General features: G+C 42.9%; 12 protein-coding genes and 2 non-coding genes across 34 annotated transcripts; 6 read left to right on the forward strand and 8 right to left on the reverse strand.

Annotated features, from left to right (window-relative positions):
* Positions 1-241: 241 nt before the first annotated feature.
* Positions 242-36,637, reverse strand: NME5 (NME/NM23 family member 5). Of its 2 annotated transcripts, XM_067731861.1 has the most exons (7): positions 36,323-36,637; positions 36,013-36,134; positions 35,731-35,905; positions 29,067-29,272; positions 28,301-28,401; positions 16,242-16,360; positions 242-3,357 (listed from the first exon to the last, which is right to left on the reverse strand). In XM_067731861.1, the coding sequence occupies exons 3-7, from the start codon at positions 35,857-35,859 to the stop codon at positions 3,274-3,276; spliced, it is 639 nt and encodes a 212-aa protein (XP_067587962.1). In that variant the 5' UTR covers positions 35,860-35,905; positions 36,013-36,134; positions 36,323-36,637; the 3' UTR covers positions 242-3,273. The 2 variants fall into 2 exon arrangements, with proteins under 2 accessions (XP_067587962.1, XP_067587963.1); XM_067731862.1 differs by lacking the exon at positions 36,013-36,134.
* Positions 36,638-36,738: 101 nt separating this feature from the next.
* LOC137221710 (bromodomain-containing protein 8-like) lies at positions 36,739-46,182 on the reverse strand. The gene is made up of 7 exons (XM_067731859.1): positions 43,933-46,182; positions 42,809-43,078; positions 41,806-41,963; positions 39,284-39,373; positions 39,117-39,185; positions 37,704-37,881; positions 36,739-37,134 (listed from the first exon to the last, which is right to left on the reverse strand). Exons 1-7 carry the CDS (start codon positions 44,326-44,328, stop codon positions 37,084-37,086), a joined length of 1,212 nt encoding a protein of 403 aa, XP_067587960.1. The 5' UTR covers positions 44,329-46,182; the 3' UTR covers positions 36,739-37,083.
* A 134-nt stretch (positions 46,183-46,316) lies between these two features.
* On the reverse strand, positions 46,317-66,293 carry LOC137221708 (bromodomain-containing protein 8). Of its 12 annotated transcripts, none has more exons than XR_010942123.1 (23): positions 66,164-66,293; positions 64,987-65,083; positions 59,913-59,982; positions 58,536-58,585; positions 58,180-58,302; positions 57,986-58,066; positions 57,500-57,564; positions 56,706-56,842; positions 55,946-56,164; positions 55,409-55,553; positions 54,353-54,562; positions 53,681-53,961; positions 52,880-53,332; positions 52,475-52,568; positions 52,226-52,272; positions 51,237-51,451; positions 50,957-51,049; positions 50,693-50,761; positions 49,926-50,103; positions 48,845-48,949; positions 48,322-48,366; positions 47,084-47,258; positions 46,317-46,695 (listed from the first exon to the last, which is right to left on the reverse strand). XR_010942123.1 is itself a non-coding variant. In XM_067731853.1 (22 exons), the coding sequence occupies exons 1-22, from the start codon at positions 66,180-66,182 to the stop codon at positions 46,636-46,638; spliced, it is 2,856 nt and encodes a 951-aa protein (XP_067587954.1). In that variant the 5' UTR covers positions 66,183-66,293; the 3' UTR covers positions 46,317-46,635. The 12 variants fall into 12 exon arrangements, 7 of the variants coding, with proteins under 7 accessions (XP_067587954.1, XP_067587953.1, XP_067587958.1 ...); XR_010942122.1 differs by having other exon boundaries at positions 48,845-48,976; XR_010942126.1 differs by lacking the exon at positions 55,946-56,164.
* Positions 66,294-66,590: 297 nt separating this feature from the next.
* On the forward strand, positions 66,591-74,729 carry KIF20A (kinesin family member 20A). Its single transcript, XM_067731863.1, has 19 exons — positions 66,591-66,738; positions 67,201-67,386; positions 68,557-68,646; positions 68,749-68,868; positions 69,449-69,587; positions 69,691-69,878; positions 69,965-70,094; positions 70,276-70,470; positions 70,583-70,694; positions 70,804-70,872; positions 71,092-71,235; positions 71,377-71,542; positions 71,653-71,817; positions 71,947-72,086; positions 72,229-72,331; positions 72,649-72,847; positions 73,092-73,183; positions 73,408-73,545; positions 74,177-74,729. The coding sequence occupies exons 2-19, from the start codon at positions 67,222-67,224 to the stop codon at positions 74,492-74,494; spliced, it is 2,673 nt and encodes an 890-aa protein (XP_067587964.1). The 5' UTR covers positions 66,591-66,738; positions 67,201-67,221; the 3' UTR covers positions 74,495-74,729.
* Positions 74,730-75,340: 611 nt separating this feature from the next.
* On the reverse strand, positions 75,341-98,159 carry CDC23 (cell division cycle 23). The gene is made up of 16 exons (XM_067731864.1): positions 97,966-98,159; positions 97,808-97,880; positions 94,071-94,208; positions 93,082-93,124; positions 92,215-92,320; positions 91,988-92,120; positions 90,248-90,425; positions 90,065-90,162; positions 89,842-89,923; positions 79,415-79,568; positions 79,175-79,294; positions 78,779-78,854; positions 78,386-78,447; positions 77,606-77,684; positions 77,409-77,528; positions 75,341-76,563 (listed from the first exon to the last, which is right to left on the reverse strand). Exons 1-16 carry the CDS (start codon positions 98,124-98,126, stop codon positions 76,393-76,395), a joined length of 1,794 nt encoding a protein of 597 aa, XP_067587965.1. The 5' UTR covers positions 98,127-98,159; the 3' UTR covers positions 75,341-76,392.
* LOC137222888 (small nucleolar RNA ACA64) lies at positions 93,695-93,816 on the reverse strand. Its single transcript, XR_010942666.1, has one exon. It is a non-coding gene; the product is annotated as a small nucleolar RNA ACA64 (small nucleolar RNA).
* Positions 98,160-113,640: 15,481 nt separating the features above from the next.
* Positions 113,641-113,712, reverse strand: TRNAC-GCA (transfer RNA cysteine (anticodon GCA)). The gene has a single exon. It is a non-coding gene; the product is annotated as a tRNA-Cys (tRNA).
* A 13,026-nt stretch (positions 113,713-126,738) lies between these two features.
* On the reverse strand, positions 126,739-144,176 carry GFRA3 (GDNF family receptor alpha 3). 2 transcript variants are annotated; one of them, XM_067731865.1, is made up of 8 exons: positions 143,848-144,170; positions 136,590-136,877; positions 131,807-131,899; positions 130,177-130,489; positions 128,591-128,694; positions 128,285-128,419; positions 127,787-127,875; positions 126,739-127,573 (listed from the first exon to the last, which is right to left on the reverse strand). In XM_067731865.1, the coding sequence occupies exons 1-8, from the start codon at positions 143,918-143,920 to the stop codon at positions 127,484-127,486; spliced, it is 1,185 nt and encodes a 394-aa protein (XP_067587966.1). In that variant the 5' UTR covers positions 143,921-144,170; the 3' UTR covers positions 126,739-127,483. The 2 variants fall into 2 exon arrangements, with proteins under 2 accessions (XP_067587966.1, XP_067587967.1); XM_067731866.1 differs by lacking the exon at positions 136,590-136,877 and having other exon boundaries at positions 143,848-144,176.
* A 5,406-nt stretch (positions 144,177-149,582) lies between these two features.
* On the reverse strand, positions 149,583-179,349 carry CDC25C (cell division cycle 25C). 3 transcript variants are annotated; one of them, XM_067731867.1, is made up of 15 exons: positions 179,212-179,349; positions 172,912-173,124; positions 172,117-172,211; positions 171,362-171,407; positions 169,420-169,453; positions 169,215-169,304; positions 168,179-168,247; positions 164,581-164,739; positions 155,014-155,166; positions 153,969-154,070; positions 152,896-152,958; positions 151,528-151,626; positions 150,860-150,993; positions 150,369-150,480; positions 149,583-150,169 (listed from the first exon to the last, which is right to left on the reverse strand). In XM_067731867.1, the coding sequence occupies exons 1-15, from the start codon at positions 179,217-179,219 to the stop codon at positions 150,020-150,022; spliced, it is 1,527 nt and encodes a 508-aa protein (XP_067587968.1). In that variant the 5' UTR covers positions 179,220-179,349; the 3' UTR covers positions 149,583-150,019. The 3 variants fall into 3 exon arrangements, with proteins under 3 accessions (XP_067587968.1, XP_067587969.1, XP_067587971.1); XM_067731868.1 differs by lacking the exon at positions 179,212-179,349 and adding an exon at positions 173,532-173,779; XM_067731870.1 differs by lacking the exon at positions 169,215-169,304.
* Positions 174,041-177,676, forward strand: LOC137221717 (oocyte-specific histone RNA stem-loop-binding protein 2-like). Of its 2 annotated transcripts, XM_067731872.1 has the most exons (7): positions 174,074-174,124; positions 174,235-174,300; positions 175,132-175,227; positions 175,334-175,438; positions 176,069-176,212; positions 176,358-176,466; positions 177,319-177,676. In XM_067731872.1, exons 2-7 carry the CDS (start codon positions 174,257-174,259, stop codon positions 177,448-177,450), a joined length of 630 nt encoding a protein of 209 aa, XP_067587973.1. In that variant the 5' UTR covers positions 174,074-174,124; positions 174,235-174,256; the 3' UTR covers positions 177,451-177,676. The 2 variants fall into 2 exon arrangements, with proteins under 2 accessions (XP_067587974.1, XP_067587973.1); XM_067731873.1 differs by lacking the exon at positions 174,235-174,300 and having other exon boundaries at positions 174,041-174,124.
* Positions 178,251-188,724, forward strand: FAM53C (family with sequence similarity 53 member C). The gene is made up of 5 exons (XM_067731871.1): positions 178,251-178,729; positions 181,965-182,194; positions 182,586-182,643; positions 184,043-184,827; positions 185,756-188,724. Exons 2-5 carry the CDS (start codon positions 182,117-182,119, stop codon positions 186,011-186,013), a joined length of 1,179 nt encoding a protein of 392 aa, XP_067587972.1. The 5' UTR covers positions 178,251-178,729; positions 181,965-182,116; the 3' UTR covers positions 186,014-188,724.
* Positions 188,725-191,748: 3,024 nt separating this feature from the next.
* Positions 191,749-250,795, forward strand: KDM3B (lysine demethylase 3B). Of its 3 annotated transcripts, none has more exons than XM_067731874.1 (24): positions 191,749-191,971; positions 204,759-204,926; positions 207,706-207,819; positions 210,503-210,608; positions 212,182-212,306; positions 214,402-214,476; positions 217,179-217,778; positions 221,371-222,607; positions 223,716-223,917; positions 228,206-228,420; positions 229,189-229,341; positions 234,614-234,721; positions 236,283-236,410; positions 237,494-237,773; positions 238,517-238,773; positions 241,637-241,903; positions 242,712-242,883; positions 243,282-243,372; positions 243,518-243,648; positions 244,586-244,705; positions 245,944-246,083; positions 246,364-246,540; positions 247,391-247,525; positions 249,372-250,795. In XM_067731874.1, the coding sequence occupies exons 1-24, from the start codon at positions 191,777-191,779 to the stop codon at positions 249,450-249,452; spliced, it is 5,277 nt and encodes a 1,758-aa protein (XP_067587975.1). In that variant the 5' UTR covers positions 191,749-191,776; the 3' UTR covers positions 249,453-250,795. The 3 variants fall into 3 exon arrangements, with proteins under 3 accessions (XP_067587975.1, XP_067587976.1, XP_067587977.1); XM_067731876.1 differs by lacking the exon at positions 191,749-191,971 and adding an exon at positions 194,812-194,931; XM_067731875.1 differs by lacking the exon at positions 217,179-217,778.
* Positions 250,796-252,450: 1,655 nt separating this feature from the next.
* On the forward strand, positions 252,451-258,724 carry REEP2 (receptor accessory protein 2). 3 transcript variants are annotated; one of them, XM_067731878.1, is made up of 8 exons: positions 252,451-252,643; positions 254,605-254,677; positions 254,966-255,042; positions 256,224-256,344; positions 256,566-256,679; positions 257,041-257,182; positions 257,280-257,410; positions 257,496-258,724. In XM_067731878.1, exons 1-8 carry the CDS (start codon positions 252,612-252,614, stop codon positions 257,562-257,564), a joined length of 759 nt encoding a protein of 252 aa, XP_067587979.1. In that variant the 5' UTR covers positions 252,451-252,611; the 3' UTR covers positions 257,565-258,724. The 3 variants fall into 3 exon arrangements, with proteins under 3 accessions (XP_067587979.1, XP_067587978.1, XP_067587980.1); XM_067731877.1 differs by having other exon boundaries at positions 252,453-252,643; positions 257,035-257,182; XM_067731879.1 differs by lacking the exon at positions 254,605-254,677 and having other exon boundaries at positions 252,466-252,643; positions 257,035-257,182.
* A 12,596-nt stretch (positions 258,725-271,320) lies between these two features.
* Positions 271,321-275,132, forward strand: EGR1 (early growth response 1). The gene is made up of 2 exons (XM_067731880.1): positions 271,321-271,916; positions 272,618-275,132. The coding sequence occupies exons 1-2, from the start codon at positions 271,616-271,618 to the stop codon at positions 273,910-273,912; spliced, it is 1,596 nt and encodes a 531-aa protein (XP_067587981.1). The 5' UTR covers positions 271,321-271,615; the 3' UTR covers positions 273,913-275,132.
* The last annotated feature ends 4,539 nt before the right edge of the window (positions 275,133-279,671 follow it).

Raw genomic sequence — 279,671 nt, forward strand, 5'->3', positions numbered from 1 at the left:
GTGAGCCACAACTACTGAGCCCACGAACCACAGCTGAAGCCTGCGTACCTAGAGCCTGTGCTCCGCAACAAGAGAAGCCATGGCAAGGAGAAGCCCGCGCACCGCAGCAAAGAGTAGCCCCCGCTCGCCACAACTAGAGAAAGCCCACACACAGGAATGAAGACCCAGTGCAGCCAAAAATAAAATAAATAAAATAAATTTATTTTAAAAAAAGTAAGATCTCACTGTACATATTGCTTCGTAACATGTCTTTTCAGTTAACCATCTTTACCTTCCAAGACAACACATTTTCATTGTATCTAATACTCAGTCTAGATTCAAATCTTCCCAGTTATCTCAAAAATGTCCTTTGCAGGGCTTCCCTGGTGGCGCAGTGGTTGAGAGTCTGCCTGCCAGTGCAGGGGATACGGGTTCGAGCCCTGGTCTGGGAAGATCCCACATACCGTGGAGCAACTAGGCCCGTGAGCCACAACTGCTGAGCCTGCGTGCCTGGAGCTTGTGCTCTGCAACAAGAGAGGCCGCGACAGTGAGAGGCCTGTGCACCGCAATGAAGAGTGGCCCCCGCTCGCCGCAACTAGAGAAAGCCCACGCACAGAAACAAAGACCCAACACAGCCAAATATAAATAAATAAATAAATAAAAATTTTTTCAAAATGTCCTTTGCAGCTTGTCTGCATAAATGTGGGTTCAATCTAGAAACTAGTGTTGATTCTGATTATGTATCTCACATCTCTGTTAATCTAAAAGAGTCCCTTTTCTCATAATACCAATTTGTTGAAAGACCAAGGCAGCTGTCTTACAGAACATCACATCTTGTAAATTTTTGCTTCTTTATGGTATCATTCAGATGGCCACATTATTTCCTACTACTGTAAGCAGGAAGGTGGGCCTAAAGGCTTGATAATTTTAAGGTACACATGTTTGGCTAAAACACATCATAGATGATTAGTATATGTCATTTTTATATCAAATCAAGAGCTATATAGTATCTGAATGTTTCCCTATCAACAATGTGAAAAACTGAACACCAGCTTTTGATAATAACATACAGATCTTTTTTCCCCAACTTCATTTGTGAATAGTTTTAAAGCACAGAAAAGTTGAAAGAATAGTACACTAGAGTGCCCACCACCTGGACTGAACAATTGTTAATATTTTGTTAACTTTGCTTTATCTTTACATGTATAAAAATATTTCTTGCTGAACCATTTGAAAATAAGTTGCAAACATCAAAAAATTTCCCCTAGAAATTTCAGAATGCATAACCTAAACATGATATTCTCCTTTTATGGCCATATCATTTTGACCCTTTGAAATTTAGCAATTATTCCCTAATATCACCTAATATTTAGTCCATATCTAAATCTCCTTAATTGTCCCCCCAAAGGTCTTCTATAGATGTTTTTTTAGGCAAGAGCTACTCATTGCTTTTGGTTAAGGTGTTTCTTTGGTCTTCCCCATTTCCATTTTTTGTTTTATAATGACATTGCCTTTCTGAAGAGATGAGGCCAGTTTAATTATTTACTCTTAAAAAAAGTCTTTTACAACTTGGATCTTTTTTTAAGTAAATTAAAATTTCTTTAATAACTGAGAACTTTTCATTTTTTGAAAACTAGCACTTCATCACAAAAACATAATTGAGAAATATTAACCTAAAGACTTTGGTAGAGGGACCAATCATTCCATTTTGTGAAGGATTAAGGGGCCTCAAAGCATGCAGGACTTTCAGTGATACAACCAGAAATGAGTTGTCATGCTACTGTCGGTCACCCTTGTAGGGCACTTATTAATGTTGAGGAAATAATTATATATGACTGGTTAAAACTATAATTGAGTTCTAACCATTTTCATTTTACTAAATATAGGTAGCCCCCCTTTCTGAAAGTTCACTTGATGCCACTTTGCTCTTACGAAAGACCTGCATTCGTATCTGTTTTCACTAACCAAAAGAAATCTGAAGAGGATTTTTGCTTTTATGATAAAAGGGAAAACAGAACTATTTGTTTTGCAATGAGCCAATTCAGAGGCAGTGCGCACAGCGAGCAACAAGAGTAGCACCACGAATATCATTCCTAGGGAACTACACTCAGCATCCCAGCATCAAGCCGTGATAGCTTTGAACTGTCAGTGAACACCTGGCCTTTATCCCAATTGATTCTGTGAATCTGTTAGCAACTTGTGAACTAAGGTAATTGATTCTTCACATTACACCCTTTCAGCTTACGAAAGGTTTCATAGGAACACTACTATTGGATAGCGGAAAAAACCCGTAATTATTTATATACTTATACTTTTTAAACTCAGCTGTCTGAACTATGCATTAATTATGCATGTAGATATAGGCTAGGGAAAATATAACGAAAATTCCATATCTTCTCGAAATTAAAAAATAATAAGCAATATCTTACATCAGCCTTCTATTACTTAATGCTTACGTCATTGTTAAAATCATATCCTAAATCGACAGCCATTGCAACACAATGAGCTCCTCCACAGAGACAGCACCAGGGCAAGTGAGAGCCAGATGGGCACTGGATGACTGTGACTCACGGAGGAAAAATAACTAAATATGGGAAAGGATATCCTAAGAGACCGAGAAGCACCATCATATGCATTCTTTGGGCAAACTTGCCAGAAGGAGCACAAGAAGTACCCAGTCACCTTCTCAGAGTTTTCCAAAAGTCCTCAGAGAGATGGAGGACCATGTCTTGCACTGTAAAGCTGTGCAAAACTTGTTTTTAAACTGTATGGTGTCTTTTGTGTATAGTTAACATACTACCAAATGTGTCTTTAGCTACCCCTGTCCTGGTGGTATTTTCAATAGCTACTAACCTTGCCTAGTACATTATGGAGGTTGTAAATTGGCAGAGAAATTTAAAGTAGGTTCTTGTTGGTGCACAGCAAAAATCAGTTATATATAGAAATGGTATCTTATTATCTTCAGTTGTCTCTGTTGCATCCTCTATGAACTGTTGTTCTCTTAACTGAATACCACTTTGTAACTGTAAAAATAAAAAGTTGCAGTTACTTTGTTGACATTCTAAATCCTGCTAATACAATTTTCTTATTAAAAAAAAATCATACCCTAAACCAATATTTTACTTTAGATAATGTTATGTGCTGCATGAAATAGTTATTCTTTTAAAATTTATTTTTAAGAAATAATTTATGTCACATGTAGTTACTTAAACCCTTAGGAGTTACTTCTTTCTTAAGTAGAAGCATGCCTTTTACAGTGAGACAGTTCGTGATTTGTTCTTTGAGAGCTTTATTTTAATAAGGTTCTTCTGCAACTGGATGATGACAAAGTTTGGGTTTGTTGGGATTATTTTTCAGCAACCAATCAGCCAGCCAAATCTATGGAAAAAAGAAAAAAAAAACCCTTACGTTAATTAATGATTACATATTTCTTCAATATATACTATTTCAATTTAAAATAGTTTCCAAAATCACTTTAAGGATAATAAGAAAATGAGCATTAAAAATTGAAACAGGGGGCTTCCCTGGTGGTGCAGTGGGTAAGAATCCACCTGCTAATGCAGGGGACACGGGTTTGAAAACTGGTCCGGGAAGATCCCACATGCTGCGGAGCAACTAAGCTCGTGTGCCACAACTACTGAGCCTGTACTCTAGAGCCCGTGAGCCACAACTACTGAGCCTGTGTGTGACACAACTACTGAAGCCCATGTGCCTAGAGCCTGTGCTCTGTAAAAAGAGAAGCCACCACAATGAGAAGCCCGCCCACCACAAGGAAGAGTAGCCCCCACTCACCGCAACTAGAGAAAGCCTGTGTGCAACAACAAAGAGCCAACACAGCCAAAAATAAATAAATTAATTAAAAAAATTGAAACAATAAGTTTTACATTATGCAATACTGTCAAGTATAGATCCAAACTGGAAAGGAAGGTAAAACTATGTCCATTCACAAATGACATGACCCTATTATATATAGGCAGATCTCCATCAGTTTACTGCACTTTGCAGATAGTGCATTTTTTTTTGTACAAATTGAAGATTTTTGATCACTCTGCATTGAGCAAGAGCAAGATTATTGGCATCATTTTTCTAACAGTATTTGCTGACTTTGTGTCTCCATGTCATATTTTGCTAATTCTCACAATATTTCAAACATTTCCATTATTATTATATTTGTTATAGTGGTCTATGATCAGGGATCTTTAATGTTACTATTGCAAAAAAATTATGACTCACTGAAGGTTCAGATGATGCCTAGCATTTTTTAGCAATAAGGTATTGTTGCACACTTAATTGACTACAGAATAGTGTAACCATAACTTTTATATCCATTGGGAAACCAAAAAATTTGTATGACTTGCTTTACTGCAATACTTGCTTAATTGTGGTGGTCTGGAACCTAACCCACAACATCTCCATGGTATGCCTGTATTAAAAAATCCCAAAGAATCAAAGAAAGCTACTAGTGCTAATAAATTAATATGGCAAAGTTGTAGGTTACAAGATCAATACACAAAAATCAGTTGTGTTTCCATATATCAGCAATGAATGATTCAAAAAGGAAATTAGGAAATCACATTCATTTATAATGGATTTGAAAAAAATATCTAGGAATAAATTTAACCAACTTGTGTCCTGAAAATTATAAAACATTGCCAAAAGAAATTTAAAAACCTAAATAAATGGAAAGACATCCCATGTCCATGGATAGATTTACTAACATTCAGATGCTAAGATGTCAATATTACTCAAAGTGATCTATAGATTCAACACAATCCCCATCAAATTTCCAACAGTTGTTTTTGCAGAAAAGGAAAAGACAATCCTCAAATTCATATGGAATTTCAAGGAGCTCCAAATAGCCAAAACAATCATGAAAAAAGAAAAAAATCAAGTTGTAGAATTTGTTCTTCCCAATTTCAATATCTTCTATAAAGCTACAGTAATTAAAACAGTGTGGCATATAGATATACATATAGATCAATGGAATAGACTTGAGAGCCAGAAATAAACCCATATATATATGGTCAACTGATTTTTGACAATGGTATCAAGTCCATTCAGTGGAGAAGATATAGTTTCTTCAACAGATGGTACTAAGAAACTGGATTTCCACATGCAAAAGAATGAAGTTGGACCCCCTATCTCACACCATACATGCCGTGCAGCATGGTCAAAAAAGATAAAATAAAATAAAATAATAAAATGTATGGCATTGGCACAAAAACAGACACATAGATCAATGGAAAAGAACAGACAGCCCAGAAATGAACCCACACTTATATGGTCAATCAATCTATGCCAAAGGAGACAGGAAATACAATGGGGAAAAGATAGTCTCTTCAATAAATAGTTTTAGGAAAATTGAACAGCTACATGCAAAAGAATCGAACTGGACTACTCTCTCACACCATATACAAAAACAAACTAAAAATGGAATAAAGAATTAAATGCAGACAGGAAACCATAAAATTCCTAGAAGAAAACACAGGCATTATGCACTTTGAAATCAGTCTTAGCAATATATTTTTGAAAAATTTTATTGAACTATAGTTGATTCACAATGTTGTATTTTTAGAAATATATTTTTGAATATATCTCCTCAGTCAAGGGAAACAAAAGCAAAAAAACCCAAATGGGATGACATAAAACTAAAACACTTCTGAACAGTGAAGGAAACTATCAACAAAATGAAAAGGCAGCCTACTGAATGGGAGGAGGTATTTGCAAACAATATACCTGATAAGAGGTTAATATTCAATATATACAAGTGACTCATACAACTCAACATCAAAAAAACAAAAAATGAATTTAAAAATGGGCAGAGAACCTGAATAGACATTTTTCTGAGGAAGACAAACAGATGGCCAACAGACACATGCAAAGATGCTCAACATCGCTAATCATCAAGGAAATGCAAATCAAAACCACAAGGAGATATTACCTCACATCAATTAGAATGGCTATCATCAAAAAGAAAAAATAACAAATGTTGGCAAGGACATGGAGAAAAGGGAACCCTGGTGCACTGTTGGTGGGAATATAAATAATTGATACAGCCACTACAGAAAGCAATATGAAGGTTCCTCAAAAAGTTAGAATCACAACTACCATATGATCTAGCAATTCCGCTTCTGGGTACTTTTCTGAAGAAAACAAAAACACTAATTTGAAAACATATATGCACCCCTATGTTCATTGCAGTATTATTTACAATAGCCAAGATAGGGAAGCAACCTAAGTCAATATATGAACAGATTAAAAAGATGTGATAGAGGGCAGACAGCAGAAGCATGCAGAACTACAATCCTTCAGCCTGTGGAACAAAAACCACATTCACAGAAATATACACAAGATGAAAAGGCAGAGGGCTACGTACCAGATGAAGGAACAAGATAAAACCCCCGAAAAACAACTAAATGGAGATAGGCAACCTTCCAGAAAAAGAATTCAGAATAATGATAGTGAAGATGATCCAGGACCTCAAAAAAAGAATGGAGGCAAATATCGAGAATATGCAAGAAATGTTTAACAAAAATCTAGAAGAATTAAAAGTACAAACAAACACAGATGAACAATACAAAAACTGAAATGAAAACTAAACTAGGGCTTCCCTGGTGGCACAGTGGTTGAGAGTCCGCCTGCCAATGCAGGGGACACAGGATCGTGCCCCAGTCCAGGAATATCCCACATGCCGTGGAGCAGCTGGGCTCGTGAGCCATTGCTGCTGAGCCTGTGCATGCGGAGCCTGTGCTCCGCAACAGGAGAGGCCACAACATTGAGTGGCCCACGTACTGCCAAAAAAAAAAAAAAAACTACACTAGAAGGAATCAATAGCAGAATAACTGAGGCAGAAGAACGGATAAGTGACCTGAAAGACAGAATGGTGGAATTCACTGCTACACAACAGAAGAAAGAATGAAAAGAAATGAAGACAGCCTAAGAGACTTCTGGGACAACATTAAACACAACAACATTTGCATTATAGGGGTCCCAGAAGGAGAAGAGAGAGAGAAAGGACCCGAGAAAATATTTGAAGAGATTATAGTCAAAAACTTCCCTAACACAGGAAAGGAAATAGCCACCCAAGTCCAGGAACTGCAGAGTCCCATACAGGATAAACCCAAGGAGAAACACGCAGAGACACGTAGTAATCAAATTGGCAAAAATTAAAGACAATGAAAAATTATTGAAAGCAGCAAGGGAAAAATGACAAATAACATACAAGGGAACTCCCATAAGGTTAAGGTGATTTCTCAGCAGAAACCCTACAAGCCAGAATGGAGTGGCATGATATACTTAAAGTGATGAAAGGGAAGAACCTACAACCAAGATTACTCTACCTGGCAAGGATCTCATTCATATTCTATGGAGAAATCAAAAGCTTTACAGACAAGCAAAAGCTAAGAGGATTCAGCATCACCAAACCAGCTCTACAACAAATGCTAAAGGAACTTCTCTAAGTGGGAAACCCAAGAGAAGAAAAGGACCTACAAAAACAAACCCAAAACAATTAAGAAAACGGTAATAGGAACATACATATTGATAATTACCTTAAACGTGAATGGATTAAACGCTCCAACCAAAAGATACAGGCTTGCTGAATGGATACAAAAACAAGACCCATATATATGCTGTCTACAAGATACCCACTTCAGACCTAGGGGCACATACAGACTGAAAGTGAGGGGATGGTAAAAGATATTCCATGCAAATGGAAATCAAAAGAAAGCTGGAGTAGCAATACTCATATCAGATAAAATAGACTTTAAAATAAAGAATGTTACAAGAGACAAGGAAGGACGCTACATAATGATCAAGGGATCAATCCAAGAAGAAGATATAACAATTATAAATGTATATGCACCCAACATAGGAGCACCTCAATACATAAGGCAACTGCTAACAGCTATAAAAGAGGAAATCGACAGTAACACAATAATAGTGGGGGACTTTAACACCTCACTTACACCAATGGACAGATCATCCAAACAGAAAATTAATAAGGAAACATAAGCTTTAAATGACACAATAGACCAGATAGATTTAATTGATATTTATAGGACATTCCATCCAAAAACAGCAGATTGCACTTTCTTCTCAAGTGCACACGGAACATTCTCCAGGACGGATCACATCTTGAGTCACAAATCAAGCCTCAGCAAATTAAGAAAACTGAAATCATATCAAGCATCTTTTCTGACCACAACGCTATCATATTAGAAATCAGTTACAGGGAAAAAAATGTAAAAAACACAAACACATGGAGGCTAAACGATACGTTACTAAACAACCAAGAGATCACTGAAGAAATCAAAGAGGAAATCAAAAAATACCTAGAGACAAATGAGAATGAAAACACGACGATCCAAAACCTATGGGATGCAGCAAAAGCAGTTCTAAGAGGGAAGTTTATAGCTATACAAGCCTACCTCAAGAAACAAGAAACAACTCAAATAAACAATCTAACCTTATACCTAAAGGAACTAGAGAAAGAAAAACAAACAAAACCCAAAGTTAGCAGAAGCAGAGAAATCACAAAGATCAGAGCAGGGCTTCCCTGGTGGTGCAGTGGTTGAGAGTCCGCCTGCCGATGCAGGGGACACAGGTTCGTGACCCAGTCCGGGAAGATCCCACATGCCGTGGAGCAGCTGGGCCTGTGAGCCATGGCCGCTGAGCCTGCTCGTCTGGAGCCTGTGCTCCACAACGGGAGGGCCACAACAGTGAGAGGCCTGCATACCGCAAAAAAAAGAAAAGAAAAGAAAAATCTTCCAACTAACAAAAGTCCAGGACCAAATGGCTTCACAGGTGAATTCTATCAAACATTTAGAGAAGAGCTAACACCCATCCTTCTCAAACTCCTCCAAAAAATTGCAGAGGAAAGAACACTCCCAAACTCATTCTATGAGGCCACCATCACCCTGATACCAAAACCAGACAAAGATAGTACAAAAAAAATTACAGACCAATATTACTCATGAATATAGATGCAAAAGTCCTCAACAAAATACTAGCAAACAGAATCCAACAACTCATTAAAAGAATCATACACCATGTTCAAGCGGGATTTTTCTCAGGGATGCAAGGATTTTTCAATATACACAAATCAGTCATTGTGATACACCATATTAACAAATGGAAGAAGAAATACCACATGATCATCTCAATAGATGCAGAAAAAGCTTTTGACAAAATTCAACACCCATTTATGATAAAAACTCTCCAGAAAGTGGGCATAGAGGGAACCCACCTCAACATAATAAAGGCCATATACAACAAACCCACAGCAAACATCATTCTCAACGCTGAAAAACTGAAAGCATTTCCTCTAAGATCAGGAACAAGACAAGGATGTCCAATCTCACACTCTTATTCAACATAGTTTTGGAAGTCCTAACCATGGCAATCAGAGAAGAAAAAGAAATAAAAGAATTACAAATTGGAAAAGAAGAAGTAAAACAGATGACATGATACTATACAAATAGAATCCTAGAGATGCCACCAGAAAACTACTAGAGCTGATCAATGAATTTGGTAAAGTTGTAGGATACAAAATTAATGCACAGGAATCTCTTCCTTTCCTATACACTAATGTTAAAAAAATCTGAAAGAGAAATTAAGGAAGCACTGCTATTCACCATTGCAACAAAAAGAATAAAATACCTAGGAAGAAATCTACCTAGGGAGACAAAAGATGTGTATGCAGAAAACTATAAGACACTGATGAAAGAAATTAAAGATGATACAAACAGATGGAGAGATATACCATGTTCTTGGATTGGAAGAATCAATATTGTGAAAATGACTGTACTACCCAAAGCAATCTGCAGATTCAATGCAATCCCTATCAAATAACCAATGGCATTTTTCACAGAACTAGAACAAAAAATCTTAAAATTTATATGGAGACACGAAAGACCCCGAATAGCCAAAGCAGTCTTGAGGGGAAAAAACGGAGCTGGAGGAATCAGACTCCCTGACTTCAGACTATACTACAAAGCTACAGTAATCAAGACAGTATGGTACTGGCAGAAAAACAGAAATATAGATCAATGGAACAGGATAGAAAGCCCAGAGATAAACCCACGCACTTATGGTCAACTAATCTATGACAAAGGAGCCAAGGATATACAATGGAGAAAAGACTGTCTCTTCAATAAGTGGTGCTGCGAAAACTGGACAGCTACATGTAAAAGAATGAAATTAGAACACTCCCTAACACCATACACAAAAGTAAACTCAAAATGGATTAGAGACCTAAATGTAAGACCGGACACTATAAAACTCTTAGAGGAAAACATAGGAAGAACACTTTTTGACATAAATCACAGCAAGACCTTTTTTGATCCACCTCCTAGAGTAATGGAAATAAAATCAAAAATAAACAAATGGGACCTAATGTAACTTCAAAGCCTTTGCACAGCAAAGGAAACCGTAAACAAGACGAAAGACAGCCCTCATAATGGGAGAAAATACTTGAAAACGAATCAATGGGAAATACTTGCAAATGAATCAATGGAATCAATCAATCTCCAAAATATATAAACAGCTCATGCAGCTCAATATTAAAAAAACAAACAACCCAATCCCAAAATGGGCAGAAGACCTAAATAGACATTTCTCCAAAGAAGACACACAGATGGCCAAGAGGCACATGAAAAGCTGCTCAACATCACTAATTATTAGAGAAATTCAAATCAAAACTACAATGAGGTATCACCTCACACCAGTTAGAATGGGCATCATCAGAAAATCTACAAACAACAAATGCTGGACAGGGTGTGGAGTAAAAGGAACCCTCGGGCTTCCCTGGTGGCGCAGTGGTTGACAGTCCGCCTGCCAATGCAGGGGACACGGGTTCATGCCCCTGTCTGGGAGGATCCCACGTGCAAAAGAGTAGCTGGGCCTGTGAGCCATGGCTGCTGAGCCTGCGCGTCCCGAGCCTGTGCTCTGCAACGGGAGAGGCCACAGCAGTGAGAGGCCCACGTACCAAAAAGAAAAAAAAAAAATCTACAAACAATAAATGCTGGAGAGGGTGTGAAGAAAAGGGAACCTTCTTGCACTGTTGGTAGGAATGTAAATTGATATGGCCACTACGGAGAACATTATGGAGGTTCCTTAAAAAACTAAAAATAGAATTACCATATGATCCAGCAATGCCACTAATGGGCATATACCCAGAGAAAACCGTAATTCAAAAAGACACAAGCACCCCAATGTTCACTGCAGCACTATTTACAATAGCCAGGTCATGGAAGCAACCTAAATGCCCATCGACAGATGAATGGATAAAAAAGATGTGGTACATATATACAATGGAATATTACTCAGCCATAAAAAGAACAAAATTGGGTCATTTGTTGAGATGTGGATGGATCTAGTGACTGTCATACAGAGTGAAGTAAGTCAGAAAAACAAATATCGTATATTAACGCATATATGTGGAAGCTAGAAAAATGGTACAGTTGAACTGGTTTGCAGGGCAGAAATTGAGACACAGATGTAGAGAACAAACGTATGGACACCAAGGCGGGAAAGCGGTGGGTGATGGGGGTATGGGTGTGCTGAATTGGGTGATTGGGATTGACATGTATACACTGATGTGTATAAAATTGATGACTAATAAGAACCTGCTGTATAAAAAAATTAATAAAATAAAATTCAAAAAAAATGATGTGACATATGTACACACACACACACACACACACACAATGGAATATTACTCAACCGTAAAAAAAGAAAATTTGTCATTTGCAACAAGATGGATAAACCTAGAAGGTATTATACTAGTGAAATAAATCAGAGAAAGATAAATACCATATGATTTCACTTATGTGTGGAATCTAAAAACCAAAACAAATGAATAAATATAACAAAACAGAGTCATAGATAGAGAGAACAAAGAGGTGATTGCCGGAGACAAGTGGGGTTGGGAATAAGTGAAAGAGGAGAGGGATATTAAGAGATATAAACTTCCAGTTACAAAATAAATGTCACAGGGATGAAATGTACCGCATGGGGAATATAGTCAACAACATTTCAATAACTTTGTATGGTGACAGGTGGTAACTAGACTTAATCATAGTGATCATTCTGTACTGTACAGAAATATCAAATCACTATGTCGTGCACCTGGAACTAATATAGTGTTGTAGATTAATTATAATTCAGTAATAAAAAAGGAATTCATACAAAACTCCAACAGATAACTGGACAAAAGATAAACAGATAATTCACAAAGGAGGAAATACAACTAAACATAGAGGGAAATGTTTAACCTCACCATTGTGTGAGGTTAGAACAACTGAATGGAAGTTAAAACAATTGAATTACCATCTTTAATCTATTTTTCCTCTCATCAAATCAGTCCCACTCCCACTCCAGTGTTTTTAACTTAATAAATAAATTTATTTAAAAAAAAGAAAGCAATGTGAGAGTATGTATTGTGACTGAAAATATTCACATTAGAAATTATAATGCAAAACAAAATTAAGAAAATTCTGAAAAAAAAGAGTAATTGAAAGGTTTAGAACTGACTTTGAAATATATTACAAACCTATGACTTAAAGCAATGTGGTACTTACAAATGAACAGATGAAATTAACAAACCAAAAAAAAAAAAAAAGAGAAACCCACTAAATGCATGTAAGAACTTAGTATATATTAACAGTGGGTTTTTAAATCGATGAAGAAAATACATACTGTTCAATAAATGGTTTTTGTCAATTGAGTAACCAAGTGGAAAATAAAATAAAATGTGGCTCTCTACCTCACTCCCTATAGCAAAAAAATATTCCAGATGACCAAAGACATATACATGGGGGGAGAAAAAGGAAATATTAAAAAGTACTAGAAGGCAGAATGAGAGAATGTTACTTATAATCTTGAAACAGAAAAACTTCTTCAAATATAACAGAAACCTGGAAGGCATAAAAGAGCTCAACAAATATAGTACAAAAATATTAAAATATATCCTGGAAGTAGTATTAAACTGAGAAAATCTAGTAACCAACAAAATATGTTGGTTAAAATATGTTTAATTTCTTAAACATAGTACCAATACAGTAAGAAAAAGACCTAGACGATCAAGCGCTGGCAAATAGACAAAGGCCTGGGGTAGGAAGTTCACAGAAAAGGAAATGCAAATGGCTTTAAGTAGCATATACTAAAAGATACTCAAACTCACTCATAACAAAAGAAATACAAATTAAGTTACGAGATAACCACTTTTCACCTGAGATTGGTAAAAAAAAAAAATAAAACCCACAAAACTTGAAAAAACATCAGGTACTCTCATTCACTTTTTAAAATTTAATTAATAATTTATTTTTGGCTACATTGGGTCTTTGTTGCTGCACGCGGTCTTCTCATTGTGGTGGCTTCTCTTATTGCGGAGCCTAGGATCTAGGCACGCAGGCTTCAGTAGTTGTAGCTCACGGGCTCTAGAGTTCAGGCTTCAGTAATGGTGGCACATGCGCTCAGCAGTTGTGGCTCACGGGCTGTAGAGTGCAGGCTCAGTAGTTGTGGCTCTCGGGCTTAGTTGCTCCACAGCATGTGGGATCTTCCTGGACCAGGGCTCGAACCTGTGTCCCCTGCATTAGCAGATGGATTCTTAACCACTGCGCCACCAGGGGACTCAGGGAAGTCCCCTCTCATTCATTTTTGATCAGAGTATAAAATGGTACAACCACTACAAAAGGTAATTTGGCAATATTTATCCAAATTAAAAATGCACACATCGGGCTTCCCTGGTGGCGCAGTGGTTGAGAGTCCGCCTGCCGATGCAGGGGACGCGGGTTTGTGCCCCGGTCCGGGAGGATCCCACATGCCGCGGAGCGGCTGGGCCCGTGAGCCATGGCCGCTGAGCCTGCGGGTCTGGAGCCTGTGCTCCGCAGCGCGAGAGGCCACAACAGTGAGAGGCCCGTGTACTGAAAAAAAAAAAAAAAAAAAAAAAAAGCACATATCAAAAACATCAAAATAACATTCTTTTTGACTTCGTATTTTCATTTGTAGAAATTTATTCTACAAATAAATGGTATGCTGACAAATGAATGAAGATATTCACTGTAGCAGTTTATAATAACAAAAGAGTGGAAACAACCTGAACAACCATCCATATGTGACTAATAAATTGTAGGGAATTCCCTGGTGGTCCAGTGGTAAGGACTCCGCCCTTCCACTGAAGGGGGCATGGGTTCGATCCCTGGTCAGGGAACTAAGATCCCACAAGCTGCACGGCCAAAAAAAAATTTTAAAATTTGTAGAAAATCCATAAAACAGAATGCCATAAGCTGTTCTTTTAAAATGGGGCAATTTTGTTTATGGTGCTATTTAATAATTTATAATACATATTAAGTATATAAGGTAAAAAGCGTCAAATAGTGTGTTTAGTAGCTAGCATTTGTATCTATATGTGTTTTTAAGTACATATAAATAATAAGTATTTTATTTTATGCTTATATATGTATAGAGTTTCTCTGAAAGGATATACTAGAAGCTGGTAACAATAATTAACTCCAAGGAACAACTGGGTAGCTGAGGAAGAGGAATGGAAAGGAGAGTTACTTTTCACTATATATCCTTTTGGAACTTTTAAATTTTATACCATATTCCAACATTGCTTATTCAAAAAATTAAACAGCTTAAAAAATAAGTAAGTTTTTTAAGGGATAAAATTTTTTTTTTAATTTCATGTTTTGAATTATAATTTCACTTTTTGATCTCTTTCCAAATGAAATAATCTCAATGTGTGAAAAGTGTTATACTCAGAGATGTTTATTGTTACAGTATTTATAATAGCAAACAACTCAAACAGCAAAAGAATGGTAAAGGTAACAAAAGAAACATCATGTAACTATTAAAATAATCTCTATAAAATATATACTTAAATATACCAATATTTATGGGATATGTGTTTATATGTAGTGATATAAAAAAATAAAATCTGGGCAAAGAAAAAAAAAACAGGACTAGTTTTTTTGAAACTAAACAGGATTAGTTTCATTGGAGATATAGGCTTTAAAAACCAAACCAAACCAAACCAAACCAAAACCAGTAATAGCAGCAGCTAATGTTTGAGCACTTACGCACCAAGCACTTTAAGAATTTTACATGCACTAATACATTTAATCCTAACAATATCCCTACTAGGTAGACAGTTGCCAATATACCTACATCTTATTGATGAGAATAAAGAGACTCAGAGAGAGGTTAGGTGTCTAGAGTCAGAGCTGAATCTAAGCAAGATGACTTGGGAGACCATGTTTAGGAAATGGAACCAGGAGTATCTTTTTCTTCTCTTCTTTACATTTTTCAGTAGTTTCAGGTTTCTTACTAAATGAAAATATACTATTTTCACAATGAAAAAAGACATATTAAAGAAATAACCTGTCAATCTTTTTCTTTTTGGTAAAAGTGGTAATGTTAGTGGGAAAGATTAAATCTTTTGTCTTCCAAAGGGGATTCCCTTTGAGAATGCTAACAAAGGCTAGAGATATTATTTTGGTACGGCTGGTATTAAAATAACCTTCCTTGATTATCTCAGATGGGTGGGAGTATCTATAAAGAAGGACCCCGGCTGACACTTGGCCCTGGACAATCATCCTAGGTCCTCATACTCAACCGTTCTTCCCCCTGAATGAGCAATGTTGAGGCCTCTAGGTATGTGAATAAATGGTTTTCTGTTAAAAAAATTTAGATTGCAAAAAAAAAATTTAGATAGCATGAGAAACAAAAATGTTGAACACAATTCAAGTAAATAATTTTATCATTTGATTATATAAATTATATACAAAAACAATGCTCAGCAATGAAAGGATGCAAAATGACTGAAAATGTACTTAGGAAGAATTTTTTTTTAAGAGTTAAAGCACAGCAAGAAAATAAGTATAACTGACCCTTGAGCAACATAGGTTTGAACTGTGGGGGGTCCACTTACACGCAGATTTTTTTCCAATAGTAAATACTACAGTACTACACAATCCACGACTGGCTGAACTCAGGATGCAGAATCACAGATACAGAGGAAATGAAGATACGAGGGTCTACTATAAGTTTTATGTCAGATTTTTGACGGCACAAAGGGTCAGTGCCCCTAACCCCGACTCTCAAGGGTCAACTATAATCAAAAGTTATACAAAATGAAGTATCTAAAATGTATATATAAAGTTTTTTTAAATGACTCTCAATATGTTTCAAAGAATATAATATTTTAACTATGAAAACTATAGACAATATTGTTCAGTATGAATAAAAAGATTTCTTACAAAAGGATCTGCTGGTTTTTGCTTACAAAGCTCTGAAAGTCCTTTAAGCAGAGTTGGCATTACGTGCACATTTAAATAGTCCTTAGCAGCTTGTCCAACTGGAATGGGCTCAACAATCACTGCAAATACAAATGATTAAAGCTAATATAAATGATGAAATATTACACAATCATTAAAAAGGACACCTTCAAATAAATTTTAACAGCATGAGAAATACTTAAGAGTTATTTTTTTAAAAAAAGGAAACAGAACTATATACCTAATATTTTGTTCAAAAACACACAAGCACACACATACAGAAAATAATAAGACTCATAAGACTGGCAAAAAAACCCCATCAAAATGCTGACAGTGCTCATACATAAGATTCCGATGATATTTTCAACAATCTCCTTTTCTGCATTTACATTTCCATGTTTTTTACAGTAAATACATAATGGACAATATTATGAAAAAGAAAAATATGAAGAATGTGTATAATCTAGGAGATTAATTCATCACAAAAATTAACTCCTGTCAACAAAATGGTAGGCATTTTGCAAAGTGTTACAGATACAACAGTGAATAATACATGCTTCTTGCTCTCTTACAGACTACTGAATATACACATAAAACCTATTTCTATAATAGTCTGAATATTCCTGCTGTTATTTTTCAGGTTTTAAAATAAATAATGTAAGATTTAGGGAAATTTTAGTGTTTTCAGCTTTTTTGAACACTATGTAGGTGAACCAGACTTGCAGTACAACAAAAAATATATTTCTACCAGAAAGAAATGTGTAACTCTTCATAGGTCTTTTGAGGTTGATCTCCATCAATGTGCTTTTTTCTTTTTTAATAAAATTTTTAATTTATTTTTGGCTGAGCTACGTTTTCATTGCTGGGCGCAGGCCTTTTCCAGTTGTGGCAAGTGGAACTACTCTTTGTTGTGGTGAACGGGCTTCTCACTGTGGTGGCCTCTCTTGTTGCAGAGCATGGGCTCTAGGTGCGCAGGCTTCAGTAGTTGTGGCTCGCAGGCTCAGTAGCTGTGGCTCACGGGCTTAGTTGCTCCGTGGCATGTGGGATCTTCCCAGACCAGGGCTTGAACCCATGTCCCCTGCATTGGCAGGCAGATTCTTAACCACTGCGCCACGAAGGAAGTCCCAATGTGCTACTTTTGATAAAGATAAGAAAGCAAAGCGACTAGTCTCATGTGTTCAGATCTAAATCCTCACTGACTGAAGGCAAAGGAAGGTGGGAGGATAATTTCTGTATGACTGTATGTATATGTGTATAGGCGCAGTCTCAATGAGACAAAGACTAACAATGGGAGTCATTTGCCAGGATGCCATGAAGAGCTGGGAGGAGTCTCACAGGTATTGGGTAACAGGCTCCTTTCCTATTAGTCTCATGATAGTACCCTTTATTACACTGATTACTGTAATAATTTTGTCTCATTTTGATGATACAAATATTTGTCATCTGTCTCTTCTACTCTGTAAGACCATGTTAAGACAATGTTTATCATGTTCACTGGCCCCAGGTCCTTTTATATTATTTTAAACATGAAAATCTGAAAAAAAATAAAAATAAATTAAAAAATAAAAATGAAAATCTGATTATATCGCTTTCATCCTTAAAATGCTTCACTGATTCCTTCTTTTTCTGTTTTTTTTCTTTTTTTTTTGCAATACGCAAGCCTCTCACTGTTGTGGCCTCTCCCATTGCGGAGCACAGGCTCCAGACCTGCAGGCTCAGCGGCCATGGCTCATGGGCCCAGCCGCTCCGCGGCATGTGGGATCCTCCCAGACCAGGGCACGAACCCGCGTCCCCTGCATTGGCAGGCGGACTCTCAACCACTGCGCCACCAGGGAAGCCCCTGGTTTTTTTTTATACAGCAGGTTCTTATTAGGTATCCATTTTATACATAGTAGTGTATACATGTCAATCCCAATCGCCCAGTTCATCACACCACCACACCCCCCGCCACTTTCCCCCCTTGGTGTCCATACATTTGTTCTCTACATCTGTGTCTCAATTTCTGCTCTGCAAACCAGTTCATCTGTACCATTTTTCTAGGTTCCACATATATGCGTTAATATACAATATTTGTTTTTCTCTTCCTGACTTACTTCACTCTGTGTGACAGTCTCTAGATGCATCCACGTCTCAACAAGTGACTCAATTTCATTCCTTTTTATGGCTGAGTAATATTCCATTTTATATATGTACCACATCTTCTTTATCCATTCATCTGTCGATGGGCATTTAGGTTGCTTCCATGACCTGGCTATTGTAAATAGTGCTGCAGTGAACATTGGGGTGCATGTGCCTTTTTGAATTACGGTTTTCTCTGGGTATATGCACAGTAGTGGGATTGCTGGATCATATGGTAATTCTATTTTTAGTTTTTTAAGGAACCTCCATAATGTTCTCCATAGTGGCCATATCAATTTACATTCCCACCAAGAGTGCAAGAGGGTTCCCTTTCCTCCACACCCTCCCCAGCATTTGTTGTTTGTAGATTTTCTGATGATGCCCTATCTAACTGGTGTGAGGTGTTACCTCATTGTAGTTTTGATTTGCATTTCGCTAATAACTAGTAATGCTGAGCAGCTTTTCATGTGCTTCTTGGCCATCTGTATGTCTTCTTTGAGAAATGTATATTTAGGTCTTCTGCCCATTTTTGGATTGGGTTGTTGTTTTTTTAATATTGAGCTGCATGAGCTGTTTATATATTTTGGAGATTAATCCTTTGTCCATCGATTCATTTGCAAATATTTTCTCCCATTCTGAGGGTTGTCTTTTCATCTTGTTTGTAGTTTACTTTGCTGTGCAAAAGCTTTGAAGTTTCATTAGGTCCCATTTGTTTATTTTTGATTTTATTTCCATTACTCTAGGAGGTGGATCAAAAAAGGTCTTGCTGTGATTTATGTCAAAGAGTGTTCTTCCTATGTTTTCCTCTAAGAGTTTTATAGTGTCCAGTCTTACATTTAGGCCTCGAATCCATTTTGAGTTTATTTTTGTGTATGGTGTTAGGGAGTGTTCTAATTTCATTCTTTTACATGTAGCTGTCCAGTTTTCGCAGCACCACTTATTGAAGAGACAGTCTTTTCTCCATTGTATATCCTTGGCTCCTTTGTCATAGATTAGTTGACCATAAGTGCGTGGGTTTATCTCTGGGCTTTCTATCCTGTTCCATTGATCTATATTTCTGTTTTTCTGCCAGTACCATATTTTCTTGATTACTGTAGCTTTGTAGTATAGTCTGAAGTCAGGGAGTCTGATTCCTCCAGCTCCGTTTTTTTCCCTCAAGACTGCTTTGGCTATTCGGGGTCTTTCGTGTCTCCATATAAATTTCAAGATTTTTTGTTCTAGTTCTGTGAAAAATGCCATTGGTTATTTGATAGGGATTGCATTGAATCTGCAGATTGCTTTGGGTAGTACAGTCATTTTCACAATATTGATTCTTCCAATCCAAGAACATGGTATATCTCTCCATCTGTTTGTATCATCTTTAATTTCTTTCATCAGTGTCTTATAGTTTTCTGCATACACATCTTTTGTCTCCCTAGGTAGGTTTCTTCCTAGGTATTTTATTCTTTTTGTTGCAATGGTGAATAGCAGTGCTTCCTTAATTTCTCTTTCAGATTTTTTTAACATTAGTGTATAGGAAAGGAAGAGATTCCTGTGCATTAATTTTGTATCCTACAATTTTACCAAATTCATTGATCAGCTCTAGTAGTTTTCTGGTGGCATCTCTAGGATTCTATTTGTATAGTATCATGTCATCTGTTTTACTTCTTCTTTTCCAATTTGTAATTCTTTTATTTCTTTTTCTTCTCTGATTGCCATGGTTAGGACTTCCAAAACTATGTTGAATAAGAGTGTGAGATTGGACATCCTTGTCTTGTTCCTGATCTTAGAGGAAATGCTTTCAGTTTTTCAGCATTGAGAATGATGTTTGCTGTGGGTTTGTTGTATATGGCCTTTATTATGTTGAGGTGGGTTCCCTCTATGCCCACTTTCTGGAGAGTTTTTATCATAAATGGGTGTTGAATTTTGTCAAAAGCTTTTTCTGCATCTATTGAGATGATCATATGGTATTTCTTCTTCCATTTGTTAATATGGTGTATCACAATGACTGATTTGTGTATATTGAAAAATTCTTGCATCCCTGAGAAAAATCCCGCTTGAACATGGTGTATGATTCTTTTAATGAGTTGTTGGATTCTGTTTGCTAGTATTTTGTTGAGGATTTTTGCATCTATATTCATGAGTAATATTGGTCTGTAATTTTTTTTGTACTATCTTTGTCTGGTTTTGGTATCAGGGTGATGGTGGCCTCATAGAATGAGTTTGGCAGTGTTCCTTCCTCTGCAATTTTTTGGAAGAGTTTGAGACGGATGTTAGCTCTTCTCTAAATGTTTGATAGAATTCACCTGTGAAGCCATTTGGTCCTGGACTTTTGTTTGTTGGAAGATTTTTCTTTTTTTCTTTTTCTTTTTTTTGCGGTATGCAGGCCTCTCACTGTTGTGGCCCTCCCGTTGCGGAGCGCAGGCTCAGGACAAGCAGGCTCAGCGGCCATGGCTCACAGGCCCAGCTGCTCCGTGGCATGTGGGATCTTCCCAGACTGGGGCACGAACCTGTGTCCCCTGCATCAGCAGGCGGACTCTCAACCACTGTGCCACCGGGGAAGCCCTGTTGGAAGATTTTTAATCACAGTTTCTATTTCATTACTTGTTATTGGTCTGTTCATATTTTCTATTTCTTCCTGGTTCAGTCTTGGAAGGTTATACCTTTCTAACAATTTGTCCATTTCTTCCAGGTTGTCCATTTTATTGCCATAGAGTTGCTTGTAGTAGTCTCTTAGGATGCTTTGTATTTCTGTGGTGTCTGTTGTAACCTCCTTTTTCATTTCTAATTTTATTGAGTCCTCGACCTCTTTTTCTTGATGAGTCTGGCTAATGGCTTGTCAATTTTGTTTATCTTCTCAAGAAGCAGCTTTTAGTTTTATTGATCTTTGCTATTGTTTTCTTTGTTTCTATTACATTTACTTCTGCTCTGATTTTTTTTTTTTTTTTTTTTGCCAGCCTCTCACTGTTGTGGCCTCTCCTGCTGTGGAGCACAGGCTCCAGACGCCCAGGCTCAGCGGCCATGGCACACAGGCCCAGCCAGTCCGCAGAATGTGGGATCTTCCCGGACCGGGTCACGAACCCATGTTCCCTGCATCGGCAGGCAGACTCTCAACCACTGCACCACCAGGGAAGCCCTGCTCTGATCTTTATGATTTCTCTGCTTCTGCTAACTTTGGGTTTTGTTTGTTCTTCTTTCTCTAGTTCCTTTAGGTATAAGGTTAGATTGTTTATTTGAGATGTTTCTTGAGGTAGGCTTGTATAGCTATAAACTTCCCTCTTAGAACTGCTTTTGCTGCATCCCATAGGTTTTGGATCGTCGTGTTTTCATTCTCATTTGTCTCTAGGTATTTTTTGATTTCCTCTTTGATTTCTTCAGTGATCTCTTGGTTGTTTAGTAACGTATCGTTTAGCCTCCATGTGTTTGTGTTTTTTACATTTTTTTCCCTGTAACTGATTTCTAATATGATAGCGTTGTGGTCAGAAAAGATGCTTGATATGATTTCAATTTTCTTAATTTGCTGAGGCTTGATTTGTGACCCAAGATGTGATCCGTCCTGGAGAATGTTCCGTGTGCACTTGAGAAGAAAGTGTAATCTGCTGTTTTTGGATGGAATGTCCTATAAATATCAATTAAATCTATCTGGTCTATTGTGTCATTTAAAGCTTATGTTTCCTTATTAATTTTCTGTTTGGATGATCTGTCCATTGGTGTAAGTGAGGTGTTAAAGTCCCCCACTATTATTGTGTTACTGTCGATTTCCTCTTTTATAGCTGTTAGCAGTTGCCTTATGTATTGAGGTGCTCCTATGTTGGGTGCATATACATTTATAATTGTTATATCTTCTTCTTGGATTGATCCCTTGATCATTATATAGCGTCCTTCCTTGTCTCCTGTAACATTCTTTATTTTAAAGTCTATTTTATCTGATATGAGTATTGCTACTCCAGCTTTCTTTTGATTTCCATTTGCATGGAATATCTTTTACCATCCCCTCACTTTCAGTCTGTATGTGCCCCTAGGTCTGAAGTGGGTATCTTGTAGACAGCATATATATGGGTCTTGTTTTTGTATCCATTCAGCAAGCCTGTATCTTTTGGTTGGAGCGTTTAATCCATTCACGTTTAAGGTAATTATCAATATGTATGTTCCTATTACCGTTTTCTTAATTGTTTTGGGTTTGTTTTTGTAGGTCCTTTTCTTCTCTTGGGTTTCCCACTTAGAGAAGTTCCTTTAGCATTTGTTGTAGAGCTGGTTTGGTGATGCTGAATCCTCTTAGCTTTTGCTTGTCTGTAAAGCTTTTGATTTCTCCATAGAATATGAATGAGATCCTTGCCAGGTAGAGTAATCTTGGTTGTAGGTTCTTCCCTTTCATCACTTTAAGTATATCATGCCACTCCATTCTGGCTTGTAGGGTTTCTGCTGAGAAATCACCTTAACCTTATGGGAGTTCCCTTGTATGTTACTTGTCGTTTTTCCCTTGCTGCTTTCAATAATTTTTCATTGTCTTTAATTTTTGCCAATTTGATTACTACGTGTCTCTGCGTGTTTCTCCTTGGGTTTATCCTGTATGGGACTCTCTGTGCTTCCTGGACTTGGGTGGCTATTTCCTTTCCCGTGTTAGGGAAGTTTTTGACTATAATCTCTTCAAATATTTTCTCGGGTCCCTTCTCTCTCTCTTCCCCTTCTGGGACCCCTATAATGCAAATGTTGTTGTGTTTAATGTTGTCCCAGAAGTCTCTTAGGCTGTCTTCATTTCTTTTCATTCTTTCTTCTTTCTTCTGTTGCGCAGCAGTGAATTCCACCATTCTTCCAGGTCACTTATCCGTTCTTCTGCCTCAGTTATTCTGCTATTGATTCCTTCTAGTGTAGTTTTCATTTCAGTTATTGTATTGTTTATCTGTGTTTGTTTGTACTTTAATTCTTCTAGGTCTTTGTTAAACATTTCTCGTGCCTTCTTGATCTTTGCCTCCATTCTTTTTCTGAGGTCCTGGATCATCTTCACTATTATTATTCTGAATTCTTTTTCTGGAAGGTTGCCTAACTCCACTTCATTTAGTTGCTTTTCTGGGGTGTTATCTTGTTTCTTTATCTGGTACATAGCCCTCTGCCTTTTCATCTTTTCTTTCTGTGAATGTGGTTTTTGTTCCACAGGCTGCAGGACTGTAGTTCTTCTTGCTTCTCGCTTCATTGATTCCTTACTGCACTTATATTCAAGACAGAATTCCATACGTTGGCCCACTGACTACACTATGTGTCCTCTATTTACCTCTTCAACCTCATCTTAGTGTCTCTTCCTCCAAATCTTTCAGTTTATATATGTGCCACGTCCCATATTCTTTCCTGCTCATCACTTGAGCACTTGCTGTTCTTCTCCTAGAATGTTCTTCCCTTTCTCTGGTTAACCACTATTTATCCTTTGGATCTCAACTAAAATGTCACTCCTCAGTGGGGCCTGCCTTGTTACCAGTCTCTCATGATACCCTCTAATTGCCGTATAGTACTTACCACACAGTAACTATGCAACTCTTAGATAATAACTATGCAATTATATAGGTAATTATTGTTTAGTGGCTATCTTTTGAACACTAAACTATAAACTCCATGGGAGCAGAAACCTCATCTATTTTTTATAATTTTATTTTTTAAAGTTTTATTGGGGTATAATTCCCTTATCATGAAATTCTTCCACTGAAGTATACAACTTATTTTATTTATTTTTTTTGCGGTACGCGAGCCTCTCACTGCTGTGGCCTCTCCCGTCGCGGAGCACAGGCTCCGGACGCACACGCCCAGCGACCACGGCTCACGGGCCCAGCCGCTGCACAGCATGTGGGATCCTCTTGGACCGGGGCACGAACCCGTGTCCCCTGCATTGGCAGGCGGACTCCCAACCACTACACCACCGGGGAAGCCCCTATACAACTTATTTAATAAACTTATAATTGTGTGATCCTCACCGCAGTCCAGTTTTAGAAAACTTCCATCATCGCAAAAAGGTTTCCTTGTATTCATTTGCAATTCACCACTACCACTCCCACCCCCAGCCCTTGGCAACCACGAAGCTTCTTTCTCTTTCTAAAAACATCTTTTCTGGACATTTCCGATAAATGGATCATATAATATATGGTCTTTTGTGCCTGGATTCTTCTACTTTGCATAATGTTTTGAGGTTCACCCATGTTGTAGCATGTATCAGGAGTCTGTTCCTTTTAATTGTTGAGTAGTATTCCATTGTATGGCTGTATGGCTATACTAAATGCTGTTTATCCATTGGTGAACAGTTGGATTGTTTCCAGTTTGGTGCTGTATTAAATAATGCCACCATGAATATTCACATGTGTTTAAGTAGAGTTACGTTTTCATTTTTCTTGTGTGGGTACATGCTGCCAGGAGTAGAACTGGTAGTGGAGTTACATGTCACGTGGATGTGTTAACATTTTAAGAAATCACCAAACTGTTTCCCAAAGTGGCTGTACCATTTTACAATAATGTATGGAGAATGCCGGTATCTCTATACCCTTGCCATTGATTATAGCATTCTAGTGGGTATGCAGGTGGTATCTCATTGTTTCATTTGCATTTCCCCGATGATTACGTTGAGCACTTTTTCATGTGCTTATTAGCCATTCATCTTCTTTTGTGAAATGCCTATTCAATTCTTTTGCCCAGTTTTTAATTCAGTTGTTTGTCTTAGTATTGAATTGTAAACGTTCTTTATATATTCTGGATACAAGTGCTTTACCTGATATATCATTTGCAAATATTTTCTCCCAGTCTGTCGTTATCTTTTCATACTTTTTAAATATATATATATATTTATTTATTTATTTTTGGCTGCATTGGGTCTTCGTTGCCGCGTGTGGGTTTTCTTTAGTTGTGGCGAGCGGGGTGCTACTCTTCACTGCGGTGCACATGCTTCTCATTGCAGTGGCTTCTGTTGTTGCAGAGCACGGGCTCTAGGCATGTGGGCTTCACATGGGCTCAGTATTTGTGGCTCACGGGCTATAGCGTGCAGGTTCAGTAGTTGTGGTGCACGGGGTTAGTTGCTCCATGGCATGTGGGATCTTCCTGGACCAGGGATAGAACCCGTGTCCCCTGCATTGTCAGGTGGATTCTTAACCACTGTGCCACTAGGGAAGTCCCCTTTTCATACTCTTAATGATGGCTTTTAAAGAAGAAAAGCTTTGAATTTTAATGTAGTCCCATTTATCAATATTTTCCTTTATAGATCATACTTTTGATGTCATATTTAAGAGCTTTGTCCAACTCAAGGTAATGAAGATTTTTTATATTTTCTTCTAGATGTTTTTAGCTCTTACGTTTAGGTTGATGATCCATGTTGAGTTAAATTTTGTGTGTGGTGTGATCCAAGGGTCTAAGTTGTTTTGTTTGTTTTTGCATGCGGATATCCAGTTGTCTCTGCACCATTCGTTGAAGAGCCCACCCTCTCTCCATCAAATTTTCTACATACTTTTGTCGAACATCAATTGTACATAAATGTAAGAATCTAATTCTAGATTCTCATTTCTGCTTCATTGATCTTTATGTCTACCCTTATGTCAGGACCATACTGCCTTAATTATTGTGGTTTCATAATAGGTTTTGAAATCAGGTTAGTGGAGGTCCTCCAACTTTGTTCTTTGTTTTCAGAATTGTTTTAGCTCTTCTAGGTCCTTTGCAATTCCATATAAATTTTAGAATCAGCTTGTCAATTTCTACATAAAAGCATTCATAGACTTTTATAGGGATTGTATTAAATTTATCAATTTGGAGAGAACTGCCATCTTGACAATATTGACTCTTCCAGGAACAAGTGATGTCTATTTATTTAGATATTCTTGAATTTCTCTCAGCAACATTTTGTGCTTTTCAGTGCACAAGAATTTCACTTCTTTTGTTAAATTTATTATTAAATATCTTATTTTTGATGCTACTGTGAATAAAACTGTTTCCTTAACTTCATTTTTGGATTGTTTGTTTCTGTTTTTGCTGACCATTTATTATCTGTCTCTGACCACTTATTATTTGGAAGTTGGAGGACTTCCACTAACCTGATTTCAAAATCTATTATGAAACCACAATAATTAAGACTGTATGGTACTGACATAAGGATAGACAATAAAGATCAACGAAGCAGAACTGAGAATCTAGAATTAGATTCTTACATTTATGGCCAACTGATTTTCGACAATAGGGCTGGATGAATTAATGAGAAACTAAAAAGGGTTTTCATGTTTCTTACATAGATAAACTTTCAATGTACTTTTAAAAGCTTTTTCATGGCATAATTTATATACTGCATTGTATATTTATTTTTATAGACTTTTAAAATAGAGTCTTCTTGAAAAGAGCAGAGACATCTTATTCATCTTTGTATTTCTGGCACACAGTAGTTAACTCAATAAATTTGTTGAATGAATGGAATATAGCAAAGCTTTGAATCAGCCATCCCTATTAAAAGGGAAGGGAAGAGCACTAGCTTTTTCAAGGATTAGGAATATGTTTTAGAATATCTTTGTAACTTGCTTTAGTGACTCCTCATCATATAGGGTTTTGCATATAGTTCCTGACTGACTGCTAAGCAAGAGGGAGCTCATATCATCAACTCTGAGAACTTTCTCTCAAGAACTTCACATTCTCATAGCAAGAGATCTGCAAGGTAGTAGGTAATAAATCATTTATCTTTATCCTACAACTGCTGCTTCTCAAATGTCTAACTGTATCTAGAGGATTAATTAATGGGTAAAATCAATCTAAAGTAACAGTTTAGAGATATAACCCTATGAGTAAGAAGTGCTTCCAAAAATATCTTCTACTTAAGATAAATAAGCTTTTAACTCTATTTTAGTTAAAAGCTAAGGAGGAAAAGTCTAATTCACTAGTAGGACTAAATCTAAAGATCTACCACATTAAAAAGACATCTCATGTTTAAGACGTGCTCCAAAATAATATGGAAGCAGGAAAAGTAGGAGCAGGGGTTATAGATGAAATAATACTGAACTAAACCAACTATACTTCAATTAGAGAAAAAAAAGACTGACCAAAATTGTTGAAGCTGGGTGATGGGTTCATTAGGAGTTTATTATACCATGCTATCTACTTTTGTGTAAATATTCCACAATGAACAGTTCCAACGAAAAAAATATCTTAATGGGATGGATACGACAGAAACTTCTGTCACAGAAATAAAGTATGTAGTAGGCAAATCCTTTTTGTGTACAGATATCTTTAAAACAGTTTTTGTTCAAAAATCTGAACTTTTAAATCTCCAAGACAATTTTCAATTTTCTTTGAATAAATCTTCAGCAGAAAATACTGAGGAACAGGTCTAAATTACTTAGAGGAAAAAAAAAAACCAAAAAAAATTCAAAATTGCCCAATGCTTAGACTTTTCTTTATAATGAAAATCACCAAAACTCCTTTCTGCTCTAAAAATATTACTGAAAATAAACTAAAAACCTCAGTGCTGCTCCTTATTATACCCACTTATAAAAGGTTTATAACTTTCATAACAGGTTGGAAACAAAAAGAGGGCCTGAGAACTATTAATTTCATAAAACCATGAGTTTGTTAGACAAACAGTAAACTGTTAGAGAAAATGGCAAATCAGTCATAATTTCCAAAGAAGATTCTTTTTCAAGTGTAACAAATTTGACTGATGCATTTAGGGATAACTAAAAGGAATTACAACACAGAAGAAGAAAAACCCAAGAGAAAAGAAAGAAAAAAAAGTAAACTCTTCTCAAAATATTCCCTAGAGGTCACAATTTAGTTCTGAGAAAAATGTTTTCTACTCTTGGCTTCAAGTTAAGTAACTACAATTTGACAATATGACAGAATATACTGGAGAAAAACCCTGTTATCTTCCTTCCCAGCTTCATCTCCAAAATAAAAGAGAAAGCAAACAAGTAGATGCAACTAATTACTCATCTGTAACTCACCTGCAGGAAACATGAATCGCATTTCTCTTTCTGCTGCAGCAAAATCATTACTTCCATGAAGTGCATTCCTTAGCTCATCTGTGCCATAAATTGCCCTTAGACTAAAAGCAAGTTAGAGATGATGACCATCCAATCTGACATGCTTTCTTTACTTTTTACATATGCATTCTATTTAGGAATTTTACAGAAGCATCGCCACTTCTCACATATGGAGGTCTTAATCTATTTTGAATTTAAGCATAAATCTATCTACATGAGGGTCAAGTATATTTAAATCTGTGGGAGGGATACACTGGAAAAATAAGAGTTACCTGGGTGAAAAAGAGGTGTTGTTTTGTGACAACTGAAAAAGCAATGCATTTTCAAAGTGCAAGAACTCAATGCCCTCTGGTTTCCAGACATTAATGATAATGCTGAAAATCTGAGTTTCTGGTCCTGCGTTACCAATATTCTATAAAATACCATACCAATTTTCCCAAGAAAAATCCTACACCAGTGGCAGTTTAATTCAAGGATGAGAGAAAAATAAGGCTAGTCGACCATAAATCAAAATTCTCTGAGACCTTTTGTGGTATTTGATATTAAAATACAGATTTAAGTAGTTAAAACACAAAATGGACCTCCCCCACCCAGCCCTCCACCACCACCAAAAAAAATCAGGTTATTTAGGAAAACTTTCAAATTAAAGGAAATTCCTATTACAATGAAATCAGATTTTTTTTTTCATTTTCATAGTTGGATTCCATTTCTCCCCCAGGAAAGTTACCTGTCTGGGTGTGTCTCCTTAGCTACTAAGCTATTACTTGGTCCCAAGAGTTCTTTCCAGTAAGAGATGGCTTTAAATCTAGCTAATATCATGGCAACAAGTGGTCCAGAACTCATGTAAGCTGTTAAATTGGGGAAAAACATTTTCCCATACTGTTCCACATAAAAGTTACTACAGTGCTCAGGGCTGAGACGCAGTTTTCTTCTCTAAAAGAGAAACAAAATCAACAAAAGCATTATTGACAGTTCAATAATACCTCATTCAGTCATTAATAACTTGAAATTAGTACCAATCTGACCACAAATTTGAGATTTATTTTTGTATTATGAACGAAGGGCAAGATAAGAAAGTTAAATGTAGGCTGTAAATAAGAATTATTTAACCTACTTAAGAAAAACTATTCCTGTTGGGCAGCCTCTTTCAACATATGGTATGTTAATGACAAATTCATCATATCTCCTTCTTAAAGTAAAAACACGCCAATCATCAATATTCTGTTAATACATACTTTGTATAAAGCAACAAAATTGAGGGGCTTCCCTGGTGGCGCAGTGGTTGAAAGTCCGCCTGCAGGGGACACGGGTTCGTGCCCCAGTCCGGGAAGAGCCCACATGCCGCGGAGTGGCTGGGCTCATGAGCCATGGCTGCTGAGCCTGCGCGTCCGGAGCCTGTGCTCCGCAACAGGAGAGGCCACAACAGTGAGAGACCCGCGTACCGCAAAAAAAAAAAAAAAAAAGTAACAAAATTGGACTTTAGAATATTCCAAATTCATCTTTCCCTATCTATTTGTGATATTTTCCTATTCATTGTGAAATTTTCCTACATATTTTCCTACATATTTAGAAATAGTATGCAGTATAATGATGCAGTAAACAAGTTTTTCACTTGAACATGAAAGTTGTATATTCTTTATTCTGGTCTGCCATAAATATGTTGATTCACTATGATCTTAAGAATGATCAGTTAGCATTAAGTTTGTTAATTTGAAAGAATATGAAATGTTTGGGACAAATAAATGTTAATTTTGTTCACAAATGAGAAACTATATGAATTAATTATTAAATTTTAAAAACCACAGAAGCTGAGTCAGTCATTCTTCCAATTAGAAAGCATCACATTTTCCCTAAGAGCAACTATTTGAGTATATCTCATTTATTTATTTATTTTTGGCTGCGTTTGGTCTTCGTTGCTGCACACGGGCTTTTCTCTAGTTGTGGCAAGAGGGGGTTACTCTTTGTCGCCACGCACGGGCTTCTCATTGCAGTGGCTTCTCTTGTTGAGAAGCACAGGCTCTAGGCACATGGGCTTCAGGAGTTGTGGCAGGTGGGCTCAGTAGTTGTGGCTCGCGGGCTCTAGAGTGCAGGCTCAGTAGTTGTGGTGCACGGGCTTAGTTGCTCCGTGGCATGTGGGATCTTCCCAGACCAGGGCTCGAACCCATGTCCCCTGCATCGGCAGGCGGGTTCTTAACCACTGCGCCACCAGGGAGGTCCCTTGAGTACATTTTTTAAAAAATAACTCCATTACTACTGTTTATCAAATTCACTAAAGGTGGATCAGGAGGGAAAGGGCTCAAAATAGAATACAGGGATTCAAAGTAGACATCAAGGAAAACTTGCTGGAGTAAGGATGATGAGACATGGAGATAAATTACTAGGGGAAGGCTAAAAATCTCCAAGATTAAGGCAGATATCTATCTTTCTAAAATGGGTTAGAGGGCTTCCCTGGTGGCGCAGTGGTTAAGAATCTGCCTGCCGATGCAGGAGACATGGGTTCGAGCCCTGGTCTGGGAAGATCCCACATGCCACAGAGCAACGAAGCCCGTGCGCCACAACTACTGAGCCTGCGCTCTAGAGCCCGTGAGCCACAACTACTGAGACTGTGTGCCACAACTACTGAAGCCCACATGCCTAGAGCCCATGCTCTGCACCGAGAAGCCACTGCAATGAGAAGCCCGTGTACTGCAACAAAGAGTAGCCCCCGCTCGCCGCGACTAAAGAATAGCCCAAGCGCAGCAATGAAGGCCCAATGCAGCCAAAAATAAATAAATAAATAAATTTAACTAACTAAATAAAATAAAATGGGTTAGATTTTCCTGAGAGTACAGTGTGAATTTTACCAAGTGACCTACCTCTTAAAGTTCCTTCCAAAACTATCATGTGTCTTCAAGTTTCAGAAACTTGATAAAATTGCTTGGTTTGTAGAGAGGGATCTAAACTGCCCAGAGCAAGAATCTTGTAGAGATGCTTACTAGGTAAGTCAGCAATGCTATGAACAGGCTCTACTGGACAAACATAACATTCTCACTAGTCAAGGATCAGTTACAGTACTGTAAAAAAAAAAAAAAAAAAGGTGCTGACATCTATTCTCATATTAAAATTCATACAGTCAAGAAATAGAAGAAATTTGAGAAGTTATAACAGTGCCTGATTTAGTATAATCCTTGATTCTATTATTTAAAATTAAGATATGCCAGTATTTGTGATTCTTATGCATATTGATTTGAGTGTTTTTTTTCCTGCACTGTAAGCCCTTATCTGCCATTATACCCCTTAACAAGCAAGGAAAGCTATATTCTGCAGGTATGCTAGCTAATGCAGCGTAATTTTAAAAATTAAGGGCTCATCTTAAACTAAAGTTGATACTGAATCAGTGATTCCATCAGTTGCTTTAAAATTAGATAAACTTTTTTGAAATTTAGATTAATATTTTCACAAAGAGGGAATTCCCTGGCAGTCCAGTGGTTAGGAGTCTGTGCTTTCACTGCCAAGGGCATGGGTTCAATCCCTGGTAGGGGAACTAAGATCCCGCAGCTGCGGCCAAAAAATGAATAGAAATCAACAACAAATATTTTCACAAAGAGGAGTTATTAGTTTGTAACACAGGAAAGGCTGCCACCTACTGAAAGAATACATCATATTTTAGGAGTTTTTTCCTAGATGGAACAAGAAAGCCTCAAGTTCAAGGAACTCCCACCTATAATAGAGCCTACTTTTAAAGCATACAGTACAAAGGACAAATGATTCCACTGACATGAGACACCTGGAATAGCAAAGTCATAGAGACAGAAAGTAGAATAGTAGTTACCAGGGGTAAGGAGAGGGCTGAACAGGTAGTTAGTGTTTAATGGGTACAGAGTTTCAGTTTGAGATGACGAAAAAGTTCTAGAGATGGATAGTGGTGATGGCTGCACAACAGTGTGAAGGTACTTAATTCCCCTGAAATGTACGCTTAAACATGGTTAAAAAGGTAAATTTTATGTTGTGTATATTTTATCACAATTAAAACAAAAAAGAAGCATACAATATACCAAGGCGTTCTTTGGTTTGAAACTTCTTGCTGACTAGGGAAAGTGTTAAATATTAGCATTTACACTAAGTTTTTTTTTCTAACACTGTTGTAATTTATAGTTATCATTAACTCCTTAATTATTAAGTTTTTCACTAATTCTTTTCAAAATATGGATTTAAAAGACAAATTGGAAACTTTATATTATTTGTATACTTTGTTTCTTTCTCAAATTAATGAGTAATATACTTACAGGGCTAAAAAATTCAAAGCAATATAAAAAGGTTTATATGAAAAATCTCATTCCCATCCCTGTCCTAACCCAGCCTGTTCTTCCTCGCCCTCAATATGCAACCATTTTTTAATGGTTATTTATCTCCTAGTTTCATTTTGCAAATACCGGCAAACATGTATATTACTTTTTCTCTTTCTATCATAGAAAGTAGCTACACATTGTTCTGCATCTTGCTTTTTTCCATAAAAGGACACAGAGGGGTTTATAATTAGTTGCATAGTATTCAATTTGGTGGCTCGCCAGGGTCAATTTAACCAATCTTCTAATGCTGGGTTGTTTTCAATCTTTTGCCTGTAAATAAATAATGCTGCAAAAAATAACCTAGATATAGGTCACTTCATATTAATACATGGGTTATAGGAGAGATTCCCAGAAGAGTACTGCTGGGTTTAAGGGTATATGCATCTGTAATACTGATAGATAACTGCCAGATCCCCTTCCATAGGGGTTATGTCATTTACTTTTATATTCTTGCCAGATGGTATCTCAGTGTCATTTTAATCTGCTTTATTTCTGCTTAGAGATTGAGCATCTTTTCCTATGTTTCAAAAGCATTTGTTTTTCTTTTTCTGTGACCATCCACATGTACTGCCCATTTTCAACTGAATTTTTATCCTGTTCTAGCAGCTTTTTATATACTAGGGAGATTAGCCTTTGTGATATGAATTACAAATCTTCTTCCCAAGTCTTGTCATTTGTGTTTTGACTTTGCTTATTATGTTTATTTGGCCATGTGCAAGTTTTTTATATTTATACTTTTTTTTTTTTTTGCGGTACGCGGGCCTCTCACTGTTGTGGCCTCTCCCGTTGCGGAGCACAGGTTCCGGACGCACAGGCTCAGCGGCCATGGCTCACGGACCCAGCCGCTCCACGGCATGTGGGATCTCCCCGGACCGGGGCACGAACCCATGTCCCCTGCATCAGCAGGCGGACTCTCAACCACTGCGCCACCAGGGAAGCCCCTATATTTATACTTTTATCAATCTTTTCCTTTACGGTACCTAGACTTTATTTTTTTTTAAGTAAATTTATTTATTTATTTATGTCTGTGTTGGGTCTTCATTGCTGCACATGGGCTTTCTCTAGCTGCGGCGAGTGGGGGCTATGCTTCTTTGCAGTGCATGGGCTTCTCACTGCGGTGGCTTCTCTTGTTGCGGAGCACAGGCTCTAGGCACACGGACTTCAGTAGTTGTGGCTCGTGGGCTCAGTAGTTGGGGCTCGCGGGCTCTAGAGTGCAGGCTCAGTAGTTGTGTCGCATGGGTTTAGTGGCTCCGCAGCACGTGGGATCTTCCCGGACCAGGGCTCAAACCCATGTCCCCTGCATTGGCAGGTGGATTCTTAACCACTGAGCCACCAGGGAAGCCCGAGTTTTCTCCTTTTTCTATTTTCTAAAAGATTCAATAGGCAATATGACACTGTATATTTATTAGAGAATAAAAAACTGAAATTTCAAATAAGGATGGTAGAGAAAAAAGGAAGATTAAAAATATTCCATTTTAAAGACGCAGACATAGAGAATGGACTTGAGGACATGGGGAGGGGAAAGGGTAAGTTGGGTCGAAGTGAGAGAGTGGCATGGACATATATACACTACCAAATGTAAAACAGATAGCTAGTGGGAAGCAGCTGCATAGCACAGGGAGATCAGCTCAGTGCTCTGTGACCTAGAGGGGTGGGATAGGGAGGATGGGAGAAAGATGCAAGAGGGAGGAGATATGGGGATATATGTATATGTATAGCTGATTCACTTTGTTATAAAGCAGACACTAACACACCATTGTAAAGCAATTATACTCCAATAAAGATGTTTAAAAAAAATTCCATTCTATTTAAGTTTTTTTAAATTTGATAATGTTTAACAACACTCTATATTCATTTTCAAAACTATCAACTGCAGAACAAGTATAAGGCTTAAAACATTAAAAGTTTGTAAATAACTGGAAAAAAAAAAACCAACCAAAAAAACATCCAACAGGGGCTTCCCTGGTGGCGCAGTGTTTGAGAGTCCGCCTGCCGATGCAGGGGACCCGGGTTCGTGCCCCAGTCTGGGAAGATCCCACATGCCACGGATCGGCTGGGCCCGTGAGCCACGGCCGCTGAGCCTGCGCGTAAAAACACCGAACAGTCAAGAGAAGACCAAGTAAATAGACTGTGGCTCATCTGTACAGAAGAGTATTACACAGAAGTTAGGAAGAATGAGACAGATTCACATGTAATGATCTGGAATGCTATCTGAGGGACTCTGTAAAGGGGGTCAAGGGAAGGGGACTGTCCTACTTTATGGGGGAAAAATGTTTGTAAATGCATAAAAAAAATCCTGGAAGAACAGGAAAGTGTTAAGTGGTTGCCTCTCTCTGGAGTTTAGGACTTGAGCTGGGAGAGGAGAGATGGAAGAAAAAGAAATTTTACTTCTCATTTTATATCCTTTTGAAATGTGAAAAAACTTTTGTAATATTATCACATATAGCTTTTATACTTATAAGAATAAACCTAAATTTCATGCTAAATACTAAGGATCTAAATGGGCTGACACATTTACATAAACATTTTTAAAAGGTAAAATCAAAGGTAATCTTGGACTTCCCTGGTGGCGCAGTGGTTAAGAATCCGCCTGCCAAGGCAGGGGTCACAGGTTCGAGCCCTGGTCGGGGAAGATCCCACATGCCGCGGAGCAACTAGGCCCGTGCGCCACAACTACTGAGCCTGTGCTCTAGAGCCCACAAGCCACAACTACTGAAGCCTGCGTGCCCAGAGCCTGTGCTCCGCAACAAGAGGAGCCACCGCAATGAGAAGCCCACGCACTGCGACAAAGAGTAGCCCCTGCTCACTGCAACTAGAGAAAGCCCGTGTGCAGCAACAAAGACCCAATGCAGCCCAAAATAAAAATAAATAATAATAAATTAATTTTAAAAAATAAGGTAATCTAAAATAACAGTTTAGGGATATAACCCTATGCCTAAGAAGAGTTTCCAAATATATCTTCTACTTAAGTGAATTTTAAATTCTATTTTAGTTAAAAGCTAAGGAGGAAAAGCCTAATTCACTAGAGAGAAAAAAAACATGATGATCCTGCCCAGAAGTTACCTGAACAATGGTGAATCCAGATCTGAGAATAATATCTTGTATCTCCTCCTCTTTGTCAACAATATCTGGTTTGATAATGGCCAGAGTCTTTTCTACATAGATCTGAGGTGGGGACATTGATAGCTCCATTCTGGCTTTTCAGTGTACAATTTAAGAGATTCTTGACTGGTATCAACTGTAATGACAGGCACCCCCCACCAACCCAAATTTAATGTAATTGTGACTAAAGAGCATTATCAGGTGCTTAATTTTATTAATTTATAAAGCTGGAAACTGTCATACCTTTTTCAACAAGAAGCGTCTCAATAATACGATTTCTACTCTGCTTCTAAGTCCTGCGGTGGGTTTTCCTAAGCACTTTCATGGAGGTGGAGAGACCAAGGAGCAAGGCGAAAGCCTAGACCCTTGGGACCCAGGAGGAGACTAGGTCTGCAACCCTCCGCGCCGCTCACCGGCCCGCACCACCCCGCCCCCCCCCCTCCGCCCCCCGGGGAAGCTTAGCGTCAGGCCCGGTTGGAAAGGAGAATCCCTGACCCTCTGTGGGCTGCACCCCCAGATTCCTTCCGAATCCGACCCTCAACTGGGCACTCACCTCAGCCCGGGCTCCTGGAGAGTCACCACATGTTGTTGCTAGGAGACCGGAAACCCAGCTTAGAGACGGTGGCTGCAGAGGCCCAATTCCAGCAGAGCGCTTGGCAGCCCTTGGCTAGCTCAAGAAAGGGAACCAGCCACAGGCATTTTTATTCCCCTTGCACATCTTAAAAGCAATAGACGTTTTCTAACATTTTCCTCATAATTTATCTTACTTCATCCTCCTAGCCATTCGAAGGACACTTCAATTATCTCCACTTTATAAATGATGAGACAAATCATACACATTTTCCCTCATCCTACCCCAGCCCCTCCCAGACAGTGTATGTAAGAAAACCCACGTTAAATACCTTCCTTATTTCACCAGATAATGCTATCCCCTCTATTCCCAGCTTCTGTAAACATTAAAAGGCAATCTTTGACTTGTGAAATAACATTTATTTAAAGAGCAGTAAAAGAAGTTTCATCTATTTACCTCTAAATTAAGCCTATGAAACAAAGACATGGGCAATACATATGGCATAACCCCAAATCTCAGCTTTCTGTGTTTTCTTTGTATTATGTCCACGGGCACCTTTAATTCTTTGGTTGTAAGTTAAGGCATTATTCTTATTGGAAAAGAAAACAGAGAAATGGTAAACAAGTACTGGGATCTTCTCTAGGTCAGAGTCTCAATGAAAGATCCAAATTCCAGAAAAGTTCAGGGTAGCAGCTCCAAGTTAGCAAAATAGGTTTTCCATCATCCATGGGGCTGGTTAGTTCTCATTCCAGACTATTTAAGACTCTTCTTTCATCTAACCAAATACTCAGCACCTACAGGGTCAAGGCAGACAACAAGCTATGAATCTTTATGGAGGTTTGAAAGCAGTTTTATTTCTTTCTCCGCAGAGATTCAACTACACTTTTTTTCTTTAAAGTAAGAAGCTGCCCAGAAAAGAAACCCTCAAATGTCTTCTTCTGGCTACCATATCTTACCTTCTATAGATGGGACAATGTGAACATATATTAATACCAACAGGTACAGCAACCAAAAAATGGACAGTGACTCCAGCCTCTGGTTTGCATGTTCAGCCCTCTGACTTGAGGCTCTGGAAGCAGATGCGCCCATTATTTATCTATCCCCAGGTCTCTTAAGAGCTCTTCACTGCTGCCTGCCTTCCTAGACTATTTTATTTCACTATCTATTAAAGCTGGTCCCACAGAGGCTCAGAGTTTTCCAAACCAGCAGGTACAATGTCAGTCCGTCAGGTCCTTGAATCACCTCTGAACATAAACTCTGGGAACGCAAGGTCACTTCAACACCACCCTTATTCTCACAGACTTTCTAAAATCAGATTCCAGAAACTACATTCCTTTTTCTTGCAGCTCTCTACCTACAGTACCTGAATCTGTTCCAAGACTTCTCGCTGCATCTCCACAGCCATACGGTACACCTGATGATCAGAGTCATTGTACATCACAGCATTCTGGAACATCAGCATCAGGTCCCTCTGGAACTGAGCCACGGTGCGAATACGTCCCTTAGACAGGTTCCTTTTCAGGCTAGTTAAGTCCATGGGTCTACAGGTGGCCAAGAGAAACCAGAGGAAATCAAACCTTCATGTGGAACATGTGGTGACCTAACATGCTCTCCTGAAGAACTAACCAGCTCTTAATGAAAACAGTAGTAAAGATAACAATCCCCATCAGATAATAAAATAGCAATAGCAGCTAACATACGACTGCTTACAATAAGCCAAGTGCTATGCTAGATACTTTCTATATGAACTCACTTGATCCTCTCAATAAACCTATATGGTAGGTACCATTGTCACAATTGGCAATGAGGAACCTGAAATCAAAGAAGTTAGGTACTTGCCCAAAGTCACACAGCTTAGTTTCCAATTCAGAAACAGCCTGACTCCAGAGCCCACAGGCCCAGCCATTTCACTTTACAATTGGAGGTATCAAAGTTATAAAGAGCTCCAATGATCAGTTTGTCACAGGGTAGTTACTGACCGATTGTTTACAATGTGTAGTCATATACTACGTATTTAATCAACTGTTTTTACTGTATCATCAAAAGCTCAGAGGTTTTTTTTCTTCTTTCATGGAGATGAAAAGAGAATCAAGTGAATATTAAGGTAAATATTATATAATGCAACACAGAGAGTGGGTATATAAAAGGCGGCACAGCAGCGTAGAAAGAGGACTGAACTGGGAGGTAAGACTCTGGGGTTTAGTTCTAGCTCTGCTATTCACTGTTGATCACAGACAAGTCATGACCACCTCTGAGTCTTAGTTTCCTCATCTACAGAATTAAGGAGTCTGTCTCCAAAGGTTCTTTTCTGATCTTTTATACACTACTAACACACACTGGTTTATGACAGCATCTTAGATGAACTATGCTATAAAAATCCAAAATACTGCAATCAACCAGTGTTTATAACATCCATTTGGATTACCATCTTTGCCTTAGCATACCTATAACTGCCTGAATGAATACAGTGTTCCTTTTAAAGTTTTGCTCTGAAATAACAGTGCCAAAAACTACCAAAGGCAAATGTAAGATTATAATAAATGGATCATACTACTTAAAAGTCAATACTGATAAAAGCCTCTTTATCCTTTTGTTCCCTATATTCTCAAATGAGGACTGAGCTTACCTTACCATAACTTTATAAACTTGTTCAGCTGTAAAATATATCTTGAGCTTAAGTAATGTAAATGAAATAAATAATCTAACAGATGTGAAATAAAGTATGAAAAGACAGATATAAAAGCAACCAACCTTTCTTGACCCCATTTCCACTGACCTTTTCACCACATCCTTGTATCCTGGGGCCTGCCTTTCTGACACAGGCTTCAGAAACAGACTGCTGAACCTGTTAAGGGACAAACCCAGAGAGGATGAAGAAACCCTGGAAAGTCACCCTAAATGAGAAGAGTGGCTGTGAATACCAAGAGTGGCTTGGAGTCCTACCTGTGACTGGCTATCATCTTCCAGACTGGCAGGAGAGTCTTCTTAAATAGCAAGTGATCCTGAACAGGGTCACTATGGCCTAGATCAGACCTATAGGATAAAGCAGAGCAGAAAACAAACAGTAACTTCACAAATGGTATTCTGTTCCCCCTAGATGCTTGATAAGGTTTCCTCAACACATAGTGCTCCTAGTTAACATCTGAAGGAAATAACACCACAGGAATGAAAACATGCTTTCATAAAGGACCCCAGACTCTATAAATATTCTCTTACTGATCAGTATTATCAAATGAAGTGGTTAAATTCTTGTAAAGTGTACTAAAAATAGGCAACTGCCTTTGCCTTTTGGAATCTTGCTGATTTGCCCTTTAGCACCTGTGACTTTAAAGAACTGGTCTATAAAAGTAGTCTTTGTTCACTGATGTCTCCCAAGTTCCTGGTACATACTAGGTGCTCAAATAAGTATTTGATAAATGAATCTGGTCCTGTTTTTTTATGCAGAAATATGCCACATTAAGAAGTATCTCTCCCATACTTCCAGAGGAAAAAATACTTGGTTTCATATCCCAAGGAATTCTCTTACACTTCATCTGAATGCTATACAATTTAAATACTTTTCCTTTTCACTCTCCTCTGTATAGTAATCTTTAAAATACCAAGAAAAATCCATTTCTCCTCATGGTCCTTCCTTCTCTGGGCTAAACTGCCTAATTTATTTAGTTTTTCTTTAGAGGTGCAACTGCTCAATGTTTTATTTCATTTTATAATTTTCCCAGTTGGCAAGTTTTCTATTTACCCCAAAGTTAAACATCATGTTACACTTCACACTTTATACACTGCATTATTCTCTCTAAATAGGCTCTCTTCACACCTAAGGTTTCACACCCTCATTTTGCTTTATGTACCACATTGTGTGCATCCATTTGAGCACAACTCATACCTTATCATTCTCCAATTTGAACAGCTCCACATAACTATTCATTTTCATGATGCACTATCTCACCTGTATCTAAATTACATACCACAAAAATCAATTTTTCCTTAAGCCCAGAACCCTATAAGAACAAGGGACTTAAAGCCCAAAGCAAACCTCTTCCTTTGTCTCTGATCAGTCAGTCAGAATAAACAATAGGTCCTTGGTACTGATGCAATTTTGTTCATATAGCCACAGAACAGGTATTTATTGTTTCCATTACGTGAAAGGTACTACAATAGGTTTTGTAACTTCATAATCAATCACCTTTGCAATATTTTAAGAAACAATCCCTTGCTTACCTTTATTTCCATCTATTTGGAAATGCATGCCAAGCAACTACAAGTGAAAGTGTGGGAGTGGAAAGGATATGCACTTAGACTGGTACTCCAAAGGTTCTACTTTACTCCTGAGAGTCAGTACAGACTAAGGAAGAAGCCAGAAAAGAGGGGCCTAGGGAATGTCTATCTTTCAAAGTAGTTTTAAGGTTCCCTAGTGATAGCACAAGAACTCAAATGCCTATCTCCCCTTAAGCTATCTAGCCAAGCAGACTCAATTACTAATATCTACTGCTTTCTAATAAAGATTTCATGTTTAACCTAAATTCTAAGATAAGAGTGTGGTGTTTGCGTTTCAAGATGCTGAAATGTCATGAGATAAAACATCCCAGATTATTAAAGATTTCCCGTTTTGGGGATAGTCATCATATGCCATCTGCTCATACTCACAAACGGAGTTATAGAAAAGCAAAGGAAGCGATTCTTCAACAAGCTAGGTTTTTAGCTGTATTCTATTTGTGTAACAAAAATTTGTAATCTGCTATTTACAAAAATATATATGCATGGCTCAGTTGTATACCTTAAACAAAAGAAGGCTAAAATAATTACTGGTTTGCCTCCCCACAGATAATGTGGGTGGATCTGGGATACATCAAAGAAAAAAAAACAGTTCATACTATCTTCTCTCAATACTTAGACACAAAACTAGGCCCAGAAAATGAACTATTTGTTACATAACAAAAATAACTTTGTTTTTCTGATTTAAAAAGAAATTCACTTTACTGAAAAAAATTAAGATTCTAAAATGTGACCTCTGGCCCCATAGTTATTTATGTTAAAATCAGATAATTATATAAACAATTTCCCAAGATGTGTGAAAAAGGAACAAGGGCGATAATAACTTAAAAATAATTTTTAATTTCAAGTTAGTAGGAGATGTTTTAGTATTTTTAAAAGTATAGTTTGTATAATAGTAGACTTGAGTGACAATCTGACTCAGCAACGTTTCCTGAATAAATACAGAGAGAAGGATTACTTATGAAAGAGATTCTTAATGTTGATAAAACAGTCTTGTTTTATAAGATGAAAGCATATAGACTGCTATTTATACAGTAAAATTATATTTAATTATATTACTAGTGTTTTCGAGCTCTAATTCTCTACTTTTCAATTTACAAAAGTAATCAATGCCCGTGGCAACAAATTCAAGTAGGCGTAAACAGATGTAAAAGTATTAATCCTAACAACATGGGATAAAAGTCTATACTTACAGCTTTGAGGAGGTAGCATGGCTGAAAAGGATATCCACCAGAGGAGTCTCCTGGATGCTGAAGCTATCATCACACTCACCTGAAGAATGCTGGTCTTCCATCTCTGACACATACCCTTCACTCTGGTCCTGCTCTTTGGATTCTTGCTGAACCTCCCCCTGGGAATGCCAGGAAACAAAGGAAAGTTTAGAAAGAGATTTACTATCAAGGTAATTTTTCTTGCATGGGGTAAATGAAGGCTGATCTTAAGGTAAGAATAGGCCAGTTATATAAAGCTATAGAATAAGTTGGAGAAAGGTGACTTAACTAGACCTAAGACAAAGAATTCTTAGAGAACTCTGACTCTGTATCCCAAGAAAAAATGAAAAAGCAATATACTCTATTATAGATAGATGTTGTTTTCTTTTAAAACTGTCATTATTACTTGTGGCCCTGGAGCTAACTAGTCTAGCTGGCCAGATGATATTAATGATAACGGTATTCTAAATTTTACTGATTGCTTACTATGAGCCAGGGACTATGCTAAGTGCTGCACATGAATTATCTCATTTAAAACTCACAGTACACCTGTAAGGTAGAGCACTATTATTCCATTTCAGCAGAGAAAACTGAGGTTCTAAAATGTTCACTAGGGCTTCCCTGGTGGCGCAGTGGTTGAGAGTCCGCCTGCCGATGCAGGGGACACGGGTTCATGCCCCGGTCCATGAGGATCCCACAAGCCGCGGAGCGGCTGGGCCCGTGAGCCATGGCTGATGGGCCTGCACGTCTGGAGCCTGTGCTCCACAACAGGAGAGGCCACAACAGTGAGAGGCCCACATACCGCAAAAAAAAAAAAAAAAAAAGTTCACTAACCTGCCTAAGCCTACACAGCTAACTGATGCTAAAACCAGGATTTAGACCCAGGTAACTGAACTCTCTGGAGTTAGCCTATGTTCTCTAACCATTCTGCCTGCCTCTTTGGGCAGAGGACTGATCAGACAGCTGGTTTAAGTTATTCACTTACCTCTGCACTCGCTGTGGGTTGTTCCTGAAGTGCCCAAATATCTGAGGGAGGTGGAGCCACCTCTGGCCTTCCATTTTCTCCCAGTAATGACTTCTCAGTTACCAAGGGGTCTACCTTGGCTGAAAGCTCTTCAGGCTCTTTGCAGGGCTCCCCCTCTCCTTCAGTAGCTTCAATTCCCCTCGCCTCTTGTTGTCTGGTGCCAGATGAAGGGGAGCAGCCTTCACCTGATTCTTTTTTGCTAATGCACAACGGCTCCATTAAATAGACTACCTGCAATCATAGTTTACTGTTAGATGTATAAGAACACCAGTGGAAATCATCATCTACATATCAATAATGCCACATCACAACACTACTACCACTGTGACTAAGTTTGAGATGGTAAGGGTTAATTGATTCATTCAGTCATTTTAAATTTATCAAATATCTTATATACACAGGTACTGGGCTAATTGGTTGGGATCTAACAGTAAACAAGATAGACATGATTCTTGCCTCAAGGAGCTTATGTTCTAATTTTTCACCTCAAGTGTCAACTCAAATCAACTGGTAACGACTGTCTAAAAAACTGCTGAAAACTTTGTCTGCCACAAACAATGCAGATAGAATTGGCAATATGTGAACAACTGGCAAGACCAGATTCTTGCTGGTCTTGACCTAGGTTCTACTGAATATGTAGAGTTGCCACATAAATATAAACTCTCTGTCCAACTCTTTATTTCTGGTCCTCAGCCCTTCACTAGGGAAATATGAACACTGCAAAATATTGCCTGGAAGTCTTAACATTATAAGCGTCAAGGGGAGTTTGGGCAAGTGTCACCTCCCATGACTCTGAAAGAATGAATTACAAGGATACTCCTAAAGACAGGCCTATATACAGAAATCCCACTTCCTCTGATCAGGCTCCTAATGACTGGGATCTTAGAACATTCAGTCAAAAAGTACATATTTGGCACATGTTTTGTATCAGCACCAAGTGCTGGAGACACAGAAATGAACTCAGTTCCCGCCTATGTGGACCTTATATTTTAGTGAACAATAATGAGAGCGGTAGATATATGGGTAAACATTCTCTTAGGAAGTTGAGATTCTTCCCACCTTTGGAAATAATGGCTCCCCATTACCTCAGAGATAAAGTGGAGGAGGTTCTGGCGGCTGACTTGCTCCGCCTCTTCCTGAGATTCCTCACTGCCACCGTCCCCCACAAGCAGCTCACGAGGTTCTCTCCCTGGGCTGCTTTCCTCTAGTTCCTCAGCCCCTGGCTCCTCAGTTTCCCTCCAGCTGCCCAAATCAAGATCCAAACTGGAGTCCCATGAGCTGAAGAGTGACCTGCAATCGTTGCTCAACTCAGAGTCATTGGGATAGTCTTGTTCAGAATCCAACCAAACCCATTCATGCCTCATCTGTAAATACACAGAAAAAAATGCATTAAATTCACTCAAATCAGTATTCCTAAGGCATTTCCATCTCCCAATTTTGGTAGAAAGATAAGGGGTCAGAAATTTTTTTCGACTCAACATTAGGAAGAGTAAAAACTAGCTGAAGGGAGACATCAAGAGAAAAAGTGATCCGTCATTGGGAATAAAGAAAAAGCCCTATGTCAAGCAGTATAATAGAATTATCACCCAATAATTATTTGCTGTTAGATTTCCTCATACTCTAAAAGAGAAAAAACTGGAGCACTGCTAGCTGAAATGAATGCCTCTATCCCAAACCACCCTTAAACTCAACTGCAAGGCAACAATTTTGATGGACAAGGGATCTTTTCCTCAGCATACAGACATTTTTAACCTATCAACCATTAAATCCTCAATGCATACTAAGATACCTGTGGCATCCTTCTGGTCATATCCAGCTCTCACTTCTCAGAAAGAGAACTGCAAATCAAGTTTTAAAAATATCTTTCCTTGCTTTCAGTACACTGCATTCCTGGTTTTCTTAGTCCTTCATCCTCTCCCTTTTACTACTTTAATACATCCATCTTCTATGTTCTTGTTTGGGCCTCTGCTTCCTTAATATGTCCTTAAAAAAATGTAGCTACTTTGAGGTTCCAACTTTGATCTTTATTAAGGTGGCTTCCAAATCTCTCCACCTTTACTTTTTATATGCATTCTGGTATCATTTCTCCATGTACCCAAAGGTCAACTCCCTTAGGTGCCCTACCATCTCCTTCAACTCAACACTTATAAAACTAAAATCACTTTTCTTTCTGAACATCTCCCAATAATTGCTTCTCCCCAAATTCCTTATGCCGATCATCAACACTATTTTCTTAGTCCTATTTTGACTCTTTCTTCTCTTATATTCAGTAAACAAGTCCACTTGCCAATTTTCTTCCACAATAATTTTTCTTAATGCCCATCCTTTACATCTGAATAAATGTGATAGCCTCCTGGTCAGTTTCTCTATTCTTAATCCAACCTGCTCTGAATAGTCTCCCTATTCAATGCTTTACAATAGCTATCACCTCAAATTTCTCAATCTGTCACTCAAAGCCCTCCATAAATCAAGCTCTATTTTGTCCCCTTAGCCTGGTACCTGTAATTCACTATTCTTTAATATGATTCCTAATTACATTAGTCTCCTTATTTCCCCCACCTCAGATGCCTATACCTTAATTTAGCTTGCTAAGCTTGTAAATCACATTCTCTACCAACCCAAAATCTACGTCCTTTAATGGACCTCTTCCTCCACAAACTTCTCCAACTTTTAGGGCTCCGTTGCTTATATCACATGCATGTTTGCAGACTGCTTTGGGAATGTACTGTAATTGTATTTAATTTTCTAACTCCTGGATTGATTGAACTATCACTCACAAAGACGGTATCTTCTACTTCCTTAGGATCCTAGCAAGCTTTATAGTTTTACTTAAGCCAAAAAGATCCGTGACTTCCAATCATAAAGTTCTATATCTTTCTCAAGAAGGCTCAAAATACTAGACAATACCCTATTAATCTCCATCTCTTTTTAATAAAAAGCTCACTAGTTCACGTCACTGATTTAGTTTTTATTTAGTAACAGAAGTTGGAATAAACTCAGGTGATAAACTTGATAACGGAGTTTAGCCTTCAAATAGTAATGTTATGAATTCTAAAATACACAAGAACCCTACACACAGAAAGGAATAATAATATACTATTCAAGAAATACCATGTGCAAAGACAGTATAAGTAAAACAAATGCCGAGGATAAAGATGCTACCTATATCCATGCTTTAATCTTCTTTAAGCAATGACATAAACAGAGAACTCTGAAAACCTTAAGTTTTACCAAACATTGAAGAAAGGCTGAATAAGGCAGTACTTACAGCACAATGCAGTACTTTTAAACATTATAAACTCAATCTTGGTTACTTACCTTCTCTGACCTGTAGTAGAACAGTTCATATTATAAAACCACTTTCCCCCCAACAATCTCGTTCCCACAAATGACGAAAGTTTCTATACAGAAGAAATCACAAGTTTCACACACACATTCACACACTCAAAGAACACACCAAAGGCTAGAGTTTTCTTTTCTTTCAGAGTTTATTGTGTACACATACACTTCACAGGTTTTGTTTTTTTTTTTAAGTCTGTACACTTCACAAGACAGTACAAACTAGCTACAATCTGCTAGCAACACATCAGGACATTAACACATCCCATAATTTTTGCCCTAAAACAGGCAATTGTGCTACTCCAGCTCTCTGAGAGAGATTTTTCCAGCTCATGTCATGTGGCCCAGACACCTCCTCTTCTGTAACTTCCACTTCTGGAACTTCCACAAGCCCAAGCTCTATCTTTACTTCTATTTCATGTTCAGCTCAGTGCAGATACTCTGGGGCTTCACTTTTTCATCTTCATATCTGCTTCAATGGCACAGCGGCGCCCCCTGGTTCCCCCATCCTAGATGACAGGCAGACAAAGACAGGGAGCATGAGTGAGTTAGCTATGAGGTTAGAGAAAAGGTGCAACAAGAATGCTGGGGATTTGGTTTTGGGGGGGGGAAGTGGGGGGAGAATCAGCAGAAAAATCCAGGAAATGAGGGGCATTTATCTGTCTTCCCACAGAGTGGGCTAAAAAGCACCTGGTAGTAGTGTGTGAGAGGAAATGTAGGACAGAGTACCTTGCTTCTGCCCACCATAGAGGTCACTGGAGTTCACCTGGGGTCCCACAGAATGACTATCAGTCATCCCACCCGGGCCCCAAATCATGTGCAAAGGAACAGGAAGAGTAAAAGATGGGTGGGAGAGTCAGAAAGGGCAGTGGATAGTGAGATTCTTGGCTAACATACCTGTCCAGCTGTTGATCCCTATAAGAAAGGCCTTTCCTGCAGACTGACCCTGGCACTAGTTCCCTAGCACCTCCTGAGTTGTTTTCCGTGAGATCAGGACAATCAGAAGGCTTCTTTCCATCTGCTGCTCTCTCCCTGCAGCCCAGCTCCTTCCTCTTGTGCAATACTTTGCTGTCTTCAATAGATAAAAGATTCTATTAACCAGCCTTGCAACAACCAGCCAATTGCTTGGGGATTCAGAGTCACTGTTGCAGGCCAGTAGGAAAGAATGGAGATTACAGACTGTGGTACGGACTAAGGCCTGTAGGTAAGATGAGCTAGTGAACACTTTTGCTGGGCCAGGCCATTTTTACATTTCTAACATGCAAGGACTCTAAAATTCTTAGATCTCATGAACACAAGTTGCCTTTGAGGCAACAGTAAGTATAAAAATACCACCCTTGCATTTGTATAACACTTCCTTTTTTTTTTCAAGCCATTTTATCCTCACAACATCCCTGTGAGGTACGCTGGACAGGCACCTCATTATATTACCTCCAGCACACAGATGAGGAAAACAAAGCTCCAAGAGATAATCCAGAGTTTTAAGATCATGTGGTTTTCTAGGCTGATATCCTTCCATTACATCATGACTTAGTGCCTCATAATGAACAACAGAGAGTCAGAGTATTGTTCAAATCACAGAGGAAAAGATTAGAAGTCTTTCGGCTAGCTTTACTAAGCTTATCTCTAATTCCACCAGCCACTACTGTTATGTAGTGGTCACTGTTACTGAGATCTTTATCTTAAATTTTACTGAATGTTTGTGTATCAGTCATCACTCTTGCAACTTAGTATTAGAGGAAAAGAAAAAACCCATGTGCTGAGTATCTGTAGGTATGAGGAACACTTTTTAAAAGCCAGCTAGCAGTTACTGCTCTGAGCAATCTTCTATTTGTAAGAAAAGAACTGTCAAAAGGTGCAGTCAAGAAATGAGGAGAAGGTGCATCCTAGATCCTTACCAATAATACCTCATTTCAGCTCAGTGAAGTCATAAATGGTCCCTACCCAGCCCACACACACACACATGCAGAAAGACAGGAGTGCAGAAGAGAGAGTTTCTTATTCGATGACTTGAATAAACAGAAGTTTAAGACATTGCCACAGTCTGCATGTTCGATTTCCCTCTGCCACCCACCCCCAGCAAGAGCTGAGAAACTTTGTGGCAACACCACCCCTTGCAGCCATTCAATACTTACAAAGAGAGAGAGAAGGAAGGCAGGAGAGCCCATGGGGACACTGTCCTGTTAGAGGACAAACAAACACTGATCAGGTTCCACGGAAACTCTCAGCTGCAAGCACCCCAAACCTCAGGACAGAGACACAAGCACCACACACACAAAGACAAAAATTTTTAAACTCAAGAATAAGAGGAAAGAGATCCAAAAGCAATCTGGCCATTATGCCTCTGGAATAGGAACTGATGGTCCCCAAATGCTGCAAGCTATGTCATTTCTCCCACCTTGTGAGCACTCTCCGAGAGGAGATAATAATTCATGCACTCAGCTCACAATTTCTCCCATGTGACTGGGTCTTCCAGTCACAGCAGGTTTCTTCAGTGTTTGGATGGGAGCAAACAACTACCATTTTAAAATCTTTATGTCTGTATACCATTGGAATGTAGAAGCCTGGAAGTACCAAGTAGTAACATAAGGTTCCTTGGATGCTTCAAACTTCTATCACTGGAACACTGGCACAGAGGCTCTTCCTTGGTCTCCTCACCTTCTCTGAAGAATCCTGTTTGCGGGTAGAATCTCTCCCTCGAAGACTTTTAGCACTGATCCCAGATTCAGATGTCTGCATAATCAACTGTGTGGCCAGGAATTGCTGTAGGGAGAAGAAACAGAGTTGGCCCTAGAGACCTGATCCATCAAGGAAGAACGAAGACACCTTAGGCTTTGTAAATAGGAGTACAGTACTGTTCTGCAAACAACATTCAAATACGTCTTGAATGATTAGGAGTTTTAGCACATTAGGTTTTAGTTCTAGTTGTGCATGCTAAGGAATCGGAAAATGCCAAATAGCTCTAATTTTTTGTTGTTGTTATAATATAGCATCAAAATCTCTATGCTCTTACTCTATAGCACAGGGAATCAGTATCTTGTAATAATCTATAATGGAAAAGAATCTGAAAAGAATATACATAAAAAATTGGGGTGGCCTAAAGTTCGTTAGGATTCTTTTCTGTAAAATGTTATCTGAAAAACCTTAACTTTTTAGCCAACCCCATAGATATAAAACTGAATCACTTTGCTGTCCACTTGAGACGAACACAACACTGTAAATTAACTATATTTCAATTTTTAAAAAAATCCTAAAAAACAAATCTCTATGCTCTAAGAATGAGAGAGAATAAAACTAGATGAACCAAAGCAATTTAAGTAATCAGTAAGCAATTTAAGTAGACTGGCAGACTGCAGAGATAGACAACATCCCTCCAAGTTCAATATCCCAAAGGGTGCCTGGTAATGTAACTACAGGATAGAAGTAGGTTCCCTGCAATGAAAAGGATCGTCTACCATGTACATAATTCATATCACTTAAAAATATACATTCACCATTTCACAAAAATTTTATTAAAAAACTTCAGGAAACAAGATATTTGCCCAAGAAAGGCAGAATATTCTCTCACAACTCTTTTACCAAACCAGCATGAGAAAATCATCGTGAATCCAGCAAGAACAAAATTGTATCTTCCTGTGTCCCTGATGGCTATTCCAAGCAAAAACCACAACACCCCTTCCTAACATCAATACAAATCCTTCTCTTGAGTATTTTAAAATTCTCAGGATCCTCAAAGTACCTGGATCTGCTCCAAGACATCTCGCTGCATTTCTACTGCCATGTGATAGACATCGTGGTCTGAGCTATTATACATCACAGCATTCTGGAACATCAGCATAATGTCACGCTGAAATTCAGCTGTGCTGCGGATCAGTCCATTTTCAATGTTTTTCTTAATAGTTGACAAATCCATAGGCCTAAAAAACAGAGCAGGAGGAAATGGGAGCATAGAGGGGAAAAGGACTCCACTGATCTCTGAATATACTATTACCGTATGCATTTCCTCATATATACCATTAGTCCCAGCTACCAGGACTCAAACACCAAGCCCTAAAACAAGTACTTAACCCCAAAACCAAATTCAGCCTATATAATAAGTACTGAGAAAGGTAATAAAGGGGGTTAATTCTTTTAGACTCAGTGATCCAGTCAGTGAAAAAATTAGTTTAGCACTTGGTCATACTTACATCAAAAACATCTGCTTTAAACTTTGTCTAAACCAAAAGTCCACTAAGGGGCTTCCCTGGTGGCGCAGTGGTTGGGAGTCCGCCTGCCGATATGGGGGACACGGGTTCATGCCCCGGTCCGGGAGGATCCCACATGCCGCAGAGCGGCTGGGCCCGTGGGCCATGGCCACTGGGCCTGCACATCTGGAGCCTGTGCTCCGCGGCGGGAGAGGCCACGGCAGTGAGAGGCCCGCGTACCGCAAAAAAAAAAAAAAGTCCACTAAGACTGGACAACTTACAATTCAGGCCTAGTCAGCGTGCTGAATGGATCATGGCTTACCTCTGTACAATGCTGTGGTAGCCAGGTGCTATGTCATCTGTAACAGGCTGCAGGAAGACATTAGCATACCTGTCCAAAAAGAATATGGTGCAATTACTGACTTATCCTCCAAGAAGCACAGGTGAGGGAACTTGATCTAAGCGGCTGAAGGTTTAAGAGCCAATGCCATCAGTCCTGTATAAGCATACTCAGACTTTTTTCTAATTATCAACAATGAAGAGGAGCAGGAGAAAATGTTCCTACTACTTGGTAAAGCCCACTCACCTATGATTAGCTGCGGCTCTCCATACAAGCATGATGGCTTTCTTCCAGATTTTCTGTGCCTGAATAGCTTCCTGATCCTCACTACAGACAGAGCTGAAATAAAAGAAATATGGGAGTCCCACTTGGCATAAGTCCAAAAAAATGTGTCTTAATTACTTCTTGTCAGATGTTTGTTCCAGGCCAAGAAACAGAAGATGAAAAAGTAAGACTAAAGAAAAGATCCTCTCCTACTTCTCACCTTCACTGCCTTGACCTCAAAGAAAGAATCGCAGATACTCACAATTGTGAAGAAGCAGGGCTGCTGGGGATGGAGTCTGCCAGTGTGTGGGACTGCAGCGTAGCATTGTGTATGCTAAAGCCATCGTCACTCTCACTCACAGGGGGCTCATTATCCATTTCTGACAAATAGCCTTCTCCTTGATCTTCTTCCTTAGGCTCCTCTAGGCTGGCCGCTTCACTGACTCCATCTTCCTCCTCATCCTCACCTGGGGCATCCTTAGACATAGTGTGCTCCAGTCAACAAATGGAAAGGAGAGCAAAGCTATCCAGCAAAGCATCATTAAACATGATCTGTCTTTTGGGTTAGATCAGTTCTAGAAAATGACCTCACACTGTTTCCTGACTGAGCCCTCTATCACTTATACTACCATCTACTTAAAGATACTGACTGATCAAGTAACTTAGAACCTGGACAAAGAATAAGACCCAGGATCTTTTTAAAAGGAAGAAAAAAAAAAGCTACTTACTTAAGACTAAGCTAAGAGGCGTTCCTTCTTTCCCCTTGCTCTTGAGAGGAACTCTGACCCTGGGTACAAAGTTATCAAAAATAGTTTTTATTTTGTGTCTCATCTGATGGAGCAAGCTCACATCGCACTAAGTCTGTTTGTTACTACTGCTTTAGTAATTCTAATAAGAAAACTTTGGATGACTTTCTCTGAATAGTATAATTAATAATCTGATTTCTATATGCTCTCCCTGGCTCTGATATCCCTACTCACTCCAAATCACTCTGGATGTATCAAAGCTTCTTTGTGCATTATATGCAAAGAAAGGTCTGTGTGATATTCACAAACTCTTTCAATTAGGAAGCACCTGTTGCCATAGTACTCCCACTATGCCTAACTGTCCACTGCAGCTTTTCCCCATGCAACTCCTTAACCAGTCTCATCTCAGAGAATAATGATGCGAATTTACTGAAATTCATTAAAAGGTAGTGCTATAGGGAAATCTAGTCACACAGCAAGAGGAATAAAGAAAAGTCTGAAATACCTTTATCTGGCTTCCAAAAATAGTCCCTGATTCTTCTTTCAATGAGTCTGCAGAGGAGAGAAAGACTACCTGAAGATTTTTCCACCTTAGCCTTCCCCTTCCTATGGACAATAGTCCCCTGCAGCTCTCCTTTCCATGCTGACCTATTCTACCTCCTCTACTTGCCCACAACCCACAAATCCCTCAGAAGCCAAAGCAAATGATTTAAAGTTAGTTATAGAGTACATATTTCCTGGCTTTATCATTTACCTGACATTTCAAACTTGTGCTGAGTCTCTGACTCTAAAGGATCTTCAATGGGATTTGAGCCATGTGATGGAGACAACATGCTTTCAGGGGATGCCTGAAGACCAAAAAGAACAAATACCTTAAGTCCTGGTAAATCACTACAGCTTATACATTATTCTTCAATGATAATGAGACTATACAAGAAATTCTAAGTCCTCCTACCCATGTAATATGATTCTAATGGTCACCTTAATAGAACAGGGTTAAGTATATATAGCACTGATCATACCTATGGGCTTTGGACACATCAACATGTCAGAACTCAGGCATGCAACAGGAAAACCAAAGGCCTAAAATGTCACTTCTTACCTAAGATATAACCCTCCACCCCCTGCCCCCATCCCCCAAGCCCCTGATGTTAAATACCTCTGTCTTCACTGTTGTAATTGGAGTTTCATCGCCTCTCCTACTGGAAGCATCTGCTTCAGTAATTTCTCCAGTTGCAGTACTTCTGGGTTCCTCATCTAAGTCCTGACTCCTGAGTTCTGGTGGCTCCATACTCGTGGCTGGAACAACTCCAGATACTATTTCAGCCCCTGAAATGCCTTGCTCTGGTTCTGCAGGTTCCATTTTGATCTCAACACTGGGTTCCCTGATGTCCACCAGTTCATGGATTCCTTTGCTTTCTGTTTCTTCAAAGTCCAGCCTCTCTTGCTTGACCGTCATCTCTGGTGCAGGGAGAGGTACTGGCTTGTCCCGTTCCTGCTGCATAGGGTGCTCCCAGGGGCCAGGCAGGGATTGGGGATCATCATTCTCTTCACAGAATGACAGTGCTGCTTCCACTGCTGCCACATCCAGCACTTCAGGATGATCATCTACCTGTCCCATAATATAAACACTGTTGAAGCCACAAAAAGAAGCCCAAGTCCCTCAATTCATTAGCACCAAATGAGATGGCCTGAATCTGAAGCTTCTCTCTCCATCTTCTCCATGTAGCAGAAGCAACCAATGGACAGGTACCTGTCTGGTGCAAACCAGTAACATAGGAAAGGCTGGGTAGATGACTAGTATGTCAGCATCAAAGGCCTTTGGGACTACAGAGATAGAGATGGGAAGAAGCAGGAGAGTTGTTTATGTAATTCTTACTACAAGAAGCAAGGAGAGGCTGAGGAGAGAAGCCTATGTAGGACCCATGAGACATTCTTTGGGGCTTTGCTGAATAGTTACCTTGTCCTCAATGATGGCAATGATGTCTCCAACAGTCTCAAAGTCCAGTTCTTCACCTGTGTAAGACACAGCAATATCCATCTTCTCAGCCAGATCTAAATCTTCCTTCCCATCAATGCTAGGAGCCTTTGATCCTCCAGGGGCCTCTGCTACCCCTGACCGGAAACACTCTTCTTTGATAGAATTGATGATCATGGAGATTTCACTGCTATCCATGGAGACAGTCACAGTATGTGGATCCCCCACAGCCTCCATGGGAACACAGGTGTCAGGCTGACTCACTGAATAACAGGAAAAGAAAACCATCTCAGAAGCTTATTTGGTACCAACTGCCCACCTGGAGATCACACCAATGCTGTGGACAGATGTCAAGCACCCATACACTTAAGCTCAGTAAAAGTTATCTTACATCTGCCCATGTTTTCTTCTCCTCAATTTTATCTAGAAAGGTGAAAACACATTCTCAAGCCCATTCATATATGTACACTTAGCCCTTTTGCCCCAACACATAAATGCCCACCCACTTCTTCTCACATCCTTGTTTTTGTAAGAATAAAGATGCACATGTCCACAGAGAACAGAAGCTGATGCTCTTGGTCGCCTTTCTCTAACTGAAGCTCAAAATGAAATTTTGGATCTAGTTGCTGCTCAGGGCGTGGGTCAAGGACGCACCTGGAGCTACACTCTCAGGAGTGGAGACAGCCGGAGCAGAGGATGGTGCTGGCAGCGCAGGCATCATGACAATGGTAGCTTGGGACACAGACTCTACAGGGGGTGGCACAATTTTAACTGGAGGTTCACTGGCAACAGTAGTGAAGGAAGCAAGAGGTGTGGTGAACTGTGTAGGACCAGCTTCTAAAAGCCGGGAAAGAGTGGGAGCACCTAACAGACAAAGAGGTACACAAACGAGGTAAGAAGAAAGCACATGAGCAAGAAGCAAACAATCGCCACTTTAAGACTCAAACCAAGAAAATTTTTAGTCTCAAAGGATGAAAGTAACTCCTCTGTTAAATAAGCTCATTATCTATATCCTTATTTTTTCAAACCTTACTTAAGATCTTCTGCCAAGTTAGGAATGACTCAAAGCACTAGAATACATAACTCACATGAAAAATGAGTGGTAATTTAAAAAAAAAGGTATGAATAAATCTGTCCCTTCTGCTGAAGTTAAGCATGCTATAAACCACCCAAATTTAACACCACTCAAATACTAAAATCAAATGTTTGGCAATTTTTAAAACTCTTTTTTGCTTTACGTTTTCTACCTCATTTAATTCTCACTACATCCTTGTGAAGTATATATATTGCAATTAATTAAGAGGAAACTGAGGCTTAAAAATTAAGTTACCTATCCAAGGTCACAAAACCAGTGTGTGGCAGGCCTGAGACTCTTTAAGTCTAGTGTTCTAGTTCCAAATCTTATCTGCCTATGCTATAGTCTCAGGTATCCCTAGCACCCTTTTGTGATTTTTGCACCTTCACCATTAACTTCACTATTCCTCTCATTCAGTATCTACGCTGTGGTCATCCAGGACAATCAGTATTTTGAAGATGACATGGATTTACAATTTCGAGCACCACGTGGTTTAACAGGTGAAGTAGCTCCAAGGTTGGGCTTTAAATCTAGGATGCACAGTTGATTAATAACAAAGGCTAGAAACAAAGGGCAGTCAATGCCACGTTCAACATCTCTAAAATAAAGTCGACAACGGAAAAGTAGTGACTTACCTGAGGCAGCTGGGGAGGCTGCAACAGTGTTGGGTGTTTGCTGCATCTCCCCACCATGTATCATGGGAAGGACCCCGCCTACCTCCAGGAGGACACCTGTACTGTTCAGGTGGCCAGAAGCCACAGCCATTTCACTCTCATTGACCTACCAGGGAAGAATAGAGGTGAAGGCTACACTCAAGCTTTCCTTTATTACCACTTCCCAAAAAAGCTCCAGCAGTTGGCCAAACTTCATGAAGCTAAAAGTTAACATCCAAAGAAAAGGATTTCAGACCCAAGGGAAACTCTGATTTTCAAAACTTATTGACAAGAGTTCTCTGGAGAAGAGAACCAAAATAATTATGGCTTCAGATACCTCAGGACCCAAGGATACTACTATCAACTATTTTGTTTTGTTGTGTTTTTAAATTAACATTTAACTAGGAGATCTCTTCCTCTTTTGAACTTTTTTTTCCATGTTATATTTTAGGTCCCAGGCACTCCCTTCCAAATTACTTAATCACCACAGCTCTCAAACACCCACAGAAGTCTCCATACCAGTCTGGGGCTAGTAGGCAGGAGGCTGCCCTTCTTCAAGAGCTCTGACAGCAGAGGGGAGGGGGGTGGAGTTGCTTTCTGTCCAAGCATCTTTTTCTGGGGTGAATCATCTGTTACTGGGGTCATGGGGGCTTCTAAGGGTGCAGAGCCTGGAGGAAGGGTGTCAGGAATTCCAGGAAACGAGGTGACTGGGGTACTCGGCAAAGTCCCAGGGGTTACCTAAGAGACAACAGAGAACCTTTATCTGACTTCTCAAACTCAGGAAGGTTCCCTACTCATCTGGATGGGTTAGTGTGTCTACCTATTACTTTATTAGTCCTGAGTGGAACTGCCCAGAAACCCTCTACCCGTCTTGCTCTCAACCACACCTTTCTTCCCCACAATTTTTTCTCTTCTACTCACTCAAACCCAAAGTGACTCAATCATTCCACCCAATTTGCCTTTTATAAACTCCTTACCCACTACCAATATTATATTTACATAGAAATCAGCCTATATTTCAGCAGGAATTTCGTAAGACCAGTACACTTACAAGTAATTCCTTAAGTTAGTCTTTTACCTATCTCTAAAAATGTCAAAAGCCTCAATGTTTTTAGGTCCATTCTTATCTTAGAGCACAGAACATGGTAAATTATGTCTTTAGAATTCAGACCAAGAGAGGAAATTGCCTCTAAGCCAAAAGTGGTTTCCTCGTCACTCAGCTCTCTGCTGGCTTACTGCCCCTTTGCTGATCAATTCCTGTGGATGGAAATATACTCACCCCAGAGGTGGCCTCTTCCATAGTGGTTGCAGTCAAGTCGGCAAGTGGATAATCACCTCCTGGGGAGGCAGAATCTATAGGAGAGCGAACCATCACAGTAGGTAACCTCCGAGGGGGTGTTTTTACTGCTTGACGGGCTAGAACATACAAAAGAACAATTTCTGTCTTCAAGATTGAATAAATAAAGCTAGACTCTGCTATTATATAGTAAAGGACAAATAGGGATGTTACATTACTAAGGCAGCATTAAGAATCTGGATTAGAAAGCTTTCTTTACAAGTTTTTAGCCTAATTTTTCCTATGAGCAATTCTCACCCTAAGCAAACTTGTGTACCCTAAAGGTCCTTGGAGTAGGAAAGTAGTTTAAACATCCCTCAATATCCTCTTCAACAACTTAAGATTCTGCTTTTAACAAGAGGGAAAGACCTCAATGGCTCAAAGCATGTATTCCTAGAATTACAAATGCTGAAGTTCCTCCCCTTATCCAATGACTAAGTTATTCTCAATCTTTTTACAGGCTGTGACTTCTAAAACCTTGTTTATGTTCAATACGTTATTATCAGGCTTTTGTGTCTTAAAAGAACACAAGGTCTAGTGAGATCTCATCAGAGCTCACTTTCTAAGAGTTTCTTCCTGGACATAAAGGGACGTTTTTATTCTAGTAAAAGAGAAGATGACAGAGAAAAGCATGCAATTGAAATTAGTAGATTCTGTGTTAACAAACAGTCTTCAACTGTCATCGTCAGGCAGTAGTGTATAGTCAAATTGTTAAACAGTCACTAGGTTCACCTTACCCTGATAAGCCGCATCCGTAGCCTTCCTCTTTACTTCAGCCTCCTCTTCCTCCAATTTCTTTTTCCTAAAGAGGAAGATAAGGGTTAGATCCTAGCCGGCTGTAGCTCCTTCACAGTGCCCTCACAGGGAAGTTTTTTTGCCAGGCTAGCACTTTCTAGAGGAAAAACCTAAAAAATAAATCTTTATCAGCAAAATAGGGAATTTTGAGTATACTGCCTAACTACCAAGTTCTTTACCCAGGCAAACTAGAGCCACTTTTAAGTTAGAACTAAGTTATGTTCTCACACTGAAATATTCTATCACATTACCTTCTAGGACTCACTACCCCCTCCCATACACCAGGCCACTCTGCAGCTTTCCCTTTCCAGAATCTCTCAAGTCTAAAGGGATGGCAGACGTAGGAAATAAGCCAGATTATTTAAGAAGTAAAGAGGATAAAAAGAGAAAAAGGAGTACAGATGGAAGAACAGTATAATATAACCCACATCGCAATGTCATTGCAAAGCTCATCCAGTCTGCTGTCCATGTGCCCAGCTTGAATTAGTTCTGCATCTCTTTTCAGCCGTCTGTAGGATGAGAGGTAGGTAGACTGGGTTTTTTAATCTATTTAAAAAATTCTGACTAGTATAAGCCAGGCCGATTTGTCTCTCCCAACCATTTTGCATTCTCTGATAAGTACCTATATTTTTCCTGGGTTTCCTTTATCACTTTCTTTAGTTCCTCAACTCGCTCAGCAGTCAGTTTCCGAACAATGACATCTTCAACGGTTTCTACCACTTCTCCCTTTTCACCCCGTTTCCGTCTATGGAAAAATTTAAAAAACAAACAAAAACAAAACAAAACAAAAAAAACACATTTGAATAAGAGAACATTTTTTCCTACTCCCACTTGCTTTCTTTGAGCCTTCTCCAACATCTAACCAGAGATAATTTCTAACTTTTATCACACCATGATATAAACATAAAAAAACCAGACTTCCACAGTAAATATTCTCCACTAAAGAGATTTGGCTCAAGTGCCTGGCTTTGTACTCACTTTGGGGTCTCAGTGGTCTCTAGGAGCTCTGAGTACTGGGAAGCACAATGCTATGGAAAAAAGTGAAAATATGATGAGCAAGCCTAAAAAGAAATGACCTTTCAAAGTTTCAACATATTAGACTAAGGTTTAGACAGGGGAGCTATATTTAAGGTAGGAGTAGCTTCTAGGAGGACAAATTACTTTGCAATCAAGTTAGTTCAAAATAATCAATACCATAACACAGAAAAGGGAGTCTTCTGGCCGGGAGTTTGTCTATTTGAGGAAAGACAAGCTAAGAGCCAATATTTATACTTAATATCTACTGAGTAGTTACCGTATGCAAGGCACTGTGCTTAATGCTTTCTAGGTATTACCTCAACTAAATACTTTCAACAATCCTGAATCAACTTTTAACCCTATTTTACAAATCAGAAAACTGAGGCTCATGGTTCAAAGTTTTCAAGTGGAGTCATATTAAACCCAGATCCATCTAATGTACAAGACTGGTCTTTTAACTGTTATGCTACACTGACAAGAATAGTTTGTAATAGTGTGGGCATACATGGATGGATCTGCAAATATTGAGAAAAAGGAAAAGTATTCTCAAACTATTCTTCATGGTACAAAAGCCTTGTGATTAAAATGGTAGGACCTGGTCACACCGGTCAGAATGGCCATCATTAAAAAGTCTACAAATAATAAATGTTGGAGAGGGTGTGGAGAAAAAGAGAACCCTCTAACACTGTTGGTGGGAATGTAAATTGGTGCGGCCACTGAAGAAAACAGCACAGAGATTCCTCAAAAAACAAAAAATAAAACTACTATATGATCCAGCAATCCCACTCCAGAGCATATATCCAGACAAAACTATAATTTGAAAAGATACATGCAACCCTATGTTCATAGCAGCACTATTTACAATAGCCAAGCTAAGACATGGAAACAACCTAAATATCCATCGACAAGTGAATGAATAAAGAAGATATTCACAGACATAGAGAACAGACTTGTGGTTACCAAGGAGAAGGGGGTGTGGGGGAGGAAAGGATGGGGAGTTTGGGATTAGCAGATGCAAACTATTATATACAGGATGGATAAACAACAAGGTGCTTTTGTATAGCACAGGGAACAATATTCAATATCCTGTGATAAACCATAATGGAAAAGAATATGAAAAAGAATATATGCATGTATAACTGAATCACTTTGCTGTACAGCAGAAATTAACGCAACATTGTAAGTCAATTATACTTCAATAAAATTTAAAAAAGAAATAAACGTAAGAACAAATAAATAAGATATTTAAAAACCAAAAACAAAAAAGGCAGGACCTGGAAGGGAACCCACTTCACACCTCAAAAAGTGCTCTAAAAGAACGTTTACTTGGGAACTTACTTTTTGAGAGAACCAGTCTGGAGGGCGGCCAGGTTCTGCAAAGGGCTTGATTGCTCTGCTAACTGATACCCTACAAAATTAGAAAAGCTTATCACATACCAAATTGAAAAAAAAAGAGAGAAGGTATACTGAGAGTTCAAGGTTTAGAGTACAAACTTTGGAGTAAAAAACTGTCACTGGGAAATATTCTGCAATATGTGACTATGGAAAATGACACAGCTACTGAAAAGTCATTTTAGAGGGAAAGCGTCATTGCTAAACAGTCTTCCTACATGATGTATTTCCTGAGTGAAGTGAAGCTATTAGGACCTAGTAAAGTACCATTTCTGTTCATTTGGGAAAATATTTTTATGTTGATCTTGGTTCTTTCAGAAAACATCTGTCATTTGGGAAGCAATCTATAAAATATTCCAGCCCCCAAAAGTTATCTTTTGATCTATTAATACAACTCTTAGGAATATAAGAAAATAACAAAAGAAGCAAGCACCAGGAAGAAAGCACCATGTAGACTTGACCAGACTGATGAACAGTTAGGTTTTTCCTAAATACCTGCAAGAGGATGTTTAACTTATGGCACTTCATCTCTAGAAAATATTAAACAACCCATAAAAATAACTATGAAATATAAAATATACGGTGATACAGAATGTATTTATAACATAATATTAACTGAAAAAAAGTGACACAATTTTCTGCTATGATGCACTCATATGACTTTTTAAAAAGTTACAGGTATAAAGACAAAGGAAGAAACAGGCAAAAATGAAAATAGACTGAAATGGTTTGATGCAAGAGCATGAAGGGGCTTCAACTGTGTCTATTTCTTTAAAAAGATCTGAAGGAAACATGACAAAATATTAAGATTTCTTAAATGCAGGTACCAGATACATGGGCACTCTATTACTCTCCCTACTTTTCAATGTGGCTGAAGTATTTCACAACTTTAAAAACAAAAAAGTTTTGAATTTTGTGTTGGGATAATGGTTTCAGAGTTTTTTCTTTTATAAAAAATTTACTTTATCCCTGGTGGCGCAGTGGTTGAGAGTCCGCCTGCCGATGCAGGGGACACGGGTTCGTGCCCCGGTCCGGGAAGATCCCACATGCCGCGGAGCGGCTGGGCCCATGAGCCATGGCCGCTGAGCCTGAGCATCCGGAGCCTGTGCTCCGCAACGGGAGAGGCCGCAACAGTGAGAGGCCCGCGTACCGCAAAAAAAAAAAAAAAAATTTACTTTAACATTGTTATGTGGATAGCTATCAGCAAAAAATAAAGTTTGATCCGTAAATTACATCTTTCTTTATACTAAGAAAAGCCCCCAAATCGATCAAAGATTTATATATTTTTAAAAATATAACCATAAAAGTACTAGAAGAAATCAAAGGAGATTTTATAAACTCAGACTAGGGAAGAACTTTCTAATTATGTCACAAAATCCAGGAGCTATAAGAGAAAATTATTAATAGACTACATTTTAAAACTCTTCATGTAAAAATATTACATTAAGCAAAGCCAAATAGCAAAGTGGTTTAAAAAAATGCACCTCAAAATAGACAAATGGCTAATCTCCCTAATATATAAGGAGCCACCCCACCCCCCCCACCCCCAGTCAAAGAGAAAGACTAATAGTCAAATAGAAAAACAGGAAAAAGCAGTTTACAGAAAAGGAAATAAAAGTGGCTCTTCAACACAAGAAGATATTTAACTTCACTCATCATAGGATAGATGCAAATGAAAGATATGAGAACTATTTCAAAGTTTGATCTTATACTGTCAAAGATCAAAAATACATAACACCACATTCTATGAATCAGGCCATAGAAAAACAGGTACTGTGACATATTACCAATGGGAGTATAAATTGAAACAAATCTCTGAGTAGGGCAATTTGAAATACTTACCAAATTTTATAAACATATATATTCTTTGACTCAATAATTCTACTTTCAGTTTATCTTAGATACAATTCATACATAACTACTCAAGGCTATATTTATATTAGCAAATGTCCATCAACAGAGTTCTAGTTAAATAAATTATGGTACTGCATAAAATATCATGCAGCTGTTAAAAAAAATGAGCTAGATCTTCATATGAAGATATACAAGGGTCTATAAGATACAGTACTAAGTTAAAGAAAAAGTAGCAGTGACAAGGTAAAGAACACTGTACATAATATATAACCAGTTGTGTTTAAAAAAGAGAGGGGAAAAGAAAATATTTATTTGTTCATGTATACAAATTTAATGGCAGAGAAACACACAAGAAACTGCTAACCCTGGGAGATAAGATACAGTGATGGGAGGAAAACACTGTGTACCATTTTAATTTTTATTTATTTCTTCACTTATTTTGGGCTTCTTTGGGTCTTCATTTCTGCGCGCGGGCTTTCTCTAGCTGCGGCAAGTGGGTGCTACTCTTCGTTGCAGTGCACAGGCTTCTCACTGCAGTGGCTTCTCTTGTTGCAGAGCATGGGCTCTAGGTGCGCAGTTTTCAGTAGTTGTGGCACACGGTCTCAGTAGTTGTGGCTCACGGGCTCTAGAGCACAGGCTCAGTAGTTGTGGTGCACAGGCTTAGTTGCTCCGCGCCATGTGGGATCTTCCCGGACCAGGGCTCAAACCCGTGTCCCCTGCATTGGCAGGTGGATTCTTAACCAGTGAGCCACCAGGGAAGTCCCAACCATTTTGAATTTTGAACCTTATGACTTAAGTACCTCCTCAAAATATAAATACAATTTAAAATTTTAAAGTTTTACTTAAGTGTTCTACTATTTTTTATATAAAAATATAAGAAAATATACAGATTAGATTCTACTTCAATTCAGTTTACTTGGTATTTCGTTTAAAAATGAGTTCAGTTTATATTTGAGTTATATTTAAGTTCAATCTGAGATTTACCAAATTAGTGTGCTTCGTTTTGTCACAGGATTTACCAGCTCGAGAACAGCTGCTACCTAGAAGATCCTGGTTTCATCTTTGAAAACTTATTTGAAAAATACATAAAGGGGCTTCCCTGGCGGCGCAATGGTTGAGAGTCCGCCTGCCGATGCAGGGGACACGGGTTCGTGCCCCGGTCCGGGAAGATCCCACATGCTGTGGAGCGGCTCGACCCATGAGCCATGGCCGCTGAGCCTGCGCGTCCGGACCCTGTACTCCGCAACGGGAGAGGCCACAACAGTGAGAGGCCCACATACCGAAAAAACAAACAAACAGAAAACATAAAATTGTTTAAGTGTTAAGTGTGACCAGCAATGGTGCTTTGGTAAACTCATTTGAATGGTTAAAGTAGTAGAGATATACCATACAAATGCAAATTTGTATATTAAGTAATCTGAACACTTAAGACAATTAAAAGGTGTCCTTAGATCCTGAGGGAAAAAAGAGGGGGGAAAAAAAGGACTAATGTTAAAAATGAAAGCGTATGTCCTGGTAGCAAAAAAGATTGGAAACCACACACAGTCCTATTTTCTGGTACTTAAAAGAAATACTGAGTGCTAAGACAATTCAATAGGGAAAGAATAATGTTTTCAACAAATACTGAGTCCTGGGACAGTTGCATACCTACATGCAAAAGAGACTCCTGCTTTACAACCTACACAAAAATTAACTCAAAATGGATCAAAGACCTAAATGTGGAGAGTTGAAAGTTGTTAGAAGAAAATATAGACGTAAACAGTTTCTTAGCTACGACACCAAAAGCACAAGCAACAGAAGAAAAAATAAACTCATATCAAAACTAACAACTTTTGTGCTGTAAGCAATACCAACAGCTATCAACGATACCAAAGAAAGGCACCACACAAAACAGGAGAAATATTTGCAAATCATCTATCTAACAAGGGATTTGTGTCCAGAATATATAAAGAATCTTAAAACTCAATAATGAAAAATAATCCAAGGGATCTGAGCAGACATTTTTACAAAAAAGACATACAAATGGCCAATAAGAACATGAAAACATGCTCAACAACACTACTGGTCATCAGGGAAATGCAAATCAAAACCACAATGAGATACCATTTCATACTCATTAGTACAGCTATAACGAAAAAAGAAAACAATAAACGTTGTCAAGCATGCAGAGAAATTGGGGCCCTCATTTATTGCTGGTGGGAATGTCAAACAGTGGGGCCACTTCCTAGTTTGGCAGTTCCTCAAAAAGTTGAATAGAGAATTACAATATGATCTAGCAATTCCACTCTTTCAAGACAACTGGAAACATATCTGCACAAAATCTTGTACACAAATGTTCATAGCAGCATTAATTATAACAGTCAGAAAAATGGAAACAACCCAAATGTTCATTAACTGACAAATGGTAAACAAAATGTGGCATACCCACACAAGGGACTATTATTTAATCAAAACAAGGAATAAAGGGGACTTCTCTGGTGGTCCAGTGGCTAAGAATCTGCCTTCCAATGCAGGGGACAAGGGTTTGATCCCTGGTCAGGGAACTAAGATCCCATGTGCTGCAGGGGAACTAAGATCCCATGTGCTGCAGGGGAACTAAGATCCCATGTGCTGCAGGACAACTAAGCCCACGCGCCACAACGAAAGATCCCGCATGCTGCAACTAAGACCTAATGCAGCCAAATAATATTTAAAAAAAAAAAAAAGGAATAAATTACTGATACATACTCCAACATGAATGACCCTTGAAAGCACTATGCTAAGTGAAAGAAGCCAGTCACAGACAACCACAAACTATATGATTCTATCTACATGAAATGTCCAAAGTAAGTTATCTATAGAGAGACAAAGTAGATGAGTGGTTGGTGGGGAAGGGGGAGGGGAGATGTTAGAGAGGTAAAGAGGAGACTGTAGAATAACTGCTAAGGGATAAGAGGCTTCTTTCAGGGGTATTTAAAATGTTCTAAAATTAGACTCTAGTGACGGTCTTACAATTCCAAATATACTAAATTCTGTGAATATACTTGGTTAATTTTATGGTAAGTGAACTATATCTCAATAAAGCTGTTAAAAAACAAATGCTGCTTAAAGGTTAACTTATGGAATCCACCGGTATAAAAAAAAAATACCCGACAGTTTCTAATCCCCAAGAAAGCAGATACCTTACCAATTTTGATCTCCACTCCTCATAACGGAAGACGCTAAACACAGCTTCTCTCGGATGGACCATGGCTCTGTAGGGCCAGTACTCAGCAGCTTATGTTCTGAAAGGAGAGAAGACTTGGAGACAACCACTGAGACACTAATTCTAAGCCCCAAAGGGAGGACTAAAAGCCTAACACAGAACATCCCAACCTGTAAGGACAAAGTGAGCCACTATCACCAAATCTTGATTTTCACCTCTCTAGTAAACACCACCACTAGGGTGACGCCTATTCATTGCATGAGAACTGCACTGAGTATATGGCAAAACATTTTTTCTTCAAATGCCATGGTTACTCTATGTTTTTTTTTTTTAAAAAAAAGAGTCATTAATTTATCGCAGTTCTCCCCAGAGACCCAGTTTTAAGAATGCTTTACTCCAGGGACTTCCCTGGCGGTCCAGTGGTTAAGACTCTGTACTTCCACTGCAGGAGACACGGGTTGGATCCCGGATGGGGGGAACCAAGACTCTGCATGCCCCGCGGCGTAACCAAACAAGAATGCTTTATTCCAATTTGGACGCAAGGGCTATTTCCCAGGATTCCGAGCGGCCAACCCCCACACCCCACCCTGCACTGCCCCACCTCCTTCTTAGCATAAACTTGTTTACTTCTCTCAGGAACACCCACTACCCTTTAGCTGCTGGGCCTAAAAAACCTTTTCACTCCGTGAAACAGGGGGAAATGGCTGAGATGCACGAAATGCAATTTCCCCCCAGTGGCAGAAAAAGCTCACGGTTAAGATACCCCATTTCTCTGTGAGTACAGGCCTCACAAACGTTCGTCAGAAAACGACTCTTTGAGACGCCGGCCATTCCATATAGCTGTTGTGTGGACAACATGTCTGCCCACACGCCCGAGCCTCTGAGGAACCTTTTTTCCTCTCACTCCGCGGAGCGCCCAAACATACAAGAACTCCCTGAGGTGCTTCTCTCAAAACTCCGCGGCCTTACTGAAACACAAGACTCTACGCTTCTAGGCCCCCAACCATTGGCCTTCACAACGCCGGTCGAGGGCAGGTCTTTGACGGCCCTGGGCCCTCAGACAAATCATTGCTCCTACTCTCTAAGAGCGTGACAGAAATCTGTTGCCTGGCCTTGGCTCTACAAACACCTTCCACACAAGAGCAGCGCAATTACTTACTGCCCGTTCCGGTCGCCATCTTGGCCCCGAAGTCTCCAACCCCTGAAGGAAGACCGTCTGGTAGGGCTAAAGCCCGCGGGATTCTGGGAAATCGAGTTCCGGTGTTTGTTCGCGGTGCGTCATGGGAAATGTAGTCCCCAGCCCCCCAGCCCCCCACCCCCCCACCCCAGGATGAACAAGCGCCCTAAACTAGGTCTCCTGTGAGAGGATGGCGACTGAAGCCTAAGGATTGCCTTTAGGCTTCTTAGAAAAGAAATGCCTAGGGTTCAAGAAAAACTGATAAACCGGAGTTCCAGTGGGCCCAACTCCAAACTCCGACAGTTGGTAACCCGTCGTGCATTAGAGCAGAGAGGTCAAGCCGTAGCAGTTTCCCGGTCTCGCCCGCCCCCTTGCGCCGATTGGTAGGTGCAGATTTCGCTATCTGATTCGCTGAACGAAAGCAGCGCGTAATTTAAAACATTGTATCAGTAACAAAGGTGCACCTCGTGGGCGGAGTTGTGCTCTCAGGCTAGGAAAGTCCAGGTTCGGCCGCGGAGTGAGAGTGAGACGGTACCGTAGAAGTGTGGCGTCTTCGGGTGAGTGTGCGGCTGTGCTTGAGCCCAGCTGAGGTACTTGCTTTTGCCCTGGCGGATTCGGCTTTCAGAAAGCGGAACTGCCGCCATCCCTTTTTTTCTTAATACCACTGTCCTCACTGTGGGCCTGGGGGGTGAGGTTGGAGCAGGAGCCTAGGGCTACTGACACCGCCTCCACGACACCGTTGAGCGAGGCACCCTACTTGGAGCGTGGCCTTATGCTTTCGGAGCCGGATATCTGTTCATTCCTGTTCGCAGTCCGAAATGCTGCCTCAGATTGGATTAAATGATTAACTCTTTCTCTCATTCCCTTCCCCTTTGCTGGTAGTTTAAGGGAAAAGGGAGTAAGAATTCAGGCAGCGAGACTAGATTGTCCTGGGGCCAGGGAATTGTTTCTTACCCAGAATTTGCCGCCCCTTTTATCCCTTAAGGTTCTCCTCTCTACCCACTCTCGTCTCTTTTTAGACCTAAACTGCCCCTGCTGAAATGTCGCAAGGGATCCTTTCTCCACCAGCCGGCTTGCTGTCGGATGAGGAGGTCGTAGTCTCCCCCATGTTTGAGTCCACAGCTGCAGATTTGGGATCTGTGGTACGCAAGGACCTGCTGTCAGACTGCTCTGTCATCTCCACCTCCCTGGAAGACAAGCAGCAGGTAAAGGAGTTGAAGAGTGGCTTGGGGACAGAAAGTGATATCCTTAGCCTACTAGTTGTCCATACAGAGTAGCATGAGGTAAAAAATCCAGCAATCCTAGGGTTTGAGGGATCAACTCAAAATTAAGAGCATGACAAGTAAAAAATGTACAGTTGTGTGTCCATAAGAAAACTATTAATTGCATTGCATTAACGAAACATCCTCAAATGCATACTCTCAGTTAATCCTATGAGGGAAGGCAATTGTTGTGTCTCCTTCGCCATGAGTCCCAGACATTTTAAATAATTTGCACAAGGTCGTATTGCCATTAAGTAGGTGGAATGTAAATTCAGGTTTTAATATCAACCACAGCTTCCATTTAAGGAGCTTTTCTTTCTGCTGAGCTGAGGTTTCTCAGCTGCAGCATTATTGATATTTGGGGCCAGATAATTCTTTGTTATACAGGGCCGTCCTGTGCGTTGTAAGACGTTAAGCAGCATTCCTGGCCTCTACCCACTAGATGTCAGTAGCTGCTTACCATTTGTGACAACCGGGAAACCTGTCCTGACATTACTAAATGTCCCTTGAAAGGGAAATGGCCATGATTGAGAACAACTCTACTCAGAAGTCTCCCCTTTTGTAGAAGTTTCATGAGAGCAGGAGCCTTGTTAATGTTCTTCACTGTGGACTACCAGAGCTCTTAGAATTTCTGGCCAGAGTAGACAGATCTCTAAATATCTGTTGAATGAACGTGGTGGGTGCTATTATTAACTCCACTCTACAGATGAGGAAACTGAGGTGAAAAGAATTTAAAGAACTTGTTCAAGATCTCATAGTTACTAAATGATGAAATTGGGACTCAAATTCAGGTATGTCTGCCTTCAGGGTGCTTAACTACTGTCTTTTGCTATATCACACGCTGATTTTCATACCAGTTAACTAGTTCTGACTCAGATACTCTGTGGTAAGCCAAGTTTTCAGGATAGTGAAGAGACAAGGAAGGGTGATTAAGTACTGAAAAACTCCATGTGGGTTGGAATGATTATGGAACCCAAGTAATAGCACAGAGTCATATGAGGTGGAATAGAGATAGTGTTAGCATGATTCCCAGGAAATATGCTATATTTGCCCATCTGCTCAGAAGTAACTGTTGAGATTAATCTGTGATATTGGCCTGGAATTCTGCCACAGGTTCCATCTGAAGATAGTACAGAGAAGGTGAAAGTATACCTGAGGGTCAGGCCCTTGTTATCTTCAGAGTTAGAACGACAGGAGGATCAGGTAAGTTTCTGAGGAGGGAGGATTCAAGGTGGAATGATACAGCACAGTAGAGGTTCCCAGGAATGTTTCCTTCTGTGACAACTGTGTTTTCCCCCTTCTCAGGGTTGTGTCCGTATTGAGAATATAGAGACCCTTGCCCTACAGGCACCCAAGGACTCTTTTGCCCAGAAGAGCAATGAGCGAGGAATTGGACAGGCCACCCACAGATTCACCTTTTCCCAGGTATGGAGTTACTGACATGTGAACAAGGGACCAATACCTAGGGGCAACTTTATTCCCTCTTTAGAAGGAAAGCTTTTTACTTGACTGTGACTCCTTATATATGCAGGTCTACAATCTGGGGGACCCTTGTTATGTGCTAGTCAGTGTGTCGAGTACTGTATGTGCATTAATTCCCAACAACTCTATTGTTATTATTATCATCATTGTCCCTAATTTCCTGGTAAGGATACTGTGGCTCGGTGAGTATAATGTTGCTGAAGCCATGTAGCTAGTCATTGGTAGAGTTAGGACTTGAGTCTAGATCCATCTATCTCCCAAGCCCATGCTTGTGACCATTATGTTGTTCCATTTTGTGTGCAGCATTGGACTTAGTGGATAGCATTCCGTAAGTATTTGTTGATTTGGATGAAAAATGGACTGGCAGAGAGTATTTAGGCAGCAGCTGGCAGCAATGCAGGAAGAAGTTGCTTGAGTAGTCTCCAGAGCCAACCACCCAGGAAGGGATGTATCTCTACTGGCTCTGCACAGAGAAAAGTGGGAAACGAAGGATGGGCCTCTGAGAAATTGGGTATGTCTCTAGATCTTTGGGCCAGAAGTGGGCCAGGAATGTTTCTTCAACCTGACTGTGAAGGAGATGGTCAAGGATGTACTTAAAGGACAGAACTGGCTCATCTATACATATGGAGTCACCAACTCAGGGAAAACGCACACAATTCAAGGTGAGTAATAGGCCTCACAGAACTGCTGACTGTCTTTGCCTTTTGATGCTCTGAGTTTGGGAACAGCACTTACTACAGCTGTCCACCTTTCACATGCCTCCAGGTACCATCAAGGATGGTGGGATCCTGCCCCGGTCCCTGGCTCTGATTTTCAATAGTCTCCAAGGCCAACTTCATCCAACACCTGATCTGAAGCCTGTGCTCTCCAACGAGGTAATGTGGCTAGACAGCAAGCAGATCCGGCAGGAGGAATTGAAGAAACTAGCCCTGCTAAATGGAGGCCTCCAAGAGGTAAAGTGTTGGTGTTCACAGAGGCAGGGATGGGGGACAAAATCTCCAGAAAGTTTTGTGCTTATGTTATCCCTGGACTCCTCCAGGAGGAGCTGTCCACCTCCTTGAAGAAGAATGTCTACATTGAAAGTCGGATGGGTACCAGCAGCAGCTTTGACAGTGGCATTGCTGGGCTCTCCTCCACCAGTCAGTTTACCAGCAGTAGCCAGCTGGATGGTATGTACCATGACTGGGCTCTGTGCCAAGTAACAGTAGGAACTTATTCTCTACTCCCCAAAACTTCCAGGGGTACAGACCAGAGGTTGCAACCTGAGCTTCACCTTCTGAGGCCCCTGCAGGCCAAAGGGGAGATGGACTACTCTTGAGTTGATGCTCTGTACATTGGCTTCTTCCCCAGAAACGAGTCACCAATGGGCACAGCCAGACACTGCCCCAGTAAGTGTCCCTGCAGATGTTCGCTTCTCCATCTGGATCTCCTTCTTTGAGATCTACAATGAACTGCTTTATGACCTGTTAGAACCACATAGCCAGCAGCGCAAGAGGCAGACACTGCGGCTGTGTGAGGATCAGAATGGCAATCCCTACGTGAAAGGTATGGGAAAGCAGGGAGGCTGGCATGAACCCTGGAGGGGACCTTGGGAGAGACTAGGAAAAGAGTTAGGTGCTTCCCTCTTATGTATGCCCTTCTTTCCTTGGCCTCTCAGATCTCAATTGGATTCACGTTCAGGATGCTGAGGAGGCCTGGAAACTCCTGAAAGTGGGTCGTAAAAACCAGAGCTTTGCCAGCACCCACCTGAACCAGAACTCCAGCCGCAGGTTGGTGGGTTATGAGTCAGCCTTTCTTTCAGTGTGTTCCAGGAAACATTAGTCCTCCACCTGGTCATAGAAGATATGCAGTGACTTTTCTCTCTTTCTTAACTTCCAGTCATAGCATCTTCTCAGTCCGGATCCTGCACCTTCAGGGGGAAGGGGATATAATCCCCAAGATTAGCGAGTAAGTTTTTCCATTTAGAAATTTGGGTTCTTGGCCATAAATGGTAATTGGGGGAGGGGACGAGAGTGGTCCTCAGGGGAATTACTTCCGTTAGATTCATGCTCTCCTTCCTTGGGTACAGAGATTCTTCATGGGTCCTCCCCTCCCTAAAACTATACAAAGGGCTAGAAAGCTCATAACATGTGGGATCCTTATGTCAGATCCTGTCCATCATTCAAGGTTATCACTCTGTGATCTGGCTGGTTCTGAGCGCTGCAAAGATCAAAAGAGTGGTGAGCGCCTGAAGGAAGCAGGAAACATTAACACTTCTCTGCACACCTTGGGCCGCTGTATTACTGCCCTGCGCCAAAACCAGCAGAACCGGTAAGCTTTTCACTGCAAGCCAGGATGGCCTGGAGCTCTGCAGTTTGCTAAGAGACTTCCTGATCATCACTGGGGCTAGTGCTAGGATACCCCCAAGGGCTGGAGTTCTGCTCATAGCTCTATTCTCTGATTCCCTGCCAGGTCAAAGCAGAACCTGGTTCCCTTCCGTGACAGCAAGTTGACTCGAGTGTTCCAAGGCTTCTTCACAGGCCGAGGCCGCTCCTGCATGATTGTCAATGTGAATCCCTGTGCATCTACCTATGATGAGACCCTTCATGTGGCCAAGTTCTCAGCCATTACTAGCCAGGTGAGAAGCTATAGGTGTGATGACTGTGCTCACTTTGGGCTGGTACCTGTACTTAAGGAAGCTACTAGGGACTAGTAATGGATTCAGTTAAGATTTTTCCCCCTCACTAGCTTGTGCATGCTCCACCTGTGCAACTGGGATTCCCATCGCTACATTCATTCATCAAGGAACACAGTCTGCGGGCATCTCCCAGCTTAGAGACTGGAGCTAAAACAGACCCATGCCTTGATGATGATATTGAAAATGAAGTTGACATCTCCACATATGGCAAGGAGGTGAGAATGCAAGAAAGCTTTGGTGTAGCAGCTTGATGGCGATACATTTTCCATGCTACCTTCCAGGTGGGCCTGTGCCTTTTTAGGGCATGGGCTTCTAGTGACCTCTGACCTGTGTTTCCCTCCTAGGAGCTTCTACAGGTGGTGGGAGCCATGAAAGCACTGCTTTTGAAAGAACGGCAGGAAAAGTTGAGGCTGGAGATGCAGCTCCGTGATGAAATTTGCAATGAGATGGTGGAGCAGATGCAACAGCGGGAACAGTGGTGCAGGTACCAGCTGAGTAACCCCTCTTGTTCTGTCACTTAGACCTGATGGTGGGAAGCAGAGACTAGGATGGAGTAGTGCCTCAAGATCTGCTCTCCAAGCTCACTCCTCAGAATCTTCACTCACTTCTCTCTTCTCCTCTGACAGTGAACATTTGGACACCCAAAAGGAACTACTAGAGGAAATGTATGAAGAGAAACTAACGATCCTCAAGGAATCACTGACAAGTTTTTACCAAGAAGAACTTCAGGTGAGTTGCCCTAAACCAGTCCCAACTAGCTGCTCAGATTCCCATCGCTACTTGCCTGAGATAAACAGATTATATAAACTCTCATAGGGGTAGGAATATGTAATTCACCTTTCTATAGTCTCCTTAGTGCTTTGTACTTGTCAGTCTATGTTTGATTAATTGATTAAGAGTTTGATTGGCCAGGAAATGGTGTAAGTGCTAACAAACAGGATTTTGAGGCCCATGTATCACGGAAATTTTTGTTCATTGTTCAGTCATCTATTCCTGTAGGGTTCGTCTGACTCTGAATGGAATTGTGCTCTCTGCTTCCTTCTTAGGAGCGGGATGAGAAGATTGAAGAGCTAGAAGCTCTCTTGAAGGAAGCCAGACAGCAGCCAGTGGCCCATCAACAATCAGTGTCAGAACTGTCCCTACGGCGGTCACAAAGGTTGGCGGCTTCTGCCTCCACCCAGCAGCTCCAGGAGATTAAAGCTAAACTGCAACAATGCAAAGCAGAGCTAAACTCCACCACTGAAGGTGAGGAAGGAGACAGGGCAGGAAGCATAAGTTTCAGGGAAGAGCTGTTCTTCAAACTTGGGCCTTCTGGTGCCAGCTCCAACATAATTTCCTTAACTCCAAGCTACATCCCCCTGACCTTTCATCCTAGGATGCACACAGCATCACTTGTTATGTTTGCTGCAAGCTACTGTTAATTCAGTTAAAGAGATAAGTCCAAGGCTAGAAAGCCTACACATGTAAGGTTTTTGCTTCCTTCTCTCAGAGCTGCAGAAATATCAGAAAATGTTAGAACCACCACCCTCAGCCAAGCCCTTCATCGTTGATGTGGACAAGAAGTTAGAGGAGGGCCAGAAGGTAATTACCTTTCTCTGTTACCAAAGCTCTCACCTAAGGCAATTTCCAACACTATATCCCTGGTTCATATGAGGACAAGATGTTTTCTCTGCAGTCCTAGAGAATGGCTACCTCATTCAAATGACTAGTCTTTCTAGTTTTACTTCTCTTCAAATGGTTCTCCGACTCCTCCAGATCACTGGTTGATCTTGGCCACAATTTGGTTCCTACTCCTCCTTTTTCAGAATATAAGGCTGCTGCGGACAGAGCTTCAGAAACTTGGTGAGTCTCTCCAGTCAGCAGAAAGAGCCTGTTGCCACAGCACTGGAGCAGGAAAACTTCGCCAAGCCTTGGCCACATGTGATGACATCTTAATCAAACAGGTTAGGGAAGCCTATATACCACTTTCTCCCATCAGCCCACTTCAGAGTATACGTGAGAAAGAGAAAGGTAAAGATTTTTAGGCTAATCTTATAGTGAGGGGAGTTTCTCTTCCTTGCAAAATAAACATTCACTAAGTACAAGGCATTATGTTAAGTAATTTGTAGGCTTTTTCTGTTATATAACAACCCTAGAGAGGTAGATACTATCATATTTCATCCAAGATGCTTAGATTATAAGAAACAATTAATTGTAAGACAAAACACTAACAATTAAGCTATGACACTGTCATCAGTAAATGCATCCTGATTCCAGATGTATTCAAATGTAAAAAAAAAAAAAACCATCCTAGGCTAATTTGATACCTAGGAACTGAGGCTCTTGGAGGTTAGGTAAAATCATTCAAGCTCATACCACCTGATGTGTTAGAAAAGGTCCTTCTATTCAGTGCTATTTGTTTGGGTCTTAAAGAAAATACCCTCCTATTCAGTTAAAAGCTCTGACCATAAAGAGTTAATCTTTGTAAAAAGCAGTTTTAGTAACTAGTAGTGGATAGTGTGTATTACCTTGCCCTCCTGTTTCTCTAATAGATTAGACAGAAATGTTTTCTATAACTTTGTTGATCTTCCTTAGGATCAGACCCTGGCTGAGCTGCAGAATAACATGATGCTAGTAAAACTGGACCTTCGGAAGAAGGCAGCATGCATCGCGGAGCAGTATCATACTGTGCTGAAACTCCAAGGCCAGGCTTCTACCAAAAAGCGCCTCGGTGCCAACCAGGAAAACCAGCAACCAAACCAACAGCCCCCAGGGAAGAAACCATTTCTTCGTAACTTACTGCCCCGAACACCCACCTGCCAAAGCTCAACAGACTACAGCCCTTATGCCCGGATCCTGCGCTCACGGTGCTCCCCTTTACTCAAATCTGGGCCTTTTGGCAAAAAATACTAAGGTTGTGAGGAGAGAGCATTGCCCTGAGGTGGGTCAGCTGCTCAGCTTAAGAAATAGGTTTCTTTAAAGCTTTACTATATATATACCTGGAACTCTATCCAGAATGCAATATTCAGACATTAGTTTTTCTCCCTTTTGTAATATAATCACCTATGTATTCTTACACTTTTTTACTTATATGGTTTCTATGCACACAAAAGTTATATTAAAATAAAGATATTGTTCACATTTTAAATTTGAATTCTAAATTTAGCATAATCATTTAAGTAAATTATAAAAGGGGCAGAAAAATTGAAAATCAAGTATCATTCGGGCCCCTGGGAACTTTGCACAGGAATGGCAGTGCAGACCAGCAACTGGTGCACAGCTAACCCAAGAAAGCTTGGCAAGAAATTAATTCAAGGGACATTAGATATTCTAAACCTTCCTTAATATAAAATGAAGTGTCACCAATAAAGATGTTAAAAAAACCAAAAAACAAAAACAGGTTAATTAACTAAATGATTAAAAGGTTAATAAAAAAGTTATTCATAAAAAAATAAAATAAAATGAAGTGTCATACATTAGGAGATGAATGGGTAACAAACTTGTTTTGGAACAAAAATAAAGGAAGGCTGGGCCCTGAGCTCAGAATAACCCATAGCATCTACTGTACAAATTCATTACAGCAGGTATTATAGTCATGGCATATTACCTCCTACTGAATGCACAAGCACAGGCCTGAAACTCTCCCAAGAGCATAGCAAGAATGATTACTTTTACCTTGTCTAATAGATGAAGGCTAGAAAAAAAACATTCTTGTGGAGATGGGGGGGCATGTGGGGGGGAGACAATTATGGCAAAATATTTATTAAAACAGACCAACTCTAAGAGTTTATTTTTATCTGTACAATCACAGAAGTTATCACACCCAAATGTCCATGAAACTCTGTAACCCTGCCTCCTTGCTGTGCTTTAGTAGGTGTATAGCTAACTCTATTGACATCTTTTCCCCTTAGTAGGGGCCATCAGCAGTTCCACACTCAGTGAGAGTCCTTTTGCCCCTTCTTTTGTTCAACTCTAGTAAGTTACTTCCAATTTGAAAGCTTCTAGGAGACGCCTCAAAACCAAAACGCCAGGGCTTCCCTGGTGGCGCAGTGGTTGAGAGTCCGCCTGCTGATGCAGGGGACACGGGTTCGTGCCCCGGTCCGGGAAGATCCCGCATGCCGCAGAGTGGCTGGGCCCGTAAGCCATGGCCACTGAGCCTGCGCGTCTGGAGCCTGTGCTCCACAACAGGAGAGGCCACAGCAGTGAGAGGCCTGCATCCCGCAAAAAAAAAAACAAAAAAAACGGCAGAATGTCTTCCCAGTAAGAACAAAAGTATACCTTCACCCCATTTAAACCTAATCTCTGATATCAGAATAGTCATGCTCAGCAAATCAAAGAATGATGAGTCATGTCTATCCAGTGCCCTGACCTTCCTAGGGTATCCAGTGCCCTACTATCAGCAGAGGGTAGAGTTGCAAGCTTTTCTCCCTTCTTTCTTCCTTGCCTCTCTAAAGAAATCTCCCACTCCCAGCAGCATTTAAACTTTGTCCCTGTAGCCTTGCCTGTGCTAAAGTGCTGTTAAAGGGATGTTTTGGGGGGGCAAAAAGGTCTGGGGAAAAAGGCCAAGATCTATAGCCACTCTGAACAGAAGGGAGATAGAAGTGCTTCAAACTGGCAAAGACAGACTCTGTTCCTGCCAGGATTCTTCTGTCAGTCTACTGTGCAGGTGATTCTATAAACTCCCCAAGGAGCTGTTTCCATGTGTACAAACAAAAAGAACTAAGGTCCTTGGAAGAATAGACGTGGCTGTTCTTTACATGGAGGTAAGGCTTAATATGGGTCTGGCAATGTGCTGGCTTGAAAGTAGCCAACTATGGTGTGACTGAAGACAGGTTGAGTGGAGAAACTCTGCGTGTGGGAGTGTTGTTAGCAGACAATGAAGCAGGGAGGAAAAAGGGAGCAGGCATCTCGGTGGAGGGAGTCTCGCCTTGGTTCCGAAGCTGTAGGATTTGCCGGAGCAAGGCCTTACCTTCTTCCCGGGTCTGAAACAAAGTCAGGCAAATGTGTCAAAATACGTCCAAGGCTTTTCTCAAAAACAGTTTCTAAAATACTGACATACAAAAAAAAAAAAAAAAAAAAAAAAAACAAAGAATAAAATACTGACATACAAAGTTCCACAGAACAAGGTAGCCTTTCCAGTCACCCTGTTTTATTTTTTTTTTAATCTTTATTGGAGTATAATTGCTTCACAATACTGTGTTAGTTTCTATTGCACACCAAAGTGAGTCAGCCATATGCATACATATGTCCCCATATCCCCTCCCTCTTGAGCCACAGCAATCAGAGAAGAAAAAGAAATAAAAGGAATACAAATTGGAAGAGAAAAAGTAAAACTGTCACTGTTTGCAGATGACGTGATACTATACATAGAAAATCCTAAAGATGCCCCCAGAAAACTACTAGAACTAATCAATTAATTTGGTAAGGTTGCAGGATACAAAATTAATGCACAGAAATCTCTGGCATTCCAATACACCAACAATGAAAAATCAGAGAAATTAAGGAAACAACCCCATTTGCCATCGCACAAAAAGAATAAAATACCTAGGAATAAACCTGCCTAAGGAGGTGAAAGACTTGTACTCAGAAAACTATTAAACACTGATGAAAGAAATCAAAGATGACTTAAACAGATGGAGAAATAGACCATGTTCTTGGATTAGAAGAATCAATATTGTGAAAATGACTATACTACCCAAAGCAATCTACAGATTGAATGCAAACCACTCACCCTCTTAACCACCTTCCACTTTCCACCCCCAGATCATAGTAAAGTCATGTGCTAGAACCTAAAATCCAAACCTTTTACTAAAGAACCAATACTCACATCATTGAATGCACAGCACTTTTGGGCACAAGCTGAAGCTTCATCCCACAGCTTGCACTTAAAATAATACTGGGCCAGATAGCGGAAAGCAGTGCTCTCCTCCAAGTGTTCCACTATTTCCTAGATAAGGAAATCAGGAATGACTGAGGTGACAAGAATAAGATCAGCGACCCAATTCTCATGCTCATGACACATACCCCACACGAATAGATATCTTGGATATATTTGATGTAACATTGGGCTGCCTGTTCTGACTCAGTCAACTGTTCATGAAGCCTACAAAAGAAATTGGTCTTTAAGTATAAATCATATCTCAAAGCAAGCTAGTGATAAAAAGTAAAAGCACACAGTTAAGATAAAAAAATGATAATACATAGACAAGTACAAATTTTGACATAAATTGACACAGTGGGACCCAGAATAGTATTAGTGCCCAGAGGTGGTGGTTACTTCATCAAAGCTTGGAATCATTACTCTGCTACTGGTGATGGAGGAAAAGTTAGTAAACACTTAAGCTGGATAATATACCATTGCAAAAATTCCCTGGTAATACCCTGAGTGAGATTAAAAAAGATACCAAGCAATTCACATGTTTTGTAAGAATCCAGAAAAGAACTGGCAGGAATGAAATTGCATTTAAGAACCTCTTTCCTTATCATTTCTGAGTTATTCCTTATTTTCCTGGGCCTTATCAGGAGGAGATTAGTACCTAAAGTAGTTTTCCTAGACTGCTCTGACATAAAAATTTCATTTCTTTCAATTCATTCTTGAATTTTCCAAATAGGAAAACAATTCCTCTTCAAAGAGAAGTAGCATTCTTTTGAGTCGAGATGGCTAAATTTCCAGATCAGTAATCATACACTGTGCTACATCCCCTCATTCATGTAGATGATGGATGGGAAGCTCTAGAATGTGCAGGACCCACCTCACCAGAGAAGCCAACAGAAATATCACTAGCGTGTCACTCTTTCACTCACTTTGCCAGTTTCACCAGAGCCATCTTTTCCACATCTCCCACGGCGTAAGCTCTCCAATAGCACTGTCAAAAAAATAAATAAACCGGTCACTTCAACCACTGCCCCATGTGCCATGACTAATCACATAGAGACTCAGGTCCTGCAAGCCTCCCAGAAGTTCAGACTTGGAGAATACAAAGCATTTTTACTAGATCTGATAGGTCCAGGCTACATACTAACATTCCCACTAATGATGTCAGCCCAACTTTGCTTTATACACCCTATGTGCCTATAAATATTCAGACTTCCCTATGTAGATAGATCTACATGAAGGAAAATTAAGCACAGATAGCTCAACCCCTCATCCAAACAGCGGATTTCCACACAAACTCTTCAGGACCCAATTTCAGATACCTTTTTGGCTTCCACTAGTTGATTGAGTTTCTCATAACATTCTCCTAAAGCGACCAGCATACGAGAATCATTGGGCCTGAGCGGGAAAAGAAATAGGAAATCCAAGCAAAAACTGAAGTCCTCCCTTGAGGAACCACCACCACTATTTCAAAGCTATGAAGGGAATGGGCTTTAATCCAATACTTCATGTAATTATATTATTTTGTGTTCACAATTATACAATTAACACGTTAGTAGAATACACTACATAAAAATGACCAAACAACATATGGCATGTTTAAACTCAGGTCTCTAAGAGTCAAAACCATTCACTGTGATTCTTCAATAGCTATCAAAAGAGAAAGAAGAGTGTCAGCCCTTCCCACAACAAACACATCATCAAGTGGCCCGACTTACCGAAGCTGGTGGGCCCGTCTATAATAATAAAGGCAATAAAATGGCATCTTAAGGATTTCATAGGTCTGCCCAAGGCCATACCAGGCTCTGTAGTCCCGCTTATTGACCTCAATAGCATGCCTAAGAAATGGAAGAGAGACTGGTAAGAGAGCAGAATCAAAGTTAGCGACTTGCAGGCTCAATAGAGACTCCTAAAATCACAACAATCTGCTCCATCTCCCCCTCCAACTAAATGCTCACCTATAAGCCTGAATAGCAGCAGATGTGTTCTTCATTTCCATGTACTCATGTCCCATCAGCGTCCAGGCACCAAGATACCGAGGATTCAATTTCAGTGCTCTCTGGAAATACAAGGCTGCTTTCTCATGCTGAGAACGCAAACTATAATAATTGCCTAATTGAAAGACAAACAAACAAAATATATAAATAACTAGAAAGGCAAAAATAAGTCACTAAAATAGGCAGCATTCCACAGAGTAGGCATGAACCATAACCCATTCCCCCAAAGTCCTTGCAGAAAAGCCAAATTCTACATATGGGCAACATCATCATTCCCTTGGAAAATATATTTTATCTATTACACATTCTGGTGTTTTTAAAAAAAAAGTTTCCTAACACCACAAAGATTTTCTTCATTTTATTTCCTCTCAATATAGCACTTATACATATATTTCCTTAATAAAGGGTAGGAAATTCCTAGAGTATGCTTTAGATTGGTGGTTTTCCAACTATCTTCCTAGGTTTCTAAGGAGGTACCTAAAGGATTAAAAAGGTAGCACTCTGAACTCCCCTCTTCCACAAGAATCAAGGAAGTTCTATTATCATTGGTCTTAAAAAGAATATATGAAAGATTTTAAGATTCTATAAAAACTTTTATTTGAAGAAAGGGAATAAAGGCCATCTTTCTTATACTAACTAGTAAATGGATAAACGAAATGTAGTATATATCCAGACAACGAAATACTTCTCAGCAGTAAAAAGAGAAGAACTACTGACATATGTTGCAACATGGACAAACCTCGAAAAAGAGCTCAGTGAAAAAAGCTAGACAATAAGACTAAATATTCCAAGATTCCACTTATATGAAATTTCCAGAAAATGCAAAACTATACAGATAGAAGGCAGATCTGCTGGGGATTGGGAGTAGGGTTGACTGCAAATAGACCCAAGGGAACTTTTTGGGATGATGGAGTGTTCTAAACTGGATTATGATTATGGTTACACAACTGTATAAATTAGCAAAAACTCAGTGAACTGTAAGCTTAAGATAAGTAAATTTTATGTTATGTAAATTATCCCTCAATAAAGCTATTTTTAATATATACCAATAAAATGGACAACCTAGAAGAAATGGACATATTCCTAGAAATGTATAAGCTCCCAAGATTAAATCAGGAATAAGTAGAAAGTATGAACAGACCAATTACCAGTAATGAAAATGAATCAGTAATAAAACAACTCCCAACAAAAAAAGTCCAGAACCAGATGGCTTCACAGGTGAATTTTACCAAACATTTAGATAAGAGCTAACACTTATCTTTTCCAAATTATTCCAAAAAATTGCAGAGCAAGAAATGTTTCCAAACTCATTCTACAAAGCCAGCATCACCCTGATACCAAAACCAAAGATATCACAAAAAAAGAAAATTACAGGCCAATATCACTAATGAACATAGATGAAAAAATCCTCAATAAAGTATTAGCAAACTGAATCCAACAATACATTAAAAGGATCATACATCATGATCAAGTGGGATTTATCCCAGGGATGCAAGGATGGTTCAATATCTGCAAATCAATCAATGTGATACACCACACTAACAAAACGAAGAATAAAAATTATATGATCATCTTGATACAGAAAAAGCTTTTGACAAAATTCAACATGCATTTATGATAAAAACTCTCCACAAAGTAGGTATAGAGGGAACATCAACATAATAAAGGCCATATATGATAAGCCCACAGCTAACATCATACTCAAAGGTGAAAAGCTAAAAACTTTTCCTCTAAGATCAGGAAAAAAATCAAGGATGCCCACTTTTGTGACTTTTTTCAATGTAGTACTCAAAGTCTTAGCCACAGCAATCAGATAAGAAAAAGAAATAAAAGGAATCCAAATTAGAAAGGAAGAAGTAAAACTGCCACTGTTTACAGATGACATGATTCTATACATAGAAAATCCTAAAGATGTCACCAAAAAATTACTAGAGCTCATCAATGAATTCAGTAAAGTTGCACACTACAAAATTAATACAGAAATCTGTTGCATTTCTATACACTAATGACAAACTACCAGAAAGAGAAATTAATGAAACAATCCCATTTACAATCACACCCAAAAAAATAAAATACCTAGGAGTAAATCTAATTAAGGAGTTAAAAGACTTGTACTCAGAAAACTATAATACACTGATGAAAGAAAATGAAGACACAAACAGAAAGATACACTTTGTTTATGGATTTGAACCATTAATATTATTAAAATGACCATACTACCCAAGACAACCTACAGATTCAATGCAATCCCTAACAAAATACCAACGGTGGGACTTCCCTGGTGGTCCAGTGGTTAAGACTCTGTGCTCCCAATGCAGGGGGCCCAGATTTAATCCCTGGTCAGGGAACGAGATCCCGCATGCCACAACTAAAGATCCCACATGCCACAACTAAAGATCCCGCATGCTGCAACAAAGACGCCACACGCGGCAATGAATATTCTGTGTGCTGCAACTAAGACCCAGTGCAGCCAAATAAATAAATAAATATTTTTAAAAAAATACCAATGGGATTTTTCACAGAACCAGAACAAATAATCCCAAAATTTGTACGGGAACACAAAAGACCCTGAACAGACAAAACAATCTTGAGAAAGAAGAACAAAACAGGAAGCATCACATTCCCTGACTTCAGACTATACTACTAAGCTACAGTGATCAAAACAGTATGGTACTGGTCCAGAAACTCACGCACTTATGGTTAATTAATCATGACAAAGGAGGCAAGAATATACAATGGGGAAAAGACCGCCTCCAATAAGTGATGCTGGGAAAACTGGACAGCTACATGTAACAGAATGAAATTAGAACATTTTCTCATACCATATAAAAAAATAAACTCAAAATGGATTAAAGATCTAAATGTAAGAACAGAAACCATTAAAACTCCTAGGAGAAAACAGAGGCAAAACACTCTTTGACAGGAATCATAGCAATATTTTTTTGGATCCATCACCTAAGGCAAAGAAACAAAAGCAAAAATAAACAAATGTGATCTAATTAGACTGAAAAGCTTTTGCACAGCAAACAAAACAATCAACAAAACGAAAAGACAGGGACTTCCCTGGTGGCACAGTGGTTAAGAATCCACCTGCCAATGCAGGAGACATGGGTTTGATCCTACATGCCGTGGAGCAACTAAACCCATGCACCACAACAACTGAGCCCGTGCTCTAGAGCCCACAAGCCCAAGTACTGAAGCCTGCGCGCCTAGAGCCCGTGCTCCACAACAAGAGAAGCCACCACAATGAGAAGCCTGTGAACCGCAACGAAGAGTAGCCCCTGCTTGTCACAACTAGAGAAAGCCTATGCACAGCAACAAAAACCCAATGCAGCCAAAAATAAATTAATTAATTAAAACAAAACAAAACAAAACAAAAAGACAGCTTACTGAATGGGAGAAAATATTTGCAAATGATATCCAAAATATATAAACAGTTCATACAACTTAATATCAAAAAAACAAACAACCCAGTCAAGAAATGGTCAGAAGACTTGATAGACATTTTTCCAAAGAAGACGTACAGATGGCCAATAGGCACATGAAAAGATGCTCAATATCATTAATCATCAGAAAAGCAAATCATGGGGCTTCCCTGGTGGCGCAGTGGTTAAGAATCCGCCTGCCAAGGCAGGGGACACGGGTTTGAGCCCTGGTCCAGGAAGATCCCACATGCCGCAGAGCAGCTAAGCCCGTGTGCCACACCTATTGACCCTGCGCTCTAGAGTCCATGAGCCACAACTACTGAGACCATGCGCCACAACTACTGAAGCCCGCGTGCCTAGAACCCGTGTTCCGCAACAAGAGAAGCCACCGCAATAAGAAGCCCACACACCACAACAAAGAGTAGCCCCCAACTAAAAGAAAGCCTAACTAAAAGAAAGCCCATGTGCAGCAACTCCTAGAAGAAAACCGCAACTAAAAGAAAGCCCACGTGCAGTAACAAGGACCCTACACAGCCAAAAATAAATAAATAATTTTTTTTTTTAAAAAAAAAGAAAAGCAAATCAAAACCACAATGAGATATCACCTCACAACTGTCAGAATGGCTATCATCAAAAAGACCACAAATAACAAATGTTAGTGAGGATGTGGAGAGAAGGGAACATTTGTACACTGTTGGTAGGAATGTTAATTGGTGCAGCCACTAGGGAGAACAGTATGGAGGTTCCTCAAAAACCTGAAAATAGAACTACGATATGATCTAACAATTCCACTTCTGGGTATATATTCAAGGAAAACAAAAACACAAATTTGAAAAGATACATGCACCCCAATGTTCACAGCAATATTATTTACAATAGCCAAGATATGGAAGCAACCTAAGTGTCCATCAACAGAGGAATGGATAAAGAAGATGTGGTATACATACATAATGGACTACTACTCAGCCATTAAAAAGAATGAAATTTTGCCATTTGCAACAACATGGATGGATCTGGAAGGTATTATGCTTAGTGAAATGTCAATTTGAGAAAGACAAACTATCTATTATCACTTATACATGGAATCTAAAAAATAAAACAAATGAATGAATATAACAGAACAGAAACAGACTCACAGATATAGAGAACAAACTAGTGGTTACCTATGGGGAGAGGGAAGTGGGGAGGGCAAGATAGGCATAGGGGATTAAGAGGTACAAACTACTACGTGTAAAATAAATAAGCTACAAGGAAATATTGTACAGCACAGGGAATATGGCCAATATTTTATAGAACTTTAAACGGAGTATAATCTATAAAAAACTTGAATCACTATGTTGTACACCTGAAACTAATACTGTAAATCAACTATACCTCAATTTTTTTTAAAAAAAAGAGGGCTTCCCTGGTGGCGCAGTCGTTAAGAATCCGCACTGCAACAGAGTAGCCCCCGCTCGCCACAACTAGAGAAAACCCGCGTGCAGCAGCAAAGACCCAATGCAGCCAAAAATTAAATAAATGAATAAATTCATTTAAAAAAATAAATAAATAAAAATAATAAATAATAAAAGAAGAAAAAACAATTTGAGATATACCAAGACTCTGAGGGATTTTTCATGAGATATTGTTGAGTGAGAAAAGTAAAATACAGAGAAATGTGTGTAATATGATCCTATTTTTGTAAGCAAACAGTCCATTAAACCCTGCATATGTGTATGTGTATGTTTCATGTGGTATGGGACATGCTAACACAAGTATGTTAAAGGAGGAAAGGTGCAGTGAGGGAAAAAAAACCTGCACTTTAAAAAAATTTCCGTTATGTATAAATTGCATGTGCATAAACTAGATAAAAAGATGGATTTAAATGTATATATACTAATTTACAGAGATAATGATATACTGTCAAACGGAAAAAGCAAATTGCAGAGAAATTATACAATTCCACTTTGGTAAAAAACAAGTAATAAGATTTCTATATATGTGTTTGTCTTTGCTTTTAATTTGTCTAGATTCAGCTGTCAGTTTGATTCAGGAGAAATTATTTATAACAATTGTCTGTATCACCTAAGATCATTCAAGTTCACATTCACCTGGGAAAAAAGATGGAGGGCTTTATGTCCTATAAAAGGATACCTTTGCTTCTGCCACTGACTCAGACCCAGAGACAGAGGAATAAGCAAACTCTAGGCAGATTGTCCAAAGGTTAACTTCTGTAATAGAATAGGAGAAGTGAAGTAGTGGTAGCAAGGGTATAAGCTTTAGCTGCTAAAGGAGTCAGGATGAAAAGGAGGTGTTAAGGAAGTCAGAACAGGCAAGTTCTGGGCACAGATTAAGTAGATGAGATTTTCTGACCAGTTGGAACAGCTAAAATGTACTGAATGATTACAATGTGCTGGGCAACTTACATTGTTAAAAGTGCTTTTTATATGTTAATTTACTTACTCCTCACAACGAATACATGGGAGAATGTTCTACTGTTATTATCCCTTTATGGATGAGGAAAGTATAGCACACAGAAGTTAAATCCAATGTCACACAGCTAGTTAGTAACAAAACCAAGATTTAAACTTGGGCAGTTTTGTTCCAGAGTCCAAATCTTAACCATGCTATACTGTAATATATACATATATAAATACATATACGTATTTGTTTGTGTGTATGTGTGTATGTGTGTGTGTGTGTGTGTGTGTGTGTAAAGCTGCCTCTCAGAGACTGGGGCTCCAGAAAAGATGCAGAGGAAGCATTCAATTCACATCAAGACATAACTGCAGAAGCAAGGACTAAACAAGTAGGAGATTCTTGCCATCACTCTATTCTTAAGTTGTTTCATTCTCTTTCAGGTCTTCAGTTTCTTCTCGTCTCTCTCCACCCTTCTTTCTCCTTTGTGAAAGCTGAAATATATTTTTTGTCATATCTAATGTTCCTTTTTCTTGATTTTTAAGATAGGTGGGCTGAATTCAACAAACATTTATTGACCATAAGTCAGGAACTTCGCTAGGCATTACAGATACACTGAAGAACAAACAGTTCATTAAGAAGTTTACCAATCAAACGATTATTTAAAAAACCAGATGGGAATTCCCTGGCAGTCCAGTGGTTAGGACTCTGCACTCTCACTGCCAAGGGCCAGTGTTCAAACCCTGGTCCGGGAAATAAGATCCTGCAAGCCACGAGGCATGGCCAAAAAATAAATAAATACATAAAATAAAAAAAAACAGAAACTCCTAAAGCATTACATTCTTCATATGTACGTATCCTTTGATTTTGTTTGGTTTGGTTTATTTTTTGCGGTACGCGGGCCTCTCACTGCTGTGGCCTCTCCTGTTGCGGTGCACAGGCTCCGGATGCGCAGGCTCAGCGGTCATGGCTCACGGGCCCAGCCACCCCACGGCATGTGGGATCTTCCCGGACCGGGGCACGAACCCGTGTCCCCTGCATTGCCAGGCGGACTCTCAACCACTGAACCACCAGGGAAGCCCATATCCTTTGATTTTAACTGGCTTTAAGTTAGTAAGCTAAAAAAGGAACAGTTCATTATCTCCCCTACCTCTATTTCCTTTCTTCAGGTGAAGGACACTGTTATCAATCTGGTTACCCATTCACCAATTCCTGTAAGTTCTACTTCCTAAATATCTTCTAAATCTAATCGCCTCTCTTCATTCCTCCTGCCAATACCTCAGCTTGGGCTCTCATCATCTCTAGACTGGATTATTGCAAAAGCCTCCTTGTTGGTCTTGCCCTTTTTCTAATCCTCCCAGCACACTGTCTCCTGTTATCATTTGAAAATGAAAATCTAAAAACATTTATCATTCTCTGGTTTAAAATCCTTCAGAAGACTTCTCCTGCCTTAAGAATAAAATCCAAACTTTTAGTAAGGCACAAAAGGCTCTTCAAGATCTGGCCCCGTTCATACATTCCCTCCTCCCACACCATGCTTCAGGACACTAAACTATTTCAGGATCACTGTCTGTTTCACACTTCAATGCCTCTGCACTGCAATACCCTTCCCAAGTCAATCCATCTCCTCCTTTAGTGAACTCTTTCTCTCCTGCCCATCCTTCAGGTATCACCTTCTCAAGAAGCCTTCCCTCATCAGACTGGATTAGCTACTTTTCCTATATACTCTCTTAGCATCCTATGTTTACTTCAATCATAACCCTCAACCCACATAGTTGTTTCTTACTGGTCTTCCTCAGTAGGTAATGAGGTAGATACTGCAACACAAACCACCATATCTGGCACTCAGAAGATGTTCAAAAGATGTTTTCTGAATAAACTGGAGTTCCATCCTCACTTTAACAGACTTTATACTTCATTCTCAATGCTCTGATATTGAAAAGATTATTTGTTCCTCTTACCTATGTTCCCATAGGATTTTTCTTTTTTTAAAATTTATTTCCCATACTACACTACAACTTCCTAAAGGGCTGGAAATATTTATTGAATGACTGAATTGAAATTCTATCAGTTTACTAACAACATCCTAACATACAAATGTATGTTCTCAATGCAGTGTCACCAAAGACCCAGGAACAGGGTCTTTCATCTCCAGGAAACTTAGGCTTTCAATCACAACCAACCCAGTTTACTTTTATCCAAGAGTGGCCATTCATCTATTTATGTCAACTGATTATCAGGTCACAGTAGTGTGGCCAAGTACATAGGGCCATGGTTCTCAACCAAGGATGATTCTGACCCCAAGAGGTTATTTGGCTTTATCTGCACAACTGGGGGAAGGAGGTTATTGACATCTAGTGGGTAGAGCTGGGTATACTTCTAACACCCTGCAATGTATAGGACAGACCCCCACAAAAGAAATTATCAGCCAAAAATGTCAATAGAGCCAAGAGTGAGACACCCTGATACAGAAAAAGATACACTCTCATCTCTTTTCATAGGATTGGAAATTCTTACAAACATTTTAGTAATATTAGTAAGTTTAAAATACACAGGCTTTTTTTTTTTTTAAATACACAGGACCTCCCTGGTGGTCCAGTGGTAAAGAATCTGCCTTCCAATGCAGGGGACACGGGTTCGATCCCTGGTCAGGGAACTAAGATCCCACATGACATGGGGCAACTAAGCCGTGCGCCACAACTACTGAGCCTGCATGCTGCAAACTAGAGTCCACGCACTCTGGAGCCCGCACGCCACAACTACAGAGCCCATGCACTCTGGAGCCCACGCACCACAGCTAGAGAGAAGCCTGCGTGCCACAGCAAAGAGCCCACGCCGCAACAGAAGATCCTGCATGCCTCAACAAAGACCCTGCGTGTCGCAGCAAAGAGCCCACACCGCAACAGAAGATCCTGCATGCCTCAACAAGGACCCTGCATGTCGCAACTAAGACCCGACACGGCTAAAAAATAAATAAATAGGGGCTTCCTTGGTGGCGCAGTGGTTGAGAGTCCGCCTGCCAATGCAGGGGACACGGGTTCGTGCCCCAGTCCGGGAGGATCCCACATGCCGCAGAGCGGCTGGGCCCGTGGGCCATGGCCGCTGAGCCTATGCATCCGGAGCCTGTGCTCCACAACAGGAGAGGCCACAACAGTGAGAGGCCCGTATACCGCAAAAAATAATAATAAACAAATAAAATAATAATTTTAAAATACAGGGACTTCCCTGGTGGTGCAGTGGTTAAGAATCCGCCTGCCAATGCAGGGGACACGGGTTCGAGCCCTGGTCCAGGAAGATCCCACATCCGCCAAGCAACTAAGCCTGTGCGCCACAACTACTGAAGCCCACGTGCCTAGAGCCCGTGCTCTGCAACAAGAGAAGCCACCACAATGGGAAGCCCACGCACCACAACGAAGAATAGCCCCCGCTCACCACAACTAGAGAAAGCCCGCGTGCAGCAACAAAGACCCAACGCAGCCAAAAATAAAATAGATAAAATAAATTTACTAAAATAAAAAACCCACATATATATATAAAAAATACACACGTTTTTGATCCAGCCTTTCAAGGAACTAATTATACAGAAATAGTTGCATAAACATGTAAAAATAAATATATACATACAAAGATGTTTCCTGAAGCAATTTTTATGTTAACAAACACTAGCCACAACTTATGCAACAGAAAACGATTAAATAAAAATAATGGCACATCTATATAATAAAATACTAAATAGCCATCAAAAATAATACAATACAACTCTACATGTACTAGCATGGAAAGATGGAAAAGATATATTGTTAGGTTAAAAAAAAGGACATTACAAAGCAGTGTGTATAATGATACAGTTTTTGCAAGCAAACCATACACACACACATACACCATTTATAGTACTCACAAAGAAAAATATTCTGGAGTCATATCCACCAATCTTGGGGGTGGGATTACAGTGATCCTTCACATTCTATTGTATATAATTTTGTTACCTTTTTTTTTTTTTATAAATTTATTTTATTTATTTATTTTTGGCTGTGTTGGGTCTTCGTTGCTGTGCACGGCATTTCTCTAGTTGTGGTGAGCGGGGGCTACTCTTTGTTGTGGTGCGTGGGCTCCTCATTACGGTGGCTTCTCTGTTGTGGAGCACGGGCTCTAGGCACGTGGGCTCAGTAGTTGTGGCACATGGGCTCTAGAGCACAGGCTCAGTAGTTGTGGAGCAAGGGCCCAGTTGCTCCACGGCATGTGGGATATTCCTGGACCAGGGCTCGAACCCGTGTCCCCTGCATTGGCAGGCGGATTCTTAACCACTGCGCCACCAAGGAAGTCCCAATTTTGTTACCTTTGACACTTATTTTTTTTGGCTGTGCTGTGAGGCATGCAGGAATGCAGGATCCCAGTTCCCCGACCAGGCATCGAACCCATGTCCCCTGCAGTGGGTGCACGGAGTCCTAACCACTGGACCGCCAGGGAATTCCCTTTTTTTCTTTTGACACTTTTATATTATTGTTATTTTTACATTTGGATTACTCACAATAAAGATAAAAAAAGAAAAAAGATGGTGACTCTTACCAATTACACAGCATGTTTCTACACGATATTTATCAATCTCACAGAGGTTGTGAGCCAGATAACTCAACTCAGATTTCATGCTCTGAAAGAAAAGAAAGACGATCTAAGCATGAAAAAGGAACCCCTACATAATTGTTCTTGTAGCTAATGCTACTAGGTGACAATCCAACCCAGGAGATCAAAGCACAAAAGAGCTTAAGTCCAAGCAAAGGAAGGAGCTCACCCTGACGTAAAGAAGGTTGGAGAATGTGTCCATATTTTCAATCCTGTAAGGGTCTTGTTTCCTTAGCTCATTAAAAATAGAGAGGGCTTTGTCGATATCTGCAGAAAGAAGACAGAGAGTTCAGAAAACAACACAGCACTACCTTCAGGGTTTGATGGTATTTCGTTGTCCTTATTCACTCACCTCTGATATTGTGATAGGCAACTGCAATTTGGGAAACAATATATGAGCTCTTAGAGAAGCCCACATCAATGAGATTCTGATACTTTTGCAGGGCCTCCTCTATCAACTGCAACTCTGTGTATATATGAGCCAGAAAAAACTCTTTCATCCAGGTGTCTGGCAAAGACAGGAACTTCAGCTGGCAGCAGGAGAGAGAGGAACACACTTAATATACTTTGACCTCTCTCCCAAATGAACATCAAGGAACTATATTGTCTAAAAGAATTTATCACCAAAATTTTATTAGAGTACCTAATAATGAACACAGGGCAGTTCAATTAAGTGAACAGGACTTACAAGCACAATAGGGAGGAATAGGGAGGAATGGTCTAGCTGGGGACAGCTTCAAAGAAACGACAGGATTTGAGGCGAGCCTTGGAGGATGGGTAGAAACTGAATAGAAAAAGGGAGAGGAAGAGAAAAAAGACAACATTCTAGGTAAGGACAATAAAAATAGAGGAAAAACAGTCATAATGAGTGTGGGTAAATAGAATGAGGCAACTAGCTCAGTTTGAGGGGAGGCTATGTGTTGGGAAGAAGTGGAAAAATAAGACTGAACTGATAGGGTGGGTCCTATGCTGCAACAGGAAATGGGATGCAACAGGAAACCACTGCAATTTTTGACAGGAGAATGACATGATGACATGGGTGCTTTAAGAATAAGTTTGGAAACAGTATGTCAGATGGCTTGGAAATGGGAAAGTTAGATAGAAAGTATTTATTACTTTTAAGTAATCCAAATTTGAGATGATAACCAAGACAGCAAAGGAAACCAAGAGAAAGAGATGCAGACAAGAAGGTAACCATGGCAATGTCTGGCGACTGACTAGATAAAGGGAAATAAGAGAAAGGGAAGAGACAAAATATGACTCTGAGGAGTCAAGACTGGGTGCATCCTGAGAAACAGAGATACAACTGAGAGTCCATCAAGTTGGGAGGAAGAAAGAGAATTTGGTAGGCAAGATGAGAAATTTGGTTTTGCATATTCTGAGTTCAGAGATAAAACAAACTTTTAATGAAAGTCTAGTAGGCAGTTAGAGATAGGTAAATACAAGTAAACCAAGATTGAGATTTCAGACACAAATGTAGTAGCATGTATCACTATTGGGGAAAATCAACCAGCCCTTGGTCCTTTAGAGCCAACAAAAGGAAGTGTGTTGTTGCTTCTATTAACTATTGAATAACAGCAAAATAAACTTTGTAGACAATGTTCTCTAACAATGACTAATAAAACAATGCAGTTTATAAAGCAATTTCATATACATTATTTCATTTAGAGATTTCAACAAATCTCTAAATCTCAACAGAGACCTATGAGAGCTCAGAAGAAACATTAAAAATGTTTTTAACTCAATTCTTGATATCAGAGAAATCGTTCCTATAGCATCTTTGGAATTAGTAGAGAAACTATAATAACATTTAGTCTATAAAACAAGTTACAGTAAAACTTGAATGTGAAACATGAATATGAAAAGATACTCTAAGTCAACTGAATGCAAATGCAACAGCAACTACCAAACAAGATCTAGACATCAGTCGTTCAAATAAAGACCTAAATCCCAACAGTGAAAGAGACTAGAGAAGGAGCAAAGAGGTAGCTATAAAGAAAGGTTTAGCAAAACTTTCTCCCCCTACCCCATTATTAAAGAATTACATAAGACTTGAAGCAGAAGATTTTTTACATAGCTCATCTCAATTTACCATCTCCTTGTCTGTAATCAAGTTACAGAGCTCTAGCCAGGCTCCCCAATGCAAAGGCAAAACATGAGTAGCCTCCACAAACACATCAATGGCCTCTTTCACCAAGTCCAGCTTTCGAAGCACCACACCATACCTAGGAAAGAAGGGAACGATCACAGAAGTTAACAACATCTCCCCTCTACTCAGAAGAATATCTCACATAAGTTCCAAATTACTATAACACTTACAGATAAAGGCCAAATCCATCAAGCTCCCGAGCCTGGTGTTTTTTGCTGAGCTCCACTCTCAATTCTCTGAGAGCCTCATTTTTCACTTGACCTTTCTCCAGTGGGCCTAGGAAAGAAACAGAGTTTCTGATCTAAGGGTAGACTGCTGTTTTTCATTTCATAGACCTAGATATTCCCTTTGGCATCAACCAAAGTTACACCTGGAACTTCCAGCAAACACTCACAAGTGGCCAATGACATCTTTTTTTTTTTTTTTTGCGGTACGTGGGCCTCTCACTGTTGTGGCCTCTCCCGTTGCGGAGCACAGGCTCCAGACGCGCAGCCTCAGTGGCCATGGCTAACGGGCCCAGCTGCTCCGCGGCACGTGGGATCATCCCGGACCAGGGCACGAACCCACGTCCCCTGCACTGGCAGGTGGACTCCCAACCACTGCGCCACCAGGGAAGCCCCCTCCAATGACATCTTACACAGTCCATTTACTTTATTATAGAAACTGCAACTGATAAGTGGTCTGCAGTCATATTTTGTTAGGCCCACACAGGTTTTTAAAAATCTGAATTAATTATCAATGCTGAAAACTCAGAAGCCTCAACTAAAAATCTAAATTTCCAGGTTCAGGTTGCAGGGAACAGGTTAGGGCCAGCGGAAGAAAGCCCCTGACAACACCAAGCCCCTGACAACACATTCCCATAGGGCAACCCTCAGAGGGAGTTGGGTGACAACCAGCCAGTTGTGCTCTCCAATTTGCAAACTCCTCCTCAGTGGACTCCTCTTCAGTCCACTTCCCATGTTTATATTAACTGCCTGGCTCCTGTAGGCATTATAGAGTTTGTTTTAGTCCAAAAGGTAAGAGAAAGAAATTCATACCTAGGCTGTCAACTGTTTCATCATCCTTCTTCTTTTCTCCAGACTGTAAGAGAAAATCAATAAATAGGTTTTTTTCCGCTTATTCTGAAACCTGTAGCAGCCTGATTCAACCAAAAAGTCCAACCAAAATGACATCTACTATTGGTCACTAATTTTAAACAACTATTCGGGGGCTCCCACTAGCCAAATCTGGAATAATCTGAGTACCAAAATGATAAAGTGAAATAATGAATTATAAACAATTAAAAATACAGGAATTCTTGAGTCCATACTGATACTAGATAAATGCATAAATAAGTGGAGAAGGGGAAGACAGACTCTTGCTTAGAATTTACTACTCAAGAGAGTGCTGGAGTAGAAAATCATCATTTTGCAACATTTTAATAAAGAATACTTCAGGCAAAAATTAACAATGAATTTCTTGACTAATGGTTATTTAGGTTTTTAATTTTTTTGTCTATTACAAAAAACCCTTCAATGAACAGCCCTGTACATATATATATCCTTGTGCACACACTGAAGTATTTCTCTTGGACAAGCTAAGTTTCTTAAGGAAGAATTGTTTGGGCATAGTATTTCAAATTGACATAATCTGCCCAGAGCAGCGGCCCACACATGTTGGGGCGTGGGTTTCATCTCCCCATACCAAGAAGTGGGTGGTGGGCTGAGGCCCCAGTGGTTCTGGGTGCCAAATCTCACCCACAGGCACGCCAACCAAACCAACGCCAAACTACTTTTACTCCTGAAACAGAGTGTCTACTGCCCCATACCTTTGTCAATAATGAATATTACCAATATTTTTATATTTTCTTTCGTACTGTCATTTTTTTTACTTTACTTATGATGTCTTCTTTATTATTGCTAAGTATTTATAAAGTACATTCACCAAGTAGACTTTTGCTGAACTATTTGAAGATTAAACTTGCTACTGGGATTCTAAATATGGATGCTTCACTGACAGCAGAATGACATCTTAAAATGGCCCTCACCAGATATCTAGAATACATGTACAGGAAATAGGCTTTCTTGCTATTGCAGCCATGCAGGAAATGTGCTGCCCGATCATACTCTTTAACGTCAAAGTAGGCCTTGGCCAGGGTGTAAGCATCCATATCCTGAGCATCCTCCTAAAAAAGAGACAAGTTAATGTAAGTGGTTAGGAACAGGATAACGAAAGTTCAAATCCAAGAATATTCATTAATTTCAAGATGTAAGAAAGGATAATTATTTTCCTCCTCCCAAAAACCTAATACTTATTTATTAGTTTATGAAGTAAGGTCACAGAACATTTTTTCAAAATAAAAGCTTGGGGACAATATTAAAATTTAAAAAACTAAACCAATGCACTCAGAAACTTTTATTGTTTCTGCAAATGTTGTGGGAAATTGCATATGCTTTAGTGTTAGGGACTTGGATTTAAATTCTGACTGCTTGATTTCCTGGTTTCAAGACATTAGTAGGGAACTTACTTAGCTTCTCTGAGTATTCACTTCTTCATCTGTAAAATGGAGCCAGTAATATGGATTTGATATGAGGAAAAAGTGAGAAAGTCATGAAAAATGTCTAGCATTAATATGTGACATGCCTTTCCTTCGGCAGACTTTTAAATTTCCACATAAATGCAACATGCTGTGGAATTACTTACACTTTTTGTATTTCAACAAAGTTTTGACATGTTAGTATTGTAAAAACCAAAAAAACACAGCTATAATTCTCTATGTAAAAAAAAAAAAATGAAATGATGCACATTTGAGGTAAAAACATACAATCCCCGCAAATTCTAAGGATAAGTTGATTAAAACTTTAGTAATTTCATTCTCCTCATCCTTCATGTCCAAATATTACCAGCACAAAACTGGAACCAAAATTATGTTCAATATTTTCTTCATTGGATGAAAATGTCCTAAATATGGCCATTCAGCTTAGGATTGTGGTGGCCCTTTTCACGTACACTCACCATTTACTTATTTCTTCTCCTGCCTCTCTCACCTGCATTGTATCTTTTGGATTAAGGAACATTCATTGTTTTTAAGTGTGTGTGTGTGTGTGTGTGTGTGTGTGTGTGTGTGTGTGTGTGGTTGGTGGGGGTGGTAATCAAGAAATGGCATCTTCAGGAAAAATAAAATGGATTATGATAAAGATCTTTCAGATGACACAGACTATGTAAACATATATACTATAGATCATACATAAAATGTATTCCTATCTCATTTAATTGTCTCAATATCCCCACAAAGTAATACTATTATCCACAGATGGGGAAAACTGTGGCTCAGGAGGTTAATTAAGTTGCCAAAAGTCACTAGTATGGCTGAGATTTGAACCCAGAGCTGTCTGGATCCAAAATCAGTTTCGTGCTGTTGTATTGGGCTGGCCAAAAAGTCCATTCGGTTTTTTCCATTAGATGGCTCTAGTAGTGCTTAGTTGTCTTTAACTTCATTTGAAACAATTCTGTTAGAGTGTATTGTGACAGCTGTCACATCAGGGTTTTTTTTTTTTTTTAATATTTATTTATTATTTATTTTTGGCTGTGTTGGGTCTTCGTTTCTTTTTTTTTTTTTTTTTTGCGGTACGCGGGCCTCTCACTGTTGTGGCCTCTCGCGTTGTGCAGCACAGGTTCCGGACGCGCAGGCTCAGCGGCCATGGCTCACGGGACCAGCCGCTCCGCGGCATGTGGGATCTTCCCAGACCAGGGTACAAACCCGTGTCCCCTACATCCGCAGGCAAACTCTCAACCACTGCGCCACCAGGGAAGCCCGGGTCTTCGTTTCTGTGCGAGGGCTTTCTCTAGGTGCGGCAAGCAGGGGCCACTGTTCATCGCGGTGCGCGGGCCTCTCACTAACGCGGCCACTCTTGTTGCGGAACACAGGCTCCAGACCCGCAGGCTCAGTAGTTGTGGCTCACAGGCCTAGTTGCTCCGCGGCATGTGGGATCCTCCCAGACCAGGGCTCGAACCCGTGTCTCCTGCATTGGCAGGCAGACTCTCAACCACTGCGCCACCAGGGAAGCCCTCAGGGTTAATTTTTTTAAAAACTTATCAAAACTGGTGAACTTCTGTGTAGCCATTTTAATATTGAAGATAGAAGGAAAAAAGCAACATTTTCCGCATATTATGCTTTATTATTTCAAGAAAGGTAAAAATGCAACTGAAACGCAAAAAAAGATTTGTGCAGTGTATGGAGATGGTGCTGTGACTGATCGAACGTGTCAAAAGTGGTCTGCAAAGTTTCGTGCAGGAGATTTCTCACTGGATGAGGCTGCATGGTTGGGTAGACCAGTTGAAGCTGATAGCAATCAAATTGAGATGTTAATTGAGAACAAGCAACGTTATACCATGCAGGAGATAGCTGATATACTCAAAATATCCAAATCAAGAGTTGAAAATCATTTGCACCAGCCTGGTTATATGAATTGCTTTGATGTTTGGGTTACACGTAAGTTAAGCGGAAAAAAACCTTCTTGACTGTTTTTCCGCATGTGTTTTTCTCTCTTAAATGCAATGAAAACGTTCCATTTTTAAAACAATTGTGACGGGCAATGAAAAGTGTATAGATACTGTACAATAATGTGGAACAGAAGAGATCGTGAAGCAAGCGAAATGAACCACCATCAACCACACCAAAGGCCGGTTTTCATCCAAAGAAGGTGATGTTGTGTATATGGTGCAATTGGAAAGGCGTCCTCTATTATGAGCTCCTTCCGGAAAACCAAACAATTAATTCCAACGAGTACTGCTCCCAATTAGACCAACTGAAACAGCACTTGATGAAAAGCCTCCAGAATTAGTCAACAGAATACGCATAATCTCCCATCAGGATAACGCACGACTGCATGTTTCTTTGATGAACAGGCAAAAACTGTTACAGCTTGGCTGGGAAGTTCTGATCCAACTGCTGTATTCACCAGACATTGCACCTTTGGATTTCCATTTATTTAGGTCTTTACAAAATTCTCTTAATGGAAAAAATTTCAATTCCCTGGAAGACTGTAAAAAGCACCTGGAACAGTTCTTTGCTCAAAAAGATAAAAAGTTTTGGGGGCTTCCCTGGTGGCGCAATGGTTGAGAGTCCACCTGCCGATGCAGGAGACACGGGTTCGTGCCCCGGTCCGGGAAGATCCCACATGCCGCGGAGCGACTGGGCCCGTGGGCCATGGTCGCTAAGCCTGCGCGTCCGGAGCCTGTGCTCCGCAACGGGAGAGGCCACAGCAGTGAGAGGCCCGCGTACCGCAAAAAAAAAAGATAAAAAAAAAAAGATAAAAAAAAAAAAAAAAAAGATAAAAACTTTTGGTAAGATGGAATTATGAAGTTGCCTGAAAAATGTGAGGAGGTAGTGGAACAGTGAATACGTTGTTCAATAAACTTCTTGGTGAAAATGCGTGATTTGTATTTTTATTTTAAAACCGAAGGAACTTTTTGGCCAATCCAATAAAAACCTTTGACGCTTCTCCCCGTTATGAATACTATCTAGGTTGAGCTAGAAAACCTAAAAGGCTGAAATCTTAAGCAAGGATTGTTTACTAATCTCTCCAGCTTAAGTAAGAGCACCACTAAGTCTTTCAAAACTCAGCAAAAACATACAGATAAAATCGCTTAAAACACCCAGCTCTTTGAATGCTTGAATTTCCCCTACAAACATCCCTGCTAAGCAGTATGCTCCCTTCCGGTGACAGAGCACTCAGTATCTCTTCTGATGATGGGGAGCACTCAATGTGAAGACGTGCTTACCTCTGTAATAGGCGGCGGCGGCTGCAGCTCGGACAGAGGCAACGCCGGGAGGGAGAAGGCCAACTCCGCAGACCTGGAACACCCACACAAACTGAATCAGCTAAAGACTCCCAGGGCCGAGGATCCAAGCCCGGTCCCCTCGGACTCCGACATCTTACCATTTGCTACTGTGCAGTAGGCCCCGCTCCCGGGTAAGGCCCGCGATAAGTAGCAGCTGCTTTTTAATTTCCCGCAAATTTGAGAAATCGCCGCTCGATGACAGGGCGGGGACCACGGCAGCCGACACTGACACCGGGACTACAGAAGAGCTGGCAGCCATTTTCCTGTCTTGACCACCCCAGCCAATCACCAGCGAAAATACTAGCTGCCCCTCCGCACCAAAAAAGTCTGTCTGTTATTGGCACGCTCTTGCTCCAGAGAAACCAATCAGAAATCTTCTTTCTCGTAACGTCAGTAAGAGGTGGGGAGGGAAGAGGAAATTACTTCTCCGATTGGCGAAGAACTAGTGGGGCGCGAAAGTTAGAACAAGAAAGAGGGGGGGATAGCCACGACTTCTGGGCGGGGCAGAGAGGAATGAGTGATTGGGAAGGTGGCTTGGGAAACTAGGGTTGGGAATAGGGGCAAGAGAGTGCAGAATGATGTGATTGGACGAAAGATAAGAGTGTAGTTCTTGGGTAGATTCTGTGCCGCTGGATGACATAGTGGTGTATGTGTGTAGCAAGGATGTCTGGTATCCTCTAGATTTTTTCTTAAAGAAGTAAATTGTATGGCCACAGGTGGAGAATTCTTCCTCTTTACCCACCTTTTTCTTACCCCAGGGGAGTGGGGAGGGTAACTAACATTTATTGAGGGCTTACCTTATGACAGGTTCTGTACTTTTACATACATAATCGGGTTTAACCATTAAAACTGCTCTATGATATTGTATCATCCCAGTTTTACAGATGAAGAAAACGAAAGCTCAGAGAGTTTGCATCACTCTTCCAAGGAGAGTGTTTAGATTATAACCCAGCTCTGACTCCAAAACCCAGAGTTCTTAAACACTGCATGAACATTTTCAACCTGTTTTGTTTTTAACCCTTTCATAGTAATATATGGTTTTACCAACTCCCTTGGGAATGTTTTGAACCCATTCTTTGGGTGTTATATAGAAGTGATTTTAAGTAAATCATGTTGTTTAGATTAACATGTATTATTAAAGATTGTATTCTAAAGTCAACTTTATTGCAACATACTATACAATGCATGAAGGCAAAATTCTACTTTTTTCTTGTTTCATAAGTGTTGCACACTTTGTATTTGTTTTAAATTTATAATTTAAGAAAAAATGATTTGTTAGCAAATACAAAAATTACAGTATATCATACATCTACTCATGTGTATCTATGTATATATATTTGTATATATATACTGAATATAAACTGAATAAATACTGACACATAGAATGAAATGTAACTGTTTATGGCATTATAGATAGATAATGCTTTTATGACTTGTTTAGAATTCTTATATTTGCCCTTTAAAATGTTATTGTTTATTTTTATAATTGTCTATAATTTAATAGTTTTTGTTTTGTTTTTAAATAACAAGAAAATAGAGATGATTTCAATATGCTTTTGGCAAGCACTTATTTACAAACAACACATTTTTAGTGTAGCCAGTCTTTTGTCCCAGTGAATGAAAAGATAAATTGGATATAATTGTCACACAATTTTTAAAAATAAATTTATTTATTTATTTATTTATTTTTGGCTATATCGGGCCTTTGTTGCTGTGCACGGGATCTTCTCTAATTGCGTCGAGCAGGGGCTACTCCTCGTTGTAGTGCGCGGGCTTCTCATTGTGGTGGCTTCTCTTGTTGCAGAGCACAGGCTCTAGGTGCATGGGCTTCAGTAGTTGTGGCACGTGGGCTCAGTAGTTGTGGTGCTCGGGCTTAATTGCTCCACGGCATGTGAGATCTTCCCAGACCAGGTATCGAACCCGTGTCCCCTGCCTTGGCAGGCAGATTCTGAACCACTGAGCCACCAGGGAAGCCCACTGTGGGTAAATTTTTAAAGTATATATGACTTAAAATAAAACACTACAACAGTCAAATCCACCAAGGAGGCTTCCAGTGTTCAGCTGAGTAATACAGCTGACCCTTGAACAACATGGGTTAGAACTGTGAAGATCCACTTATATGCAGATTTTTTCAATAAATACGTATACGTGGGCTTCCCTGGTCTGGGAAGATCCCACATGCTGTGGAGCAACTAAGCCCATGCACCACAACTACTGAGCCCATGTGCCACAACTACTGAAGCTCGTGCGCCTAGAGCCCGTGCTCCACAACAAGAGAAGCCACCACAATGAGAAGCCTGCGCACCGTAACGAAGAGTAGCCCCTGCTCTCTGCAACTAGAGAAAGCCCGCGCGCAGCAATGAAGACCCAACGCAGCCAAAAAAAAAAAGAAGTTATACTCAGATTTTTGACTGGGGGGCGGGGGCTGGCACTCCGAAATCCCATGTTGTTCAGATGTCAACTGTAAACTGTTTCATGTTCCTCTGATCACCAAGAACCACCTCACATTCATTCTTTCATTCACTCAAGACCCAAACTGTTTCCTTTTATCAGGAGAAAATATTTTAATAATTATCTTATTTGTTAAATGTTTAAAAAATGAAAGCCATAATCACCACCTTTAATGATGTGGACTGCCCCCCCCAACACGTTTGTGAACTCCTGATCTCTACTTCCTTGCCTTTCCAACACCACCAATCTCAGCCCAGTTCAAAGGTGTTTTATTTCCAAGCTGACATCAGTCCTCCTTTTACATTTCTTCTCTCTCCAGGGGTACAACGGTGGTAATAATGAGTTCTTTACTGGGAAGCAGTTGAGTGGAGAGCTGTAGAATGTGGGCCCTAAGCCATATTACCTAGGTTCAAGCCCTAACTCCACCATTACCAGTATTCCCAAGATCTTGAGAATATCATTTATTCTATGTGCTTTAGGTCATTCAATGATAAAATGAGGACCATAACAATAATTCCTGCTATTCAGTTGGGGTAAGAACTGAATGAGATAATCCATGTAATATAGTTAGAGCAATTGTTAACACAATGAGCACTGGATACATGTAAGATATTCTTGAACACTTACTCTCTGCTGGGATCTTTGCATATCAGATCACTAATTTGCAGGACAACCCTGCAAAGCAGTTTACAGGTATGATACATTTATATCAGATACAGTATATAAGTATGCTTATACATAACATACAGTATATAAGAACAGTTTAAAGAATAATACTAAGGGACTTCCTTGGTGGTCCAGTGGGTAAGACTGTGCTCCCAATGCAGAGACCCGAGTTTGATCCCTGGTCAGGGAACTAGATCCCACGTGCATGCCAAAACTGAGAGTTTGCATGCCCCAACTAAAAGATCCAGCATGCTGCAATGAAGACCCAGCGCAGCCAAAAAAGAAAGTGAGGGAAGGAAGGAAGGAAGAAAGGGAGGGAGGGAGGGAGGAAGGGAGGAAATTAAAAGAGCACACATGACCCACTACTTCGATTAAGAATAGAACAGGGCTTCCCTGGTGGCGCAGTGGTTGAGTCCCCCTTCCGATGCAGGGGACACGGGTTCATGCCCCGGTCCGGGAAGATCCCACATGCTGCGGAGCGACTGGGTCCGTGGGCCATGGCAGCTAAGCCTGCGCGTCCAGAGCCTGTGCTCCGCAACGGGAGAGGCCACAACAGTGAGAGGCCCATGTACCGCAAAAAAAAAAAAAGGAATAGAACATTACCAGTTCCTTAGCAACCTAAATGTCCATTGAAAGAGGAATGGATAAAGAGGATGTGGTACATATATACAATGGAATAAATTAGTCATAAAAAAGAACAAAATAATGCCATTTGCAGTAACATGGATGGACCTAGAGATTGTCATACTGAGTGAAGTAAGTCAGACACAGAAAGACAAATATCATATGATATCACTTATATGTGGAATCTAAAAAACGGATACAAAAATGAACTGACTTACAAAACAGAAGTAGAGTCACAAATGTAGAAAACAAACTTATGGTCACCAGGGGATAAGGGGAGAAGGGATAAGTTGGGAGATTGGGATTGACATATACACACTACTATATATAAAACAGATAGCTACTAATAAGAACCTGCCGTATAGCACAGGGAACTCTACTCAATGCTCTGTAATGGCCTATATAGGAAAAGAATCTAAAAATGGATATATGTATAACTGATTCACTTTGCTGTACACCTAAAACTAACACAACTTGTAAATCAACTATACACCAATAAAAAAAATTTTTTAAAGAATACCAGGGCTTCCCTGGTGGCGCAGTGGTTGAGAGTCCGCCTGCCGATGCAGGGGACACGGGTTCGTGCCCCGGTCCGGGAAGATCCCACATGCCACGGAGCGGCTAGGCCCGTGAACCATGGCCACTGAGTGTCCGGAGCTTGTGCTCCGCAACGGGAGAAGCCACAACAGTGAGAGGCCCGCGTACAGAAAAAAAAGAAAAAAAGAAAAAGAACATTACCAGTTCTTTATTTTTATTTATTTATTTATAAAAAATTTTTTTAAACCAGAACACTTAATGCATGACTAGCCGTTGAAACCCATAAGATGAACTGTATGCTGCAACAGCTGCCCTCTTGGGTTTAGGTGTTGCTCCTTCACAGAATCCATGCCTGAATCCACAGCATACAATTTTCAGGTGCCTCATTCACTGGTCAAGGCGATATTTTGTCTTTTAGCCTTGGCACTCCATTATACTTTCTCTTCCTCTTGGCCAGGTAGCCACATTTGCCACAGGTTGACTTCTGAAGGTGGGAGGCGGCAAAATGTATGCACCTTACTGTGACGCTTTCTCAGTGATGACATCCCCTTCCTAACCTCTTCTGTGGCCAAGACCAAAGAGATTACCAGTTCTTTAGAAGCCCCTCCAGTGACACTATCCTTCCTCCTCCCCTCCCTTCCCTTTGCTCTTTCTCTTTTCCTTTCCTCCCTCTGTACATTCTTTCTTCCATTCTCCTCCTTTTAAAGAATTCCCTCTTTTTTTTTCTTTCCGCACTCTGCTATTTCACAGCTATGAAACCTAGAGCAACATACTTAATTCTTATGGACTTCAGTATCCTTATCTATAAAATGGGAATAATAAGAACAATACCTACCTTACAGGCTCGTGGTAAAATTTAATGAGATAGTGTTTGTGTGAGGGTTAAATGAGATAATCTATGTGAAACCTTAGCACAGACCTTGGCATATGGTTGGAAGTCAATAAATAGTTGTTTATATATTTATTATTATTTTAAAATCATTTCTTCTCTGATGGAAGAATTCTGTGGTATAATGGAAATAGGCCTTTGGAGTCATAGAGACCTGGGTTCAAATTGTGATTCCATTATATACCAGCAGTGGCTTAATGAAAGTCACTAAACCTCTCCATCTATAAAATGGGGGTGATGATACTAATGGTCAGTAATTGACCACACAGGGTTGTTGTGAGGATCAGAAGAAATGACACATAAAGTACCCAGTAATCAGTTAAAACCTTTCCCTTCCTCTCTCCTTTTCTTCCTCTTTCTTTGATAAATTTTCTTCCCAACAGGGCTATTAAAAGCAGCTGTGTGCTTGTGCAGTTTCTCCTAAACTCTGGATTCAGCTCGGCAAGTGTTTAACAAGCACCCACTAGGTGGCTACAAACACCTTCCTGGCTGGTGTGCTGTTATGCCTAGGACACTAATCCCCTTTGAGAAAATGAAGTTCTAGGATCATCTCCATTCCTGGGTCTGGACCCCTGGGATAATTTTTTCAATAATTTCTAAAAAGAAGAAAGAATAAGAAGTTGCTGAATACAACTCTAGGCCCTAACCCCAAGCTTGTCACACACGACAGCTTCAGTAACAACTTTATCCAGTCATGTGCTGTCCCAACTAACATTCTCCAGCTGCCCTAGGGGTTTGTAATACAGTGAAGGTTGACACACCTGAGGCCTTTCCCAGAATAAACTCCATTGTCTTCTCCTACTATGATCCCAGCTCTGGCCAACAGATAGAGCCATTTCCTCCCTCCCTTCTCTTCAAACTGCCTAAGCAGAAAAGCTGTTGCTCAAAAGATGTGTGGTCCAGGAATGGGAGAACTGTGGCCATCACCAGACACCAGAGCTAAAGAAGGGTGAGGGCTGACTACTACCAGGAAGAATCTATTACATCTAAACTGGTGAGGACAGAAAGAACAGTCAGTTCCCATCAGGGTTTCAGCCCTACGGATATCTGGGACTGTTTAGTTTTTTGTTGGGGCTGGGAGAGGGCTGTCCTGTGCATTTTAAGATGTTTAACATCCCTAGCTGCTAGCCTCTAGATGCCAGTAGCATTCCCCTCCCCAACCAAAAATGCCTGTGACAACCAAAAATGTCTCAGACATTGCCAAACGTCCCCTGTGGGGCAGAATCACTCCTAGTTGAGAACCACTGGTTTGCAGCCACTAATAGTGTTGGGGCAATGGTCTATATAGAATAGACTCCTGGGGACCTTCAGGGGATGTACTCTGAGGGCCACCTGCCCTGACAGCCCAGTTTCCAATGCTTGGGAGTTGCGGGAAGGCCCTTAAAACAAGGAAACTAGCCCTCACCTGTTGAGTAAGAAAAGCTAAGGGGGTCACAAACAGAAGGGAAGAGAGCAAATGTGGAGTTGAAACCCTCATGGTTAGGATTAGACTGTGAGGTGTGGTTTATTTTTTTATTTTTAATTAATTATTTATTTAGTTATGGCTTCGTTGGGTCTTCGTTGCTGCGCGCGGGCTTTCTCTAGATGCAGCGAGCAGGGGCTACTCTTCGTTGTGGTGCGAGGGCTTCTCCTTGCGGTGGCTTCTCTTGGTGCGGAGCACAGGCTCTAAGCGCTTGGGCTTCAGTAGTTGTGGCACGTGGGCTCAGTAGTTGTGGCACACGGGCTTAGTTGCTCCACGGCATGTGGGATCTTCCCAGACCAGGGCTCGAACCCGTGACCCCTGCATTGGCAGGCGGATTCTTAATCTCTGCGCCACCAGGGAAGTCCCTATTTTTTTTAAATATTTATTTTATTTATTTGGCTGCACCGGGTCTTAGTTGCGGCAGGTGGGCTCCTTAGTTGTGGCATGCAAACTCCTAGCTGCAGCATGCACGTGGGATCCATTTCCCTGACCAGGGATCGAAACCGGGCTCCCTACATTGGGAGCATGGAGTCCCAACAACTGCGCCACCAGGGAAGTCCCCAGGTGTGGTTTATTTTAATCTCTAAAGATAAAGAAACTGAGGCTCAGCGATCAAGCAACTTGCCTAAGGTCAAACACCTAGGAAGTGATAGAACTAGATTTCAAACCCAGGACTATCTCCAAAGCCTTATGCTGCAACTCTGGGACTCCTGGAGCCTTATTTATGCATTCATTCATCCATCTGTTCATTTAACAGCTACTTAGTTTCCACTATGTGCCAAGCTCTGGGAATAGAGTGATAAACAAGATAGTCAGTCCCTACATTCATGGACCGTGTTGTCTAATGGGAGATAAAAATGACAAAGAAACAATCATACAAGGAATTAGTCAACAACAGTTATAAGAGCAGTGAAGGAAACACTTAGGGAACTAGACCTGTGCTAGACTATGGCCAAAGATGGCTCTAAGTCCTTCTATCCCTAGATACATGCCCTTTTACAAGGTGACTTTTCATCAAGAAGTGAGTCTATTTCTCTGCTGTTGAATTTGTGCTGGCCCTATGACTTTCTTTAACCTATTGGTTAAACAAATGCAGTAGAAGTGACATTATATGACTTCTGGGGACCTTCAAGGGATGTACTCTGAGGGCCACCTGCCCTGAAAGCCCAGTTTCCAATGCTTGAGAGTTGGAGGAGGCATCAAGGGACCTTACAGCTTCTACTCTCACCCTCTTGCTGCCCTGAAGCCACCATGTAAGGAAGCCCCAGGTTAGCCTCCTAGCTGTCTCAGGCATTCTAGTTGTCCCAGCTGTTTCCACCATTTTGGCTGAGGCTCCTTACAATGAGCAAGGCTATCTAGGAACAGCTAGCAGCCAGTCAACCCAACAACTGACAGTGGCTGCAGAGGTCACCCAGGCAAGACTGAGCCCAGTCAAACTGCAGAATCATGAGCAAATGGTTAAGGGAAGTTTGTTATCCAAAGACAGAAATCCAGTTGAAGGTCCTAACCTGATCTGGGGGTGGGGAGTGGGTCAGGGGAGGCTTCCTTGAAGACATAGGTTCAAGCTGAGACCTGGAGAATAAGTGGGAGTCAGCCTGGTAGAGCATGGGGGAAGAGTATCCAGGCAGCAGAGACCACCATTTGAAGGCCTTGAGCTAAAAATGGAACTGTGTTTGTCTGAGGTCCTACGCAGGGAATGGTGGCACGAGATGGTCTAAAGAGAGAGGCAAGCCCAGCATTGCAGGCAGTGACCAGTGAGTGAAGTGCTTTACTTACCACCCACCACCCATCTCCATCTCCATCCTGGACCGACTTTTTATCACATTCTGAATACATCCATGGGCTGTTTCAAGCATGTAAATTTCATCCACTGTGTATGTCAAAGAATTAAAAAGTTGAAAATACAGATGCACGTTAACCTGCCTCCCAGAAGCTTGCAAAAGGTTGAGTCACAGTCTTCTGGGGATGAATGATATGAAGATGACAAGGCAGCCTGAGCACATGGTAAAAAATGTATTTTTAATAGCTGCGATGACCGTCTAAGCTATTATGGCCCCATCTTCACTGATCTCAGCTCATACTTAAATGGAAATTTACTTGAAAAGCCCTTTCTTTGTATAATGGGAAGGCAGGCTTGTCCAATTCCATTTCCCCAAGGTAATAGCTCCAGGATGTAATGGGACGCCTCGCTACCAGCCCTGCTCATCGGGGGCTCAGAGCCTGGGTACCCCCCCTTCTCAGTGTTCTTTATCCCTATTACTCAATAAGGTCCCCCCTAAGGATGCCTCACCTCCAAGGTCAATGCTGAGAACTGTTAGGAGGAGGGAGAATTGACTGGGCTGATATCACTGTGTTGCTCATTCTCTTTGCGATGGGGGAAGATGATACAGCGGGAGCTCCTTCTGCAGGGGCAAAGAGCTAAGCCTGATCACAGCAGGCTTCCCATCAGGCAGGCTTCCCTCAGGACAACCACAGGACCCCACACCCAGGCTGTTCATTGGTTCCAACCACCCGAGGGAGGAGGGCAGGAGTGGGGTGGCTCTGTCCTTATCCAACCTAGCAACTCCTGCTTTCTCTCCTATCCCAAGAGGGTCCCACTGCGAAGCACTACAGAAGAGGGAATCATTCACATTTTTTTTTTTTTTTTTTTTTTTTTTTTTTGGCGGTACGCGGGCCTCTCACTGTTGTGGCCTCTCCCGTTGCGGAGCACAGGCTCCAGACGCACAGGCTCAGAGGCCATGGCTCACGGGCCCAGCCGCTCGGCGGCATGTGACATCCTCCCAGACCGGGGCATGAACCCGTGTCCCCTGCATTGGTAGGCGGACTCTCAACCACTGCGCCACCAGGGAAGCCCCAATTCACATTTTTTTCACTACAAAAGTGAATATTTACTTAGGATAATAAAATAAATCATACAAAATTACACATTAAAAAAAATGACAGGGATTTACTTGGCGATCCAGTGGTTTAAGGCTCCACGCTGCCATTGCAGGAGGCGCTTGTTCGATCCCAGATTGGGGAACTAAGATCCGCGTGCCGCGTAGTGCGGCCAAAAAAAAAAAAACAACTGACAAATCCCATAAGCATTACAAAATCCGAGGGGGGGGAAACATGTTTTTATTAATTAACTTCCTGACATACCTCCATAATACATTTTTTCCTACATTTTAGCCTGCAATTTTTTTTCTTTAAATTTGAACGCTTTCACTTTACCAACCCTGACTTACAAGAGCTTCCTTTTGTTTTTCGTGCTCTTGTTTTTTTTGTTAAGGTATAAGATACATACAATAAAATGTGAAAAGTACCCATTTTCACATGTGAAAAGTAATTTGATCTTAAGTGTACAATTCAAGGTTTGTTTGTTTTTTATATATGCACACACTCATAAAACCACCACCCAGATCAAGGTAAAGAACATTTCTGACAGGTGTTTACTCTTAATCCAGTTCTATTACCAATACCTTTTTTTTTTAATTGACTGAGGTTCAGGTATTAGGCTATGAGCTTTATGAAACATGATATCATTTGATCCTCATAACAAATTACCACTATCATCTCCATTTTACAGATGAAGAAACTGAGGCTTCAAGAATTTAAATGCCTTGCAAAAGGTCACCCACAGAAGCAGGTGCCAATGTGGCACTCAAACCCGGATCTGCCAGACTCCAAGGCTCATGTGCCTAACCACTGCTATAGCAGGGGGCATCTACTGGCATCATTTCAAAGTAACCTACTGCCTCCCCCATTTTTGTTTTATTTTACTTATGTTCTCCAGGAACCTCTGGGCTTCCCTTTAAAACTTGGATGGAACAAGCTCCACTTTCAGCATACCCGCTCCTGTGAGCTCATTGCCTGGCTCCCGCCCCCTGAGGAAGACATCAGAGGACCCTCTACCAGCCCACTGTTTCTGGCAGCACAGTGACCACTCCACTGAGCTTGCGGCCCCTCCTGAGAAAACAGCTCCATTCTCACACTTCCCAGGGTCCATGAGTGTAGAAAGCACAGCTCAGACCCGAGAATGCTCTTTATCTGGAGTTGGAATGGAAAAGTCACTCAGTCTTTGAACAAGTCCTGCTTCAGCCACTTCCTAATCAAGTAACCACGAGCAAGTTGTTTTATCTCATAGAATGAGAGTTTCCTCAACTGGAGTAGGAGGGTACTAAGAGAAGCTCGCTCATAAAGTTGTTCTGAGGATGAGATGAGATCATGCCATGCAGACAGTCATTACACAAAGATTGTTGCATTTCCAACAGGCAGGGGGTCCGGTGTCCCTTCACACTTGCCAGATTACCTGCTGGGTCCAGGTCAGGAAAGGATCAATCACAATAAAATTACAGAGTGGTGGCAAATAAAAATAAGAAGTAAGGGAGAAGAAGGGAGCCAGGAAGATGAAAGACCTGGGCAGAGAGAGGGTGAAGTACAAGCTGAGAGTCCTGAGCTGGCACCTCAGACTCAGGAAGGAGCCCTCCCTGGGGCAGCCTGGCACTGAGCATTTAGGCCTTCCCTGTCTTTGGATAGCCTCCCAGACAGCTCACAGCTTGCACCTGCCTACTCCAAGGCCCACCTGGTTGTTGGAGGCTAATGAAATCCCCCTTTCTCCCTTCCTTCCTGCTTTGTCCTCCAAGCTGAGGCTGGTCCCAAGCTGACCCAAATCCGGTAAACATATCTCCACGGTGTTGACCTCATGCTGAGGAGGCATCTGGCTCAGTCCCAGCTCTTTCTGCCAGGGGACACACAGAGACATGCATCCCATCCTCTAACACCCTCCCCCTGCGCCCCCCCTCAACACTCGCAACCTGGGCAAGAGAAATGCATCTTCTCTGCTGCCTCTCTAATTTGAGAAGGTAGACAAGAAGGCTAAACCCACTCCCACCTACACGGTCTGAAGAAGACTCATGAGTGCCCATTCGTAGAGCAGCACTAGGGGCCAGGGGACGGGGGTACGCACTTGCCCTAGCGCACTTGCCTTAGTAAGTGCTAACTGCTATGCCTAAATTTCTCTAACCCGTACAACCCTGGGAGAGAAGTGTTATTTCCTCCTTTTTACCCATGAGGAAACAGGGTCTGAAAAGTTAACAGTGTGGCACAAGGTCAGTGGGTGGCCAAGCCAGAATCCAAACTCAGGTTTATCTCTAAAACCTAGTTGCTTTAACTCATACATTTCGATCTAAATTAACTTTTTGTAGTAAATGCTAATGTTCCCAGCTCAGAGTTGAAAAAACTAAGTCTCAGAGAAATTTAGCAACTCACCTGCAATCACACAATTATTCTTTTGCCCCATAACTCTGCAATTACATGATGATACCTTTGCCCCATTAACTCTCATTTGCTAATCTCCTGCATCCCTGTTGACTGCCCTCATGGAGCCTGTCATTTCTTGCCTCAGGTTGGAGATGACTGGGTGAGCATCCTTCCTCCCAGTCTGCCACCCAAGGTGCCTAGTGAGTGCCTAGCTGTTGGCCTCCATGCTTAGTCAGTCCTTGCTACTTGAAATTGATCCCAAATGGCTGCCAGAGCCTCTCCTCAGCCTCTGCCTCTGAGGGTCCCTTGGGCCCAAAGAAGTGTGATGACCTCAGATTGGGCCAAAGGCAATAACAAGGAGCTGCCGGCATCAAGCCTGGGGTAGCAGACAGAAGGCCCCAGAGCAAGTCTGATTTAATCCTGTAATGGAAGGTGACTCAAATAAGGCTTTTATCAACCCTTCCTAGGCTGTGGGGAAAAAAGGACCACCCCAGAGTCATGGAGAGATGCTTTCCACTGTCCTAGGGCTGCCCAAGGGTCCCTGAAGGCCTGGCCCCACTGGAAGGACCAGGGGAAAGCAGAGGTATCAAGGGGCACTTGGAGGAATTTGTCTCAAATTTTCAGGACTGAGGGGACAGGAGGGAGAGGAGGAGACTTGGGAATTCATATGTTCAGGCAGAGAGGATATTAAACCCTAACACTTAAAATAATAACAATAACAATAATAACCGCTATAATTTATTAGGCATTGTACTAGGCTTTTAAATGCTTATGCAGTAGGTACCATTATCATCCTTATTATAGAAGAGAAAATCAGACTCAGGAAGGTAAGTCACACAGTTACTAAAACGGGAGAGCTGGGACTTCCACCTAAATCTGCCTGATTCCAATGCCCTCTGGCCTCACCATGACGCAGATGGATGGTACACAATCACTCTTACTCACACACATCTTCACTCCCGGAACCTTTGTTTGTCAGCACCTCAGGCACTTCGCCTCTTCCTGGAAGAATTCCAGGAAGCTTTATGTAACCACAAGCTGCAGCCTCCCCAACACCATAAAGGGGAGAAAATACAGGATAAAGCTAGGTGAGCTGACCAATCAGGAGCAGAAAGGCTACACAGCCCCCACCTCTGAACCCCCAGGGGCAGCCATACCAAAGGCAAAGTGGTATCTGGCCTTCTGCCAACTGCTTTCTCTGTCCCTCGCCCCCTCCCCCAGCCCTAAGCTCCCTACCCTCACTTCTCATTTTTTTTCCTAGATCAACTTTACTTTCCAAGCCCCTACTCCACTCATCTTGTTCATTCAGGAACACTTCTAAGTACTCATTGTTAGCAATAGACTAGGGATTCACCTCCCTTGCCAGAGAGAAACACATACAATGCAATATTAATAGCAATAATAGCTAACACTTACTGAGCACTTACTATATGCCAGTCACTTTTCTTTCAATTTGAGCTTGAAAATGCAGGCAGAACAAGCAGTAGCTTTTATGTCAATTACAAGGAGACTAAGTCAGACAAGGGGAGGGATCTAATGTTCCATAAGCTTTCTCTGCATGGAGGCCCAGTACCCTCAGGAGACAGAGGAGCATGGTAACAAAGATCATGGACTCTGGGCTCAGGCCACCTCGGGTCTGAGGTCAGCTCCATTACTGGCTAGCTATGGATTTGTAGACAAGCTAATTCTCTGAGTCTCAGTTTCTTCCTTGATAAAATGTAAATAATAGTACTTATCTCCTAAGGCTGTTGAGAGGATTAAAGAAATGATGTTTGTAAAGTGTTTAGCAAACTCCCTAACCCATAATAATCAATCAATTTTTAGCAATTATTATTACTTATTAAAATAGTGTTAGGATGAAATAGCTAAATTGCAAACTTTTTTAAAGCTCTTCAGACCTAAGCAGGATTTTTTTTTTTTTAATTGCATGGTTGTAGTTGATTGGACTTAAAACTACCGTGCTCCTTGGGACTAAGAGGTCAAGGGCTTTCCACATCATTCTGCCTGCTGCTTGGAAGCATACTTGGCAGGAGCTGTTGTAACAGAAGTGGTTTGGGGCAAGTACCTATAGATCTAATTATCTGGGCTTGAGCAGAAATTACCACTGGGAGAGCCGCAGGGGCAGCATTTTTGGATTTGTTTGCTTCATACATTAGTTTGCTAGAGCTGCCTAGCAAACTAATGTGATAACAAAGTACTACAAAACGGGTGGCTTAACCAACAGGAATTCATTGCATCACAGTTCTGGAGGCTGGATGTCCAAAATCAAGGTTTGAGCAGAGTTGGTTCCCTCGACGGCTGTGAGAGAGAATCTGTTCCAGGCCTCTCCCCTAGCCGGTGGTTTGCTGGCCATCTTTGGTGTTCTTGGCTTATAGTATCACCACCTTGATCTCTGCCTTCACCTTCACACGACATTCTCCCTGTGCACTTGTCTATGTCCAGTTTTTGTCTTTTTATAAGGACATTAGAGGTACTGGATTTGAAGCCCACCCTTCTCCAGTTTGACCTCATCTTTTTTTTTTAATTGAGGTGTAGTTGATTTACAATGTTTCTGTAACAGCAAAGTGTACAGCAAAGTGATTCCGTAAGTTATTACAAGATATTGAATATAGGTCCCTGTGCTATACAGTAGGTCCTTGTTGCTTATCTATTTTATATTATATATACTAGTGTAGATCTATTAATCCCAAATTCCTAATTTGTCCTTGCCCCCCCCTTTCCCCTTCGGTAACCATAGGTTTGTTTTCTGTGTCTGAGTCTATTTCTGTTTTGTAAATAAGTTCACTTGTATCAATTTTTTAGATTATACATATAAGTGAGATCATATGATATTTGTCTTTCTCTGTCTGACTTACTTCACTTAGTATGATCATCTTTAGGTCCATCCATGTTGCTGCAAATACCATTACTTCATTCTTTTTTATGGCTGGGTAAAAATCCACTGTGTGCGTGTGTGTGTGTGTATATATATATATATATATATATATATATATATATATATATATAAAACACATCTTCTTTAGCCATTCATCTGTAGATGGACATTTAGTTTGCTTCCATGTCTTGGCTATTGTAGTCCTCATCTTAACCATATCTGAAATGGCCCTGTTTCCAACTAAGGTCACCTTCTGAGGTACTGGAGGTTAGGATTTCAACATATAAATTTGGGGGGATGGTGCAATTCAACCCATATCATGTTAGAATTTCTTGACTAAGCTCATGACTTTAAACTCTGGAAAAAAATTTAAGAATTTGTGGGTGTTCATGTTGACCCTCTAAGTCCATGAACCCTTCCTCTCCACCCTTCTCATCTACCTACTTTTCAATACTTCTACCCCAGAATTAGAGTCCTCTTCAAAATCACCATTTTACTTTCCAAAGCTTTCAAACTCCTTTTCAGTGTGTGATGACCATACTGAGGGCTCAGTAATTATCCAAAAATTACTTGTCGAATAGGCACTAAGCTCTATGAAAACCACAGCAATCAAGACCCAGTACCTACCCTCACAAAGCTACTGAGTAGATAGCAGAGCATTTACTTTAATTTTAATTTAATTTTAGAGCATTTTCCTTTTTTAAAAAATAAATTTTATTTATTTATTTATGGCTGCTTTGCGTCCTTGTTGCTGCACGTGGCCTTTCTATAGTTGCAGCGAGCGGAGGCTACTCTTCATTGCAGTGCGCAGGCTTCTCATTGTGGTGGCTTCTCTTGTTGCGGAGCACAGGCTCTAGGCACGTGGGCTTCAGTAGTTGTGGCACGTGGGCTCAGTAGTTGTGGCACGCAGGCTTAGTTGCTCCGTGGCATGTGGGATCTTCTTGGACCAGGACTCAAACCCATGTCCCCTGCATTGGCAGGCGGATTCTTAACCACTGAACCACCAGTGAAGCCCAGAAAAGTAGACAAGGGGGCACCTGGATTTGAACAGGGGACCTCTTGATCTGCAGTCAAATGCTCTACCACTGAGCTATACCTCCTCTCATTTTCCTTTAAAATCTGGCTCCAGCACCAACTTTTGTCACATTTTCATAATCATTGTAGCTAATAAAACATTTATGGATTTTAATCTGTATGCCAGGCAGCAGGCAAAGAATTTACATTCACTACTTCATTTAATACTTGGATCAATGATATGAAGTGGGTACATTATTGTCCCCACTTTACTGACGGGGATAATAGACATTTATAATTATATACTCTCAGATAGCTTTTCCCTGTTTATTTTTTTTACAATTTTCTTTCTTTTTTTTTTTTTTTTGGCCACACCATGCGGCTTAGTTCCCCAACCAGGGATTGAACCCAGGCCCTCAACAGTGAAAGTGTGAAGTCCTAACGACTGGACCGCCAGGGAATTGCCTTCCCTGTTTCTTTAATTAGCTCAGTGTAAGTCCTCTAACCCCACCCATCCTTAGGTCCTCAATATCCCTTTAGACAAAGTGAGAGAGTGGCATGGACATATATACACTACCAAATGTAAAATAGATAGCTAGTGGGAAGCAGACGCATAGCACAGGGAGATCAGCTCGGGGCTTTGTGACCACCTAGAGGGGTGGGACAGGGAGGGTGGGAGGGAGACACAAGAGGGAAGAGATATGGGAACATATGTGTATGTATAACTGATTCACTATGTTATAAAGCAGAAACTAACACACCATTGTAAAGCAATTATACTCCAATAAAGATGTAAAAAAAAAATCCCTTTTGAAACTACATGATCATATAATACAATTTTTTTGAGAACTTCCAGGTGCTGTTGCAAATCAAACATTTTGAGCCTTTCCATATAATGACAAAATATTCAAGAAAACATGGGGGAAAAAAGTTTCTCAACTAGTTTGTTGATAATTTGATTCATAACTGGTTTTACTGATTTGTGCTTACTAGTTAACTGAGGTATGGGTGTGTTTTGAGTATATAAGCTCATTTGTAAGAAAACCATTCAAGTTTTTAAAGAAGTGTGTTTTACCTTATAAAGGGACAACATTGCCCTTGTCCTAGAATAGTCTCTTTGGGTTGCAAGGAAAAGAGAGGCACTCGTGCTAGTGTAAGAAAAGGTGAGTACTAATGGTTGGGTGTGTAGACTGCATAGACTTCAAGGACAGGAAATTAGCATGGCTAGGCCTTATGGAACTGAAAAAATCATCAGGAACAAGTCCATTTCCATCATTTTCACATAGACTAAAGCTAAATGGCTTCTTCTTTGTATATGTCTCTGTACTTCTCCGTATCAGTTTCCTCAGCTCATCCATCAGCTGTACTAGTTCTGGAGTCTACATGACGCCCCACAATTGACTGCTTCAGTTCCCAAAAGAGGAATCTGATCTGTCTAGTTTAGGTTAAGTGTTCACTTGTGGTCCAACCAACAAATGGCCAAGGGGACAGGGTCATATGGCACAAACATGGCTGCCCAGGTCTAGCTATTTGGCAAGAACTATGATTGGGAACAGTTCCTAGAGAAGTGGACCATAGATGACAAACCAAAGTATGAATACTAGAGAGTTCTGAAGACTATAATGACCTAGTTGACCAGACTCCCTATTTTGTTCCAAAATATTAGTTGGCAGATAAATTTGTGAACAATTCTAACATGGCTACCATTTCTTAAGCTCTCACCTTAGTATCTTATTTAACTTCACAACCCTTCCAGATAGGCATTATCATTCCTGTCTTACAGATGAGAAATCTGAGGCTCAGCAAGATTAAGTGAGAAGTAGTCACGTCACGGTGAGCTAGGATTGGAACCTGGGTCTATTTGACTCCAAATCCTGTACTCTTAACTTCTAGGAGTAGGAGACTTATGCTATTACTGTAAAAAGCAGTTTTTTAGCTACTGTTCTAGCTTACAACCATAACCTCAAATATATTTGTAAGGTCTACAAACTTCTTTAAATTGCATCTACATCAATGACTCATATGAGTCCCTAGCAACCTGTGCAGTAGTCAGGGCAAGCTCAAATGAAGTGCCTCGAATTCTTCTTATCACATTGTAGATTCACCTTGCCCATTGGACCAGTGAGTGAGAAGTAGTAATCAGACAGCTGACTTGGCAGCTACAATCCACAGAAGATGTGTACATCGAATGTTAGATGTGAGCAAATGCTTCTAAATCAATTGGACTGCCCTAGAGATTTGGCTGGCAATGAATGAGAGTGTGAGGTGCTTTTGACACACGCATCCAGCATCTGATTTGAGCGAAAATGTCCAAGGGCACAGGTGGGACTCCCAGCCCCAGGCTCTAGACTGTGGTAGCTGAAGACCTAATCTGCTGTCTGCAACTGGATTGCATCAAGGGCAGTTTCTGGTCTCCTGGTTCTCCTGAATCATTGGGAGTTGTGTGGGTTAAGAAGCTCCTCTCCCCAACTCCCACCCCCACCTTTAAACACCCTTCTCTAGCAAAGTTTGGTCTCTGTAGCCCCTTTGCCGGTAATAGGAGATGGTACTTCTCCCCCGCCCACCAAGTTCAGAAAGGAAAGCACAACAAGATTTCTTGTTCGCTGAGAAAACTACCTCCTTTACATTTGGCTTCTTTTCCATTGAGATCAAAAGTTGCAAATCAATCAGGAGAAAACTGCCCTCGGGACTGTTGAGCAGACATTTTCACTCAAATCAGATGCTGCATGTGTGTGTCAAAAGCATCTCATACTCTCATTCATTGCCAGCCAAGTCTCTAGGGAGGTCCAATTGATTTAGAAGCATTCACTGCACACATCTGTGGATTGTAGCTGCCAGGCCAGCCATCTGATTACTACTTCTCACTCACTGGTCCAATGGGCAAGGTGAATCTACAATGTGATAAGAAGAATTCGATGGAATGAAAGACAGAGCAGCTGTCCTCCACACTCCAGGATCAGCAAGCTGAGAAAACTGAAGGTACTAAAAATTAACCAGGTTTTGAAGCTATCATTGAACATTTACCACATACCAAGGGTTTGGCATACATTAGTTCATTTAATCATCAAAACAACTCTGGTAACTAGATGTTATTAATATCTTCATTTACAGGTATAAACAATATTTTAGCTATGGAAAGCAGAATTTCTTAAACATAATAAATTATGAATAGGCTTTATGAGTGGATCATCATCTCTAAAACTAATTTCTCTCACAAAAGGGACCTGGGAAGAGCTCTCTGGGCAGGGTGGTTAAATGGTTATCACTTTTACTGCTTTGCCTCACTATCATCTTCTGCAAAAAAAAAACTTTAAGTGCACTTCTGTAGTCAGACAGATCTGGATTCCAATCACGGCTCTTAGAGTAATCAGGAAAGTGAACTCACTCTTAGTATTTCAAACAGAGGGAATTTATTTATTTATTTATTTAAAAAATAAAAAGAACTTTATTATTACCTGTTACATCTCCTATATTCCCCTCCTACCCCCTCCAAACAGAGGGAATTTAATACTGTGGCCACTCAGGTAATGGAAGAACCGAGAAGCCAAACAGGGGAAAGTGAGGTGACCCAGAGATTAGCAAGAGCAGGAAACCGCTACCATCCCTGGTCTGGAGTCCAAAGTAAGGGAGATAGAGCCCAGAAGCTGCCAAGGCTGAGGGTCCCCTGTTTCCTCCTGTCCTCAGCCCCCTAATCTCGAGCCAGTGGCTCCCATTGGCCAAACCCAAACAAAATTCAGCGACAAGGAAGCCTGGGAAATGTTGCCTGCTGGGAGGTGGGTTTGGGGTAGAGGGGTCAGGGGAACCCATTTGTGACACAGAGTATCATAAGGGGAGCAATGGATATGAGGGCAAACAGGCAAATGATGGACCCAGTTCTTGCTAGTATCAAATTCCACCTTTATAAAACAATTTCTGTCTTACAATGTTGTTGTGAGAATTAAAGGAGCAAATCTAAAAGAAGTGCACAGTCCCTGGCACATAGTTTGGAGGCAGCTCTAACTAATTTTCCCCAGACAGGAAAACAAGATTCAGACAGATGAGGTGATTTGCTTAAGGAAAGAGCTTGGGGTTTCTTTGGCGGAGACTGGTGTGATCTTGGGCCCGTCACTTTATTTCTTTGAGCCTCAATTTCCTTACTCTACCAACTCACTGGGTTGCTGAGGAGATTAATTCTGTCTGCAGATACTGATATTTACTAAGCACCTACCATGTGCCAGGCTCTGTGAGTGCAGATAAACAAGGCAGACTCACACAGTCCCTGCCCTCCTGCAGTTTACAGTCTGGTTGGGGAACAGACATGATAAGAAAGTTGTACAGACCACCATGAAATGACGCTGTGATAAAGGCCATGAAGAAGTCAGTACTGGAAGGGTGGGTTACATCGTGGCCTGGCCTAGTCTGGGAAGGTCAACTTGGCTTCCTTGTGACTAAAGTCAGTGGGAGGGGGCCTGGTGAGGAGCCAGCCACCGTGCCCCCAGCCTCCCCAGGGTCAGGCTACAAAACTCGCCTGAGAGGACATCCCGCATCCCACGTCCGGCATACCCCCACCATTCGCAGGGGCTCCGGGCGGCGTAGGCCCTTCACAGCAAGGCACCGCGTCCCTCGCGGGGCCGCCCAACCTAGGCGCATCAGCTCCCGCGCTCGGCGGCCCCGCGTCCCGGGCAGCCGCTGATAGTGCGCTAATGCGTATCGAATTTTTGTTGAATTCGGCCTGCGGCCCGCGCAGAGAGCGTGGCAACAGCGCTGCCAGAGCCTCTTAATTCCCTTTGCTTCGATCCCGCCGTTAATGACATAACCTTCTCCTCTAATTAACTGACAACTGCATTAGGCGGCGCGCCTCCTCCGCACGCCGCCTGCGGCTTCCCCACCGCGGAGCCCGCGCCGGGGCAGAAACCGCGCCGGGTTTCACTCGAACTAAACGGGGAGACCTGCTATGGGGGTGGGGAGGTGGGGGGGATAGTGTTTCAGGATAGGACGCCCCAGCCGCCCTTATCACTCAAAAACGTATGCTGTTGTTTATGTTGTTGTTTACTGTGTGCTAACATTGGGCCACACACTTAACATGCTTTAGCTTACTGATTCGCTACCGCGACCCAGGAAGCAGATAAATTGGGGTTCACAGGTGAAGGAACATAGGCGATAACCAAGGATTGTAGCAAGCGAGTGAGGGAGGCAGGACTCCCACCCCTCCTACCCAAGCCTGTGCCCTTAACTCCTAGGCTACCTACCCTCCAACATGTAATTTAGACTACACTAAATATGAAATATAGTAAAGGCGAAGTGCTGAGCAGACTAGCTGACACATAACAAGCACTCAATCAATTTTGGTGGCAGGATAACTTATTGAAATGCTAATTTCCATCTATCCTCTTCTGCCTCCCCTCTCCTGGTTGGCCATTTCAATCAAGTGGTCCCGGCAGCCGAGGAAGCAGAGGCAGCTGCCTGTGGTCTCTTGCCAAACACAGGAGACCCAAACTTTGTACTCTGTAGAATTTACAAAGGGTTTCTCCTCCCTATCCCTCATTCAGGCACATGTACATTATATGCTGGAACCAGAGCAGGACTTAACTTCAGTTTCATTTGTAAAACAGAAGTGTTACCTTTAGCTCTAAGATACATTTTCCAAGCCCTACTACCTGCAAGCATGATATACTAGGGGGTTTGTGGCAATGGTATTCATCTGGGCAGGACATGTTCACATGCGTTACAGACTACTGAAATGATCCGGCTGTCATTCACTGTTCTCTCTTCACCTTGGTTTCTGTGCCTTTATTTTCATTTTGTTGTATTGTGTATTTTTTATAAGCCACCTGAAATCTCTTCTGGGCTGAAGGAGAATATGAAAAAAATACATTTAAAAATTAAACAGATGGTACTTCCCTGGTGGCACAGTGGTTAAGAATCGCCTGCCAATGCAGGGGACACGGGTTCAAGCCCTGGTCCAGGAAGATCCCACATGCCGCAGAGCCGCTAAGCCCATGCACCACAACTGCTGAGCCTGCACTCTAGAGCCCATGCTCCGCAACAAGACAGGGCACTGCAATGAGAAGCCCGCGCACTGCAACAAAGTGTATCCCTCACTTGCCACAACTAGAGAAAGCCCACGTGCAGCAAAGAACATCCAATACAGCCAAAAATAAATAAATTAATTAAAAAAATTAAACAGATGAAATAGCAGTGTAAGTGTCTGGCCAATATTCATTAAGTTGAATTGGCATTTGAAAGTGAGGAAACTGAGGCTGGGAGAGGTTCACAGAATTGTTCCAGCATGGCAACAAGAGAAACGTCTCTGTCCATGCTTCATCTAGCACCTCCTCTCTTTCCTTCTACTTGCTGGGAGTCACCTTCCCACCTCAAGCTCCTGAGATCTCATACTGTCCACTTCCTGCAGGAGAAAACTGGATTTAACAAGTCCCTGACACCCAACACTGAAGTAAATATTAGATCAGTATATCCCCAGACAGCCATTTCTTCTCCATCTCTGACAAACCTACCAGACACAGCTTTTTGGCAATAGGGCCCATGATTTTTTAGATCAAGAGACTGAAGCTTGGCAAGATTAAGCAATTTGCTTGAATTCATCCAGCTGATAAGTAGTTTTGCTGAGATGCAAAGGCTGAATCCACTTTCCATTGTGCTCTTTTCACTACAACATGCTTCCATTGAACAGCTAGAGAGCTGCGTTCCCTAAAACACTCCTGACATGCAATTCCTGAAGAATTAAGTGTATTTGATTTGGCCTAAGAGGGGGTTCATTTCTGGGCTCCTTCACCACATCTCCCTCTCTTCTCCTATGTGCGGGAGGGGAGTGGAGGGTAGGCAACCAGCCTGAATTAGATGGTCTCTTTCAGAAGACACAAGGAGGCTTTGTGATGGAGGCTCTTAAAGGGCACAGGCAGACTCTGCCTGGGGCAAAGTTGGGGAATGAGGCAAGTCTCTTAAATGCCAGGCCCACCACCACTGAGAGGGAGCCATGAGACGTGGAGAAATGAGACTGCCTCTCTTCTGATATCCCACAATATAATACACTCATCTCTCAGGCTTTCCTCCCTTCCTAAGAAACACTTCTATGCCCATTTCTATCTGTTGAGCTTCTCTTTGTCCCTTGAGGTTTCTACTCAAACACTGCCTCCTCCATGAAGCCCCCCACAATGAATTAACTGCCTCTTCCTCAGGAGTCTCACAGACCCTAGATCACATGCACTTTCACAACAAGCACAAATCCTGCTTCAAAAACACTTGCCAGTGATTAGCTGTGTGACCTTGAGCAATAATTCATTTCTGGACATCTGTTTCTCCATCTGTAAAATGGGGATAATAGTGTATGCCCTCAGAGGGCCGTAAGGAAGTTTAAATTGGATTACTTACGCATGTGAGACAAAGAAAAAATATTAACTATATATATTCATGGTGTAAATCTCTCCTCTGAGGATCATGTTGTGAGAAGAGATTCTGTGGAGATGGCTGCTTTGTGTATACAATACAGGGAGACAGATGGGGAAAGAGGATTTCAAGTTTTGCTGTGTACTTTTTTCAAAAGACTGTGCAATAGTTATTAAAATTTTTTTTCAAATATTATGGATGCCAGATGATACCATGAGGAGACAAGCCCATGAGGCAACTCAGCTTTAAAAAGGATACACATGCAAAGCTCTCAGTGCAATGTTCAACACATATCAAGTACTCAAAAAATGATTATTATTTGTTTATCTCCACAACAAAACTTGTCTTCATTTCTACGCCAACCTACTGCCTGCCATACCCAGTCCACAGTAGGTGCAGCAGGAAGGAGTCTCCACGGGAACCCCAAAGCCAACCAAAGTCTGGGAAGACCGGACTCTTGGAATGAACGCCCTGACACTTCAGTTGACCGCAGCAACTGGTAAGTCAGCATGGGGGCGGGGAGGGAGGGAGCAGCTATTTGCTGGTATCCCTCTGTGGCGGATAGGCTATCCCTTCCTGCTTGTCACTGTTCCAGGCCAGACACAGACTCACTTCATCCTCTCACCCACACACTGATCTCTGCACCCTGGGACGTCACCAAGGGGTCCAGAGGCCACGGAGCTCCCCATGGCCAGGGACGCCAAGCATGCCAAGCCAGAATTCTGCACACCAGTTTCCCAGGACTCCTGCCTGATCCACAGGGCCTGGCTTTCACAACAGTAGCTCTGCAGTTGGGTGTGTCCCCAGAGGAGAACCCTCCCTCCCCCTGGACAGTGTGGTAGGGAGTTGAGTGACAGGAAGACCTGACAACACCTCCCCTCAAAGAACTTCAGTCACAGCAGACTACTTGTCATCCTCCCAGCACTCCCTGCCCTTTCTAGTCTGCATTTGCCCAGTCTGATTTTTGGGGTGCCCTTCCCCAAATTTCTGCCTGATAAACCCTACTCATGCCAGGTCCAGTCCAAATACCTTCTCTTTGGGGCTTCCCTGGTGGCGCAGTGGTTGAGAGTCCGCCTGCCGATGCAGGGGACACGGGTTCGTGCCCTGGTCCGGGAAGATCCCACATGCTGCGGAGTAGCTAGGCCCATGAGCCATGGCCGCTGAGCCTGTGCGTCTGGAGCCTGTGCTCCGCAACAACGGGAGAGGCCACGACAGTGAGAGGCCCACGTACCGCAAAAGAAAAAAAAAAAAACAAATACCTTCTCTTCTAGGAAGTCATGCTTGTAGCTTAAAAGAGCTCTCTGAACCCACACTCCTCATCACGGCCTCTGTTGAAATTTAGGTAGTGGTGTCTCACCCCAACACTGGACAGACGTGACGTGGATCAAAGATTGCTCCTGGGAGTCAGGGAGGTTGAGGTTTGATTCCTAGATCAGCCACTTGTTAGCCCTGTAACCTTGGACAAGCTGCTTAGCTTGGCTATATCCCCTTGTAAAACAAGGAAAATAAAAGAGGATACTTCTGAAAAGTAAATGAGACAATGCTCTTTAAGCCATTAGCCTGGTGCTTGGCACACATTAAACTCTTAATAAATGTTAGTTATGATTATTGTCTCCTTCACCCCCACAACTCTCACAGTATGTCAGATAAGGGTGACCTGAGGGTGGAATTTTATTGGACCAAGTCTCCCATGTGAATAGGCATCCTCCTGAGAGAAGCAAAGATGCTGAAAAGAGACTGGAATTTCTGAGAACCCAAGATTCCATGAGAGGAAATGAGAGTGAGAGCCTATGACTGTTGGTAAGAGGGGCTATAGAGGCAAAGATGGAGGGTTATCAGCCAAGGAAGTGGCTGTGCTTTTGTTGGGGAGAACAAACCTTTTCTTCTACCCTCTTAGGGTCAGTAACTGGAGGCCTGTGAATTAAGCTAACAAAAAACATATTAACAGGAGTAAGGCACAATTTTTATTAATATTTACCTGCATGCGAGTTTACAGAAAAGAATATAGGACTTGGGGTTAGACTAGGGGCCTTATATACCCTTTTAACAAAGGATAGAGGGTTTGGGTCCCAAGGAACAATAAATTGTGCAGAAGTGACTAGGAAATATATGGGGGAAACTAATGGAAGATAAGGGCTATTTTAGTAAGGTCTGTCTATGCAAACTTATTTTGGTGTTGACTCCTCATCTCCATTTATGCCCCTTCAGGCACGTAAGGCGAGGGCATAGAACTCTTCCTGTTGGTTCTTAATTGCCTTCAGGTAAAAATAATCCTTATGCCAAAGTGGCATATTTTGGAGTGGCATATTCTGACCCCCTTCACTTTGCCTTACTCTTCAACTGTTGGGACCAGAAATCTAGCAAGCCCCACAGCAGCAAAGCCTCCTTCTGCAGCCATAAAGAACTCCATCTAGCTCTCAGGATGGTTCTCAGACCCAAAGGAGCCACAACAGGGCCTATGTTCCTACATTCCTATCCCTGAGGGCATCCAAGAAGGAAGCTCAGAGAAGACACTCCTAGACCAGGAAGGAAGCCACAAAAGAAGCAAAGCTGGACCTTGAGTGATTAAGATCTACCTTAATTCCCTGCCAAGAGTCTATGCTCTTGGAGTCCTGCTGAGACACACTGCCTTCTCTGAGAACTGCCCTCCACTAACAGGCCTGGGGTCCTGTAATTACTTTAGTAGCATGTGGATCTATGTTTCTTTTACCCAGCTGATAAGCCTGGGATGGACCCTTAACCCAGGAAAGCCAATTTAGAACCTGTGCACAGACAATCAGATTTTCCATGAATTTGGAATTGGGATGGAGGTCATTTAGTTGAAAATGCTGGCCCTGGAAGGTCATGCAAAGGAAGTAGGTCTACAGAAAGAATGAAGTAGATGGCCCAAGATGTCTCGGTCTTCAACAGACAGGGCTCAAGACTGGTTCCTGACTTTCCAGTCCTATCCTCGGCAAGGGCCCAGCTGAACTTCCTGGGATTCAGTTGCATGACATTCCCTTTTTACTAAGTAATTCCAATGTTTCTGTTACTTGCAGCCAAAAGACCCTTGACTAAGACACTGACTGTCTCTGATTCCATGCCTGGTCCAAGGTCCCTCAGAGTCTGAGCTACAGACCCAGAGCTCTGATTTCCATCCTGGAGTTCAGAGCTTGAATAGCGAGTCTCCCAGAAGCAGCCCCACCCAGAATTCAGCCCACAATTGGAGGCAGAGCCAGCACCATCACTCACCACTGTTCCAGGCCAGGGAGCAGAATACATAGTACCCACAGATCCCCTCCCAGAAGTAATAATAGTAATAGCTGCCATTTACTGAGTATTCATCCTGTATCAGGCACTATGTTAAGTGTTGTAATTATTTCCAGTCTTCAAACAACCCTGATTGTTTTAAATATTTTTACTGTTATCTAATGTAAATATACATGGAGATCAAAATGAGCATACATTCCTCATGCTTATAAGCTTTTATAGAAATAAGAAGCCAAAAAAATTGCCAACCAAAACCATTTAAATTGATATAAACATCAGTTGATATTGCTAATTTGTTTTTTGATTGAAATTAAATTGCTGATGTTGTATTTATTAAAAACAAAAGCAAAACAAAAACTGCAACCCTTTAAGTACTCCTACTGGGATCCCTACTGGAGATAAGGAAATGGTGGCTCAGAGGGATAAAGAATATTTGCCAAGGTCAAACAGCTGAGTGTTAAAATCAACCAGGATAACTGAAAAGTCCCAAGTGCCTAAAGCTGAGCTCTAGCTGCCAAAGTCCTGGGCTGCCCCTTCACCAAAATGGCAGCTCATGAATGCACAGGGACAGACCTTGAAAAATACAGCCTGTTACAGAGCATTGCTAAGGTTTGTTGAATGAATACATGATTGAATGGGTGAATTGGAAGATAGTTGTTTAAAAGACAGTCTGCTCCAACCTGGCCATGCAGAGACCTGTAATTGAGCGCTCTCTGCTTATCACTGCTGCCAGCAGCCCTTCCCACCTCATTACCCAGAAACTAGTCTAATGGCATTAACCATCCCGGCCAGCCAGGATACCATTAAAAGCTTCAGTCCAGCCACTGTGTGCCCCCACCCCGAGTCTTGGCTCTGGGCCCTAGGCTGGGAGAGTGGTCTGGTTGTTTACCAGGAATTTGGACCTTCTTCAGAGAAAAGCACAGATGACCTATTAGTCTAATTCAAGCACTTAGCAAGGAATGACTGTACCATTCACCCCCCCGCCAGCCCCAGGATAATGGAGCCAAAGCAAATGGAGAGGCCTTGACGGTTCAGAGATCTTCCTGGGAGGGGAGGAAGGGGAAGGTCCACCCAGTGTCGCACTGAAGTTTGCAGGACAGCAGGTTGGCTGGGCACTTCCTCGGCAGGGTGGGGTATGTGGATACAAGAATGTTTAGGGGGTGCTTTCCCTACTCCACCCACCACTCGGGCAGCTCTTCGGCACATCCTACCCCCAGTCACCTCCTCACTGCCTTAAAACTTGGCTCAGAGAAAAATAGGAAGATAACCAAATACCTAACAATTCAGAACCAGTTAAATAAACTATGTATGTAGGAATATGCATTCATACAAGTCCATGTTATGCAGCTGATAAAAAGGACGATGTATTCTGAGCTCTACTCATGGATGTTGAAAAGTGTCTGTGACTTACACTTTGATAAGCAGTCTCTGACCTCACATATATAAAATTATACATACCCATAGTTTCTCATGTACACAGATGTACAGGGAGTAGTTTGGAAGTTTGAGAATGGGATTTTAAAGATTTTAATTTTCTTCTTTATAACTATCTGTACTGTCCAAATTCTCTACAAAAACCATATGCTGTAACTGCTAACTTTTTTGAGTTCTATTTATCAGGCACAATGCTTTCACATGGATTATCTCATTCCTTGTGAGGTAGGTGTTTCACCTTTTCATGTTACAGATGTAGATAGTGAGCCCCAAAGAGGTTAAGGCCAAGGTCACATAGCTAGTGAAGAATTAAATGAATTATGAATGTATTTGCACACAGTAGGGGCACAGTAGTACTTGGCACACAGTAGGGGCTCAGTAAATGAGGGTTATTATTACAATTATTGTACAGTACTCATCACACTGCACTGTTCTTATTGACTGCCTTGTCAGTTCCCCTGCTCTGATATGTAAAAGGCTTGAAAATAGGATCTGCAAATAGCATTACCTTGGAATCTCCCACACCCAGCACAGTGTCTTGGAGAGCCAGCACTCATCAGATGCTTTTGGAAAGAGTGAGTGAATGAATTAACAGACAAATTTCCACAGCTCTATAAATATATTTTCCCAATACTTTGCATGGGTAGCTGTTTCCTTATCCCAACTGGATTGCACATGAGTTCAAGAACCAGTCTCTCCTTTCCTCCGGCCCCCATTATGGTATGGAGCAGACCAATAACACAAGCAGGTGCTCAAACGCTGTGGTTGACTATGGACCCTCCCCCTTCAGCTGCTGTGGCAGATCCCACGCAGCATGCCCAAAATGGCTGGAGCTGGAACAGGTACCCAGTCCACAGCCTCACATAAGTTATTTTTCTTCCAACTCCATGTCAAGTACACAGAGAGGCTGAGAGACTTGCCTGGGGGGTCACATAGCATCTGGTGGCAGGGTTGCTGTGTCTCCTAGATCACCTGGCCTGTGCTCTTGTGTCTGTAACACCCCTAGTTCTATATAAATTCACAGTATGAGACAACGGGAAAAGAGAAAAGTTTTAAGTTAAAATGTTTAATCATGATCCAAGAGGCTAAGGGGACTTTGGGACAGTAGCAGGAAGAAAGCAAGGCCCATATGCTCTAGCTCGTGATGCTCAAATGTTCTGTAGGATCCCTGGGAAGGCAGTAGGTTCCCATTCCCCATTCAGAGGAGGAGACAAGGGGCCAAGAGTCTTGCTCCAGCTTTCCTCACCATGAGGAATGTCTTTCTAGGTTGCTTCAGAACACCCAGCCCTGCCTACCTGGAGAATGCAAGAGAGCGTGACTGATTTGTTAGAGCCTGGGTGATGCTGGTGGGCAGAAGAAAGGGGTAGGGAGAGAGCCTGGTAGAGCTGGACATCACCAGAAGATATGGCTAAAGTCCTAAGGAGGGGCAGCCTGAGTCAGAAGTGAAGGGAATGACCCTGGCGGTCCAGTGGTTAGGACTCCGAGCTTTCACTGCCAAGGGACCAGTTCAATCCCTGGTCGGGGAACTAAGATCCCAAAAGCCAAGAGGCACGGCCAAAAACAACAACAACAACAACAACACAAAACAAAAAAAGAAGTGAAGGGAATGAGAACTAGGCTAGTCAGCTTCTACTGTGGCCTAATCTGGAGTCAACTGGAGGTGTGGGGTAACGTCAGTGTTGCCATGTTGTATACCAAACCTCCTTCCTGATGCTGTCCTTTCCTCAACCCTTGCAGGCTGCAGGTCAGCTGGGTGTGGTAAAGGAGAAGAGGGCCCCCAGGGAAGTCCAGCTACCAGAGGCTCAGGAGCAGAATCAAGGTAAGTGTACAGGAGAAAAGAGAGGGCACCCAGGGCTGTGGCCTCAGAGCAGGGTTTTTGTTCTGTGGAAAAAATAAAATGGAGTCAGCTCCACCCTTTTCACCACCTTAGCCTCAGTCAAGGCCTGTCCTCCTCCCCTGAGGTGTCTGCTAGAGGTCTAAAATATTCATGACCACAAGGAGTTCACCGCCCCCATCCAATCTCTTGCCTGCCTTGTCTGGGTTTCCCCCAGCGGTCCAGTAAAGGTAGGAGAGGTGTAACAGAGGAGGCCCTACCTGGCGTTCCATCATGGAAAAGGTAGAGGCTGTCCAGTCCTGGGAGAAGAGTTGGCTGTGAAAACGCATCTTAGCTGCAATGGCCTCCACTGAGGAGAGGAGAGAAGGAAGACTGAAAGCACGCAGATGTTAGAGATCTCTCAGGCTCCCAAAGAAGGAAAGGGAATGTCTCAGGGACCCTGGGATATGCAAGGGTGGGTGAGTGGCAGCTGGGAATGGGATATTATCTCATTCTGCTTGCTATTCCTTGAGCTGAAGAGTGTCCCTAGGGCCCAGGCAAGTGAAGAGGCAGCATGGCCGGGGATGGGGGTGGGTCACTAATAGAATGGGAGAAGGCAGAAAGGCTCAGGTTGGGGAGATGTAAGCCTATGCTGAGGAGGGGGCTGCTCCGTCTGCAGGAGATGGATGGAACCAGTGGACCACAGAGCGGACCCTTTCCCTCTCCCTGGGTCAAGCTGAGCCAGCCACGGGGGCTGGGAGCAGGTGGAGAGCACTCACTGAGGCAGGGGTTTCGGGAGAAGGACTCTTCCAGCTGCTCACACTCCTCCTGCAGATTGCCACTGCCTCGGCAGGTGCAGCTTAAGGCAACACTGGCATTGACGTTGCTGACAAAGTTGGGAGTCATGGCAGTCCCTATGGGGTGAAAAGAGGATTGTCAGTGCCTAAGCCAACCCTACCTTCAGCTCCCATCCTCTCCCACCTGTCTCAGGACCACTCCATGGGGGTTCAGTCTCCAGAGCATTTTCACCCCCCCCCCCAGGCTGGCCAACCTGTAGGCTTCCTAAACATGCCCCCCAGCCTCACCAATCAGCCCCATGTATGCTCGCAGACATTTGGACTGCTCTGTTGCACAGGTCCCTAGGATGTCCATGGGATGGCAGTGGGTCTGAAAATCCGCCAGGCGCGATCTGAAGAAGGGAAATTTTAAGAGTCCCTGTTGATGGTGTGGCCTGCAGCCTTCACCTTGCCACAGTGTCACCTTGCTGCCCCTTTAGTTGAGATGCCCATCTTCATGCCAAATCCGCCTCTGCCTTTTTCAGAGCCTGGCCCATGGCGTCCTCCTCAGTGAAGCCTGCTCCTGTCACAATTAAATGCACCATCACCCCAGCCTCCACAGCATATCACTCTAAATTTGGGCTCCACAATCCCTAATTATGAGATCTCAGGCAGTTTCTTCAGTTTCAATTTCCTTGACAGTAAATAGAGATGAAAATAACACTACCTTGAGGATTTTTGTGAGGATGAAGTAAGAGAATACATGTATAGCATTTAACACAGTGCCTGGTATACAGTGAGTGTTCAGTAAATGTTAGATATTATTATTTTTAACACTCATCCTACAATAGGTAAAGCTGGTTATCTTCAGGGGATGGAACGATGAGTATATTTTTGTGTGTATATTTGTGCACTTTTCCTTATATTTTGCTTTGTGTTAGATTGGTGGTTTACTTATCTGTCATCCCCACGCAGCTGCAAACTCCTTGAAGGAAGGGACAGTATCTTAGTCATCTAGCCCAGCACTTGTTATGTAACAGTAATAGTAATATTGGGTTGGCCAAAAAGTTCGTTCGGGTTTTTCCATTAAAAACCCAAACGAACTTTTTGGCCAACCCATAGCTCCCAGCATAATAACAGGCAGCATAACAGAGCCTCTAGGAGCACAGGCTCTAGGCCAGACTACCTATGAAGGAAATCCAAACCTCATTAACAAACCTGACTTACTACCTAGGTGAATTTGAGCAAGTTATTTAAACTTTCTCTGCTGTGGTTTCTTCATTTGTAAACTGAGGATGATAAAAAAAAATAGTAATAATAGCAACTATCTTATAGGGTTCTTGTGAAGCTTAGATAAATTAATAGATGTTAAGTACTTAAAATAGTACTTAGCCCATAGTAAGTAACTAACACTTACTCAGTAAGTGTTAGTATTATGATTTTTGAGAGCTCCATGTAATATCTTACAGAAGAGGAAGTGGGACTCAGAGAGGTAAAGTAACTTGCCCAAGGTTATACAGAGAAGTAAGTGGTAGAACCAGGTTGCAAAACAAGGTTGGTGTCTGATTTTGTTTACCTGGAGAGAAAAAAGACTGGAAGGAAATGCTCCCCAAATTATGGTAGATTACCTCCAGGTGACAGGTTTTGAGTGATATTTTAACACAGTTTTATATTTCCTAAAGTTTTTACACTCTCTCTATATAATTTTATTTTATTTTATTTTTTTATAAAAGAGTTTCAGAAAGTATCCAGGGTAGCTACATGGTAAAGTCGGTTCATGGTGCCTTGCGGAGGGGTGGGGGGGGGGGGAGGGTGGTTCAGACCCAGCCCTGCCCAGGAAGGAGGCGCCGAAGGAGTGGTGTCCACCCCGTCTGCCCGCACCCAGCACCCGGCACCTGCACAGCGGGTCGGACAGGCATATGTGCCACAGCTCCAGGCAGTTGGGGGCCTCCGATGGCAGTGAGCAGCTGGGGGCGATGGTGTTGCGCCGGCGCTGCCCGCAACCCTGGTCGGTGGGCGCGCACGGGCACAGCAGCAGGCCCTGAGCGTGGGGCTCCGACGCCTTCTCGAAAAAGGAGCGCAGCTGCCTTTGGCAAGTGCGGCGCTGGCAGCGGGACCCGGAGCACGCCTCCCCGTACGCCTTGCGCAGCCGGTCACACTTGTCATTAAGAGTGCACAGCATGGCGAACTTGAGGCAGAGGTCCGAGTCTGGGGGGAGAGGGGCACCAAGTCAGCAGTCCTCTCTGCAGACGTGCAGCCCAGCCTCCCCAGGAATCCCGGCAACCCTCTGATTTCACAAGGACGGTAGTGTGAAGGCACTCCTGTCAGGGAGGACTGCACCGAATAAGGCCTTTCCCTCTACCCACAAACCGTATCAGGTATTCGTGAGCCTCTCCCATCCTGCTCCTCAGCTTGCCTAGGTTTAAAAAAAAAAAAAAAAAGCCATATACATCTAACCAAACCCTTTCCTCAATCCTATGCAATGAGTGAGATCCCATGGTGGAAATTGTAACCAAGAGGCCCTACAACATTCTAAAGTACTTTCTGGCAAATTCCCTGGCAGTCCAGTGGTTAGGGCTCCCCATTTTCACTTCTGAGGGGTTGCATCCCTGGTAGGGGAACTAGGATCCTGCAATCCTCCTGGCACAGAAAAGTACTTTCTGGATTGTCCACAGCAGATGCAACCAAATTCTATTTAGGATTTTGGTTCTGCATCTGTCTATTCTGCCCATCTTTCATTGACTGATGCATGCATAAAACCCCCCACACTCTGAATCTTGGGAAATTATGGTGATAGTTCTATTAACAGAATATTCCAGCAGTCAGAACAATGGAATAACTGGAATAGGTTATTCCCAGATTCCCTGTAACCTAGAGTTTGTAATACATAAATCTCTATGCTTTTCTCTCAAAATTCTAATACACAGTACTGACTGTACAACAAAGCTCACATCTTTCTCAAAAAGAGAGTGCATGTGTGTGTTCCTTTCCAATTAATACAACAGCCTCACTTTCCTGAAAAACATGCATCATATTAGTCCTTGCCAGACAGATGGCTCCCCACCCTGAGTCACCCCTGAGGAGTCACGCTCTCTCTCACCATTTTCCCTGCCCAACACCTCGCCCATCCCATTAGAATGGTTGAAAACAAGCAATTTCCTAGTCTTCAGGGACAAAAAGCTACTTTCCTGGCTGCCTCGAATTAGGGTAAATACTCCATTTCAGCACTTTTTTTTTCTGGGACTGCTGCCACTCCCACCAAAGCCTTTGTAGAGATCCACCTTTTGGAACCAGGGAGCTCTAATGGGCTCTCTTGGAATATCTCCCTAATAACTATTGCTCTGTGTTAACTCGTGAGACTAGATCATGCGGCATAGCTCAGACTCTCACCCTGAGAGTGCTTCTTTAGTTACCTGGCAGGCCACAACTCTCTCCCTTCATTCTCCCAGCTTGTGTTCCCCACTAGCCACCCTTCCCTCAGGGTCCAGGCCCTCCCACACCCCAGCCCCAGCTTGCCTTCCACACCTGGTTTGAGCATGTTCAGTTTGCTGAAATTCATTTTCCAGGGTTTTCTGGTCACTGTATCTTCATAGGGAGAGACATCCAGCTCATAGTCACCTAGAGACAAGGTGGGGAGCACCAGAATCCTGAGGATGGGGCTGGGGGTGGGAGCAGGAGGGGTTGAAGCTGCTGGAGAAAAAGAAGAAGCACAGTCTCTACCTAAATAGCTGCATGCTGGGCAGAGGAGAGAAAAAGAACAGGGCCATAAAGGTATAGGCTAGGCTTGACAAATAAGCTGGGTTTAATGATAAGAATAATAAAGCTACTGTTTGTTGAGCACACTGTTTACTGGGCACTATGGTGCAAGTGGAAAAAAATATATATATATACATACAATTTCACTTAGTCTTCATAGAAGTCTTTGGGTAGGTAAAAGGAAACTGAGGATAAGAGAGGTTAATTCACTTGCTCAAGTTCACATAAGCTAGTAAATGGAGCCGGGATTTGAAACCTGGATTACCTGATTTCAGAGTCTCTGCTCCTAACTACTACAAGTATCACCTGTGGGCACATAAGCAGGCAAGGGGACTCTGTCTTGTTTTCTCTTGCTATTGGAGAAGGGGCAGTAGTGGACTCTGTTCCAGGCCTGACCACTTGGCTATGGAGATGCATTGCATGCTGAGGTGATGCAAATGAGACTAGATCTGGAACTGAACCTGACTGAGAAAAGCAGAGAAGGGAGAGAAATTATCTGAAAGGAAACACATCTCTTTCAAACACCCCATGGGGCTGTGGGCTCCTTAAGACCTTATAAAATCACTAGGTCTTATAAAATCACTGCATACACAACATTGTTAACCAACCTGTACTTCAGTTAAAAAAACAAGATCACTGCATAGCTCATACACATGGTAGGTGCTCAATAAATGTTGAAGACAGAGATGAGCTTGCAGGGATGTCACCCAATAGGCTTTGTGAATATGTCTTTAGGCGGGAAGGGATATAGATGATATCAAGCCAATAGGAAAGGATGGTTTGGATGCTTGGGAAGACCTGGGAGCTCCCAAGGGAAAAGAGGTGGAGACAAGAGCATTCAGGGAGAAGTCTCAGTGGAAGTTCTAAAAGAGAAGTGATTAGGATGAGGAGTGGAAATCAGGGAACAAAGAGAATTTGTTTCCAATTGCTTACTGTCGGAGGATTATACAACCTCACCTGTTGCCTTGTGACTTTTAGGCCACCTATGAGAGGACTGTACTTTCCCACGCTACTGTAAGGCTTGGCCATGTGACTTGCTTTGGCCTGTGGACTGTGAGCTAAAGAGGCATAATCACCTCTAAGTTTCAAGAACTATCATGTGGTCCTGCTTGGCTCTTTTCCATCTACCATCCTGGATCCTCAAATGAAGAAGGCAAGTGGAGCAAAGACAAAGCCAACTCATAGGACTTCCCTGGTGGCGCAGTGGTTAAGAATCCTCCTGCCAATGCAGGGGACACGGGTTCGATCCCTGGTCCGGGAAGGTCCCACGTGCCGTGGAGCAACTAAGCCCGTGCGCCACAACTACTGAGCCTGCGCTCTAGAGCCCGCGAGCCACAACCACCGAAGCCCGCATGCCTAGAGCCCGTGCTCCACAACAAGAGAAGCCAGCGCAATGAGAAGGCCACGCACTGCAACGAAGACCCAATGCAGTCAAAAATAGATAAATAAATAAATAACAAAATTGTCCTCCAAAGCCAACTCATGGAAGCCCACAGCAAATGTGTAACATGAACAAAAGATATATTTTTGTTGGTGAAAGCCAGAGATTTGGGGTTGGCTGCATAATTTAGCAAATTCTTATTAAAAATGTAATTGGTCATGTAATGGAATCTAAAAAAATAAAATGGTTCTGATGCACCTAGGAGCAGGACAGGAATAAAGACGCAGACATAGAGAGAGAGGACACGGGGAGGAGGAAGGGTAATCTGTGATGCAGTGAGAGAGTAGCATTGACATATATACATTACCAAATGTAAAACAGATAGCTAGTGGGAAGCAGCTGCATAGCACAGGGAGATCAGCTCGGTGCTTTGTGACCACCTAGAGGGTTGGGACAGGGAGGGTAGGAGGGAGATGCAACAGGGAGGGGATATGGGGATATATGTATACATATAGATGATTCACTTTGTTATACAGCAGAAACTAACATAACATTGTAAAGCAATTATACTCCAATAAAGATGTTAAAAAATGTGATTGGTATCTAGAAATGGAGTGCTGAAGTAACAAAAAAGGATCTAAAATAAATGGTATTGGCTTTGGGACTAGGTAGTGGGTGGTGAATAAGCTGTTACTGGGGGCTGGGAAGATGGCAGCCCTCATTATGCAGTGGCAAAGCATTTGGTAAAATTGTTGCCTGCAATAACTTGGAAGGAAGATGATGTACTGAGTGAGCTTGTGCTTTAAGGGGAAGAAGCAGAGAAGCTGAAGATTACTAATATGTCTTGATTGCTGATAGCCACACTTGGCATGGTACTATGAGAAAGATATACGCTCAGAGAACTGACCAGTTTACACACAGAGAGGAAACAGAAAAGAAAGAATACAGAAATTCTAGGACCTGCAAAATTAAGAAATGCTACTCCTCATATTCAAATAGTAAAAGGTAAAATTGAAAAATGCATTGAGTAATAAGGTCAATTACAACTCAGCCTTGGGCCAGAGACCAATTCAAGTTTGTGGCTATCATGCCCTTTGTGGAGATCTCTCACTGATTAAGACAGTATCCGATAAATCCTGCCTGTTGGACAAATGTTCTCAGGGAAAAAAGACTAAGATAGTGGCTCTCCCACAGAAGCTTGATAAGGGCAAGGTACCTCTAATTAGGTCTCAAAAGAGATGTATGTCTTGAAAGGGATTATAGGAAAGGCTACTGGCACATGAGGTGACAGAAATCAGACATAAAACGCAATTATGTTTTGAGAGAGTTGTACTGCTAAGAGCCACCAGCCTGGATTAAAAGAGACTCTAACTATTTGAGACTTAAGATGCTCCAACATTCCTCAGGTAGGAAGCAAGTGGAGAATGCTACTCAATCCCTAAGGAGGTCATAGTCTCCAATGCCCTTTCCAGATGTAGCCCAAGAAAATAATGGGAAACGAAGGACCTCCCAGGGGACTGGGAAACTCCTGGGCTTTTGCTCCCCAATGAGCAAAAGCAGGGCCTTATTAAAGAGCAATCCCTACTCCCAGGGAAGACAGCCCTTGCAACAATTGTGTGGCAGGACTTCAGAACTGCTATGAATCAATGTCTGCTGTGTGCTTCCCATTACTCCTCTTTCTACCTGAGAGTTTGTTGTGCTTCTCCTGTCCCCATTCCATTACTATATATTGAGTATAGATGGGAAGAGGATGACTTTTTTAAAAATTTATTTATCTGTATTTTTGGCTGTGTTGGGTCTTCATTGCTGTGTGCGGGCTTTCTCTAGTTGCAGCGAGCGGGGGCTACTAATTATTGCGGTGCACGAGCTTCTCATTGTCGTGGCTTCTCGTTGCAGAGCATGGGCTCTAGGCGCACGGGCTTCAGTAGTGTGGCACGCGGGCTCTAGAGTGCAGGTTCAGTAGTTGTGGCGCATGGGCTTAGTTGCTCTGTGGCATGTGGGATCTTCCCAGACCAGGGCTCAAACCCCTGTCCCCTGCATTGGCAGGTGGATTCTTAACCACTGCGCCACCAGGGAAGCCCAGCAGATGACTTGTTAGCGCATAGGTTTCTAGATTAACAGAAACCACATCCAGACCTGATATAGAAATTATCACAAGATCCTAGACTTGGAGCCTGATGTCCTGCTTAGATAGAATTCTTAGGCACCTTCCTTAGAAAGTGAGTAGGTATATTTTGCTTGTGAAAGGGAGGGAAATGAATGTTTTGACCAACTGGTGGACTATGGTAGATTGCATTATTGTTTACAATTATTTTTGTCCTCCCTGTAAGACTATACATACTCAGTTATTGCCATGTGATTTTCAGTGTCCCCTGTGGGAGGAGTATACTTCCCCTTCCCACTGATGTCAGGTATGACCACGTGATTTGCTTTGTCAATGGAATGTGAGCAGAAGTATTTTATGTAACATCTGAGCAGAAGCTTTTAAAGGCATCAAATGGTTCTGCCATGAGAAGGGAACATCTCAGGTAGAGGCTGTACTGGATCCCAGAATGAAGAGGACACATGACACAGCCAAGACAGAACATGAGCAAGAACTTAACCTTTGTTTTACAAGACCCTGTTGTGTTACTGCAGCACAGTCTAGTAAAAGCTGACTGATACGGAAGGGGATCTCCAGAGTCAGAGGAAGCTCCTCTCTTTGGCTCTTCCAGTGCCTTCCGTCTTTTATCATCTCTTGTCTGGTTAATGAATATCCTCTCTGTTAAAGGCTGGACCAGGACACTGCCTCCCAGTCTCTCTGAACCTATGGATTATGTTGTATTTGCAGCCTGTTTATGAGTTAGGACCATTTCCCTCCATTTCCTCTCCATATCTGTCTGTTCCAGGAGCTCCCCATGTTGGGCCTTAGCCTGGTTCAGAGACCTTCCAAGAGGCAGCTACATGTTTCCAGATTAAAAAAAAGGGGAAAGTAGTGAGAAGGGAGGGCAGTACTGTGGGGCCAAAAAGCATACTGCCAATTCCTCCTTCCATTTCTTACTGACGTCAAATGCAGAGCTTCATTATCATCCCTGTCAGAATCTACCATGCGGCCCATATCCGGCAGGATTAAAAAACAACTCCCAAGAGCCATCTTCCCTAGCTTAGCCCGCTCTAGGATGGGGGCCTCACCAAGGCTACGGGCAGGGTGAACGGTCCAGTAGATGTCCAGGCAGGTAGCTTGGTTCTTCATGCGCCGATGGCATGTGCAGCTCATCAGAGAACTATTCCTGAGTTGCTGTGCTGCCTCCATGCAGTCCTCAGGGACTGAAGGCTCCTCTGCAGGTGATGAGGTGCTTATACTAGAGGCACAGGAATTCAAGTAGTGGTAGGTAGCATTGCAAGTGGGATCGGCCTGGCACTTTCTCCTGGCCTGGATACAGCTGTTCATGAGCCGGCCTTCTGTGGGGAGGTGGTCCCCTATGGAGGGAGAGAGATCATATAAGGTCAGAGTAGCTGTCTGGGAGAACCTAGTCATAAGGTAGGGTGGGGGGATTCTGGATGAAATCTTTAGCAGGAAAGTCTTGGGGCGGCACAAAAGCCTTTAGCGGGGAGAAAGAAGTCCAGTAGGAGTAGAGAGTCTGCAGCTGTCACAATATGGACAGAAGAGATCAGGCTCAAGAAGAGAGGGGGGTTTGATGAAGACAAGCTGCTCAGCCTCCTGGGAGGGGGAGGGGGACATTATTTGAAGCTGAGCCTGATGGCCCAGCCAGGCACTGGGAAGAGGGCTCTGAGCAGAGCTATGCCATGGACAGGGATAGCATCATAACCAGAGAGCTGAGAATGTGCATGAGAGTGCTAAATGACAGTTAGCAGTAACTCTGAGTCTTCCATTAAAAGTCACTTAAGGGGGGCTTCCCTGGTGGCACAATGGTTGGGAGTCCGCCTGCCGATTCAGGGGACACGGGGTCATGCCCCGGTCCGGGAAGATCCTGCACGCTGTGGAGCGGCTGGGCTCGTGAGCCATGGCCGCTGAGCCTGCGCGTCCGGAGCCTATGCTCTGCGATGGGAGAGGCCACAACAGTGAGAGGCCCGCATACCGCAAAAAAAAAAAAAAAAAAAAAAAAAAAGTCACTTAAGGGGAATTCTCTGGCGGTCCAGTGGTTAGGACTCGGCACTTTCACTTAAGGGGAATTCTCTGGCGGTCCAGTGGTTAGGACTCGGCACTTTCACTGCCGGGGCCCAGGTTTGATCCGTGGTCAGGGAATGAAAATCCTACAAGCTGCGCAGTACGGCAAAAAAAAAAAAAGTCACTTAAAAATACCTTACAGTGGGAACTGGTTGGGGTTGGGGTGGGGGGCTTTTACAGATTCTGTCACTCACTCAGGAATATCAAGGTTGGTTATAGTTCAGCTCTGGAGAAAGGCCCTGCACCCTAGGACTTAGGGTCCTATCAAGTGGTAATAGCACACCATCACCCCCCAGTTTTTCAAGGCAGAACATCTAGGAGTCATTCTGAATTCTTCTCTTTCCTTCACATTCTATGTTCAATCCAGTAAGTCCTGTCAACTCCACTACATATCTGGAATCTGTCCACTTCTTTCCACAGCTATCACCACCTCCTTAGCTCAAGCCACCATCAACTCGTGTCTGAACTAGTTGAGAGTCCTTATTGGTCTCAGTGATTCCACCTTCCAAATTCATTCTACCATACCATTCAGCCATCTTTTTTTGTTTTCCAGCTTTATGGAGATATAATTGACATATAACATTGTTTAAGCTTTAGGTATACAACATGATGATTTATGTATATATTGTAAAATGTTACCATAGTAAGATTAGACGTGTTAACAATAAGATGTGTTAAAATTAACACATCCTTCACTTCACATAATTACCTTTCTTTTTGTTGTTGCATTCATCTTTTTTAAGAATTTTTTTAGGTTGGAAAAAATTTTTATTGGGGTAAAATTCATGCCTGGTGATCATTCTGAAATGTATAGAAATAGCAAATCACTATGTTGTACACCAGGAACATAGTACTGTAGGTCAATTATACTTCAAAAACAAACTCATAGGAAAAGAAATCAGATTTGCAGTTACCAGAGGCAGAGGGTGGGGAGGGAGAACTGGATGAAGGTAGTCAAAAGGTACAAACTTTATTTTTTTTATTATTTTTTTAAACATCTTTATTGGAGTATAATTGCTTTACAATGGTGTGTTAGTTTTTGCTTTATAATAAAGTGAATCAGTTATACATATACATATGTTCCCATATCTCTTCCCTCTTGCATCTCCCTCCCTCCCACCCTCCCTATTCCACCCCTCTAGGTGGTCACAAAGCACCGAGCTGATCTCCCTGTGCCATGCGGCTGCTTCCCACTAGCTATCTATTTTACGTTTGGTAGTGTATATATGTTCATGCTACTCTCTCACTTTGTCGCAGCTTACCCTTCCCCCTCCCCATATCCTCAAGTCCCTTCTCTAGTAGGTCTGTGTCTTTATTCCCGTCTTACCCCTAGGTTCTTCATGACCTTTCTTTTTTTTTTTCCTTAGATTCCATATATATGTGTTAGCATACGGTATTTGTTTTTCTCTTTCTGACTTACTTCACTCTGTATGACAGACTCTAGGTCCATCCACCTCACAACAAAAAATTCAATTTCGTTTCTTTTTATACAAACTTCATTTTAAAAAGAAAAAGAGAAAGAAAAAAATTCATGCAACATAAATTTAATTATCTTAAAGGGTACAGTTAAGTGGCATTTAGTACATTCACCATGCTATACGACCATCACTTCTAATTCCAATTCATTTTCATCACCCTAATAGGAAGCCCATACCCATTAAACAGTCACTCTCCATTCTCCCTTTCCCCTAGTCTCTGGCAACCACTAGTCTGCTTTCTGTCTCTACACATTTACCTATTCTAGTATTTCATGTAAATAGAGCCATAAAATATATACTCTTTTGTATCTAGCTTCTTTCACCTAACATGCTGTTTTCAAGGTTTATCCACATTGTGGCATATATCAATATTTCATTCTTTCTTATGAATAATATTTCATTGTATGGATATACCATATTTTGTTTACCTAAATGTTAGTTGATGTACATTTGGGTTGTTTCCACCTTTTGGTTATTGTGAACAGTGCTAAGTGAAGAATCATGTACAAGTATTTGCTTGAATACCTGTATTCATTTCTCTTGGGTGTATACGCAGGAGTGGAATTGCTGGGTCATATGTTAATTCTATGTTTAACTTTTTGATGAACCACCAAATTGTTTTCCACAGTGGCTGTCCCATTTTACATTCCTATTAGCAATGCATGAGGGTGGTTCCAATTTCTCTACATACTTGCCAACTCGTGTTTTCTGTTTTTTGCTCTGTTTTTATAGCCATCCTTGTGGGTGTGAGGTAGTATCTCACTGTGGTTTTCACTTGCATTTCTCTAATAACTAATGATATTGAGCATATTTTCATGTGTTTGTTAGCCATTTGTATATCATGTTTGGTAATAAATTAATTAAAGTATAACATATAGAAAAATACATAAATCAAAAATATATAGTTTAATTTCAAATTATATACACCTGTGTAACCAGATCCCCAGGTAAAGAACCAGAACATAACCAGCACCCCAGAAACCATCTGCCAGTCACCATCTTCCCAACGAAGCAAATATAATACAATATCCTGATTTCTAACATTAGCAATTTGTTTTGCCTGTTTTTCAATCATACAACATGTGCTTTTGCTGTTTTGGCTTCTTTTGCTCAATATTACGTTTCTGAAATTCACCCACACTGATAAGTATAGTCGTAAATAGCTTATTTTCACTGCTGTATAACAATCCGTTGTGTGAATATAACATAATTCTAATACTGACTAGCATTATATGGGATCATCTCTTAAAAACTGTAAATCAGATGATCTCATTTCTCTGCTTAAATCCCTCCAACAGCTTCCATTGAACTTAGGTTAAGGTCTAGTTTATGTGCCTTGGTTTACAAAACCTTGTAAAGACCTGGTCCCTGCCCACCTCTCTAATCTTACCTCCTGCTCTCTCTTCCTCTCCCACTTCCCTCCATCTGCACTGGCCTTCTTTCTGTTTTGAATGCTCTTCCACCTGATCTTCACATGGCGTGTCATCTCACAAAGGCCATCCCCAACCAACCAATGTAAAATAGCCCCCCAGCTACTCTAACACACTGTTGTTCCAATTCTCTGCATAGCACTTATCACCACTTGATTTTTTTTTTTTTTTTTTTTGCGGTACGCGGGCCCCTCACAGCTGTGGCCTCTCCCGTTGTGGAGCACAGGCTCCCTACGCGCAGGCCCAGCGGCCATGGCTCACGGGCCCAGCCGCTCCGCGGCAGGCAGGATCCTCCCGGACCGGGGCACGAACTCGCGTCCCCTGCATCAGCAGGCGGACTCTCAACCACTGCACCACCAGGGAAACCCAACCACTTGATATTTTTTTACTTCATTTTTTATTATCTCCCCAGCTAGACTTCCATGTCTATCTTATCACTACTCTGTTGCCAGTGCCTAGAACAGGGCTTGTTCTTTGTAAGTGCCTACTAATATTTTAAAAATGACCACATAACAGAGACATTTTATGAGCCACCCTGATAACTTCTCTGGGCCCCTTCTCTCTACTTATAATCAAAGAGTCCCAAAATTAGGAGGGGCCTCTGAGTTTAGGTAGTCCAACCTTATCTTCCAATCACATAATAATCAATTAGATTACTTATTAAAATGCAGATTTCTGAGCCCTAGCACTAACTACCAAATCAGAACCTCTGGTGATAAAGCCTGGGAATCTGAATTTTAGTAAGTTTACTGGAGAGAATGATGTAACCTAAAGTTTGAGAATTGGTGCCATATCCAATGTGTAAAAAAAGACAGGATCAGTAGTACTGATTTCTCCTTTTGCTTCAGGTTCCAATATGCCTCAGCATGGCATTATTACTCTTTTAATTTAAAATTTTGGTATTTTGTTCATAATGGATTTTTGGTATTAATTTTGATTTTTAAAAAGGGGGTTGGATTAAACCAGAGTTTCTCAATGCACGGGATGGGGAAGAGAGAGGATGGGCCCATTTGGGGGGTGTATCAGAATTTCCAAAGGGAATGTGTGGTTCAAAAAAGCATATTTACAGACCTACTAGAGAACGGACTTGAGGATATGGGGAGGGGGAAGGGTAAGCTGGGACAAAGTGAGAGAGTGGCATGGACATATATACACTACCAAACGTAAAACAGATAGCTAGCGGGAAGCAGCCGCATAGCACAGGGAGATCAGCTTGGTGCTTTGTGCCCACCTAGACGGGTGGGATAGGGAGGGTGGGAGGGAGGGAGACGCAAGAGGGAAGAGATATGGGGACATATGTATATGTATAACTGATTCACTATGTTATAAAGCAGAAACTAACACACCATTGTAAAGCAATTATACTCCAATAAAGATGTTAAAAAAATCACATAAAAAAGCATATTTGACAATTTCATATGTGGAAGATGAACAAAAAAACTTTTTTTAATGCAACTAGTTTTTTTATTAAACTTTTTATTTTATATTGGAGTATAGTTGATTAACAATGTGTTAGTTTCAGGTGTACAGCAAAGTGATTCAGTTATACATATACATGTATCTATTCCTTTTCAAATTCTTTTCCTATTTAGGCTGTTAAATAATATTGAGCAGAGTTCCCTGTGCTATACAGTAGGTCCTTGTTGGCTATCCATTTTAAGTATAGCAGTGTGCACATGTCAATCCCAAACTCCCTAACTATTCCTCCCTCCAACCCTTCCTACCTGCTAACCATAAGGTCGTTCTCTAAGTCTATGAGTCTGTTTCTGTTCTGTAAGTTCATTTGTATCATTAAAAATATTCTGAAATTTCAAAATTTATTTAAGGAAGACATGAGATTTTTATCTTTATCAAAAGGGGACATGGATTTAAACAGTTTGAGAAATGCTGAATGTTTAAGATGTTACTTCTGGTAGGTACCCAGAAAGTGCTTGCTGAAAGAAACGTAGCAGGTCCAAGTCTCATTGCTTTAACTGGACTAAATATTGAGTCGTAACAATTTTCAAAAGTAAACCTCTCTCATTTCTAAGCTGACAGTTCACCAAGTGTGAGTAGTAGTAGATTTAAGGGCACTGCAGCTCAACAAAAGAAGGTGGGGGTCATGTTAAGTTTCATCATTAACAGGTGGTAACTTGTTCCACTAAATTGGTCACAAGGAAGGTATTTAAAGTTTACCCCTGATCCTGACATACAGCCATACTGTTAGGGTTAGTGAAATATCCTGGGCAGTCCAATCAGATCAGTAAAGTCTTGCTGCTCTGATTTACTAATGAAGTCAGTCTGGACAGACCAGTACTTTCCTTCCTTCCTTCCATATCTGTCTCTCAGCCAAGATTGCACTTCTGCAGTCCTACTTTGTGGACTGAGGTCATGTGTAGATACGTGGTCTCTGACTCACGATTCCCTCCAGGCAGGCTCTGGACAGGAGCCCCACAATGAGATTCCATGTACCCATCCCACTCCCAAAGGCCACGTGCATGCTCCTTGGGGGGATGGCATAGTTCTAAAACCCGGCCTTTAACTATGTATTCCACAAAACACCTATTGTGGATTTATAACAGGGCAAGGCACTGTTGCTGGGCAGCTTGCACGGAAAGGCCATCTTGTCCACTAGTGAGTTTTCCCCTCCAATTTAAATAATAATAAAGTATATCCTGAAGAGAGGGTTTGTTGATGGTGAGCAATACTCTCAATCACACAACCAAATAATGATGTTGGCAAGTATTGGGAAGCAGTTTTCAACCTTAATTTGTGACGTCAGTTGTGTTTGTTTGTTTGTTTTTTCCATGAAAGTGCAGAGTGCTAACCACTGGACGGCCAGGGAGTTCCCAATGACAAGTCAGCCCTAACAAAAACTTCTCCAGCTTCACCTGTACCTAGTATCCGCTTCCGCAGTCCTTACATGGGGTGGAAGAGGTGAAGCCCATGTGGAGCAAAAGGCAGTCCCGCTTCTGACTCTCCCCGCCCCCTAGAGATGCTGTAGTGGTAGTGGCCTAGCTGCTGGCTGTTCTGTGACTGTACAGACGCACTTCAAACGGGGAAAGAGGGGGAACGAGGAGCGAAGAGATGCTTGGGTGCCCTGGTCATGGCTGGCACTCAATCTACAAGTTAAGTCACTGGACTAGGTGTGGAACCCAGCCCCTTCCTGACACCCTGGGCTTCCTCCTCCAGTTCCCCAGGCTCGGACAGACGGACGCCCCGCACCAGGCAGCAGTGTGGGGCCTGAGACCTCTCTGGGCACTGGTGCCGGGACCCCACCTACACGGTCACCACCACCACTCACCACCACCCCAGCCCCCGCCCTCTCCCGCCCCAGCCGGAGTGGACTCCGCGGACGCACAGACGACACTCACCCGCTCGGAGCAGCAGCGGCAGCAGCAGCAGGAGTGCAGGCAGCATTGGTCGTGGGCTCGGGGGGCGCGCCATTGGCGAGGTGCGCTAGCCGACTGTCGGCGTCCCAGGGCGCTCTGCCTGCACCAGGCACGGAGCGCCCTCTCCCCTCGCGCTGGAGCTCTGCGAGCCAGGTTCCTCCGCCGGCGCCTCCCACCACCGCCTCCCGCCCCGCCTCGCGCGCGCGGCGCCAACACGCTCCCACCAGGGTTCCGGGCGCCGCCCTCCAACTCCAAAGTGGACGGACGCACCACGCCGACTCTCCTCCTGGACCGGCAGGGCTGGGGTGAGGGCGAGCGAGGGCACGCGCCCCGGAGCGGCCGGTCTTTGGCTCTGAAGAGTGCTCCACCCCAGCCGGCCCACATGCTGTCGGCCGCCAACTTCGTTTAGAGGAGGACTTCTACCCAAGACAGTGTGGAAACTGTCAATGGAAACTCGCCATCTCTGGGGTCCAGATATTTATTAAGAAAAAAAGCATCCTGTCTCACTTTCCGGAACCCCCTCTACCACCAAGGAACAACTAACCCAAATGACATAACAAAACTTGAACAAACGCACAAGGGCACTTACATTTCAAGTATATTTTTTCTTTTAGAATTTGCACATCTGTGATTTCATTTCGCCTCGTAAATATCTTCAAGGGTGAGATTCGGTTGTTGTTATTAACCCCAAGATTCTGCAAAGATGGATCCCAGACAGCTGAAATGGCTTTGCTGGGAACAAACCTGAGGCCAGATCCCAGGACCTTTGCTAGACTAGACTCCTCCAAAATTCAGCCCCTTCAGTGTCATGAGGGAGGATGGAAGGATCAAACTTCCCTCAGACTAAATTGTGGAGATCTCCCTGGACAAAAGATCACTGAGAAAGGTGGCTAGAGAGACCATTTAGGAGCCTCATCATTTTCAGATGATGGTTAAGAGACCAAGCTACTCTACCAAGATTAAATACTTAGGAGAACCCAGGACTTCTACATATAAAGATAAGGGTATTTATTAGACTAATTTATTGAGCTGATTCCCACCTGCTCCCAGGATAAAGACAGAGGCAGAATGACTTGGAAGAATGAGAACTAAACAGTACTTAGAGAAGACGGTAATGAAAGGAATTGGAGGGTTTCCTCCCCTAACCTTCCAGCCAAGCCCTCTCCTACTTCCACAGCCCACCTGGCAGAGGGCCAGGAGGGAGAGTACTGAGAAATGCAATATAGACCTCTGAGATTTATTGGCTGCTGCTTCTGAATATGGCCATCCTGCTGTGGCCTCTGGGGGGCATTTGCCGATGTAATCAGCCCAGAAAGACAGTCATTCCAGCCAGGGTGTAAATCACCCTTCACAAAGCTAGGAGAGAGACATGTGGTCCTAGATAAGGAAGGAGACTGATGTGGCCTCTTGTGCCCTTTTCTCCCTTCTCCTGCCCAGGGGGAGCTGATTCCTGAGCTGTAATGCACTTTAAATGGAGTTTGTGCTTCATTTTAATCTATATCTGCCCTGCCAGTCTTACAGGAGAGCTGTGAAAGTGAACATCTGGCTACTCAGCTTTTGTACAGGGCGTGTTTCCCCCCAGTTCCACTCTACCTCTGTGTACCTTTCCCAAGTCCTTCCCTCCAGTAAGATTAGAAAACCTGTGGCTGGGGAGCTGACAGCCCCCACTTTCCACTTCACTCTGGCAATAGTTTCAAAATGGGATTTACAAGGCAAAAGGTAACAATTTCAGGTGGTTGGGATGCTAGGAAAGGGTGCTATGAATCAACAAAGATGTGGGGTGTTCAAGGGGTGTCACTTCTGCTTACTCCTTCAGCGACCAAGGCAAATCAAGTTTGGGGTAGGAGGGTAACTTTGGAAAAGGCATTTGCTCAGGGTGCCTACTCAGTGGGTCCACTCAGTGCTCTCCCCACAAAATGGACCAGGAAGGCAGGAACAAGGTCAAGCCAATGGGCTGAAAGCAATATCCAATTCCACCTGTAAAAGGCCAGCCTCTTTTTGAGAGTAAATGAGATACTTGGAGCATATTCCTGTCTGGGCACTGCGGTGGAGAGCTTGACATCACTGGGCCTTTAATGAGGATTGGTAACCAAGACTAGTGGAGGGTTGTGGAAGCCTCTGCAAATACATATGACTCCAAGACTAATATTGACAGATCCTCCAGCACACTGTCTCCGCACCAACCATGTCCTCTGTGACTTGCCAACACCTGCTAGATAAGCAGCATTGTCATTGGGAACCTTGTGGGTAATGACAAATGAGCCAATACTTTATACAAAGATGTTACTCAGCCATCATTCAATTCAATAATGTCTTTTGAGATTGATTATGGGTTCAGCTTTGTGCCAGGTGCAGAAATGATTGAGACACAAACTGCCCTGGGAGGCCTTACAAACCACTGATTGGGGCTCAAAGGTCCAAAGACTCTGTACCTAACTCCACTTTCATTTGTAATCTTGGTTTTCTGCCTTCTATCAAGCCCTCTCTCACCATTGAGCTTTCATTCCTGTTGCTATCCTTAGCTAATCCAGGGTGTTAGCAGTTTAGTGAAAAACAGTTAAGAGAACAAGCTTTACAGACTACCTGGTTTCAGATGCCATTTCCAACACATGCTGGGTAATCTCGGGCATGTCACTTAATTTTTCTGTGCTTCAGTTTCTTCATCTGTAAAATTAATAGCAGCATTCACTTCATATAACCATTGTGAGGATTAAACAAGTATACGCTGAGTAAAGGGTTTAGCTTAGTGCCTGACACATAGTGAACACGGAATGATATCACCCCAGGAGGCAGGCAGGAGTTCATTGTTCTATGAACTCAGCCACCCCCTACCACCAGACCTACTGCTTTGGAGCTAAGGCTAGTTCTTCTTCCTTTTGCTGAATATACTAGTGGGCCAGAGTGCTTGTAGGGATGGAAACAAAAAGAATCATTTTCTACCTTGTCAGTTTCTTGAGGGCAGGAACTGTGTCATATTATTGAATGCCTGTGGTACTTAGAATTGACATCCCTAGAGAGGAACTGGTGTTTCCCTAACATTTGCTTGAACTGAGTGGGGAAAGAAAATCGTCCACGCCTCCCACTTTATATGCCTGGTAAGGAAAGGGAAATGCTTCCCTCTCTGTAGCAGAGGTCAGCCAGGTCCTGGGGCTGAGAATCAAGCAGGAAGCAGTATTCAGACCAAAAGGTTTCCATTCTTTATTACTTGACTTCATGATGAACGAATACCAGTCAGTGCAAGGACACCAGAGCAGAGCTAACCCCCTATATAGCCTCGTGTGGAGGTTCCTGGGCTGGGGTCTTAGTGTCTGCCCTTAGCCTCATTTCTCAAACCCTAGCAACCCTATGGCCCTGACTTCTCAAGAACCGACAACTGAGGCTCTTACACATGTAACACCTGATACAGTGCCAACTTAGAAAGACAGATTGTTCATTGATGAGGATTTGGTAACAGCAAAATCTATTAACGGTACAGACTCTGGAGCCATCTCGGCCTGGGTTCAAATCCCAATTCTGCCATTAATTAACTGTGGGATTTTAAACAAGTTACTTGGGCTTCCCTGGTGGCTCAGTGGTTAAGAATCCGCCTGCCAATGCAGAGGACACGGGTTTGAGCCCTGGTCCAGGAAGATCCCACATGCCGCGGAGCAACTAAGCCCGTGCACCAAACTACTGAGCCTATGCTCTAGAGCCCGCATGCCACAACTACTGAAGCCTGCGTGCCCAGAGCCCATGCTCCACAACAAGAGAAGCCACCGCAATGAGAAGCCTGCACACCGCAACGAAGAGTAGCCCCCCGCTCGCTGCAACTAGAGAGAGCCCGCGTGCAGCAACAAAGACCCAATGCAGCCAAAAATAAATTAATTAAATAAATTAAAAAAAACAAGTTACTTAATCCCTCTGTTCCTCAATTTCTTTATTGGTAAAACATGCATAATAGTGAATACTTGCCTCACAGGATTGTTGTGAAAATGAGTTTATATATAAAATGAGTTCATGAAGTCTTGCATGCAGTAAACAACTGAAAAGTTGTTAGCTACTATTATTATTGTTCCTGAAAATAACATGAATTAAGTGATGCGGTACCTATACAACGGGAAGATATTACAAGAAACTATATGGGAAAATGTTGCCTTTTAGGCAAATATAATTTTCCACAAAGTAGATAGCTGATGAAGCCCTAGTTTTATGTGTTGCAACTCAGAATTTCCATTTAAGATTACTGAAATGTGAACACTTGTACACCAGTCTCTTCCCAGGTAGTGACTTGCTTCCACCTTTTTGGGGAGAATTATCAGGAAATGACCCACTAGATTAGGCAGTGAGTCAGGGACCCCTCATCACACTTGGAAGTGGAGGTGCTTCCAGCAGTTTCCTGCTCATGCAACTAGAAGTTCCTGCTTGGTGGGGGGAAGTGTGTGGAGTGGGACAGGGAAGCAGCATCTTTCCCTCAGCTATTTCCACCTAATGTAGCAGAAGCTTTTCTTTCCTTTTTACCCCCGGCCCTTCTGAGCTCTGAGCTCAAGGGCTTAGGCAGGTCAGAGAGGGAGCCTCCCTCTGGACAGACACGCTCCAGCTAGGAGTGGAGGCTGCAGGCTGCAGTGGCTGGCTTAGAGAATACAGCAGTGCCCTCTGCTGTGAGGCAAGCATGCAGCATTCCGGGAGAACAGCACTTGCAAACCTTGCAAAAATCAATCCAGTCACTCTGGCACACTGTTGGGCTGCCCTATGGCTAATGCCCTCCTTCCCTCCCACTCACTTTTAAAAAGTCTCCCTGCTCCAGAACCTGGGAAGATATCATTTTTGTCTCCATTCTATGTCAGTCTAGGCTTCAGAGCCCTTTGTCCTTTTCTAGTCCTGAGCTATCACTACTACTAGGTTAATGCCAGAGAAGACAATGTTCAATTAATTCCACGGCCACCCAGGCCAAGTAGGGCTGCACCTTACTACACAGACAAAAGCCTACTCACCTTAAAGAGCTCTAAGAAAGGAAAGCCTGGGATAATACTGAAGAATGCAATTTAAAATATCTTTCTGAAGTCTAACTGATCTTGCTTGGTACTTTTCTTTTATTCCTATCTTCATATAGCACGGATCTCTACTTCCAACCATCCTAAATCCTAAACTTGTCTCTGTGAGACATGAAGTGGAGTGGAGAAAAAAATTTTGGAAAATGGGAAAAGTCAAAACTCCATTGAGGCTGTAGATAAGGAACCTTTTGAGCCCAACTCAGACCTATCCCTTGGCCTTAGAGAACGGCAATTATTTTGGTTTTCTGAGCCTTGATACCATTGAGTGTTGAGTCTGGGGCACACTTTTAGGCAACTCATACTATGGAATGGTCTAGGAAAGGAAAGCCTGGAACATTGCTGAAGAATGAAATTTAAAAGGTTTTCCTTAATTCCAGAGCTGTGGTTCTCAAGCCTTTCATGTATCAGAATCACCTGAAAAGGAGATTTTTAAAACCCAGATTTCTGGGCCCTAACCTCAGATGTTCTGATTTAGTAGGTCTGGAGTGGGCTGTGAAAATTTGCATTTCAAGCAAGTTCAGATGATGCTGATGGACCAGGGCCCAAACTTTGAGAACCATGGTCTGGAGAAAAGCACCTAGGCCTTAGCTATGAATAGAGATGGCTACATCTTTGTCCGAAGGAGTTTAATGTGGTGATTACTTCCTTATACACATCTTCTAGGAACAGACTGGGCTCACAATCGCATTTCTCATTCTTCAATGTTTATTTTCCCATTTTAAAAAAAGGTGAGAGAGGGAAACAAAGAAGGAAAATATAGAGAAAGAAGATGGGCAACTCTCTCTCGCACAGCCAGAAGCCCACGGGGAAAAAGATGTGGCTGACCTCTGAGGAGACTCAAGCAGTTAGGAAGAGGAATCCAACAGCTCCCTGAAGCAACACAAATCTCTATGCAACCCAAGGCTCCAGCCTTATAGAGCCAGCTCCAGGACTTCCCACCAGCCAGGAGCTCTACTGACACCTAACCAGTCCCCAGGCCTGGGATTTCAGTAGTTTGGCAGCCTGTTGGTTTGCTGACATCTTTTAACATCTTGGGTTTAGCTGCATAGAAGATGGCCTCTTTCTGCTTAGGGTTTCTACAGTGTCTTTTGGTGAGTCCTAAGCAGCCAGTGGGTGATCTGATATCATGGGCTCACATCCTTCACCAGCAGGGCAATCTGTTCCTGCAGCTGCCGCTCCCCTTCCCATGCTTTGCTCTGGTTTCGACACCTCAGCATCTCAGTCTTATGGTCCTGGTGATGCATAGGGCAGTAGCTCTGTGGTTCGCACAGCTCCTGAAAGGCAGGGGACAGAGTAAGGGATCCTCTTGATTATGCAGTCTTCCTACTAGGTATAATAGAGATGCTGCAAGTAGTGGCTAAGAAGAAGCAGCAGTTTCTTCTCAGAGGGCTTTGCAGGACCTGGGAGCTGCATGCTGAAGTAGGCTTCCCCGAGTTTGGGCTCCCCCGTTGCCCCATGTGCCCCATCCTTTACCATATATTCTGGAAAGAAGTCTCTGTAGCCCCCTTTGAGGATATACAGCTCTGGGTAGTACAGTGCAGGATACTGGTTCACAGCCCTGTCCTCTTGCCTCAGAGAGCGGTACCTTTAGAGAAAATCCAGGGATGGGTGGGGTGGAAAGAAGCAAGTTCAGGATTCCACGGGCTATACACTGGGGAAGGGGAGGACTTTTGCTAACCCTCAAAAGGAACTCCAGATCTATTTTTGCAAAACAAGGTCCAAGTAGCACCATTCTTTCTCCTCTGCTCCATTGGTACCTAATTCCCAATCCTTTTTCCTTCACTGCTTCCAACCTTTGAATTGTAGAAACCCCTTTCCTCCACCTCCCTAACATTCTTCAAACTTCAGTGAAAAGTATTCATTGATTCAGTCTCTGTCTGAACTGATCTGGGAAGGTTCTCTGGCTGTAAGTCCCTACTCAAGATCCATTTCCATCACCCACCCTACCCTGTGTAGACACTCACATGCGGGGACCCCTCTCTGAGGAGAATTCACAGTGGAACACAATGATTATTCTTTTCTGAGTATCCAAAGGGACAATGGGTTTCTTCAGAAAGAAGTTATACAGTTCTTCTTGACTGTACAAGTTTAAAGCTCCCTGTAAAAGAATTTTATTAAGTATTTCCTTAAGGATCTGTGAACAGGGCCAACACTTAGAAATAACTGGAATACCATCTTGAAATATTTGGTTCAGGAAGGCTAGACTATAAGTACTTTCAGAGAGGCAATCTACCTGTATCTACCCCCAGGGCCTGGCATGGAGCTTGGTATGTAGTAGGTGCTCAATAAATGTTTATAGAATGGAGCTGCCTGAAGTGTAGGGATCATTGTGAGGAATGTCTGTAAGCATTAAGTGTTTGCAAAGTGCTTCTCAGTCCTTGGATGAATGTTTTTACTTCCAGGTAGGAGCTCTTGGCTCCTATAGAAAGACGGGAGATTGGTCTATGAGGGAAAGGGAAAGTAAATTGCTCAAAGTACACAGAATTAGAACAGGAATGAGGACTGAGCCTTGATGTGCTCCAAATATATAATATCTGCCCTGGTTCTAGAGTTCACAGGACCCTTTGTCCAGACTTCTCAATAAAGAGCTATCCCCAGCCCCTTCCCTACTAAGTCCTCAATGTAACCTTACCTGGATGTGTCCTCCCAGGTACTCATATGGATAGCGGCAATCGATGATATAAAATATCTCTATCAGACCCTGGAACTTCCCCAAAAGCAAGGCAGCCACCTGCACAGAAACTATGATTGAATATCCTGCTTCTTCTGAGGGAGAGAAGAGCCAGTCACACAGTTCCTGATTTGCACAGCATTCCACTGTACGCCCAGCCTCCAAAGTCCCCCTATGGTTGAAATACGGCAGTGATGCAGCCCCACCCCACATGAGAGGATAAAATAGGAAATGGCCTTTTTGGAGAACCAAAATAGCTGGTATTACCAGGACATCAGGGAAAACCACACTCAGGCTACTTATTTGGAGGCAGGCATGGCTGCAGTCAGCCTCTGAGAAGACACCCAAGGACTTCTGTAAGGGCACAGGTAGCAGCTAGAGCTCCTGATTTTACAAGAAGAAATGAGAAATGATTCCCCACCCTCCGCTGTAAAATTAGAAAGCAAGTTTCCCAAAAGGGATATGGAAGGAAAGGGGTGATATCCAGAAGAGGAAACTTAAGCTCGTGTAGTTATGTCAATTGGTTCAACCTTTCTGGAGGGGACTTTGTAAATACTTATAGAAATAAATGCAATTACACTTTCAACAATTTCTTTTCTAACATCTTAAGTAAACAGAAAAGTACATAAAGATAGGGCACAATAATATTCATCTCACCATTGTTTCATATTATCAAAATGCTATGAATAGCTTAAATACTCAATAAAAGGGGTTTAGTTAAATAAATTAGACATTATCAGTATAACAGAATATTACATAGCCATTAAAAGGATAATATAGATACCTTTTTATTGCTATAGAAAGATGTTTACAATGTCTTACTAAGCTAATTGCAAAATTACATGTTTATTATGATCCTATTTTTATAAAACTTATGCCAGAATAAAATGTGTAAGGCCATAAGGAAAGTATTATTAGTGCTTATTTCTGGTGGTGAGGTTATGGGTAGAGTGACCAAATAATTACTGCACAAACTGGGACACTTTTGAGAGTGAAAGAGAATACTATTAATAATTACCCTACACTAATAGGCATAAACGGGATTGCAACATGTAAACCAGGATGTAAGTTCAGCCTAACTGGGTGATTTTTACTTTTTTCCTTTCCCCGTCCTCCTTCCTTCCTTTCTTTCATAACAATTATATATCATTTGTTTAATTAAAAACAAAGGTGCATATAAAAGAGAGTCCTTTAACACAGCTTCAGTTGAATAAAGAGCCTATATGAGTGAACACAGAAATAAATACAAATGGAAGTGGGGATTTTAGGGACAGAACAGACCAGATGGTAGCTTATGTAACCAGTTACCATCTCCAGAAATCTGCTTACTGTTTCTGGGTTGATGTACTTCAGATCTTGGTGTCTCCCTGACACGGTCGGCAGTGCACATACCTAGAAATACCCAAGAGCTGAAATAATAGCAAGTTCTCTATACCCAAATTTGAGATCATGACCCGTATATTGTCCTTTCCAAATGACATTTAAAACCTCAGATGCCTTCAGAAATCAATGCTCTCTATAACATGCATATGCAGCAATTTCATTTCTAAGAACTGATCCTAAGGAAATAATTACGGATAGGTACAAAGTTTTAGATTTAGCTACAAATATGTCCACCTTGGTATAGTGCATAAGGAAAAATTGTAGAAGTAAATATCCTACAAGAAAGGATTTATCAAGAAATTATGGGCAGCCAAAAAAGAAAGAAAGAAGTACTGTGCTGCTATTAAAAGTGATGAAATGATGAAGCAGAACTGTTTACTGACATGAAAAGATGTTCCTGATACATCAAATGAGAGGGAATAAAAACCTCAGCAGATCACAAAACAAACATAGAAAAACAAAAAATGTATTTGTGTACATGAATGTGTGTTTGTGAAAATACATAGAAAAAAGTCTGCAGGAATATACACCAAGAAAATATTAAATAAAAGCAATAAGACTCTGACAAGATTTGGGGTAATTTCATTTTCCATCTTTTCTGTAGTGACCAAGTATGATTTACATAATTTTCAAATATATTAAAAAAAAAAAAAGTAGAAAGCCTCATACTTGGGACTTCCCTGGCAGTCCAGTGGTTAAGACTCCGTGCTTCCACTGCAGGGGGGACAGGTTCAACCCCTGGCTGGGAAACTAAGATCCTGAATGCTGCACAGTACAGCTAAAAAAAAAAAAGAAAGCCTCTTCTTATCTTCCCCACTGCTCTGGATATTCCCAGAATGAATAAGGAATCCTTTCTCATGAAAGGTTTAGGGCCTAGATCTACCACTACAGCAATTTCAGGTTATCAGTGAGTACTTGGTGAAGATGCATAATTAATTAAACCTAGTGTCCTCTGCAAGCAGAGAAGATTCAGATCCAAAATACAGGATGAAATACAGGATTGGTGTAACCAAACTCACCTTGGAGAAATCACCAATCAGAGGCCCCTGGTTAGAATCTTCCTCCAGCATCTGAGTCATATTAATGTCACAGAGGGAGACCATTTTCTTTATACCTAAACCCTGAAGACAACAAGATTCCCCCCACCCCCAGTCCTCATATTAAAGGTTTAAAAACCATGGGATGGAAGGAGTAGAGGGAGACATTAAAAATATGCGTACTCTTTGATCTAATAGTTCCGCTTGTTTTACTAAGAAAATAAAGATATGTACAAAGATTTGGCTGTAAGGATGTTTACAACAGAGAAAAATTTCTAATAAATGATCAATAACAGGATCTTGATTAAACAAATCATATCCACACACTACAGATTACTATTAAGGAATAAAAAGTATATTGTAAATTTCAGTGACATGAAAATATGACATGATATCATTAAATAGGTTAGAAAACATGTACTTTATAATGCCACTTTAATAAAAGAAAAAACATTTGCATTAAAAAATGTCTGAAAGACTATACATCTAGTATTAACAGTAATTATCTCTGGTCTGTGGGATTATGGGCATTTTGCAACGGCTTCTTTTTGCTTATCTGCATTTTCCATTTTACTGTAACGTCATACACTGATTTTATAAAATAGCCAAATGTATTGAGATTTTTTTTAAAGGAGGGATAGGGAATGAGGGCTAAGTTTTTCAGAATTTGCTTTCCACCAAACAAGTGTGCTCTAGGTTGCTATTTCTCTCAGAATGCATATAAAACAACAATAAATGTCCTTACCAATCAAAGTTCCCTTGTACTTTCTCAGATCTTAAAAAAGAGGGTTGGGAAGACAATACAATGACATCATTTCCAAAATTATACTATAATATAACATATTTATTATTAAATATTTTATATACGGATGCAGATGTAGAAAAGAAAACAGGAAGATGGAAAGAAGAGATAAAAGTAAAAGTAATGAAGAAGACCAAAAGACGTACTAAAGCAATCCCCATGCCAGAAAAGTGGAGAAAACGAGATAGAAGATTAAAGAGACTGTCTTCTTAAAAAGTTTCTTACCTTCCTGAGCTCTTTGTGGCTAGAACAATACTTCTTTTTTACTTTATCTGGTATTGTGTTGTCCTTGAATTTTACCATCTGCTTCAGTCCTGGACTGTTCAAACAGTCTGGCAACGAAGAGGAGCGATACAGGTAGCTCCTGTTCACAGATGCCTGTTTGGAAATATGAAACCCCAAGGTTCTTCCTCCTTAAAGTGTGTCTGCAGGCCAGCATTGTGAACATCTCCTGGGAGCTTGTTAGAAATGCAGAATCCCAGATGTTAGGCTTCAGCCCAGACCTGCTAAGTTAAAATCTGCACTCTAACAAGATGCCCAGGTGATTCCTAGGAACACTCAAGTTTGAGAAACAATGCCCCAGGTAAGCAACCTGTCTTCCCCTCCTCATTAACATCTTTCTCCTCAGACTGCATGATGTTCCATCTCTCCTAGATGTTTTAAATCCAGCCAAATTCTCGACCTGACCATCTTATATATAACAATTCTTGTAGAAGAAAGCAAATGCAAGCTTAGTTCCTCCAGTCATATGATAGTTTCTCTATGGGATACTAAGACCCTGACAATCAAAAAACAATTTTTCTTTTCCAGCTGTGTTGGGTCTTCTTGCTGCACGCGGGCTTTCTCTAATTGCGGTGTGTGCTACTCTTCGTTGCAGTGCGCAGGCTTCTCATTGCAGGGGCTTCTCTTGCTGCAGAGCACAGGCTCTAGGCACACGGGCTTCAGTAGTTGCAGCACATGGGCTCAGTACGCAGGCTTCAGTGGCACGTAACTGTGGCATGCAAACTCAGTAGTTGGGGCGCGCGGGCTTCAGTAGTTGTGGCACGAGGGCTCAGTAGTTGTAGCTCGTGTGCTTTAGAGCACAGGATCAGTAACTGTGGCACACAGGCTTAGTTGCTCTGCAGCATGTGGGATCTTCCTGGACCAGGGATCGCACCCATGTCCCTTCCACTGGCAGGCGGATTCTTTTTTTTTTTTTTTTTTTTTTTTGCGATATGCAGGCCTCTCACTGTTGTGGCCTCTCCCGTTGCAGAGCACAGGCTCTGGACGCGCAGGCTCAGCGGCCATGGCTCACGGGCCGAGCCGCTCCACGGTATGTGGGATCTTCCCAGACCAGGGCACAAACCCGTGTCCCCTGCATTGGCAGGCGGACTCAACCACTGCGCCACCAGGGAAGCCCTGCAGGCGGATTCTTAACCACTGTGCCACCAAGGAAGTCTAAGATCCTGACAATCAAGATTTAAGAACCCCGACAAAACTGAAGATGACAAGCCAAAAAAGTTAACCTGGGTGAAAAAGTACTAAGAAGCAAGAGTATATAGTTGTCCCTTGGTATCTGTGAGAGACTGGTTCCAGGACTACTACAGATACCAAAATCTAGGGACGCTCAAGTCCCTTACTTAAAACCATGTAGTATCTGTATATAATCTATGAACATCCTCCTGTATACTGTATTTTATTTATTTATTTTTTGGCCATGCTGCACGGCATGTGGGATCTTAGTTCCCTGACCAGGGATCGAACCCATGCCCCCTGCAGTGGAAGTGTGGAGTCTTAACCACTGAACTGCCAGGGGAGTCCTTCCTGTATATTTTAAATCATCTCTAGATTATAATACAGCTAATACCTATACCTATAATACCTAATACAATGTAAATGTTATGTAAATAGTTTCCTGTGTGGGCAAATTCAAGCTTACTTTTTGGAACTTTCTGGGAAAAAAATTTTTTTTTTTTAATATTTTCAATCTGTGGAGTGAGAGAGAAAAAATGTCATTCAGCCTTCTTAAAGGGGATGAATAGGGAAGAAATATAGCAAAATAAGCAGCATGCAAGGAAAAAGAAAACACTAGAATCTAATATCAGGATGACCATTATAGGATTGATACTATGAAGCCCATCAGGAAAAAAGTAGATTAAATACCATGAAGAACTAGTCTTGGGAGTTGCTGGCCCAGGAATAGACTTAATACAGGAGGATGGACTAATTGTCTCTTTGAAAGGCATGGTATGTGTGTTATATACCCAGAGGCAGGGGGATATATTAAAAGACCTCTGATGGCAAGTTTCAACTAATCCAAGATTCTTATCCTCTGTTTCCTTCTTTATACACTCACCTCACTAATTGCCATGGATTGATTTAGAAGGGTGCTAGACCTCCTAAATAAGAGATAAGAGAGCCAAAATTAGAACACATATTGATAATAAATGGTTTCTAGGAGAAGAAAACATGAACATCAGTATTTTACTTTACAATAACTATATCTACACTACAGTGTTTGTCACACCCATGGTCCTAAGGAAAACTCCATTGTTCATGGTACCAGTTGAAGGTACAGTTCACATTTGATATACCAACATTCTATACCTACCTTTTCCTTTGGACCCCTGCCAGTCATCTCCCTATGTCTCCACAACCCTACTCCAAGCCACTGGTGACTGGACCATATTGCTGACTGAACACTCCTATTTAGTGGTCAAGAATATGTAAACATAACCTGGGCCAATCAGGTTCCCTCTCTGATAGTCTAACTTGGAAAATATCAAAATAATTAGGCAGCAGCAGAAGCCAAAGCTTTATTAAAAGGAAGAAGCCAAGAGATATAGTCAAAGGCCATGACGCCAATGAATGGATGGATGAACCAAAGGTATGGTGGTAGAGGAAATGTGGTGAAGAACTGAGGAGTAGGCTACCCAGCCTCCATGACAGACTTCCCGTCATGTAACTTCAGTTTTGCCCTGAGAAGAATGCAGGAGGAAGCCAGATCAGAATTTCAAATTTGCTGGCCTTAGTGCAATCTTTGTTTCTTTTAACCAAAAGAGCCTCTCTAGAACACACTGTAATTATTAAGCTAAGGGCTCATTTTAAAGAGTTTGAATTAATTATCTACTAAGTAAAATGTATCCATGTATTAGTACTACATCTAAGAAATCTTTGCCTAACACAAGGTCACAAACATTTTCCTCCTGTTTTTTTCCTTCAGTTGTTTTACAGTTTTAGGTTTTATATTTAGGCCCATGATCCATTTTGTGCTAATTTCTATATATGGTGTGAAGTATAGATTGAAGTTTTTGTTTTTCAGATGGATTTTCAATTGCTCCAGCACAACTTGTTGAAAAGACTATGCTTTCTCCATTTAATTGCTTTTGTGTCTTGGTTTATTATCAATTGACCATATATGCATGAGTCTGTTTCTCGAATATCTATTCCGTTGCACTGAAGCTTTAAGTTTTTGGTAGCTATTATGATGGTGATAACGAAGGTGATAAACATCTCTTTGGGTTTCATATTGTCCAAGGACAAGAAGCCAGAAATAAATGATAGCAAAAAACTACTTTAACAAACAGAAACAGCCACTACTGTTTTGACAGATACTTTCCAATACATTTATATAAAAACAAATGGCAACTTATTGCAAGGAGTATAAGTGGTAGGTCATAGAGGAATGATGATGATGATACTTTAGATTTGTCTAGCCAGTTAGAAGTTTCCCAGTTACCAGAAGCTAGTGAGGGGAGATCCCAGGACCAGCTGTCTTAGATCTACCAACTAATGACTTTCATTGTTTAAGGAATCAATGAACACTTTCCAAATCTGGGAGTTTTAAAGCACTGCAAAGGCCAGAAAGGAGAAAAGTTCAATTCTACTTGCAGATTTTATTAAAATGTTAAATTAGATAATTATTACTTTGTAAACTGAGGAGGCATCATCATTTCCTCATGGCTTATATGCTCTTCAGCACACATAGTCTTGGCTTCTGTCTGTACCGCTCTACTGCTCTTGTCAAGGTCATCAACAATTTTCTTGTTGTCACATCAGACGGTCACTTCTTTAGCCATGTATCATCCTGAATTTCACAGTGCCTTCCACTGACTTGGCTAATCCCTTATTTATCTTCAATGGCACAGCCTAGTTTCTTAGTTTAGTCCTAGTATAGACAACTATTTACTAAAAGAACTGTGATGCTTCTACCTCTCTGTTGCTCCTTCTCAGTCTTCTTTGTCAAGCTTCCTCACCTACCAAACCTCTAACAGATATTGGATTCAGGGCTAGGACCGGGCCCTTTTTCAATCTCCTCACTCTTGCCACAGGTGACTTTTTTCTACCCGTGAATTTAAACTTTCCCTCTATGCTGATGACTCTCAAATTTTTCTCTCAAGACTTCTGCTCTTACTTCCAGACTTCCACATTCACATACCTGTTTGACAATTTTTAAGTACATACCAGGTGACACAGCAGTGAATCAGAGAGTGGAAGAGACAAACAAATAAATATACTCTGTACTTTCATGTAGTGAAAAGTGCTGTAAGTAAAAAATAAAGAAGGATAAAAGACAGGAAAAATATTGGGGTTAGAAGTTTGTCGGGAAAGGCCTTTCTGTTAAGGTGACATATGTGGAGATAAGAGACCGAAATGAGGGAGAAAATCATGTTTGCCCAGGGGAAGAGTGTTTCAGGCTGAAGGAACAACAAATGCCGTGGTGAGAATAGCAAGGCCAGTGATGGCCGCATTTAGTACGGTTCCATTTTTAGAAAGCTCAAAAACTGAAGCAATACTATAAACCAAATAGATCTAACAGACATCTATAGAATACTGTACCCAACAAACAGTAGAATATACATTCTTCTCAAATACACATGGAACATTCTCCAGGATAGACTATATACTGGGACATAAAACAAGCCTCAGTAAATTTTAAAGGATTGAAGTGATACAAAGTATGTTCTCTGATCACAATGGAATAGTTAGAAATTTATAATAGAAAAAAATCTGGAAAACTCACAAAAATGTAGAAATTAACACACTCCTAAATAACCAGTGGGTCAAAAAAGATCACAAGGGAAATCAGAAAATACTTTGAGATGAATGAGAATGAAGATATAACATACAAAAACTTAGGTAAAAATGCAACTAAACCAGTGCTTAGATGAAATTTATAGCTGTAAATATCTATAATAAAAAAGAAGGAAGAATTCAAGTCAATGACCTAACCTCCACTAAAGAAGAAACTAAATCCAAAGCAAGCAGAAGGAAAGAAATAAGACAGATTAGAGCAAAACTCAGTGAAGTAGAAAATAGAAAAACAATAGAGAAAAACAACAGAACCAAAAGTTGTTTCTTTGAAAAAATCAACAAAATTGATAAACCTTTAGCTAGACTGACCAGGAAAAAAAGAGAAAAGACTCAAATTACTAAAATCACAAATGAAAGAGAGGACATTACAACCAATCATATAGAGTTTTAAAAATATCATAATGGGGACTTCCCTGGTGGTCCAGTAGGTAAGACTCTGTGCTCCCAATGCAGGGCACCCAGGTTTGATCCCTGGTTGGGGAACTAGATCCTACATGCATGCCGCAACTAAGAGCCCGCATGCCACAACTGAAAGATCCCACATGCCTCAACTAAGACCTGGCTCAGCCAAAATTAATTAATTAATTAATTAATTTTTAAAAATCATAATGGTATACTATGAACAATTATATTCTAATGAATGAGAAAACTTAGATTAAACAGGAAAATTCCTAAAAAGGCAAAAACTATTGTCAAGAAAAAAAAAAACAGAAAATCTGACTAGACCTGCAAAAAATAAAGAGATTAAATTAGTAATTTTAAAATTTCGCACAGGGACTTCCCTGGAGGTCCAGTAGTTAAGACTCCACGTCTCCAGTGCAGGTGGCATGGGTTCAATCCCTGGTCAGGGAACTAAGGTCTCACATGCCATGCGGCACAGCCAAAAAATAAAATAAAATAATTAAAAACAACGACGACAAAACAAAACTTCTCACAAAGAAAAGCTCAGGGACTTCCCTGGTGGCCCAGTGGTTAAGAATCCTGCTGCCAAATGGAAGGAGAAAAAACATATGATCATCTCAACAGATGCAGAGAAAGCTTTCGACAAAATTCAACACCCATTTATGATAAAAACCCTCCAGAAAGTAGGCATTGAGGGAAATTTCCTCAACATAATAAAGGCCTTATATGACAAACCCACAACCAACATCGTCCTCAATGGTGAAAAACTGAAAGCATTTCCACTAAGATCAGGAAGAAGACAAGGTTGCCCACTCTCACCACTATTACTCAACATAGTTCTGGAAGTTTTAGCCACAGCAATCAGAGAAGAAAAAGAAATAAAAAGAATCCAAATCGGAAAAGAAGAAGTAAAGCTGTCACTGTTTGCAGAGGACATGATACTATACATGGAGAATCCTAAAGCTGCTACCAGAAAACTACTAGAGCTAATCAATGAACTTGGTAAAGTAGCAGGATACAAAATTAATGCACAGAAATCTCTGGCATTCCTATACACTAATGATGAAAAATCTGAAAGTGAAATTAAGAAAACACTCCCATTTACCATTGCAACAAAAAGAATAAAATATCTAGGAATAAACCTACCTAAGGAGACAAAAGACCTGTATGCAGAAAATTATAAGACACTGATGAGAGAAATTAAAGATGATACAAATAGATGGAGAGATATACCATGTTCTTGGATTGGAAGAATCAACATTGTGAAAATGACTATACTACCCAAAGCAAGCTACAGATTCAATGCAATCCCTATCAAACTACCAGTGGCATTTTTCACAGAACTAGAACAAAAAATTTCACAATTTGTATGGAAACACAAAAGACCCCAAATAGCTAAAACAATCTTGAGAAAGAAAAACAGAGCTGGAGGAATCAGGCTCCCTGACTTCAGACTACACTACAAAGTAACCAAGACAGTATGATACTGGCACAAAAACAGAAATATAGATCAATGGAACAGGACAGAAAGCCCAGAGATAAACCTACACACATATGGTCACCTTATCTTTGATAAAGGAGGAAAGAATATACAGTGGAGAAAAGACAGTCTCTTCAATAAGTGGTGCTGGGAAAACTGGACAGCTACATGTAAAAGAATGAAATTAGAACACTCCCTAACACCATACACAAAAATAAACTCAAAATGGATTAGAGACCTAAATGTAAGACTGGACACTATAAAACTCTTAGAGGAAAACATAGGAAGAACACCTAGAGTCCATGCTCTGCAACAAGAGAAGCCACCCAATGAGAAGCCCGAGCATGCAACAAAGAGTAGTCCCCACTCGCCACAACTAGAGAAAGCTTGTGTACAGGCACGAAGACCCAACGCAGCCACAAACAAACAAACTAATTAATTAATTAATTTAAAAGAAACTGAGGCATAACAAGATCATATGACTCACCCATACAGGTAAAAGTGGCAGAGTCAAGCTATGAACCCAGGCAGTCTGGCTCTAGAGTCCATACTTTTTAGACCAATATGCTCTATTGACTCCCATGCTCTTGACTTTTCCCTCTAACCCCAAATAATCTCAAAGTCATCCTTCAATCAGGATTGGGAATGGTGGTCAGAAAAACATAATACCCAAGGCTAATTAACCCTAATTTTCTTTCAAGGAGAATATATTCAAATATACTTTGTGAAATAAGAAAATATATAAAATGACTTATTACAAAGCTACAGTAATTGGAACTATGGTTCTGTAAAGATACACCTAGACCAACGGAATAGAATAGGGAGTCCAGAAATAAACTCTCACATACACAGTCAAATGATTTTTGACAATGGTGCCAAGACCTTTCAATGAGAAAAAGACAGGCTTTTCAACAAATAGGGCCGGAAAAACTGGATACTCACATGCAAGAGAATGAAATTGGACCCTTACCTTACACCATAAGCAAAACTTAATTCAAAATGGAACAAGACCCAAATTTAAGAGTTAAAACTATACAACTCTACAAAGAATTTCTGTGTGGGGTGATGAAAATAAAATTGACACCTCTGTGCCCTAGATCTCTCCTTTCTGATCCTTGAATGATGTTATTCCTGTTATGTATCTACCTCATTATTAGACTCTTTAGTGGCTATTACTCCTTCTTCACAAACTTTCTCTCTGCTTTTAAACTTGGAGTCACTAGCCTTCATTTTCTCCTCTATGCAGATGGTTCTGAAACGTACATTTCCAGCCCTGATGGTTCCAATTCCTCATTCAGTATTTCCATTTAAGCTTCCTGTTACTGTCTAACTGAAATGTCCAAAACTGAACACATCTTATTCCCTTTGAATTCACGTTTCTTTTCAAATTCATTACAGTGTCACCATTTCTCCAGTTACTCAGATTGAAGTTAAAAGTAGTACCATCCCAAACTCCTAGGTCCCTTTTTCCTATCACTCTGCCATTCACAGCACTTTTGACAATCATTATCTTGTTTATTGACTTACTTGCATTATCTATCTTCTTGACTAGAAAAAATACAAATAGGAACTACATGAAAATTAGGAATCTTGTCCATCTTAATCATGACTTTGTTCTTAGTTCTAGCACAGCACCTGGTGCATACCAGCTTCCTAATAAATACTTATTGAATATTGTTAACAGCTTATACTAGTTTTTATTAACAATAATAAAGTAGGTATATTATTACAAACTGCTTTTAATACTTTATCATATTAACAATGATTCTCTTGTGGAAGTGTTTATTATCATTATGCTCTCCATTTTATATTTGAGAAACTGAGCCTTAGAGTGGTTAAGTGTCTTGTTCATGGTCATAACACTACATAAGAGAATGAGGACCAGAATCCAAGGGTTCTAACTCAGCTATATCATATTACCTTGTAAAATGAATAAGTTTAAAAAACACACCCCCTGGACTTCCCTGGCAGTCCAGTGGTTAAGACTCCATGTTTCCAATGCAGGGGGTGCAGGTTCAATCCCTGGTTGGGGAAGATCCCCCATGCCACAAGGCAAGCCAAAACAAAAAACAAAAAACACCCCTACACATATTTGTTTCAAAGAAATGGAGTTGATTCAGAAAATCTAACTGCCTCAGAAACTATCTTTGATATTTCAGTACATTGCCAATAAGCTACAGGCTTCAGATATTCCTCTCAATGATATGGGGAGGATAAAAGACAAAAATATATATTGTAAAATACTTAAAAAATCATGCTAAGTATATCCCATCTATTACTATTATTCTGGAGGCATCACTTACACAAGATTACATTGATGGTGATCTACTCAAACTGCTAACGAACCTTCTCACCCAGCAGTAATAAGAGTCCCATGATGACCTGATACTCTATCAGTCAGGTAGCCCTTAGAGTATAGAGACCATGTCTTCTTGATCTCTGCAGACCTACCACATAGTACAGTGGCTGCAACATATTAGATACACAATATTATTTATTCAAGAATGAAAGAATTTAGGACTTCCCTGGTGGTCCAGTGGTTAAGAATCCACCTTCCAATGCAGGGGACGCAGGTTTGATCCCTGGTTGGAGAACTAAGATCCCACATGCCGCAGGGCAATTAAGCCCATGCACCGCAACTACAGAGCCCACATGGTCTGGAACCTGTGCACCACAACTAAAGAGAAGCCCGCGTGCCATAACTAGAAAGAAACCCACCCGCCACAATGAAAGATTCCCCATGCTGCAACTAAGACCCAACGCAGCCAAAAACTTAATTAATTAAAAAGAATGAAGGAATTTGAAAAATGCAAAAACACCATCAGAGAGTACTTTACCTTGGCCTCTTCTTGATCTTCCAGAGAAAACTCCATCAATTCATCTGAAATCTCCTCTGTCTGGTTTTCTCCTAGCTCTGGATTTTTATCTAATTTTGAAACTGTAGTAATAGGACTGTCCAGATGTTTCATTTCACTTTCCACCAAGTTTCCATTGTCCTATGAATTATATTGACAATATTAAAAACTATCCAGGACCCTTACCTTACACCATATACAGATATTAACTCAAAATGAATCAAAGACCTAAATGTAAGAGCTAAAACTATAAAACTCTTAGAAGAAAATAGGAGGAAAGCTTTACAACCTTGGATTTGGCAATGATTTCTTGGATATTACACAAAACCACAAGCAACAAAAGAAAAAATAGATAAACTGGATTTCATCAAATTAAAAACTTTTGTGCATCGAAGAATACTATCAAAAAAGTGAAAAGGCAACCCATAGGATAAAATATTTGCAAATCACATGAATACTATCAAAAAAGTGAAAAGGCAACCCATAGGATAAAATATTTGCAAATCACATATCTGATAAGGGATTAAATTCAGAATATATAAAGAACTCCCACAACTCAACAACAATAACAACAATAACAACAATAGCAACAATAACAACAGAAGGAAACAGGACTTGAATAGACATTTCTCCACAGATATACAAATGACCAATCAGCACATGAAAAGATACACAACATAACTAGTCATTAGGGAAATGCAAATCAAAACCACAATGAGATACTACTTTGTACCCATTAGGATAGCTACTATTAAACAAACAAACAAACAAAAAAACCCCAGAAAATAACAAGTGTTGGCAAGGATATGGAGAAATTGGAACCCTTGTATATTGCTGTGGGAAATGTCAAATGGTGCAGTCGCTATGGATAACGGTATGGTGGTTCCCCAAAAAAATCAAACATAGAATTACCGTATATGACCAGTAATTCCATTTCTTGGTATATACCCCAAAGAATGAAAGCAGGGGTTTGAAGATATTTTTATGCGAATGTTCACAGCAGCATTATTCACAATAGCCAAAAGGTGTAAACAACTCAAATGTCCATCAACAGATTAATGGATAAACAAAATGCAGTGTATTCATATGATAGAATATTATCCAGCCATAAAAAGGAATGAAATTCTGATGCATGCTACAATACGGATGAACCTTGAAGACATTATGCTAAGTGAGATAAGCCAGAAACAAAAGGACAAATATTATATGATTCTACTTACATGAAGTACCTAGAGTAGTCAAATTCACAGAGACAGAAAAGAGACTAGAGGTTACCAGAGGGAGAAAAGCGCAGTTATTATTTAATGGTTAGACAGCTTCTGTTTTGAAGGATGAAAAAATTCTGAAATGGATAGTGCTGATAGTTGTACAACATTGTGAACGTACTTAATGCCACTGGGTTGTACACAAAAATATGGTTTAGATGGTAAATGTTATATATATTTTACTACATTAAAAAAAATCACACACACATATACAGAAGATTATGTAGTAATTCACCATGCTCCACGTCTTCCCCTATTCCAAGGAATCAAAAATCTGAAACATGATCAGCTTCATCTACTTTGCATGGGATATGTTAAAATGGCTTTCCCAAAGTGTTGAGATTAGAATCCAAATCTCTGGAGTATCTTAAGTCCATAGTCTATTAAAAACAAGTGATGCTGTACACCTGAAACTAACACAACCTTGTAAATCAACTGTACTTCAATTTAAAAAAGAAGAAAAAATCACAACAAGTGAGTGCCTGGGTAACTTAAGACTCCAGTAGCAAAATGGACAAAGGACACAATCATTCACTAGAGAAAATATACATGGCTAATAGTCACATGAAATCATTACTAATTATTTTTAACATAAAATAAAACATTTTACCCATCTAATTAGCAATTTTTTTAAAGTGATAACAAATTATCCAAATGAGCCATGGATTGCTCCTGAAAACATAAATTCTTAGAACTTTTTTTGGAAAGGAATTTGGCAACATGTATCAAAAATCTTAAAAAGTATTTAAACCCTTTAATCCAGTAATTATGTTGTCTTGGTGCTAATCCTAAATAAATTTTTTAACATAGGCAAAAATTTGTGCTCAAGAACTTACATGATAGCATTATTTGTAAAAGCAAAATGTGGATACTCCTAAGTGTCCAACAATCGGGAAGTATTGTACGTAGGTGTTAGAATAAAAGCATCCCTTAAAAAGTAATGTTTACTAAGAGTTTTAATATTAACTTAAAATAACAGGATATGAAGTTATATATATGATATGACCTCAACTTTGTAAAACTGTACACATGGTTAAAAGATTGAAAGAAATGAGGTAAAATGTTAATAGTGGTTTTTCTCTATGAGGTAGCTATTTTCTTTTTTATATTTTCCTTTATTTATTTATTTATTTTTAACATCTTTATTGGAGTATAATTGCTTTACAATGGTGTGTTAGTTTCTGCTTTATAACAAAGTGAATCAGTTATACATATACATATGTTCCCATATCTCTTCCCTCTTGCGTCTCCCTCCCTCCCACCCTCCCTATCCCACCCCTCTAGGTGGTCATAAAGCACCGAGCTGATCTCCCTGTGCTATGCCGCTGCTTCCCACTACCCACTAGCTATCTATTTTACATTTGGTAGTGTATATATGTCCATGTCACTCTCTCACTTTGTCCCAGCTTACCCTTCCTCCTCCCTGTATCCTCAAGTCCATTCTCTAGTAGGTCTGTGTCTTTATTCCCGTCTTACCCCTAGGTACTTCATGACCTTTTTTTTTTTCTTAGATTCCATATATATGTGTTAGCGTACAGTATTGGTTTTTCTCCTTCTGACTTACTTCACTCTGTATGACAGACTCTAGGTCCATCCACGTCACTACAAATAACTCAATTTCGTTTCTTTTTATGGCTGAGTAATATTCCATTGTATATATGTGCCACATCTTCTTTATCCATTCATCTGTTGATGGACACTTAGGTTGCTTTCATGTCCTGGCTATTGTAAATAGAGCTGCAATGAACATTTTGGTACATGACTCTTTTTGAATTATGGTTTTCTCAGGGTATATGCCCAGCAGTGGGATTGCTGGGTTGTATGGTAGTTCTATTTGTAGTTTTCTAAGGAACTTCCATACTGTTCTCCATAGTGGCTGTATCAATTTACATTCCCACTATCTGTGAAAGAGTGTTCCCTTTTCTCCACACCCTCTCCAGCATTTATTGTTTGTAGATATTTTGATGATGGCCGTTCTGACTGGTGTGAGATGATATCTCATTGTAGTTTATTTTTATACCATTTTCACAATGGGCACATAGTACTTTTAAAACCAGGGAAGGGGGGGCGGAAACACTTAAAGAATAAAGGGGAAATTTTTTAAAAGGCCTAAGAATTTTTTCTTCTCCTTAAATTTAAATGAATAAAAAGATCAGAGGATATCTCCTCCCTTTCCCTGCTCAAAGGTTACTTCTCCAACCTCTTTTCTCACCCAAGTCAGCTTTGAAAAATTCAAAGGCACATGAATCCAGATCTATCATCCTCTACCCCACAATACCTCAGTTGACTCTTGAGGAAGATGTCCAGTGACTCACCAGCAGAAAAAGAGGAGACCTCAGGTTCCTGGGTACCCACCACTCCAAGGGCTTTGAAGTGCTGTTTTCCTGCATAAGAAAAACTACATTGGCTGGAGGAAGAGAAGTGTCAGCAGACCCTGCCAAAAACATTTCATCTGATGAAGCCATGAATAATCCTTACAAAACACAGTATATGTAACCAAGGTTGACCACGTACCCTGAAAATACAAATTATGGTTTGGATTTGTTATGGTGTGTAGATCTGCTCTGGAGCGTACTAATTTTATGATCACAAGCCAAATGAAGGGAGGAAAAAGGGAGCCTGACAGGGGAAGGAATGATGAGATTTTTAAAAAGTGATTATAAAGGGAGATTAGAAGGACTGTAATTCAAGAAAAAGCTGATTAGAACAGCCAAAAACATGGGCATAACTTAGGCAATGTGAGCAAAGAAGAACAGCAGCTATCTTTTATAGATACTGATCTGGTGGAAAGGATGGGAGGCAGGGAAAAGAAAAAAGATGGCTAGAAAATGGGATTAGTTGAAGGGATTAGTTAGAGAATTATCTTAGCGATTAGGTAGCTTTGGAGAGGTCAGTTTCAACTTGGAACTGAAGGATGGTCTGAGACTCAGAGGAAAAAGGACAATGACTTCCTCAGAATAGGGGCTAAGAAGCTGGGCTAAGGGGGAAATAAGAAGAAATTAAGAAACCTAGACTTGTATATGAAGCCATGCAAAGAATATGTGAACAAGTTATGTAAGTTATCCCTATCTGTTTAAAAAAGAAAAAAAGTCCTAAATTCCTTACACTGCAATCAACTGAACATGAGTAATAATGATGAACTGTTGTGGAAGATTTGGAGCTAGGATCAAACCTTAAAGGGTAAAAACAAAACAAACCATAAAGAATTTTTTTTCCATAGTGATGCAATTTGCTTGTCTAGCATACTGAGGCACAAACAGCTCTAGGTCTCATAATGATACTGATGAGTTAGTTGTTCCACTCAAAGGAAGAAAACTGCTAATGGATCTAGGTTTCCATTAAAACACTCACATTCTCTTTATTTGTGGATGAGCTACATATTGCATCTTTCTTCCTGTGGCCATGGTCCAAAGCATTCGGAGTGCTACAAAGCAGCTGTGCCTACAAGAGATTGTTTTCTGAGAACATCCAGCATCCTCAAGCCACAGGTAAGCTGGAAGCCCTCTGCTTCCCACCTGACAAACAAACTCAGACCCAAGAAAGATGAGTTACTCACTGGGCTGCATTTTACAAGGTGTTGGTGATAATTCCTGTAGATAAAAAAAACTGCCAGTCAGTTAAACCCCAAATAGGATTTGGTTATTCTTCAGTGGCTTGGGACATCCCACTTTTCCTTTCTTCCATTCTAGGAGACCTGTACCTAGTTGATATGTCTTTTCCAATAACAATATGTAGGGTGTTCTCTGTGGTAAATATCAAGACATTGAGTGACATCCTGGGGATAAGGACCTCATTTCACTGGCATAACCATATACATAGATATGCATCAAAGATGATGAGTTTGTCCTACATCTTATGCAGACACAATTTACAATTTACTAATTTTTCAGCATTGACTATTGAGAGATAATATTTATTTTTTTATGAATTTCTATCCTCCCTTTCCAGATTTTATCTAGTTTACCTGGGTTAGGACATATAAACAATTCAAAGAAAATACAGGCAATATAAAGTAAAATTTTCACATGTATTGATTAAAAATACTCATGGAAAGCCTTCCCTAGTGCATGAAAGTGGCACCTAATTCATCTGAACATCGAAGAATAATACTATAAAAAGATTAAAACAGTCAAATGGAAAATTTATGATAAATTTAAGAAGTTGAATTAAAATTACTTTTCAGTCCTGAGTACTCTGATTGAACATTTTAAGATCTCCAACACGGGACTTCCCTGGTGGTTCAGTGGTTAAGAATCCACCTGCCAATTCAGGGGACACGGGTTCGATCCCTGATCCGGGAAGATCCCACATGCTGCGGAACAACAAAGCCTGTGCGCCACAACTACTGAACCTGCACTCTAGAGCCCACGAGCCACAACTACTGAGCCTGCATGCCACAGCTACTGAAGTCCATGTGCCTAGAGCCCGTGCTCCACAACAAGAGAAGCCACCGCAATGAGAAGCTCATGCACCACAACGAAGAGTAGCCCCCGCTCGCCGCAACTAGAGAAAGCCCGCGCACAGCAACGAAGACCCAGTGCAGCCAAAAGTTAATTAATTAATAGATTAATTTTTTTAAAAAGATCTCCAACAAAGAATCTTCAACAGTAATAATAATAAACATTATAAATTGTATGGTATGCATTAGGTACACATTTTCATTTAATCCTCACAGCAGCCATTTATGTAAAGTGCTATTATTATCTCCATTATTATTATTTCTTTATTACAAATAAAGAAACTGAGGTCCCTTGAAATTAAGAAACTTGTCAGAGTCAGCTGGTGAGGTAGTAGTAAGCCACTGGAATCCAGACACTCTGATTCCAGAGCCTGCACTCTACACTTTCAACCACTAAGATATATATACTCCATCTAAGTGCAGTATACCATTCTCCTCCATTCTAAAGACAATACTGATTGTATGTGATGGTTAAAATGAATAGCCTTCATTTTCACAACACAATTTAAAATGAGCTTTTTTTTTTTTTTAAGGAATTTTGCCTTTTTTCTTTTTTTTTTCAAATTTTATTTATTTATTTATTTGTTTATTTATTTATTTATGGCTGTGTTGGCTCCTCGTTTCTGTGCGAGGGCTTTCTCTAGTTGTGGCAAGCGGGGGCCACTCTTCATCGCAGTGTGCGGGCCTCTCACTATCGCGGCCTCTCTTGCGGAGCGCACGCTCCAGACGCGCAGGCTCAGTAATTGTGGCTCACGGGGCTAGTTGCTCCGCGGCATGTGGGAACTTCCCAGACCAGGAGTCGAACCCGTGTCCCCTGCATCGGCAGGCAGATTCTCAACCACTGTGCCACCAGGGAAGCCCCACAACACAATTTAGATCTTGGAAACTTAAAAACATTTCAAGGGAAGAATCTAGGCCCCCAAGCCCACTTACATCTAAAGTGAAACATTCTCTACTCTACAGAGTCTGCATAGGATAAAATCCCCAGGCCAGTGTTGAAAAGGCTTTAGCATGGGGTTCATTTCGCAAAAGAACTTACATCCCAGGTAACTGTATTTCCTCAGGTCCTGTAGAATCCAAGTGACCTGCAATCAGATGTGAAGAGTTATTCCTGTCCATGCATTTTGTCTTTCCTTCTCATTTTCTTCATTACCAGTGAGTCATATTAATTTCAAAAGCTGGCCTTGTGAACACAAAGGCTCTTGATAGGTACCAGTTTCATGGTACAAGGTACCATGGTATAAGGTACAAGTTCATGGAAACTTAAGAATTTACATGTGTCACGGAAAGAAAAAATTCTGATTAGCAGTGCATTATGCTAAACTACAGAGATTTCTTCCATGAGTAGAAAGGAAAGCTTATCACTCAGGAAATGTGAAATCAGAACAAATACTAAAATGGTTGATTAGTAAAACACATTCCTTTGGGGTACACACCCTATAAAAACACATAAGAATTAGTTGACAAAGTATTTCTTTATGTTGGTTTCTTTGCCTCTGCTGAGATTAGACTAGGGCATAAACTTTTCATCTTTAACTACCACTTTCATTCCCACAATCAGTCAACAAAATATTCCTTCTTGTCTAACTTTCTCAATGAAAAGTGACTCCTATTGGGGTCAATTCTCTTCCCATTGGCTGAATCATTCTCCTCAAAAATCCTCTAGGTACTCAAAGAATTCCATCTTCAAAGTTCTCTATTTACTTTTACCACCTTCCATCTCTATCCTACTACTCTGTCCTCACCCCTAACAGTTATTCCTTCCCTTGAGGCTTTTACCTCCCTTTTCCCTACCAGTTTCATCAAGGTCTGAAGAAGTGGTAAACTGAGTGGCAGACATCTCCCCGCTGCTAAGATTCGAAAGATTAAGGCAACGTTTTGGGGTTTCTCTGTTGAGACATAATAATACATCAAGATTCCCATTAGGTTGTAATATCCTTAAAAGGCAAAGATCACATTATCCTCTTCATTTGAAACACCCCTCAATGACTATCACATAATCTGAGCAGTGTCCAAATAAAGCTAATTGTTTTTTGGAAGTATTTCAGATTAGGCTGAGAAAAATCTCCCACCTTTTCTCTACTCTAATAATCTGTACCTCATTTTCTCCTCACCAACATATTGAGACAAGGGAATTTTTAAAAATTGGCTGAGGTGGGTCTTGACCACACATCTTTTGCCCTGAGCAACATAACAACACAGATTTGATTTCTCCCTGGAGTCTCCAGTACTTCTCTGATCTGTGATTCTCCAACTTTGTTGATTAGCTGACGCATGAGGGCATAGCATGACCAGAATTTGAAGTACAGTAACAGTAACGTTAACAGTAGTACTAATAAGTGGAAACTCATATAATGCAATAAAGTTTTCAAAGACTTTTCCCAGACATCACATCATTTGATTCTCACAAGATCCTAGTAAGATATTATGTCACAGCAAAGAAGCCTGAGACTCAAAACGGTCACATGGCTAGTCAAGGGCAGAGCTAAGACTTAAACCCTGATCTCTGAGCCAGGATAATTTTTAAAAACCCAAAAACTGTTTAGAAGAGCAAAGGAGATAAGGTGTGAAAAGAAAAAGTGGATTTACCCAGACAAAATGCTTAGGTTTGCAGAATCACCAAAAAGTTTCTTCTCCACTGGGGTTCTAGGGATATCTGAACTGATGGAAAAGGAAGTATCTCTCTCCAGGAGCAGGTTTAATATCTTCCTCTGATTGGACCTAAAACTAGGTCCTGAGTCAGGGCTTCCCTCCTCTCTTGTAGATGAAAAGAATTCTGCAGACATGGTCTCCGAGTTCTCACTAAGAAAAAATAAAACGTAGCTAAGAGAGGGAGAACGCCATCTACACAGGTACATCACAGATGGTCTAGCTGTCAGAACCTCCTCCACCCTTTCCAGCAGCGACCAAGCGGATCAATATTAAGGAGGGGGCATTCCTAAACGGTGAACCACATCTTGGCTTGAAGATTAAATAGCACTTGCCGAAGCGGCTTGGCCTTTCCAGCGGAACCTGAACTAACCGAAAGGCAACCTCAGGACCTTAAAGATGGAATGAAAAGAGGACCTGGACTTGTTAGGATCCACATAGCTCGTGACTCCTGACAGGAAGGAACTCGGGTCTCCTAACTCGCGATAATGCCTGTTTTGTCCCCCTAACCTCTGTTTGCGAGGCCCGTGATTCCAAGGAGGACACAGCTCTGGGCTTACCTCAGGTTTGAGTCTGAGACTTGCCTTCAGGAGGAAGAGAAGTAGGCAGGGAATCACACACAAGCGAAGACTCTAGCAGAATTCAAGGAAATCTGGGGAAAAGAGGCGATTTAACCAGACGACAGCTATGCCTCTCGAACAGATAGGCTGGAGTTTGCCTTCTCCGCTTCTCTCACCGGACTGTCGAAGTTACAGCCTCAGAGCAAGATCAACAGCCATAGGTCTTGACCATTCAAACCTTCCGCCCGCCCAATAACCTATCCCGCTCGCCTCTAAGCTGCGCCAGCCAATCTCCGCGCACCCGCCTAGACAACCCCGCCCCCCCACACCTCGGCCAATCGTTTGCCTCGTACAGCACCCGGGGGCGTGAACTGTTCCGGAAGGAGCGAGATTTGCCCCGCCCCGCAGCCCAGCGGGCTGCCGACTGGCCCACCAGCTTTCGGCAAGACCCGAGTTAAACCCCGCCCCACAGGGAGTTTGGCGCCTCATTGGCTCTCCCTCTGGCCTATCACCACACCCTTTCTGAGCTCCCCTTTCCTTCAGCCCCTCCAACCCCGGGACATTTAAATTGCTAGCGACGACCACTCCCTAGGGTAATACCTGGAGAAATTAATTTAGGTGGGAGGGTGCTTTAAACGTTTTTTGTTTTTGGTTTTTTCCCTTGCTTTTTTCTCGTATCGTTACGTGGACCTTTCCCTCTTAGTTTTGCTAGCCTTCCCCTGTAGATGGAACATTTGCCGCCCGTGTGGCAGATGTTGCGGCGAGACAGGTGCGTGTATTTATGATGAGTAGCACTGGCCCCTTCCAAGAGCTTTCCTGGGTCGGTGTCCCTTTTAAGCGCGCAGCATCTGAGACGCTAGGTTATATGCGGTAAAGGGAATTCCTTTTCAAGGAAAGTAGGAGAGTTGAATCATCTCTTGGCGTAATCCTTATCACAGTCCAGAGGATACCAAACTTTGGTTGTTTATGGAAATTTGAACATTGACTAGGTGATACTAAGAATTTATTCTTAATGTTGGGGATTTGCTTTTAAATAATCCTGTGGGAGTGGTGGTGAGTATAGGTGAAACAAGATTGGCCGTGAGTATTGGGTGATGGGTAGCTAGGGGGTACATGATATCAGTGCTCTCAAAGTTTTATCCGCATACTAATCACCTGCGGATCTTGTTAAAATACATATTCTGATTCAGTAGATCTGGGTAAGAATTCAAGATTCTGAACGTCTAACAAGCTCCCAGCTGATGCTAATGCAGCTGGTACTGGGACCATACTTTGAGTTGCAGGAGATTACGCTGTTCTCTTTGTATATTTGAAATTTTCCATAAAAATGTTTAAAACAACCTTGGAAGCTCTTTAAAATACATGTTCCCAAAGTGATAATTCAGTAGGTCTAGAGTAGGGCTCAGGAATTATCAAGGCCCCCAGGTGCTACCCAGACAGATGGCTTGCAGACCACACTTTGAGAAACGAATTAGAAATGCAGCCTTAATCTTTGAGAGACAGTAAGTGAGAAATACAACCTTTATCTGGTGTCAGGATCTTGGTAGTGGTAGTGGCTGAGAGTAGCTGGGTTTTATCCTAATACCCTTTTCATCTGTAGAATCTGCTTCCCCAGAAAGGAGGTGCGTGAAGAGCCTTTATCCTCTAGGATAGAGATGGTGAGTGTGGGAGTCAGTACAGAGCCCTGCCATGCCAGGTGAGTTTGACAATCAGGCTGGGGATTAACGGAATGTGGGAAGAGTTGGTTTCCGCTTTGATGACCATCATCACACTTCATGGGACGACTGTCTATTTCCTCACAGGTGGGAGGTAGAGACAGATGCAATTGTCCTACAGCGGCGGCAAAAGCAGATAGATTATGGCAAGCGCACACCTGGTTACCAGTGCTTTCTGCAGCAGGTCCCCAAGTGAGTGCAGTTGTGGGTAGTTACAACAAGAGTGTCAACCACGTGGCTTTTGTTCACTATCAGATGATGGAAAGATACTAGAATCTGAATGCTGCCACAAAGTTGTAGCATTACTAAAATAAATTATCCAGCAGTCTAGCCCCCCAGATAAGTTTCCAAGTGTTTTTTTTTCAAATGGAACAAGTTATACGTGGGCCATAAGACTTTTTAAAGCTCTATCCATGTTTGCTAATGAAAAATTTTTTTCTTCCATCCATTTTCACCTCATGCCTCCATCTGACTTGGCTTATTACAACATACTTGCCTAATTACATGTAAGCTTACATGCATACATACAAACTAATGTATGAAAAGGTAGAATGTACTTTAAAGAGACGTCAAATATTTTCTTTTATATCTCTCTTGACTTCTGAGGGAGTTGGAATATCTAATTTACCCTTCCCAGAAGAAAGAATATTAGGGAATTGGGAATTTTGATGTTTAATCTAATTTAAAGATTTTCTTTGGATTGTGGGCATTGATCTTACCTCATTATCAGAGAATCCCTAATGAGTCTCCTAATTCATCATGATAAGCAGTGAGCTGTGCCCCTTCACCTTGACCTCAGTCTGACATATATGTTGTTGCCAGGGCACAGCGACAGCCAGGACTTCACCCTCAAACACCAAACAAGAACAGGAGGTACAGCCGTCGCTCCTGGGATGCCCAGATCAGGCAGTGGAGAAGAGCCCTACATTCCTGGGACCCCCCCAGCCAGCCTCTGCAGGCTGAGGGGTGTGTGCACTACTATTCCTTGTTCCTTCCCTGAGTGGTGGACTAAGCCCTACCTCTCCCCACTTTGCAGAGGTTTAGCTTTCACTGGCTGAAAAGGGAGAGTCTGAATGAGCTGCACGTTCCTCTGACTCTGCTGCCTTCTTAGGTGGGGAATGGACAATCTCTTAGAGCCAATGGATTCTACCCCTTTGGATGACTGGCTCAAGACCCTGGAACCCTCAGAGAATCTGGATGGAGAACAGAAGGGAGCCCAGGTAGTATCCTCTGCTAAAACCCACTGGAGCAGGGTCAGAGATGGGATCTGGCCCAAGAGGTCACAGTTATGATGGGGTTCAAGGTAGTAGCCCAAGAACAAAAGAAGGGAAATGGGACAGAAAGAAAAAATTGCAGGACGTGAGTAAAAAACCTTGAACCAAAAGTGGCATAAAGAAATCTAGTTATAGTTAGTAATGGGGGACAGGTTGGGCTGCACTGGGGGCGCTGTTTTATACGTGATGAAATGGGTGTCATCTTCCTTTGAAAGGAGACATGAAACCTGAGTTGCAGGGTTTAGTTGTTTTAAGTGTCTCAGTTTCTTTCAGTGTTTTCCAAATGCGCCAATGCTAACTTAACTTCTTATTCTCAATCACTTAACTTTAGTAAGCATGGTATTTTGTTATTAAATAAAAAGGGTGATCACCAAGTGGTGAAGACCAAGGGCTTTAGAACCTCAGACTGCTTTTTTTTAACTTTTTATTTTATATTGGAGTATAGTTGGTTAACAATGTTATGAGTCAGATTGCTTTTTAATACTGCTTTTGTCCACCACACGGGCAGTCACTTAACCTCTCCTGCTGTTTAATCCAACAAATAAGGAGATTTTGTCTCATTTGATGATTGTAAACAAAAATGAGAATACATATTTAAAGTATGCAGCACGGTGCCTGGCACGTAAGTGCTCCATAGCAGCAATTATTGGAAACCATGTCTCCTACACTTCACGGCCCCTGTCCCTTCTTTTGCCAAGGGGAGATGTGCAGGGCAAACAAATGTGCAGTGTATCTCCCATCCCCCCCCCCCCCATTTTCTTGATACTACCTCACTTTCCCTCTACTCTTCTTTTCCAGTTTGCAGGTTTGGTGGCTCCTGTCTCCTCCCTTCCCTGGTTCTGTGAGGAAGATCCCCACCACTGGCTCTACCTTCTAGCCGATCACAATTACTTATCTGTCCCAGACTTGAGTGGGACACAAAATATTTAGGGAAAACATATCTTTCACGGGACTCGTTGCTGAATGTAATAGTGAAGATTACTTGCACTACTTCTACTTAACAATCGATTAAAAAAGATCTAAAACTCTGTCCTACAAAGAGATCATAACACGAAGGCATTGTTTAAAACCTCTCCTCTTCCCATATTTTACCCTCTCTCTAAACCTTCTTTGCTGGCTGAGACTCAAATTTACATAAGAGCCAGAAACCACCTAGCTGTTCCACAACCTCTTCACGTGCTAACGGCTACATTCAGCCTCTTCAAAAAGGACTTAAACTTTGGCTGAGGTGGGAGGTGGTGGTAGTGGTGGAAATTTAATAAAAGGTGGTTTCCTCTTCCTGAAGAGGAAGTATAGCGCCATCAACATCTTTTCCCCAGCTGCTTGTTTCCTCCCTCCCTTTTTGTCTTAAGGAAAGTGGTCCAGCTGTAACCACCGAACTCCCCCCTCCCCCACGCAAGCAACTGAACCACCTATGATGTCATAATCACAATCCCATTACCTCATCCTGCTGGGGTGGGGGGGGCGTAGAGGGAGGAGAAGGAGTGAACCGCCCTGGGCCCTCGTCAGATTTACGGTGTTTTGGGTGACGGCTAATTACAGAACCAAGTGGGAACGGCCCCGCAACCGTTGTAAATCCTGGGTTTATAACGTTCGAGCCCATCCGGCAGCTGGAAGAGGGGCTCCCGGGACTCAGAGCAGGCCCTAATCGGCGCTTGGACTACACTTCCCAGAAACCTTCACGCCGCGGACGGGTCCTCTGCTGGGGGAAGGGGGATTCCTTCAGAGTGGCGGCCTTAGAGGGTAGGAGAGCAGGTGAGAGGAATCCTGGCTAATTCCGTTACGCGCCGGAACCGAGTTGGGGGCTGTACAGGGGCCGATGTGGTAACAGAGGGCAGGGGCGATGTCTTTGTTTACCTTCGACCGACACGGCCTCCCCCGGGGGTTCTGAGATTTGCCTCCAACTGGGCCAGTCCACCTTCTGCAATATTTTGCAGGGGGTGACTCGCTAGGGAGGAAACCACCCTCATCGCTAAATTAAAGAGCCGGGCGTCTTCCTGACTGTGCTCTCCAAGAAAGACTTTGCGAGAGAAACGACGCGGGTCTCGAGCCTCCGCGGACGGTTCAGGGGCGTTCTGCGAACCGGAGCGATCTCTCCACTCTCCTCAGGGGCCCGTTGGTTCGGGCCGGCGCCTTTTAAGGGCACCGTGGGGCGAACCGAGCGCTCAGAGCTGCTCCGGCCGCGGCCCTGGGAGCAGGAGGAGCCGCGGTAGGTGGCGGAGGGCAGGTGGCGCTGGGGCCTCGGGGCGGGCACCTAGACCGTCCCTCCCTCCTTCCCTCTTTCCCCTCCCCCAGCCCGTCCACCCTCGAGGCACGGCCTCGCTGGCCGCCTCCGCTGGGAGAGCACGGGACCTGGTGGGGGAGGGGGTGGCGGAGCGCTAAGTCCCAGACCCTCTCCATACCCTGCGTCCTGAGTTCGCTTCCCGCGGCCAGATGATGGAAGCTGATTGGGAAGAGACGAGCGACAGCCCCCCGCAAGCGTGCCCCGGCGCCCCCCGCCCCCCGGGGGCCAGCGGACGCCCCATGCCCCACCCCGCGGGGACAGGCAGGGCAACCAAGGGAGAGGTTGAAGATTGGAGGGGGGGGCTAGCCTTTTGCTTCTTCAGTGGGGTGGGGGGAGGGGTGATCCCCACTTGTCAGCCCTATCCCCTCAGTGCCATATGGAGGAAGAGCAGTCAGGTCCCCACATACCTGTTCATGTACCTTCATGCCTCCCTCATGTTTTCTTTCAGTCTCCCCCAGAGCTGTGGGACTGGGACCTGGGGGGAAGGTCCCCAGGGGTTTGTGACTCTCCTCTCCCTTGGCCTGACTTGATCCTAGGTTATCGAGGTTTCAGCACAACCTCAGCATCCCTGAAACCGTAATGTCAGGGGTTACTGCCACCCAGTGGGGTGGGGGTCCAGCCTTTATTTGCCGGGGGGGTGGTGCTGATGGTGGAGAGAAAGCCTGGATTGAGAGTTGGGCCTGGTGGGGTTTGGGGGAGGGCCTAGCGGCCTGCTGCTCTGTGTAGGGCTGAGCCCCCGTGCCAGTTGTTAAGCTGAGAAGTTTTAACTTGCTTAGTGAACGTTCAGGGCTGTCTCTGCCCCTCAGATACACAAAATGGAAGGGGAAGGAAGGCGGCAAGAGAGGGCTTCTTATACTTTTTCCTCTGCCTGCTTGAGAAAGAGGAGGCCCCTCGCGGAGCTGGTTTGCCTTCTTTTGTGTCCTGGTTTGATTCCTTATGGCTTCCGTTCTGTTCCCCCTCTCAGCCTGGCCTGTTTTAGGAAACTCAGACTGAGAGTATCAGTTGCGTGGTGGTAGCTGCATTGTTCCAATTACCGCCGTTTGTGGCCACATCCCAACAATTAAAATGCAGAAAAACACAAAATCACTCTCTTCACTTGATCCCAGAGAGGGCTGGAAGTTTGCTGTTTGGCCAGATGCCTCATGAAAAGCTTTGAAAGAGTTTGCTTCACTCCCTGCTCCTCATGGCTGGTCAGCCTGAGGCCTGGGATCTCTGAGGGTAAAAGCCTACAGTTAGGTTCCCTCTCTGGTTGATCTTTGAGGGCAGAGTTAAGAAACCAAGAGCAGAAGTGATATAAGCTTTAGCTTCTCCTACAAGAACAGGGGAAGCAGCTGAAGGGAGCATTCAGGAAGCTGGAACTTTGTTCAAGGTGGTAATGATGATTATGCATGAAAATGTTATTTAACTATAGTGATGATTGACTTCTACAACGTTTTTCCCTGAACTCCAAGTACGCCGAGGTGTATTTCTTTGCTTTTCCTTGTGGCCTGCCTCCCTCTGAGGTGGGAATTGGGTAGAGAGGATCCCCTCTTTTTTTTTTTGCTAAGGTAGAAAGTTATCTGCCCTCAAGGTCAAGCCTTTTGGGCTTCTCTTGGTATGCAGGTGAGGGAGGTTGATATCCAGCCAAATAGATGAACGCAATTGCCTTCTTCATCCTAATATTATCACTTGTGGCATTCTGAGGCTTTGTAGAGCAACGAATAGGAGGGGTGAGAAATGGCAGTCTTTGTGAACTCCTGATTTGTACAGGGCAGGTGGTATACTTTTTACATTTTGATATTTGTGTTATGTTGTCCCAGTGACATATATATTTTTTAATAAATTATTTATTATTTATTTTTGGCTGCGTTGGGTCTTTGTTGCTGCGCGCGGGCTTTTCTCTAGTTGCAGCGAGTGGGGGCTACTCTTCGTTGCCGTGCGCAGGCTTCTCATTGCGGTGGCTTCTCTTGTTGCGGATCTCTGGCTCTAGGTGCGCGGGCTTCAGTAGTTGTGGCTCGTAGGCTCTAGAGCGCAGGCTCAGTAGTTGTGGTGCACGGGCTTAGTTGCTCCGCGGCATGTGGGATCCTCCCGGAACAGGGCTCGAACCCGTGTCCCCTGCAGGTAGATTCTTAACCACTGCGCCACCAGGGAAGCCCCCAGTGACATATTAAGATTATTCTGCCCATTTTTCCTATGGGTAAACTGAGGCAAAGAAAAGTTTGATGATTTGCCAAGACCATCACACCAAATCGGATCTAGATTTGATTTCTTGATAGTTCTCTCTGCTAGCAAATGCTACTTCCACTGTCTGGTGTGCTGTTTGCCTGCTGGTCATTTCTGGGAATAGGCAGAACAGTATGGAAATATTAGGTTAACTTCCCCTCCTCCCTTGAGCGAGGCCCCTCAGGCAATTTTGTGGGCTTGAAGCCTGTCCTCTGATAGAAATAGTTTGCTTCTACTATAATTGACCATGAGAAGGAGTCTTGATTAATTGTATTCATGGTCTTTGAGTCAAATCAGGCTAAAAACTTAGTCAAATGAAGTCAGAGTTGTTGTTTTTAAACTCTATAGAGTTGAAATGTAAATGGAATTACCTCGGTAGCATTTCCTTATCCTCTTATAAGAGAATATGTACAGTATCTGTTGGAGAACAATAATATAATATCAGCTGTTCAGGCTAAAGGAGAACATAATACCTTGTTTATTCTGATTGGTTTGAAGCAGAAAGTCATTCCTACAACCACTGTACCGTTCTGTTCCCTATTACTCTTTCTGTAGTTTAGGAAAAGGTTACCTCTCTTTGCTTATGACTGGAAGATAAAGAAAATATTGGACTAATCAGGATGGAAATAACAATTTGGGCATCTCTCTCATTTGAGCTATTTTCTAAGTGGTGCTAGTATTCTGGGTAGGCAGAGCAGAGCATGAACCAGGTTAGGAGTGGCAAATAGGTTTCAACTTGCTTGCCAACTCCATTTCATTTTACTGGTTATCCGGAGTGTCAGGTTGAGAATGTTTCTGAGGCTATGTTTAGGCTTAGCAGGAAAAAGCTGTGATCAATTAATGATGTCTGCCAGAGGCCTGACATAGGGATGCTGTGGTATGTGTGCCATACATTTTCCATCTCTGGACTAGATACATCTCTAATATCACTTGGGGCTGGTCCCTCTGTAATTGGCAGACTCAGCAGGCATGACTGGAGAGGGAAGTCCCAATGGTGCTAGAATGGTGCTGCAGTGGCAGAAGACGGCTCACGAGTGAGGTCTGGAAGAACAACAGGGAAGACATCCATCATTTGCTCCAAAGTGTGCAAGTCAGATTCCGGGGAGAATCATGATAACCCTGATCACTGAGCAGCTACAGAAGCAGACTCTGGATGAGCTGAAATGCACACGCTTCAGCATCAGTCTGGTAAAAGACCAGTCTTCCTGCTTCTCTACGACCCCCTCCCCCTTTTTTCGGAGGCTGTTTGTTGTTACTACTTCACCCTTGTCCTGTGCTGTGTGAATCATGGTACTTGTATTGCAAGAGCCCACTAAAGGCTCAAAACCCAGCCCAAAAGGAAGGGGGCAGGGATTTTCTTCACTGTTATAAAAGGGACACCAAAATTTGGGTGGAAAAGGGTTTGAGATACTGGAAGACGTGGATTATTTTACTCACTAACTTTGGGAGGACAAGAAGAAGAGAACACTTAGGAGTTCCTAACATCCCTGTAGCCCATGAATTGCAGGGGTGAGCTGAAGAGGGCTTCCTGGAACTCTGTTCTGATCCTGAATCATGATGGATATTTTCTGTCTCTTAGCCTTTGCCTGATCATGTAGACATCTCCAACTGTGGGAATCCTTTCCAGCTTGTGTCTGGTAAGACATGATGTGTATATTTGTGTGTATGCCCATGCCTCTATCCACGCATTTCTTTCATTGGTTTTCAGTAACCAGGACTAGCTAGCCTGCATCCACAATTTTCTTGCCAGGGTCACCTTCTGAGATTGGCGCTTGTCTCCATTTTACTGCACCAGCATGGAAGTTACTTGTTTAGTTTGGTCTTATTCTAGTCTTGTAGGAACTTTTTTTTTTTTTTTTTTTTTTGCGGTACGCGGGCCTCTTACTGTTGTGGCCTCTCCCGTTGCGGAGCACAGGCTCCGGACGCGCAGGCTCAGCGGCCATGGCTCACGGGCCTAGCCACTCCACGGCATGTGGGATCCTCCCGGACCGGGGCACGAACCCGTGTCCCCTGCGTCAGCAGACAGACTCTCAACCACTGCACCACCAGGGTAGCCCCTGTAGGAACTTTTATAATCTAATTTTTTGTGTAGGCAGTACATTCCCATTTCCAAAATTTTTAAACAGCAAAAACATTATACTGAAAAAAGTCCCCCTTCCTCTCCTCTCTCCTCTGCACCCAGCTCCCATCACCTCCCTAAAAGTAACTACTGTTATTAGTTTCTTGTCTATCCAACCAGAGTTTCTTTATACAGATAGAAGCAAATATAAATGTAAATGTTTTTATTCCCATGCTTTTAACACAAAAGGTTGCATTCTGTATATTTGGCACTTTTTTTTTTTAAACTAATCATAATATGGCTAGAAGATCTTTCCCTATAAGTATGTTCCTTGTGGGTGGCGAGACACAAAGGAACACGAGCAGTCTTAGGGTTTTTCCCAAGCATGGGTTCCATTGGCAAAGGCCTTCCCCACCCTACTTGCCCTCCCTAGAAATACAAATGATCTCTTACCTGCTTGATCACCTACCTCCTGTCTTGGTGCTTTGACACATAGGAAAGGGAAAGGCTAAGGACGGAGAGCATAGGCCTGCTTTTCACAACTCCGGGCTGGGGGATGCGGGAGCAAAGTAGAGCTCGGTGGAGTAGAGTGAGGGATGAGCATGGCTCTCACACGTTCGCTTCTCTTGACTCATTCCACCTTTGACGGGGAGCAGCAGGCAGTATATGAGACTATATTTTAAGTTTCAGGTGGTTCCTCATACTGGAGGCAATATAGTATGCTGGTTAAAAGGCAGCTTTAGCATCAGACAAATCTGGTTTTGAACCCTGCTTTTGGTCATTTGATTCCTGCATGACTTTTGGCAAGTTACTGGACTTCTCTCATCTGTGAAATGGGGGTAGTAATAATAGTACCTAACTCATGAAGTTTTTGGGAAACCTCACATAAAGTGCTCATCACATTGTATGGCACATAGTAAGCTCTTAAAAATATATTAGCTATCATTAATATTATTTTTATTATGAATGCCTTCCAGAAGGTGCTTCCTGGAGGGGCCTGCCCCACTGTTCCTGTGCTGAGTTCCAGGACAGCCTCAATCTCAGCTACCACCCCTCAGGCTTGAGCCTGCACCTCAGACCACCTAGCCCAGGAAATTCCCCACAGGAGCAGCCCCTCTCCCAAGTCCTAAGCCCTGAGCCTCCAGACCCAGAAAAGCTTCCTGTGCCCCCTGCCCCTCCATCTAAGAGGCACTGCCGCTCACTCTCAGTGCCCGTGGACCTGTCTCGCTGGCAGCCGGTGTGGCGGCCCGCCCCCTCCAAGCTGTGGACTCCCATCAAGCACCGGGGCAGTGGTGGAGGGGGTGGGCCGCAGGTGCCTCACCAGAGCCCCCCAAAGCGGGTCTCCAGCCTCAGGTTCCTCCAAGCTCCCAGTGCCTCTTCTCAATGTGCCCCACCCCACAGACCCTACAGCCCCCCTTTCTTCAGCCTGGCCCTGGCCCAAGATTCTTCTCGTCCCTCTGCCACCTCCCCCCAAAGTGGCTCCTGGGAGAGTGATGCTGAGTCCCTGTCACCTTGGCCACCCCAGCGTCGCTTCTCCCTGTCACCCAGCCTGGGCCCACAGGCAAGCCGCTTCTTGCCCTCTGCCCGGAGCTCCCCCGCATCCTCCCCAGAGCTGCCCTGGAGACCTCGAGGCCTGCGCAATCTTCCCCGAAGCCGCTCACAGCCTTGTGATCTTGATGCCCGCAAAGCTGGAGTCAAACGGCGCCACGAGGAGGACCCTCGGCGGCTGCGGCCTTCCTTGGACTTTGACAAGATGAATCAGGTGGGACCAATAGGACTAGGGAAGCTTGGATGGGAGTAGGGGGACTGTTCCATTTGCACCTGTGAGTTGTCCTCTAGCTCCAGGCCCTCCTGGCAGGGCCTCCCTTGGAGCTCCTTTCTGTCTGAGCTTTTGCTGAGAGTGATCTACCATCCCGATTTGCCCAGGATTATTCTGGTTTTATCATTGAAAGTCCCATGTCCTGTGAAATTTCTCAGTCCTGAGGGTTCCAGAGAAACTTGGGGTGAGACCCATGTTAAACCTTCCAACAGAGATCCCAGATTGTCCTGCTAGAGACACTTTCCGTCCTCTCTGAGAATGCATGAGCCACAAAAGCCCCATCATCAGTGCCCCACCCCTCCTCATGCAAGGCTGGTTTTGTCACTTGCCCTTTACTGCTTCATGTGGGTCTGTAAGGGCTTAAGCAAAACAGGCTCTGCATCATTCATCTGCTCAACAAATGGTTTTTTGACTTCCCAGTGTGAGTGCAGTTGTTGTAGGCAGTTGCCCACTTTTTTCATATTCTTCCTTCCAGACCACTGGGTCATAAAACTTTCTGAGGACTTATTCATAGAGTCATTCATTCAACCAGTCAGCAAGCAGTGTTGGATGCCTACTATGTACCAGGCTCTGACTAGGCACTGGCAATACAGGAGTGAGACAAGCAGACAGTATTCCTGTCCATATGAAGTTTATAAACATGCTTCTAATCTTGAATCTGATCGAAACTATGGGCACTTTCCTCAAAGAAATGTGCACATACACTGAATTTTCAAAATTTTATCAGGGAGTTCACGACCTCACCCTAACAGAAAGGACTCCTGCTTTCAAGGATAACTAAGAGAGGGGTACTTTGAAATCCAACTTGGGCCAGGGTTCTCTGGGAAATTATCATCTTTCTTTGCCTTAATTTTGTTTGTTTGTTTGACAGAAACCATACTCAGGAGGTCTCTGTCTCCAAGAAACAGCCCGGGAAGGCAGCAGTATCTCTCCACCGTGGTTCATGGCCTGTAGCCCCTCACACCTCTCTGCTTCCTGCAGCCCCATTGGGGATTCCTCCCAGGTGCTGAGTGAAAGCGAAGAGGAGGAGGAGGGGTCCGTGCGGTGGGGCCGGCAGGCGCTGAGCAAGCGGACATTGTGCCAGCAGGACTTTGGGGACCTGGACTTGAATCTCATTGAGGAGAACTAAAACTGAGAGGCTACTTCCTGGGGCCACACAGACTGACTCTCTTATGGCTACTAACAAGTGTCGAGGTCCCAAGGCCGGGGGCCCAGCCTGGGAATGGGGGTGAGTGGAGGGCTCCGACTCAGGGCAGCCGGAAATCTTCTCACTCCAGGAAGCTCGACCATGCCGAGAGACTGGCTGGGACAAGATAAACGGAGCTGGTGGCGGGAGGGACAGCCCCAGAGCAGGCCCTTACCATGGCGGCCCTGAGTGTGAGTATCCCTGCCACCGAGAAAGCAATGGGCAGGGAAGGAAGGGGTCTCCTGACCCCAGCTCGGGGAATTTCACTAGCCCCTTTGCTTCAAAGGGCACTTGTGTCTTAGAATTTGGCCAGGGTGGGGGGTTCATTCAGCCTCCTCTGAGAAATTGTGTGAGAGTGTGTGCGTGCATGAGAGTGCTCGAGGAAAGGTGTGTTTGGGTAGCCTTAGGGAAGGAAGGCAGTTGCTCCTTAACGGCAGAGCACCATGGATCTTGGGTTTTTATGGGATAGCAGGCTTGTTCAAGGAGTCAAGGTTCTAAGGAGCTCTGGAACCAGGCTCGTAATCCATTAGCACCAATGGCTCTGCAGAGGATTCTGTTTTGGGGTACAGCAGGGTCTTTTAAGTGCTGTGACCTCAGCTAATGGTCTTTCCCTCAGGCCCACACCTCCCATAGATAGATCTAGTATTGGCTGGAGAGGACTCTCCACACTGATTCTGAGCTGGCCTTTTTTCTCGCCAGATTGCCTAGGCTGTGTACAACCTGCCTGTCTCACTCTCTAAGTAGATGCAGGCATATGTGGGCAAGTGAGGCAGGGCTGAAGGGCTCCATCTCTTTTTTTCCCTCCCTACTGATGGGACCTTTTCCCCCTTACCCTCTGCCCTTCGAGGGTCAAGAACAAGGAAGGAAGGCCCTATATTGAGGCTGACCTGCAACAGAAGTAGTGTTCAGTCCCCAGCAGGCACCCCAGCACTAACTTTAGAGAAACCTATTGTTAAAAGATCCAGGCCCAGCCTCTTTTCTGACCTGCTTGAGAAAGAGGAAGGGGATGTCAGCATATACTAGTTTGCTTGTCTTCCACTCCTGCTAGGAAATGTTTGTCTCTAATTGGTCCTTAGAGACCTCAGGGAGGTTGAGGCTCACCGAAGGACTGGCTGAGGATGTGTAAAGCAAAGACTTTGAGAAGCAGCTGGGAGTTTGTTGTTGGATTGAATTTCTTTTTTTGTTTCACAGCCACAACTTGAGCCTGGGCAATGGGTCTCAGTGGCCATGGTGGTGGGTTTAAGGACTGCAGAAGCCCTGTAAGGCTGGCTCCAGTAGAGATGCCTACTGAAGCTGCTGCCACAATAGCTTGTGAGGCTTTGTCCAGCTTTGCTTAGACCCTGCGGTACCAAATTGGACCTGCCCTTCCTGTTTATTGGGAGAAGGGCATTTTTCCAGGGTTTTGAAGGAACCAGTTGCTCATGTTAGGGAAGAAGACCAAAGTCTGTGTGTTTTCTTCCTCGTGGAATTGAACCTGTCATTTTCTGGGTCTGCCACATGTTGGATAGGAGCATCAGTGAGGCCCTAGCCTCCTTGCCTCCACTCCAGAGGAGGTGGCTGTTTCTTTTTCAGCCTCCAGCCCTCAGAGGTTCTACCCTTCCAGGGCTCCTTCACTTCTCCTGCTAGTTACCAAATGTTACCAGTGAGCTACTAGGTCTGTAGGGGCTTGAGAGAGAGGCTTTCTGGAGAATCTAAGGAAACCATGAGCCCAGGAGTTGCCCATCCTTGGTTTCATCCCTCCCCTGGCTCTTTTCCCTCTTTAGGCCATAATTTCCCTGGTGCCAGCTTCTTTTCCTCCTGGGGCATCCTCATCCCTGGGCTCTCTGCTACACAGGGGCTGTGCCAGCTTACAATAGGCCACTGGTAATGCCAGTGGGGTCTCTGCAGACCCAAAGCTTAAGAAGTGAGGGCAATAATTCTGCCTCCACCCTGAGTTCCCCAAAGCTCTAGGGCACCATCCTTAGGGGAGAAGATCTGTAGATGCCATATATGAATTCCATTACTTTAAGATCTGGAAAGTTAAACTAGCTGGAGCGATCATCTTGCTTCCCAATCTAAGTACCTGTGGCCCTGGGACAAGCCTTTTCGAGAAGTGGTTTATTTTGCTTTACACAGTAGATCTGTTCCAACAGTTCTGTGTAAACCAAATGCTGTTTTCCAATGCATTTGGACTGCTGACCATTTAAAAGCAGCCTGTGATTGCTTCTTTTGTAAAGCAAGCAACCTCCCTCTACTTTAGCTGTTTTGACTCTTTGGATTTTCACATATTGGGCTTACCCAGAGTGGAGCACACCTCTGCCGGGCTGTGGTTGACCCTGGGTAGACATCTGCATCTGTGTTGTGTGTGTGGTGTGGCTGACCAGTAGGTGAGTATTCCTGCGTGTGTGAGTGAAGCCACTCCCAGGCTGGTGCTCTCCTCCTGTGCCCGGTGACTGCCCAGTGGCAGCTCCAGCTGCCCTTCACTCCCACCTGCTGCCAAAGTCCCTGTGCTAATGGGATTACAAATACAAAAAGTGGAAAAAAATTTTTTCGTAAACTTTGTTTTATATTTTAAAAAAATCCATAAGTCTGTGTATGTTAAAAATGAGGTCCTGCCTCTGTGGCTGTGTTTGAAAAAATAAAGTTTTATTAGAATAATCCATTTTCCCAAGCAACCTTGTGTACTACAGTGTCTTCTTCCTCTCTTCACAAAGAAAGGCAAGGAGGAAGCGGGGAGAAGGCCGCCTAACTGTTCCAGCCCCTTCTTCTATGACATGGCTGGGCCTTTGTCCCTTGAGGGCAGTATTTGGTCGCTGGGCCCTTTGCGCCACAGTAGTTATATCCTATGCCCAGCTTCTGTTAAGGCCTTGGTTATTTCTGGCAGTCTGATTTGATCTCTTGTTTCCCTGGTACTTATACCTATCTCCTCTTCCCTCCTGCCACTCACTTCCAGCAGGGTGAAGTCAAGTATTAATACATTCTTGCTCCCTGAGAAATGCTTGATGGTACAGTTAGAAACTTGTCTAGATTGGTTTGTAGACTTTGGGAAGTGGGGAGAAGGCATGATAGGAGCCTTGACCAGGAATGTCTTTTCAGAGTTTTCACATGTTCTGTCCTGGAGAGATGGAGATAAAGTCATCAGAATTCAGATTCCAAAGACCTAGGCAATTTCTCCATCCTGAAAATACTGATTTTGGAAAATTATCCTAGCAGCAGAGCTTCTCTTTTGCTCTAGAAGGTGGTATTTTCCCTAATGCTTCAATGTGGAATGTTCATTTGCTGAAAGAAGCTGTATGGCTCGCTCTCTCTCTCTCTTTAGACATTTCTATTCCATCCTTTCTTCTCCCTATGTTAGCATTCTTCCAATGTGTGTGGGTGAAATATAGTTGCTTAGAGAGCCAGGCAGGAGCCTCTTGTCCCTAAGGCATAGCCTTTCTTTTACCAGTTGTGGTGCTGACTTGCCAGGCAGCAAGAAGAGTCAAGTTGCTTAGCCTCCAACCCAGTTTCCTGCTTCAAATTGGTGGCACTCATCAATGAATACCAATGAAGTGTGCAAGAGGACAGGATTGGCTTGATTACCTGGAGCAGGAACTTTGAGGGGATGAAAAAAACACTCTAAAAAGAGTGGGAGTTGTCACCTGCCCTGGAAACAAAGGAAGAAGGGCTTTGAGGGGGTAGGACAATAGCATGTGGTTAAAGAATCTCAGAATTATAGATTCGTTCTTTCTTCAGAACTGCTGTTTTGTTTCACCTACTGTTTGAGCAGGGGTAAAGCCTGAACATCTAAAATTACTTCCCTCTGCTTTTTTTCCTTTCTGTTCAGTTTTTTTGTTGGGTTTTTCTACTGTTTATTTTCTGTGAAGGCAAATGTGATTTTATTTTCCATTCCTGAAGTATAGGAAAGAATATAAACTTCATGAGGGCAAAGGTTTTGTTTTTATTCAGTGTTGTGTCCCAACACTTTGAAGTTACTGGCATATGAAAACTATCTGCCATATTTGTTGAATTAATTTTTTTACCTTTGCCTTCCCATCCCTGGGCTTAGGCACATTTCTGTGTCAGTGCTGTGAGAAGCCAGCTTTGGACAGTGGGACAGTAATTAGAGCTCCATATGGGAGAAAATCCCAGCAGTGAATTTTAATGGAAAAGCTGCAAGGCAGCTAGGTCATGTATGGATTCACCCCTGTTTCTCTCCTACCAACTACAATTTTTGGGCTGTGTGCTTTAAGAGGTGTCTCTTGGTGCAGAAGAACATTGAGTCAGGCCTCAGGTTAGCTATGGGAAATGGAAGTTATAATGAATAGAGAGAAAAAAATCCAAGGAAAAGTTTCCTTGGTGCTCCACAGGGTTAGTTCTAGAGTGAATTCCCTGGATGTTGTACTTTGACTGAAGTCAATAATTGGTACCTCCCTATTGCCCCCAACTTTTGCTAGAAGACAAGTAGGTCAAGGGTAAAGAAGGCTATGGACAGATTTCTGGGTAGGCACATAAGTCTTGAAAAAACTCTACTTCTCTTAACTGTCTGTAGGTCAGAGCAGTGAAAAAAAATGGGCACTTTTACGGTAGTAATCATGCATTAATACTGGACCTTTTTCTGGTTTATATGTTTCCACATATACTCTGCATCCATAAGGCCATGGAACTTGTGCTAGTCTCTAACATGACCAACGTTAATGACTTAGGTTTCTCATTGCCCAGTGTGAATAAAAATCTAGGCAAAAAAATCTCTGTATCTCCCCTTCTCTACAGCCCCTTTTCTAACAGGAGTATCAATCTTCCACGCCTGTGAATTCAGATAGGAGTGGTGAGGTTTTCTTTGTCCCCAGCCCCACTACTTCCATGGTAAGATGTATATACTTCTGGTCTCTTTCCAATTCCCCTGAAAGTTGAATTGAGAAACACCTGGACTTCATAACGTTGGCTGATTTGGAAGGGGAAGAAGCTCCATGGGGTTATGTCAAAATACTGAGATGTTGGAAGCATGCTGGCCTTCAGCCAATGTAAAGGGTGGCATTATTACATACAATGGGTGTGTGACACATTGGTCAATTGGAAAGGAACCTATGAAGTATTGGTAATATAGAATGGGATGGTACCATGTTATGGACCAGTGAGAAGAAAGATAATTGTGTCCCATGGACCAATGGGAAGAAAGTTTCCTAAAAGATAATGACAGGAGGGGTAGTGCCTATTTTCAAGTTCGGAAATCAATGGGGTATTGGGGCACTAACTTTTTAGCTCAAAATATCAACTCTCTAGGTAATTTGCCCCTCAGGCCCCCAGTCCAGTAAAAGTCTTTGGTGTCCGAGGAGGGTAAGCCAAAGCCTTCTCAGATAAAGGGGCCCCGTGAAGGAAATATGGCACCAGGATGGTGCCACGGGGGACTGAAGGACCCGCCCACTTCCCCACCCCGGCCGAAACTGCAATTCCCCTCCCTGCCGCAGGGGGCACTGCAGGCCCCGGGGAGGTTGGGGAGGAGCGCTGCGAGGGGCCCGGAGCTGCCGTCCCGCTCCGGAGCGCGGGGGGCGCTGTGCGGGGCCCGGGTTGCAGCTCCGCTCCCGGCCACGGGGGGCGCTGCGCGGCGCCGGTGGTTGGTGGTGGCTGTTTGGGGGGGGGGAGCCGCGGCCGCGGGTGGTGCGGAGGGAGGCCTTGCGGGCGGATCGGGAGCTCGGCGGCGGAGGTGGTGGGAGGCGGCGGGCGGGAGCGCGGGTCTGGCCGGCCCTGGCGATGGCGGACGCGGCGGCCTCCCCGGTGGGCAAGCGGCTGCTGCTTCTGTTCGCGGACACCGCGGCCTCGTCCTCGGCCTCGGTCCCCGCGGCGGCGGCGGCGGCGGGTGGAGATCCGGGGCCTGCGCTGCGCACTCGGGCCTGGCGGGCCGGCACGGTGCGGGCCATGAGCGGGGCGGTGCCCCAGGACTTAGCGGTGAGTGGCGGCCGAGGCGGGCACTCGAGGCCGGGGTTGCACGGCCTGCGGGCGGCCTCCCCGGGGGCCTTTGTGAGGGGGCGGTGGGGTGGGGGTGACCCAGTTCCGCGCCCCCAGATCTCCTCAGCGCCCCCCGCCGGCATCTCAGCACCCCGAGCTCTGGCCAGCATGGCTTCCGCGTCGGGGTTCGCGCCCCGGTTTACCCCGGGGGGCGGCCGGGGCACTAGGAGCTACTGCCTCCGCCCGGCAGGCCCCGCCTCCTGAGCGACCCCTTTCTCAGCGTTTCCCCCCCACCCGCCAAACACGCCTTCGGAGCAGGCTCTCACACCCTGGGCTCCCGGGCCCCCTCAGAGTTCGGCCGGTGCTGCCGTTGCCTCCTTGAAGACGCGGACCTGTAGTCCCCAGCCTCTCCCGGGAGACCTGCGCCCTGTTCCCTTCTTCCCGGAGCCCCGAGTGGGGCGGGAATGTGGGCACTTGTAGGAGACGGAGAGGCTGCAGTTGGAGCTGCTCGGGGCTGTTTTAGCTGGCAGTTACTTCCTCCTTGTCTGAGCCGGGCTCGGCCTGGCGGTCTCCAGAAAGGCCAGCTCTCAGGATTCTCTTCAGGCTCCTCTCTCTGCGCTTCTGGGTGACAGGAGCTGCTGTTGTAGCTGTTTTTGATAAGTTTGAGATCTGTCTTGGCAGCCGAATGGGGCTGTTGGGTGGTACTTTTTTGCTCGTAGCTGGGCTACTCCCCCAAACCTTGGGAGAGGTTTTGTTTTGAAACTTTGTGTTGGGGCTCGGCCGATTTTGAATACTTGTCTTGGTGTATGTTGTGATTAAAGTTGTTCAGTAATAGAACTTAACTAGCATTTGGGATCATGTTGTGTTATTTTTGTTAATGTGGCGGCAAAATACTGCCTTTGAGCTTTGGCAAACCTCTTTAGTTCCTCATTCTGATAACGGCCCTAGCTTCTCTGTTGAGATAAGGCTGTGAAAAATAGGGGGATTCTTTTGGATTGTGATAGATGTTCAGGCAGAAGGAAAATTTTCTTGATGAACTTGTTTCTGCAGATATTTTATTCGCTGTAAACAGGAACTCATAAGATTTGATATTAATATTGCAGGTTTCTGATGCTCGTTTTTCTACCTATTGATCAGTGGTGTTAGGCTTTTTAAATTTTCTTCCTGATACGCAAGCTTTATGGGTTGTTTTGCTTGTGGCTGGCTTAGGCTTCTGCTACTTGAGTTCGTTCACTTTGATCTTTCTCCATGCTCTATGAGAAAAAGGCTGCTTGGACATTTATGAGGCTTCAGTGGGGCGAATTTGTAGAGATAACAGGAACATAGTGGGGTGAGGATGATTATTAAGAAAGGGGATTTGGATTTAAATTCCTTTGCGCTTTCTTTAGAAGATTGCTTTTTATAGGCTTGGACGGGAGAGAGGTGTCCCTCTCAGATCCAGTAATTTACTCTACCCCCTTAAATGCAAAACTTAAGTAAGATCCACCATTATATGCATATTTTGACCAAAGGCTTAGTCTGTCCTAGAGTTTCAGTCAAAGTTTTATGTTCTAGTTGTTTCCTCCATCAGATGAATTGCTAATGAGCTCTGCACCTGAAATGGCTACCCATTCACTTTGTTGTTTGCTGGGCTCCCTAAGGGCAGAGGTTTTTGAAGCTCACTGAGATGCTGGACACCTAGTAAGCTAAATAGTGAGTAGTTCTACCACTGCCCTTGGAATTGGTTTCTCAAACCAAGTAAAAAGTTGCAGTGATTCTTGGAAATTAAAGCAAAGTGTATATTACAACTGTGTTGAGGTCTTGCATAGAGCTTTATGCATATAAAAACAAAGGCAGTTTTGGTTTTAAGAATACTCTTACGCTTGTCTTGTGTGTATAATCAAGGGACATAGGTGAGAAAACAGCCACAACAAAACTCAGAGCCTTTAAAATTTTTTACCATCTTGCAAAATTGCTCAAGAATTGCTGTTGTGATGATGAGGTTCTGTTAATGACAATAATTAACATAGGATCAAACCTGGCCGTTTGTTTTCCTTTTTCATTAAAGAGATTTCCTTTGGACCCTAGGCATGTGGGCCTTTCCAATTTGCACCACACACCCGTAGTAAACACAACTGTCTTCCAATCAAAAGTGTTCTTCCTGTACTCAAGGGTGGAGTTTGCAAGCAGCTGGCCTGTGATTGGGCAGATTTTCATTCAGTTATGTTTAAGATGTTTTCAGGCATGCTTAGTTTTGAGTAATGCATGGCAGGGCGCCCCCTGTTAAGGATGAGTAATTGAGGGTTGAATGAATGAGTTTTTGAAGTGATTGAAAACACTTTGCAATTTTAGGCTCCATTAATATCCTCTTTCTAGATACTTTTAGATCCAGAAATCTTCCAAAATGTAGTCCTGATCCATTAATGAACGCTTTTTTTTGGAAAACAGTTCCAAAGCCATAAGTCAGGATCTTGTTGATCAAGAGTTTTGTTGAAAACGGTTTGTTAGGTGGGCATCTTCCTCACCAAAGCTATGCTGACAAATAACTGAGATTTTTAGATTAAGTGGATAAACAGCTTTTTTTCCCCCTCATGGAATAGTAGCTTTATTTGTATTTCAAAATAGGCCTGTTATGCGATAAAAAAAAAAAAAAAAGTCTAGTTTCAAAATTAGTTTAATGGATTTTTGTGCCTTTACCTCTAACTTCTTTTCTAACTCTATGTCCTCCTTGTGTTTCTGGTTCATTATTGGTCTATGTAAGTGGCAGAGACCTTGGGACCGTCACATATATACGTATGGTAAATAAACACACAAACCAAAAATAGTGGATTTTTCTTTTTTTGTTATAAAAGCAAAACTTGCGTTTTGCAGAATGTCAAACAGCCAAGCATAAACACGGGAAAGCCAACAGTCTCCATCCTTTACCAGCTTCCACTTATCAAAGAAGCTTTGTGCGCCTTTCTCAATACTGGTACAAAAAAGTATGAAAACATTTATATCTCTACAAAAGGTTGCTTTTTTTTTTTTTTTTAGCAAATGGTATCATACTGCACAATATCTGTAGCCTGCTTTTTTTCTTTTTTCCATTTAACATTAGACCATGGGCATCAGTACCTGTAGCTCTTACTCATCCTTTTAGATAACTACATTATATTCCATAGAATGGATGTATCCTTTATGATGGGCATTCAAGGTATTTTAAAATTTGGGGCACTTAACAAACAATGCTGCAGTTAATATACTTGTACATATATCTTTGTGTAATCATGGTTTTATTTCTGTAGTTTAGCTATCCAGGATTGTTGGGTTAAGGAGTACATGTATATATTTTTATTTTGTTAGGTAATGCCAGGTTATTTTCCTATGAGATTTTAGCTTTTCATACTCCCACCAGCATTCAGGCAATGCTTGTTTCCCTTCATCCTTGCCATCACTGGTGTCATTGGCCTTTGTTGTTTTTGGCAATCTGATGGGCGAAAAATAGTATCTAGCATTTCATGACTACTGATCTTTTTCTATGTTTATTGGCCTCTTACATTTTTTATGAGTTATTTATGCCAATCTTTTGCGTATTTGAAAAAATGGAAGTTTTCTTATTCTGTACAAGTTCTGTGCATATTTAGCACATTAACCCCTTTACCTGTCAAGTGTGTATTTTCTCTCATTTGTCTTTTAACTGTTTATGGGTTGCTTTGCTGCACAGAAAAATAAAATGTTTGTATCATCAGATCTCTTAGACCTTTCTTAATGGCTTCTAAGAAGGATTTAATTGCTTGGGAAGAGGACCTCCCCCTGCCACCTTGAGCCTATATAAATATTTTTCAGCTTTTCTTTCTAGTGTTTCATTTATTTTTACCTTTAGATCTCTGGTCCATCTGGAATATTTTTGTAAGTGGCATGTGTGATGGACAATCTAACTTTTCCTACTGAGTAGTAACCAATTGGGGCAGCACCAACTTTATTAAATAAACCATCCTTTTCTTTCTGTATGATAGAATTAAATGATGCTTTTAGTAGCACTGATTTGTTTTGAATGTGTATCTTACCTATCTCAGCTGTCCAGAACTTGCAACAGGAGTAAAAGCATATCTGCCGTAATTTTTTTAATCCCTTAATCTTTTATCTTTATCTGGGGGAAAGGTGGTCTCTAAAATACTCCTTTTCTTTGATTTGAGATAATGTAATAATTGTGGCAGTATCCAGGCTAGTACCATGTTTCTTCCATCTGGGAGTCTTCTAAGAGGAGTGGAAGCCTACCCGCCTTTTTTTTTTTAACCTCCTCCTCCAATGTTTCTTCTTTGTTTCAGATTAGGTGGACTTTAAAATACCTCTCTACTTTGTTTCTATATAATGTAATAATTATAGTCAGGTTTCCAGTGTACAATCCAATATAATTTATTCTCAACCTGTGTTCAAACACAGAATTTAAGCCCTAATTGAAATAGGAGATTATGGCTTTTAATGATTATCCTTAAGTGTCCTTTTCTTGCATATAATTCCAAAATTAAATAAAAATCTGAATAATATTATAGTATCATATGCTGTTTATTAAAGTCAATAGAATATGTTTTGTGGATCAGTGTGTGGTTTAGAGAACTTTAAATAAAAATGAGATTGTACAAAAGAATATATAACGTTTAAGTGTGAGGTCCTCTACTCACGCTTTTCACCTGCACTCTCCTCTTACAGCAGGAGGTCTATTTTTGAAACATTGAGCCACTGTTGAGGTTTTTAGGCACTCAAGTGCTTCATATAGTTGTTTTCTAAAGTTTGTCTTATTTTATGTGTGCATGTAATTTTTAATACCTCTATCTTATTGTCTTTACATTCTCTTTGTTTCAAGACTATACCATATGTCCACCAGTGATCACACTGTACACTGGTCATTTTGTCCAGCAGCCTCTCCCTTTACTACACAATCAGATTTTTCTTGTTAATTTATGCATTTGTTTCTTAGAGTTGTTTCACTAACTCCCCACCTGCCAAGGGCTCATTCCCTCCTTTAGTAATCACTTGCCTAGTTCATTTATTCACTCATTCATTCATTCATTCATTCATTTATGGCTGTGTTGGGTCTTCGTTGCTGCGCGCGGGCTTTCTCTAGCTGCAGCGAGCGGGGGCTACTCTTCCTTGTGGTGCATGGGCTTCTCGTTGCGGTGGCATCTCTTGTTGGGGAGCACAGGCTCTAGGCGCGAGGGCTTCAGTAGTTGCAGCACAAGGGCTCAGTAGTTGTGGCTCGTGGGCTCTAGAGCGCAGGCTCAGTAGTTGTGGCCCACGGGCTTAGTTGCTCCTGTAAGTAACATGGTGTTTTCTGTTAGTGATTTTCTCAGCAACAGCTGGAATGGGTTCCTGTAGGCTTTGCTTCCACAAGGCCTGGGGGACACAACACCTGTTGCTGCTTCTCAGTTTTCCGCTGCCTTTGACAGGTTGGTGGTTTTTAAGCCCTCCCCACCCCACTATCCCTACTGCCAAAGTATCTTTTACCCTTGTTCTGTAGTTGGGTAAAACCTGCCTGATTGTTTAGTAGTGACTCATACTGCTAACTCTCTCAGTTTTACAAAGGCAGGAGTTCTGGGGGTTTTTTATGTGACTTCACGGGTAATCAGGCTCTAGGGGACTGATTCCCACTAACCAAACTGGAGACTGATTTGTAAATCCACATGTAAGGTTATTAACCTACAGTAGGAGATAAACCTATCCAGAGATCTGCACAGAACCCCCTCCTGGTCTCCTCAAGAGACCAAATTACAGATAAGACAGATCCTTGTCATGCACAGAATCAGACAAGGAAAGTAGGGTGTTGCCAAAAGAATATTTACAGTGAGCAGTCCTGATTTGGTGATCCTCTGCTTTCCTAGTACTTTCTGGCTTCCATTGTTTTATTCCGCCTTTACACTTTGCTTTTGATTTTGTCATCCATTGAAATCCTATAAAGAGAAAAGAAAGCCTGTCCATTCTAGGTTCTTTCACCTTTATAAAGCCTTTCTAAATCCCCAGAGTGTTTTTTGCCTTGCTCCTTTATCACTTTGTGGATACCTCTTTTGGAATATTTATCACAGTTTTTTTTTTATATAGATACATAACAAGGTATATAGCTTATCTCCCCTACTAGATTCTAAGTTCATCAAGAACAGGGAACACATGCATTTTTTACTATTATTTTACAATCCTTCTCTGACCACCTTATCTTAAGAAATAGCATATTTAGAAGTCAGTATTAGGTTAATTTTCACTTCTGATTTATTATGGATTTTCTACTCTGTGGCCCCCAGTTATAAGGTATTTATACTTGATCTTTAAGGTTTTTTCTTTTGTATATTTTTACTGATATTGACTACCAATTTTTTTCTTTACATGTTTGGATTTATATTTGGGACCCCCATCCAAAGTACATTGTCCATTGGTTTTTGTGATTTAAATCTGAGTTGCTGGATTAGAAGCATTAGATGTTTTGTTTTTCTGATTCTCAAGTAATACACGCCTAGTATACAAAATGTAGAAATTATTTTAATAAAAATATAAGTAAAAAAAATAGCCCCTATAGTGTCATAACCCATTAAAAACTGCTATGTTTTGATACATATTCTAATCTTTTTTTAGAATTGCTAAAAGTTGAATTCGTACTGTATTTTCAGTTCTGAGTTTTGCTTTTCACTTAATGTGGCAATTATTTTCCTATATTACCAAAAACTTTGGTATTATAGGTGATTTTAATTTTCTTTGTGCTTTTCTGTATTTTCCACAGATAACATGTGCTTCAGGTGCTTTCGTACCTGAAAGGGAAACAATTCTCTCTAAGAAAATCTTATAATTTATTTAACCTGGATAATTTATTTAATTGTTCTTCTTTCATTGGATATTGAAATTGCTTCAGATTTTAAGCTTTATTAATAATTCATTGATGACCGTTTTTTGTGAATAAAGCCTTTTCTGTTTTTAGGGTGATCTCCTAGGATTATTGCCAGGAGTGGTATTATGGAAACACAGAGTATACACATATTTAAGATTCTTGATATATGACAATTTTTTTTTCTTTTAAGTCATACCAGTTTATATTTTGACCAGTAGTATGAGTTTGCTTACGGAATGCATGTTTATCAGGAGCCCAAGATCTGCTAGGCATTTTACTTTATTTCGTTTAATCCTGCCATAATTCTTTGAGGTACTTACTGTCCGTATTAATAGGCAAAGGAAGTAAGGCTCAAAGAGGCTAAAGTAACCTGCTCCCAGTTACACAGATAAGGGATGTTGGGATGCAAATCCAGATCTTTGTGATTCCTCTACCCCTAAGAGCATATATATCTATATGCTTGAGTTTTTATTCAGGTTATTCCTGTGGTACTCAAGTACTTAACATTTAATTTATTGAGGTTGTTAGAAAGTAGGGGGAAAAAATGGGAGTAATTGTTAGAAATCTCTCTCTTGATCAAAGGAACCATAGAGGGAAAATTATTTTTTGCTTGAAAACAGCAGTGTTCTAGACATGCATCATTCCCCACTGTGGCTGTCAAGATGTACCAGTTTTGTAATATCATTTGTAACAGAGTTCATATTTTGTTTAGAATGTAGTTAGAAAAACTGGAAAAGAAAATTTGGGAACCTTGGAAGTTAGTCTTCCATTTTCCTTACCCTCTCACAATCATCACCATATCCTGTTATTTTTATCTCTAATTTCTCAAATATGTTTTTCATTTACACAGTCTTATTGGTTTAGGCCTTTTACATCTTTTACCTGGGTTTTTATCACTTTATAATTGGTCTCCCTGCCTGCAGTTTCTTGCCTCTATGAGTTCCCTTCCAACTGATCCCAAAGTTAATTCTTTCCTTTAAAAAAAAAGTTATTATATAAATAATATGTTTAAAAACAAAAAAGAAGGAACATTTACTGGTAAGGCTAAAATACTATTACCTCTCCTATCCTAATCCTTCTCTAGAACACTCAGTCTGCTCTTAGTTTCTCTGCCTTTGCACCTGCTGGAAAGTCTTTCTCTCCCTTCTCTGCCAGAAGAATATAGTTTGTCCTTTGAGATGCAGCTTGTATACTACCACCTCTTCTGTGAAACCTTTCTAGTTTACCATGGCAGACGCCTTCTCTAGCGTGTTCAGTCTTTATTATTGCCCTTATTACATAACTCTTTAATAATTTCTATACCTCTCTGTTGGCTCATCTAGGGTTTTATTCCCTCCTGCTGAGTGCTTCCTTATTCACCTTGATACCCTTAGCCCTGGCAAGTGCCGTACACGTGCGCACACACATATATTTTTGAGGCGTTCTGTCTATTTTTGTTGAGTGAGTGAATAAATGAATAATTTTATTAATTGTAGTAAGAATGGCCTTAGGGAGAACCAGAATCCAAACTGATTATTACATGATTATGTGATAAACATGGAGGTCTATATTACTCAGATTACTATCATTTGATTTTTTTCAAACTTAGGTTAACTTATTTGATTTTTTTAAAATTTTATTTCATTTTAATGTCACTCAAATGAATGTACATCACATATAGACCATAAAGAGATTTTGAAATGAAAGCAGGAGTTTTACCGCTAACTCTTCTTAACTAAGGAAATATTTTACACATCTAGTCCTTGGGTTCTAGCTGTACAATGTATAGTAGTATTTGCTGCTTTTACTCTAATAGTAGAAATTTTTAAAAGACTTAAAAAAAAATCAACTCAAAGTTTTAGTTCTGTTCTGTCCAGATTATCAGCCTGCCTTGGCCATCTCTAACTCAGTCCAACCACCACCATTGATTTTGTTATTTTATATCCCTTCTTTCTGTCCTGTGACCTGGCCACTACCATTTTAAGAGTTCATGTTCTGTGTGCTTTGACCTGAAATGATTCTTCACCTTACATGTTCTAACTCCCTCCATCTCTAGCTAGGAGGTGAAGCACAGTGCTAGGGCCAGAAACAAGCCTTAATGCTGGTAGAACATGTTTACATGTATCCATATTCCGTATTGTTCTCAAAACATATTTGTATTATTAGCCTAGAGCTGTTGCTTGATCCTAGAACATATAGCACTGTGGTTGTCAAGTTCAACACTTTATTCCTTTGCCCAGGCAGGTTAGGAAATAATTGCCCTTAAATTAGGTGAAATATGACTTTCAAATATTTCAGCTTTTCCATGGTGTTTTCAGATGTGTGATGATAGGATTCCTGAATATTAACTTTTTAAATGTTCAAGTTCTTATCTACAAAGAATTAAAATCGTTACAGCTTTCGTACAGTGATTTTTTAGTGTGTTCTTATATTTGTGTGTTGGTATGACTTAGAATTTTGTGACTCGTATGTTGATTTTTTTTTTTTTTTTTTTTTTTGCGTTACGCGGGCCTCTCACCGCTGTGGCCTCTCCCACCGCGGAGCACAGGCCCGGCGGCCATGGCTCACGCGCCCTGCCGCTCCGCGGCATGCGGGACCCTTCCGGATCGGGGCACGAACCCGCGCCCCCCGCATCGGCAGGCGGACTCCCAACCACTGTGCCACCAGGGAAGCCCTCGTATGTTGATTTTTAAAGTGGTTGGCAGATTAGAACTGTAGCATGGCACCTAGCTGTCAGGCACCATGAAGCCTCAACCTCCGGTTTTCTAAGTAATGCCCAGTAGAGTACTGTGTCACTCAGGGTCAGACTCCGCCTGGGGCTTCAACAGTCTCTGCTTCTTTTCATGGCTTGCAAGGTCTTGTCTGTCTTTCAGCTATTGCCTCCTCCAGACATCAGTTATGGCACCACTGAACAGTAATGGGACCACTGTTCTCCTAGTCTCGGGTTCAAAATCCAAGTCATTTTTCAATTTTTCCTTACCCTCATATCCAGCCAATCATCATGCTTGATGATAGGACTCATCGATTCTCACGAGCACTAGTAACTTCCTTCCTAGTCTCACTGCTCCCACTCTAGGTCATGTAAGAACACCCCCTGTTCCCCACCCCACCCCCAACTCTAAACCATCTACATCCACTGAGTAGCTGAGTTGTCCTAAAACCAACTGTTTTGTTCAATTTTGACCTCAGTCAGAAACCTTTTAATGGCAATTGCACATATACACACCCCCACACACACATACACACATCTCCCATTGGCAGCTGGATGAACCCAAATTTTATCCCAGTATTCGGGGTCTTCCACATTGACTCTTAGTCTTTTTAGTCTCATTTCCCACTCCTTCCCCAGTGTGTTATAGCTCCTGGCCATCCTAGAACTTGACTGGGACTTTTTTTTTTCCTTAACCTCAGCCCATATCAGTCCCTTTGCACACCTGAAGTGATCTCTCCTGCCTCTGAACACCCCCTATACTTTATTTTATTTCTGTTTATCTTATGGCATGTTATTGCCCAAGTAGTGCTTTGCAGTTGACCAAAGTGCTTTTGAATCCATTACTTTATTTAATCTTCACAACCACTCTGAGGGTAAGTAAGACAGGTGTGTCTTATCACAAGGGAGGAAACCAAGACTTGAGGAAGGGAGAGTGATTTGCTCAAGTTTTGTGATTAGTAGAGGGTGGGGCTAAGACTGAAATCCAAGCCTCCCGGAACATAATCCCCAAGCTCTGTCCATTACTACCTTTCCTGGTGCCTGAGTCTGCACTTAAATGTAAGTTTGAATACATCTTTTTCCAGTTATCAGTAAGTTACTTAAAGTTGTGTTTGATTCCCCTAGAACATATGTGAATATATGAGTGAGCCCATTCATACGTTAAATGTATTGCAGTTTAATGTTCTTTCCCGTTCACATGTTAAAGGTATTGCAGTAAAATCATGCTTCCCCTTTCTGAGCCTTATTTTCCCATCATTTTTTTTTTTAAGTAGAAATGAAGGTTACTTGGTATATTATAAATAATAAAATATTGTTATAATATAAATAATAAAACTGGAGCTTTGTATAATGAATTTAATTTCTGGAATAGCTTTTCCAGCAGTGCACTTCAATTCACAAGTATTTATTACCTGTGAAGAGATTAAGCCTAATGCTAGGCTACTGAGTGGTTCCACACTTTTCAAGTATAAGTATCGTAAATTTTCATATAGTTGTAACTCTAATTTTTAGCTTGACTGGATGGGAACTAATATACTGACAAAAGTTGTTGTGACTTCAGTAACAATTCTAATGGATTTGAACTTTATTCATTATATGATCTACATATATTTGAAAAATAATGGTGACACATGTACCAGACCTCTAGTATTTAGTCTACAGGAAATGCTTAGTACCCTTAGTACTTAAGATATTCCTGGTAACTCTGTGATTCCTAGTTAGGAATGACTGCTGTGGGGATTCTGATGTTGTCCTACATCACTCATTGCTGCCTTAGGGAGTGTCATGTGAGAAATTTCTTGTAGAGCCAAGTAGTTGGAAAAGTGTTGCTTCTCTGAGAAACTGGTTTGTGTTCTACTTTTTGCCAGTGATGAATATGCCACTGACCTCTCCATTTTCAGATTGGCCTTTAGGAAGCTCAGAGACAAGTCAGTCAATCAATCAATCAATCATTCATCATATGTCACTCAGTCATACAGCTGTATAGATCCCTATTGCCTGCTTAAGTTTTCCCTCTTTTTACACTTTAACAATTGTTACAACAATTGTAGTTGTAGTTTGCTTAGCCCTGGTTTTTTAATTGATATTTTAGCATCTTATTGTATATGTTTCCCAAAAGCCAACTAAAATTCTTTGAAAATGAAGTGGGATATAAATACTCCAGCCTTTATTTTGTAACCAGCTATATTTTAGGCACTAGATATATCTGTTCTAAATATTGATACCTATATGCCTATGTATTGCTTTTATTGCTGTGTAGAACATGCTCCAATGTCAGAATTTATATGGAAAAGTTAAACCTAAGCATACTATTTATTAGAAAAATGTAGTTTCATTTAATATGAATTGCTTTCAAAAACTCTTTAAAGATTCTACTTAAGTATATCTGAAAAGGTGGAGTATCTTTTCTGGGAGGAAGCAAAGCATTGTGACAACGGTGTGCCTCTGCTAGCAGATAAGAGATCACTCCTGGCAGTCAGTGGTACTTTAAAAATCCACACTTGGAACTGGGAGTTGTTTTTTTTTTTTAATTGTTTATCCTTTTGCATTGTGTACCGTGTATATATAACCTATTAAAAATTAATTTTAAAAGTTCACAGTCGGGCTTCTCTGGTGGCGCAGTGGTTGAGAGTCTGCCTGCCGATGCAGGGGACACGGGTTCATGCCCTGGTCCAGGAAGATCCCACATGCCGCGGAGCAGCTGGGCCCGTGAGCTGTGGCCACTGAGCCTGTGCGTCAGGAGCCTGTGCTCCGCAACGGGAGAGGCCGCAACAGTGAGAGGCCCACGTACCGCAAAAAAAAAAAAAAAAAAAAGTTCACAGTCATTTTCAGTAGAAGTATAAAATATTTCTCTTCCTACCTGTTAGACTGTGAGCTCCTTGAAACCAGGAAGTGTGCTAGATTCCCCTCTGTATTCCTGAACCTAGCATAGTGCCTTATACATAGTAAGCCCCCAGTTAGTGTGCTTAGATGTGAATTGGAAACTAAGAGTTGTAAATCTCAGTAGGATCACAGCTAGAAATTACTAACTGTAGATAACTCACGCCCCCTTAAATCTGTACGCTCTTTTCCGAGTGAGGATGAGACCAACTTCCTGGCTCTGAAGTAAGATTGGTTTTTACTGAAATCCATTAAAAGAACTTAAAAACAAGGTAGTAGAATTTTACCTAGTCAGTTTTTCAAAACAGGGGGTTTGTGTTTGTTTTTATATTATAGTGTGGGATTTTTCCAAATGTGACCTCAAGATGGCTTTTTATCTCTTTTTCCAGATCTTTGTAGAATTTGATGGCTGTAGCTGGAAGCAACACTCCTGGGTTAAAGTTCATGCTGAAGAAGTTATTGTACTTTTGCTGGAAGGGTCTCTAGTATGGGCACCCCGGAAGGACCCAGTCCTTGTCCAGGGCACTCGAGTCTCAATTGCACAATGGCCAGCCCTGGTGAGTGACTTTTATTGGCTAGGAACATATTTGGGCTTTATTCCTATTCTATATGGTATTTACCCAATAGCTGAACTCTTTAGAATTCCCAAAACTCCCAGGGCTTTGTCCTTAACACACTTTGATTCTGAAGTTACCAGAGCAAAAACTGGGAGAGATCTTTTCTCCTGTGTCTTCCCATACTTTTTGTATTAGATAATATTTGATACTTTGTTTCTAAATAATTTTTTACCTTTTCTTTTCTCATAGTTATGTAATGAAACAATGTTTGTAATCCTTAAAGTCTTTTTCTTCCATAGAAACTATTTTATTTTTTTCCAGCTTTTTTGAGATAGAATTGACATATATAACATTTTGTAAGTTTGTGTACAATGTGATGATTTTTTATATATAGTGAAATGATTGTCACAATAAAGTTAATTAACACATCCATTGTCTCACATAGGTTTTTGTGTATGTGGTAAGAACTTTTTTTTTTTAACTTCGCAGAACACTTTAATAATCTCAATAAGGTATAATAATCTCACTGTTTTATAGAGTACTTTCCTACATATTATCTAATTTGCTTCTCACAACACATATGTGGTAAGAACTTTTAAGATTTGCTCTCTTAGCAACTTCCAAGTATACAGTACAGCATTATTAACTATAGTCACCATGCTATATGTTAGCTCCCCACAGCTTACTCATCTTATTATTGCAGTTTATATCCTTTGACTGCCTTCATCCATTTCCCCCACCCCTGGCAACCACCAGTATATTCTCTATGTCTGATTTCAGTTGTTTTGGATTCCACATGTAATTGAAATCAGACCATATTTGTCTTTCTCTGACTTATTTCACTTAGCATAATGCCCTGGAGATTCAGCTGTTGTTGTAAATAGCAGGATTTCCTCCTTTTTTGTGGCTCAGTAATATTTCATTGTGTATAATATTCGTGTGTGTGTGTGTGTGTGTACACCACATTTTCTTTATCCATTCATCCATCACTGGACACTTAGGTTGTTTCCATGTCATCGCTATTGTAAATACTGCTGCAGTGAACATGGGGTTGCAGATATCTCTTCAAGATATGATTTCATTTCCTTTGGATAAATACCCAGAAGCGGGGTTGTTGAATCATATGGTAGTTCTATTTTTAATTTGGGGGGGAACCTCCATACTGTTTTCCATAGTAGCTGCACCAATTTACATTCCCACTGATGGTGCACAGGAGTTCCCCCTCTCTACATCCTTGCCAGCACTTGTCATCTTTGTCTTTGATAATAGCCATTCTAATAGGTGTGAGGTGATTACTCATTGTGGTTTTGATTTGCATTTCCCTGATGATTAGTGCAGTTGAGCCCCTTTTCATGTACCTGTTGGCCATTCATCTATCTTTGGAAAAATGTCTATTCAGGTGATTTGCCCATTTTTAAATCAGATTAATTGTGGGGGGGGGTTGTTTTGTTTTTAGCATTTTAAATTAATACCCATTTATTAATTGGGTAAGTTAGAAGTACAGACACTTTGTGTCCTACTTCTTAGCTCAGAATCTTACAAGGCAAAAATTGGTGTTTGCAATGCTATGTTCTCATCTATAGTAGGTAGTCTTCTTCTAACCTCCCATGTTTATGGCAGAATTCAGTTCCAGTCTCCTTGCTGGCTGTCAGCTGGGGATATTTGTGGGGGTTTTTGGCTCTTGAGTTGTATGAGGTTTTTTTTTTTTTTTTTTTTTTTTTTGAGCTTTTTTTTGATATATTTTGAATATTAACCTTTTATCAAATATATGATTTGCACATATTTTCTCCCATTCCTTATGTTGCATTTTCATTTTGTTGATCATTTTTTTGCCTTGTAGAAACTTTTAAGTTTGAGGTAGTCCCACTTGTTTATTTTTGCTTTTGTTGGTTATGTAGCATGGCTTGTGGGATCTTAGTTCCCCGACCAGGGATTGAACCTAGGCCCACAGCAGTGAAAGTATGGAGTCTTAACCACTGGACCACCAGGGAATTCCCTAAAGTTTTTTGTTGTTGTTTTCTTTAATTATTAAGTTTTGTTTTCTGAAGTCAGACAAAATAGTGCTGTAAAATTTAATTCTGAGAGTATCCATTTGTTTCTATCTGTTCTTTTAGCAAAGTGTAGGCATAAATAGATTTTTTTAAAAAATCTAATTCTCCTGTTATTAACCAAATTAAATAATATTCAAAACAAAACTTCTTAACCTATTGATTATACATATCATCACTTACTGAACTGTCTTTTTTCATTTGTTTTTAAGACCACTTTCTAGTTGAACTTTTAGAAGAAGCTCAAATGGATCTGGGTCCCTGGGTGACTTTAGTAGGCAGTTTATTTACGAAACAGTAATGTGAATTTGCCCATGCATATTTATACCACTGATCATTTTAGAAATCTCATTAAGGTTTCAGAAGTTCCAGAGATGATAATGGTGTGACTCTTCATTCTGGAAACTTACTGTAATTTAGGCCTCTTGGAGCCTGACAAGATTAGTCAGATCGCTAGAGAGAATGAGGAATTTCCCGTTCTTCTTGTCCTTTTTAGCTGTAAATAAGAGTATTGAACTGACTTTATGCTCTGGTTGGCTTCATATGATTATTTGAGGGGCAGATGCTAGGTTGGGAATGTCTCTGAGGACTTATGCTTTAGCTTATCTATATTTACTGGGGTGAAAGATACATTAATAATGGATATTTTCTCTGCAGTTAGATATTCAGTTGAATTGTTATTTATTTCCTTTTCCAAGTTCTAATCAATTTCTTGTCATTGTACTTCACAGACTTTCACTCCCCTAGTAGATAAACTCGGTTTGGGTTCTGTGGTTCCAGTTGAATACCTTCTGGATCGAGAGCTTCGTTTCCTGTCAGATGCTAATGGGTTGCATTTGTTCCAGGTACTTAACACTTGGTCTAGTCCTAAACTTATTTCTCTCCTTGCTAATTTCTCTGTTGATTATAAATAGGGTGCTTACCCTCCTTTTTTATTTCAGATAATATTTTTAATATCGTTATAAAATTACAGAGAATGGTGGGAATCTTAGATTAAAATTTTAATATTATTTCTCAACAATCTCGACCAAGGTTTCTCAGCCTCAACGATATTGACATTTTTGGTCAGTATTCTTTTTCATAGGGGACTATCCTGTGTATTGTTTGATGTCTAACAGCATCCCTGGCCTCTACCTACTAGATGCCAGCACTGAGTTGTGATAGGCAGAAATGTTTCCCAACACTGCCAGTTGTTCCAGAGGGGGCAAAATCAGCCCAGATGAGAACAATGGAGTAAAACAATTCCATGGATGCCACAGTTGATGGTGTATGCTTTCAAAGAGATGGAATAATAGAAAAAGCAACATTTTAGGGAGGATAAAACATCAGTTTAATCTTGGAAAGGCTGGGTTGAGGGGCCCACAGAACACCCCATGATTATCTCAGAGGTCAAATGTATTGGTCTGGCTATCATCAGTCTGCACAGGTGGCAGTATAAGTCAATTAATTATATTGTCCCCTTTTCTTTTAACATTGAATCAAATTCTTCCTCCCAGTAATTCCATGTACCTTTTAAAGTTTCTTTGCTCTCTTGAAAAGTATATTTGGTAGCTGAGGCTTCTTTCCTCCTCTACACACCCCCACCCAACCCTGAAACCACTTAAGACCACAACTCTAAGGGTTTCCTCAGAAGAGGTGGCTTCCCAGAGGTGGCTGCTTCTATAACTTGAGTCTAAGAGGTCCTATACTTACGTCTGTGGCAGGGAAGCTGGGAATTTGGGCTGGTTCCAAGCGACATTAAATATTGAAGAGCTTAGGTATATTTTTAGTTACAAAAAAAGGGATAAGTTAGTAGTTTAAACAAACTAGTGTCTGAGTTAGCGTTTCAGAATTTATGGAGGACAATATTTATTTCTCACTTGTAAGGGTTACTGTCTGAAGGTTAAAAATTAGGAGACTTCCGGGCTTCCCTGGTGGCGCAGTGGTTGAGAGTCCGCCTGCCAATGCAGGGGACACGGGTCGTGCCCCGGTCCGGGAGGATTCCACATGCCGCGGAGAGGCTAGGCCTGTGAGCCATGGCCACTGAGCCTGCATGTCCGGAGCCTGTGCTCCACAGTGGGAGAGGCCACAACAGTGAGAGGCCCGCATACCGCAAAAAAAAAAAAAAAAAAAAATTAGGAGACTTCCAAGAGTTTTGCTGTCTTATTGAGGCAGCCAAGAGCAGTATTTCCTGAACTGTGTTCTGTGTAATATTAATGATTTTTTTGTTGTTGATATGTCTTCCTCCCTCATTAGGCCTCACACCCTCTCATCAATCTTGCTTTATTCATCTTGTAATCCTAGTGCTTATATGAATAGGCACTCAGTGAATGTCGGATAAGTATCAAAATAAACAAAAAGATTTACATGGAATAAAATGTTTTGTGGTCAAATAAGTTTAGAAACGCTGACCTAAACATGTTTTTTTCCTACATGTCTTCTCAGAGCCTTTAATATACTGTCGTATGTAGAAAGATATAGTATGCAGTTGACCCTTGAACAACACGGATTTGAACTACACGGGTCCACTTATATGTGGATTTTTTTCAGTAAATACAGTACCTATAAATTAATACGAATTTTTTTCACATTATCTTTTCATTTTTGATATCTAGTGTTACTAATACTTATAACATCTAGTGTTTTGTATTATATGAGGCAGTCTTGATGTAGTGTACTGACAGATGATTCATCTTGTAAACAGACATCATAAACTTAGGGTATCAATAAATACAGGACTTCCCTGGTGGCGCAGTGGTTAAGAATCCACCTGCCAGTGCAGGGGACGTGGGTTCAATCCCTGATCCGGGAAGATCCCACATGCCGCAGAGCATCTAAGCTCATGTGCCACAAGTACTGAGCCTGCGCTCTAGAGCCTACGAGCCACAACTACTGAAGCCCGCGCGCCTTGAGCCGGTGCTCTGCAACAAGAGAAGCCACTGCAATGAGAAGCCCGCACACAGCAACGAAGAGTAGCCCCGCTCGCCACAACTAGAGAAATCCCGCGTGCAGCAACAAAGACCCAATGCAGCCAAAAATAAATAAATAAATTAATTTATTAAAAAAGAAAAGAAAACACAAAGGCAAACCACAAACTGGTAGAACCAATAAACGTCGGGAAAATATTTTTTTTTTAAAAAGATATATGCAGATTTTTGACTGCATGGGGTGGGGAAGGAGTTGGTGTCCCTAACCCCCCCCCCACCTTGTTCAATGGGGGTATAATATTTCCTAAACCTAAATGATCCTAGCATCCTTAACTTTTTTAGGGGGGCCCACACCACTTGGCTTGTGGGACTTTTGTTCCCTAACTGGGGATCAAACCTGGGCCCTTAGCAGTGAGAGCTTGGAGTCCTAACCACTGGACCACTAGGGAATTCCCCTAGCATCCTTAACTTTTGTAGAGCATCTTGTGAGACTAGGTTTCTATGGAACATTCTCTGGCAAATGCTGATGTAGAGCTCCTCAGGGGTATAATTTTTCTCTTCTGGTTAGATATTATTGGTACTTACTTCAATATTCCGTTTTTTCTTCTTTTATCTTTATCAGATGGGAACAGATAGCCAAAACCAGATTCTTTTGGAACATGCTGCTCTGAGAGAAACAGTTAATGCTTTGATCAGTGACCAAAAGCTGCAAGAGATATTTAGCCGAGGTAAGAACAGGTGGTCCTCTGTCCCTGAATTCTGAATCAGGTGTATGATCAGTGTTGAAAGTGATAGAATGGGGGGGACACCATGCAACTCTCAACATTTGTGCTTGTCTTCTTTTTGTGGGTGGTGTCAAGAGTAACTCCAGTTAGCTGGATCTCTAGAATAGACTGGAAAAACAGGATCTCACTCAGACCACTATTTCCTTTTTGTATTACATTTCGTAATATGCAATTTTGTCTTTCTTTTTTTCATTTCTTAAATATTTATTAAGTGCTAACCTCGTACTAGACACAGTGTTAAGGTACTGAGGATATAACCATGAACTGGAAAGTCTCTGCCCTTGTTGAGCATACTGTCTATAAGGTATGCTCTAAAGACTGTTAACAACAACAAATAACAACTTAGAGTGTAAGGTATGTTCATAAAGGAAGGTGTCCACAGACACATTAACAGCATGTAAATTTTTAAGAATGAAAACAAAAAAGAATTACTAGCTTTTATTAGCTTTTTCAGTTCACATACAGATTTTGCCCAAGATTCTACGCAAAACGTAGACTGTTGGCCTCATTTATCCTTCCCTTCGTGTTGTACATCTACTCTACGTCCTTTCTGACCCTCGTGATAATCATGCTTTTCAATGAAATGGGATCCTTGGTTCTCTTTTGTCAAACTAAATCTAAATAGGTAAAGGTAAGAAAACTTGCCTCTTTGGGAAAGGAAAGTATCAGGGTAAAATGATGTTTAATAATCAAGGAAAGGTATGGAAGAGGAAAGAATGTGAGGAAAAATAGCAGAGAGAAAAAAATCAAGTGGACAGAATGAGAGGTAGAGATGTTTATGAGTATGTATAGAAAATTTAAGCTTAATTGTAGCTCTGAAAGATAATAATTTAAAATAAGCAGTGATTTAGCTATCTAGTCTCAAATGTATAAGATATGTAGGAGAGAGAAACTGTCCTTCTTGGAGGGCCAGCTGAAATTGCAGGGTAACATTACCTGCTGCTAAAGTAATATCTTTGAAACTCTGTGTTCCTAGGAAGACAGGTGCTATATTTGTTCAGACTATTATTAGTGCAGAGGCTGGAGACCTCATAAATTGAACTCTCCACCTACTGTAATGAAAGTCAGATAGCAAAGTGTAAATGGTTATATATCATTCCTATGGTAACATAACAAAATAGTACATTCAACTTACTGGCCTCCCACTTTTTTAATGTATATGTCAGATAGATCTGAGTAGATTTTCACATTACCTATAGTTTTTGATTTGTAAGTTTCTCTTCTCTTCCCTGTATTACTTTCTAGAATTGGAAGATTGAGATAAGGTAGAATCGGAGGCCTGGGACATTCTAAGAAATCTCCAAATAAACAATTTACAAAAGTCTCTGGGAAAAACTATGTTTTGTTTTTAAATTGCTGTGTATGGTAAATCTGAAATTGCTCATTTATTCAACTCCATACAAGAAGATTAAAAGTGCCAAGTATTTACACTATATAATTTTCTTTCTGTTTTTAGAAACAATCATGAAATACAGCTTAGCCAAAAATACTCAATACTGACTAATCTCTCCTTTAGGTCCCTACAGTGTTCAAGGTCACAGGGTCAAAGTATACCAGCCAGAGGGAGAAGAAAGTTGGCTCTGTGGTGTTGTAAGCCATCAAGACTCCATCACCCGTCTTATGGAGGTGTCTGTAACTGAGGTAAGGCTCTGTGTTATTTTGTCTGAGGTCCATCCATCCCCTTACCCAGGGTGGTGTAGGAAAAGGGAGCACTTCATTACATGTAAGAAGACTTGGGTTCCATCTCTGGCTTTGTCACTGTTTTTTTTTTTTTAATTTATTTTTGGCTGCGTTGGGTCTTCGTTGCTGCGCATGGGCTTTCTCTAGTTGCAGTGAGCGGGGGCTACTCTTCGTTGCCGTATGTGAGCTTCTCATTGCCATGGCTTCTCTCGTTGCGGGGCACGGGCTGTAGGCGTGCAGGCTTCAGTAGTCGTGGCACTCAGGCTCAGTAGTTGTGGATCGCGGGATCTAGAGCGCAGACTCAGTAGCTGTGGCACACGGGCTTACTGGCTCTGTGGCACGTGGGATCTTCCCGGACCAGGGATCGAACGTGTGTCCCCTGCATTGGCAGGCGGATTCTTAACCACTGTGCCACCAGGGAAGTCCCCCCTGGTTTTATCACTTATTGATTCTATCACCTTGAGAAAGACTGTTCAACTTTCTTAACCTCAGTGTTCTCATTTGTAAATTAGAGTTAATTAGGTAACCACCCCCTGACCTCACAGCATATGTTTTGGGAACTAAGATAATGTATTTGAGAGTGCTTTGAATTCTATGAAAGGGTATACAAATGTGAAGTGGTATTATCATTATTTTATCGTATTCAGAAGGTTTAGTATTTAAAAATCTAATCAGTTAGCATTTGCTTCTATAATACTTATGCCACTCCCCCGTAGATACTGAAAAATGAATTGTTTCTAAAGCAATAAATAGAAAAAAACATAGCATCTAGAGCTACCTGGAGAACTGTCTCTCAAAACAACAAGAATATTTGGGGACTTCCCTGATGGTGCAGTGGTTAAGACTGCTTCCACTGCAGGGGGTGCAGGTTTGATCCCCGGTTGGGGAACTGAGATCCCACGTGCTGTACAGTGCAGCCAAAAACAAAAACAATAGCAGAGTATTTTGAGGCAAACACGTATGTATTTATGATATCTTTGAATTGGTTTCAGACTTGCCCTCAGCAGTCACATGTAATGTAAACATAAATGATTTTAGTTATTTCTTTATTGAATTTTATTTATTAAATTATTCAATCCTCATTTACAAATTTCAAATGATACACATATATATAAAATAGATATTGAAAGCCATCCCTTCCCCTAGGCAAATGTTACTCCCCACAGTGGTAATCACCATTAACAGTTTGGTGTATATTCCATATGCTTCCAAATATCTTGTGTGTGTGTGTGTGTATGATATTTATATATTGTCCATTTAGGAGATAGCTATATAAATCATACTTTTTTAACAAATGGGATCATATGATACATATAGTTCTTTGATTTACCTTTTTTACTTAATTTTAGATTGTCAGCATCTTTGTGTGTAAATATATATAGAAATCTATCAATACTTCGTCCTTTTAAAATAGATGCATACTTTTCACTGAATGGATGTATCATAACTAATTTAATTTAAAATTGATGGACGTTTAAATAATTTGTATTATTTTCACTAATACGAATAATGCTGCAGTGAATATCCTTGGGCATATATCATTGTATACTGTTTCACATTATTTATTGGAACAAATTCCTAAGTGTGTAATTGCTAGGTCAAAGAATATGCACATTAAATCTGACGATGTCTGTCAAATTGGCCCCTCCCAAAACCTTTTGTTTTTTAATAGTAGAGTGGTGCTTTTAATGATTACTGGTTCTGAAGGTTTTTTGTTTTTTTAATTTCAGAATAGGAAGGTTTTAGAGATGCAGAATTTGAAATTCATATCCCTAAAAGGGACACTTGGGCATTGAATGAAATTTTTTCATTCATTCGTTTAACAAATATTTGAGTGATTACCATATTCTAGACCTTGTTTCAGATGTTGTTATTCTGGCAGTGAATGAAATAGTAGAGATCCCTGTTCATGGAGCTTTCATTCTAGCAGGGGAGTAGAAACAAATAGAGATAATTACATAGATTAGAAAAATACATAATTATGTCTTTGGTGGACAAGGCATTAAATCTTTTTCTTCCTTTTTTCATATTTTCTTCTATCCCGCTCCTACTGTAGAGTGGTGAGATCAAGTCCGTAGATCCCAGACTGATCCATGTGATGCTGGTGGATAATTCAGCGCCTCAGAGCGAGGTACAGTAATGAACTGAGTCTCTGAGCAGACTCATGAGCTTGCGTTATCTTGTTACATAGACTTCCTTATGTGTGTGTTATCCACGGATACCCTTTGGGTTTCATCTCTGACCACTGTACATTTCTTGCTCTCTCCACGGTCTTGTCCAGTTGAGGGAGGATAATCTCAAGAAAGAGACCTAGTCTGAGCAAACCCTTTTCATCATGGCTATGTTGCCTAGCTGTTTTAAAATCCATGGCCTATTTTTTTCTTACATTTTTTCAGGACAGATATATTTGAAAGATACAGTAGACAAAGCTGTAATAAGCAGTAGAAATATTCATGACCTACCCAGTAATAAGAAATGGAGGAGAAGCTACATCCTCTTTTTCTTTCCATTAGGTGGTAGTGAGCTCCAAGGAAATCTGAAATTCCATATCCCAAGAAGAGTCAAATCAAACTGGTGTGTAGTTCAGTGCTCAGCACACAGTGGATTACTCCATAATTACTGTGAATCAGGCCAACTCTTGGTTCATTGAGAATTAACATAACCCATAAAAAGATACATTATATATCAGTGCCTGAACCAATCAAGGAATCCTGTATGAGTTTCCTTCAGTAGGACATTGACTTGGACAGCCTTCTGTCCATATATTCCTCATAGTCTTTTAGCACCTGCGTAGTATTGCTCTCTTGGCTACTCCTGCTGAGTATACAGTTCTTCCTCATCTTTATCCAGTCATTTTTGGCTTGATAAAACAAGATTAGGGTAGGAAAAGAAGAATCAGGGTTACATTTAATAGTTCTTTACTACATATTATATTATTACAAATAGGATAAGTCTCTTGACTGTGTTTACGTGGCTGAAAAACACTTGTTATTTTGATGCCATATTGGGTCCCTCTTTTATTTCCTTCTTTATTTCATTCATTCTTTAAGCACCTATTATATGTCAGGTACTGTTTAGCTGCCCAGGTATAGCTAGAGAGTACTGGTCTCAGTGTCCTAGTCTTTCTACTCACATGTGAGTAGCTCACTGTAAGTAGGGCATACATGTAAATTGTTGATCGGGGAGATTGCTCTGAGCCAGGCTCTGTAAGTTGGCCAAATGAGTTAAAGGTGAGATCTGTGGTTTTCAGCAACAGATGTTGATTCTTCCCTTCTCAGCTTTGCCATGATGTGACTATCTTCTTAGCTAGCAAAGTACAATTATTGACAGTTCTGCCAAGTTTTGCAGTAACCCTTCTTAAGATCCATGGTTACCTCATCTCCTTAAAAGAGTGAGCAAGAAAGAAAGGAGAGATTTCACTGATTGTACTTCCGTACTTCACAGCACTGAAAACTGGGTGATGATGGAGGTTGAAGAAAGGGTAAAAAGGTTTTAAAAGGATCACATGAAAGCAATTCTTTTTTTTTTTTTTTGAAAGCAATTCTTAACAAACAGAAACAGTTCTTGAACGAAAGATTTAGAAACTTAGATTAATATTACCAAAGGCATGGGAGAAACAAATAAATCTTGAGCTTTGTTTAAGGTTTGTAGAAGGAAATTAAGGGAGAAAAGACAGAAATGAAGGCAGCAAAAAAAAAAGAAGAAAAAAGAAAACTAGAACTGGCAAGAAGAAATGTAAAATTTGAAAAAATTTCAGTTATAACAGCTATAATAATGATTACAGCAAAGATAGATCTGCACAAAGAATCTATAAGTATTTAAGGGCAGTAAGACTAGAGTAATCAAGTTGGTAAATAATAATGGCCAAATAACTATGTCTCTAGCTTATTGCCACCCCAACGTGTTATCTGAATAAAACTGTCTGAAAGTTAGCTAAATGAAGCTAAAATGAAAACTTGCTTCATGATGGGATACCAATCTAAGACTGTTCCAGATATAAGTTGCTTGAGAGAATGTTAGCTCTGTCCCAAGCCCCTGTCCTCTTGTCCTTCTCAGGGAAAGAGTTTTTATTCAGAGATAGGAATTGCCCCCTTTTAATTCTGTGTCTTTTAAAGTTGTCTGACCTCTCAAATAAGGCACAAATAAGATTTCATGTGATAGGCTAAAATTACTGGAAGAGCTAAGAGATTTGGTTGTTTGGTTATGGTAGCCTGCCTTTTTAGCTTTTCCCTGTCTAATGCTTTGAAATAAGCTCTGGAGATTGTTTGTGTCTTTATAGTGTCCATAAGAGCAATTCAGACTTGTTTCTGTTGGGCTCACTTTTGCTCTGGTCACAGACTCATGGTTTTCCTATTGTTAAGTTGTCACCAGTTTTTAATGACTTCTGGATAGAAGAGATTTTATTTTTCAATAGTTGAAATGCCAGTTTCTGTCAAACAAGGAGATAAATATAAAAGTAAAGCAGATTTTGTTTTTCATCAAGAGGCAAATAAGTTCCCAGCCTAGCAGTCTATTTTGTAAAAGAAATTCCACAAATTTTTAAAATCCTAAAAAAAGTCCAGTTGAGGAAGTAGTGGATTTTATTTAAGGGAAGGTTTGCCAAGTGAGTTAACTTCTTAGTAACCATTATCTTGAATATGTGTGCATAAATTGAATCACAGGAAGATTGGAGCTTTTTAACAAAAGGGGATGTCTTAGAGCTGGCATTGGAATTTGGCAATCTGTACCTGCTTTGATTGTCTGCTTCTAGAGATGGGAAAGAGCTAATGGTTTATGGTTTTCACAGGATGGAAAGTCCCTTGTAATAAATCTTTTTTGAATTTTGTTTTGTAGGGGGGTACGTTAAAAGCAGTAAAATCTTCCAAAGGAAAGAAGAAGAGAGAGAGCATAGAGGGGAAAGATGGCCGGAGGAGGAAAAGTGCTTCGGACTCTGGGTGTGACCCTGCATCAAAGAAATTAAAAGGAGACAGGGGTGAAGTAGACAGTAATGGGAGCGATGGAGGTGAGGCAAGCCGAGGGCCCTGGAAAGGAGGGAATGCCAGTGGAGAGCCAGGGCTGGATCAGAGAGCCAAGCAGCCACCGACTACATTTGTCCCCCAGATTAACCGCAACATTCGCTTTGCCACTTACACCAAAGAAAACGGCAGGACTCTGGTGGTGCAGGATGAGCCCATAGGTGGGGACACACCTGTACCTTTCATTCCATATTCTACAGCCACAGGTCAGACACCTTTGGCCCCAGAGGTGGGTGGAGCCGAAAATAAAGAGGCAGGAAAAATACTGGAACAAGTTGGCCAGGGTATGGTGGCTTCAGCAGCTGTGGTCACTACCGCCAGCTCCACCCCAACCACGGTGAGGATCTCAGACACTGGCCTTGCAGCAGGGACTGGGCCGGAAAAACAGAAAGGCAGCTGGTCGCAGGCCCCAGGAGAGGTGAGTTGTTTCAGGGGCAGATTTGCAAGATTTGGGTTCACTCTTTCACCCTACTTTGTTCTTAACACATTAAAAAAGCATCTCAAATGCCACAGGGAAGGAGTATTTCTGAGATGTGCTTAAATTGTATTCTGTGGATAGTCCTTTACTGCTCGTTGGGCAAATGCATATATCTTTAAAACTTTATCAGCTCTTAAAAGTCACCTGAACAATTGGGCTGATCAAAAACTGATTATACAGCCCAATTTAATGAGTTGTTAAAATAGATCTAATGGGGAATCTTTTTAATTCAGTTATCTATTTAGTTCATGTAGTGGTTGAGCCTCAACCAGGCCTATGAGAGGCAAGGTTAATGAATTATAGTGTTGGCAACAGTGAACACTGTAATTAAGGCTGTGTGAAAGCTACTATTACCCAAACCCCTGTTTTCAGTTCATCATTTTATATATTTTCCTTTGAGACTGGGCTGCTTTCTTTGATTTCATATGACCATGGAAGGTTGGTTTTTTCTTCCCCCTAAGTTAATCTTTTAAGTCTTACCTGGAAATTTTGATGGAATTATTTCATCATTTCATATATTTTCCTTTGAGGCTGGGCTGCTTTCTTTGATTTGATATGACCATGGAAGGTTGGGTGTTTTTTCCCCTAAATTAATCTTGTAAGCCTTACCTGGAAATTTTGATGGAATTAATCACAGTAGTATCTAGTTTACTATGTTCTTTATCTTACATGCATGTATTGTTGCTGAAAAGGAACTTTTGTTAAATACAAGTTAACATCAAGTTGGCTCCCCAGTCAAATTTGAAAGAGTGTCAAAATCAGTTATAGTCTTTTGGTTCTTATTTTGGTCACCAAAGTATGATTTATGATGCTAGTCATATTTTTTTCAAACTGGCTGTTAATTCAAGCTGGAATATGAAATACAAATAAAATACTAATTTTTTTAAAAATTATGTATGGGAAACTACTGTGTGCTAAGTACTGTATATTATAAACAAAGAATTGAAATCCTGCTTGACGGAGCTCACATCCTAAAATGGAATCATTTTATAACAGTGTATAACAGTGCCATATAAAACATGGCATATACATTTCATCTGACTTCTCCCCCTCCCTAGCAAATGCAGTTTGTTAATCTCTAGTGTGCAGGGTTGGGGAGGGAGGTGAAGTGCCCAGGCAGAAGAGAAGGCCTGTAAATGCAAATTTCGCACTCTTCATGTTTTGTTCTCTGTTAGTTTGCCAGCATTCCAGCATTACCAGATCCCCAACTAGCTAGTTGATTAAAATCAAATCCATGTCAAAGGCAGAGTAGATGTAAATGAGGATTACAAAATAGACCAAATACTACACTCTGCAAGAAGAGATCCACTGAATGCTGTTGTTCTTGGAGTGGCAAAGCTGAATAAATGAAATGTGGATCAAAGGGCATTTTCCAAACAGGTTTGAGAAATTTCTGTGACTGTATCTGTAACTTTGCTAATGTGTTAGCCTAGGTATTCTCTTGGAATATGATTTAAAAGTACAGAAATGGGTATTTCCATCATGAAATAGGGACACAGCCCTCCAGGAAACTTCTTTCCCTAAAACGTGTGTTAAAATCAGTTTGTCATCACTTTCTTATAAGAAGAGGATTTGAAATTTAATCATTTGAAGAAAATGAAAGACCATCCAAATTATTTTTCATTCATGTGTGTATTTATTTTTAAAGAGTAACTTTAGTAGTGAAACCTGAGATCCTTATGCTTATTCCTTGCAGTCATGCAGGTGTCAAGGCTCCTGGCCAAATTCTCGCAGTGAAACAACAGCATAGCATCAGTGCTGTGTCTGTCTATTCTCTTTATTTGGAGGAGTTTAAGTCTGGTTGCCGGTTAGTGGGAAGGAAAAGAAGAATGAACTAAGTTTTTGACTGTTAAATGCACTGAAGCAGTCTCTGTAGCAGATGTCAGCTGGAGGCAAGCCACAGGTGGTCTGCCTGGTTCTCATGCCTCTTTGCCACCCCAAAGAAAGTCCTAATGTAGACTCCTCTTGCGTATTTAAAGGAAACCTTAAATATATTGAAACTCCCCCCACCTTTTTTATAAATTTATTTATTTTATTTTATTTTTGGCTGTGTTGGGTCTTCGTTGCTGCTCTCTGGCTTTCTTTAGTTGTGGTGAGCAGGGGCTACTCTTTGTTGCGGTGCATGGGCTTCTCATGGCGGTGGCTTCTCTTGTTGCGGATCACGGGCTCTAGGCACGCAGGCTCAGTAGTTGTGGCGCGCAGACTCAGTAGTTGTGGCACACAGGCTTAGTTGCTCTGCGGCATGTGGGATCTTCCTGGACCAGGACTCGAACCCGTGTCCCCTGCATTTGCAGGCGGATTCTTAACCACTGCGCCACCAGGGAAGCCCCCCGCCTTTTTTTAACAACACCCTTTCATTTATCTGGCATAAATTTTTTTAAATTATGGTAAAGTAACACATAACATAAAATTTACCACTCACACCATTTGAAGTATACAGTACTGTGGCATTATACATTCACAGTGTTATGCAACCATCACCACTATCTAGTTAAAGAAATTTTCTTCTCCCCAAAAAGAAACTCCATATCCATTAAGCAGTCATGGAATAATTTTTATTTCCAAGTATTACATAAGTGCTCATACCTACCTGTGGATATTTCTCTGTATTACGCACATATGTGGGTGTGTAATATACCATATGAAAGTGATTCTAACCCTTCTTTATGTATACATCCTTCTTTATTCAAATGCAGAAGTTAGCATTTTTAAGGTATCAAAAAAAAGAAAGTGTTTTTTCATTTTCCAATTTGTTATGCTGAATGCTTTTATTTGGTGGGTGTATCAGTGTCTACAGTTTTCCACTTTGGAGACTTGTTAGATCCTAATGATAACAGAAGGGTTCAGTAACTGGTGTGCCTTCTTTAATTTAGCACCTTTAGGTCTAACTTTAATTGAAACAGATACTTCAACTTTTAGGTTGACTTGGACCCATAAATAAAAATAAATGGCCAAATTCCAAAAGGGTCCATCTTGGTGAGTTTCAGACTAATAAAGAAAATACTTTTCCTTAGTGTACAGTGGGCTTGTCATAGGGCTGAAGTCGCTTTTGTAAGATGGGCAATTTGCAATGGCTTAAATAAACTGAAACTTTAACCATAGCCCCTAAGGTCTTTGAGATAGATGAATATTACAGGGTCACTAGTAATATTTCACTATATTTCAGAGTAAAAGCTGATGTCCATTGGGGAGCCCTTTTCTTCAGTTCCTGGTGGAGTCTTCATTTCTAAATAGATACTTAGAAGCCTACACAGCCTCCAAGTGCTCTGACAACCAGTTGGCTAACAACCAAGGGAATGGCAGGATATCATTCATCCTGCCATCTCTAGCTTACCTTGCTAAAGATCCCCCTGTGCTGTCTGTGGCAGTTTTCTTCCCTGGTGAAATATAGGTATAAGAACAGTTTTCCTGGAATTGTAGGAGAGAAAAGTTGATTGACCCACAGGAAATGTTGGCCTAGGTCCAAGAAGATATCTTAAGGTTGTCAAGAGAAGCCAGCATCACTAACTCAGGCTATCTTCTCTCTTTTCAGAATTCAAGAAATTCTGTTCTGGCCTCTTCTGGATTTGGAGCATCTCTCCCGAGTTCATCACAAGCTTTGACTTTTGGAAGTGGAAGGAGCCAGTCCAATGGGGTTCTAGCTACAGAGAACAAACCTTTGGGCTTCTCTTTTGGCTGTAGCTCTGCACCAGAGTCTCAGAAAGACTCTGATCTCTCCAAAAACTTGTTTTTTCAATGCATGTCCCAAACTTTACCCACCAGTAACTACTTCACTACTGTTTCAGAGAGTTTGGCTGATGATTCCTCCAGTCGAGACTCATTCAAACAAAGCCTTGAGAGCCTATGTAAAGGAAGATCCGCTCTTGGAGCAGACACTAAATCAGGCTCTAAGGCTGGAAGCTCTGTGGATCGGAAAGTGCCTGCAGAGTCCATGCCCACCCTCACGCCAGCCTTCCCACGGAGCCTCCTAAATGCCCGCACCCCAGACAGTCATGAAAATCTATTTTTACAGCCCCCTAAACTGTCCCGAGAAGAGCCTCCTAACCCTTTCTTGGCATTTGTGGAGAAAGTTGAACATAGCCCTTTCAGCAGCTTTGCATCTCAGGCATCAGGTAGCTCTTCCTCTGCTACCACTGTCACCTCCAAGGCAGCACCCAGCTGGCCCGAGTCTCACTCCTCTACAGATTCAGCATCTTTAGCAAAGAAGAAAACCCTTTTCATCACAACTGACTCCTCCAAACTGGTGTCTGGTGTTCTGGGCTCAGCTCTTACCACTGGGGGGCCAAGCCTCTCTGCCATGGGGAATGGCCGGTCCAGTTCACCCACCAGCAGCCTCACCCAGCCCATTGAGATGCCTACTCTATCCTCTAGCCCCACAGAGGAGAGACCAACTGTGGGGCCTGGGCAGCAGGACAATCCTCTCCTTAAAACCTTTAGTAACGTCTTTGGCAGACACTCAGGCAGCTTTCTGTCCTCCCCAGCAGATTTTTCACAGGAGAACAAAGCTCCTTTTGAAGCTGTGAAAAGGTTCTCACTGGATGAGCGAAGCTTGGCTTGCAGACAAGACTCGGACTCCAGTACCAATAGCGACCTGTCAGATTTGAGCGACTCTGAGGAGCAGCTGCAAGCCAAGACCGGCCTAAAGGGGATTCCGGAGCACCTGATGGGGAAGCTGGGCCCCAATGGGGAGCGCAGTGCTGAGCTGCTGCTGGGAAAAGGCAAAGGGAAGCAGGCCCCCAAAGGCCGGCCTCGGACTGCCCCCTTGAAAGGTGATCCTGCTGGGCTTATACGTGGGCTTGGCTCTGGCACTAGCTTTAAATGCTTGTTGTGCTCTTGGGCAGCAGAGGCCCTCTCTTTGATGGAAAGTTCTATAATCTCATAGAATTACATAGTCAAAAGGGCACAGTAGGGGCCCCTCATCAGACCTTCTGGTTCAGGGCAGGATTGATCTATACCAGTACTGTAAGAGGGGTATGTGTCCTGTGTAATGATAATCCCAAAAAGTCTTGATAGTCTGTTATTTTCGGTCAGGAACTCTTGTGTATTTCTCTTGCCTTTGGCCCTTCCTCTTTTATTTACTTAGGCGAGTTACTCAGTACTAGTCTTCATTCTCACATCGCAGCCTTTTTTTTTTTTTTTGTGGTATGTGGGCCTCTCCCCGTTGTGGCCTCTCCCGTTGCGGACCACGGGCTCCGGACACGCAGGCTCAGCGGCCCATGGCTCACGGGCCCAGCCGCTCCACGGCATGTGGGATCTTCCCGGACCAGGGCACGAACCCGTGTCCCCTGCATCGGCAGGCGGACTCTCAACCACTGCGCCACCAGGGAAGCCCTACATCGCAGCCTTTAGTAGAGTTGATGAAGCAAAGCGAAGCACTCCTCAGTTTGCTCCTCTCTGTCACATATATATGGTTTTAACACCTCTTCCAAAAGCCATTAACTCCTATGGAGTGAGGTTATGGTCCAAAATTGTATAAGGGCAAGTGTCTAAGAGAAAGTCTGATGGTAAAAGTCGCCATTCTTGTTAGGATTTGGTATCCCATGGGAACCCCAAGAGTTCTTGATTAGTAGAACAGTCATATCCTGAGGGACTAGTGGCAAGAGGCTTCTGCTGTCTTGAGTTTTCCTCACCCATGCTCAGAGTTGTTTTGTTGTCATGGGGTACTTCCCACAAACTCTCCATGGTCTTTAACTCCTAGTTGAAGCCTTTGTTCCCTGTGCTCCTTTTCTGTCAAGGATAGACCTGATGGGCTCATGCCCATTCAGTGCAAGGAGGAGTGACTCAGGTCAGGACAAGTGACTGTTCCCAGGAGGATTATGTTATTGAATCTCATTTAAACCTTTCATGACCAACCATTTCTCCCCCTTCTTGCCACAGTTGGCCAGTCAGTGCTGAAAGATGTGAGCAAAGTGAAGAAGCTGAAGCAGTCCGGAGAGCCCTTCCTGCAGGATGGGTCGTGCATCAATGTAGCCCCTCATCTGCACAAGTGTCGTGAGTGCCGCCTGGAGCGGTATCGGAAGTTTAAGGAACAAGAGCAAGATGATTCCACTGTGGCTTGCCGCTTCTTTCACTTCCGGAGGTACCCAGACTCCTCTCTTCATCTCCTTCCCAGTTTCGTTAGTGACACTTAACTTCCACTCTTTCTCTGAATCGGTAAACATATCTCACCATCTTTTTACTGTTTTCCTAAATTGCATTGCTCTTAGAGTCTGTGCTAAGGTTCTGCCATCCCATTAGTGGCCACTTAGTTGTTTGGATTGTGAAATGATATGTGACTTTGTCCTTAGAGAACTGAAATTGAACAATCTTACCTGCTGCCCCCTGAGCTGTGTTGAGTTATTCCTAACTTGGGTTGCATTTGAAACCAGTGGTGTGAGCAGAAGGATGCCATTTTGTGTCATAGATCTGCCTGACCACTTATTCCTCTTTAGTGCTAGAGTAACTTGAGTCCGCTACGGAGAAGGGGAAGTAAGATTAGGAGATAATGTAAAATAGAGATAACTGTTGAAATCCTAGGAATATCCCTTGCTTTTACCAAACAACAGCTATTTAGTCACATTTCTTCTGCTTGATAAACTTAGAAGAGGAATTTCTTCTAAGCAATCATTCAAGTGTCCTTAGTTTTTTAAATAAAGAAATCCAGGTGGTTTATCCATGTGGCATGGATTCACTTATTCAGCAAATATTTATTGAGCACTTAATGTGTGCCAGCCATTGTTGTGGGCATTGAGGATTAAACAGTACATAAAACCATCAAATTCCTGCCCTCAGGAGGCTTGTTGGGGATGCAGAGAGTAAATAAGAAAAAAAAAAGGTTAAATATATAGTATGTCAGTCTGTAATAACTGTGAGGAAGAAAAAGGAGGGAAAGAGGATTGAAGTGTGGGGAGGCTAGAGAGTCTACAGTTTATTTATTTATTTTTATATCTTTTTTTTTTTTGCGGTACGCGGGCCTCTCACTCTTGTGGCCCTCTCCCGTTGCAGACCACAGGCTCCGGACATGCCAGGCTCAGCGGCCATGGCTCATGGGCCCAGCCGCTCCACGGCATGTGCAATCTTCCCGGACCGGGGCACGAACCCATGTCCCCTGCATCGGCAGGCGGACTCTCAACCACTGCGCCACCAGGGAAGCCCTATTTTTATATCTTTATTGGAGGAAGCTACAGTTAAATAGAATGGCTTGATGGGGAATTCCCTGGTGGTCCAGTGGTTAGGACTCCTCGCTTCCACTGCAGGGAGCACAGGTTCGATCCCTGGTTGGGGAACTAAGATCCCACATGCCATGTGGCAAGGCCAAAAAAAAAAAAGGATAACTTGAGAAAGTGAGTTTTGAGTAAAGACCTGAAGGAGGTGAGGGGAGTGAGCCACGCATTTTTCTGGGAGACGAGTATTCGAGATAGAGGGCACAGCAACAGCAACTGTCTTGAGGCTGGAATATTTCTAATGTGTTCATGGAGCTAGGGTGGGTAAAAGAGAGTAAGCAAGGGGGGGGAAAAGAGTGAAGTCAAAGAGTTAATGATAGATCCAGATTGTAAAGGGCTACTCTTAAGGGCCGTGGCTTTTATGCTGAAGAAGCAGTTGTTGGAGATTTTGAGCTGATGAGTAACACTGATGAATGTTTTAAAGGATCACTGTGACTACCTTCTTGAGAGTAGATTATATTGAGGCAAAAACAGGGAGAAATTAGGAGAATATTGGAATTACCCAGGTGAGAAATGATGGTGGCTTAGTGTAGGGAGGTATTAATAGAGGTGATGAGAAGTGGTTAAATTAAGGATATATTTTGAAGGTAGAGCCACATGATTTTCTGATGGATTGCATGTGGGTTATGAAAGAAGAGTCAAAGATGATTTTATGGCTTCTGGCCTGAAAACTGGAAGAATGGAATTGCCATTTACTGGTAAGGTGATTTCTTAGGGAAAAGTGGGTTTGAGGAGGAAAATGGGGAGTTTTAATTAGTTGATTTATTTTTATTTTTTTATTTTGGGTTGTGTTGGGTCTTTGTTGCGGTGTGCGGGCTTCTCATTGTGGTGGCTTCTCTTGTTGTGGAGCACGGGCTCTAGGTGCATGGGCTTCAGTAGTTGCAGCACGTGGCTTCAGTAGTTGTGGTGCGTGGGCTCAGTAGTTGTGTCTCACGGGCTTAGTTGTTCCGCGGTATGTGGGGTCTGCCTGGACCAGGGATCAAACCGATGTCCCCTGTATTGGCAGGAGGATTCTTAACCACTGCGCCACCAAGGAAGTGCAGAAGTTTTAATTTAGATATGTTAAATTAGAGATTCCTATTAGATTTCCAAGTAGAGATGTTGAAAGGGCAGCTGGGGAATTCCCTGGTGGTCCCATGGTTAGGACTCTGCCTTCTCATTACCAAGGGCCCGGATTCAATCCCTGGTCAAGGAATTAAGATCCCACAGCTGCATGGTGCACCCAAAAAGAAAAAAAAAGAAGAAAGAAAGAGCAGCTGGATATACAACTCCAGAGTTGAGGGAAGAAGTCCAAGCTGGAGATAAAAACGTGGATGTTACTGGGTATTTAAAGCTGTGAGTCTAACTGAGATCACTTAAGGAGTCAAAGTCTAGGCAGAGAAGAGAAGTAGTCCAAGGACTGAGTTCTGAAGCTCTCCAGCATTTAGAGATGGGAAAGATGAAGAGGAACTAGTAAAGGAGGCTGAGAAAGAACAGCCAGTGAGGTATCCTGGCAGACAACTGAAGAAAGTATTTCCAGGAAGGAATTATGAACTCCGGCAAATGTTGGTGATAGGGTGGGGTCAGTTAAGGACTGAAAATGACCATTGGATTTAACAAGGGGGAATGACCTTGTCAAAAACAGTTTTGGGGGCTTCCCTGGTGGCGCAGTGGTTGAGAGTCCGCCTGCCGATGCAGGGGACACGGGTTCGTGCCCCGGTCCGGGAAGATCCCACATGCCACGGAGCGGCTGGGCCCGTGAGCCATGGCTGCTGAGCCTGCGCGTCCGGATCCTGTGCTCTGCAATGGGAGAGGCCACAACAGTGAGAGGCCCGCGTACCACACACACAAAAAAAAACAGTTTTGGGGCTTCCCTGGTGGTCCAGTGGTTAAGACTCCACACTTCCACTGCATGGGGCGCCGGTTCGATCCCTGATCAGGGAACTAAAATCCCACATGCTGCGTGGCATGGCAAAAAAAACAATACCAATTTTGGTAGATTGGTAGGAGAAAGCCTGAATGACGTGGATTAAGAGAAAATAAAAGGAAAAGGAGCTGGTGACTGTCAGTATAGACAACTCTTTTTTTTTTTTTTTTTTTTTTTTTTTTGCTTGCGGTACGCAGGCCTCTCACTGTTGTGGCCTCTCCCACCCTAGCCCTAGACAACTCTTTTAAGAAACTGCTCCTGGGCTTCCCTGGTGGCGCTGTGGTTGAGAGTCCGCCTGCCGATGCAGGGGACACGGGTTCGTGCCCTGGTCCGGGAAGATCCCACATGCCGCGGAGCGGCTGGGCCTGTGAGCCATGGCCGCTGAGCCTGCGCGTCCGGAGCCTGTGCTCCGCAACGGGAGAGGCCACAGCAGTGAGAGGCCCGCGTACCGCAAAAAAAAAGGAAACTGCTCTTACAAACATAAATGGAGGAGGTGGGTGTGGGATCAAGGGGATTTTTGAGATAGCATGTTCAAATACTGACAAGAGTGATTCAGTAGAGAGGAAGATAGGTGATGTGGAAGAGAGAATTAGTGGAGGGATGCCTATGCAAGAGGATAGGATGTAGAACATAGGTGGAGAGGTTGGTCTTCACTGGTACCTAGTTCATCCATAGTAGCAGAAGATGAAATGGAGTACATGGGGCCAGTGACAAGAACGTGTGGTAGCGTGGTGGTGGGAGCTTGTGGGAATTCTCTTCTGGCTCCTTGCGGAATTTTTTCAGTGAAATACTTAGCAAGGTCCTTGTGGGGAAAGTAATACCGGAGGTTTAAAAAGAAAGGAGAAGATATTAAATAGGCATCTAGGAGAGGGAGCCCGCTAGGAAACTGTATTGTGGCTGCCAGGCAATATTAAGGGTTCACGTGAGTAGACATGAATTTCAAGTGTGACAGTGAGCATAGCTCCGTATTTTTCTCTGGTCAGATTCAGTGCTGTGGGTGCTGGTGTGGAACAGGTGGTTGGAGAAACTGGTGGACATTTCTGGGGACAGCTTTTTAAAGAACCCAGACCTACTAGGTGTGAACAAGCCTTCCTATTAGTGCACACTGTGTTGGTCTAATACAGTGAAATTTCTGAACTCAGTCTGATTCCTGTTATGTGTCATTTAATGTCTTTTAGGTCCTAGGATTTTAAGTGTGTGTTGGTTTGCATGGTTGCTGCTATTTACTATGTATTTGACTGTGTACCTTCCTGTCTCAGGTTGATCTTCACTCGAAAGGGGGTACTCCGAGTGGAGGGGTTTCTGAGTCCCCAGCAAAGTGACCCTGATGCCATGAACCTGTGGATTCCCTCTTCCTCCCTAGCAGAAGGAATAGACCTAGAAACCTCAAAATACATTCTTGCCAACGTTGGAGACCAGTTCTGCCAGCTTGTGATGTCTGAGAAGGAGGCCATGATGATGGTGGAGCCACACCGTAAGGCACCCTCTTGCTTGTCTTCCAGTCAGTTCTAGTTGGAAACTCATTTTCTTTTGCTTAAAGGGAGGTGTGGAAGGAGTGGCAGGTGGCATTTTCTATGGATGAATTAAGGCCGATAAAACTTCTCTTTGTAGTAAACTAAATAGCTGAAGCCACACCTGTATCCAACAGTCCTCATTCTTTTAGTCTTTGGCAGTTAACAAACTAAAAATTCCTTCCCTGTTTGTCTTTCATTGTTGTAGCACAGTTGTCATAATTTGCATTTTGATCCCTGTTTGGGTTTGATTCACGCCGAATATTTTCAGTTTGCTTTGAACTAATTTGTGTTAGTGATACTTGATGGTTTGTGAATAGATGAAGTGCTACTGGTTGTTGTGTTTCATACCTAGAACCCACATTTTTCAGACATTTATGATATTTCCATGTCTATGAGATACTGTACCCTATTTCTAGACCAAGGAATATTATACTATGAAATTATGCCCTACACTTTAAGAAAAGAATCCTCTTGTTTCAAAATTCCCCAAATTGAAAATTTTATAGTATCTTAAATGACAACATGTGGCATTCATTCTCATTGACACTTGTTCAGAAATATTAGAAATTCCATGTATTTTGTTTCTCTTACAATTATAGAAATACAGACTTCATGAACCTTTGAGTTTAATTGCTAGACAAAACACTTGAGTAGAAATCAGTGGGTCTGGGATCTTTTGCTGTTGCTCAGGATGGTCAGTGCCAACAGTATTCCTCTTTTTCCACCAGAGAAAGTGGCATGGAAGCGAGCAGTGCGTGGTGTACGGGAGATGTGTGATGTATGTGAAACAACTCTCTTCAACATCCACTGGGTTTGTCGCAAATGCGGATTTGGGGTCTGCCTTGACTGTTACAGGCTCAGGAAAAGCCGACCACGCAGTGGTGAGCAAATGTTGTCCTGTGTAGTTCTAAAGGTAAACTGTCAGTGGAGGTGTGGACTTGGAAATTGAAGCAGAAATGGGTTTGCACCTCCTCTTTAGCTGTTTAGCTTCATTTATGTTTTGTCACATTGTGAGGTCTTAAAATTGCCAACACTCCAGCCTGACTGGGAAGGTTAAAACAAGCCAAGAGTAAATCTTCGTCTTCCCTGGTTTTGTTTTTTTTAATAACATCTTTTTTTGAGATATAATTCATATGCTGTAAAATTCACCCTTTTAAAGTGTACAGTTCAAAGGTTTTTAGTATCTTCTCAAGGTTATATAGTCATCACCATAGTATAGTATATTCTCAAGGTTATATAGTAATTTCATTTTCACTGCTCCAAAAAGAAACTTCACACCCATTAGCTGTCACTCCCCATTCCTCCCCCTCCTTAGGCCTTGGTAACCACTAATCTACATACTGTCTATATAGATTTGCCTATTCTGTACATGTCATATAAATGGAATCATACAATATTTGGCCTTCTGTGACTGGCCTCTTTCACTTAGCATACTGTTTCAAAGTTTCATCCATGTTATAGCACCTAATTCATTCCTTTGTATTGCCAGGTAATATTCCATTGTGTGATATACTACATTTTCTTCATCCATTCGTCAGTCGATGGACATGTAGGTTGTTTCTACTTTGGGCTATTATGAATAATGCCACTAGGAACATTTGTGTACAAGTTTTTGTGTGAACATATGTTTTCATTTTTTTTGAGGATATACCTAGTAGTGGAACTGATGGGGCATATGGCAGTTCTATTTTTAACCCTTTCAGAAACTGCCAAACTGTATTCCAAAGTAGCTGCACCATTTTATAATTCCACCAGCAATGTACGAGGATTTCAGTTTTTCCACATCCTGTCAACACTTGTTATTAAATGTCTTTAATTGTAGCCATCATAGTGGCTATGAAGTAGTGTATCATTGTGTGTGTGTGTGTGTTTTTAATAAATTTATTTATTTATTTATTTATTTATTTATGGCTACATTGGGTCTTCATTGCTGCACACGGGCTTTCTCTAGTTGCGGCGAGTGGGGGCTACTCTTTGTTGTGGTGCGCGGGCTTCTCATTGTGGTCGCTTCTCTTGTTGCGGATCATGGGCTCTAGGCGCGCAGGCTTCAGTAGTTGTGGAGCGTGGGCTTCAGTAGTTATGGCTTGCGGGCTCTGGAGCACAGGTTCAGTAGTTGCAGCGCACAGGCTTAGTTGCTCCATGGCATGTGGGATCTTCCTGGACCAGGGCTCGAACCCATGTCCCCTGCATTGGCAGGCAGATTCTTAACCACTGCACCATCAGGGAAGTCCCTCACAGTGTGGTTTTGACTTGCATTTCCCAGATAACTACTGATGTTGAGCATCTTTTCATATGCTTATTGGCCCTATGTTTATCTTCTTTGGAAAAATGTCTATTCAAATCCTTTGCTTCACTTTGTTTTTGCTTTACCTTATTGCCCACCACTTCCTCATTCTTCCCTCTTCTAAGATACAGTGTAACCATTGTAACGGTGGTTTTAGAGCTTAGGCTACTGGGATCTGAATCCTACTTGCACACGTTATTATACCAACTATGGTATCTTGGGTTAGCTACTTAAACCCTCAGAACCTCAGTTTCCTTGTCTATAAAACAAAGATAATATGAGTATGTCCCTCACAGCATTGTTTTGAGGATTAAATGAGATGATGTATGTAAAGTGGTTAACACAGGGCCTGACATCCACTAGGTTCTACATGTTAATGGAGCTAAGATCTTCCATTTTCGCCCGTGAAAGATAAGCTTCTGCACAAATTGCCCTCCTGCCATAAACAACAAGGAAACCAGACAAAATATATGAAACCACAATTTCAGATATTAGAGAGCAGGCAGTTTGAGTCTGTGTTCCCTAAGAAAAGGGAAGAAACAAGGTGAATCTTACAGTTGCCCCAGTTTACTGCATGGAGGCAGTTTCCATCCTGTACCACAGGGAAAGGCAACTAAAATAGAGTTTGGCAATCTCATGAGTTGAGACAGAGATCAGAATCTGCAAAGAGTGAGGTAGTGTACTAAAGAGGTTACAACTACACAGAACACCAGAGATCTGTGGAGAAATTGTCTAAATTTTTTTTGTCTTATAGTGATCTGCACATGCATAAGGTGAAACTTTCCTCAAGGCAACCAACTGAGTAGTATACAGAACTGACAGTTTGTATTCCCACCAGACAGAGTGGAGAGACACTGGATAGAGTTCAAAAGAGTCACACCCTTAGTAGTAAGACTAATGTTGTCCCAGAATACAGGCTGCTCTGGAGCTGCCATAATGAAGTGTAAAGCAAGCCTTGGAAGGATCAAATTCATCTACAAGTTACTTAGTTATATGCCACACTAAAACCAAACATTCTTTAAAGGATTACAACAAAATCCAGTACTCTGAACATAATACTCACAAAGCTCTGCATTCAGTGAAGAATGGTCAGGTATACAGAAAAGCAGAATAATATGACCAATAATCTGGAAAAAAGAAAAAAAAAACGATCTGTAGAACAAATCCAGAAATGACAGTAGTGATGAAATTATTGTACAAGGACCTAAAACAGCTATTATAAAACTTTTAAATATGCTTGGACATAAAGGAAAACACAATGAGAAAAACAGAAGACCTGTAAAAGACCCAAATGAAACCTCTTGAGATGAAAAATATCTCCCCCCCAAAAAATACACTAGGTGGCAGATTAGATACTGCAGAAGAAACAGTGAGCTTGAAGACAGCAATAGAAACTATAAAAACTAAGCACAGAGAGAAGAAAGAAATTTGTAAGTTGAAGAGTGGCTTGTTGAACTACAGAATATATTGGGCAGTCTCCAAAACTTATAAATGGAGTTCCAGAAAAAGGGCAGGAGGGCAGAGACAGAAAAAATATTTGAACAAATAAAGCCAAAAATTTTCCAAATTTGATGAAAAAGCTATAACACCACAAATCCAACAATAATCCTCAAACAGAAAATACGTTAAGAAAACCACATCAGGGCTTCCCTGGTGGCGCAGTGGTTGAGAGTCCGCCTGCCGATGCAGGGGACGTGGGTTCGTGCCCCGTTCTGGGAGGATCCCACATGCCGCGGAGCGACTGGGCCCGTGAGCCATGGCTGCTGAGCCGGCGCGAACGGAGCGTGTGCTCCGCAACGGGAGAGGGGCCCGCGTACCACAAAAAAATAAAAAATAAATGGAGAGATGTACTGTATTCACGGATAGAAGATTGAATATTAAGATGTCAGTTCTTCCAAATTGATCTATAATTAAGTGCAATTCCAATGAAAATCCCAATAGGCCTTTTTGTAGAAATTGACAAGTTGTTTCTAAAATTTATATGATACAAATTACCTAGAATAACCAGAATTTTGAAAAAGAAGAATGAAGTTGGAGGATTTATACTGTTTCATTTTAAGACTTTGTATAAAGCTACAGTAATCAAGACACTATGGTTAGCACAACAGAACAGAGTCTAGAAGTAAACCCACTCATATACATTCAACTGATTAGCTGCAAAGGTGCCAAGCTAATTGAATGGGAAAAGATAGTCCTTTCACAAATGGTACTTAAATAACTGTATATACATATTCAAATAATCAAATGAACTATTTTTATTCACATTATATACAAAAAATTAACTCTAATAAATCATAGACCTAAACATAAAAGTTAAAACTCTAAAACCTCTAGGAAAAAAATAGAAGACCTTTGTGTCCTTGGGTTAGATAAATATTTCTTAGCTAAGACACAAAAAAACAAAAGAAAAATTAATATCAAATTTGAAAACTGCTCTTCGAAAGACATTAAGTAAATGAAAAGGCAAGCCACATAGTGGGAGAAAAGATTTGCTGATCACATATTTGCTAAAGAACTTGCATCCATAATAAAGACCTCTTAAAATTCAATAACAAGAAGACAAAAAACCCAGTTGTTTTTTTTTTAATTTTTAAATTTATTTATTTTTGGCTGAGTTGGGTCTTTGTTGCTGCTCTCAGGCTTTCTCTAGCTGCGGAGAGCGGGGGCTACTCTTCGTTGCGGTGCACGGGCTTCTCATTGCGGTGGCTTCTCTTGTTGCGGAGCACAGGCTCTAGGTATGTGGGCTTCAGTAGCTGTGGCACGCGGGCTCAGTAGTTGTGGTGCATGGGCTTAGTTGCTCTGCAGCATGTGGGATCTTCCCGGACCAGGGCTCAAACTCGTGTCCCCTGCGTTGGCAGGCGGATTCTTAACCACTGTGCCACCAGGGAAGTCCCCACCAAAACCCAGTTTTTAAATGGGCAAAATATTTGAACAGGTACTTCATCAAAGAAGATAGATCAATGGAAAATAAACACATGGGAAAAAGCTATCATTACTTACTAGGGAAATACAAATTAAAACCATAATGAGAAACCACCAACCCCACTAGGATGGCTAAAATTTTTAAAACTGAGAGTACAAAAGTGCTGTCAAGGATGTGGAGCAACTAAAACTTATTAAACATGGCTGATAGTAATGCAATTTGGTACCATCACTTTGGAAAACAGTATAGCCATTTCTTTATAAATTTAGACATAAGCTAGCATTCCACTTCTAGGTATTTCCAAGAGAAATGAAAATATGTCCACACAAAGGCTTGTACTTGAATGTTTGTAGCACTTTATTCATAATAGCCAATAATGGGAAACAATCCAACTATTTACCAGCTGATAAGTGGGTAAACACAATAAGGTACATCCATACTATGGAACAGCACTCAGACATAAAAAGATATGAATTACTGATAAATGCAACAATATGGATGAATCTGAAAATCATTGCTAAATGAAAGAAGCCCAACACAAATGACAAATGACATACCATATGTTTCCAGTGATATGAAATTCTAGAAGAAGCAAAATTTTAGTGTTAGAAAGTTGGTTGTTGGTGGCCAGGGGTTGAGGAAACGGTATTGACTGTAAAGTGCTGAAGGGAACTTTATGAAGGGATAGAAAAGTTCTAAATCCTGAATGTAGTACTGTTTCTACAACTATATACATTTGTCTAAATTCATTGAAGTGTACACTTTAAATTGTTGAATTAATTTTATGTAAATTATAACTCAGTGTAGCAGTATTTTTTAAAGTTAGCTGTTATCTTCTTTGACCCATGAAAAAATTGGCCTGTAAAGTCTGAAACTCTGACTTACTGAGAGAGATACATCTTGTGACCCTCATAAAATAAGTAAAGTCATTTTGTTTCTGTTTCAGAGACAGAAGAGATAGGTGATGAAGAGGTTTTCTCCTGGTTGAAGTGTGCAAAGGGGCAGTCCCATGAACCAGAGAATCTCATGCCCACACAGATCATCCCTGGCACAGGTAAAGGAATTCCTTTTTTAGATTTGGTGGGGGAAAAAAGATGTTTTTAATTGAGCTGTAATTTACACACCATAATATTTGGTAAAATGGTTTATCTCAGCTTGACTCTTTTTAAGCCTCACTAGATTTCCCTGAGAATTTGAATCTTCAGAAATGTTAGATTGTATGCAGCCACTGCACCCACTTCGCCTCACCTTTCTGGGTGGAGGGGTTGGTTGCTTTTCACATGTCATTTTACATTCCTATGGTCGGCAGGACCAGGATAGCAAAAGTCAGTCTGGGAATTCCCTGGTGGTCCAGTGGTTAAGACGCTGTGCTCTCACTGCCGAGGGCCCGGGTTTAGTCCCTGGTCGGGAAACTAAGATCTCATAAGCCATGTGGCCCAGCAAAAAAAAAAAAGAAAGAAAGAAAAAGCCAGTCCCCTGGCTTCCAGAAAGACCTTTGGTTCTAGGTTTATAAAAATCCAGCTGAAGCTAATCAAAGCTCTTGAATCCATGAAGAAGGCAGCTTAACAGTAGGAATGAATGGTCTTGTGGCAGCTTACTTCATTGATTCCTCCAGATAGACTGTTTCCAGCTTCCACAGTTCCATTAACATACACACACTGAAGTTGGTGAATCCTCTGCCTATATTCTTCTCCACTTTGGGGAGCCATCCCCTGGATCTTTATAACCCAGTGCATCTGAACAGAAGAGCTCCCTGAGTGCAGTGGTTAGAGGCCTGCTCCCTGCTGATCTAAGCATTGGTTAAATGTTTATGTAAAGTTTACATTGGTCTATTTTTTTTTTTAGGTATAACTTACAGTAAATCTCAAGTATACAATTCAAAATGTTTACATACGCTTGAACAACAGGGAATCTACCCCTAGAGTTTCTGCTAAAGGACACCTTGTTAACGTTTACTAGAGGAGGGAGGGAGTGTAGCTTAGTGGTTAAGCGTGCACAGAACTTTAGTGCTAGATAGACATGGGTTAAAGTCTCGGTACTTTCATTTACCAACTTTATGTACTTAAGCAAATAACCTAACTTCTCTGAGTCTCAGTTTCATCATCAAAAATTGAGGGTACTGGGCTTCCCTGGTGGCGCAGTGGTTAAGAATCCGCCTGCCAATGCAGGGGACAAGGGTTCAAGCCCTGGTCCGGGAAGATCCCACATGCCGTGGAGCAACTAAGCCCATGCGCCACAACTACTGAGCCTGTACTCTAGAGCCCGCGAGCCACAACTACTGAGCCCGCGTGCCACAACTACTGAAGCCCACGCGCCTAGAGCCCGTGCTCCACAAGAGAAGCCACTGCAATGAGAAGCCCGCACACCGCAACGAAGAGTAGCCCCCACTCACTGCAACCAGAGAAAGCCCACACACAGCAACGAAGACCCAACGCACCCAAAAATAAAAAATAAATAAAATTTAAAAAAAAATAACTTTAAAAAAAAAATTGAGGGTACAAGCTGCTACCTCATTGACTTGTGGTAAAGCTTGAGAGAGATAATGTAAATAAGGTCTTTAGCACAATACCTGGCACATACAATTATTTTAAAGTTATTTGTTATTTTTTTTCCAGCTCTTTACAATATTGGAGACATGGTACATGCTGCCCGGGGCAAGTGGGGAATTAAAGCAAACTGCCCTTGTATTAGCCGGCAGAACAAATCTGTGTTGAGACCTGCTGTCACTAATGGGATGTCACAGGTAAAGTGGTGTGTATAGGTACAACTGAGAGAAACTCAAGTTCTTTGTACCAGGAAGTGCCTCATTTTCACTTCTGTTGTCCCAGGCTACTGTCAGATTCCTGGGGAATTAGGGGATGGGGAGGCCTGTCTAGAGAGAGCCCCAGAAGTTACTCAAGGGATTTAAATTCCCCCTGACTGGTATGAGTTTCTCTTCATGTGTCTTTAAAACCAATTCAGGCTTGTTTGATAAATAGCACAAAGAGATTCTTTGCATCTTGTCAAGATTTGTACCTCAGGTTCCTTGTGTAGGTGAAGAGTACAGAAAAGGTAACTAGGAATACAGTCCTATTTGTGTGCATGGTCCCTGCCTTGTCATGTTAGGTACTGAGGAAAGAAGTATGAATATTAGCCTGCTGATCTGGGATCATTCTACCCTGAAAGCAGTCCTAAGCCTTCACAGAGAGGCAGTGATTTTCTCATTGCTTTGTCAGAGGTGGAGGTCATTCTGGTGTGATGGTGACTATTTTGAATAAGAGGCTATTTTAAAAAAATAAAAAAACCACACACACACCTCTTACATTCGGAGGGCTTTCCAGGAATGCTACACATGATCAATAAGAGGTACAGGGATTAATGCTGAGAGATCTCAAAATATCTTTTCAGTAGAGTTGACATATTAGAGCAAATCATCTGGAAAATTCAATAATAGAATAATAACCATTTTATTGAGCATTTATGTGTGCCAGACACTATTCTGAGCTCTTTGCATATATCAGTACTATCTCATTTAATCCTCAGAACAGCTCTATGCGGTCAAGTTCTAATCACCAATTTGCCAGTGCAGAATTTGAGCCTCAGGCATGCCAAACAAAAACACTGTTTTATTTTCAAGTCTTGTTCACTGCTCTTTCCACAGAACCTAGCATAGTTTCTGTCACATTGTAGGACTCAAATATATGTTAAATTAATGAATGAGTGAAATAGCAGTTTATGGGACAGTTGCTTTCCCAGACCTGTTTAGCATCAGCTGTCATTACTATTTGCATTGTATTTTTTCTACACAAGGACAACACTTTAACCATGTTGGCGTTCTGTGCTATAGCTTCCTAGCATAAACCCTAGTGCCTCTTCTGGAAATGAAACCACCTTCTCAGGTGGAGGAGGAACTGCATCGGTAACACAACCAGAGACTGACCATGTTGCCAAAGCCGACAGTACTGACATCAGATCTGACGAGCCTCTGAAAGCAGACAGTTCGGCGTCAAATAGCAATAGTGAGCTAAAAGCCATCAGGCCCCCTTGCCCTGACACAGGCCCACCTTCCTCTGCCCTGCACTGGTTGGCGGATTTAGCAACTCAGAAGGCTAAGGAAGAAACAAAAGGTGAGATTAACACAAGCCTCTGCCCTGCCTGTGGGTGGAACACTTGAGTTATTCTGGGATTCTTCAAACTCACACATTACCATCCACATTTTTGAAACATGCCACTTGCTTTCTCTGGCTGATCATGTAAAATGAGGGAATCTCTTTCCACTTCTTTCTAGAAGTGGAGCTTTCTAAAAAAGGCACATGCCTGGGTTCTACCCCAAACCTCTTTAGTCAGAATCAATATAAGGTTTTTAACAAGCTTCCCAAATGGCCCTGATAGCCAGTATTACTAGCCAGGAGGGCTACACTTGGTTTTCAGTGGGCACAAAATCACCTGGGGAATCGTTAAAAATGCAGATTCCTGTGCCCCACCAGAACTATTAAGTGAAAATCTCTTGGAGTAAGACCAAGAATCTCCATTTTTAACAAGCACTCCAGGTGATTCTAATACAAGTATTCTGGAGACCCACTTGAAGCAACACTGTCTTAGAAAGTGAGGGAGACGAAAGATGGATGGGAACAAAAGGAAGTTTGAAATCCAGATCTGGAAAAGAAAGGAAGAAGTAGGAGGGCTTCTCCTTGGCCATGAGACCTGCCATAGTCATAGCTCGTCAGGCTTGGCCCAGACAAACCGTACGTAGTTTGGGGGGCAGGGGAGGGGAAAGTCTTTCCTCTTTCCCACTTGGCTGATTTTTAGGAGTCAGTTGCCTGCTGGGTATTCCTTGTGCCTAATGCTATTCCTGGTTATGTTCTTACAGAAGCAGGGTCCCTGAGGTCGGTGCTCAATAAAGAGTCTCATTCACCCTTTGGGCTGGACTCATTCAACTCCACTGCAAAGGTCTCTCCGTTGACTCCAAAGCTTTTTAACAGTCTGTTACTGGGTCCCACTGCCTCCAACAACAAAACTGAAGGCTCTAGCCTTCGAGACCTCCTCCACTCCGGGCCCGGAAAGCTTCCTCAAACCCCCTTGGACACAGGCATACCCTTCCCCCCGGTCTTCTCTACATCCTCAGCAGTAAGTGTCCTCTCTACAACTCTAGCCTTTGCTGCTTTTCCATGAAAGAACCATCAGAGATCTGATAACTGGGTTAGAGGGTATATGACTGACTTGTGTCCTCCACATTATCAGTCCAGCTGACAAGATCTTTCTTTATATTAAATTTTGGGAATGTTTGAGATCCTTTTAAGTAGTAAACCTTTTGTGCCATGTTAGGAAGTCAGTAGAAACTGAGACTGAAGTTTTTCAATCATCAGCAGAAATCACTTTATTTTCTTGACAATAACAGACATTAAATTTTTTTTAAATGTAGGCAGTACATTCATATTGTACTCTCTTGGGTATCTAATAGACGCCTCAAACCTAACACCTCTAAAACCACACTCCTGTTCTTCTGCCTGTGAGCCTGCATCTCCTTTATTTTTTGCTTCTCTTGGTCAGTGGCTTCCAATTGCTCGGCGAAAAATCTTGGAGTCTTTTGGGACTCCCCTCTCACATTTCGTATCTAATCTGTTAGCATAACCTTTCAGTTTGATCATCAGAATGTATTCAGAGTGCACCCATTTCTCATCAGCTCCGCTGCTTCCTCTCTAGTCTGAGTCAACATCCTCTCTTGCCTGAATTTTTGTAGTAAACTCCTTAGAGGTCCTCTGTATTTCTTCCCTTTCTACACAGAGCAGCTAGAGTGGTCCTTTTAAGATATGTCACATTATATCACCTCTGCCTAAAGTCTTTCAAGGGCTTCCAATTTCATAATAAAAGCAGAGTCCTTTCAGTGGACTATAACGTTCCAGCCCTATCTTCCCCTCACTTCCCTGACTTCAACTACCACTCTCCCTCTTGTTCACTCTGCTCTGGCCACACCCACCTTCTTGCTGTTTCTTGAACATGGCCAGGCATGCTCTTTCTTCAGAGCCTTTGCACTTGTCCTTTTCTCCACCGAGAACTCTCTTTCCCATGTCACAACATGGCCTGCTTCTTAATCAACTTCCTCTCCTCCCTCGTGAAATGTCACCTCTTCAGTAAGCCTTCTTCTTAGATCACCCTTTTTAAAAGTGCATTTTACTCCCATCCTCCACTCATGTCTGTTTCCCCTGCACTTTTTTTAAAAAAATTATTTATTTATTTATTTTTGGCTGCATTGGGTCTTCGTTGCTGCACGCGGGCTTTCTCTAGTTGTGGCAAGTGGGGGATACTCTTCCTTGCGGTGCGTAGGCTTCTCATTGCAGTGGCTTCTCGTTGCGGAGCACGGGCTCTAGGTGCACGGGCTTCAGTAGTTGTGGCATCTGAGCTCAGTAGTTGTGGCTCACGGGCTCTAGAGCGCAGGCTCAGTAGTATGGCACACGGGCTTAGTTGCTCCGTGGCATGTGGGATCTTCCCGGACCAGCGCTCGAATCAGTGTCCCCTGCATTGGCAGGCAGATTCTTAACTGGTGAGCCACCAGGGAAGCCCTGCACTTTTTCCATAACACTTATTACCATCTGACTTGCTGTGTTTTATTTATTTTCTGCCTTACCTCCACTTAAAGGCATTTTTGTCTGTTTTTTGTTTTTTTGGTTTTTTGGGTTTTTTGTGCTGCACAGCTTTCAGGATCTTAGTTCCCCAACCAGGGATCGAACCCAGGTCCCCAGCAGTGGAAGCAGAGTCCTAACCACTAGACTGCCAGGGAATTCCCCATTTTTGTCTGTTTTATTCACTACTACATCCCTAGTGCCACAATGTTTGATACATAAGTATTTAGTAAGCATTTACTGAACTAATTAATTCAAAACGTACAAAATTTAAATTTTAAAAATACAGTGAAAAGTCTCCTTCCCACTGTTGCCTCCCTTTCTGTAGGTGACCATTGTTTCATGATTGCCCTTTCAGTGATATTAAAATATGTATATAGTTCCCCCCCTTTTTACACAGATGTTTTTATACATTGCTTTTGTATTTTCAGTTTATATATTCCAGAGAGCATTTCAAACAAGTACACAAATATGTTTCTCATTCTATTTTATGACTAATGACTGAAATTGGATGAACTGTGGGTGGTTGAGCCTTGTACAATGTGGGTTATTTGTTTCTCTTTTGGATAAATGACCAAAAAAATTACTTTCAGCTCTGTCTTATTTGTACTGCTCCAACTCCCAGTTCTCCTTTTTCTTTTTAAATTTTCCCAGGATGTTATATGATTACATGTACTCTGTAGAGATCATGATTAGTGATACTTCAGACATTGTGTTATCAAGTTTACAAAAGCCCTCCCCTTCCTTCACTTCTATGACCTTAGGTATGTCACTTTCATCTCTGGGCCTGAGCTTTCCCACCAGCTGAAACAAATGAGAGATTCTTGGTAGGGGACGGATTGGGGAGTAGGAGACTGCTTTCAGAATATACAGTTATCTTGGGTACTCTGGTACAACTGTTTATTGGGGTACACTCCCTGGTAAAAAAAATCACTGCCTTGATAAGTCACCTCAGTTACTTAATTGAAGTATATCCCTTGGGCATGCTGGCCAAAAAAAATGTGTAACCCTCAAAATAAATGATCTTTCTCACTCAGTTACAGCATTTTGTGATCCCTGCAGTCTACGTGCATATGCTTAAAACGGGGCTGAATGCCAAAGATATTTCTTAAGTCTCAAATCTCCTGCAGTAGAGGGGACCTTTCTGTACTTTTTTTTCATAAATATAAAGCAAAATATGAAGGCTAGGGAAATGTAAGATAGTGACTTAATAGGCTCCCCCCTCCAACTACAAAAGACTTTACAATTAACTTTTATGAAATTTAATCAGGTAGATCAGAACTCCGTGTGAATATAACTGTGAGACTGTTTTTGAATACTCTACTGATGGTGCCTCAGTCATACTAACCTGATGGGTTTGTGTCTGGCAGGGAGTGAAGAACAAGGCCAGCCTCCCCAACTTCCTTGACCACATCATTGCCTCAGTGGTAGAAAATAAGAAAACCTCAGATGCTGCAAAGCGGGCCTGTAACTTGACTGACACCCAAAAGGAAGTGAAGGAGATGGTGATGGGGTTAAATGTGCTGGACCCCCATACCTCTCACTCCTGGCTCTGTGATGGAAGACTTCTGTGTCTCCATGACCCCAGCAACAAAAACAATTGGAAGATCTTCCGGGAGTGTTGGAAGCAAGGCCAGGTAAGCAAGAATAAGCAGATCCCAGGGTCGGCTGTCTGCCTGCCCACTATAGCTACCAGGATAGTTTCAATTCTCTCTGGGAGACACTTTGCTAAGGAGATTTAGACATATACTAAGTTTGTTATAGACAGCCTTGCTACTTCGAGTTTTCTTGGATTTTTAAAAGTCAGAAGATTCCTAAAAATACATTGTGGATCTTTTTATTTCTCAGCTGTGTAGCTCTGTGTTCTTAAAAGGGCAGTTGAAATTCCTGTGAGGTTGTGATCTGGCATTAATGACACCTTTAGAGGAAAATCCGTAAGTGTGATATGGGGTGAGGCGAAAATGGGTGGAAGTGGGTGGTACTCTTCTAGGTAAATGTTTCAAGACCATACAAGTCTGTGTGATAGTGTGATAACACTTCCTGATTTTTATACATTAGCAGGTGTGAGGAAGGGGGGGGAGGTTGTAGAATTGTCTGGAGAGTTTTTCATTCGAGATGTGAGGACGTATTCTCAGAATTTGCATTTGTCAGCTTTTCATCCTCTCACCTCAAAATAGTGGTAGATACCAGGGCAGCAGAAGTGATTTTTGTGGAATGTGCCCCCCACCCCACCCCCCGCAGTGAGAATCAAGTGTAATAACAGAGTAGAAGTGTTTTCATTTTCTGTAGCTGACATTGTTGAAATCCACAGATTGTGAAACTGGGAGGGAATAATAAATCATTGTGGAGAAGAGGTTGTCCCCAGGAAACCCTCCTATTCTGTCCCTTAGCCCTGAGCTAAGTATTTCCTAAGTGACTCTGATTGAGATACTTTTGTTTCCACAGCCAGTGCTGGTATCAGGGGTACATAAAAAACTCAAGTCTGAACTCTGGAAGCCAGAAGCCTTTAGCCAGGAATTTGGAGACCAGGATGTGGACTTGGTGAACTGCAGGAACTGTGCTATAATTTCCGATGTGAAAGTTCGGGATTTCTGGGATGGCTTCGAGATCATATGCAGTAAGTAGCTTTGATATCTGGTTCAGTAAAAGCAGACTGCAAAGTAAGCATCTATATGCCCAGCCCTACCGCTGAAATAACAAATTATATCCTCTTAACAGGAGGAACATTCTATCCTGGTGCCAACCAGGTAGCTCTCATGGCAATCACATGGCTCCCAGAGCATACCTGGACTTAAGCACATGATCACATGGGATGTGTGGAGCACTTTCACTTTGAGATGGAAAAATTTATCATGTACTAAAGCAGTGGCTAAGGAAAACAAAGCCCACCTTATCCATTATGGGGGTTTACAAGTCTGAAAATAAGAGTTTAGTCTTCTAAACCTTTTAAGTCACTGGAGAATCAGGCAGCAGCCAACCCAGCAGATATTTGTAGGAGTGCTTTCTGTCTTCCAGAGCGATTAAGGTCAGAAGATGGGCAGCCAATGGTGCTCAAACTCAAGGACTGGCCTCCTGGGGAAGATTTTCGGGACATGATGCCAACAAGGTTAGTGAACTACAGTGAGCCGTCTTGAGAGACTTGTGCTTTGCTAAAGCTGTCACAAAGTAATCACAGAAAAGTGAACTCCACCTCTTTTCCTTTTTCCCCTATAACAAGCTAAGTCATCTTTCATGCTTTTTTTTTTTTATAGGTTTGAAGATCTGATGGAGAACCTTCCTCTGCCAGAATATACCAAACGAGATGGCAGACTCAATCTAGCCTCTAGGCTACCCAGCTACTTTGTAAGGCCCGATTTGGGCCCCAAGATGTACAATGCCTACGGTATGAGGGAGAGGCCATAATTGACCTTTCTAGACACTACTGTTTCCATTTCACCTATAGAGGGAGATTTGTAATCAAGATCATGTGTAGAGGGCAAAGTGACAGGAGCTGAAGAAGTTGACAGTATCCAGGATGGTTTAGAATATGTTTGCTTTTGCCACTGATTTGCATAATAGCCCTTTGGGCCCAGTACTGTATATGTATGTATGTGTGTATATATATACACACACACAGTAGTTAGAAAGTTTCCTCTCAAAGGTTCCATCCAAGAGACTTCCCTGGTGGTCCAGTGGTTAAGACACTGTGTTTCCACTGCAGGGGGTGAGGGTTCTATCCCTGGTCAGGGAACTAAGATCCCGCATGCCGCACGGCACAACCAAAGATCCTTAGCTTTTAAGAGACTTGACAAGATAAGAGTGAAGACGTCTGAGTACCATGCTACCCAACCAGCTCTTTGTGAAGTCACAATAATGTCCTAAATCACTGTGAAAGCCAAGCTTCATTTGAGTGTCCATAATGCCCATATCTGTTTTGCTTCTGAAGGGGAGAGATCATTTAGGAGGGTGGAATTGGATCAATGGCCAAAGCTAATGATAGTGTCAACTGAGCTTGAAATCAGTTTTAAAACACTAGAAAAGAGACGAGGAGAATTATTTATTGATAAATAGATATACGTCATTCTCCCAATGTTACACATTTAAGAATATCTTCGAGTATGTTTTCACTTGTAGGGTCTATATGGATTCTTCAGAATATTGCCCTTTCAGGAATTCCCTGGCTGTCCAGTGGTTAGGACTCCACGCTTTCACTGCCGAGGGCGCAGGTTCAATCCCTGGTCGGGGAGCTAAGATCCTACAAGCCTTGCGGTGCAGCCAGAAAAGAAAAAAAACAACATAATATTGCCCTTTCACCTTGCATATCTTCCTTTTACCTTCAGGCTTGATAACAGCAGAAGACAGAAGAGTTGGCACAACAAATCTTCACTTAGATGTGTCCGATGCAGTTAATGTGATGGTGTATGTTGGGATCCCCATCGGGGAGGGTGCTCATGATGAAGGTATGATTTCTAGAACCCAGTGCTTCAGCAGGGTGAGGTTTAGCCTCAGGAGTAAAATGGTGTGTCTTTCTCCTCAGTCAGGGCCAGTGGGTTTTTCTTAAATCTCTGCCAGGCATGATGCATAGTAGGTGCCCAGACAAAGGGGTGATTGCAGCAGAGAAGAGTGGTACTTGTGTATCTTTGACCAGAGTTATTCCCTCTCTGGAATGCTGCCCTTTAATACTGAGTATGTAGCATCACAAAGAGGAGTAAAGAAGAAAGGACAGGGCTTCCCTGGTGGCGCAGTGGTTGAGAGGCCGCCTGCCGATGAAGGGGACACGGGTTCGTGCCCCGGTCCGGGAAGATCCCACATGCTGCAGAGCGGCTGGGCCCGTGAGCCATGGCCGCTGAGCCTGTGCGTCCGGAGCCTGAGGTCCGCAAGAGGAGAGGCCACAACAGTGAGAGACCCACATACCACACAAAACAAAAACAAAAACAAAAAAAAAGAAGAAAGTTCAAACTGGCCTACTTGGTCCATCACCCAGTTCAGCTGTGGGGTAATAGGTGATAAAGCCAGGTCATTTGCACAGAGATGAAGCATAAAAGTGATATTTTGCTGCATTGCACTCTCTGCTATCTCAGTGTAGAATTAATGTGTGTTAATTACGGAAGTTTTAGAAAACAAAATTTTAAAGAAGAAAACTCAAAATCTCAAAGTTCAGGGATAATCAATATCATTACTTTGGTATATTTCCTGCCACACATTTGCTTTTGATGCTACACATCTGCACATCTTTCCATTAGGCTGTCATTTAAAGCATCATAACAGACAAGGATTAGAAGCCAAGCCTCTTAATTTGCCAGAGAAGCTTTACTCTTCATGGCCTTAAATCCACAGAATCCTAGAGTTTGAAGAGGTCTTGAGAAAGTATACAGTCCACCTACTTACAGCAGGAAATAACCTGCAATTTGAACATAAAATATGGCTACACAGTTTGAGCAGGAAATATGTTTTAAAGGCATGACACTATATCTCCAAAAAATGCTGAGTCTCTGTTAAGTATGGAAGATTAGGGTCGCTCTTCCCATGTGTAGGAAGCTTAGACCAATGTGAGTTTTGATTCTTTGATTCTACCTTATATCACTCCAGAGAGATAGAGAATAGTAGAGACTAAACTTGTTTGAATTGGACATTTTGCTTCACTCAGAGGTACTGAAATGGCTGGTTACGTTGAAAAGTGCCACTTTGCTCTTTTCAGAGGTGCTCAAGACAATTGATGAGGGAGATGCTGATGAGGTGACAAAGCAAAGGATTCATGATGGAAAGGAGAAACCCGGTGCTTTGTGGCACATCTATGCAGCCAAGGATGCGGAGAAGATCCGGGAGCTGCTCCGAAAGGTGTGTCCCTGGGTGGGCTCCCAGCTCACAGACAAAGGGTCTGGGGATGCTGAGACAGCCTGCCTAGGGTTTCTCACGTGGAGTCCCTTGGCATTAAAGACCTGTGCCCTCTGTCAAAATGCCCCATAGGGCTGAATCCACACTTAGAGGATATTGAATAAAGTAGAAACTTTGGCCCACCAGTGATGTTACTGCAGCAAGTTGGATTTATCCTGTTAATAATCTTTATGTATTTATTGATTTTTCCATCTTTGGGTTTTGATCATGGTTTCATGATCAGGTTGGAGAAGAGCAAGGCCAAGAGAATCCCCCTGATCATGATCCAATTCATGACCAAAGTTGGTACTTGGACCAGACCCTACGTAAGCGACTCTATGAGGAATATGGTGTGCAAGGCTGGGCCATTGTTCAGTTCCTGGGAGATGCCGTCTTCATACCTGCTGGAGCCCCACACCAGGTATGTTCCAACTTGGGGGTAAGGCTGGCTCCACAATTCCCATAGTTTCCTTATATCTGTGTTTCTTGCTAATCTGGCAATAGATATAAATGGCTGGGTTAGACTGATTGCTCTTCAAGTGCAACTTATTTTTTGATTTTTAATTTTCTTCCATGTAATTTTATTTTTTATATATATATTTTTTTAATTAATTTATTTATTGGCTGCGTTGGGTTTTAGTTGCTGCGCACGGGCTTTCTCTAGTTGTGGTGAGCGGGGGCTACTCTTCGTTGCGGTGCACGAGCTTCTCATTGCGGCGCTTCTCTTGTTGCGGAGCACAGGTTCTAGGCACGCGGGCTTCAGTAGTTGTGGCCTGCGGGCTCAGGAGTTATGGCTCACGGGCCCAGTTGTTCTGCCGCGTGTGAGATGCTCCCGGACCAGGGCTCGAATCCCTGTCCTCTGCATTGGCAGATGGATTCTTAACCACTGTGCCACCAGGGAAGTCCCCCTTCCATGTAATTTTAAATGCTTATTTAAAGATTTTTAAATAAGGGAGACTATTAAAGAAAAGGTGAGTCTCTGTTCAGCTACCTATGCCATATCCCTTTTCAGTCCCCTTGTCCTGCCTTCTCCAGAAAGTAGCCTACTGTTAACAGTTTGGTGTGTATTTTTCCAGATCCTTTTCTGTGCAAATACTAACGTTTTCATCTATAAATGTATACTTACAGTCTTTCTGCATTTTGTTGTCTTTATGAAAATGGAATATCATAAGTATTTCTAAAGTGTTTTTTTAAACGATATGATGGACAGTTTCCACCTGTTGCTGACTCTCTAGTGCCTGATGTTTGCCTCTGTACTTTTCCTCTCCCAGGTGCACAATCTATACAGTTGCATAAAAGTAGCAGAAGACTTTGTATCTCCAGAGCATGTAAAGCACTGTTTCCGCCTGACTCAGGAATTCAGGCATCTCTCTAACACTCATACAAACCATGAGGATAAACTGCAGGTAAAGAACTCCTCCTCCACCCCAACCCTGTCTTCTCATCTCCTACTAGGCTACATACACAGGAGGCACATTCTGCTTTCTGAGGATATTACCTGGGCAGTATAACTGCAGAGAGATGATTAAGGGACCCATGTCTGGGGTATGGAGTCCTCCCTCCAGGAAGTATTTAATCAGTCCTCTTCAGGTTTGCTTTTAGAGAATATGAATCTTTTAACCTAGTCACTTCCAGTGTGACAATCTTCTATTTCTCTGCCCCTGGAAGATACAGTGTATCCGTGTTAGTAACTGACTAGACTGACTTCCTCAGTCAGGTGGGAAAAGCACTGTGGCAATGTGTTCTAAACCTCTTTCCCCAAAGCTTCTTCTCACAGCAAATTTCTGTGCAAACTCAATTCCTTAGAGCCCTGCTAGGGACTGTAATCCATGTCCCTAAGAGTTGTTTCCCACTTGTAGATCTAAGCTGGACAATCAGATTAGGTTTTCCTCTGCTCAGAAATGGATTGGAACCTGAAGGGCAGAATTTCATTGTTAATATACTTGGATGCTTTAATAACATTAAAAAAGAAAAAGAATGTAAGGAAGCAAGATTTCCTAGGCAGAACTTCAGCATCTGAATAGGCGTTCTTCCAGCCTCTCACATATGACCTGTTTTCCTCCATCGTGCCTGTGACTCAGGTGTGTTTTCTTTGGTCAGTGTCCCATGAGGTTGTAGATTTTTCTTGGTTGCTGGTAGATTTAATCACCTTTAACCCTGAACTTGATCTGTTTTGCTGTTCCTTTTTCAAAATTATGGAATATTTCAACCATAAAGTTCTTATACAAAGTACCGTCACATTGATAAATAGATAACATTGATATTATAGATATATAATGCAAGTATTCAGGCATACATATTTCAGACCCCACCTCCATTAGGTCTCTACTTGTTACATGTCACCTCCCAATCCTCTGTCACTGCTTTATTTTCTTCTGTAGTATTTTTCACCATCTAACATACTATGTATTTTATGTTTGTTTCTATCCCTACTAGGACATAAGCTGTTTAAGCTCCATGAAGGCAGAGATTTTACTGTTTTATTCACTGCTTTTCCCTAGCACATAGTAGGTACTCAGTAAATATTTATTGAATTAATACAAAAAATGTAATAGAGAACAGCAAAGGGGGCTTTTGTGCCCATAACTCAGCTTAAGAAATAAAGCATCATATACGTACCACATACACAATATATACATATACAACAACTACATTATTGAAGCCTCCATGTACTCTTTCCCATTCTACCTCCTCAGAAATAATCACAGTGTTGGTTTAAAACTGTCTTTATCCTGTTCACTTTATTTTAATAACTTTTACTTCACATGTGTGTTCCTTTTTGACAAATTAGAAAATATGTATAAGCACAAAAGGGAAAAATACCCAATAAATCCTACCTGCCCACTATTGTTTTAGTGCATTCTTATTAGCTACAGGACCTCAGGTAAGATTCTTAACCATGGAACCTCAGTTCTCATCTGTAAAATGGGGATAATAATAGAATCTGCCTCATAGTATTATGGTAAGGATTAAATGAAAGTCCACATAAAGAGCTTAACAGTAGTTCCCAGCATATAGAGGATGGTGATTACATAGCCTTTCAAATGATGAAATCATTCTTTTTCGAATATAGACTATATATCTTGTGTGACTTGTAAATCATCTTTTGGGATTGATTTAGGAAGCATGCAGTCCTGGTTGAGGGCTTTCGTCACTAATCAGAAGGCTTTTAGTCAGTGTAGGACATAACATTTTCATTTGCAGAACACAGTCTGGCTGCCATAAACTGACTGTGCTGATTGCTCTCTCCAGGTGAAGAACATCATTTATCACGCAGTGAAAGATGCTGTTGGCACCCTCAAGGCTCATGAATCCAAGCTGGCAAGGTCTTAGGCGTGGAGAAATTCCAAACTCGCCTGTGAAGCAGGTCTTTCACTCACAACACATACAGGGAACAGCAGGGTTCTCTGCTGGAGCAGAGGTCCTTCACTTGGAGCCAGTGTGGTCAGTATTACAAACTCTCCAGCCACTCTTTGCTGCCTCAACACTGAAGGTTGACACAGGAAAGTCGCACTGTTCACACACACAGTTTCAGACTCCAAGCCAAGGGTGCCACATCCCCATCCTGTGGCCTTTTGGGACTCTGAATTGCCTGAATATCGCTGGGCTTTCCTGCACATTCTCATGATTTGAGATTCGTGGAAACCAGGAATGTGGGCACACCTTTCTTTTCTTTTTCTCTTGTGCCTAGTTAAGTGGGAATGTGTTTGGAGGTAGGGGGAATCACGTAACTGGTACAAGTGGGGGCTAATTGCTTAAACACGCCTGGTGGAAGCCTGATGGTGTCTCTGCACATGACCTCTGACACACCCCATCCCGGGAGCCGGGTGAAGCCTTTCCCCACCATCTCTCCTGTAAACAGTGGAGTCTTGAAGGACCCAGGGGGAATCCACTGCTTTTCCCAAGGGGCTCCAGGATTAGGAAATGTGTGTATTTAGTGAAAAATAGGTTTGTAGTGAAATAGTTACTATTTCATGAAAGTAGATATTTTTAGAACTTTTGAAATACCACAGTTGTTTTCCTGGATTATGAGGAAAGGCACATTATGTTTAGTCTTCCTTTCGATAAAACTCTTTGAAGAAATAAGATTTTTAGAAATCAACGGTCCATTATAGCACAAAAATCAGCCAAAGCAGAATTTTAAAGAATTGGCTTTGTAGGATTCTTTTAGTTTCTCCCCATCCCATCTCAGTCCTATCTTGAGGGAACAGCCATCTTGAGAAAGAACTTTGTCATGTCTGTGCTGTTGGTGTGTTCCACGCATACACACACTGGTGACTCCAGGACCCATTTCCATCTATTACCAGCGTTCCCTTGGGACTCCTCTTACAGTTCCAAATGCGAAGGAAAGTTTGCTTTCCTACATGAGGCTTTTTGTTTTGGGGGTTTTTTTGTCCGGAAATATTTTCAGCAAAACTTTCCAACTCAGTGGAGTTTTATTAAGAATTTATTTGAAAATGATGGAATTCATTGGCCCATAGGTACATTGGAAAATGTATCTATCTTCCCGGCTGTACTGTAGTGCCCTGCAGGCTTGTTTATATGTTCACAGTTACATTTTTTTTTTTTAATAAAAGTCATTTACTGTAGAATACTTTTAATTTCACTTTCTGTATTTTAATTTTGTTGAAGGGCTGATTGGGATTTCCATGTTCTTATTAAAAATCTAACAAATCTGTTTGTAGTGGACTAAATTCTTCCTGTGCCAGCCGTTCTAAAAAGCAGGGCCAGGTTGAGGATGGGGTTGGAGGTGGAGGATGGTTAATTTTCATATCATCATTACATTGTTGCATCCGATTATTACTCTTTGCTTCCCGAATGTGTCCAATTGGGAGAGGGAAGTGCCAGGTCATTGTGGTTTGAGGGCTTGGGGATGAAGGGAAGGTGCTACATGAGTTAGAGGGTAGGAGCAAAGATGGGCTTTCCATAGTTTATGCTCTATGGGAAAGCTGGGTTCCTACCTTCCTGAACAGTCTGGGGGGAAAAGGACATGGGAAGTGGCCAGAGCAAGGTTTTTGGCAATCAGTGACAAAAGTTCATCAAAACAAGAGGCCTGGCTGTCCATGTATGAAATTAAAGTGGCTTGAAGGGTGAGGACTACGTTCCAATTAGAAAAGGCCTTTTGAAGAGGAAGTTGTAAAGAATAGCAAGAGGGATCATCAGAAGCTGCTTCTCTGGATCCTGTTGGAAAAACATCTTCCAAAGTGTTTCAGCCTGGAAATACAATTATCTGGGTAGAAATAGACCATTGTGTGGTTCAAGGATACTGAGCTTGAATAGGACCATAAATGAAATACAGAGTTCTGAGCATGTCCTTTCAGCCTGGATGGGCATGGGTTGATGCTATGGTCATCAGAGGATTACACCTCGACATAAAGAATGCAGAAGCTTTGAAATGGCACAGGAAAGGAAAGCAGTGGGGGAAGGGGGGTTGCAGAGGTTGCTGGAGCTTTGTTGCTTTGGTGAAAATCAGGAGGCAGGCTAGCCTACATTCTGGATATAAATGTCTTCAGAATTAGGGCATCCACTGCCGCCAGTGCTTGCTGATGGGGATGGAATTGGAGCCCCTGGATTCATCTCCTACCTGGACCCCAGGCCTCTCTACCAGCCTCTGTTTACCAAGAGGCACTCCCCTGCCCCAGGGTATCCACCTTGAGAGCACAGGGCTCAGTTTCCTTACAAAACTGAAAAAGCAGATCAGATTGGGAAGGGGGTTAGGTCCTTTTCCAACTGGAGTGATTGGTGATGGTGGGGTGGACAGATGCCCCTCTACCTTTGACTTCAGGACTTCCTGGGTGGGTGTCTTGACGGCCTGTGGTGGGGGAGGAGGGTTTGATAGTCAGCAGTTGGGAGAAGTAGCCCATTTAGTACACTTCCTGAGCTCCTATCTTAGCAGCATGACTTTGTGGTTCTATGACCCTTGGCAAGTTATTGAACCTCCCTAAAGCTTCCCATTTTCTTATCTTCAAAATGAGAATAACTATAACCTCTACCTTACAGGATGGTCACTGAAATAATGCATGTGAAGCTCTTAGCACGGGCCTGGCACACAGTAAGCACTCAATAAGTCATAGCTATTATTCCTCGTGGGATGTTCTTTCAGACTGTTGTGGGCAGGGCAGGAGGAGGGCTAGGATGTCAGGATGGAACCATGAAGGCCTCTGAGGACCTCAACCCAGGGCTTGGAACCCAAGAAAGGTGAACAAGCGATTAGAAGAAGGCAGGTCAAAGGCGCATGCCCGGCGACAGCAGGTGCAGGGGGCGCGCCGCCGCCGCGGCCTCCCCTTTAAGAGCCGCCACCGCCCACGGCACGCCGCTGCGGCAAGGACCTCCCCTTTAACGGCGGCGGCTCGGCGCTCCGCGGCCCCCGCGGCGGCTGCTGCTGCGGGTGCTGCTGCTAGTGCGGCTCCTGCTGCCGCCGCTGCTCGGCCTCCAGCAGCTGCATCCTCGGCCCGGGCCGGGTTCCCGCCCTGCGCCCCGCCCGGCCCCGCCATGGTGTCCTGGATCATCTCTCGCCTGGTGGTGTGAGTGCGGCGGCGGCGGCGGCGGCGGCGGGGCGCGGCCGGTTGGGAGGGGGATGGGGGCTAGGGATGGGAGGTGAGGGGTATTGAAGCCCGGGATGGACCACTCCGTGGCTTCATACAGCAGAGTCACCTAAAGGCACATCGTCCCTATTTGGGGTCCCCAGAGACGTGGAGGTGTGGGACCTGGAGGAGGGGGAACTGTTAGAGGAGCATGGCAGACCTGGCTTCCCACCCCTTTTATTTTTAATTTCCCTGTTTCTTCGCCCTCCCTCACCCCAGGGGCTGGGCAGCACGGCTTGATTTATCAGGGGAGGCGGCTTGTCCCCTCCCCCACGTCGCAGATCTGACTGGAGGAGCTCCTCAAACCTGGGCCCTCATCTCCCTTGGGGAGAGGGCTAATGGAAGAGCCCGGGGAGCAAGGCAGGGCCTCCTCATTCCATAGCTTAGGGCCGTGGCAGCCTTGGCCTCCCCAAAGGGCCGGGTTTCTCCTGCCTCTTCCACTGACTGTCAGGAGACTGGGGGGTGAGGGCAGATGCTCTGAAGACCCCCCCCAGGGAGGACGGGATATGGAAAGCAGAGATGCTTGGAGGACAAAGTGTGGGAGGTAACTGGGAGAGGATGTGTGTGGTCAGCCTGGAATTGTGAAAGCCGCGGAGGGGAGGGTGTTAGGTGGCCTTCATTTCAGGCTGCCAGCTACGTCCCTCCCACCTCCCCCAGGCTGCGGGAGGGCACCCTCTCCCACAACCGGGGACTTTGTCCTTGAGGATTCCGCCCCCCACCCCATCTCCAAAGCCTATTTCTTATAAGTGTCCTGCCTCAGTGAGGCAAGTCCATGGGGGAACAGGCAGTACCACACATTGTCAAGGGGCTGGGCCTGGCAGGGGCTCCACATGGGCCTCAGCCAACCCCTCCCTGCCCCAGCTCAGGTCCCTGCCCCTAAGCCTCTACCTTGGGGGACTGACACCCCAGAATCCCCTCCCTGCTGTCATGTGCTTGTGTTCTGGCTTCCTCTAGACCCACCAGAGTCTCCCTCCTGCCTCTCCCGCATCCCACCCCAGAGGGAATCCAGGGGCCTCAGACCTCCCTGTGACCTTCCCAGTGTCTGCTTCTCTCGTGTGAATGAGCTCGCTGAGCGGCATCGGTCCTCTCCTTCCCTCACCTGTGTCCTGTATGTGATCTCTGATGGGATCAACACCGGACTCCACTCTAGCCAGGACCTCCAGCCCAGCACACTACCCTGAGCCTGTTCCCAAAAGTGTTTACATGGGGGAATAAACCTCTCTCAGGGCCTCCTGCCCCTGTGCCCTCTGCTCCCCAGGCCCCAAGGGCTACAGTGGTACCTCTGACTGCCAGGTAGAGTGCCCTGTTAGGTGGCCCTACCCAGCTTGGCTCTGCAACAGGGAGGTAGAGGGTAAGGGCAGATGGGTATGAATGGGAGTGGTGTCAAGAAGGAAGACAACCCTGTGGCAGTGACCAGACCCCCACCCCTGATATGCTTATGCACAAACAAGGATCAGGGCTGAAGAGGCCACAGCAGACCCTCTGGCCTCTGGGTCTTTCTGTGCCTCGGGGGCTGGAGAAAAACTGAATAAAGGGTTACAGAGGAATTCCCTGGCGTCCAGTGGTTAGGGCTCGGTACCCTCACTGCCGGGGGCCCAGGTTTGATCTCTGGTTGGGGAACTAAGATCCCACACGCTGTGCGGCACAGCCAAAACAAAAAGGGGCGGGGGGGGGGTGTTATGAGGCATCACCCTAGCTGGCTGGGGCTTCCATGCTTGTGTATCACCTCAGGCTTGCCTGCTTTGACCTAAACCCCTGACCTGAGTCCATCAGTCCAGCTGATGTGGCACTCTGGAGTTCTGTCCATTCTCCCCTTACCTACCCAGGGACTGATGCAGAGCTGGGAGGGAGAGGCTACTGCTCTTGGCCGAGGGGCCCAGTAACCATGCCTGCCTCCCTAGGCTCATCTTTGGCACCCTGTACCCAGCCTATTCTTCCTACAAGGCCGTGAAGACAAAAAACGTGAAGGAATATGTGAGTGTATGACCCTTTATCTCCCACCCAACCCACGTGGCAGAGATCAGGGAGGACACTGGGTCACATGACAGGTGGGGGTGACTTTGTACTAATGCTGTCAGCACTAATGAGACCTGGTTCAGGGGAGGTTCCAGTGTGTTCCTCTCCTCCAGGCCTGGTGTGATACGCAGGCAAAGTTGAGGTCCTGAGCGTCCCCCACAGCACCTCCAGCATGGTTGGCAGGCAAAGGTGGGGTCCTGGGTGTTCCCCCAAGGCCCCAGCCAACACCACCCTCTGTACCTTCAGGTGAAATGGATGATGTACTGGATCGTCTTTGCCTTCTTCACCACTGCCGAGACACTCACAGATATTGTGCTCTCCTGGTGAGATCTAGTGTCCCCTCCCTGCATCCTCAGGGACCAGGGCCTCTGACTTTTTCTACACAGCCAGTCAAACAGAAGACTGAGACCCAGGGTGGGATCCCCCAACAGTTCCATGGGGTCCTGGGTGTCCCCTCCCCCCAATCCCCATCCAGGCCTGGCTTGATCAGCAGAATAACAGATATAACCCTCACATTTCTTTCTGGTGGTAGCCAAATCACCACAATAGAATTCAGGAAACCTGCTTCTGCCGAACTTGCCGTGACCTTGGCAGGTCACAGTTTCCTAGGCCTCAGTTTCCCTATTTGTAAAATAGGCGTATGACTCATTCTTATAAACATTGGATGCTTGTATTTCAAAGGCTTTTTCTAGGCACTACTAGACCATGTATATGTCCTTTGAGGACACGGAATGCCCTAATCATCTGTATATTCACAGCAGGAGCTCAAAAATGTTTACTGAATGAGCAAATGCCTCTTGGAAGAGAGGACTAATGTAGCACGGTACACTGGAAGTCCAAAGAAAAGAGTTTTACAGAGGCAGAGGACAAAACATCCTTGCATTTGTAGATTTCAAGGGCCTATGGCCTTTGAGAAAAACAGTTTTAGAAGAGGAAGTTGAATGGGGTCAAATTAGGAAAGAGTAATGGGTTAAAACTTGAGAACAGTGAGTGTAGGTGCCTCTTGACACAAGCAAAGGAGGGAGCTTTGATGAGGATGGAGGAGACCTGAAGGAGTGTGTGGCCTGGGAAAGAGCCTTGGGGCATGGAGAACGATCCTTAAAAGCAGGGGCCATGCCATGGCATCAAGGGGTGGATCCAGAGCACAGCTGGAGAAGCCTGGCTTCTTCATGGGAGGAAGGGCAGGAAGAGAATGGGGTGAGGACCCAAGAGTGCACCTGGAAGTTCAGGGATCTCGCCGTGGTGTTGACCCCAGGACAGAGGAGTGGGTAGTCTTCTGTCAGAAGAGGGTGAGGAGAGCCACTGCTGCGGGGAATTCCTGCGGGATCACCTCTCACCTTCCCACTTGGAGTCTCAGTTGAGCCTCGCCTTGACCAGTCTCCTGAGCCACATGGGGACCTCAGTGCACTAAGGGGTGGGGGGCCAGCCAGGGTCATGCAGAGAGTCGGCGCACCTCCTGACTCCCTGCCCCAGGCTCCGCCGCTTGCCTCTCTCCACCCAACAGGTTTCCATTCTACTTTGAGCTCAAGATTGCCTTTGTGATATGGCTGCTGTCCCCTTATACCAAAGGCTCCAGCGTGCTCTACCGCAAGTTCGTGCACCCAACACTGTCCAACAAGGAGAAGGTCTGTTGGGACGAGGGAAGCTCCCTTCCCATCTGCCCCAGGTCAAGGCAGCCCAGTGCCTATAACCACGTGCATTCGTGGCTCTCCCTATGGGTGATCTGGCAGGGCCCTGGCCTCCTGGGGCAAGCAGTGCCTTTGTCCAGGTGTGAACAATGGCAGGGCAGGGCCTGGCCAGCAGGGCCCACCCCTCACCTCTTCCTGCTTCCCCTCCGACCCCTCAGGAGATCGACGAGTACATCACACAGGCCCGAGACAAGAGCTACGAGACCATGATGAGGGTGGGCAAGAGGGGTCTGAACCTGGCCGCTAATGCCGCGGTCACGGCTGCTGCCAAGGTGAGATGGGGGCAGACCCAGCTCCCAGGGCCCCACTTTGCTCATCTCGTCCCCCTGGCCAAGCCCCTTTGCATCCACCAGGTCCTCAGGTGTGTGAAGGTTTGGGGTCTTGTGCAGCTTAGGGTTCCAGTCCTGCCTCTAACACCCTCCAGCTAAGGAACTTCCACTCAACGGGCCAGTTTCCTCATCTGTCCAAAGGGAAAGCATGGCCCCAGCCTGTCAGTGCTGCCATAGGACGGGGTGAGGACACTGCGGGGAGAGCACTGAGCCCAGTGGCTGCCCAGTGCCCCACGGTGACCTCTATCTCCACCCCGCCCCTTCCTCCGGTTCTCCCGGTGCGTGGTGGTGACCCTAGGGCCAGGGGGTGCTGTCAGAGAAGCTCCGAAGCTTCAGCATGCAGGACCTGACCCTGATCCGGGATGAGGATGCGCTGCCCCTGCAGGGGCCCGACGGCCGCCTCAGACCCAGCCCTGGCAGCCTCCTGGACACCATTGAGGACTTAGGTACAGACCAGGCCCAGGGCTGGGCATGGGGCACAGGGGCAAGGAGGCCAGGTGGGAGAAAGGCCAGACCACTGTTCTCCTTTCCTCTCCGAACCAGGAGATGACCCTGCCGTGAGTTTAAGGTCAGGCACGAACCAGGCAGATCCCCGGACAGAGATCTCTGAGGATGACACGGGAGACAAGGCCCCTAAGAGGGCCAAATCCATCAAAAAAGTGCCCAAAGCTGAGGTGAGAGCTGGGCCAGAGCTTGGGGAAATGGCGAGGGGTTGCAACTCCAGGCTGAGCCTTCTGTCTTCCTGTCTCCTTCCCACAGCCACTGGCTTCCAAGACGCTGAAGACCCGGCCCAAGAAGAAGATCTCCGCGGGGGGTGACTCCGCTTGAGGCCCCGGCACGCACCCCCCGCCCCAGGCTGCAGAGCCCCAGCTCCACACTGTGCCAGCAGCCCTCATTCTCAGGCCCTGGGGCCTCTCAGATGGCTGGTTCTGGTGCCTGCCCAGTGGCCCCTCCCCCGGAAGGGCTTGGAAAAGAGGAGGGAGGCCCTGCTGTGGGGGCTGAGGGTAGAGGCTGGTCCAGGAGCTGAGGACTGAGCCACTCGAGGAGGTGTGGGCTCCTCAGAGCCTGAGCGCTCTTCTCCCCGCTCCAGCCCTGCCCCCGCCCACCCAGTGCCTTGCTGAAGACCATGGCCATTCCCTCGTCTGAAGTCCTGACATGGTCCCACCGCTCTCCCTGGGTCGGGGTCGGGGGGCCAGTCACAGCCCAGAATGACCAGAGACAGGCCTGAAGGCCCTGGGAGAGAGGGAGGGAGTGGGGAAGGCCTCGGAGAACCTGGGCAGGGGCTCTGGGCCTGAAGCTGTGAATAGAGGACACGGGCCTAGTGTGCACTCAAATGACCAGGAGGGCCAGGCCAGAGCTGCAGCTGAGGGCCTTGGGTAGGACTGTGTGCTACATGCGCCCGCTGAAAAGAGCTGGGGCTCCAGGGGTGTGCGTGTGAGAGTGTACGTGTGTGTGCATCTTTCTGGGTCTAGAGCTGGGGGGGTTTGAGTAAAGGACAGTCCCTCTAGCAGTAACCTCCCCCCACCCTCAGCCCTCCCTCCTACTCTCTGAGCCTCAGAGGACCCCAGCCCATGAGAGAGTAGGGCTCTGAGGGGCCTCTCACCTCCTCCTCTGCCCTTGATCCTCTCCCCTTTGCCTCCTCCCATTCCTGCCCTGCCCTTGGACTAGGCTCCACCCCTCAGAGCCCTCAGTAGAGGCCCTTGCTGAGCTGGTTCCTTTCCTCCTCACCTGGGGGCCCATCTTCCTTCGCCCTAGGGTCCTCGTCTTACGCCAAGCAGACTAGGCCCCATGTAAGCAGACCCCCGTCAGAGCCCAGCCTTTGCCCCACACTTTGCCCCAGCTTCTGCCGTGGCTTCAGTCAGGGCTAGGAGGAATGTATGAAGAAGAAAAAGATCTTAGGAGCCAGGGGGCTCCCAAATCCATGGAAAGAGGGTGCCCAATGGACCTTTCGCACTGGATGAGCCAATAAACCAAATTCTGGCACCTCATTTATTTTGGCCTCTGTGCTTTGTTCTTGTTCTACCAGTCCACAGGCGGGAAGGACTTCAAGTGAGAAGCAGGGCTCAGCTGTGGGATGGAGGGGGGAAGAGGCCAGACTGTGAACCCCAGGAGTTCTGATCTCCAAGGTAAGAGATAGGCTTGAGGCAGTTCAGTCTGGGAAGATGGTTTTGAGGTTCAAGGTAGAGCCAGGGGACTAGGTGGGGCCAGGACTTATGAAGAGCGAGCGACAACCCTCAGAGGTTGTCCTGTCCCTCAGAATCTTACCCTGAGACCCCTGCACATTCTGGTACCTCACAGAAAGTGCCAGGTGTAAGCTCTAGGGACAGAGATCATGATGAGGCCCCCAGGGAAGAGAGAATGGGATATGGGGGCTCCTGGTCAGAACCAGGAGATTGGATGCCCATAGTGCCTAGAAACGGTGAGCCAGACACTGAAAGGAGGAGATAGGTGGGATGAGGGGAGAGGTGGAGATGAGGAACCAGCCCCATGGTTCATGTCTGACCCTGGGGACAGGCAAGGAGGACAGGGAACCAAGGGCTGGGGCCAACGAGGCATGCCCATGTGGCCTGAGGAGGGAGGGGTCGAGCCCTGAGCTGCTGGGCTGGGGTGGAGGAGAGAAGGAGGAGGGGGGCTGTAGCGCATGGAGTCTGAGTTCTGGGGAGGTAGACCCAAGGTCTCCAGGGGTGGAGGGGCACAGCTGGTGGGGACGAGATCCTGAGGTAGAAGCCAGGAGAAGGAAAGGATGACAGAGGATCAGAGGCAGCGTTGGAAGAGACGAAGGAAAAGAGTAGAGAGGGAGGGAAGGAGGAGGGGGAGGGTGAAGGAAGCAAGAGAAATAGCGGCTCAGCCTTGCGGAAGGAAAACAGAGGAAGCATAGCCGCCGGGGATGGGGTAGGGAGTATGAGTGGGGACCTAACTCCAGGCCCTGGACCCCAAGGTTGGCAAAATGTCCCTACATTTTCCTCTCCCTTCCCTGGCATCACAAGGGCATGTCCTTCTGCCACACTTGAGCCAGTTGGCCAAGAACCTCCTGAACTGAGGTGGCAGTGGAGGTGGGGTGTGAGATGCCCTTTTCATCTTTCCTGGATTCTTCCAGTCAATAGACCTTTGAATGGCATTCCTTTCACCATTGACCTCTGGGCAATTTGGCCCCTTTCTCTATCAGAAAGAAGAGGAAGTGTCAGGGTAGAATTCAGGGGACAGACACCCTTGTTCTAGAAAGATCTCCAGAGACTAAGATGCTGCAGTCTCCTGCTAGCAGCTACCATATGGCCAGGAAAGCAGGTTAGGCCTTCTCTAACCTTAATCCCATTTGCTGCATATCACACACACACACACACACACATTCACACACACTCAGATAACACACTTCCATCCACAGTGACCAGTGGCTAAGGAGGTCACTGCCAGATTCCACATTGCCAGGCTCTCCGTGCACATCTGGGTTTCCCTGTGTCAACAGAAACATGCTCCGATTTCCAAGTTCATTGGTCCGTTGCCATGGAAACATTCAACCTCCTAGAACTAGGCACAGGGCCTGACCCCTGTGGTGCAGGGTAGGAGAGGAGAGATGGAGAGTGACAAACAGAATGTGGGGGAGGAGGCTGGGGAGACACATCTGGGTATATGTGACCCCTTGCTGTCGCGTCCCCTGGGACCACCTACCCTCTCCCCTCTGCCTCGATAGATATCTCTAGGCCAGGGGAGTGGGGAAGAGGAGTCATAACAGGTGTATGGCTAGAGCTATGTGGAGAGTGCTTGATCATTGCCTGGATTCCCACTGGGCATTAAGAGAGATTAGCTCTGGAGCGGGGGCTGAGGTCTAGCCCTGTGACCCATGCCCAGACCATCTTGGGGACACTGGGCAGCCCTCCAGGCCTGAGGTCCCTGGCTAAAATGGCCTCAGGCCTGAAGCTGCTTCAGCTGGCTCCCCCTCCCTTTCTTGTGTGTGCCCCACACCCAGAGAACCTGCTTAAAATGGGATTTCCAGGCTGTGATGTCAGAGGAAAGGTAGCCGCCGCTCCAGCCTATGCCAGCTCTTCCTTGACCGGTAGAGCTGAGCCCAGCCTTGCTCAGCCTGAAGGAAAGGGTGTTAGGTAGAGGAAGGAGGGGCTCTGGTCCCCATATATGTGGCATTCTGGATAATAGGGAGAGACTGTTTCCAGGCCTAAAGGTACTGCTGGCTTCCCCACTGCCTTAAATATCAGCCAGTACGTGATCATCTCCCTCACAAATTCCCCCCAGTTTTTCGCTCTCTGAGCTGGGTCAGGCCTGCATGGAGGAGGAGAGCACCTCAAGTCTTAGAGCCATTTGGTTTCTACCTGAGAGCTTGTCGCTTATCTAGGCTGCAGGCAGCGATGGGTGGGAGGGATGCCTGCAAGGAGGAAAAGAGCCCACTAGATGGCGCAGCTCGCTCCCACTGTGGGATTCTCCGGCCCTTGCCGGGGACAGTCTTACATTCAGCAGTCTGCTGAGTAGGATGCTTTATACCCCACTCCCTGGAGTTGGAGGTTCATGAAGAAAGCATCCTTGTGGGTAGATAGGACAGCTGTGGATTCTCAATCACTTCCTAACCCCAGTTTGTGTGCACAGGAGATGGTCAGACCCAGTGGGCAGGTACTCCCTTTGGGCGAGGATCGGGCACCTCCTGGGAGCAGGGAAATTGCCAAGCTGACCCTGGGAGGGCCCTACAGCCCAAGGAACCCAACCTGGGCTCTGAAATGGCATCTAGAGAGGATGCTGGAGCTGATTTCAGGGTCAGGTCTGAAGAGGGACCCAAGAGGTGGCAAGGGGTAGGGAATTTGGGAGGGACGGGTTGGGCGGAAGAGAGGAACGCTAGCTGCAGGATTCCCTGGATATGATCTCCTTGATGGCCACAGTGGCAGTCCCAGGCCTGCCCCCAGGTGTCCCTGTCCCCTTCCCCTTCCCTTATTTTCATCTGGGGTACTGTAGGGATGAAAAAGGAGACAAAGACCCTAATCTCCAAACCCTGGAATCCCAAAGTACTTTTCCAGCAGCCAGGGCCGAGACTCCTCAATGACCTACCTTTGCCTGACCTCTTTCCCAAACTGACCCCACCAGCCCTGAATACCTAATGTATTACCCTCTCCTTTTGTCCCAGCCAGATGAGTGATCAATAAATAATGCTGCTTGAAATATTAATGGCAAGTTTTACACCAGCATCCCTTAGCTGTGCCTGTCATTGGGGAACTCACTTGAGAGCTGACAGAGAAATGCATGGCCCCCCAGAGAGCTCTCTCCTTTTCCCGTCAAGAGAAGGTCTTTCTTTGCCAAGATTTCGACCTGTTCCTATCTCAGCCAGATCATGATTCATTGCCATTTGGTTAGAAGAGGACAGGTCCCCCAGAGACCAACTCAGCCAGCCTCCCAGGAAAGGATGGAGTAAGTTAAACCAAGCAGAGACCCTTCTTGATTCCTTTGTCTCCTCTGATGCAACTGAGCTCCCATTTCCTCTCTTCTATGTCCATCTTGGACCTGCCAGGTCCAGCTTTCTGAGTGGTGACTCAGGAGGAGATCTGAGGCTTCCCTCCTCCCCCTGCCTCAACTATTTAGAGCCTGAGCAGAAGGGACTCACATGCTCCCAGACTTCTCTGGCCCAGTCATTCTCATCTGGCTCTGTTCTCCCTGGAAGAAGAGGACGAGGAGGAGATGGGAGCTCTTGGCCCTCTTGAGCCCACCTGGTGGGCTCCCGGGGCCAGCGTCCTCCTTTGGGGAAGCCAGGCCCACTCAAATCTCTGAACACGCAGTGCCTTCTGCCCGAGCACTCTTGGTCTCCTGCTTCACTTGGTCAGCTCCTGCATGTGCTCCAATTCTCAGCTTAGATGTGACACCACACTCAGTCCAGGCCCCTGTGGCCTTCTGTTCTCTTCCCTGACAGCATACATCACCCTGTTTGGTCATTGCCTGTTTCCCCACTGGACTGAAAGCCAGGGCATAGGTGATGGGTCTACCTGGTCCACCAGCATCTAGTACAGGGCCTGGCACACTATAAGAACTCAGCACATTTTTCTGGAATGTTCGAATGATATCCATGCAGTATTCTTCTGCTCCTGGAAAAACACCAACCTTCCAACCTCAGCATCTCTCTGCTGAGCTGTTTGCCTGCACCTGAGGATGGGTGTCTGCATTAAACAGCGGCTGCCCAGATCACCTGCCCTCGCCTGGACTCCCCCCCTGCATGTGCTCATGCTCACTTGCTCTGCTTTTCTCTCCCTCACACACACAGATGGGAGTCAGCTTTCCAGCCACATTCAGTTCTCACTTTAATTCAAAAGCTAAATTGGGAAGAAGAGCAGCTTCACACTCCCAATTTAGCCTGGGAGAGAAAAAGGGAGACAGCCTGGATGTTGCCAGGGAAAGGAGAAAGTCTGGGTCTGGGGTGGGTAGTGGTGGCAAAAGTACCCAGAGCCCAGGAGAAGACCGTGAGACCCCTGCCACCCAGCTCCTAAAAATAAACCATCCAGAGTTATGACCCCAGAGTGACCCCTGTAAAGCCTCTTTCTAATACCAGTGCAGCCATTCTGGGCATTACCCCAGTCTAGGGGTGGGATTAGAGGAGGTAGAAGAGACTTGAGTTAAGAAAACTATCCAAAGAGGGAGATGCTGCTGCTTTGGTCACTGGTAGTAGGAAACCAGTAGAAAATCCTTCTTAAATCTAACTTTAATCCCTCTGGTAATTGCTGAGATGAGATGAATGATGAATAGAAACAGAATCCATAAACAGATACTTGCTCACTAATATTCATTATTCACAATAGTCAAAAGGTAGAAACAACCCCAATGTCCATCAACAGATGAGAGGATAAACAAAACAAAATGTGGTACATACATACAATGGAATATTATTCAGCCTTAGAAAGAAATGAAATTCCGATGCATGCTACAACACGGATGAACCCTGAAAACATTATGCTAAGCCAGGCATAAAAGGACAAATATTATGGACAAATATCTTCACTTACATGAGGTACCTAGAAGAGGCAAATTTAGAGAGACAAAAACTATAACAGAGGTTACCAGGGGCCAGAGGGCAGGGAACAGGATGGGGAATTACTGTTTCATGGGTACAGAGTTTCTGTTTGGGATGATAAAAAAAGTTCTGCACATGGATACTGGTGATGGTTGCACAACATTGCAAATGTATTTAATGCCACTGAATAGGACACTTAAAATGGTTAAAATGGTAAATTTTATGTTATGTATATTTTACTGCAATATATTTTTGAAAAAAACAGTGAGTCCGATGTCAGCCTAAAGACATCGTCATCCTGCCATGATGGCTCTCTCTGTGTCTTGACCAGAGGGAAACTGGGTCCTTTCAGTTCCAAAGATCCCCTCCCTTTGCTGATAGGAACAGAAGTGCAGCCTCTGCCCAAGTGAAGCTCTTCTCCCTGGTTCTGGGTGCCAGCTTCCTCTTCAGTCACTCATTTTGACTTTGCCCTAAAACAGCGTTCCTCATAATATGGGTAGACCAGATAGGGTGATGATTAGAGGAGGAAAAAGAGAGGACTCTTCCATCCAGCCTCTCTAACTATCCTATTGCCTCCATACCATGGGAAATGGATGCACTTTGGGCTGAGATGCCTGTCAGTAAATTGGGGTGTCAGTTTTTCTTGCTCTCTGCCTCTGACTCGGAGGCCCCTGAAGAGAGTCTCTGTGATAGCTGGTGCTGATGCACCCAGACCTCACCCTCTCTCCTGGATGATTGCATGGTTTCCTGGCTGGTCTCACCACCATTCCTCCCCAACCCAGCCTCCTGGAATTATTTTAAAATGGTGAGTCGGCTCTCTGACTGACTGGGAACCACGTCAGTGGGTGGGAGCTGGATTAGGGGCTCCCACAGTCACTGTGCTTCCCCCATGATAGCACATATCACACTGTTAAAATTGCTTGTTTACTTGTCTGTCTCCCTTACTGGGCTATGACCTGCAAAAAAGGGAGAACCCTCCTTACTTCTCCTTATATCTTTTTTTTTTTTTCCTTATATCTTTAATGCCTAGAGTGGAGCAGATATGTGATAAGTAATCGTTGAATGAATGAAGTGAAATGATGTGTTCACGTGTCTGCTTCCCCATTCGATTTGACTCAAGAACCCCGGTAAGATGAAAGCTTTGTCTGATTCATTCTGGGGCCCCAGAAAACAGTTCTTGGGATGAGCTGGGGTTCAGCTAGAGGGTTCTAGACTGTCTGGATTGGAATCCTGGCTCTACCACTGCCGGGCTCTCTGACCTTGAGCAAGTCGCCTGCCCTCTCTGAACCTGTTTCCTCTTCAGTGAAATGGGGATGAGAATGGAACCTACTTCATAAGGCATTGTGAGGACAAATGCCTGTCAAGTGTTTAGCACGGAGGCTGTCACATCGTAAATGTGTCTTGGGGGTGGGGTGGGGATAGAGAATGCATCTAGAGATTAAGGAAAATCAGAGGAAACGAGCACCACCACTGATTTCAGCATCCTGGTGTTTAGAGGAAGGGGACGGTGAGGCCAGTACCAGAGTGGGGTAACCCCAGGGGCTACCTGTCCCCGCTCCCTGCCCTCCCCCCAGGTCTGCAGAGTCCAAGCTCACCCACCACGAAGCTGAGCAGCCCTGGCGCTGGGTGGTGGTGAGGGGCCAGAAATAACCGCAGTTGCTATTCCTGCCTTTCTGGGCTGGATGGGAACGCTGCCTTTCTAATCTAAAGGCTGCTCTAGACTTCCTGCACATCAGTGGGCTCTTATGTAACACTCCCCTCCCTCTGCCTGCCCAACGAGCTTCCAGAGATTTCTGCAGCCAGCTTTGCTGCACACTCAGCTGGGGGTGCGGGGAGCAAGGAAGCCACCGCAGGATGGATTGTCCTCTAAGCCCAGGATCTTGCTGGCCCTGAGCCTGGGAGAGGGGCCACTCAGCACAGGGCAGAGGGACTGATGTCCAGGGACAGCGGCCTCTTTCTGCATCTGCAGGATACTCTGGGGCAGAGAGGACCAGGAGAGTAGGCCTAAACGATAAAGGTCGTCTATCTTGACCCACTCCCTCCCTCTTCCCTCAATGGCCCCTCTGAGCCACCTCCGTGACTTCCACTTCAGGCCTTACCTAACTTTGTCCGGCACATGACCCCTCAGGCAGACTCTGAGGACAGCAGCCCAGACCCCAACTCTCGCAGGCAGACCCCCACCTGGGCCAGTCCTCCATGGGCTCTTCCCTGCAGCCCTGGATGCCATCTGGAGGGCTCATGCCAGGCACCTCTTCAGAGCCCAGTGGACCCCCTTCTTCCTCAGGCCTCAGCATCACTCTGTATGGGCCTATCTCAGAACTTGCCCTTCTCCACCTATCCTAGGGCTCAGGGTCTCCTCTGGCACCTGGTTTCCTGTCTGTAATTGGAGAAGATGAGGTGGTTTCACTCTACAACACTCCGGGATGATTCTCTCTCATTTCCCCCCTTCCTCCAGGTCTCCACTTCTCCCCACCCTCTCAGTGCACCCTCTGTCCCACCCCATACCTGGCCTCTTCAGGTTTCTTCTCTCTGCACCCAAAGACCCTCCCTGGGGTGGGAGCAGAGCTACCCCCAGACCCATTGAAGGCCAGGCCCTCCACGTTTCCAGCGGAGCCGATCAGCCATCGGAAAGTGTGACAGGCACCCCAGACAGAACCAAAGCAAGAGTCACTTCCTGAGCCCTGGGCGGGCCACAGTGGTGGCAAACCACGATCTGAGCAGCGCATGTGTGTGCTGACGTAGCCTGGGGCTGGGGAGGAGGAAGCGGCAATGGAAAAAGGGGCTTGTTTTACTCCGAGAGCTGCAGCCTGCTCAACCCTGGGTCAGGCATGATGGTTCCCACTGGCTTTCTCCTGCAGCCTCAGCTGCCCTGGACCAGCTCAGTTCTGCTCTCACCTCTGCATCTTCCTCTTCTCTGGTTTGCAAGGAAGGTCTGAGCACAGATAGCAGCTCAGACCTGCAGAACCTCTGAGGGCCTCTCAAGTTTTCCAGGGTTTTTGGCATCAGTCACCCAGCAGGCAAGGTCTGAGAGTCCCAGACTCATCCCTGAGCCCCCCTGAGGCCCCGCTGACACCCGGGCCAGGGTGCTCAGGGCCTTCCTTCTCCCAACCTGGTTTCCTTTAGGCCCCAGACCTGTTGTCCCATCTGGGTTGTTGGTCACAAGTTGGGTGCTCACAAACCCTCCTTGGGAGGGGCCAAGTCTTTTCACCATGTCTCCTCCCCTCTCTGTCCCCCCAGTCACAGCAAACAAAAGTGTGCCATTGGCCAAAAGACAGACCAGAGGAGAATGGGGATAACACAGATGCTCCCAGCCCCACTGCTAAGAAGGCAGACCAGCAGTATAACCCTGTCCAGGAGGAGGCTTTCCGCCGGGCTTCTTTCTCACTCATGCCCCCTCACAGCGAGCGCGAAGGTGGGCAGTGCGTAGGGGCTCTGAGCCAGCTGTTGTCACTGTTTCTGGGTGGAAGCTGCCTTCTAGGGGCATATACCGTGGAGTCAGGACAGAGTTGAAAAGGCCACCTCCTCCTTAGCACTGTGTCTGATACACGCAATGGCCAATAAACCTCTTTTTAAAAGAATGAATGTTTTATTCAACTGTATCTCCTACTACTTCCCAATAGGAATGCTTTCTACTCCAGCGCATTTTTTCTAGACAGACCACACATGGACTCTCCTGGCCAACCCACCCCCAACCCCGGCCTGAAAGTGCCTCTCATCTCCTCACCACAAAGTTTGTTCCTCATCATGTTGTTTCTCCAAAATATCATCCTTGTCCTTTTCCCAGCCCCCTATCCTCTATGTTCTGTAGCGTAACTGACTTTTGGTGGCTAACAGGGCTGCTGCCTATTCTTAATTCTCTTGTAACGTGGAATCCAGGCTTGCTTCTACCCAACTGTAAGCTTCTCAGTGGCAGGGGCCTATGCGTTAGGCCTTATTCCCAGGCCTTGCCCACAGAAAGTCCTCAAAAAAGTTTTTTGTTGTTGTGTATAATGGGTGTATTAATCAGAACCTGCTGTGTTGTAACAGAAACTGAAATAAGTTTTATTAAATAAAAAAGGAATACACTGACCTGTGTAACTAAAAGGCTCAGGCTGTATCCAGAGACTTACTCTCTATGTGTGAATCTATTTTCTAATTTCCTCTGCACTGGCTTCATTCTCAGGTAAGCTCTCCAGTCCTGATGGCAAGATGGCTTCCAGGCTTACATTCCATTGGCTTAGTACCACCTGGGTAAGAGAATTCCCCTTGTTCAAGAGTTCCAGAAAAAGTCCAAGAAGAGATTCTCATTAGCCTGGTTTGGGTCATGTGCCCATCCTGATTCAGTGGCTATGCCTAGGGAGATGGAATGCTCCTGGACTGTTGGATGGAAGCGTCCTAGACAGATGGCCAGGCAAGGGTGACATACCCTCTCCTAGAACTAGGATGGGGTTCTCTTCCCTCAACCACATGGATTGGGGTGGCTCTCCAGAGGAAATAACTGGCAGGGAGCACTTAGGAAAAGAAAGGTTGGACATGCAAAGCAAAAGATGTAGATTGTTAGGATTTCGAGTGCCCAGCTTCAGTGAGGACCTGAAGATACCGTAGGTCAGCTTACACATTAGAATCACAGGGGAACCAGTTTGCCCTGGCTGGGGGAGGAAGATGTGCTCTTGGAGTCTGGGCAGCTCCTGAGAGACAGAAGAAGGATCCTAGGACAAAGTGCCTGCTTAGTTCTGGCCCTCAGGAGCTCAGGAAGATTGTGATTCAGTTAGCCTAGGGTAAAACCTTTCTTTTTCAGAGCTCCACAGTGATTCTGCTGCACAGTCAAGGTTGAAATAATTCTGCTCTAGGAAATGATGTTCTACTGCCGCAAGAAGGATTCTGATTAGCTCTTCAGGACAATGTCCCCTGTGTTAGAATTGGAATGTTTCTCCTTCTCTGTACAACTTTTCAGAAAAGGGTCACTGGGGTTTGCTTGGAGGCTGAGGATGGGTGGGTGAGCTGTGGGTGACCCTGTGGGGGTCATAAATAACAATAGCCACTGTTTACTGAATGCCAACAGCAAGGCAGGCACTGTGCTTTATTTAGGACTTCACAGACAGAAGTCCACGTGAGTTTCAGTCTTCACAACAATCCTTCCATGTGGGCATCATTAACATTAGCTTTTTTTTTTTTTTTTTTTTTGCGGTACGCGGGCCTCTCACTTTTGTGGCCTCTCCCGTTGCGGAGCACAGGCTCCGGATGCGCAGGCTCAGCAGCCATGGCTCACGGGCCCAGCCGCTCCGCGGCATGTGGGATCTTCGCGGACCGGGGCACGAACCTGCGTCCCCTGCATCGGCAGGCGGACTCCCGACCACTGCGCCACCAGAGAAGCCCAACATTAGCTCTTTTTTACAGTTGAAGAAAGATACAAAATTCTGGCCAAGGTACCCCACCAGGAAGTAGCAAAATGGGCATTCAGACACAAGACATCTGACCCTGACTGGCCTGGCCTTTCTGCCCAGCAGGAGGCCTCAGAGAGGTGCCTCACTCTTGCTCCTAATGAACAACTCGGTAGGCGGTGGGAGTGGACACCCACCAGGCCCTAGCATTTGGGATGGGGAGTTCAGACCTAGAGCACAGAGAGGAGGGAGCCCTGGTTCACTGCCGGATTTCTTAAGCCGGTTTTTATAAGAAAGGTAGGGGTGTGTGTGTGTGTGTGTGTGTGTGTGTGTGTGTGTGTGTGTGTGTGTGTGTGTGTGTGTGTGTGTGTGTGTGTGTGTGTGTGTGTGTGTGTGTGTGTGTGTGTGTGTGTGTGTAGGATTCAGAGGGATGAAGCCCAAGATAGCTACGCCCCCCCCCCAATTTAAACCCTCCGACACCTACTTCCTGAGGCTGTTTAGGTTCAAGCAGACCCTAACCCGCCCCCTTCCCTCCCAGTATCGTCAGCAAGCTCCTTCCACACACACACTTTCTGCTTTCTTTTTAAATTCAGAAAAACACCACCTCCCCTGGATTCAGAGCTAGAGCAGAAGCCTTCCCCTACCGGAATCCCAGTTCTCTTTTGGTTGCGCACTTGATTGTGGGGAGGAGGGCGGGGACGAGACAGGGAGGGCTTCCTCGTTTGCGTCCCGCTCCTGGGAGACCTGCGGGAACCATTCCAGTCTACTCCCCTCTCCTCCCACCCTCGCCCTTGGCCTGGCTCGAGGAGGGGAGTGTTATCCCGCCCGGGATTTGGGCGCCTCGGCTGTGGCGGCTCCCCAGGGACTGCAGGGGTAGCCCAGGATGCGGCGCCTGCTCAGTTCGCGCTCACTGCGTCTAAGGCTCCCCCAGCCTGGCGCAGCGCCCAGCACAGAAGCCGGGAGGGGGAGAAAGACGGCGGCGGAAGAGCCCACTCGGCCAGGGGCCGGGGGAACCGAGCTGGAGGGACCTCCAGAGGGCAGCACCAACCCGCCAAGCAGGTCCTCTCTTCGAGCCAGCCTGGGGTCCCCAGACAGTCCACAGGGAAGCCTCCTTTTCAGATTCCCACACTTCCCGCCCCACCTCCACCTGTTCTGGATAAAGGTGGGACAGTCTCCCACCAACACAGGGACCACCAGCTCCTGGTGGGAACAGCACTCAGGTCTCTCCAGAAGCAATCAGCTTACCTCGTCCAACCACCCAAACGTGGGATCTTCCCCAGAGGGACCAGAGAACAGCCTTTTGGTTCGGGTGGCACAGAGGGATCCCCAAGCTCCAGCAGCCCCACCCCATTGGCAGATGGCGGAGAAACAGATGGCCCACCGTACCGCACAGGAAGGAACCCAGGAACCATCTGGCCGTTATTTCCTAGCCTCAGTTTCCCCCGCGACACTTGGAAAGGCACCATGCCATTGGTCGAGGCCTGGGGTCAGGGCCCCGCCTCTCCTGGGCGGCCTCTGCCCTGGCCAGCCCAGCAGCTCCTCCCCTTCGCTCCCGCCCGGCTCCCACGGTCCCAGAGGTAGGCGGGCGAGCCCTGGATCACGGTGGCAGAACCCAGGTCCTACTCGCCCTCGCCCCCGCCCAGGGCCTGGGCTTTCCCAGCCCAGTCCCCGCCGGGAGCCTCGAAGCGCATAGAGCTACGCGCCTGGAACCCTCCCCGCCTGGGCGTCCCCAGCTCTTGCGCGCGCGTAGGGCTCCCGGCTCGGAACCAGGGAGGAGGGAGGGAGGCAGGGAACAGCAAGCAGCGACCCGGAAACGCCATATAAGGAGCAGGAAGGATCCCCCGCCGGAACAACCCTTATATGGGCAGCGCCTTATTTGGAGTGCCCAGATATGGCCCGGCTGTTTCCGGCTCCGGGAGGAGGGAAGAAGGCGGAGGGAAGGGGCGGGGGCAACGCCGGGAACTACGGAGCAGCTTCGGTCCGGGAGTCCTCAGCTGTGGCTTGAGCACTAAGCTTCCTCAAGGCCTGGGCACCCAGGGTGTGGGAGCCGGCGTCGGGCCCAGGGTGCGGGATGGCAGTGCCTATGGCTCTTGGAGAGGGGGCTTCACGTCACTCCGGGTCCTCCCGGCTGGTCTTGCCATATTAGGGCTTCCTGTTTCCCATTTATGGCCATGTACGTCACGAAGGAGGTGGGTCCATGTCGTTCCAGACCCTTCAAATAGAGGCGGATCCGGGGAGTCGCGAGAGATCCCAGCGCGCAGAACTCGGGGAGCCGCCGCCGCCAGCTGCCGCCGCCGCTGCCACCAGCTTCCGCCGCAGGACCGGCCCCTACCCCAGCCTCGGCAGCCGCGCCGCGTCTACACCGGCCGGCGGCGAGGGCGAGCCGGCAGACCCCACCTGCGCTCTCCACAGTGTGCCCCGCGCCCCGCATGTGACCTGGCCAGGCCCCCGAGAGGTGTCCCCCGCAGCTCCTGCCCCGGGCTGCGCCCACCTGCCCCAACACCAGCTCTCCAGCCCACCAGTCCGGGATGGCGGCAGCCAAGGCCGAGATGCAGCTGATGTCCCCGCTGCAGATCTCCGACCCCTTTGGCTCCTTTCCTCATTCGCCCACCATGGACAACTACCCTAAGCTGGAGGAGATGATGCTGCTGAGCAATGGGGCTCCCCAGTTCCTCGGTGCCTCCGGGGCCCCGGAGGGCAGCGGCGGTAACAGCAGCAGCAGCGGGGGCGGTGGAGGTGGAGGGGGCGGCAGCAACAGCAACAGCAGCGGCGGCGCCTTCAACCCTCAGGGGGAGGCGGGCGAGCAGCCCTATGAGCACCTGACCGCAGGTAAGCTGTGGCCTACGTCGAGGGCTAGCCCCTTCGCCACCATCCTGGAGTCTGGTCCTTCCCCACGGCCTTTGCAGCGCCCCTTCACCGCGGCAGTGCTTCTGGACTTAAGGGATGCAAGTGGGGTTTCCCTTCCATTCCTGTCATCCCCAAGGTCCTGTGTTAGAGGAATGCCTGGGGACATCCCCCACCCCCTCCTCGTCCTTAACGGTGCACAGGGGAGCCAGCTTTTGTTTTGGAAGGAGAGCTGTGGGGCTGCGGGGGTGGGGGGAGGGGGGGAGGGCTTGTTTTGACGAGCAGGGCTGCGCCCCCTCCGCCTCCAGGAAGGCTAGCCTGCCTCCTGTCCCCAGGGAAGGACGGTGATCCTTGGCCAGGGATGTCTCGGCAGCCCCGGGTAGGGGTCGCGCACTAGCGGTGGCCGAGGGGGTGCTGGCGGGAATCCCTCGCCCTCGCAGCCGCTGCTGCGGAACGCTGGGAGCTGCAGTGGAGGGGGATTCTCCGTATTTGCGTCAGCTGTTGTTGAAATGGGTTCTGCCTCTGGATCGGGTCCAGGAACATTGCAATCTGCTGCTATCAATTATTAACTAGCTCAAGAGTCAATGGTAGCTGGCCCGACCTCTCGCCTGGCAGCGTGGGTCCTCCTCGCCCTCCAGTGATTGCTCTCCAGTAACCAGGCCTCCTCCCTCTCTCTCTCCTGCCAGAGTCTTTTCCTGACATCACTCTGAATAACGAGAAGGTTCTAGTGGAGACGAGTTACCCCAGCCAAACCACCCGGCTGCCCCCCATCACCTACACTGGCCGCTTCTCTCTGGAGCCTGCACCCAACAGTGGCAACACCTTATGGCCTGAGCCCCTTTTCAGCCTGGTCAGCGGCCTCGTTAGCATGACCAACCCCCCAGCCACCTCATCCTCAGCATCATCTCCAGCGGCCTCCTCCTCTGCCTCCCAGAGCCCACCCCTGAGCTGCGCAGTGCAGTCCAACGACAGCAGCCCTATTTACTCAGCGGCACCCACCTTCCCCACACCTAACACCGACATCTTCCCTGAGCCACAAGGTCAGGCCTTTCCAGGCTCAGCAGGCACCGCGCTTCAGTACCCACCTCCTGCCTACCCTGCTGCCAAGGGTGGCTTCCAGGTCCCCATGATCCCTGACTATCTGTTTCCACAACAGCAGGGGGACCTGGGCCTGGGCACCCCAGACCAGAAACCCTTCCAGGGCCTGGAGAGCCGTACCCAGCAGCCTTCGCTCACTCCACTCTCTACCATCAAGGCCTTTGCCACACAGTCGGGCTCCCAGGACCTGAAGGCCCTCAACACCACCTACCAGTCCCAGCTCATCAAACCCAGCCGCATGCGCAAGTACCCCAACCGACCCAGCAAGACTCCCCCCCATGAACGCCCCTACGCCTGCCCCGTGGAGTCCTGTGACCGCCGCTTCTCTCGCTCAGACGAGCTCACCCGCCACATCCGCATCCACACGGGCCAGAAGCCCTTCCAGTGCCGCATCTGCATGCGCAACTTCAGCCGCAGCGACCACCTCACCACCCACATCCGCACCCACACAGGCGAGAAGCCATTCGCCTGTGACATCTGTGGGAGAAAGTTTGCCAGGAGTGATGAACGCAAGAGGCATACCAAAATCCACTTGCGGCAGAAGGACAAGAAAGCAGACAAAAGTGTGGCCTCTGCCGCTACCTCCTCTCTCCCTTCCTACCCATCCCCAGTGGCTACCTCTTACCCATCCCCAGCCACCACCTCATACCCATCACCCGTGCCCACCTCCTACTCCTCTCCCGGCTCCTCGACCTACCCATCGCCTGTGCACAGTGGTTTCCCGTCACCCTCCGTGGCTACCACATACTCCTCCGTTCCTCCTGCTTTCCCTGCCCAGGTCAGCAGCTTCCCTTCCTCAGCTGTCACCAACTCCTTCAGCGCCTCCACAGGGCTTTCGGACATGACGACCACGTTTTCTCCCAGGACAATTGAAATTTGCTGAAAGGAAAGGAAAAAGAGAGAAAATGAAACACAAGAGACTTAAAGGACGGGAGGAGGAGATGGCCATAGGAGGGGGCTCCTCTTAAGTCAGATGGAGGTTCTCAGAGCCAAATCCTCCTCTACTTGACCCCAGGGTCGCTGTGGAAGGTCTGTTGGCCAACAATTCTTTCTGTCCACTTCCCTTTCCTCCCCAGGACCTACTCCCTTTGACTTCAGCTGCCTGAAACAGCCATGTGCAAGGTCTTCACTTCTATCCAAAGAACTTGATTTGCATGGATTTTGGATATATCATTTCAGTATCATCTCCATCGTATGCCTGACCCCTTGCTCCCTTCAATGCTAGAAAATCAAGTTGGCAAAATGGGGTTTGGGCCCCTCAGAGTCCAGCCTTGTACTCTTGTACAGTGTCTGTGCCATGGATTTTGTTTTTCTTGGGGTACTCTTGATGTGAAATAATTTGCATACTCTATTGTATTATTTGGAATTAGATCCTCACTTTGGGGGAAAAAAAAAAAAAGAAAAGCCAAGCAAACCAATGGTGATCCTTTGTTTTGTGATGATGCTGTGACAATTAAGTTTGAAGCTTTTTTTGAAACAGCAATTCTCGGTATTAATCGGAGCATGTTTCAGAGTGTTGTTCTGTTAACCTTTTTGTAAATATTGCCCGACTGTACTCTCACATGTGGCAAAATATGGCTTGGTTTTTCTCCTTTTTTTGAAAGGTTTGGGGTTTTTTTTTGTCCTTTTGGTTTAAAAAGTTTCACGTCTTGGTGCCTTTTGTGTGATGCGCCTTGCTGACGGCTTGACATGTGCAATTGTAAGGGATGTGCTCACCTCTAGCCTTAAGGGGGGCAAGGAGTGGTGATTCAGGGGAGGCTTTGGGAGCAAAATAAGGAAAAGGGCTGAGCTTGAGCTTCAGTTCTCCAGAATGTAAGAAAACAAAATCTAAAAATCAGAACTCTCAAAAGTCTATTTTTTTAACTGAAAATGTAAATTTATATATATATTCAGGAGTTGGAATGTTGTAGTTACCTACTGAGTAGGCGGCAATTTTTGTATGTTATGAACATGCAGTTCATTATTTTGTGGTTTTATTTTACTTTGTACTTGTGTTTGCTTAAACAAAGTGACTGTTTGGCTTATAAACACGTTGAATGCGCTTTACTGCCCATGGGATATGTGGTGTATATCCTTCAGAAAAATTAAAAGGAAAATAAAATAGCTGTGGTTGGGTGTGTTTCCTGGGCTAGGGGGAGGCCTCTGTAGTAGCCGTCTCTATCGAGGGGTTTGAGGGGCTTTTCCAGAGACAAGGATATTCCAACCAGAGACGTGCCCACTGTGTGTCGCTGGAGTGAATTCTTCGAGAATTGGGTTTGGGTCTCCTCTTCTTGATACTGGGCCCATTCCTCAGTCTGGTGGGCTTCAGGCTTATCTTGGTTAGTGAAAGCTAAAAAAGGCCAGAGGTAGAGGTGGAACATGTGTGGCCAGAGGTAGCACCATTCTAGCCCCAAATGTCTGACCAGCCCTGCCTCCATCTCTACCCAGGGTAGGGAAATTCTGTGTTCTTGGGAATCCCTGCCCTATACACCTGGGGGAGATAAGGGGTGGGCAGAGGGCTTTGGGAAACAGTAAAAGCTGGGGCTGCCTCAGACTCTTCCTCCCATCCTCCATGTCCCCAGAAGCCTGAGGGTATCGAAGAAGGTTAGAAGAGGCAAGGACCAGTTATCAAGCCAAGAATCCTTCCAGGAGAAAATCTCATTACTTGCCAGCTAGAGCTGTGATCCTTGGCAGCCTCCTGTGACACAGGGCAGAGGGGGCAGGAGGCTGGCCTGGTGTCTATTGTTCCACCTAGACTAAGTCTGTCCCCACTATGCAGGAGGCCTAAAGTGCTAGGTTCCTCTGGCCCCAGCCCCCAGAGGATCCACACTCACAGCCAGAGCAATTCTCGTGGGCTTGTGAGCATCTGTCTATTCTGTGAGAGGCCTTGAGCTGGCCATGACAACAAGGCACATTGTCAGTTGGGGAGATAGAGATGAAGCCAAAAATTATAACATGGTGCTAGGTCATATAACATGGGCAAGCATGAGGCTCTCTGGGAGTACTGCGAAGGACACTCAACCCACCCAGGGGCTTAGGAAAGGTGGAAAAGTTGAGTTTGGCAGAGTAAGTGGAAGTCGGCCCGATTGGCTTGCTTTGTGTGTGAGACAGGGAGGATGGATGGATGGATTACTGAATGGAAGCACTACTTCCAACCCTGATATGAGTCTTCTGTGAATTGGTCAGACACCACCTTCCATTGGTCAGATGGGTGCAATAGATTTGGTGTCCTGGAATTCCCAAGCCTTGGCTCCCTTCCCAACTTCTGACCCCAAAATCAAGGACAATGAAGTATCCCCTCTATCCAGTATGGATATCAGGCCCTGAATGAAATCGAAGTCTAACCTACCTCCACACCTTCTCCTCCCCCAAGGGTCTCCCTGGTTACCAACCCACACCTCTCCCGGAGCCAGGGGAATTCCAGCAATCCCCTGGCATCAACCCAATTCTTTCTCTTCCATTCTACCCCTCAAGCACCAGCAGTGTTTGATCTCTGCCCTTTCCCATGACACCAGAATCCTCAGCCTGGAACACGGGGAACAAAGCCACCTTCTCTAGCAACGGGCACATCCCTGTAGCCTCCTGGCAAAATCACCACGTCCTGATGGGACAATATTTGCATTGGCACACCTCTTCCCAGCCCCACCTCCCCTCCCCATCTTACTCTAGGCCCAGGAAAACAAGTCTATGCCTGTTACACATTCTTAAGAATCTCTCATCACAGGCTCCCAAGAAAAAAAAACATGGCAAGAATAAAATATGAAAGAAGGAGCAAAGAGACTCACTCTGTTCCTTTAAAGCAAAGGGTCTCCTACATTGTTACAGTGCATCAGAATCAGATTCCTAGGCCCCATTCCCAGAGCATCTGATTCCTGAGGTCTGGAATGGGGTCCTGGAACTGGCCTTGATAACTAGCATGCCAGGTGATTCTGATGCAGATGCCAAGCCTGCCAGCTAATTATTATTAGTCCTGTCACCAGGGTTTCTTTAGGTTCTGACAGTTGAAATTTAAGTTTCTTTGCATGGTTTAAATAGGCCAAGACTCAATAATTGCCTGATTTTAAGGTCCTATAGTGTAAAGAAAAAGTAAAGTGTTCACTTTAACTCCTGCTCCTGTGAGGGAAATCTAAAACCAAGGGCCCAGGGCAGTGCTGATAAAAACTCGCATCGTCATAAAGGCTGAGGTTTGGGAAGGGACCCAGATAGTGTTGAACAATTGATTGCTACCTGGGCACATTTTCTAGGGCTTCAGGGATGTGGAGAGGGACAGAGAGGAATGGGGTGGAAGAGGAGAGAGGGCAAGGGAACTCGGCCAGCGAAGGACAGGTTTCAATTCTGAAGCAAAAGAAAACCAGGTCCTAAGGACTCTTGACCCTGACCTCTTAGTATCTGAGAGGTACTCTTTTCTCTTAAATTTCAGGAATGTTCAGCCTCATTCATTTTGAAAGATTCTAAGCACTCAGAAAGGCAGAGCTTAGCTTCTATTGTCAGGCTGGGTTTGAGGTGTGCTTCCTTCTACCTGCCCCCACTTACAGCTCCCACACCCCAGGAAGAAATGGAGTCAGGAACGGGTGCAATGGAGTCAGAGGGGTTCTCTCCAATGTTCCCCTCTCTCCTCTGCTGTTTTCCCTGGTGCAGCGACACTTAATGCAACTTGAGAGGGGAAGATTGGGCAGAGTGAGATCCCAGTGGTCCTAAGGGGAATGAGACCAAGTCTAAAAGAAGCAGGTATGAGCAAGTAAGATGTCAACATTCTACCCATACGCTTTTGGGTGCTAATAAGATTTTGCACCCAAATAGCAAATCTAGCCCTCCACTTCAGTGATTTTTCATCCCATCTCCCTTTTCCCAGTACTAGAACCTAGGAGAGCCTTTTGAGGCAAAGCTTACTCGATAATGTTCTCTTAAGTCAAGTTGGTGGCTCAGCTTCTCAGATCCAAGTAAAACTATCTCATCTCCTTTTTCAGGAAGCCCTCCCGTAAGTCCATTCTCCTCAGTACTTAGGTTGTTTATTATTATTATTACTGCTATTATTATGACTTTATTGAGGTACACTTGATGTACATATAAAAGTACACAAAACTGATGTAAATACAATTGAGGTACATGTAAAGTGTACAATTTGATGAGTCTTGACATGTGTACACAGGTGAAACCATCGCCACAATTAAGATAATGAACATATCTATCACCTTCAAAACTTTCCTCATACCCCTTGGACGTCTTTCCTTCTTCTACTTCTGTCCCCAGGCAACCGCTGATCTGTTTTCTGTCACTATATAGATCAGTTTGCATTTTCTGGAGTTTCATACAAGTTGAATAATTCTGTATGTACTCGTTTTGGTCTGGGTTCTCTCACTTAGCATTGTTATTTTGAGATTCATCCATGTCGTTGCATGTATAAATAGTTCACTCCTTTTTATTGCTGAGCAGTATTCCACTGCACAGCTATAGCACAAGTTGCTCACCTTCTCACCTGTGCATGGACGTTGGGGTTGGTTCCCTTTAGGGGCTATTAGAAATAAAGCTGCTTTGAGCATTTGAGTACAAGTCTTTGTGTGGATGTGGGCCCATTCACTCCAGAGCCGCCCCGTTCTGGCACCTTCTTCCCACCACGTCCCCATTTACTCCCCTCTCTCTTACTCAAAGCAATAATCACCCCCTTCCCCCCCCCCCACTCACAGAGTCAGGGCCCAGACTCCTAAAAATTTTTTGCTTCATTTAATCTTTCTGCATGGAAACGGAGCCAGCCCCTTCATCATCTTCATTGCTCTATTTCAAACTCCGTCCCGTTTGTTTATATCTTCTTGGTAATATGTCTGGGGCTAAATAAGGTATGCTTGTTTATATGTCATTGTTTATTCAGTTTGGCAAATGTCCTTAAGTCCTCAGCAATACTTTTCTAAGGAGAAAAGGTGCCTGGTGGATGGTGGGCCACACACTGATAAGGTGCTCGTACCTCAGAAGGAGGAAGGGGCTAAGATCAGATGGTGTGGGAAATTGTCCCGGGAGATAGTCCTGAGAGGTTATCTGTACACGTTGCATTTTGTTACTATCTCCTGGGGGATCTTACCTGGATGGATTTTCTAGAACATGGGCCCCACTCACTCACTAGTTATCACAAACCCTATCTTCCCACATTCCCACCCCTCAGTTCTGAGATAGTCTTGCAACTGCATCTTTTCTCTCTCCTCTTTGGGCCAAGGGAGCCTGGGGCTGTGCAGCAGCCTGAGGGTGAAAAGGCAGTGGGGGTCAGAGGGTGGGTTCCCAACTCTGATAAACTGGCACTTGCTGCCTGCCTGGGTATATGTTGGGGTTGGTGTGGGGAGAGGGTTACTTGCTTTATTTTAGAAGATTATCCTTAACAGTTACCCTTTTCAGACAGACAATAACAAGTGTTGGTGATGTGAAAAAACTGGAACCCTCATACATTGCTGGTAGGCATGTAAAAAGGTGCCACTTTGGAAAACAGTTTAGCCATTTCTTATAAAGTTAAACATACACTTACCATACGACCCAGCAATTCCACTCCTGGCTATCTACCCAAGAGAAGTGAAAACATGTTTACACAAAGATATGGATGCGAGTATTCATAAGAGCCAAAAAGTGTAAACAAGTCAAAATGTCTATTCAACTGGTGAATGGATAAATAAGGTGTGGCAG

Source organism: Pseudorca crassidens, chromosome 3 (assembly GCF_039906515.1).
Source record: "Pseudorca crassidens isolate mPseCra1 chromosome 3, mPseCra1.hap1, whole genome shotgun sequence".
NCBI lineage: Eukaryota > Metazoa > Chordata > Mammalia > Artiodactyla > Delphinidae > Pseudorca > Pseudorca crassidens.

Excerpts from the sequence above, each read along its gene's own strand:
- NME5 (XM_067731862.1), bottom strand. The coding sequence starts at position 35,859 with ATGGAGCTATCAATGTCCCCACCTCAGATCTATGTAGAAAAGACTCTG. Across the intron at positions 29,273-35,730 it reads CTGGATTCACCATTGTTCAG|AGAAGAAAACTGCGTCTCAG; the intron begins GTAACTTCTGGG and ends TTTCTCTTTTAG. Across the intron at positions 3,358-16,241 it reads AAAAACCAGCAGATCCTTTT|ATTTGGCTGGCTGATTGGTT; the intron begins GTAAGAAATCTT and ends TTTTTTCCATAG.
- LOC137221710 (XM_067731859.1), bottom strand. The coding sequence starts at position 44,328 with ATGTTGAGTCGAAAAAAATTTCTGACCCCTTATCTTTCTACCAAAATT. Across the intron at positions 37,882-39,116 it reads TACAAGGATGTGGTGAAAAG|ACCCATGGACTTAACTAGCC; the intron begins GTCAGTGGAAAT and ends GGCCACCTGTAG. Across the intron at positions 37,135-37,703 it reads AAGTCTTGGAACAGATTCAG|GTGCTGAGTATTTGGTTAGA; the intron begins GTACTGTAGGTA and ends TTGACCCTGTAG.
- LOC137221708 (XM_067731852.1), bottom strand. Across the intron at positions 53,962-54,352 it reads TCCTGAGAGTGTAGCTCCAG|TGAGTCAGCCTGACACCTGT; the intron begins GTGCGTCCTTGA and ends CCTGTTATTCAG. Across the intron at positions 51,452-52,225 it reads TTTTTGGAAGCCAGATAAAG|GATGCCCCAGGTGAGGATGA; the intron begins GTATTTCAGACT and ends ACTATGTCTAAG.
- KIF20A (XM_067731863.1), top strand. The coding sequence starts at position 67,222 with ATGTCGCAAGGGATCCTTTCTCCACCAGCCGGCTTGCTGTCGGATGAG. Across the intron at positions 68,869-69,448 it reads ACAGATTCACCTTTTCCCAG|ATCTTTGGGCCAGAAGTGGG; the intron begins GTATGGAGTTAC and ends GTATGTCTCTAG. Across the intron at positions 73,184-73,407 it reads AGTTAGAGGAGGGCCAGAAG|AATATAAGGCTGCTGCGGAC; the intron begins GTAATTACCTTT and ends CTCCTTTTTCAG.
- CDC23 (XM_067731864.1), bottom strand. The coding sequence starts at position 98,126 with ATGGCTGCCAGCTCTTCTGTAGTCCCGGTGTCAGTGTCGGCTGCCGTG. Across the intron at positions 79,295-79,414 it reads GCTGCTATTCAGGCTTATAG|GCATGCTATTGAGGTCAATA; the intron begins GTGAGCATTTAG and ends TCCATTTCTTAG. Across the intron at positions 76,564-77,408 it reads AGTGCTGTGCATTCAATGAT|ACCCGGGAAGAAGGTAAGGC; the intron begins GTGAGTATTGGT and ends ACTTTGTTTCAG.
- GFRA3 (XM_067731865.1), bottom strand. The coding sequence starts at position 143,920 with ATGGCGCGCCCCCCGAGCCCACGACCAATGCTGCCTGCACTCCTGCTG. Across the intron at positions 136,878-143,847 it reads GCCGCTGCTGCTCCGAGCGG|GGGACCACCTCCCCACAGAA; the intron begins GTGAGTGTCGTC and ends CTCCCTCCATAG. Across the intron at positions 131,900-136,589 it reads TCACCCTGCCCGTAGCCTTG|GTGACTATGAGCTGGATGTC; the intron begins GTGAGGCCCCCA and ends CCTTGTCTCTAG.
- LOC137221717 (XM_067731872.1), top strand. The coding sequence starts at position 174,257 with ATGGAACATTTGCCGCCCGTGTGGCAGATGTTGCGGCGAGACAG. Across the intron at positions 175,439-176,068 it reads TTTCTGCAGCAGGTCCCCAA|GGCACAGCGACAGCCAGGAC; the intron begins GTGAGTGCAGTT and ends TGTTGTTGCCAG. Across the intron at positions 176,467-177,318 it reads GAGAACAGAAGGGAGCCCAG|TTTGCAGGTTTGGTGGCTCC; the intron begins GTAGTATCCTCT and ends CTTCTTTTCCAG.
- CDC25C (XM_067731867.1), bottom strand. Across the intron at positions 171,408-172,116 it reads TTCAGACCTTGATGAAACTG|GTCACTTGGATTCTACAGGA; the intron begins GTAGGGAAAAGG and ends ATCTGATTGCAG. Across the intron at positions 152,959-153,968 it reads TGATTGGTGATTTCTCCAAG|GTATGTGCACTGCCGACCGT; the intron begins GTGAGTTTGGTT and ends GGGTATTTCTAG.
- FAM53C (XM_067731871.1), top strand. The coding sequence starts at position 182,117 with ATGATAACCCTGATCACTGAGCAGCTACAGAAGCAGACTCTGGATGAG. Across the intron at positions 182,195-182,585 it reads CACGCTTCAGCATCAGTCTG|CCTTTGCCTGATCATGTAGA; the intron begins GTAAAAGACCAG and ends TCTGTCTCTTAG. Across the intron at positions 182,644-184,042 it reads TCCTTTCCAGCTTGTGTCTG|AAGGTGCTTCCTGGAGGGGC; the intron begins GTAAGACATGAT and ends AATGCCTTCCAG.
- KDM3B (XM_067731874.1), top strand. The coding sequence starts at position 191,777 with ATGGCGGACGCGGCGGCCTCCCCGGTGGGCAAGCGGCTGCTGCTTCTG. Across the intron at positions 214,477-217,178 it reads ATTCAGCGCCTCAGAGCGAG|GGGGGTACGTTAAAAGCAGT; the intron begins GTACAGTAATGA and ends TTTGTTTTGTAG. Across the intron at positions 229,342-234,613 it reads GAAAAGCCGACCACGCAGTG|AGACAGAAGAGATAGGTGAT; the intron begins GTGAGCAAATGT and ends TTTCTGTTTCAG.
- REEP2 (XM_067731877.1), top strand. The coding sequence starts at position 252,612 with ATGGTGTCCTGGATCATCTCTCGCCTGGTGGT. Across the intron at positions 255,043-256,223 it reads ACAGATATTGTGCTCTCCTG|GTTTCCATTCTACTTTGAGC; the intron begins GTGAGATCTAGT and ends TCCACCCAACAG. Across the intron at positions 256,680-257,034 it reads CGGTCACGGCTGCTGCCAAG|GGCCAGGGGGTGCTGTCAGA; the intron begins GTGAGATGGGGG and ends TGGTGACCCTAG.
- EGR1 (XM_067731880.1), top strand. The coding sequence starts at position 271,616 with ATGGCGGCAGCCAAGGCCGAGATGCAGCTGATGTCCCCGCTGCAGATC. Across the intron at positions 271,917-272,617 it reads CTATGAGCACCTGACCGCAG|AGTCTTTTCCTGACATCACT; the intron begins GTAAGCTGTGGC and ends CTCTCCTGCCAG.